At 47.5% G+C, this 272,629-nt stretch overlaps 4 protein-coding genes across 5 annotated transcripts; 2 read left to right on the top strand and 2 right to left on the bottom strand.

The window, feature by feature from the left end:
* Window positions 1-20,629: 20,629 nt before the first annotated feature.
* SSMEM1 (serine rich single-pass membrane protein 1) lies at window positions 20,630-32,868 on the bottom strand. The gene is made up of 3 exons (XM_004608392.2): window positions 32,686-32,868; window positions 24,141-24,195; window positions 20,630-21,126 (listed from the first exon to the last, which is right to left on the bottom strand). Exons 1-3 carry the CDS (start codon window positions 32,866-32,868, stop codon window positions 20,630-20,632), a joined length of 735 nt encoding a protein of 244 aa, XP_004608449.2.
* A 6,220-nt stretch (window positions 32,869-39,088) lies between these two features.
* TMEM209 (transmembrane protein 209) lies at window positions 39,089-73,382 on the top strand. Its single transcript, XM_004608263.3, has 15 exons — window positions 39,089-39,193; window positions 40,418-40,554; window positions 40,694-40,752; window positions 42,151-42,282; window positions 42,752-42,996; window positions 52,087-52,288; window positions 56,323-56,498; window positions 58,914-58,985; window positions 61,724-61,820; window positions 62,808-62,933; window positions 65,192-65,289; window positions 66,617-66,731; window positions 66,821-66,918; window positions 69,601-69,674; window positions 72,119-73,382. Exons 1-15 carry the CDS (start codon window positions 39,191-39,193, stop codon window positions 72,171-72,173), a joined length of 1,689 nt encoding a protein of 562 aa, XP_004608320.1. The 5' UTR covers window positions 39,089-39,190; the 3' UTR covers window positions 72,174-73,382.
* Window positions 73,383-96,589: 23,207 nt separating this feature from the next.
* Window positions 96,590-165,934, bottom strand: KLHDC10 (kelch domain containing 10). 2 transcript variants are annotated; one of them, XM_004608264.2, is made up of 10 exons: window positions 165,659-165,934; window positions 131,408-131,494; window positions 115,600-115,821; window positions 113,388-113,542; window positions 111,312-111,460; window positions 107,785-107,869; window positions 105,865-105,931; window positions 105,072-105,119; window positions 102,643-102,782; window positions 96,590-101,269 (listed from the first exon to the last, which is right to left on the bottom strand). In XM_004608264.2, exons 1-10 carry the CDS (start codon window positions 165,831-165,833, stop codon window positions 101,060-101,062), a joined length of 1,338 nt encoding a protein of 445 aa, XP_004608321.1. In that variant the 5' UTR covers window positions 165,834-165,934; the 3' UTR covers window positions 96,590-101,059. The 2 variants fall into 2 exon arrangements, with proteins under 2 accessions (XP_004608321.1, XP_054987488.1); XM_055131513.1 differs by lacking the exon at window positions 131,408-131,494.
* Window positions 165,935-177,240: 11,306 nt separating this feature from the next.
* Window positions 177,241-204,574, top strand: ZC3HC1 (zinc finger C3HC-type containing 1). Its single transcript, XM_004608393.2, has 10 exons — window positions 177,241-177,419; window positions 180,763-180,874; window positions 184,049-184,199; window positions 185,837-185,920; window positions 194,070-194,197; window positions 198,239-198,393; window positions 199,903-200,146; window positions 200,638-200,850; window positions 201,463-201,669; window positions 204,148-204,574. The coding sequence occupies exons 1-10, from the start codon at window positions 177,274-177,276 to the stop codon at window positions 204,214-204,216; spliced, it is 1,509 nt and encodes a 502-aa protein (XP_004608450.2). The 5' UTR covers window positions 177,241-177,273; the 3' UTR covers window positions 204,217-204,574.
* Window positions 204,575-272,629: the final 68,055 nt, after the last annotated feature.

Below are 272,629 nucleotides of genomic sequence, written 5' to 3'. Positions count from 1 at the left end.
TTTCAGAAACAGCTTTTAACTTTTTAAAAATTATCTTTTAAATTTCATTTTGGACACCATGATTTACAATATTGATAATGTCAGGGTTCATCCTACAAGCATTCCAACACCACCCCCTCCCAACATACACCAGGTCAATTTCCCCCACCAACATCCTGTGCCCCTCCCCCACCTCGTCCTAAACCCCCTCCCCACCCACAGTTATGTACGCCTATTAAAGACCTGTTCTCAGTTTCTGCTGCCTTTGAGTATCTATTATCTCTTTAGTATGTTACTTTATATCCCCAAATATGAGGGAGATCATGTTCTGTCTGTCCCTCTCCTGACAACCTCACTCAGCATGATATTCTCTACATCCAACCATGCAGCAGCAAATTGCATGACCTTGCCTTCTCGTATAGCCCAGTAGTATTCCACTGTCTATCTGTAACAGCTATTTATCCAGTCGTCACTTAATGGACTTTTGGGCTGTTTCTGTATTTTGGCTATTTTGAATAGTGCTGCAATAGACATAGAAGTGGAAGTGTCTTTTCTGAAGAGTTTTTCTTGGGCTCTCAGGGTAAATAGCAAAAATGAAATTGCTGGATCATGGGAGATCAATTCCTAGGGTTTTTTTTTTTTTTTGAGAAATGTTCATTTTGCTTGCCCAAAAAAAGCTGGACTAGCCTATATTCCCAGGAGTGAACCCTGAGCACTGTCAGGTATGACCCCCCAAACAAACAAATAAATCAGAATCTTCTGAGAATCCCCCTGCAAAAAGACAATGAAGGGGGGGGGGTCCAGAGAGTAACCCCTGAGCATTGCCTGGTGTAGCCAAAATACCAAAAATCAAACGAACAGGGGCCAGAGCAATAGTAAAGCATGTATGACATTTGCCTTGCACAAGGCTGACCAAGTTCGATCCCTAGCATTCCATACGGTCCCCTGAGCACTGCCAGGAGTAATTCCGGAGTGCAGAGCCAGGAGTAACCCCGAGCATCATCTGACATAATCCAAAAATTTAAAAAAAAAAAGGAAGTAAGGAAGGAAGATGAAAGGGGGGTGTAGAGGGAAGGGGATGGAGAGAGAGAGAGGACCAGAAAATGGGAGGGAGGACCCTCAGAAATGGGAGGGGAATTCCCAGGCCCTAGACATCTTTCCCCCTCCCTGATTCCCACCTGGTTTGGAGTCCCACCCGATATAGTGATTTCTGGGCTCCTTTTCCTTTGGAAACTTGAGTTCCTGATTTGGGCTTGACCCCCCATACTCCATATTTCCCATCTACCCATCCTTGGGGCTCCAGAGTTCACAGCCCTGGTGGCTCTCTGCTGCCCCCTTCTGCCACCCGCTGATAGCCACTGCAGCAGGCAGGGGGGACCCAATTCACCCTCCTTAACAAACATCTTTGTTAAGAATTCTTTCCGTCTGTGGTGCCGAGGATTTAACCTAGGGCTTCACACATGCAAGGTAGGTGCTCCACCGCTGAGCCACATTCCTGGCCCGCAAATTCTTTTCTATGTGAAATCTGCTGGGGAGAAGAAACAGACTTCGTACATTATTTGCCGTTTTCAATACCAAGCTCAAAAACTCCAAATGGAATCACTCTTTGACTGCATCATGCCATGTTGTGAAGGTCTCTCTTCTCACTCAGCATCAGTTTCTCATTCAGATGACACTGGTACAGAGCCCACGGGTGGAGTCCTCATTCCCGGGCCAGCTAGTGTGATGGCACTGTAAACTACAGGACTCCAAAAAGAGGAATAAGATCATATTATCCTCCCAAAGCTTTTGGTCTAGACCCAAACTACCCTTGAGGACTTACAGTGATAATAGAAATGTTCTATGCTTGCATTGTCCACCAGTAGCAGTACTAGTCACATATGGCTCACTTGGAATATAACTGACTGGGAAACTTACCTTTTAAATTTTACTAAAAATTCTACTAGTTTTAAATTAGTTTTAACTTAAAATTTGAAATGGATGCACTGTAAAATACTTTTCCTTTAACTTGCTTTATTGTTTTGATAAGCCATGTTAACTGTTGAAAATTTAGCTTCCAAATGCCTTAGGTCTACAATACACAGCAGATATCAGAGTAGAAAATTAGAATGTTTGGGCTGAAGAGACGGTACAGCGGGAAGGTGCTTGCCTTGCACATGGCCAATCCAGATTCAGTCCCCAGCATCCCACAAGGACCCCAAGCACCTCCAGGAGTGATTTTTGAGTGCAGAGCCAGTGCACTCAGTGTGCAAAGCCCTGAACATCACTGGGTTTTGGCCCAAAAACAAAAAAAAAAGAAGAAGAAGAAAGAAAAATAGCACTGTAGCACTGTCATCCTGTTGTTCATTGAGTTGCTTGAGCGGGCACCAGTAACGTCTCCATTGTGAGACTTGTTACTGTTTTTGGCATATCAAATATGCCATGGGTAGCTTGCCAGGCTCTGCCGTGTGGGCAGGATACTCTCGGTAGCTTGCCAGGCTCTCTGAGAGGAACAAAGGAATCAAACCCGGGTCAGGGCTTGCGTGCAAGCCAAATGCCCTACCGGCTATGCTATCACTCCAGTCCAAAGAAGATTAGAATGTAAAATATTTCATTATCAAGAGTTTTTATGTCTTTGAGACCAGACTAATAGTACAACAGGTAGAGTGCTTCCCTTGCATGTGACTGACCTGGGTTCGATCCCTGGCACCCCATATTGTACCCTGAGCTCCTCCAGGAATGATCCCTGAATGCAGAGCCAGGAAGAAGCCCTGAGCACCACCAGATGTGCCCACTTGCTCCCCCAAAAAAGAATTTTATACTCTTTTTGAGGGCCACACCCTGCAGTGCTCAGGATTTACTCTTGGCTCTGCACTCAGGCACTCCCGGCAGAGTTCAGGAGACCATATTGGGTGTGATCAATCCCAGGCCAGTCACATGCAAGACAAAAGCCCTATGTATTATACTATCTCTCCTGTCCCAGTTTTTATACTCTGTATATGTAAAAATGATAATATTTTGGCTATATTAGATTAATAAACTATATCACTATCAAGTTACCTGCTTGTTTTTTTAAATGTAGTTACTAGAATATTGAATTTTGTATTTGAATGCCCTGTTTGGCTAGGGCTTCGATAACCGCTTCAGTCTCAACAGAATCGAAGACCTTCTTTAAATCGATGAACGTTAGGCAGAGCGGCATCTTGAACTCTTGCAAAACTTCAGTGAGCTTGGTCACTGTGTGGATATGGTCGATTGTGCTGAATCCTTTTCGTAACCTGGCTTGTTTGCATGGTTGTCCTTCGTCTAGTGTTCTGCCTATTCTATTCAGGATGACTCGAGTGAACAACTTGTAGACGACAGGAAGATTGGGCAATAGTTGCCAATGTCATGGATGTCTTCCTTCTTGTACAACAAAATGGTCCTGCTGGTTTTCCAGTGGGACGGAACCTTGCATATGGGCAGGTAGAGTGTGAAGAGCCGAGCCAGTATATTGACGAGTACTGGGCCGATTCTTCAGGTGTTTGGGTCTGACCTTGTCTGGACCGTGTGGTGTACCCATCTTTACCAACGAAATGGCGTGTTGGATTTCAGAAGGGAGGACGTTGGGAACGACATATCCATCCTGCGGAATTTGGTATGTGAGCAGGTGGATGTGACTGTTGAAGAGATCTGAGTAGATGTCATGAATATTCCCCTCCATTGCCCTTCTGGAAGATGTGATAGATCCATCAGGACGTCGGAGGGCAGTCATCTTGGTCTTGTAGTTGGCAAAGAACAGGTGAGCATTGCAAATACTTTTCCCAGCTTCTGCCACATCAGCCAACACTACTGCTCTTCTCTCTTTGAGGTCTTCCTCTATCGCTTCTCTGCACAGCTTTGTGAGCTCGGACATTAGTTTGTGGTTGCCTAAGGCTCCTGCCAAACCACGTTGGCAAATGAACTCGAGAGTTTCTGAAGACAGGCGTCTGTTTGTGGCTTTCCCACTCTCGGCATTCCTTGCACAGTCATGGAGGTGCTGAACCAGTCGATTGTATTCCTCGTCAATGTTGTCAACGACAGCATCTCCCACGTTGTCGCAATAGTGCCAAAGAGCTCCCAGTTTGTGGTCATTCTGGGAGTTCTCTTCTTAAACTTAAACTTTGCAGTCCTTTCTTCCCGCTCTGTGAAGTAAAATTTCACACGAAGGAGACGGTGGTCCAATCCCGTTTGGAATTTTGGGACAACAATGACATCGGTCAGGCAAAACCTTCGATTGAATATGATGTGGTCAATTTCATTGTGAAAGTGTCCACCGGGAGACTCCCATGTCCAGCATTTAGATTCAGCCTTCTGGAACTGTGAATTACCATGGATGGTCTTGGCCAACATGATGAACTCAGACAGTCTCTCACCCTGTTCATTTCATTCTAGGCCATGGAACCCAATGTGGAGCTCTTCGGGCGACCTTCTCAGTCCTATCTTGGCATTAAAATCACCGACAATGATATTGTAGAAGATGTGGTCTTCTTTATAGAACTTCTCCAGCTCCATGCAGAACTTCTCAATTTCCTCTTCATCATAGTTAGATGTTGGTGCATAGACGATGAAGATAGAAACTGCTGGCAGTGAGCCACATCTATTCAAGCATAATTGTCCGATTCGGGTTGTTAGGCATTCAAATGAATCAATGCTCATGGACAACTTCGTGCTGACAAGGACACTGATGCCACCAACGCCTCTCTTGTCGCATGTTCTGGGGAACAGTTCTTCTTCAGTGTCGAAAATGGCGTGATGTGATTGATGCCTTCTCATTTCGGTCAGACCAATGATGTCGTACTTGATCTTCTGTGCTTGCATCATCAGGTCCTCGATGGATGCTCCGATGCCAGTGAACATGCATTGAAAGTACAGACAGTCATTTTAGTCCTTCTTTGTTTTGGCAGTCTAGTTTGTCCCTGGGATTTTATCAGCCTCTTCTTGCTCATCTTTCTTAACGCTGCCATATTGGGGACTCTTTTGGTGTCAGGCGAATGAATATTGAATACATCAAGATCCTCCACAAGCTGTATTACGGATTCACCACCAGGATCTCACCATTCTACAAGGAAGTGATCATTGACCTAAACATAGGGGTTTGGCAAGGGGATACTATTTCACCGAAACTCTTCAGTGCCACCCTCAAGAACGTCATGCGATGACTGAAATGGGAAGAAATGGGAGCGAAGATAGATGGTCGGCAACTACACCACCTCCACTTCGCTTCTAATGACACCAAACATTAGCCAAGCCACACAAATGCTAGCCAACTTTGTAAGTGTAGAAAGGTCGGACTGCAGCTGAATTTCACCAAAACAATGTTCCTGAAAAATGAATTAGTCCTGATGTTCCATTTGCTCTCAACACAACAAACATCTCTGAATGCAGCAGCTATGTGTACCTGGGTCGAGAACTCAACATGAGGAACGACTTGGCACCAGAACTGCACAGGAGGAAGAGAGCAGCGTGGAACGCCTTCAAGAACGTCAAAGAAGTAGTTAAGAGGACAAAGAACCTCCTGCTCCGGGCACATCTTTTCAACTCCACCATTCTTTCTGCACTAACATACACCTCAGAGACCTGGGCCCCACGAAAACAGGATGAGTATCCCAAAGAGGAATTGAAAGAGCTATGCTTGGAGTATCATGTTTAACTCAAGTGAGAGAAGGAATCCGGAGTTCCGACCTCCAACCTCCGTCGACGATCAAGAATCAGGGATGCTGTCTCATTTGCCAACACATCAAAAATCAGATGGGCCGGACACGTAATGTGATTCAGAGACGACCACTGAACTATAGCTGTAACCGACTGGATTCCACGGACTCAAAAGACCGCGTGGCCGCCCACCTACGAGATGGTCAGACTTCTTCTTCAAAACCCTGAACAAATGTGTTACTGGAGCAGATGCCATTGGGCCACGCTAACATGCTACAGAACGAATGGAGACATTACTGGCGCCCACTCGAGCAAATCGAAGATCAACGGGATACAGAATATTGAAATCACTATGTGATATATGAACCATTAACCTATAACAAAAGAGTCAAGATCATACATTGGAGGAAGAAAGCCTACAAATGGTGCTGAGGAAATTGCATAGAAAAGGAAGAAAGGGGGCTGGAGTGATAGCACTGCCCGTAGGGCATTTGCCTTGCACTCAGCTGACCCGGGTTCGATTCCCAGCACCCCATATGGTCCCCTGAGCATGGCCAGGAGTAATTCCTGAGTGCATGGGCCAGGAGTAACCCCTGTGCATCGCCAGGTGTAACCCAAAAACCAAAAAAAAAAAAAAAAGGAAGGAAGGAAGGAAGAAGGAAGGGAGGAAGGAAGGGAGGGAGGGAGGAAGGAAGGAAGGAAGGAAGGAAGGAAGGAAGGAAGGAAGGAAGGAAGGAAGGAAGGAAGGAAGGAAGGAAGGAGGGAGGGAGGGAGGGAGGGAGGGAGGGAGGGAGGGAGGGAGGGAGGGAAGAAAGAAGGAAAGAGGGAAGGAAGGAAAGAAGGAAGAAAGGGAGAAAGAAGGAAAGGAAGAAAGAAGAGAGAAATAAAGCCAGCAGGCACTGCTTAACACCATAAATAAAAATGAGCTTGAAGTAAATTTTAAAAATAACTAATAGACCCAAAATTATAAAACATATAGAAGAAAAGAGGTGAAACACTCCAATCCTTCAGCATCAGAAATGCATCTGAAGACTCGACCACACTGGCAAAGGAAACAAAAGCAAGAATAGACATGAGACTATACCAAATTATAATGTTTTTGCAGTGCCTGGGAATATGGCTCAGTGAGAGAGCTGTGACCACACCAAGCAATGCAGTGATGTCACTAGCTTGGCCTAGCAGGTTTCAGCAGACCTGGGGACCAGGAGTTTCACTCTATCTGCTCAGTTGTGTTTGGAGAGTCATCTCCTTATATAAAAAGTGGAAGCTGGGACTTCAGTACAGTGGGAAGGACACTTGTCTTGCATACAACTGAAATAGGTTCAACCCCAGCACCCTACAGGGTTCAGTCAAGAGTAAGCTCTGAGCATTGTTAGGTGTGGTCCCAAAACAAAGAAAGTGGGGCGGGCAGGGGATCTACCTTACTTTTTCTTCATTTTTCCTTTTTCTTTTCTTTTTTTTTTTTTTGGTCACACCTGGCAATGCACAGGGGTTACTCCTGGCTCTGCACTCAGGAATCACCCCTGGCGGTGCTCAGAGGACCATATGGGATGCTGGGAATCGAACCTGGTTCGGCCCGCGTGCAAGGCAAACACCCTACCTGCTGTGCTCCAGCCCCGCTTTTTTATTTTCTTTTGTGGATCAACCTTATTTTTAAATCTTTTTCTCTATATTAGTAATATTAGGATTTCTAATTTTGTATTTCTATATTTACCCCATTTGTCTTTTTACTTGATTTACTGATTTCTCTTTACAGAAGTTTAAATATTTTAGGTAGTCAAAAAATTAGTCTTTTCCTTTAAGATTCCTTAAAGGAATTTATTTGTGCTATGTTTGGAAAAAGTCACCCCTAGGTTGAGATTAGTAAACATTTTACGAGCGCTTTTTTCCCTCTTATTTTTATGGCTTCCTTGTTTCTATCTTTCAATTTTGTCCCATCTGGAATTAATTTTGCTATAAGGAATTAGTTCACATCACCTTTCACATATATTCTTCAAGAATATGTTTGTCAGTATTTTATATGTGTCCTTTAATTTCAACCCCACCCTCAAAGGAACGGCGTCAACAGGCTTAACTCCAAATATGTGATTGATTCTGGAACCCACCCCTTCCAGCACAGTTAATGACTTCCAGCTTTGGCTCAACTGGACTAAATTTACAAAATCCAATCTTATCGCTATCATCAACACACTCCTTTTCCCATGTGTGAATGTTAAGGACGAAATCTTCAACAAGATGTACGAGCACCGATACACAAAGAGATCGATGCCATCGAAACAAAACAATGCAATCATCTGAAATGTCTGTGCATCAGAGCTCAAACCCAAAAACCCACTTCCGGGGACTGAGGATTGTCAAGTAGAATATCTGAAAACTCCAAGTATGTTGCAGGCACACATCCACACTCCACTCTGCTCACTAAGCTCGGATAAAGATGAAGCCCAGGGGCTGGAGCGATAGCACAGCGGGTAGGGTGTTTGCCTTGGACGCGGCCGACCCGGGGTTTGATTCCCAGCACCCATATGGTCCCCTGAGCACTGCCAAGAGTAATTCCTGAGTGCAGAGCCAGGAGTAACCCCTGTGCATCGCCAGGTGTGACCCAAAAAGCAAAAGCAAAAAAAAAAAAAAAAAAAGTAAAGATGAAGCCCAAAGAAGGGGACCGGAACCTGCCTCCAGCGTGTCTGTGTGTCTGACCCAGTCAGGAGAGTCACTTCCCCCCAGTTTTCACTAAGAACTCTGGTTTTTGAAAGTCAGATTTGATGTCAAGTTATCTGGTATTTTCCCTGAACTGCCCTGGGGATTCTGACTTACCAATTGCGTTCTTTAATTTTTTTCCTTTTCACCTTGAATAGCAACAACAAAACTTGAACTTTTCCTCTTGTCGGGGCCCCAGGCTTTGCCTATGGGAATGCTGGTGGCGGCTTTAATCACTGAGAAAGGACCTTCGGAGAGCTCAGGCCCCTTTTGGGGCTACTTGTCTCATCAGTTTGCATTTCCAAGAGCATCTTTGCCCCATCATTCCAGGAACTGATATAGTGTGACCTTGCTGCCCTCCCCCACCCCTTAACCTCCCCTCCAATCCCATCCAACCTTGATCTCAGCAGAATTGGCTACAGAGAATGTGGAACTGGGACCAGGAAAGGGACCTGTTTCTAGGTGATGACTCCGTTTTCTCAGGGGCCACATGCCCCATTTATAAGCCAGCAGCAAGAGAGAAAAAGAACGTGAGTGAACAGAGAGCTAGTGAGAGACAAAGATGAAATGGAGAATGATAGAGAGAAGCGATGGCAAATTTGTTTTCAGGCCCCTGGTTCCAGTTCATTTCAAGAGTCATCTGTTTGTCCACTCACAGGGGCTGTGCAGACACTTGTGATCATTTTTCCTTTCTTGTTTCAGCTAGATGAAATGGTTTGCTCTTGCTGGAAACCAAAGAACTTGTGAGTGTGAGAGTGTGTGTAACAGTGTGAGTGTGTGTGTGATTGTGTGTGAATGTGTGTGTAGTGTGTGTGTGAGTGGGTGTGTAGCGTGTTAAGTGAATGTGTGTGTGAAAGTGTGTCTGAGTGTGTGTGTGAATGTGTGCGCATGCGTATGTGGTGCTCAGGAGGCTTAGGGGGACCCCTTTGGCTATTCCCAGCCAGCCAGAGGGGGCTTGAGGATGGGGAGTTACTCTGACCCTGTGGTGCTACTTACTCAGGTCACCTTGGCAATGATTGAGGGCTTCCAGGGCTGTACTTAGTGATGCTCAGGATACCATGTAGTGCTAGGGTTGGAGTCATTGCATGCAAGACAGGTTCCATAGTTCCTGGACTATCTCTCCAGCCCAACAAAGGATCTCTAATGCAGTGATGGGCTGGCCAACAGTTAACAACCAGTCCTCATTGTGAGCAGTCATGGGTGTGTAGCACTTGAAGGTTTCTGTGATATAATCGCGCTCACTGTTGCTCTGCTCCAAGTTACCAAAGTCTCATCACTGATTATGGAGTAGGAAGAGATGAGCATAATTGGTGCTGGCCAGCTTCCTCCCACTGCCGCCTAAAGAGCACAGCAGATGACCTGCTGCTCAGAAACTCCCAAGTCCTTCCGATAGGGGGTTCAAAGTTCAGGCTAGATGACCGCTAATTGGAAGTTCCTGGTGTCCAATCTTTGAATTAATTTCAAGTGGGCAGAATCTTGGGGAACAAAGAATAGAGGGTGAAGTTTTTAAAGAAAAAATATGCTATTTATTTTTATTGATAATTTTCCTTTTAAAAAATTACTTTAGGTAGTGTTGTTAAAATAGTGTCCAGTGTATGGTATTGATATGCAAAGTTACTGCATCCCACCACCACTGAAGTGCTCAAGACTCTACCACTGTCCTTGTCACTTCTGGTCCCATCTTCTCCTGCCCTCTCCCCTCTCTTCTGTTAATGAGTTTTGTTATCCAGGCTTAAGGATTTGTCATTGTTCTAGGCTGTCTATTCCCTTGTTTTGCCTCTCTCTATTCCACACATAAGTGAAATCACCTGGGTATTTGTCCTTTTCCCTCTGACTTACTAGGAAAAATACTTTTAAAAGTGTAACAATGCTTTCACATGTACAGGAATTCCCTGCTTTGGAGAATTTGCAGTGCACCTCTGAGCTTATGTGCCAGACCCAGTACACGGATCCAGTGGTTCCATGAATGAAGCTCTTTTGTTCAGTGTCATTTCATTATAACCTAGAGCAGAAGGAAGAACCACTTCCCAATGGGGGTACATCTTCCCCACATCTGTGTGTTCACTTTGGGTCCTCGGCTTTCCACTCCCATCCCAAAGACATTCACTGCGGGGTGCACTGGTGCCTGTCAGTTGTCCCAACAGATCAGATGCACCCTGAGAATGGAAGGGCATCCTGTCCAGAGCGGGCCCTCCTTCCTGTACCCCGAGCTTCCTGTACTCTGAGCTTCTGGAAGGGTACCTATACGAGTAAGAAAATGAACCATGAGTGGATCCCAGTGGTGGTTCAGTTGGAGAAGTGCTGGGCTCTTTGTTTAGAAGGTTGGCAAAGCTTTGTAACTAGAAATATGTGATAGGGACTTTATTTTTATTGCTAATCAATTAATCTGAGTCAATTGGATTTTGTTACAGGAAGCTTTACTTAAATTGTGCTCCCAACACCCAGTGATGTGAAGGAAGAACTCTTCCTATTTCCTTTTCTTTCTATTTTTGGAGAGAGCAGGGGTGAGGACATCCTCTGTGATGCTCTGGGCTTCCTTCTGGCTCTGTGTGTAGGGCTCCTTCCTGGTGGGGTTCAGGAAACCACGTGGGTGCCAGGGAAGCACCTTAATTCCTCTACTCTTTTCTCTTCGCTCATTTTCACTAACTGAAAGAAACCTGGAGAGGACTTTAAGCCTTTACAAGGAAAAAGCTGAAAAGTGAAAATAGCCATTGGAATTGATCTGGCACCCTTTGTTCGAGAAGGTTCACATGTACCCCGAGTAGCCAGAGCAAAGCCGCCCATTTTCTTCAGGTCTTGCATTTATCCTTCCATTCCTGCTTTCACCATGGCAAGTGTGGTTTTAGTTTGATGTCTTCTTTTGAATGACTCGGTTAGTTATTTTTCAGGCCACGCAGATCAACATTCCCCCCCCCCAGAAATGAGAGGACACCCTTAATTCCGAGTCTATATCATACCTGAAGCATCATAGAGCATCGTCTACACAGAAGGAAGCCCAGCCCAGTGCCTCCTGATCTCTCTCCACCCGGGCACACTTCCAACTTTTTTTCTTCCTGTGTTCCCTCTGCCCAACGACTGGACCCCTACACTGATGATTTGCTTCTCCTATTTACAAGATTTTCACATAGAATTTTCCCTGGTTGAGAACCCCTGGTATGGATCAGAAACTGAGTAAAGGCCAGAGAGATAGTACATGGGTGGAGGCTGTGCTATCGCTTGTATGTAACCAACCCCAGTTCAACCCGTAGTGCCTAAGCACTACCAGGAGTCGTCCCTGAGCCTGAAGCCAGGAGTAAACGCTGAGCAACACTGGGTATGCCCCAATCCATCCCTCCAACAAAATAAACAAAGAAAATAACTAGGATCCTTCATTGTCTGCAAGTAGCAGAGACAATACCTGTGTTTAAGCAAAAAAAAAAAAGGAGAATTTTCTTGTCTAACAAGAAATCCAAAAGGGGGGAAGATTCCAGAATGTGTTCATTCCATGTTCTCACTCAGATATGTTCGGTCTGCCATAACCCCTTAGACACAGCTAGCCATGTCTCTGCATTGACTGGTTGTCACCCATAAAATGAAAAGTGACCCTTTCTGACCAGCGTGGTTCCATGTGAAGAGGGAAGAAGCTTCTGAGCATTCTTCCCTGTGACCCCCCCACTTGCAAGCATCCCTTTTCAGTGAGGAGGCCTTTGGAGGACAAAGGGGAAGGGCCTCATCCTGGTTCGACCAATGAGATGCCATCTCTAAGTCCAGTTGAGGAAGAGGAACAATGGAACAAAGAAGGAAAAAGCAAGAGGCCCTGGCTGTGGAATGTAAGGGAATCCACAGTCACGGGCCCTTTCTGCAAGAGACAAAGAGCACTCTGGTCCTCAGCGGCATTTCACCAGCTCTTTTGTCTCTCGCTCCGCTCTCTGACCTGCCACTCAGTCTTAGGACCGCTGCCCGCAGACCTTCCAGTGGGACCTGGTTTTTATCTCCCCCACTTCCCCCTTTTGATTTATACTAATTAGTAGCAGAGCTGCCTTCCCTGCCTGACAGTCTCACGGCTAAATCAAGATTTCGGACCCATGAAATGTCATCATGACCGAGGGCCCCAGTAGACAAAGACAATTACAGACCCACAGGCCCCTGCAGTACGGCACATGGAGAAACTGCCTGTCCAACCGTGCCCAGACTCAGGAGATAAGAACTTATGATCAGGACTGGGAAATTGCCCAAGACTATAACATCGTTTAAAAAGAATGTTTCTATGCTTCCTTCTGTGCACAGAGAGTTGATCTGCAATGAGAACTCATTTTCAAAAGGTCAGAGAGAACGGGGTTTTGTCATACATCTTTCCTCTGCTAACTTCTCTCGGCCTCTTTTCTATCTTCCAGTCTGAGCTGGTTCCAGGTGCTATTTTCTTCTGGAGCTGTGTTCCATTTAGAGATAAAGTGTTGCTCTTCTTCACACAGAAAAGTGCCTCTAATTTCACATTGATAGAGCGGTAAGCAATAGAAACAAGAAAAAAAAATGTTTTTTCAAGTATTCTCTCCCTTTGGTCGGCCCCAGTTCGTGCCCGGTTCACGTCTCTCTCCCCTCCCCAGCCCCTCTCTGGCTTCATGTTCCTGACAGACAGAGAATAGCCAGGTGGCACTGGCCCCTGAAACTTGTCAGGCGGTATTCAGAGCAATAAAGAACACATCATCCAAGTCTTGGGTATATTGTTACAGGGAAACCCTGTTTAGAATTCACTAATTGGGAATTTGTGATAATTTGAGGAAGGGCTGGCTGAAGTTAACCTTTGTACTATCTCTGGAAAAGAAAAGGAAAAAAAAAAAAGAGTTCACTGAAGTTCTGAATCGTGTAAACAAGATTGGAAAGGGAATAATTATCTACTTAAAAGAACCAGTTGTTTTGAAAAGCTTTAGAAGTATCCTTTTACATACAAACAGGGTAATTATGATTTAAACAAAGGCTGGCTTGTTTCTAAGAGGCTTTGAAATGTCAATTACAAATTACTCTTGTCTATTCAGCAAGGCAAAAGCCCACCCCCATGAACCCCACCCTCCACGCCAGGCAACAGTTGGTTAGCTTGCCCCACTTACTTTATCTGAGAATAACCAACCTAAAGTTCTTTTAAAGTAGTATACTTTGATTCAGGCTTTTCACGCTCCTAGACAGTTGGATCATCCTATAGTGAAGATGAATTTGCTAATGACCAGCATACAACAATCAGGGATGCAAGCGGGGACAATAGCCTTCGCCCATTGAGTGGGCTAAGCCAGCTACAAGAGAAAACCTACAAAGGGTACACATTTTTCTCTTACCACAATGAGAAACCCAGTGTGCCTAGCAGCTACACACACACACACACACACACACACACACACACACACACACACACACACACACACCACCCCGGAAACAAAGCAACTCTTATCCTTGTTTTGTGCTGAACTGTTATTTTGTTTGAATAAATGGTAGTCACACCCCACCACACCGATTTCCCAATCTGTACATGGGTCAGTGTTTTCACAAACACTGCTCTGAAGTCTGACAGCTAATAAGAGTCCTTGGCGAGAGAAAGAGGAGGTGGTGCTGAAGAGCCAGAGTTGCTTTCTGGCCTGCTGAGAGAAAATTCACACCCTCCTCCCCTCCAATAATAGACCAGCTGAAGTTGGTGGCCCCCAACTGCCCCCGCGCCCCCACAGAGGGCTTATGTGAGGTGCAGAGGGGAGGGTCACTTTCTTCCAATCCACCCGTTACTCTGGAACTGACTGGGAAGGCTAGGACTGATAGTCTGAGATATGAGCCCCGACACAGCACTTACCTCTAGCCCCACCAGCCCCATGAGGTGGTCATCAAGACACACCTGATGTCCACTCGGTCTTCTCGGCAAGGGTGTGACTCCCTACCACTGCATTTCTCAGGGAGCCATGGACTCAGGCTGGAGTAAGCTCTGGCCTTACCTAGGGCTTCCAGGGCTTTGTCCTTGTCACAGAAAAGAATTTCAGGAGTAGACGTGCAGTGAAGTTAAAACAGATTTTATTTGGAGGGTTTTGAAGCAGGGAGGAGGGAGAGAAAGAGAGAGACACAGTAACATGCTCCAGAGAGAGAATGCTGACTTCCCCAAAGATGGAGAGAGCCTCGGTACACATTAAAATGTGGAGGAGAGGGGAAGAGAAGTGGGATGCGGCCAGTACGTGTCCTCAGGCACCACATGTGCTCGGCCATGTGGGCACAAGCAGCACATGGGCTTGGGCAGCATATGCGTGCACTTCCTTTGTTCAAGGTGGCTTTTATAGGATTTTCCCAAGCTACCCCACATGGGGCTTTCTAGCTAGGTAAGAGTTTGTTGCTAGAGCGGTCACCAAGTGGGGGTAGAGTCAGGATGTACTTCTTTGAAACTCCTTTTCTTGACCTTTGTTCCCACTGGATCTCTTCTTGGGGCGGGTCCAGCCTTCTTTGGTCTGGGCTAGCTCCAGGTAAAGGTCTTATCGGGTCTTAGTTGCTGTGGCCACAGGTGGGTCCTGATGGCCTTAGGGCTAACTGGTTTTTCTACTCCCCAGGAATTTCATTGCCATGGGAGGATCCCTTCCCTAACCTCCCTACATCATATTCAGCCCACGGCTTGAGTCACTGTCTCTAATTCCTCAGGGTAAAAGCCCCTTCCTTTCTTCACCAACCCTCCCAGTTGTTTCCACATCAGCCTTTTCTTTCAGATATTACCTTAGTAAACTGGTTTTCCCACCATTGATGGAACAGGTAAGGGTACCACACTCAACATTTCCAATAACTGTTCCTCTCTCTCTGCCCACTCTCTGACTCTTGGCTTCATTTTTCACTCAGGCCGGCTCTGCTCTCACTAGCCTCAGTTCTGTAGTTGGTATTGGGTTTTGCAAGTTTTCTAACTGCTCTCCATGAAGAAGATGGGTACTGCATGACCGTCATGGTTGAAATAAAACCTCTGTAGATGGACAAGAGTCAAGACCCAGTTTCTCCATACCCAACAGCTCAGTGGCCTTGAGTTGTCCTTTAACTTAATTTTCCCAGCCTCAGTCTCATTCTCTGTGACATTGGGAAAATATAACAATGCTGATCTGGCATTTATAAGTACTCTGTAAAAGCTATCTATTATCAGCATTACTGTTGTTATTGGGTAGTTTTGATCAACTCACTTGTCTCTCTTTCCACCATCAGACCACAATACTCAGTCTGAGAGGACCTGTACCAGTTCCACCATTTACCTGGTGTTTATAGTTCCCAGCTCGCCTGTCCCTTGAGCCCTCTCTAAATACCTCCTATGGGGAGAGAAGTCACAGCTGAGCCAAACCTCATAAGCCTAGTCTCCGGTTCCAAATCACTGGAGCCTTCTTAGGATGGGGCAATTCCTGCCCCGTTGCAGAGCCCAGTGCTCCACCCACCTGTAACTATCCAGCAGCTACTTGAAACCTGGGAATGTCAGAACTCTCTCTCCAGTCAGGGACAAGGGGTGCTCAAGACTCACATGTGTGCAGCATGGTCAAGACAAAGCCACTCACACAGGCCATAGACTCATGGTCATATAACCAAGTTCATTAGGATCAGCAATGGTTAAAATAGAGGCTGAAGGAATGTGTCCACGAGCACTAACGAACAGGTGGTAGAGGGAGGAAGGCTGCTATTATGGATGGGAAGAATCTGCTAGAGCACAGCCCTGGAGGGTCTAAAGCAGAGGCAAGGCTGACGTTTTGCAGACACCCAAAGATGTCTGCTTCCCATGTCCCAAGCCATCGGCCACTGGCAATAACAAGGTCGATTATTCTATGCTTTTTTTTTTAAATATCAGGTTTCTCCAGCCACAGGTGGATTCCCAGGGCCTAGGGCATTCCACCGGGCCCAGCAACCTCTAGTGGTCAAGGAGCTGTGCCAGGAAGAACTCCAACACCCACCCTCACCTGCTTCCCCTCACATTTAAACAGCCCAGACCCACAACTGGTCTCAGAGAGAAGCCACAGCTGAGCTGAACCTGTAGGCCTGAGACGCCATCCTGCTGAACCATCCTAGTGCCACAGCTTCTGGGTCAGCTCCCAAGTTCACAGGACTAACAGCCCAGATGGGAAAGTTGCACAGAAGCCCACTTAACTCAGTACATGAAAACAATAGCACAGAAAGCTCAACTAGCACCGAACAGCTTAACGAATCCTCAGAAAATGACTTTAGTAACACCATTATGAAATATATGTTGTAACAAGCAATAAAAATCAAGTTAGGGGCTGGAGTGATAGCACAGCAGGTAGGGTGTTTGCCTTGCACGCGGCCAACCCAGGTTCGATTCTCAGCATCCCATATTGTCCCCCAAGCACCACCAGGAGTAATTCCTGAGTGCAGAGCTAGGAGTAGCCCCTGTGCATCACTGGGTGTGACCCAAAAAGAAAAAAATCAAATTACTTTATGCCTGCTGAGGGAGTAGGCTGAGTGGGGGGATTGGTGGGACGTGGAGGGGGTAATGGGAAGGTCACAGTGGTGGTGGAATTTGTGTTGAAATATTGAATACCTGAAATGACTGGCTGTAATATGAACAACTCTGTAAATCACAGTGTTTAAATAAAGTTTCAAACAGAAAAAAATATAAATACTTCCTATGTGTATATTTATCCTTCACCACATCCATCTCAAAATCCCATAGTTCTCTGCACCACAGATCCTAAAAGTTGCGTCAGGTCGGTGGGCATTGCCACAAAGGACTGCTCAGGCCATTTCACTGCATGGGTGAGTCATAATAGTTCCCAAGAATTCCATGCCTTTCCTCAAGCCAGTCAGTCACATGGGAAACAACCATTGACCAGAAGAACTAAAGATGTCCTCATTTATCATATTCAACAAGAGGAGACTGGAGAGGGCCATTTCTCAGACCAGGGACCCTATGTGACAGCTCTCACAAGGATCTGGATTAAAACAACATCCAACCATAACTAGTGCTTGCACCCTTAGTTTCAGGACATTCCACCCCCCCCTTGCCCCATCTGTACCTCACCCAATAATCCATTACCAACATGACTGGCTACGCTTTTGCTCCTCATCCTATGACATCCTTGCTTTATTCCTTTGAGTCAGTGCATTTGTCGTTTGGGTTATGTGTATCCTCCCAACTTTTGGCCACTGTCTTGGGTTTAATACATTCAGTGCATCCCTTCCCTTTGTAGCTCCTAGGTTTCAACTCAACTCTTACTCCTCATTGCTATTAGTGACATTTACCAACACCTTATTCCAACTCTGATGTGTTATAACCCCATAGATAGGACCATGAATATTAGCTGTCTTTGATATGACTTTCAATTATAGTATTAGGTTAGAATCTATGTCCACAAACAAAATATTTAGGGCATAGGTACTTACTGTTGTCTGGGGGTGGAAAAAGAGACATGAGCCTGCTTTTCCTGGTGACAAAATATCTGCTTGAACATTGTTTTTGCTGTATAGTTATCATTTTGCTGTATAACTTATCTTAAAATCAGAATCTTCCATTTTAGTGAAAAATAACTAAGGCCAGAGTCATCAAAATTTGACCTGGGTCTAAATCCTGTCTCTACAATTTACTAGTATATTTTGAACTTGGGGTGTGTGTGTGTGTGTGTGTGTGTGTGTGTGTGTGTGTGTGTGTGATTTTGAGATGCTGTACAGAAACAAGGTAACTTAAGCATCGTGAGCATATCGAGCTGAAAATACCTATCATTCACTAAGTTTTAGACATTGAACCCTGCACTGTTCTTTCTGCCTCAGCTCTCCCCAGCTCTTCCTTTTGTATTTATGAATCCTATTGTATATTGATTCCACTGCATTATTTAACTGTCTTGTGGTCTGGTGCTGAAATGGGTGACTGTGATACATAAAATCATGAACTTTACCTTTAAAGGTTGATATATGCTATGAGAAACTTGTGAACAAATGCACTCATGAAAATGTTGATAGGACCAAGATAGAAGATTTTTCAAGGTACAACCGAACCTTCAGGAGGGGCTGTAGTGTGTTCTGCCTGGGGTAACAATTTGTTGGAGGTGGGTGTCAAGGAGTAAAGGACGTCTTCATGGAAAGTGGTAATGGGAGTTGAACCTTGGAATGTCCTTCTTTTCTCTCACAGCCTCCGACCTGCTCCAATCCCGAGGCAATCTCAGCAAGACAGTCTCCTACAAGTGGACACAGAAATGTTATCCCATGTTCTGGATTCAGATACCCTAAATTCAGTATCTCCACAATGCCCCTCAAGTCACCCCCCACCCTTCCCCCCACATCTCTTTGATGTAGTGGAGGAATATACTGTCAAAAAAAGACTCCTGAATCCTGAGACCTCGCTGCATGATAACTAACAAAACACTATTGAAAGACTTTGTTTTGGGGGTCAGAATGCTAGTACAGTGGGGGTAGGGTGCATGCACACAACCAACCAGAGTTTGATCCCAAACATCCCATATGGTCCCCCTTGTCTGCCAGGAGTGATCCCTAAACACAGAGCCGGGAGTAAACCCTAAGCACCACCAGATAAGACCCAAAACAAATAATAGAACCTAAAAAAACCTTAATTTTCAGTATTAAGCTGCAGTCTTTAACCCCCAACCCCCCACTTTATTTAAATACTACGGTTTACAAAGTTTTTCATGACGGTTTGTTACAGGCATTCAATATTCCAACACCAATAACACCACCATGATCACCTTCCCTCCACCATTGTCTCCGCTTTCCCAACCAACCTTTGAGCCTGCCTCTATAGCAGGCCCATAATAATTTATTTTATATTGCTTTACCACTACTAAATGGCTAACTAAATGACCAAAAATATTTCTACAGAAGGAAATTTGTGAAAATGGCTGTATCCGACCATGGGGACATCAAGTCCTTGTCTGAGAGCTTACTAAGCTGTTGTTGCAAGCATTTTGCATTAATGTTTCTGTTAGTCAAGATTGGTTGGCTTCTGTGTTACATCCCATCCCATCTGGTCCCATCCAATGAGCTCCTACTAGGATGTAGGTGTTGTAGAGTTTGGAGATATCTGGCCACACAATCCAGGAAATCCAAAATATTTAACTGGGTGGTCAGTCAGATGGATGGTGGTGCCTTTGGGGTGTCGGAGCTGCTGTCAGGGATTTGTTTGGGTGGGGGCTGGCCCATCCCCTTCTGAGATTGCCCCTGAAATCTCAAAACTGGTCTTTATTATATGTTGTACCTAAATCCTTCCCCAAGACTTAATCCCTTTGAAGTCTAGCTCGTGGTTTATCTTCCCTTGCCAACCATCTTCTCTGGCATCTGGGCATTATTTTATATCCTAATGGGATTCTACCATCTATCTGGATAAAGATTGCTAAAGGTCTCCACTTAACTGGAAAACCTAGACTCCACTATGTCTGAAGTATGACCAGCCTGGAACAGCTCTCCCTATCTGAGCAAACTAGACTGGGGTCTCTCTGAGCTCTCTTTTCTACTGGTCTTCATCATGGTACCTCTGACCTGCCAGTGCAGTTTTATCAAGAACCCTGCTAAGTAAGTTTAGTGTTTCCCTAGCTTTGGTTCTGGATACCCACTTGTTTTTGCTGTATCTGGAGTTGAGTCCAATTTCTTTGCCTTCATGAAAGAATTTAACCCCCTCCCTTGTACAATAAACTCGAATCAAGTCTTCCTAGGCATTTTATCAAGTGTTAGAACTCATTTTTGTTTTCTGAACACTTGCAAGGCCCTTTGGACAATAACCATGGGCAACCCATGGACAGGTTGCCCCTCTGCATCATGCTGTGTATCCCTCCCACCCTGCTTTCTTAACTACTCTAGGAGTCAGGTCTTATTTCAATCTCTTGAGGTCTTCTGTCCCTAACTCCTAGTTGACATATGTACACTAAGACAGCTCTGGTGGTAACATCTGAAAATTTGGATCTGGAGAACATGGACCAACTCTATTTCATAATTCTATTCACCTAATTCATTCCATCAGGCAGATAATCAAAACATATGAATAAACATATGAGTATAAATATATTTTGGAGAGCCTCCTTATTTGTAGTATAGACATAAACAAAATATGTATACTCAAAAACATAAAATGTCTTGTGTACTTGTGAATTAAAAAATCAGAATAAAGGCTGATCTTTGATGTGGCACTGGTGCCATAAACAAACTCACTGGCCAATTTGGAAATAAGAATTATCTGAAAATTTACCTCTGAAGCTCCAAGTATGTTTTTATTGTTTTTCTTGTAAAAGTCTCTTCACTTAGAGCTGTGATGATTTTGGGGGGAGGGCGTGGGTGCGTGTTTCATCTCTTTTATTTGGCTTCAAGTTAGATAAGTACTTAGTAAAATTCAAATTTTGCTTAATTGTGTGCTGATGTCAGGTATAGTATTTTCCTCTTGAATATCTCCTTTCATTTGGGCTGTGGCTGAAGCACTTTGATGGAAATGGCGTGTTAGCCATTCATTGGTTCTCATGGCTTTGCAGTGGAGGCAGGGTCGTTCCTTGATTTGGTGATTTCCCAGATTCCTTCTTCTCGGAGCCAGCTTTCTCTTCTTGAACCCAGCAGGTGATGGGGGGTGCTCACTCTCACTCTCCTTCCATGAAGAGACACCCGAGTTAGATATGTCAGTGTCACACTCAGTAGTGTCTCTGTTGTTCTGGGCAAGATTCACCTGGCTGAACTGAGTCTGGAGTCTGGCTCGCCTTTGTTCAAGATAGGCATTGACGAAAGCCACTTCGGAGTCAGTGACAGCAGTAAATTGGCTCAACTTGGATTTTTTCATCATTTCTGAGGCATCACAGGCACCATCATTGTTTGGCCGCCTTTGGGAACTTTCTTTGCTTCCTACCAAGTAATGAAACAAATCGACAAGTGAGGCATGTCACCAAATAATCAAAGTTCATCGCAACATTGTGCCCTTTCTTATCCTTCTCAAAATCTAGATGGGTTCTCTGGGGTTATACAAACAAAAGCAGCTTGATCTGAGGAGGATAGTTTGCAGGATGTATGACAACCCCTCTCTGAAGGCAGGCACATTATTATGTTCTTTTGGTTTTGATCAAACCAAGACATAATGTTACAAATTTCTTTGTATTGATAAGGATCCCAGACTCCTGATTGATAGAACTGGATTGTGCAGTAGGGAACTTCCCAACCTATAGCCACTTTTCTCCTCATTATCACATTAAAAATATATCCCTTGGGTAAACAATCATTGTATGACTGAAATGCAAACATGAAAGTAAGTTTGTAACTGTACCCCATGGTGATTCACTAATAAAAAATTAAAATAAAATAAAATATAAAATTACATGTTAAAAAAATACATCCCTGATGCTTCCTCTGCTGTTTTCTATAATATGCATTGTACATTCCTTGTCTGTGCCTGCCCAACTCCTTCCCTATCCCCAACTCCCCACAGTTAACTTTGTTCTTTCCTGAGTATTTCCTAGGAATGTGCAGAACTCATCTCAGTTGCCTTCTGCAAAGCTACCACTCCTATTTGCAAATGTTGGTAGCTGAGTGCAGTTTCCAGTATCACACAGAACATCCTGAAGATCAGAAGGGTCAAATGCTTAACCTATTACTTTTGAACTTTTATGGACACCTGACATAATATAAAATGAAAGGTCTCTAAACTTTCCCAGAGATAATTATTGTTGTTTTTCTTTGACTTGAGTTCTTAAAAGAGCCACATGTGTATATGTATGTGATGTGGGTAGCAGGGAGCTAAAAAGATTTCTTCTTTATACAATAGTGAACTGGAGTTGGCTCATACAAGTCAGCTCACAAGAACTGATTGTTAAATTTCCAGTAATTTTGTGAAATGATTGTTAAACACAGCCATTAGTAAAAATTAAATTATACAAACTTACCATTGAGTCAATTTATTATGAAGAAACAGAATAATTACTCAAAACCCATCACGTCTTAATTATTTTACTACATTTTATTATGATGAAAGCTCTTAAAACTATTTCTGGCTGTTGCATATGCATATGGGAAATACTCCCATCTCTTCCCAATTTGTCCATCATTAAGTACATCATGTTGGTAATCTGAAAATGGTTTTGGTGGAATAAAAAACATAAAGGGGGCTGGAACAATAGTATAACAAGTAAAGGCTTGCTTTGCAGGTAGCTGACCTGGGTTCATATGGTCCCAGCACCCCATATGGTCCCCCAAGCATCGCTAGGAGTGATCCCTAAGTACAGAACCAGGAATCAGCCCTGAAAACAACTGGATGAATCCTCAAAAAAATATTGGGGTCAGGGGCTGGAGCTATAGCACAGAGGGTAGGGCATTTGCCTTGTACGCGGCCGAACCAGGTTTGATTCCCAGCATCCCATATGGTCCCCTGAGCACCACCAGGAATAATTCCTGAGTGCAGAGCCAGGAGTAACCCCTGTGCATCGCCAGGTGTGACCCCCCAAAAAATATTGGGGTCAGAGAGATAGTGTAGTGGGTAGGACTTTTACCTTGCACATGGCTGACCCAGGTTCAATCCCCAGCACTCCATATAGTCCTTGACGCTTGCCAGGAATGATCCCTAAACTCAGAACCAGGAGTAATCCCTGAGCAAAGTTCAGTGAGACCCAAAATAAATACATAAACATTAAAATAAAATTTAGGAGATTTTTTTAAGGTTCCATGAACTGTCTAGGTTTAAGAAAGTGACAGAAAACATGCTATTGACATGCATTATAGGGGGTCAAGCCTGTAGCCACTACAGATGGCTGGCACTCCAAATTAGGAGTTATTCTTCCAGGGTATTTGAAAACTGTTATCCAAGAAGTCATGCATGTCAACAGCAACCACATTCCATCACACATTTTCCAATTTCCTTAACTTAAAAGAAAATAGAACTGGAGCAATAGCACAGTGGTAGGGCGTTCACCTTTCATGCGGCCGACCCGTGTTCAATTCCTCCGCCCCTCTCGGAGAGCCTGGCAAGCTACCAAGAGTATCGCGCCCGCATGGCAGAGCCTGGCAAGCTACCCGTGGTGTATTCAATATGCCAAAAACAGTAACAATAAGTGTCACAATAAGAGACATTACTGGTGCGCACTCAAACAAACCAATGAGCAACGGGATGACAGTGACAGTGAAAAGAAAATAATTCCCAATAGAACTATAGTACTATCAGTTGCCTTCGTAGGCTGGCTAAGGATACACAGGTCTCCAACCAAAATCAAGAAGAGTATTTTTTCCAAATCAGTCATATAACTGATTTTTAATATAGAATATTAAATATTTTCTTGCCTGTAAATTGTATAATGTGTATCTTTTGTATCAGAAAAAAAAATGAAGTCTACACACATATCTTTGGAGAGCCCATTAAGATTTACCAGAACGCCACTGACTATAGGTAACTGAAAAATATCTCATGAGCCAGAGAGATAGCACAAGACTTAAGAAGCTTGCTGTGCAAACACATGACCTGGGTTTACTCCTCTGCATCACATATGTCCACCCGAGCGTTGCTAGGAGTGATCCCTGAGCACAGAGCCAGGAGTAAAGCCCTGAACACAGCCAGATGTGCCCCACCCCCATAATAAAAATAAATAAAATGAACAACATCAGGAAAAAGATGCCATAGCTCAGAATTCTGTAGTAATACAAAGAATAAAGGTGTGTGAAAGGCAAGTGGTGGAAAAGGAGAATATCAGGGAATGAGAAGAGAACTTGAACTCTAGCTACCAGTAACTCAAGCCTGCAGCAGCTCTAGTTACACTCCGTCATTTCTTGCTCTAGAGAAAAGAGCTCACCCCAGGGGCCTCTGCAGCGTGGAGGGCTGCGCACACTTCCCTGTCCCCCTCTCACCCCAGTCCCACACTACACGTCACACTGGCGCTCACCTTTACTTACTGAAGTGCTTGACCCCGTGTCTTCTTCCTTGCTCCTCTCGGACACCTGTGTCAGAAAGATAAACCCGCAATGAGACTTTCTAGTGTGGTTTTTCTTTCTTTCTTTTTTTTAAACATTCATTTGTTGACAGACAGTATTGACCAAGGTCAGAAAGATAGCACAGAGGTAAACATAAGTAATAAATAATACAATTCAGGTTTTTTTTTTTAAAAGGTTGAACTGTCTAAGTTTAAAGTGTTTACCTTGCACGCACTTTAAAGAGTATTGTCAAAGGCTATTGGTCAATTTTTGTTTGTTTGTTTGGGGTGTTTTTGTTTTTTGTTTTTTGGTTCTGGGGCTACATCTGGCAGTCACTTAGGGGACTATGCAGTGTTGGGAATGAAACCAGGATTAGCCACATGTGCCTTAACTGCTGTACTATCTCTCCAGCCTTGGTTAGATTACAACTTTTTAAAGTTCGTATTATTGGCAATTCTTTAAGATTTTAACTTTTTTTTTTTTGCTTTTTGGGTCACACCCAGCGTTACACAGGGGTTACTCCTGACTCATGCACTCAGGAAGTACTCCTGGCGGTGCTCAGGGGACCATATGGGGTGCTGGGAATCCAACCTGGGTCAGCCGCGTGCAAGGCGAATGCCCTACCCACTGCTGCTATTGCTCCAGCCCCAAGATTTTAACATTTTGAATCACATCCATGAACCACCTCCGGTTCCAAGTAACCTCATTCACTGGTCAGATCCAGAAACTCATAAATAAATCTCAAAAGAGATCAACAAGTTGCAGGGATTCTCTAGGACCCTGCGCAAGGCTGAGCCGTTCAGGGCACCCCAGAGGCAGAGGGGCAGATGAGCCCAGCACCTGCCCAAGCAGAGCTCCGGCAGCCGAAAGCCTGCCAATTGCTGCCATGCTTCCAGCCAAACAGCAATACTCAGAACAAGCCTCATCCAGAAATTAATCTGTTGAAAAACTCAGGTATGTGGGGTTTGTGACTGAAATCTACAAATTTTCAGAGTTAGGGATGGGCTACTTCCCCCCATCTCCCTGTACTTCTGGAAGCCCCAGCTTTCACATGCCTCTCAGCCACCACCCCGTTAGATATTTAACTTCCAGCTAAATATTAAAGATTTTGGACTTCTTGGAGCACACGGTCGCATGTACCAAGTACCAAGACATACATTTAAAGACATCCCAAACCCTACAACACTGATAAACCGGGAGTAGCACACCAGATTGGATGGGATGTAATATAGAAGGCAACCAATCACAAGGATGACAAAATATAAACCCAAAAGGCTTAACCTGTAACATTTTAGTCATCTCTTATATGAGGGCTTAATGTCTCCATGGTGAGATACAACAATCCTCACTAAATTTCTTCTATGGAAATATTTTTTGATCATTCTTTTAGCAAATTATTTATAACAAGCAAAATAAAATAAATTATTGAGGGCCTGCTATGGGGGCAGGCTTCAGGGGTGGTTGGGAAAATTAGAGATAATGGTGGTGGGAAAGTACAATGGTGGTGAGATTGGTGTTGGAATATTGAATGTCTGTAACAAATCATCATAGACAACTTTGTAAATCACAGTGCTTAAATAAAGTGTAAGGGGAAAATAAAATTAAAAAACAAAAACAAAAGCCTTTAGAGGCTGGAGAGATAATGCAGCAGGGAAGGCGCTTGCCTTGCAACTGACACAGGTTTAATCCCTGGCCCACCATATGGTCCTCTGAGCACCACCAAGAGTAGTTCCTGAATGCAGAGCCAGGAGTAAGCCCTGAACACAGCTGGGAATGGCCCCCAAAACAAAACAAACAAAACACTTCAATTTTATCATAAATTCTTCTCTAATTCATTTGTAGTTAAACAAAACATCATTTCATTCCTAAATGTTGCCAAGAAGCGTTTAAAGAGGGAAAATCAAAAAGAACTTTAATGGGTCTTCAAGACCACTGATGTTACTAGCAAGATATCAGGACTCTGTATACAGATACTGAGTGCGATGACTTACTAGAGTGATGGGCTATGGAGCAAAACCCAAAGAGGAAATCATATTAATGCACTACCCAGAGGAAACCAAGGACCAGCTTCCAAGCTTCCTCTCCTGTGGAGTGACAGTGACATAATTTCCCGAGCAATGAGCCACAACAATTCAGTGTGAAATGTGTATCAGAGAAACTAATTAGAGATACAGTGCCCAGGAGATTTATCAGAGGCCTGTCACAAAGAAACATCGGTCCTACCAAGTACCAAATTCTAACTCCCAAAAGAGAGCTAACTAATGCTTGAAATAAACCATACTGCTTGTATGATCACCTGAAAGATAATGAGCCACCCTCCCAAATTCAGCAGCCTAATTTTCAGACACGATAACTTTCAAGAATTTCTAAGGAAAATGATCTCATCAGATCTACCGTGTTATGTTTTTTTACATCTCTTTTTAAAAATTTTTTTTTTCGCTTTTTGGGTCACACCCGGCGATGCTCAGAGGTTACTCCTGGTTCTGCACTCAGGAATTACCCCTGGCGGTGCTCAGGGGACCATATGGGATGCTGGGGATCGAACCCGGGTCGGCCGCGTGCAAGGCAAACGCCCAACCCGCTGTGCTATCGTGCCAGCCCCTCTTTTTAAAATTTTCTTAAGTTGTCATTATTCACTCACTCTGCACCAGGCAGTTTTCACTCAGGGCACCCCAGAGGGGGACGGGTGAGAACCCTCCCCGCCCCAAGGGTCCCAGCCCCAGCAAGCGATCTCTACTACCCAACTGCCGCCACGCCCCAGGCCAGACCGTGCTTCTGCATCTCGGCCGCCCGACACATTATAAGATACTTCCTACCCATTTTCCATAATTACCACACCATATTTGATGGAGTTCAGACATAGCTCTTGGAGAGCCCGGCAAGCTACCCAGAGTATCCCGCCCACACAGGCAGAGGCTGGCAAGCTAGCCGTGGCGTATTTGATATGCCAAAAACAGTAACAATAACAGGTCTCATTCCCCTGACCCTGAAAGAGTCTCCAATCCTTGGGAAAGATGAGTAAGGAGAGGCTGCTAAAATCTCAGGGCTGGGAGGAATAGAGACATTACGGGTGCCCACTCAAGTAAATCGATGAACAACAGGATGACAGTGACAGTGATACAATATCATTATTCACATGTTTTCCCTATGTTACTCTTCTTTCCTAAAGTGCCTTTTCTCTAATTTGTAATAATTAAAATCCCACTACCTCATTTCAAAAAAAATTTTTTAATAAATTTTATTTATTTTAGATTTGCCACACCCCAGTAATTTGGTGCAGAACTTACTCCTGGCTCTGTGCTCAGGGATCACCCTTATAGGTGCATAGGGGCCCATATGCAGTGCTGGGGTCCAAACCTGGGTGGACTGCATGCAAGGCAAGTGCCTTGTCTGCCGTATTATCTCTCTTTGCAATGTTTTTGCTGAATTAATAGATTTAATACCCGATAAATCCTTCAAAATGCAGCCTACAATGCGTTTACGAATGATGCATCCATGATGTATCTACAAATATGGAAACCAGAAGAAATGCATTTTTTTAAATAGTTCCATTTTCAGATATTTTGCCCCAGTACTCTATTAAGAAAGGAATCCCACTTTCCAATCCATGTACTACCCGTAGGTGCTGAAAGTTTTGTCATAAGATATCAGTACAATACAACTCATACAGAAGATATAAAAAGCTATAGAAATATTCAGAATAATTTTGATACATCAAAATCTTTTGGGAATAGGTGGGTGGATGTAGCTCAGCAGTAGACCATAAACTCTTCATGTGTGAATCCTGGGTCTGATACCTAGTCACACACATACACACCCAAAAAAAAAATCCAAATTGTCTGGGAATCTATTACCAAGAAATAACTCCTCGCCTCCCCTTGTGCATAAGAAATGTTCGATATGATGTCACTGGGATAATACAAAAGATACAATCCAGGGGCCAGAGTAATAGTACAGTGGGTTAAGTTCTTGCCATGCACATGGCTTACCTGGGTTCTATCCCCAGCATCCCATATGGTCCCCTGAGCCTGCCAGGAGTGACCCCTGAGCTCAGAGCAAGGAGAAAGTTCTGAGCACAGCTGAGTGTGGCCCCAAAAAAGATATAATTCAAAAGTAAATTATGCTGCAATTATGCCATCTTATAATTTGTAGTGTTAAAAATTACTATTGTGGGGTTGAGGTGATAGCACAGAGGGTAGGGCATTTGCCTTGCACACGGCCGACCCGGGTTCTATTCCCAGCATCCCATATGGTCCCTTGCGCATCACCAGGAGTAATTTCTGAGTGCAGAGCTAGGAGTAACACCTCTGCATTGCCAGGTGTGACTCAAAAAGCAAAAAAAAAAAAAATCACTATAGCATTAACACTGAAAAACCACTGCACCCTGCTTTTGGTTTTTCTTTTTCTTTTTTTTAGTAATACAAGCACAGTACTTTTAAGCTGCACATAATGATCATGGCCCACTTTTTTTTTGTCAAAAATAAAATGGAATTTTTGTAGAAAGTCAAAACTTAAAAAAAAAAAGTCAAAACTTTTGGGGGTTGAAAGTATATACTTAGGTATTTGTAAGGTCATCACTTGTCCCATCCATTCCTTTGTAAGTACCTGATCTCACAATGTTCAGCAAGTATCTCTCAGGAGCTCCTATTCTGGGCAGGTGGGGATTTGTTTTAGGACCACCCTGTGCTCAGAGTTTACTCCTGGCTCTGTGCTTAAGGATCATTCCGGGCAGTGCTCAGGAGATCACACAGGGTAACAGGAACTGAACCCAGTTTGGCCACACTTAGGGCAAGCACCTTAGCTCCTATACTATCTCTCCAATTCTCAGGAGTTAGCTCTTTGGGGTTATTTCAAGAATTCTCTGAAAATCCTAAGCATGGAATTCTCTATAAAAAAAAACAACAAATTTTTGGTGGGTCTTAAAATATTTTAAATGTAGCATGCATGGAAGTTATTATTAAAAGATTATCTGGAGCTTGGGTAATAGCTCAAGAGCTAGAGAACATGCCTAGCATGTACAAAGTTCAATTCCTGGCATCAGACAGCCCCCAGAACATTGCCAGGTACAGCTCTGGTTGCCCCCAGCACACCACTGAGCACAGCCCTGGTGACTCCTGTTACAGAGGTGACCCCTGTAATAAACAAATTATCTCTCAATATTAAAGTTAATAATAGTTTGGCTATTTCTACATAATCTGCAGTTTTTTTCCCCCATCTTCCTATAATCTTCAATTTTTCCACAATGCATATTTGTTTGCAATGAAAGTGGGGACGTATTCCAAAACTCTTATTAGGCTTATAGCATTCTTACAGAAAGCTCCTGGATTTGATTTGATGCCAAATCAGAATATAATCACAAAATTAAAAAGAAAGATTCTGCACCACACTAAGTGGAATCATATGAACTGTGGTTACCAAAGGCATTTTATTAACTGCCTGAGGAAGCAGTGAGTGAAAACAGCAGCAGTGCCTGCCTTGAACAGGGTCACAGAGTGAAGGGGTCTGGCCTTTGCCTTTCTGACTCTAATCAGCTCTGACCTGAACAGTCACTTCACCCCGCTAATGAGGTGTGTGCAAGATGAGGAGCCTGGAACGGAACTGTTTGGGGAAATGCTGGCACTGACAGTCTGAATAAACACTAACCAAATTCATTAACTATAGTACTTATAGTCTCTGAAAGCAATGTGTGCTTCCGGGGGAACCTCGTATAGTCCCCCAAACTCCACCAGGAGTGATTCCTAAAGTACAGAGCCAGGAATACACCCTGAGCATAGCTGGGTATGGTCAAAAATAAAACAAAAATCCAAATAAAAAGTAAAAATAAAAGTAGCAAATACAGAGGAAATCAGCATGCTTCATACATGAGGATAATGACCATATTTTGATCATGCTTTTACTGCAAGGTTTGTGCATAAGGTTCATAGTTTTGCAGAGAAAGTTTTTAAGTGAAGGGGGAAAAGAATCTATCTTTCTTGACTAGCTTTCAGATGGTTTTCAGATATTAAATCTGGGATTCGTCAGAAGTCAAAATAGTCCAACCATAAGGGTACAAAGAGAAATAAAATCTTCTAAGATAATTAAGATATCAATCAGCCCTGAATAGTTCTGGTTACTGGCTTGCTTTTGGTGGGGAGGAGAGAGGGTAGGGCTCGGGGTTTACTCCTGGGGGTATTCTGGGGACCATATGTGGTGCAAGGGATCAAACCAGGGTCAGTTGCATGCAAGGTAAGTGTCTTACAGGCTGTACTAGATCCCTGGTATCCCCTGAATTTTTTAAAAAAATGGGTGGGGGGTTCACACCTGACAGTGCTCAGGCTTGCTCCTGGCCCTGCACTCAGGCCACTTGTAAAGGAGCTCATTGAAGGGATGGAGCCTGTGTTGGCTGTGTGCAGGGCAAGTGTCCTACAGGCTACACTCTCTCCAGCCCCTCCCCTGAGTCACTTGAATTCAATATTTCAAAATATGCTTTGAAACAGCAAATTAGGGGAAGAAACCTGGATCTATGCCCCGCCACCACCACCACCACCACTCCCACACAACCATCACTAACCACTGATTCTTTGGGTCTTATCAAATTTTAAAAAGGAGAGATCTCGAGATATTACTTGCTTAAGGTGGTGGAACTGCCGGCTCTCTAAGGCCCTTGCAGCTCAGAGTTCTGTGACTCCAAAGAGCTGATGTAAGCAAGGAAGCAGAGGAACAGCTACGAAGTTTTTTGTGGGCTTTGTGATGAAATTGCCAGGAATCAATTTCAATTTTTTGTTAATTTTCTAAAGTAGCTTTTCTTGCCAGGTCAGACAAATTCAATATACTTAGGTAGGGAGTGTAAGACATGTGTTTAAGCTATCGCTATTCTAAATCTCCTTTTGGCAAAGCATCTACCTTAAGAAGCATTTAGACTTGAGATGAAACTTCTTCTTGCGGGAGCGGAGAGGGGAAGAGTCTTTGATTATTGTAATGGACTATGGCTGGTATCGACATAACAAACCTCCTCCTCCCCATTTAGAGCTGATATAGCATTCAGTCTAGCTGACCGCTGCCAGCCCAGAGCTCTAGCTGTAATACTAAATGATGGTAGTTTGATTAATCATCAAACCTGGTATTAATGGCCAGGAAGATTTCTAAGTCAGCAATTTATAAGCATTCCGTTACTCAAAATATATTGGAGAATCAGGGTCTTGATGAAGTGCCCTATCTCATTTTTAAAAGGATGGTCCTTTCTCCTGCTAGTTGGAGAGTGGTAACTACTTCTATTTCATTTGGTTTCATTCGGTTTCATTCTGCATCTTCATCTATGCACTTAATTGTCTTATTCTTTAAAAAAAAAAAAACCTCAGTCCTATAATATGTATCTATAAATAGAACTTTTGTATCTTGATTAGAATCATATAGCAATAAAAGAAGTTTGGAGGTCATTAACCAGCAGGAAAGTTTATTCCAGCCATTATATAGCATCTAGACAAACTGCACACAATCTAAATGCCTCAAAATTATAGATTGGTTATGGGGCAACTGCAAAAGAGAAAATTATGCAATCATTAAGACTGCTGCTGTGTGAATATAGTTTGCGGAAGTGTTACAATATAATTTTAAGTTTAAAACAGCAGGATAAGGGCTGAGAGATAGTACAAAGGTTAAGATACATGCCTGCCTTGCAGTTAACCCAGGTTTGCTCCCCAGGAACAAATGGTCCCCTAAACACAGAACAAAGATTAGTCCCTGAGCCCTGATGGATACGGACCAAACCTACCCTTTGGTTCTCTCTTCCTCACCAGAAAAAAAAAGCAGGATGAAGGGCCAGGGAGATGAAACGCATACTTGCATTCTGATCCCCAGCTCTGTGTGGTCTCACAGCAGCACTGAGTGATCCCTGAGCACCTACCTAGGAGTTACCCCTAGACACTGCTAGAGATGATCCCTGAGCCAAAATTAGATTAAAAAGCAGGATGAGAATATATACTATGATGTCAACCATCTAAGATCAAATACAGAAAACAATGCTCCACCTGTATGAGGCCCTAGGCTGGATCTCTGGCACCACAAGCACTTCTGCCAAATAGTAATTCTTTGGGGTGAGAGCTCAAGGGACAGAACACATGCCTAGTATGACAGTGTCTGAGTTTAGTGTCTGGTTCACAGTACCCCTGGTTGCTTTTTTTTTAAAAACCAAGATAAATATATATTAGGATAGTGGGGGGGGGGGAAGATATACCACAAAATGAGTGGTTATCTCAAGGAAATAGGGTTACAGTTGCTTTAATTCTCCTTATCCCTTTCTATGCTCTGGAAGGAGATTGCCCTGTTTTGAAGATGACAAACCCAACATTTATTTTTACGTTTGTGGTGCTTCAGGTCAAACCAGGGTCTCATGCAGGCAAAACGGGGGCTATACCAGGGAGCTGCAGCCCCAGCCAAAATGGACTGCTTAAGAAAGTACTTTTATCAACGTGAATTTATTTTATGGGAAATCCCCTGTACAAACATATTGTTTTAAAATGAAAAAGGATATCATCCTACCCAGACAGAAGCCCGAGAGAAGACAATCAGGACCAATATAATGATAAAATACCAAAACAGGAAATTCCCTATTGCGCCACAAGAGTCATCCTTCTGGTATTCATAGTCCTGATTAGGGATGGGAAGACTTAAAGGCAGAGAGGGAGGATCCACCTCCCAAAATAAGGAAAAAAGATCTCCCATGATAGCTTCTGGCTTGGAAAATCAAACATGGTCGCAGAGATGAAGATGCCTGGAAGTACCTCACTCCATGTAGATGACAACTTCCTTGGCAACCAATTGTGACATGCCCATCAACTGTGACAGCAATGAGTGGTGCTTCCTGCCTTTCAAGGTTCTGAAAGACTCATCTCAAGGACTTCTATGAAAGTGTATTTCCTCCATCCCATAATAGTATGCATTCTGCCTATATCTGCTCTACCTAAAACTTGTGCACGCTTATTTTCGTGGCTTTAAAATTCAGTCTTAGATATTTGCTTTATTTATCTCTTTTTTGGTTTGGGAGGTTACACCTGGCTGTCTTCAGTGCTTAGGCCTGGCTCTTTGCTAGGGATAACTCCTGGTAGTGCTTAGGGGAACATATGGGGTACCAGGGATCAAATCTGGGTCCACTGTGTACAAGGCAAGTACCCTATCCTATGTACAATCTCTCCAGCTCCATGAGGTATCCATTAAAAAATCTTTTTCATATGAATTATATCACTATAAATCAATACGCACACTTGGGTGAGGGTTAGGGGAGTGAGTGACATTTGGCAGTGCTCTAGGGATACTCCTGGGTTTATGATCAGGCATCACTCCTAGTGGTCCTCAGGGAACCACATGTGCTTCCTGGGATCAAATCAGGTCAGTCACATGCAAGATAATAGTACCCATGTACTATTAGCCCTTGTACTCTCTCTCTCTGGCCCTAATATACACAATTCTAATGTATTAAACTGAATTGTGGTTTTCCCACAATTTATGTGTTGAAGCCCAAGCCCCCTTCATCAGGACCTGTTGGATAACATTGGGTTGTCCTTACTTCTCCCACAGAGAGCTTAGGTTTATTGAGTTACTCCCACAACAGTGCTCCTGAGGCACATACAATTCCATGAAGCACTAATAACCCTATATTTCTTTTCTCTTGCCTTTATGTCATTCACATGGTTTTTAAAGCAATGTCCTTTTTGTATAAACACAGGAAGACAGTTGATGGTATGCTTTTGTAACATGGGAGTTAATTGACTCCAAATAATATTTACTCCTGGGCATCCATCATATTTACCTGACGTAAACCTGGTTGCTCTTACTTCCTAACATCCCCAAAAGGAGGGTTCCAACAAGAGAATGGATGGATCCAGGGCAAGCTATAAGCTACCCTGGCATTGAAAGGGAACAAGTTAAGCACCTAAGTATAGTAAGTTAAGAATATGGTCATGGAACAAACTCTGTCATGACCCAAAAAGAAGTAACTGAATAAGGACCGTGATGGGGTTAGGAAAGACTAACCTGGCCTGAGACTGTGGTCTGGGATATATAGTGAGATGTCCCCAGGAAGAACCAACCTTTTAAGCTTAATATATCTCTTACTGTGTTCATACAAAATGACTAGAAATATTATAAGAAATAAATTCTCAAAAAAAAAAAACAGTGGGGCTGGAGCGATAGCACAGCGGGTAGGGCGTTTGCCTTGCACGAGGCCGACCCGGGTTCGATCCCCGGCATCCCATATGGTCCCCCAAGCACCGCCAGGAGTAATTCCTGAGTGCAAAGCCAGGAGTAACCCCTGAGCATTGCTGGGTGTGACCCAAAAAGCAAAAAAAAAAAAAGAAAAAAAAGAAATCCTCTATGACTGATTAAATGGATAGCCAGCAGAGGAAAGGAGAAAGCAATACACCCTGGATAGAATCCCACCCTTGAGCAGATCTCCTAGTAATCTGAAGTGCTGAGCTCTCAGAGGAGATTTTTGTCCTTGAGTAAATCCCCTAGAACTTCCCTTTACTTCTAGGGAAGTAAAGGAGTGTCTTTACTTCTGTTTGTTGTTATGACAATGTTAACCCCATCTATGTGTATCTCCACCCTTCATGATTTCTATATAACTATGCTGTAAGAGGAAAATGGGGAACATAACGAAGTCGAGGACTACACAAGAAGTAGGAATACGTAGAAGATTTTGAGGACAATGAGGAGACTAGGATGATGGAACTATGATGACTGGTACTACAACCAAAGCTATGAATATAATAGTGCAGTAAGGGAGAGATCAGACTACGCTGGGTAGGAGAGAGAAATAAACTCACTACCGACAAGCCAGGGATCCAGGCCCTGTTTCTCTGCTGGGGAGGAGAGAGAAATAAACTTACTATCAACCAGCCTGGGGACATTTATCTGTTCCCCCAGTCCTTCGTGGGTCCATCTGTCACCCTGGCCCAGCCAGGGGAATGGTTCTTAGCCACCAAACGCTCGTGTCCCGTGTATGTCCATGTGTTTTTCCTTAGAAACTCACAGGGAACCTCCTTTTGGGGTGCTAGGAACTAAGGGCAACTGAGGCTTAGGGCAGGTAAATATGATGGATGTCCAGGAGTAAATATTATCCGGAGTCAATTAACTCCCATGTTACAAAAACATAGCATCAACTGTCTTCCTGTGTCTATGCAAAAAGGCCATTGCTAAATAATAAGTCATGCAAATGACAAAGGCAAGAGAAAAGCAATATAGGATTATTAGTGCTTGATGGAATTGGGTGTGCCTCAGGGACACTGTTGTGGGAGTAACTCAATAAACTTAAGCTTCCTGAGGGAGGAGCAAAGACAACCCAATGTTATCCAACAAAATGAGATCCTAACGATTCACTATGATCAGTGTTGTTGCAAACCATTTCTTCCTTAGGGGTACACCCTTAGGTGTTTAGGAACTATATCTGGTGGTGCTCATGTGACCCTAGGTGGTGTGGGGATTTGAACCAGGGCCGTGCCACAGTTGCATGCTAAGCAAGTACCTTCACCTGGTCCCTGATCAGTTTTCTTTGAAGAAGAAGAAAAGACACCTGTGATGGGTGAGCATAGAAACAAAGAGGCCTGTGAGGACACAGAGCTCAGGAGAATCCAATCCTGACAACACCTTGATCTCGAATTTCGAACTTCCAGAAGTCTGAAAAAAACAAAACAAAAACCCAGTTTCACTGTTGAAGCCAACAAGTTTCATGGTATTTTATGGCAATCCTAGCAAACTAACACAAAATGCCAAATTGAGATCAAATTTGGAGAGAGCAGGCTTTTCCACTCTGGAGAAGTCTATGTTTACTTTTAAATCTCTCTCTCTCTGTTCTCTCTCTCTCTCTCTCTCTCTCCACTCTCCTCTCTCCTCCTCTCTCTTTTCTTTCTCTTTCCTCCATCACATCTCTCTAAATTACTTTCCACAAAATATTATTTTTTTTTATTTTTATTTTCTTTTTGGGTCACACCCAACGATGCACAGGGGTTACTCCTGACTCTGCACTCAGGAATTACTCCTGGTGGTGCTCGGGGGACCATATGAGATGCTGGGAATCGAACCCATGTCGGCCGCGTGCAAGGCAAACGCCCTACCCGCTGTGCAATCGCTCCAGCCCCAACAAAATACTATTTTGAAAAACAAAACAAACAACAAAAAAAAAAGCAAAAACAAAATACATTTGGGAATTTGAGGAGCAGTTGTTTCATTTTAGATTTTTTTTTCTTTTTGCGTGTGTGCGGGGTGGGGGTGGGGGGCATATCCAGAAATGCTCGGTGGTTACTGCTGGCTCTGTGCTCAGAAATCACTTTTAGCGGTGTGCAGTGGACCACATGGGGTGATGGGAATTGAACGTGGGTCGGCAGCTTTCAAGGCAAGCGCTCTACCACTGTACTATCACTCCAACCCAGTTGTTTTATTGTTATGATTCCCCCTTCCCCATTTTTTTTTCTCCAGTACCAAGGATTGAATCCAGGTCCTCATGCATGCAGACCAGTAGAATTTCTCTCTGGGGCTGAGAGAGGGTATTGACCCCCCACTCAGTGGTGCTCGGGACCATATATGATGCCAGGGATGGGATTTGAGCCAGTGTAGGCCACGTGCAAAGCAAGTGCCTTATTTCCTGTACTATTTCCTTGACCTAGAATTCCTTTCAAGGAATAAATACATGGCAATCTATAGATTACATTAAGAAGATAAATATTAGTGCAGGACCCATAGCTCAACTAGCTTAATCCCCTGCATGCCTTGTCCCTGAGCACCAAGCCCTCATTCAGGCTCCTCCTCCTCCTCCACCAGCACAGCTGGGTATGGCCCAAAAACAAAAACAAAGGAGGCAAATAAAGATTTAGCCTGTGAATTACATCATCTGCAAACCATTTCTCACTAGGAAGAATATATATGGGGTGGTATTCCGATTCCTAACAAGACTATGACCACAGTACTCCAACTTTGACTGTCTATTGAACCGTCATTGAACAACTGAGTTAGTTCATGTCTAAATCAAACACTTGAGCCAAACTTCATGATTAAGCAATCTAAATATTATGAACACCATAACTAAATTTTTAAAAATTAGATCTTCAAAAACATATCTACTTATTTTCAGTAATGTGCAATACCGGGGCCCCTCAAAGGGACGGGTTGCACTTCCCTCCCCACCCCGAGCAGAGCCTCACAGTTGAAGACCTCCAGAACCCAGCCAGAGCCATGCTCAAGGCCACTCTCACACATTCGGATGAGCCTCGTGCATGAAGGAACCAGCAGAGGAACCCAGGTGTGCGGGACCCGGGGCTGAGATCTCCAAGGCTGCTCAGATCGGTACTGGGTCTCTTCCACCCATATTCCCCATTTTCCAGTACCTAGGCAGTCACACCTAGAAACTGCCACCGGCGACATGTAATCCCACCAACGGCCAACATCCAGAGACTATAAAACCAAGCTCCTGGAAGCGGCTGCAATGCAGCCACGCAACATCTAATAGCCTAATTCTCCCTCTTAGAGAACCTGACAAGCTACCGAGAGTCTATTGCCCACTCAGGAGAGCCTGGCAAGCTCCCCTTGGCATATTCATATCCCAAATATAGTAACAGACATATACATACCTCTTGGAGAGCCTGGCAAGCTACTGAGTATCCTGCCCACGTGGCAGAGCCTGGCAAGCTACCTGTGGTGTATTCAATATGCCAAAAACAGTAACAATAGGTCTCATTCTCCTGACCCTGAAAGAACCTCCAATCCTTGGGAAACATGAATAAGGAGAAACTGCTAAAATCTCAGGGCTGAGTGTAATAGAGACGTTACTGGTGCCCACTTGAGTAAATTGACGAACAACGGGATGACAGTGATACAGTGATGCAACACCATGAGGAAGCTTCATCTTTGACCTTAAGAACACCTTAAGAAAAGTTTTTGTCATTGAGGTGTACATGATGCAACAATGCAGTAATTTACTGTGATCTGTGACATGGCCTAATGTTTTCATTTGGGACACATCTGTGTCTCTTACAGTGGGACCCCAGGCCCTAAGCGCTTGCATCTTGCGTCTTGGATCTCAGTAGTGGCTCTTAAGCCCTCATTACCTTTTCCAGGATGTCTTGGAAGATCGGGGATTGAGCCCAGCATGCCTTCTTCCAGCTCACAGAACCCCTCCTTACCCATTGCAGTACCCATTGCACTGGCCTCAGCACCTTCAAGCAATATCTAGACAGCTCTTACCTCTGGTCCCATGGCTCAAATTGGGGCAGGAGGTAGGGGGGTAAAGAGGTGGGGGAGTTTGTTTGGTTTTTGGGTTTGGGGCCACAACTGGCAGTGCTCAGGGGCTATTCCTGGCTCTGAAGTCAGGAATCACTCCTGGCTGGCTCCGGGAGCCTCATGGGAAGCCGAGAATCAAACCTCAGTTGGCCATGTGCAAGGCAAATGCCCTACCTGCTATACTCTCTCAAGGCCCAAAGGTTTTGTATTTTTGTTTGTTTTAATCACTCAACTTTAACAACAAACCACATATTGATATTTCTTGTTATTACTGTACCCTCTTTATACCAAAAAAAAATTCAAATTTTACATCAAGTCCAAACACTTGATTTCTATTTTTTGTTTGTTTAACAGAATTATGAGAAATACAATGGTTTTGCTATTGATGTGGGGGCGTGTTACCACTGCTGTAACCTAAGATTAGCCACCCGGGTAGATACAAATCTGCTTTAAAGTACGAGTCCATAAGTGCCACAGGAAGTTAACACTACATTACTATACAGAAAGCCAGCTTGTCACAGTCACTACACTTCCCTGCGGCTCCAGAGCCTGGCCTGAATTCTGATGCTCTCAGCTTTCCCCCACCCTAAAGGCAGTGAGGGAGCCGCTCGTCTGTTTCCCTGGCAACCCTTCTCGCCTCCGTCCCGCCTCCCAGACTCTCCTCCTCTCGCGAGACGGGCAAGTCTCGTTCTTCCAGCCGCTCGCCTTCCCCTTCGCGCTGGGCGCCGCGCATGTGCAGTAGGGAGTGGCGCGAGCCCGCGGCTTCCGGCCCGAGAAAATGGTGCGTGTTCGGGGTCGTCTTTGTGCTTCCTGAACGTGGCGATCCCGCGGGTCGCGGCAGTTCCGCGACCCCTGCTCGGCGGAGGGTGCAGAGGGCTTCTACCTCCGTCGAGGGGGCTAGAGCCGACGCGGGAGAGAGGAAAGGGGGGGCGGCTTGGGATGGCCCCCGACGCCGTTGGCGCTGACAGGGCAGCAGCCCCCGGAGCGGGGTGGCCGGGCGGCGGGATCGGGCCCTCCTCGGGGCCTGGCGACTCCCCGAGGCTGGGCAGGGCCGGAGATGCGGCTGCGAGAGACGCGACCCAGCCTAGCCGCGGAGACGGGAACCCCGCGGGGAGACCCTGACTGGACCCCGGCCCCCGCCTCATCCCCGCTCCTCACCCAGGAGCGCGCACACACACCATCACCACCCCCAGCGAATTCCCTCTCACACGGCAGCCCAGGCGCGCACACACACACACACAAAATCATCCCCACCTAACTCTCCCACACAGGAGAGCACGCACACACACACACACACACACACACTCCATCCTCACACAGGAGCGCACGCACACACACCACACCACCACCTCTGCCAATTCCCCCTCACACATGAGCGTGCGTACACACACACACGACCACCACCACACCCACCTTATTTCCCCTTACGTGAGTGTACACACATACATACATCCTTCCCAAAGATCAGCCCTGGGCGTTTCTTTTCGCAGAAACGACCCTCAACACATGAACACACACACACACACATACACAGACCACCCTTCCCAAAGGCCAGCCCAGGGTGTTTCTTTTCGTAGAAACGACCGGGCTCTGCGCAGTTGATGGGGATGTGGGGGTCTGCAGGGGGCTCCCAAACCTTGGGTCTCTGTGACCTGGTCCTTGTGACATCGTCCAGGACGTCAGCATTCCAGACACCACCGCCCACCTTTAAAGCCGACAAAACAGGACATTCTTAGTGATTGGAAACGTTATCCTGTGCCCATGAAGTTGTCACGTAGGGGCCTCTGTTCTTAACACCCGTGTTAGATGTAAGGCGCTTTAACCAGAAATTGTAAAGGTGAGGGAACTCAGACCCTTTGGGGTTTTGTTGTTGTTCATTTTGAAGGTTTCTTTGGTTACCTTTAGGAAAGACCCAGGTTGGATGATTTTGTTAAGTGGGAAAAGTTTCTTTTGATTAATCCTTGTGCTTTTTTTTTTTTTTTTTTTTTTTTTTGCTTCTTACTAGATGCAAGGGGAGTCAAGTCCTAGTACTTCCCTTATTGACAGAACCATCAGGATGAGAAAAGAAACAGAAGCTAGGAAAGTGGTGTTAGCCTGGGGACTCCTAAATGTGTCTGTGGCTGGAATGATATATACTGAAATGTAAGTTAAAATAATAGTCTGCCACCGCCCTCAGCCTCTCAAAAAAGAAAATTTCAAGCCAGTGGTTGATTCCACGGGTTTGTTTGCCATCATGAGTGATGGTGGTTTTTCATAGCTAAAGGATTTTAATTTTTTTCAGGACTGGAAAATTGATTAGTTCCTATTATAACGTGACATACTGGCCCCTCTGGTATATTGGTAAGTTTTGCTTAATTTAGAATATCAATAAAAAAATGCCTTTTAAGTATAATTCACTTAAGTGTATATTATTGCATTTAACCAGCATTTGATCACCCACTCACCAGGGAATTGAGGTGAATCAGGCCCTGCTCTCATGGTAGGAACATTCTGTTAGAGGGGAATAATCATATTAATAAGACAATTCTTGATAGTCATGAGTCTCGTGATGGAAAGTAAGTTTGGGAATGGTTAGGTTTATATTTGTGACTTCTCCCTAAAATGCTCTACTTTTATTTTGATGTGTTTATTTTTATTTGTGGAGAACCCTTCCTTGTGGTCCTAGAGGCCCAGATTTCATCCCAGCAGGGTTGGTGGGCCATGCGGTGCTGGGGATGGAACTCAGGTTCTGAAACATGCAAAGCACGTGCTCTTCCACTTGAATCCCAACCCTGACCTTTTCCTTTTTTTTTTTTTCTTTTTTGGGTCACACCCGACGATGCACAGGGGTTACTCCTGGCTCATGCATCAGGAATTACTCCTGGTGGTGCTCAGGAGACCGACCATATGGGATGCTGAGAATCAAACCTGGGTTGGCCGCGTGCAAGGCTAACGCCCTAACCACCTTGCTATTGCTCCAGCCCCCCTTTTCCCTTTTTTTTTAATCATTCAAGACCAACCAGATTTTTACTCTGTTGATGCCTTCATTGATTTCTTCGTCCTTTCTTCTGCCTGCTTTTTTTGTCTTGATTCTTCCTTAGTCCTTAGATATCCATAAGGCAGTAAGAACAGATGCTCCCGGAAAGGTAGAATATGTTAGAGAAGATGAAAGGAAAAGTGAGGTGCACAATTCTCTTATCAGTAATAGTATTGTAGACCACAATGTTTAAGAGGGAGAAAGTGCCTGCATAGAGGCAGGCTGGGATCAGGAGGGAAGTTAGTGACATTGGTGGAGGGAAGTGGACGCTGGTGAAGGGGGAGTGGTGTTGGAATATTGTATGCTGAATTTAATTATAAATAACTTTGTAACACACAGTGATGTGATAAATTTTATAGATGAATAGATGGCTGTAAAAATAGAAGCTATTTTAAGGAATGAAGGAAAGGTGATCCGGCAAGTGAAAGAAGAGTTTTGGAATTTGTAGGCCTAAGTTAGACTTATGATTTAACCATTTGCTCTGGCAAACTTGACTTGTCTGCAACTGCTGGTTAATCTTTAAAAAACAATGAAATGTTTGCTATACATGTTTGTAAGGAAGAGTAATACATTGAAGTTCAGTTCACCTTGCACATAAAGGACATTCATGAAATAGTAGCTATTAGGAATTAAAAGATAACTTTGTTTTGCTTTTGATTTGCTAAACCAATCATTTCCCATCTTCCTCACCTTTTAAACATAATTTATTATTTTCTTTCCAGAGCTTGCCCTTGCATCTCTCTTCAGCCTAAATGCCTTATTTGATTTTTGGAGATATTTCAAATATACGGTGGCACCAACAAGTCTGGTCGTTAGCCCTGGACAGCAGACACTTTTAGGGTTGAAAACAGCTGGTAAGTGTTTAATATCTTTTGCAAAGGTGGGGAAGGTTAGCAATAAATCTTTCTCAATTTAATTTTCCCTTTTCATAGACTCAGCTGGAAAGGACTTCTAAGGCCATCTGGTTCAACTATATTAAACAGGTCTACAATAAATTTGTCTTAAGACCAATGCTTATCATTACTGTTCAAATGAATGGAATTAACATTCAACAATTTTCAGGAAACCTTGTCTGTTGTTTAATTACAATTAAAGCTTAATGACTAACTCTTGCTGCACAATCCAGTTTTTTTATTGAACTCCATAGAAATGATAAAGAATGTGTCTTTTAGTAATACTTTATGTAACTTAACAAATAAGTAGCATTCCCCTCTTTTTGGAGGAAAGAAGCTCACTCCTTTAATCTGTTTTCATAGAAAAGTTCTTTATAGGCATACACATTTAATTTGTTGTTGTTTCCTTTTCTTCAATTTTTCTTTCTAGTGGTGCAAACTACTCCTCCACATGAATTGGCTACAACCCAAATGCCTCCCTGTCTGCTGCCTTCGCCCTCCATTCAGGGTCAGAGCGTGTTGAGTTATAGCCCGTCACGTTCTCCCAGTGCTAGCCCCAAGTTCACCACCAACTGCATAACTGGATACAGCCCTCAGCTTCAAGGCCTGTCATCAGGCAGCAGTGGTTCCTACAGCCCGGGAATGACCTACTCACCCATCAGTGCTTATAATAAGGTAATGGCTCTTTACTCTTGGCCACTCACATTATTTGAGATTTGGAAGTCATTTAGGAAGCCAGAACTTCTCATTTGCTCAAGAGGAAACAGGAACAGTGGGTAATTGACTTGCCTAAATCATCCATTTAAGAGCTGACAATAAAACCCTGATTTCCTGACACCTAGTTAGAAGTTCTTAAGAAAAAGAATCGGCTTTTGTAAAGACAGTGATCTGAGGTTATAAAGTAGAGGGCCTTTATGCAGTCTTTAAAATAACATGGAATTATAGTGACTCCCCCCCTCGACCCCCGCTCCAATGATACTCGAACTCCTGCTGCTGAGGTTGCTAGGCTCGAATCTAGGACTCCTGCCTGCGAAGGCTGCATCAAGCCCTCTGAACAAGTCCCCCCAGTTGGAAACTATGTTGACTTGACTTTAGTTGCCTGTGCTTTATTTCTCTCTGCTATTTTCTGTGAATCTTTTGTATATCTTTATGAGATGCTAATGCTTTCATCATGTAGAGTATTTTCTGAGCTAGAAACTGGATTATTAGGGCTGAAGCGATAACTCAACAGACTGTGCTTTGCATGCTGGAGGCCCTGAGTTCTGACCCTGATACAACATAGTCCCCTGCACTTAGCTGGGAACAACTCTAGAGCACAGCGGGATGCGGCTCAAAAGCAAAAAACTGGATTGTCATGTAGTCTAACACTCTTAAGCATAAACGCTTTTCATGGGATACTTAGCCCATTTCAGTTCCCACAGTGAAGTGAGCATTTTGTTTGGATTTTTAGGCCTGGTAGGAGCAAAATCGACAGAGATGAAATTATGACTCTTTGGTTGCAGAATAAGACGATTTCAGGTGTGTTTCTAGTTGGATTAACAGCTCTATAAATACTAGTTAAATGAGCAATGTTAGAATGTCTAGAAATAAAACTGACACATTAACTTCCTACTCTTTCACATAATTTTTAAATGAGATTCCATATTTGATACTAATTTTGGCAGGTACTGGAATTTAGAAATTGTTATATAACTTAAATTATGAGGAAATCGTTACATGTATACATACTGTAGTGTTGCAGTGCTTCACACATATAGGCACATTTGACTTTCATTTGTTTAGGGGCCATACCTGCAATGCACAGGGGCTACTTCCAGCTCAATGCTTGGGAGTTGCTTCTGGGGGTGTCCAGGGGACCATGTGGTGCTAGGGCTTGAACCTGGCCCCTGTATATGAAGCTTGTGCTCTCTCTTGCTTAGCCAAGTCTCTGGCCCCATTTTATTTATTCATTTGTACTTGGGCCACACCCAACAGTACTCAGGGCTTACTCCTGGTTCTGAGCTCGGGTCACTCCAGATGAGCTCAGGTCACCAAACAGACTACCTGGGATTGAACCTGGGTCGACTGTGGCTGAGGCAAGTGCCCTACCCAATGTATTATTCCGGCCCCCCAACCCATTTTTACTTTTTAAGAGCAGTTTTAGTTGGGTTCATGAGAAAAACACTCTATGATTCCTATAGAAAATTTAAAAAATAAGAGAAAACTCAGAGTCCTAGTGGCCAAACATAATCTCTGTGTAATGGTTACTTACATTCACCCAGTGGCTACCACATAGCTGACTCAAATATTTAAGTTATTTCCTTTTCCTAAAAACAGTTACTAACCTATATTAAATTGCTCTATACACGAAGTACTTGATAAGTTTTAGGGAGTCTCCAACAGAAATGTCACTTTATACCCTTATAAATGTAGAAGATGCCTTCTACTACCCTCAATCATCATTAAACTAATTTTTCTCAAATTTCTATAAACAAGAAAATAAGGTGACATAATTTATCTTAAGAAAGTCAGTTTAGGGGCTGGAGCGATAGCACAGCGGGTAGGGCGTTTGCCTTGCACGTGGCCGACCCGGGTTCAATCCCCAGCATCCCATATGGTCCCCTGAACACTGCCAGGAGTAATTCCTGAGTGCAGAGCCAGGAGTAACCCCTGTGCAGAGCCAGGTGTGACCCAAAAAGCAAAAAAAAAAAAAAATCAGTTTAACCAAAATCAAGAATTTGTCATTCTTGACCAGTACTGAAAGATAGCTTAGGGAACAGCTACTGAAGTAGCTCTGGCTTTGATACCTGCACAGCCTCTCCACCCCTGCCCCCTACCACCTTCCTTTTCCCACCCATCCCTGTGCTCCAGTGTGTGGAGCTGGGAAAACAAAGAACTTTTCTTATTCTTTACCTATTTGTCTTTCAGAGTTGTGTTCTCAATATTTTCGTCAGGTGGTTTTTTAATTATAGGACTTAAAAATACATGTAAATTTCGTTAGTTCACATTTATAGTAATCAAGTTATTTTTCTTATGGTTGTGCTGCCCTATATTTAGAGATTTTCTCACTCACTCTAGAGTTGGTTCCTTCTTCCCGACCCCCCCATTGGTTTTCTCATTTTGAGTTTTTGCTAAAACTGATTAGTTGACCAAATACTCTCTACATATTTATTGTCTTTGATGTGTGATCCCTCCATATTATAGGGTTTTATTCCAGACCATTCTCTATTCCCTTGATATGTCTGTTTTTGCATTTCGTGTTTGGGCAGTTTGAACTGTAGCCATGTAAGAAAGTTAACCAAAAAGTCAAATATTATTACTTGTTTTCCTTCAAAACTGGGGAATTTATCATTTATTTTTATCTATAACAAGTTATACCTACTACCAAAGTACTAAGTAACTATTTTAAAAGGAGCAGTCTTTTCTTTCTTTAATTCACTTTTCTTCTTTCTAGTCATCTCTTCTCTCTGCCTTGTGCATTGTTGCATTTAGACATTAAATGGGAAAAATAATAAATCACGTTTCACCTTATTAATCTTTCTTGTTTTAAAACCTTAAAAGATATATCAAGAAAACATCAAAAGAAAATGCAGGTGGCCGGGAATGTGGCTAACTGGTAGAGCACATGTCTCCCATATGTGAGGCCTTAGTTGCCGTCCCTGGATTCCTCCCTTCCCCCAAAAAATGCAGGTAACAAATTTTTGTTAGGAAAACACAAAGCTAAAAGTGGCTGAATTAGTACCAGTGTATGATTTTTTAAGGAGAAAGCACTATATGGTACAAAAGGTCACTTTTGGCGAGGAAAGAAAAAATTCATAATGATATTTTATGATTCTTATACATTGAGTAATATGGCATAAATTATTAAGCAAAAACTTTTGAAACCATAAAGAAAAATTAAAACAATTGTAGTGGAAGACTTTAGCATTATCAATTTCTGCCCGGTATAAGAATTAACAAATAAGGATTTACTTGAAAAGTTTACATTTAGTAAAATTATATTGGTCACCAAAATATTTCTAGAAATAAATATGCATTACTTTTTATCAAAACACAAAATTAGAGAGGCCGAAGCTATAGTACAATGGGTAAGGTGTTTGTCTTGCTTGCGGCCAGCCCAGGTTCAATCCCAGCATCCCATGTGGTCTCCTGAGCACCTCCAAGAGTTACCACTGACCACTGCCATGTGTGGCCCCCAAACAAAAGAAAAGACATAAAATTAGAAATGAAACCAGGGGCTGGAGAGAGAGTTCCGAGTAAAACACTTGCTCTGAATTCCCCTAACCCAGGTACCTATCCCCTACATCCCATGTAGTCTTCAGCCACTGCCAGAAGCAATTCCTCGGTGCAGAGCCACTGAACAACATGACACAAAAACTTTAAAAAATAATAATAGAAATAAAATTAGAAATCCTGTAACCTACAAATACAGTAAAAAATAAGGATTTAGACATTTTCAGCCTTAGAACATTTTCTTAGATAAAAAGATTTAATTCAGGAGCATATGCTGCCTGAGCCCATATACTGCTTGCACCCACGTGTCCGAGCACATGTGTCGCCCGCATCTCCCCTCTTGAGATGTGTACTTTCATGTTTTCATACTTTTGTGTCTAAAGCTTGGTTATGTGTAGGGGCTTCCTCCACCCTTTGAGAAGCCCACGTTCTCTCTTGAGCGCGTTATTCTTACTATTCTCTCTCCCACTTATCCCTTCCTCCTTCCCTCAAAAGCCTCTAAATAAAATGTGTTTACTTTAAAAAAAAAAAAAGATTTAATCTGGGGTCTATAAAATCATGAAGATCTTAATTATGCAATAATACAGCAGGTAGAGCTTTGCCTTGTGTGCAGCTGACCCAGGTTTGATTCCCCAGCATCCCATACAGTCCCCAAAACACCTCAGATGTGGCCCCCAAACAAAATATATTTTCTTCCCGCAGTAATGTATCATGGATATATGTAATTTCAGTCAGTTTTAATACACCTATTTTATTTTTTATCAGCTTATTATGGAAGTTATTCATTGAGTTTAAAGGCTGTTTAGAAAAATTAATGAACCAAGAAAATTTTGAGCAAGAGTTGAGCCCCTTGAGCAATAATAAACCAATTAATGAAACGACTACCCTGATAATAGTTATATAAGGATTTCATTTATTAATTGAGATAAAAGATAATGTGAAAGTGCTTCAGCATTTTTATTTTTAAACATTAAATTAAAAATCTATTAATCCTTTGTTTAACAAACTAAAAGATAGTGAAACTCTAATAGAAAAAGTACCAATGTAACTAGAGTAAGTAATTCATAAAATAAGTAAAACAGTATCTAATTACTGTATTTTTTAATATTTCAGCATAAGTGTAAGAAAATGCAAATTAAGTGTATTTTTTAAAATGTTATATCTATCAAGCATTTTAAAGTAGTAGTGTTGATAAACATCAAAATAGGTCTTCTATAGTTTTTTTTTCTTATCAGACTATTGAGAATGCTAAGTTTTCATATAACAGTGTAGTATTATTTAAAATATTCATATGCTTTTACAAAAGCCATTCAATTGTACAACTGCTTGCTTTGCATATGGCCAACCTGGGTTTGATCTTTGGCATATGGTTCCCTGAGCCTGCCAGGAGTAAGCCTTGAGCTCTGCAGGCTGTGATCCCCAAAACAAAAAAAGATAAGAAATTATGGATTCATTTATATACAGACCTACTCATAACAATTGTAGACAATCCAGATGTGTAGAATAAGGAAACATAAAAATAAATATGGTGGGGCTGGAGCAATAGCACAGCGAGCAGCCGGCCTGTGTTCGATTCCCAGCATCCCATATGGTCCCCCAAGCACCACCCAGGTATAATTCCTGAGTGCAGAGCCAGGAGTATCCCTGTGCATTGCCGGGTGTGACCTAAAAAGCAAAAAAAATAGCACTGTAGCGCTGCATTGTCATCCCGTTGTTCACTGATTGCTCAAGTGGGCACCAGTAACGTCTTCATTGTGAGACTTGTTTACTGTTTTTGGCATAGCGAATACGCCACGGGTAGCTTGCCAGTGTGGGCAGGATACTCTTGGTAGTTTGCCGGGCTACAAAAAATTAATAATAAAAAAAAAACAGATTAAGAATGTTATATTTTCCAGCGGTGGGAGACTGGGGATGTGGGGTGGGGCTGCACAGGACAAGGCCCAAGGACCCATCCCAGCCAATCCCAGCTTCTGACTGAGTGGGATCTGCACTCACATCTTCAACCACCCACCTCCGATCCACACACCCGCCTTACGGTCCATGCCGAGATAAAGGTACATCCACTTGAACATGCCACCGCATGCAGCTTGTCCCTCCCACCTGCATGTGTGTCCTTCCTCCGGCCCACCTGTCCTGTCCCTGGATGCAGGGCCACTACCAGCCCGGTACAAAAGCCAGGAAGCCAGGGGCCACTCCCTAGGGGTCACTTCCAGGGGCCATTCTTCCCCAGGACAAGGGAGTATCCCACGCCAAATTCTGAATCCGGTATCCAGAAGCCAAGAGACTTATGGCTTTAGGCCACATTCTCTAAAGTCAGCTTTTTGGGGCTGGCGCCCTGGTACAGTGGGGAGGGCATTTGCTCTGCACACAGCAGACCTAGGTTGGATCCCCACCACCCCCCCAACAAACAAACAAATACAGTATACTTGTAAAATGAGATATATAAAGTAAGAGTAATGTTTAGAGAGGTTTTGGTGGTTTTTTTTTTCTTTTTTTTTTAGCTTTTTGGGTCACACCTGGCGATGCACAGGGGTTACTTCTGGCTCTGCACTCAGGAATCACTCCTGGCGGTGCTCAGGGGACCATATGGGATGCTGGGAATCGAACCTGGGTCGGCCGCGTGCAAGGCAAACACCCTACCCGCTGTGCTATCGCTCCAGCCCCTGTTTGTTTTTTTTTTAAACAAAGAAAATTATTAACTTGGGGGGGGTGGTAGGAGTTGGGCCACACCTGCTCAGGTGTTATTCCTGGCAGTGCTCAGGGGGACCATATGTAGTATGGGGGAATCAGACCTTGGCCAGCTGCATGCAAGGCAAGTGCCCAGACCCCTGCGCTATCCAGCCCAAATTCTTTTCTTTTTGATCTGTCTTCCAGTTTTTGTGATTTACAGTACTGTCATAAATCAGAGGGACCCAGGTCCTCTCCCAGCCCACCCCCTTGGCAGACTCACTTCTTTAGGCCTAGTGCCAGATACTCCTACCATTAGCTGTTTTCCCTTACTATATGTCTTTATATTCCATAGATGAGAGAAAACTCTCTCTCTCTCTTCCCCCTCCCTCCTTCGCTTCCTCCTTTTCCTCCCTCTCTCTCCCTCTCTCCCCTCTCTCTCTCTCTCCAGCCACTTGGTAGCAAATTGTAGGAGATAGATATGTATAATATTCCATTGTGTACATATACCACAGTTTCTTGATCTGCTCTCTGTTCTGGAACACTTGAGTTTTTTTCCACATGTGGCTATTGTGAATAGCAGTACAATGTATATTGTTACTTTTAATAGTAGACTTTTAGAATCGTATTATGTTCACAGAATTGAGAGTCAGGGCTGAGATTTCACAGCTTTATTCATGATCAAAATACACAAAATCAAAAACACAGTGATACCATTGTTGGAGTTACTTAACTTACTTTGTTAACACATTATTATGTGATTCCAGAGTTTATTTAGGGCTTACTCTTTTTTTTTTTTTTTTTCCTAGACCCGGCAAAGCTCAGGTTACTCCAGGGTCTACAGTCAGGAATTAATCTTTTGGGATCAGGGATCAAACCAGGTCAGCTGCATGCAAGGCAGCAGTTATGCTCCACCCACTGTGCTCTCCTTATCCCCCAATGCTTACTCTTTATGCTGAATGAATATCTAAGGATACACATTCATGTTATTACTTGACTATCTTGTTATTACTTGACTATCTTGAACTTACTTGAACCTTCTGTGCTCCGCCTGTTCATTTTCCTCCAGCCCAGTCCCTTATCTTTGTAATGGACTTTATAGTCACCCTGTCTACAATAATATACAGTGGAACTACCCTTCTCAAATTCCTCTCTTTCATTCAGTAATTTTCCTCTCTGTCTTTCTGCAACTTGATAATTCATTTCTTTTTAATGTTGAATAATATTTTTATTGTCCACACAGACCCCCTATTTTATTTCCTCATTCTCTTCTGAAAGATATCTTTGTTGCATCCAAGTTTTCATCATCATAACACAGCAATGTGAGTTCACGATCTGGGTACGTGACGCATTCAGTGGCCGAGAGCCGCCTCCCCAGCAGAGGAACAAAGAGACAGGGAACCACAGACTGATGATTAAAATGGCCTGTTTAATAGCAGAGCTGTTAGCATACTTACAGAACTTCTGAGGGGGTTCAAGGTATAGGACTGCGTGTAGGTGTGATTGATCATTTACAGAGATAAAGCATTTCAACAGAGGCAGTTCTCTTGGGATCGACTCCAAGAGATGCTCTGTCCTCCAGGGACAACTTTGTAAGGATCTATCACAGTGATTCAGTTTTTAAAAAATAAAAAACCGTGCATTTATGCTTTCTGAACTGTCCCATTTAGATGCGAGAGGTAGGTTTGGTGCTCTGCCCAGGAACATCTAATTTCCCGGCAGGACCACCCTTTTTGGGTTTTTTGTTTGTTTTGCTTTTTGGGTCACACCTGGCGATGCACAGGGGTTACTCCTGGCTGTGATCAGGGGACCATATGGGATGCTGAGAATCAAACCCGGGTCGGCCATGTGCAAGGCAAACACCCTGCCCGCTGTGCTATCGCTCCAGCCCCAGGACCACCCTCTTTGGAGTGGTAGGAACGACAGCAACCAAAGCCTTAGTCAAACCTGAGACAGATATTTCAGAGCCAGTCAACTCTGAAATATTAGAAGCATAACATTAACAGTCTCTCTGTGTCTAAGCAAAGAACATTGCTCTATAATAAAATATGAAAAGGTTATACGGGGAGTATAGGAACGCAAGAATTCACTACAAATACGAAGTCCAGACTTACAGAAGGTTTGACTTATAAGTATCACTGTATCATTGTACCACTGTCATCCCATTGCTCATTGATTTGCTCAAGCGGGCACCAGTAACGTCTCCATTGTGAGACTTGCTGTTACTGTTTTTGGCATATCGAATATGCCACGGGTAGCCTGCCAGGCTCTGTGTGTGGGGTGATATACTCTCAGTAGCTTGCCAGACTCTCCGAGAGGGAAGGAAGAATCAAACCTGGGTCAGCCGCATGCAAAGCAAACGCCCTACCCACTGTGCTATCACTCCAGTCCTGACTTACAAGTAACCAGCTTGAATTTGGGAAATGGTGACAATGAGAGGTAAAGCACAAAGGAAAGGTTAAAGATAAACTCAGGAGATTAGGGCTGCTCATAAGAGCACTGTAAGCTTCTCTGGGGGGAGGAAAAGGAACAATTCACTGATGAAGCCTAAAACACTTGGGATTAATATCCAGCAAGCAGCTACATTCCTGTGCAAGATTTTGATAGAAATAAGTTTTTAATTCCCTTGGGCACATAACCCAGGAGCATGATCGCTGGGCATATGGAGAGGTAGGTTCCGTTTCCTCAAAACTACCTGACTTTCCGTGCCCCTTGCTGTATTCCTGCCGACCGTGAATGGGTGTTCCTGTTGCCTCATGTCCTCTCCAGCATTTGGTGGAGTGTTGTAGAGTTTGGCCTAATTGTTGTGTTACTTTTTAAAAACACACAATCAGAACAACAAAAAAAAAAAATCGTGAAAGCTGCAATCATTTTTGTTTTGTGTAGCTGGGAAGCTTTAGCCTCTCTCCGCCTTCTCCGTACCCTGCCACCGTTGGGCCTGTGGAGAGCAGCGGACTGAGATCTCGATACCGGTCTCCGCCCAGCGTGTACAACTCCCCCACTGACAAGGAAGGTTATATGACGGACCTGCGAACTCTGAATTCTTTCCTGAGGTGTGAAGAGGAGAAGCAGCATAGAGTTAAGCTGGGTTTGTATGTCTTTTGTTTATTCACACGCAGTGTACGTACTTTTGGGATCACTTCACTTCATCCTTACTTAACCTGTTGTTTTCATTACTTTTTGTTTGTTTGTTTGTTTTGTGTCACACCCGGCGATGGCGATGCACAGGGGTTACTCCTGGTTCTACACTCAGGAATTACTCCTGGCGCTGCTCAGGGGACCATATGGGATGCTGGGATTCGAACCCAGGTCGGCCGCGTGCAAGGCAAACGCCGTACCCGCTGTGCTATCGCTCCAGCCCCATTTTTTTTTTTTTTTTTTTTTGCTTTTTGGGTCACACCCCGCATTGCACAGGGGTTCCTCCTGGCTCTGCACTCAGGAATCACCCTTGGCGGTGCTCAGGGGACCACGTGGGATGCTGGGAATTGAACCTGGGTCGGCCTTGTGCAAGGCTAATGCCCTACCCACTGTGCTATTGCTCCAGCCCTTGTTTTCATTGCTTTTATATCTTCTATAGGTTCTAAGTGTCTTCTGATCATACTGTGTCTTGTGCAGCTCTGGAGAGAGACAGAGTTTGTTTAAATGTAATGTTCTATCCTGTCAGGATGCAGGTTCCCACATTGAAGGAGAAAAGTGGAGTGAAACTGAGAACTCGGGCTTGTCATCTGCAGTAAGATTGAAAGCTTTTTCAGATGGTACAAGTCATCATTTCTTCCTTACAGTGGAGGTGCCATATTTTTTGGAAGCACTGCATAGTGAAGCTTGCTGGAGTGACAACTGTCTCTGTCCCGGCCGTCCTTTGCCAGGGTCAGGGGCCAGGGAGCAAGTCCTTCCCCTGGAGTGCTCCTGTTTACCAGCAGTTTGTAAAACTTGTCTTTAGTTTGTGTTGGAAAACCATGTTAGCAAGTCTTAATCTATTTGAAGTGAATCTGATTATTACTAAGTCAATTATTTGAAACCAAATTACAGTATTGAGCCAAGTAATGATTTTTAGCCCACAGGAGCTAATTAAGGACACATTAGGTGCCCAGGCATTGGTACCTGGACGAAGCCAGTTACCTGGCCATGGTTCTTTGTGTCACTTAGAATTTCGCCATTAATTTTTAGTTTAATTTTGGCTGAAAGAGCCACAAATGTCAAGAAAACAAATCAGTATTCTCTTATTATTTGTTGATGCAAGTTTTTTCTATTTTTCAAATTCTGAGATACTTCAGGTTTGCTGGAATTTTTTTTCTTTTTTTTTTTTCTTTTTGGGTCACACCCGGCAATGCACAGGGGTTACTCCTGGCTCATATACCCAGGAATCACCCCTGGCGGTGCTCAGGGAACCATATGGGATGCTGGGAATCGAACCCAGGTCAGCCACATGCAAGGCAAACTCCCTACCCGCTGTGCTATCGCTCCAGCCCCGTTTGCTGGAATTTTTTTAAAAATATCCAGAGGACTTGAAATTTGATACATTTTTGTCACTACGGCTCTGTTCTTACTTTTAGTTTTTTACTTCTAGGGTTTCTTTAGAAGGATTGTTTTTTGTGTGTGGAAGTGTACAGCTCTTAGTTTTCAAACCTTGAATAAAAGGCATGTTAGTCACTTCAGTTGTTTACTAAGTTAATTATACGATGGCTAAAGATTTCGATACAATCCTTATTTTTTGAGACCATATTTAGACTCTTAGATATAGGACTGGGGATGTCTCTCAGGTGTTAAGCGCATTCCTGAGACCTGCGTGATCCCTGACACCTCAAAGCCTAACACCCATCATCAAAAAAATAATAAATCTAGTTCTCGGTTCGTTTTTTTGGTTTTTTTTTTTTAATGAATGCCTTATTTCTAAATATTGGGTTCCATGTTTGTTGACTTAGACTTTTTGATAGTGTTGTTCTTTTTTTTTTTCTTTTTGGGTCACATCCGGTGATGCACAGGGGTCATTCCTGGCTCTGTACTCAGGAATTACCCCTGGCGGGGCTCAAGGGACCATATGGGATGCTGGGAAGTGAACCCGGGTTGGCCCTGTGCAAGGCAAATGCACTACCCTCTGTGCTATCACTCCAGCCCAATTTGATGGTGTTCTTAAATTCTTCACCGTACCAATATTTATTTGCTTGTTAGTTGTTAGTTACTAAAAACGTTCATTAAAAGCTCCCCTGGTTGTCTTCCATTAAATATTTCTCTTAATCCTATCAAATTTGCTAAATACATATAAGATCTTGTTATGTACATGTCAACTTGGAATAATTGATAGTGTTGGAGCTGGAGTGATAGAATAGCGGGTAGAGCTTGCTTGCAGCTCACCCTGTTCGAGTCCCAGCACACCACATTTTCCCCCGAGGCCACTGGGAGCCAGGGGTGATACCTGAGCACAGAGCCCTGAGTACCTCCAGGTATAGTCCCAAATACAAAAAATAGTTTTGATAGTGTTACAGCACTATCAATAGTGTCCTTTATCTCTTACGCTTTTTGCCTTGGGTTTTATTTTTTCTGACATTAACACATCCATACTAATCTATTGGTTACTATTTACCTAATATAGTTATATCCATCCTATATATATATTTTTTAACACTTTCCTTGTACTTAGGTTTTAGGTAGTGAAATATTTTTTACAAGTTAATTTGTAAATAATATGTGGGAGGGAGGTTTTGAGTCTAAATCTATAAATATCCTATTCACCATCAGATTTTTAATCTTTTATTTTTTTTTTGGGGGGGGTGGTTACTTAGGTGTGCTGAGAGCTTACTCCTGGTTCTGTGCTCAAGGACTTCATTTCTGGTAGTATTCAGGGGACCCTTTGTGTTGCTGGGATCAAACCCCGGTCGACTGCATGCAGGACAAGTGCCTTAGTCCTGTGCAAGGCAAGTGCCTGAGCCGCTGTACTATGTCTCGGGCCCCAGTCTCGGGATTTTAAAGAATGACTAAGTTTCTCTGTTCACTTGGTGCCAGTGGAGAGATAACTTTCATACAAACTGAAAATGTGGCCCAGTCAGGTTTCTAATGGGCCCTCTGCCAGGTGCAGGAAATTGAAATGGTGAAAGGATCAATCCAGCTCTCTATCTCCTCAACCCATTCTTTTGGTTTGGTTTTGGATTCTGGGTCACACCCAGTGGTGCTCAGAAGTTACTCTATGTGCTCAGGAATTTTCCTTGGTGGTGCTCAAGGGACCATACAGAGTGCCGGGCATCAAACCCAGGTCAGCCGCATGCTAGACAAACGCCCTATCTACTGGGATAGATCTCTTGTCCCCTCCACAACTCATATTATCATTATTATGCTAGATCCTCGAGGGGAAATTCCCTCAAAGAGCTCAAATTCTTGTTGGGACAAGATGCAAACTATAACCTTTAATGTGTGGTAAAGACTCTGTAGAAGATTCTGTAGGATTAGGTCCCTATATGTAGCTATTTATATGGCAGAGTTAATTTACCGAGTTAAAGGTATAACCAGTCTTATTCAGTACAGCAAGGAGATACTGCAGGCTATAAATAGAATGCAGTGTATGCAAGGAAAAAAATATATAGTTTATTCTGAGGAGGCTATAGTTATCCTCTTCAGAAGGAAATTTATAAGAATGCAAGCAAGAAACTTCCTTCCACCATGTATTTCCTGAAGATACTTGTCTTTTGTTTATTTCCCACTGAATCTTTGGAAGTTTTAGAGAATGAAACACAACAAAAACAAAATTTTAACCACTTGTGGTTCTTGTGACTTTTATATTAATGGTACTCAGAAACTCAGAAAATGTTCTTTCTTGTTTTTAGTACAAGCATGAGCATCTGTGTCTTCTGGGAGCTGGGGGAGGGGGCTGGAGAGGACAAGGAGGAGATGCCTCTTGAGGCTTGGTCTTTCCTGGGTTAGGAGGTTGAAAGATCCCTGGTTGGGGGTGGGGGGGCGCGTATGTGTGGCAGGAACTGTGCCAGATGGGATGCAGGATGCAGAGCAAGTTTCTGGAGCACGGTCTTCCTTGAAGGCCGTTGCCATTGCAGGGAACCTAGAGCATGCCCTGAGGCCAGCCAGGAGCTGGCTCTCAAACAGCTTCTGCAACTGTCTCCACCTTCATTATTGCAGGGAGTCCAGATTCTACATCACCTTCCACCAGCCCTACTTTCTGGAACTACAGTCGGTCTGTGGGAGATTATGCACAGACTTTAAAGAAGTTTCAGTATCAGCTTGCCTGTAGATCGCAGGCCCCATGTGCTAACAAAGATGAAGCTGATCTCAGCTCTAAACAAGCAGCAGAAGAGGTGAGTGGAAAGTAAAAGACTTGATATCGGCAATTTATAAATGGCTAGAAATTTCACTTCTGGAGCATTTTCTCTCTTATCACTTCAACTTTTACTGGTAAGAAACATCATTCTAGCACAAGTTAAACAGGGGAGGTTCCTCTCTCTCCCTTAGATACCTAAAACTGAACCATATGTTTTACTTAGGGTGGGAGGGGAGGTGGAGGGTTTGGGCCAGCCCTGGTAGTACTAAGGGCTTACTCCAGACTCTGCTCAGGGATCACTTCTGGTGACAATTGGAGACCATATGTGGGGCCAAGGATCAAACCTGGGCCAGCTGAGCACAAGGCAAATGCCTTAACATGCTATACTGTTTCTCCGGGTTCACATTAATGTATCACAGTATTACTGTCATCCCGTTGTTCAATTTACTCAAGCGGGCACCAGTAACATCTCTGTTAGTCCCAACCCTGATTTTAGCAGCCTCTCCTTACCCGTCTTTCCCAACAATTGGAGGCTCTTTCAGGGTCAGGGGAATCAGACCTGTTATTGTTACTGTTTTTGCCATATCGAATACGCCACAGGGAGCTTGCCAGCTTGCTATGCTGGCAGGATACTCTCAGTAGCTTGCTGGGCTCTCCAAGAGACATATATATTTATTTCCTTTTACAGTGGTGTGTCGTGGCCACGCAGTCCAGGAATATGTTCACTCCTGTGAGGCTCACACATTAATGTACTGCAGAAAATATTATCTATATTCATTAGAAAAATGCTCTAAACTCTGTCATTAAATTTGACACATATAAGACTCCTGCTTTTCTGTTGTTGGTTTTTGAGCTTGGGCATTCCTGGCTTGGTGCTGAGTGGGTAGGGGATCACTCTGGTGGTACATGGGAAGCATGTGGTACCCGAACGTCCCACCAGTAAAACGTGTTTTCTAACCCTTTGAGCTATCTCCCCAGCCCAAGATTCTGGCTTTTAAAATACATTTTGAAGAGTGGCGTGATAGTATATAAAGTAGAGTGCTTGCCTTGCACATGTCCACATGTCAAACCTGGGTTTGATCCCCCAATCTCCCAGATGCCACCAGGAGTGATCCCTGATTGCAGACAGAGCTAGGAGTAAGCCCTGAAGCACTATTGAGTGCGGGCCCCAAACCAAATCAAAATTAAACATTTGTTTGAAACCTGTAATTCATTGATTTGATACAGAATTTTTACTTTTTTTTTTTTTGCTCTTTGGGTCACACCCAGTGATGCCTAGGGGTTACTCCTGGCTCTGCACTCAGAAATTACTCCTGGCAGTGCTTGGGTGAACCATATGGGATGCTGGGGATTGAACCCGGGTTGGCTGCATGCAAAGCAAACGCCCTACCCACTGTGCTATCACTCCAGCCCACTTTATTCTTAAAAACAAATGTTTTTTAAAAATATGTCAATATGCGCCAGATAGTATAGCGGGCAGGGCATTTGGCTTGCACATGATCAATCTGGGTTCACTCCCTGGCATTCCATATGGTCCCCCAAGCACCACTAGGAGTAATTTCTGAGTGCAGAGCCAGGAGTAATCCCTGAGCATCGCTGGGTACATCAACATAAGTAATTTGGGTGGGGGGCACATCTGGCAGTGCTCAGGGGTTGCTCCTGGCTCTGCACTCAGGAATCACTCCTGGCAGATTCAGAGGAACATATGGGATGCTTGGAATTGAACCCAGGTCAGACGCATGCAAAGCACATGCCCTACCCACTGTGCTATCACTCTAGCCCTATTAAGTAATTTTATATATCTGTAATTTTTATTTGTGCATGGGGTCAGGGAGATGGCTCCATGGACTAGAGTGCATGCCCGGCTTTCATGAGACCCCAAGTTTGATCCCTGGTGCTGCAGTGTCCTCCCCTCACACCACACCATTGGGTATGACCTAGGCAGCCCTCAGCACCTCTGGGCTCAAGCCAGGCCCCTCTCAGTGAACCTCATAGCTGGGCCCTCACTGAATCTTCAAGCCAACACAGTTGAGTATCCTAGGGAGTGGCCCCTGGGCCCGAGTACTGCTGAGAAGGTCCCATGTACAGGGTTAATACCTGGGGCCAGGAGAGATGGTATAACAGGAAAGCACTTGCCTTTTACTAAGCTGACACAAGTTCCATCCCCTGCATCCCATATGATCTATTGAACACGGAGCCAGGAGTGATGCCCAAGCACAAAGCCAATGGTAAACCTTGAGCACCACCAGATGTGACCCAAAAACCAATGTGTGTGTGTGTGTGTGTGTGTGTGTGTGTGTGTGTGTGTGTGTGTGTGTGTGTGTGTGTGTAATATCTGTACATGAATAGTAGCCAAGTGGGCAACAGTATTTCACATATTTGTTTAGGGCTGGAGAAAAATGATTTATGGTATAATTTTTCCTAATTGTATGTTCTAAATTCTTTTTAATAGGTTTGGGCAAGAGTGACTATGAATAGACAACTTACTGAGCATATGGATTCATGGACAGCGAAATTCAGAAATGTAAGTTTTGGTTTGGGGCACAGGTATGTTGTTAGCATATCCATTAGGGTGGTCAATTACTGGAATATGCATATTATTAGAAGAAGAGCGTGGGGGCCAGGGAGATAGCTCAGAGGGCCGGTGCACATTCAGGAGCCCCAGGTAAAATTCCCAGCACCCTGAAGCACCACCAAGCATGACCCCAGGACAGAAACCGAAACAAAAACAGAAGTGGAGTATGGATGGTACCTATATGCAAATTAGCAAGACTTTGTTATGTTTTCCTAGATTATTTTTACTCTACACTTAGGAAATGAGTAAACTTCCTTAGGAATGAAGTTTCCCTTTTTCCAATACCTCAGCTTTTATTTTCACAATTTTTTTGTCAGCGCCTATTACATGTCTAGAATTATGAGGAAAACAAAAATGAGGTCCTGACCTTCAGAAAACTTCTGATTTAGGGGCCTACGAGACAGTACCCTGGGTAGGGCATTTGCCTTGCTGACACAAGTTGGATCCCTGGCATTTCATACCGTCCCACAAGCACCACTAGGAGTAATTCCTGAGTGCAGAGCCAGCAGTAACCTCTGAGCATCACTGGGTGTGGACCTCCCCCTCCCCAGAAAAGAAAACTTGAGAGTTAGAGAAGGTAGAGCTGCGTGGAGCTACTGTGGCCGTCGGTTTCCTCCACTTCTCTCAAGTGGTGACCGGGAAGGGGCCTGTGCTGCATGCAGAGCGCGTCAGCTTCTTGTGCCAGGGCTGCCCCTTCCTCCTGCTCCCCACGCCACAGTCCTCTCTATAGAGCTTGCTGTTTCCACTGCTTTCTGCCTCAACCACACCCATCCATCCTGCATTGGCTAGAAATCTATTGAGCTCAGCTGTGCTCTTGACTCTGCGTCCCTTCAGTAGGCTATACCACGGAGAGAGGGCTGACAGGGAACAGCTGTGTACCAGAAGCCTGGAGAGCTTCGGGGTCTACAGCCAGCTGTAAGCTGTGGAGGGGGTGCAGGCGGTGGGGGGGTGGGGGGACACACACTTATGTCGGTGCTTAGGAGACTGCACAGTGTGAGGGGTGGAATCTCGGCCCTCAGCTTGCAGAGCGTGGCACTCCAGTCCCTTGGCCCTGGGCAGCTGTTTGATGGAAGTGGTGGTTTTGTGTTTGGGGGCTACACCCAGCTGTGCTCAGCGTTTGGTCCTAATGCTCAGGATGTTGGGGATCCAACTGAGGTGAGCCGTATGTAAGGAATCACCTTACCCTGTGCTCTCTCTGCTTGTTGGGCTCCTTCAGAGGATCCCTCCCCACAACCCAATCACCTCTTCTTCATTTCTGGGCCACATCTAAGGGTGCCCAGGGCTTGGGGGACCATATCAGGGGCTGAGGATCAAATCTGGGTCAGCTGTGTTCAAGGCAAGTGCCCTACCAGCTGTTCTATTCCTCCAGCCCATTAGATTTTTTTTTTAATTTAAAGATTTTATAGATTGTAGATGTGCACATCACCTGAAACTTTTCTCATCCTTCTGTTTTGTGCGCAAATGGGAGTATGGACACAGTAATAGTTGGACTTCACACACAGACACACACACACACACACCACCCCACCTCTGTGGCAGGGTGGTGGGAGGGATCCTGGCATCATTGGTGGTAGAGAATGGGCACTGCTGGAGGGATGGGTACTTGAGCATTGTATGACTGAAACGCAAACACGGAAGTTTGTAAGTATGTAACTGTACCTCACAGTCATTCACTAATAAAATTTTTTAAAAAAAGAATCAAGTGCAAGACAATAAAACAATCCTTTTAAGTTGCATGAAAATAATTTTTTTGAGAAATCATTTGGATCGTGTGTTTAAAATCTTCCTCATTTTAGATATGTCATCTGACTGCAGAAATACGTTCTTGTGTTTGTTGCTGAAGAAATGAGAAAATTTTATGCTGCATTGAGAGCAGGGCTTAACAGTGGCTACAGCATTAGTTCTCACAGAGTATCAAGGAAAAAACTCTAAGACAAGAAAAAATTTGCACTTGGCTTTTGGGATACCAGAAATCTGGGTTCTTTCTCCTGCATTAGATAATAATCGTGATCAGTGTAACAATGGGATTTGAGAAAATGTGTTTTCCCCTATCTCCTCCATCTTTGGAGAAATACAGTGTAACATTTAGTTCACATTTTTTAAAAACTTGATAGTGCCTGCTCCATTCTTTCCTGCTAAGCTCTCTAGACTTTTTCAGAAGTGCTGTTGGGTTGACCAGGGATGACTCTAGGCGCAGGGGCACTGCTCGCTTCCTGGGGGCCACAGAGAGCACACAGTGCCACATCGTGTGGGTCATTTATTCTCGCCTCCATATTCTGACACCAAGTGTCTACTGTGCTACTTCTCTGCCTACTATATTAATATAGTATTATATTAAATAATAATTATTTCTTTTCTGTTGATGGTTGATACTCTTTTCATTGATTTAAACTTACACATTATTTTTATTCCACATGCCCAGTAGTCATATTCCAAAGCCACTGGACCACTTGAGTACATGTGAGCCACTGTTGAGTGAAATATGTATATTCAGGTCTGTAACCTAACTGTGACTTGGAGTGCTTCCTGCAGATGATTCTGACTGTTGAGTATTTACATGGACCATGGTGATATTCAAAAGAAAAATGCTTTTATATTTATAGATTTCATTGAACTATATAAAGTGGGTATCAATAAATGTATTTACTCCAAAAAAAATAAAATAAAATCTTCCTCATTTTTTCCAGTGGGTCAATGAGACGATATTAGTGCCACTTGTGCAAGAGATCGAGTCTGTCAGCACTCAGATGAGACGGATGGGTTGTCCAGAACTGCAAATAGGAGGTCTGTGAAATTAAAGCCCGGCGTTTGATTTACTGCTAATGAATCTGCCAAATAGAAAATCTCTTCTTTTAATGAGTTTTTCAATAACTTTCTGTTATCTTGAGATGAAAAAAGAAATTATAGTATGGCGGTTTTTATCTATAGTAAGGGTTTTTTTTTTTCCAACTAAAATGTTTTTATTGAGATATAATATACCATGCAGTTCACCCAGCATTAAAGTCTACAGTTCAAAGGTTTGGATTACACCATCAAATTCAGAACATTTCAACACCCAAAACAAACCATATACCTGTTACAGTCATCTCCTATTTCCCACTACCGTCCTTCTGTAGCCCTAACACCAAATTCATCTCTGTGGATTAGTGGTTCCTAGTGGAAATGACTGTGGCTTTTGTAGTGTCGTGTTGTGCGTAGAATTATGTGGGAATGTAGCCACCTTCCCTTAACTGGTAAGCACCAAATGACAGCTGATGCAAATTGTTAAGATGAACTCTTCCTGTGCTTTTATTTTTTTCCTTCAACAGTTACTGAGCGGGGCTGGAGCAACAGCACAGCGGGTAGGGCGTTTGCCTTGCACGCGGCCGACCCGGGTTCAATTCCCAGCATCCCATATGGTTCCCTGAGCACCACCAGGGGTGACTCCTGAGTGCAGAGCCAGGAGTAACCCCTGTGTATCGCCAGGTGTGACCCAAAAACCAAAAAAAACAGTTACTGAGCACCTGCTGTGTACTTGGTCCTATCCTAGGGGTTAGGATTAGCAGTGAGCAGAAAAGCTTTCCAGTGTAGTGGATGAGAGTAAGCGAGATCAGTAAGATTGTGATTATAGCTCGGAGGAGGAGGGACTAGGGAAGGGTGTGGTCACTGTCTAGGGGCTGGGGGTCAGGGAAGATTTCTCTGGTTTGGAGTAAGGACGGGACTCCCTGGGGAAGCACCTCTGGACTGGCAGAGACGCGTGGGGTGACCTGTGTGCGCGTGCTCTCCCCGCAGAGGCCAGCATCACGAGCCTGAAGCAGGCTGCTCTAGTCAAAGCACCGCTCATCCCAACTCTCAACACCATCGTGCAGTACCTCGACCTCACACCCAACCAGGAGTACTTGGTTGAAAGGATCAAAGGTAACTCTCGATTTGAAGAGGAAAAGAACAAAAGCCTTTTTCAGTCCTTGAAGATTTCATAAGTAAAGATAATGAGGAAAAATTATATCTTAAAAAATTACAAGTATCACTTAAGTAGTATGATTTTATAAAATACAAAGATGTTTTAATTGCGGCTTACTTGGACAGCTTTTGACTTTATAATATGCTAGGAATTGTCAAAATAATGTAGTTAGCCCTGAGTGCATAATTAATGGTTTTATTTTATGTATGTAGGGAAACACATGAGCTCACTGGGCTGAAGTGACTCTTGGACTCATTCTCTCAAAGTACCATCAGGACATTGTTTTATAATTGCCCCTGGATGATCCTTGTTTCTTTCGATTTTTTAACTTTTAAAAAGTTCCTTTTTTTTTTTTTTACCATTTATTATTATGGGGGGAAATATAATCTACTGAGAAAACTGATGAGAATTTACTATTTAGGTTTGTCACAAATCTTAATTTGAAAATGTTATAGTGCTCTCTCTCTCTAGCTGTGGGCCAGTTCAGGCAAAACATAAGCATTTGTTGTGACTTTAATAAGAAAACTTGGGTAAGAATTCACATAAACAGTAGAAAGAACGTATAAAATAGATTGTTCACTTTCCTGTATGTTTCCTTTGCTTAGTCCCGGCCCCCGCGCCTGCCTGGGCTCTCTGCACCGCCCCAGCCACGTCCTCCCTTGTCTGATTTGAAACATATTCTCTTGATTATCATTAGCATATCTAGAAATATCTCTGTGTATATAGCCAAAAGAGAAAATCAACTCATAATATATAATGCTTCCAGCTAGCTTATTTGAATCGGCATTCAATTCCTGCTGCAAGTTATTGGTTGATAGATTTGCTTCTTTTAAACTCTAGGCTTCCGGGGCTGGAGTGATAGCACAGAGGGCAGGGCGTTTGCCTTGCATGCGGCTGACCCGGGTTCGATTCCCAGCATCCCATATGGTCCCCTGAGCACGGCCAGGGGTAATTCCCGAGTGCAGAGCCAGGAATGACCCCTGAGCATTGCTGGATGGGACCCAAAAAGCAAAAAAATAAAAAAATAAACTCTAGGCTTCCCTGTTTGGGAGGTGCGTGGGGTGGGAGTCATGTCACATCGCACTGCAGGCCGAGGCTACTCCCAGCTCAGTGCCCGGGACTGAGCCCCAGGCTCCAGCCAGCAAAGCCTGAACTCCAGCCTTTGCACCATCTCCCCAGCCCTAAGATTGCCTCAGGGGTAGCAAGGTATTTTACACCCAAAAAAAGATAGAGGTCTGGGGCTCTTTTTTTGTTGTTTGTTTTTGGCTGGGGTAGCGGGGTGGGGGTGGGGGGAGTAGGTGTATGCATGCACGTTTGAAGTTTCCATAAAGTATTGTCTATCAGCTGTACCAAAGGCTTGGAAGAATACTGCCAACACTGTATAAGTCATCTAGAGAGAACCAGTTACCAGTATTTTGCCGTATTTGATTAGCTCTGCATGTATATGCACACACAGTTACTAACTCTATTGCCACATCATTACTCTTTCAGATGGAAATTCCTAAAAAGTTTTCTCCCACATGACCACAAGACAGTTACCAGCTATTAAAAAAACTAACAGTAACTCAACAGTAACTGCTCCACAGTCCGTTTCAGGTACCCCTTAGCCCAAGAGGGGATGCTTTCACCCCAGCAGGGTACAGTCTAGGCTGGCAGCATCACGCTGCGCTTCATCTATGTTTCAGTCTCTGTGTTTTAAGAATAATTCCTATGCCCTTTTTCTCTCACCTCACACTCCTTTAAGAATTTGTAAAGGGTCAGGGGCTGGAGCAATAGCACAGCGGGTAGGGCATTTGCCTTGCACTCGGCCAACCCGGGTTCGATTTCCAGCATCCCATATGGTCCCCTGAGCACCGCCAGGGGTGGTTCCTGGGTGCAGAGCCAGGAGTAACCCCTGTGCATCGCCAGGTGTGACCCAAAAAGGAAAAAAAAAAAAGAATCTGTTAAAAAAAATAGTGCTATACCACTTCTTGGATTTATTGGATTCTTTCTTCCTGGCGACATATAAACTGATTTAAAAATAAAATCAAATCCTATGTTTGTATTTCCTTTTTAATCAAATTAGGGTTTCCTCCCTCATTCCCCTCCTCGCAAACCCAAATTTTTTAACAATCCTTTTATATTTCCTTGGTCCTTTTTTTTCTCCTCCTTCTTGCATAATCTTTCTCTCTTCCCCACCCCCCACCCCTGCCTGTACTTCATCTTTGTTCTGCAGAACTTTCTCAGGGAGGCTGTATGAGTTCATTCCGATGGAATAGAGGTGGCGATTTCAAGGGACGCAAGTGGGACACCGACCTACCCACGGACTCTGCTGTGAGCCTCTCGTTTTTTGTTTGCTTAGTTTAAGAATTTTTAATTACTGGATTTATGTGAGGGGAGGGGCTGAAAGGAGAGGGAGTTTTTTTTCCATAATAAACATAAGTACAAAAAAATGGAGGGGACCAGGAGACTGTGCAGTGGTTAGGGCTCAGCCTGCAGTTGCTGGGCCTGGCATCACCTGACCGCTGGAGGATGGCCAGCTGCACCTCAGAAGGCCCTGGAGCACCACTGGAGGCCCAAGCGGCCCCGTGTTAGAGTTGTTAGTCAGCCCCTGAGCCCCCCTCAGCACCACTTGGGAGGCCCCACTCAACCCACACACCACACACAAACACACACAAAAGTTTAACCATCCCTGTGTAAAATATCTTTCACACACCTACACACACACACACACTTTAACCATCCCTGTGTAAAATATCTTTCCCCCCTCACTTTTGAAGTGTTTGAATACATTTTTATTATTACACACTGTCATTTAACCAGTATTCAATGTTGGCTATTAAAGTTTGACAAGTGTGATAGGGAATGAGGTTTTTATTCGTATTTCATTGCAAGGAATATTATGATGTACTCTTTAAAAAAAAATGCTGGTATTCAAATTGAGAATAAATACATATATTTTTTAGTAGTTCTGTATATATATATTTTTTGGTTTGGGCCACACCCAGGGGTGCTTGAGGACTACTCCCAGCTCTGTGCTCAGAGTCCCATGTGGTGCAAAGGATGGAACGGGGGCCTTGTACTCTAAGTGGACCAAAATGTATGTGCATTCTTAGTTTTCCTGTTAAGTATATGGGTGTGAAACGTCTTCTTAAATTGAGGGATGTTTTTTCTTATAACCACTTGAAAGCCGTTTGGTGACTTTTTTCTTTGTAGTGAGGGAAAGGGACTCCCAGCCATCATAATCTGGCAGTGCAGGCCAGACCTTTCAATCCCTGGGCCAGTGGTGTGGTGTTGCTCAGCCCCCCGGGATTGAACTCCAGGCCTTTTGCATGCCCACATGTGTGCCTGTCCTTTGAGGTGTCTCCCAGGGCCAAGGAAATGTTTGACTGCAGTTCTTATATAGACATGCAGCAGCAGTAGGAAGGCTGGGGGGTGGGGGAGTTGTTTGGTTTTTGGTTCCACAGCTGATGCTCAGGGCTTCTTCCTGGCGGTGGTCAGGGGACCATCTGTGGCACTTTGGATTGAGTCTGGGTTGGCTGCATGCAAGGCAAGAGGTTTACCCAGATTCTCTCTCTGGCCTTCAAAGCCAGATATTTTTTAAGGGCTTTCTCTGCGATCTTTCATGTTAACTTTTGATCATTTATTTCTTCACCTTCAGATCATCATGCATGTGTTTTGCACCTACCTTGATTCCAGACTGCCTCCACATCCTAAGTACCCTGACGGGAAAACATTTACATCTCAGCACTTTGTTCAGACACCAAATAAACCGGGTACGAACCTCTCCTAGAAGGAGTTAAAAATTTTCACATATAATACTGATAGTGATTTTAGTTTTTAATGGTGCTTATTTTCCTTACAGATGTGTCAAATGAAAATGTTTTCTGCATCTCTCAGAGTGCTGTCAACCCTCCCCATTATGAGCTGATCTATCAGAGTCATGTCTACAGTCTTCCAAAGGTACAATTATGTGTAGAAGTTGCTATTACAGAATCTCATGGATGACTTGCTCTGATGATGTTTTTAAAATTAGATTCACTTGTTTATGGACTAGATAAACTTTTAAATTAGGGAAAATAAGTTTTTTATATCTTCTTTTTTAAACATAAGAGTAGTACATGCTTAATTTGGAAAAGAAAAGGAGGGGAATCATTCATTATTCTGTTACAGACAGCTAATGTTAACATTTTAGTGTATTGCCTTTTGGAAAAATTCTTTTTTTTTTTAATGAGTTGAATTCATTTTATATAGTTTTATATCCTTTTAAGAATTAACTATAACACAATTTTCTGTGCCATTAAAAATCTTCGTGAGAATTCTTTTTAATAGCTAAAAACTTCCACCAGGGGCCAGAGTGATAAATGGTTCCCCCAAGCCTGCCAGGAGCAATTCCTGAGGGAAGAATTAGGAGTAAGTCCTGTGCAAGACCAGGTGTGACCCCAAAACAAAACCAAACCCAAAGAAAAAAACCCTTCCACCATCAGATTGTTACATAACTTATTCAACCATTCCCTTCTTGTCAAAAACTGGATGTTTCCAATTCTTGATTATCATACTTCATCTTCATGCATATGCCTAGCTGCATCTTAGGTAATTTTTTAGCACAAAGTCCAAACATGGAATTCTAGTCTTCTCAAGTTTTTTGAAATACGTTACCAAATTACTTTATTAAAAAATATAGGGCCTCTTTATACTCTTACCCAGGTGTTTTGCTCTTTTTCTTGGTTTTTGTTGTTTGGCTTTGGAGCCGGTGGTGTTCGAGAGCTTCTTCCAGCTCAGTGTTGGGGTTTCTCCCGGCTATCCTGCAGTGCCGAGGATTACAGCTGGTCTCAGCACGCAAAACAAGCACCTGGCCCATGGAGCCTTCTCCCTGGCCTGACTTTTTACTCTTTGATTGCAAATGTCAGTTCTGTTGGTGACCTTTCCAGTTATTTTTGCTACCAGCATCTTTACCAAGAATGTATACATTGACTATAAGTTGTGTTCTATCCAATTCCCAGCAGAGAATATTAATTTCATTTGGTTTAAAACATAACAATGTAAATATTTGAGGCCCATTGGATTTCCTATGAGTACCCCGTGCATTTTATCATTATTATTATTATTTAAAGAAACACAGCCAGGGAGATAATACAAGAGTTTATTAAGATGCTTGCTTGCATGTGATCGACCTGATTTTGATTCCTGCCTCTACATATAGTTCCCTTAACACAGAACCAGGAGATTGCCTCTGAGCACTGCTGATCAAAATAAAACCACCATGTTTTAAAAATCATGTATCTTCAGGCCTATGGCTATGACTTAAAGCACATATCTTACCTGTGAGAGGCCCTAGATTTGACCCTTGGCACCACAAAAATATATATACATCCTTAGAGTCAGAGAGATAGTATAGGGGTTAAGATGCTTGCTTTCCCTGTCACCAACCCCAGTTCGATCCCCAGCACCATATACAGTTTCCAAGCACAGAGCCAGGAGTGAGCTCTGAGTACTAAGTGTGACCCAGAACACACCCCTCCACCCCGTGCCCCCCACACAGAGAGTGCATCCTCAGATGCTTGAGTTGAAGTACACTAAAATTAGAACAAACAAGTAAAAATTAGCAAATCAAAAATTCAGGAGCTATTTTAAAGATCAGAAATTATAATATTTTGATTTTAGCAAATTGACAAAATGCTGTCTTATATAATTCCTTAGATAAAATTTAATATGTAAACAAATATTATACTGATACTAAAATATACTTGATGTATTTTGAAGTATAATTAAAAGGTTATGGGGGTTTATTTTTCCTAGTGTTGGGGGGGTTTTTCTTTTTTGAGCCACACCCAACAGTGCTCAGGACTTACTCCTTCCTGGCTACACTCAGGGATCACTCGTGCCATGCTCTGGCGATCATAATATGGTACCAGGCATCAAGCCCAGGTCGGTCACATTCAAGGCAAAACATCCTACCTGCAGTATTAGCTGTCTGACCCCAAGCTTTTTCATCTGAACCCTTGTTTACACTGTTAACTTCAGGGCTAGTGTATTTTGTGGTGGGGAGTAATTCCCTGTGATACCCACCAGCATGGATGATGACTTCAGTGTTCGGGTCTGTGGTGCTGGGGATCCCCCATCAGGACCACACCTGACTGAGCCCGGAGCCCTAACCATGCTCGGGATCAAATCTGGGCCGTTAGAGTATCTCCCTAGCCCCACGAGGCATTTGTTACATGTAGTATTAGTTGGGGATCCCATAGGTGCTATGGAACCTCCTGCTCTGTTTAGCTTCAGCCTCAGCCCACCCTCGACCCTGATCCCCAAAGTCCTGCTCTTTTCCGCCGAGGGAAGCATTTCCATACTGACTGGGTCAGGTGCCCTCCTGTTTCAGGGCGGGCCACGCTTTGAACATTCTGCACGCGTCACTGTGAGTCTAGGTTTCCTGGGTGCCTTTGCCTCTGGACTCAATTATGTGAACCTTCTCCATCTTGTTCTCCACAGCATTCCCTTTTCCAGTGCCGAGTGGGCTGCTGGATGAGTGACTGAGAGTCTGCGCCGGGGCAGTGCTGCATTCATGGGTGGATTTGCATTTTCCTGTCAGATTGAATCTCTTGCTTGAACCAGTTTAAATCTTGCCATCTTTTTTTGTCTTTGTTCCAGGGCCGAAATAATATGTTTCATACATTGTTAATGTTCCTCTATGTTATTAAGACCAAAGAGTCAGGAATGCTTGGGTAGGTATTTATGTTTGAAAAACATAAGTACTTTGTTTATTGTTTTTCTCTCCTATTCAGAGGGCAGCATCCTACACCAGAAAGATTTGTGGCGTCAGTAAGAGATGTGGCTTCCACTGCTAGTGGCCCCATCACTGGCCAGTTGTGATATCTTGGGCATGATCTTTCATTCCTCGGAACCTCTATTTTCTTGTGGGTTAAAAAAAAAGTAATTGAATCCCTTTAGTGGATGGTTCTGTGTTCCCCAGAGGATCAAATCTTGGGATCTATAGCAGCCTCTTGCCAAAGATCAAAAACTGTTTTCTGTTTTCAGATACCTCATTTCAAATGCAGATCAAAATGTTTCTACTTCCTGAGACAGCTTCTAGTTCTTAATATTGTTGATGGGGGTGGGAAACTTATTTACAGTTGAAATTATTTACATTGTTCATTCTAAAGTACGTGGTAATGAAAGTCACTTACTGTTGTAGTGAATTCAGAATTTCTGTATTGTCACTTTGGTGTTTTGAAATTTTTGTCTATCAATATTTGAAATCAGTGGATTCCAGATAAAGGTAGGAAACTCGAGTGATACAGGTAGAATCTGGGTACAGCCGTTGGCCACACTTAAGTACTGAGAAAATGTTTTGAATAGAAAGCATCTGGGGTCCACGCCAGTTCTTTTCTGCATACCTCTTTCCTGTACTGTTTAGGGGTCTTGTGTATATGTAACCTCTCTAGAGCTTCAGCATCTAACGGAGTAGCCAGAGCCACATGCGGCATTGAGGGAATATTTGAAATGGACCTAGTCTGAATTGAAATGTATTGTGGTACCAAAGAAAAGGCATTGAAATTTTAGTGACTTTTACATTGTTTCTCTGCTAACGTTAAGTTTCAGTGAAGTCCTTAAAATTGATCTCACCCGTGTAATAACAGGCTGATAGGATATAGCCCAAAAAGAGTCTTACAAATAAATGCTTAATTTTGTTTTGTTTGGGGGGCTCCGACCCTGATACACATATTTTTTTAAATTATTAAATTATTACCCACACTATTAAATGATGTGCTGAGGCTCATGAAAGCAGTGCCCTGTGTTCCCCAAGTCCACTTCCCAATGGGAGCCACATAAGTCTTTTTTTTTTTTTTTTAATGCTTTTTTTGGGTCAAACCCAGCGATGCTCAGGGGTTACCCCTGGCAGTGCTTGGGGGACCATATGGGATGCTGGGGATCGAACCCAGGTCGACCGAGTGCAAGGCAAACACCCTACCCGCTGTGCTGTCGCTCTGGTCCCAGCAGGTGCCACCTAAGTCTTCAGTGTCACACAGTGTAGAGCATCCTCCCCGCACCCCTCTCCCTTCCGCCTTTTGTTTTTGTGTCTTTTTCCCAGGCCTCTTGTGTGCAGAGCCTATGAGCCATCTCAGCGGTCCTGATACTTTGAATAGTCAGTCTTAGGCCTCAGAACAGAAGTCGAAATTTCTTTTTTGTCAAATTTATTGTGCTTTAGATTAAGCTATGCTGGTAATGCCTATATGCAAATTCACTAACGTACCTTAACAAGCCGTGAATATCTAATTCAGGCTGAAGAGGTCAGATTCTCTAGGAGGCCTTAGAATCTGTCTTTTTTTTTTTTTGGTTCCATGGCTGGTGGTGCTCAGGGATCACTCTGGTGGGCTCGGGAAACCATATGAGATGCTGGGGATGGAACCCGGGTTGACCTCATGCAAGGCTGGCGCCCTACCTGCTGTTCTATCGCTCTGGCCCCGTGGACTAGCACTCTCATAGTAGCTCTGTGAATAGGGGACCCCCAACAGCGTTCTCGTGTCTGGGGCCCTGGCAGTCCTTGGCCTAGAGATACGGGCCTGACAGATTCTGTGCTTGAGGTCCTTTCAGGTTGTCCCCACAACGTTGTGGGAGACGAGGTGGTGAGACCGGGTGTCAGGGCTTACGGATACAGGACTAGTTGTTGAGCTGTTGTCTCAGCTGTATCCTGTTCTTTGTATGTAGGGAGGGAAAGGGGCAGGGCCACCCTGGCAGTGCTGGGGTACCTATGTGGGTCCCGGGATAATCCCAGGGGCTGCCATGTACAAAGCACGCCTTCCTGCTCTTGAAGCCATCTCCCCTCACAATTCTTTTTATTTTTTAATTGACACTTTTACTTTAATCTTGCTTGCCAAATTATCCTGTTAGCTCTATTATCTAGTGCAATCATTCTTCAGGTCCACTGAAAAATTAATTTTCAACACTCCGTAAATTCGTTTATTCTAAATTTGGGTTTTAAGCACAGTTAAGAAAGTAATTACTGTTACAAGATTTCACCTGATAAGCCATGTGTAACATAACTCGTTGCAGAAGAGCGTTAAATGTTGTCAATTAAACATGCATTCCTTTAAAGATTTTTGTTTTGGCAACTAGGAAAAAGAGACCTTCAATGCTGGGCGCCACTAAAACTTTCTTCTCTTTCCAGGAGAGTTAACCTGGGGCTGTCTGGTGTGAACATTTTGTGGATTTTTGGCGAGTAATGAGTCAGTTAATTCCAGACATTTGAACTTGAATGTGACTTGACCGGAAGTTGGATCTAAGAACCTCTAAGTCACTAGCTCCTCTGCAATAAGATACCCGTATATGTGTTTGTGTGTTAAAAACTCTCCAGACTGAACCAAAACTCTGCATGTGTAATGTTTCTTGTGAGAGCCCACACTTCCACCAGGAGGATAGCCTTGGATTTTAGATCACATTTCTGGTTTTCCCTTTGCCTAAAAAAGCTGCAACCCTTCCAATTGTTGTTGACCCCATCAGTACAGTTTTCCCCTTAAAGTCCTTTTCCTTACAACGGAACCCCCAAATGAGAATCATTCACCTGATTCTTCCCCACGAAAGGTGGTGCATGGGTTTTGGGGTTTTTGTTTTTACATCTCCCTGTTTAGTATAAACACTTAAACAAATGGCTAATTTAGTTTGAGGGTGTTTTGGTGTTTTTTTTTCTAATGTCTATCCTCTATCCCTGGTGTTCTGCAAATCACCCCAAGGTTCATATTGAAAGTGATGGGCTCAGTTTCTTAGTCATTTATTTGTCCACGTGTATCATTTTCTTGTCCATGTGAGCCAGCTCCTGGCCAAGATGTAGCAGGCTGGATTAAGCTGAGTTTGAGCTCAGGGTCTAAGGACATGAAAAAGCTGCTTTGGTTTTAACAATAGTTATTCTGTTATATATTGTTTTATCGTAAGAGTTTTCTTCTTTAAGAACATGTATTTGTATGAATTTTTAAAATATTTTCTGATATCTGGAGCATGAGAAGTCACCAAGGTTTTAAATTTTTATTCCTTCCACCTATATTTTCACATATACAAGGTCTCGGGGCAGTCTGCATGTATTTTTAGAAGTAATTTATTTGAAGCTGCTCCTGTCACAGCACATAAACCTGGACACAGCCTGTGGATCACACATCGATGCTAATATACACCTAATTTTGCATAATGTGTAAATTCTGGTTTTCAGAAGGTTAATATTTTTAAAGTCGGGTGTCCAAAGAAAAAGAATTTCTCTCTTTTGACTTGTTATCCATGAAACATGTTTGCTATGCTGTATGGGAAAAAAAAAAGTCAATTAAATGTGTTAATGTAAGAACATGTTAAAAATCTAAGTCTGCTATTACAAAAGAAGATGTTCAGAGTGCCAGTTTCTGTGCTGCTAAACTATTCAATGCAGTTTTCATTAAAAAAAAAATAATAACGTATAAGGCTTTTTTTCTAATAGGACTTCAAGTAATTTGGGAGGGGGCCATAGGCCACACCTGGCCATTCTCAGGGGTCTCTGCTGGGGGTGCATGTAAGGCAGGCACCCCGCCTGCTGTACTATACTCTGGGCCCAGACTTTCAAGTAAATTTTAGTATAAAATTGAAAGCTGTAATACATATGTTATGTATGTGTAATATATTTATGTCGAGTTTGGGGCCACACCTGGCAGTGGGGTTCCAGGGCTCAGACCCAGAGCTGCCACTTGGAAAGCATGTCTTCCAGATCCCTGGGCCACCTGCCAGCTCTGTTGAAGTCAGGAAATGCAACAACAACAACAAAAGAGCTAGGCAGACAGAACAGCACAGCCTCACGTGGCTCCTGTGCTGGAAACTTCTAGATAAATTAATTTATCTTCACAGGGGTCTGAGCCAGTGTGGGCTTCAGTGCTGATTCTGACACCTTCAGCCCATTTGCTTTAGGGGCAGACTTGGATGTTCATTATTAGTTCCTCCTGAAACAAAAACATTGCAGTGCTTGGCTTTCTCAAGTAGTAGGCACCTTACGTTTGTTGGGGTGGGGCGAGGAGGGGGTACTGGACCCCCTAGGGTGCAGTAGTACAGTAGTAGTGCTGTAGGCAGCCAGGATCACACCCAACGGTGCTAGGGGGAGGAGCCAGATGGTGTCCGGATTGGACGAGGGACCCGGTGTGTGCCAGGCATGGACTCCACTCTTGTGCCACCTGCACTAATACACACTTTAAACATACCGTAGTGGTGAATGCAGGTGGCACCAACACACTCAGACTTGCTCAGAGGTCCTTTAAAGGGGACCTTCCTCAAGGCTCAGCGTTGGCCCTTTGCTTCATCTGTCACCCTTTGATTCCCGGGTTCTCGCCAACCACCTCGTCCCTGCTGAGTTCCCGAGAGACTCTCACTGCCCATCCTGCCCCTCTGCCTGCCTCTGCTCCGTGGATCGTCCATTACCTGTGCCCAGAACCCTGGCTTCAGCTTGGATTTCTTGAGCTCCCTGGGTCCCCAATCCAATCAGGCCACAAGCCTCATCCATTCTTTCTTAACAATGGCTCTTGCAGCTGTCCCTTTCCATCCCTGCTGCCACTGGGCTCATTTACACTCTTATCAACTCACCCAGGACCACTCACTACAACAGCCTAATTAATCTCACAGCTTCCTAATTGTTGCCATGCTTCCAGATTGTCCAATTCATCCCACACATTCTCTTCCAATTCATCTCCCTCAAACACCTGTTTGATCGTTTCATTCCCCAATAAATTCCTCAGGCTGACATTTAAAGCCCTCCACAATCTGGCCCCAGGCTGGCCCGGTCCGCCCAAAGCTGGGGCACCAGCAGGCTCCTCGCCCTACTTCCTCCTGCCTACTGGTTGGGGGGTGGGGGGGAGGCGTCCCCTCACCCCCTGCCTGGAGACTTCGCTCTGATTAAACCCTCTGTTGGAGCTGGTCCTGACCACCCCAACTGGCAGGCCTTGCTCCCTGGGGGCTGCGACCCGGCCCCCTTTTTGGCACTCGGCAGCTGTGTGAGTTTGGGAAGGGACTGTTGATGTCTTCGATAGGGCTCCTCATACCGTTTCATCCTCCTCCAAGCCCAAGATTGATGGGTCCGAGCCATGGCACTTCAGGGGGCCCCACTACTTTGGGCACATCCTTTCCTGGCCCTGTGGGAAGGACACAGCAGGCGTGCTGGCCCCGGAGCAGCATTTCAGGAGTGGACAGCCCCAGCAGCACCCCGTCCCCCGTACTTCTGGAGTTCCGCTCGGTGTCATGGGGACACAGCATGTGTCCAGGTGCTACAGGGCCTACCCCCAGGGACGCAGTGACTGACCTGCTAGTGACCAGTCACCACCGCCCCTGGGCGTGAGGACAAGCAGCAGGAGGAAGCACAGCAGCTGCAGGGAAGGGTCTGGGCACAGCTGGGTGCCCACAGCCTACGTGGATTTGCACAACCTGAGCCTGTGCTGCTTGGCCGGTGTCACAGGGCAGGCGGACTCTGGGTTTCTAGCACTGATGGGAGGACAGAGGGTGGCCCCTCGTCAGGGTCAGGCAGAAGAATCTGATTGTGCGGGGTATGAGGGGTTCAGAGAATACCCAGATGCACCCAGGACCCAGTGTTCCCAGACCAGCAGTGACCCCAAAACACTGCTTTGCCAATTCATGTGCCATCTGTCCCGGGCACTGCTGTGGGGGATGTGGAAGGCTGTAAGTAAACCCGTTGACACCCCCAAACAAAGGCAGCTGGCGGCGAGCAGGGGGGGACCTGAGCCTTTCACCTGGTGGCTTCTGATCAGGGGACACACACTCGTCTTACCTCGGAGATCATTTGAAGCGCAGAGAAATGTCAGTGACAGCTTTGAGGTAGGAGTGCTGTAAAGTCTTTCAAAGTAACGTAGCATAAAGCTTGGGGTCGGGGTGGCCGGGGGTAGGGGCCAGTTGCAGGGCTTAAGGCTCTTGCCTTCTGACTGGCCAGCCCTGGTTCAATCCCCGGCATCCCCATACGGTCTCCAGCCCAGCCAGGAGTGATCCCTGAGCAGAGTTGAGTAAGCCCCGAGCACAGCCGGGTGTGGCCCTTTGGTGTTAGAAAGCTGCTGTCATTCACAGAACATCGGCTGGGGCATTTCTCCATGGCCTGAACGTACACCTATGCATACACGTATACCTGTTCACACACACATGCACAGACACACACACACACCGTACCTGGAATATGGGGATAACACATATCCATGGCCAACACATAATCTCTTGGGAGGGGGCGCTTAAGGGGCCTCACCTGGCAGTGCTCAGTGATCACTCCTGGCAGGAGCCAGGGGACCATATAAGGTACCAGGGACTGAACCTGGGTCTGCTGTGTGCAAGGCAAGCACCTGACCCCCTGCACTATCACTCCATAGTCTCACACACACAGTCCCTGCCATCCTTCCAGCACCCACTCTCCTTCCCTACCCCAGACCCGGCACCCCCTGGGGCAGACAGTATCCCCGTCTGTATAATGACCTGAAGGCTGGCTTTCCGGTATACCAAGAAAGTCTCTTTTCCTTCCCATGTCCAAACTGAAAGGAAAAACTAACACCGCTGAATCAGACTCCGCTTTCATGCGCTGCGCCCGTGGAGCAAGGCCAGGAGGTGCCCCTGGCCCTGTTGGGAGCGAGCTTGTTTTCTTAAAGCGGCAGCCAGGCCTGGGGGCTTCCTCCCGCACGCGGCCGTGGCGTGGAGACGGCACTGATGGTTTTGGCCCGGAACACGGGCACGCGCTTCCTGAGCTGCAGCTTGAGAAAGGCGCCCTTGTGCGCCTCCTGGGGAGGGCGGCCAGCAGCGCGACAGCCAGCGCGGCGAGGTGGTCCCGCTATACCTCGTCAGAGGGGGACTTGGCACAAGAAGCCTGAACCAAGGCCACGCACAGCCCCAAAGCTGGGCGCTTGGAAGGTGTTCAGTGGTTCCACCTCAGTCAACACTGTGTGCATCAACCCGGAAAACCAATCGCGAGCCCAGCTCGGTGCGTGCTGCGTTCGTCTCAAGTCTCTCCATCCTGAAAGTTCCTGGAGTTAAACTACCACCAAGTGGTGGTTAGACCTCACTTAGGTCAAGTGCCTGGGGTAGAACTTGCCACCAAAGAGTGTCTGCTCAGGAAGACACCGGCTGCCTTCTGGGGAGCCAGCACCCCGTGTTTTCATCACACCCTTTACCACGCGTTTCCTCTTCCCCACCTCCCAACTCATAATTCCCCCCACTGCTCTACCCGGTAGTTGCTGACGGTGGCACCTGCCCAGGGCCTGACTTGACCTATCTGAGCCAGCAGGGCAGGGGCGGGCAGTGCAGGAACAAATACCCAGAATCCCGAATGCCATCAACAGATTCCTAAAAACGGTGACTTGCAGTGTAGTGACGTCTAATGAAACCAATTCGCCCACAGTCTCATGGATAGCCAAGAACCAAGTTCCAGGGTCAGAGAGAGGCCTCCGTTAAACACCCGGAGGAATCCTGGATTCCGTCCCCGGCACCGCAGCACGGAGTCAGCACTGCATGCCTGGTCCAAAACCAACAACCAAACTCCCTGCCTCAGCATCTCTCCGGTGAGATGAACATACTGGACTTCTAAATGAGGTGCACAAGCATCTGCAACACTCAACAGCTGCTTATTTATGCATCTTCCAGCCCAGGGCCTCTGACAGCTGGAGCCCTGGGACAGGCAACTGAGGACTCAGGCAGGACCCAGCCCTGGGCAAGACACCCTCCATCACAAGGACAAGGAGGACCAACCCCTCCCTCCCACGGGGACAGCTGAACGCAGTCCAGTGCACCTTACCAGTACGCCCTTAGGGTACGGGAGGAAGCAGGGGCCCTGAGAAGCCCAGGCAGCCAGGGAGACCCTGTGGATGGACCTTTTCCGTTGTTGAACATTATAAAGCAGCAGCAGCCTGGGGCTGGAGACATCACACACGGGCGGGGCACTTACCTTGCACGCAGTCAACCCGGGTTCGATCCTCAGCATCCCCTATGGTCCTCTGAGCTGAATGCAGAGCCAGGTGCAGACCAAAAACTAAGCAGCAGCAGCAGCTGGACTCAGTGGGCTATGGGGGACGCATGAGGCCTGTCAACAACAGTGGTCCTGAGGCTGAGAGCCGGGGAGGCACATGTGAGGCGTAGGAGAGCTGAGCTGTTGGTTGACCGGCTTCCAGGAGCCAGCAGTTGAAGCCACTTGAAAAATACCTCCCTCTCTCTCTCTCTCTCCTCTCTCTCTCCTCTCTCTCCTCTCTCTCCTCTCTCTCCTCTCTCCCTCCCCCCCTCCCTCCGTCTCTCCTCTCTCCTCTTTCCCTCCCCCCTCCCTCCGTCTCTCCTCTCTCTCTCTCCTCTCTTCTCTCCTCTCTCTCTCCTCTCTTTCTCTCTCTCCTCTCTCCCCTCTTCTCTCTCCTCTCCTTCCTCTCTCTGTCTCCCTCTCTCTCTCCTCTCTCTCTTTCCTCTTTCTCCTCTCTCCCTCCCCCCTCCCTCCATCTCTCCTCTCTCCTCTCTTCTCTCTTCTCTCCTCTATCTCCTCTTTCTCTCCTCTCTCTCCTCTCTCTCTCCCTCCCCCTCCCTCCCTCTCTCTCTCCCTCTCTCTCCTCTCCTCTCTTTCTCCTCTCTCCTCTCTCTCCTCTCTCCTCTCTCCTCTCTCTTTCTCTCCTCTCTCTCCTCTCCTCTCTTTCTCTCTCTCCCTCTCTCCTCTCTCTCTTTCCTCTCTCTCCTCTCTCTCCCTCTCTCTCTCTCATATTGGCAGAGTGGGTTTCTAGGGAAGTCGAGATGGACTTTCTGGCGGGTGAGTCAGAGGCCAGAGGGAAAAGGGTTGACCAGTGGTGGCAGGATCTGAGCTGTGGGAGCAGCCCGAGCACCCATGCAGAATTTCACGACACCCCTCGCCGCCCCGCCCCGCCCCCCTGGGATCTGGGTGCAAATGGGAACCCCTGTAAAGAGCAGGCCTATGGCAGGGCGTGCGACACAGGTGGCACCTACAAGACTCCCCCAAACCCTCCTCTGAGGAAGGTCCTGGGTGGCGGCAGGGGAGCAGCCTGGGATCGTCAGGTGCCACCCACGTGACACTCAGCAGTCCGATACCCCAGAATACTCTCGCTCCCTCCAAGTCTGTATTGGATTGATTGGGCTAGAGAGAGGCCATCAGGTTCTTTGTCTCCTGGTAGAACCCCCCAGAAGTGCTTGCTTGGGCTCAGCTGGGGCCAGTGTGGAACTGTGTGCCAGGCATGACTCTGCTCTGTAACAAGCTGAGCACTGCTTCCCGGAGCAGAGAGGCATCCCTCAGCGGAAATGAGATTCATCGAGTTTGAGGTGCATGCCACCCCCAGAGAGGCCACACACACCAGGGCTCGTGAGTTTGGGCTGACTTTGCCCCACCTAACCGCAGTCAGGCCCCACAAATTGGAACCTCCCTTGAGGAGCCTAGTAGGCACCTGAGATCACTTGAAGTCGCACAGCTGCAGAGCCAGCTGCCGCCCCTGCAGGGCCCTTTTGTGCCTGGGGTTTCTTGTTTTGCGTGGGAGCCACACCTGATATGCAGAGATCACTCCTGATGAGGCTCGGGGAACCATATGCTGTGTGGTGGCAGGGATCGAACCCCACTTGGCCGGGGGGCCCACCAGGAACGACAAGATACTGCCACGAAGGATCATCTCTGTCTGCGCTTTTCACCTACTCGTGTACTTTACTATTCTCCAGGAGTTGTACATAGCCACCGATTTTTTTTTTTTTTTTTTTTTTTTTTTTTTGCTTTTTGGGTCACACCCGGCGATGCACAGGGCTTACTCCTGGCTCTGCACTCAGGAATTACTCCTGGCGGTGCTTGGGGGACCATATGGGATGCTGGGATTCGAACCTGGGTCAGCCGCGTGCAAGGCAAATGCCCTACCCGCTATGCTATCACTCCAGCCCCTAGCCACAGAATTTTTGTGTGTCGGTGCTGAATTTTATTCTGCCCAACTTTTCTTATCAACAGATCTATAAGCTCCCTCGTGGTGTTGTGTTGTTTTTTTAATTGGTAGTGTTTTCAATTCTCCTCTCTGTGTTATATTGCTTTTGCAGTGGAAAAGGTCCAGGTGCCAAAAGGAAAGTGGTGCAAATCAAGTTGCACAGGTCAGGGAGGAGAGAGCCCCGCAGAGTGAGAAGCTGCTGCGGCTTCTCGGATGAGGTGGCAATTGGATTTCAGGGGCTGGGAAGCAGCAGGAGCCAAGACAGGAGAGGAAGTGCTTGTCTGTGGGAAATTGCCAAGAACCAAGCTGAGAGGCGCCTGGGAAGGAGAAGCCGAGGCGGGCCCCGGGCGGGCCGGAGCTCAGGATGGCTGACTCTCCTCCTGGACATCTTACACCTTAGAGATCTGAGAGATGGCCCAGCAGGTAGGGGGTTTGCCTCGCAGGCAGCTGACCTGGGATTGATGATTGATCCCTGATACCACATATGGTCCCCCGAGCACCACCAGGAGTGATCCCTGAGCACAGAGTTAGGAGTAAATCCTGAACACAGCCAGGTGGGAAGGAAGGAAGGAAGGAAGGAAGGAAGGAAGGAAGGAAGGAAGGAAGGAAGGAAGGAAGGAAGGAAGGAAGGAAGGAAGGAAGGAAGGGAGGGAGGGAAAGAAAAGGAAAGAAGGAAGGAAGGAAGGAAGGAAGGAAGGAAGGAAGGAAGGAAGGAAGGAAGGAAGGAAGGGAGGGAGGGAGGGAGGGAGGAAGGGAGGGAGGGAGGAGGTTCAAAAATCTCTGTTCAATCTCAGTGATTCAATTAAAAAATATATTTTAAAATCTCTGTTCAAATGTCACTTTTTTTTTAATTGGTTTCCTCCTTTTGACCCTTCCTTGCTATCCTAAAATCTCACCAGCGCCTCCTCGTGCCCCGTCGCTCTCCACACCACTCTCTCTCCATTTCCCGGGGCCTGCCCCTGCTGTGTCTCTGCTTAGGTCAGAAGAGTTGGACCGTCCAGGGCAACACTGCCAGTTCACTCTTCCAGAAGTTTCCCGTTCGAGATGACTTCCCAGAGGGCATCGGCCTTTCTCACACCGGGGCAGCTCTCGGTTCCTAGGTTTTCTAACTTCTCCGCGGTGTTCTGAATCAAAGCTACAACCAGAGGAACAGCCTCGCTGGGGTCAGCACCCTGGCTGGTGGCAGAGGCCCACCCCCCGCCCCGGGGGGGCAGCGTCTAATCCCTGCCATTCACCCGCCCGGAGGGAAGCCAGCGTGCCCGTGGCCGGAACTGGCCAGTGATCTTGGCACAGGCAGGGAGAGGAGAGAGACAAAGGCGGCGCCCGTGGGGGACGTTGGCATGGGCGGCCTCAGCTGTGGGTGGCCGCATGGCCCCTGCCACAGCTGATCCCTTTAACCACTTTAACCACTTAATAAATCCACACTTGGTTCCCCCTGCCCCCAAAGGGCGCTTCCATTGTCTCCCCTCTCCCTTTCCCAGGCTCCACTGCTCATGTCTGCCCCAGACACCAAATCCCAGGGAGCAAACATGGCATTCTGTCTGCTCCACGCTTTGACCAACATCCAAGCGATTGTGTGTGTGTGTGTGTGTGTGTGTGTGTGTGTGTGTGTGTGTGTGTGTGTGTGTGTGTGTGTGTGTGTGTGTGAAGGGCGGGCGGGGCTGGTGGTGTTGGGGACACATCTAGCTGTGATCAGTGCTAACTCCAGGCTCTGTGCTCAGGGATCAGTCCTGCTCGGACTTGGGGTAGCATATGAGTTGCCAGGGATTGCACCCAGATTAGCCTAGTACAAGGCAAGTGCCCCACCCACTGGACTGTTGCTCTGACCCTGGTGATTTCTTGTCCATGGAATCCCCTTCCTTCCCTTTGGGTGGTGCTCATGGTTTCTGTGACCCAAGGGTGCCCACATCCGGTTGTGGCACTTGCTGGTCATAATACCAGGGATGCCCAATGGCACCGTCTTGTCTTCAGGCTGGTATTTGGCATAGGTGGGGTGACAGCTGGGATCAGACTCTGGGTCTCACGATCACAGGCAGTGCCACCACTCAGCCGTCCCTGCCCCACGCCCCCCCACCCCCACACAGGTCACTGGAGCCAGCAATCCCCACATAACTGGTGGGACCAGTGCAAAATGAAATGAGGGGCATCAGGAAAAACAAGAGCGGGGGTAAGCTGGAGAGATAGCACAGCGGGGAGGGTGTTTGCCTTGCACGCGGCTGACCCGGGTTCGATTCCCAGAATCCCATATGGTCCCCCGGGCACTGCCAGGAGTAATTCTTGAGTGCAAAGCCAGGAGTAACCCCTGAGCATTGCCGGGTGTGACCCCCCCCCAAAAAAAAAACAAGAGCAGGGGCCAGATAACTAGCACAGTAGTAAGGTGCCTTGGACATCGCTGACCTGGGTTCAGTCCACAGCACCACATAAGTGATCCCAAGCCCTGCCAGGAGTGGTCTCAGAGCACAGAGCCAGGGACAAAAATCCTGAGAACAGCCACGTGTGGCCCAACAATGGAGAGGAGAGGAGAGGAGGGGAGGGGAGAGGAAAAAAGTAAAGAAAGGCAGGGCCCAGGATGGTACAAGGATTACATCCCCCGGATTCCAGTTTGATTCCCCGTGAGCACAGCTGGGTGTGCTTCCCACCCCTCCCTGCAAAGAAAGAAAGAGAGAAAGAGAGAAAGAAAAAGAAAGAAAGAAAAGAAAGAAAGAAAGAAAGAAAGAAAGAAAGAAAGAAAGAAAGAAAGAAAGAAAGAAAGAAAAAGAAAGAAAGAAAGAAAGAAAGAAAGAAAGAAAGAAAGAAAGAAAGAAAGAAAGAAAGAAAGAAAGAAAGAAAGAAAGAAAGAAAGAAAGAAAGAAAGAAAGAAAAAAAGAAAACATACTTATCAAACCCACTGGACCCGTGTGGAGCCCTGGCCAAGCTCTAGCCCTTGATCCCCACCCGGCGAAGGTGGAAGATGACGGATCAGCACTGGGCTCCCCTCCGCCCCCCTATTCTGCTCTGCAGTCCTGTGCTCAGCCCCCTGCCCCGCCCCCCGCCCCAGCAGGGAAGGTGGCACAGAAGCTGCCCGCTGGCTTCCTGGGCCTGTGTGATCCTGGGTGGGATAGTAGCCCTGCAGAGTGCCAGAGGCTCCTGAGGCCAAGAACTGCAGCCACCGGCGGGGGCAGCTCCCTTGGTCGCTGTCCATTGCACTGGGGATGGGGGAACCAGAGCCAGCTCGCCAGCTCCACACGGCCCCTCGCCGCGCTCCTCTGCAGCCCGCTTAGGCCTTCCTGCCCGTCTCGCCTCATCACTTCCCTCCCCCATCTCCATTTTCTGCAGCTGCAAGGGGATCCATGCGTCCCTGGCCAGAGGGCCGAGGCCTGTTCACAGGCCGGCGTGGGGTCTTCGCCCGTCTAGGCCTGGCCTTCAGTGCCAACGCCTTCTCTCCCGCCTGCTCCTGCCTCGGGGCACGGGCAGCCCAGTCGCCTCTTGCATGGCCCCTGTCCCTTGCGTGCTGGCCTTCTCAAACCGTCCCCTGTCACCTCTGCTTCACCCCTCAGCCCCATCTCCAGAAGCTTCCGGGCCGAGGCGCGGTCAGTGCACAGCGCCGGGAGGGCCTGGTCCTCGGGCGTCCGGGGCAAGGGGGCTTCCTGGCCCGCTTCAGAACATCCTTGGGAGCAGACACGCTTCCTGTTTCCCCGCTTCCTCCCTGCTCCCCAGGGTCTCATGTGGGGTCCCGGACACAGCTGGTGCTGATCCGCCAGGGAGTGGAAGGGTGACCCCAGAGAGCGGGGTCGGGAGGGAGCGGAAGAGTCTGGAGTTGCCCACAGCTCGCAGCTGCCCCTCAGCCCTGCAGCTGGCCGGGGTGAGGGGAGGCGTTGCCTCTCACCCGACAATGGCTGTGAGGACCCGGCAGGGGAGGGTGCCACTGAGGTGCGGCCACAGGGAAGCGGCACAGGGAAGCGGGACAAGGAGGTCCACTTGGTTGAGAGAAGGTGAGAAGGTGGGCGCCCTTCCCAGAGTGGGGGCTGCTCCGGCCTCTTTCCCAGCACCATGTTGAGCCCCCTCTTTCCATGCTCCAAGGCCCAGCAGACATGGGGGTGCGGCGGTGGGGTAGGGAGTGGTGGGGGCTGTTCTCATCCAAAGTCTTCACACCCCTCAGAGCTTCCGTGCCCCGCACCCCCCAGCCCACCCCCTCACCCCCCAGGTGAGTCCAATTTTAATTGAAGTCTGTGAAGCGCAAAGTCCGCCAGAAGCCACGACAGGAGTGTTCTGGAAACCGGGCTGACAACAGTCCCCTCAGGAGAGATGATGAAAGTCATTCACGCGTGCCGGGCCTCTGGGGCGGCAGGGCGCCATCTCGGCCCGGGCCCGGGCCCCTCTCCCTCTGTCTCTCTCTCCCTCTGTCTCTCCCTCTGTCTCTCTCTCCCTCTGTCTCTCTCCCTCTCTCTCTCCCTCTGTCTCTCTCTCCCTCTCTCTCTCTCCCTCTGTCTCTCTCTCCCTCTCTCTCTCTCCCTCTGTCTCTCTCTCCCTCTCTCTCTCCCTCTCTCTCTCCCTCTGTCTCTCTCTCCCTCTCTCTCTCCCTCTGTCTCTCTCTCCCTCTCTCTCTCTCCCTCTGTCTCTCTCTCCCTCTCTCTCCCTCTGTCTCTCTCTCCCTCTCTCTCTCTCCCTCTGTCTCTCTCTCCCTCTCTCTCTCCCTCTGTCTCTCTCTCCCTCTCTCTCTCCCTCTGTCTCTCTCTCCCTCTCTCTCTCTCCCTCTGTCTGTCTCTCCCTCTCTCTCTCCCTGTCTCTCTCCCTCTGTCTCTCCCTGTCTCTCTCCCTCTGTCTCTCCCTGTCTCTCCCTCTGTCTCTCTCTCCCTCTCTCTCTCCCTCTTTCTCTCTCCCTCTGTCTGTCTCTCCCCCTCTCTCTCCCTCTCTCTCTCCCTCTCTCTCTCCCCTCTCTCTCCCTCTCTCTCCCTCTCTCTCTCCCTCTGTCTCCCTTTCTCTCTCCCTCTCTCTCCCTCTCCCTCTGTCTCTCTCTCCCTTTCTCTCTCCCTCTGTCTCTCTCCCTCTCTCTCCCTCTGTCTCTCTCCCTCTCTCTCTCCCTCTCTCTCTCCCTCTCTCTCTCCCTCTCTCTCCCTCTCCCTCTTAGTCTCTTTCTCTCCCTCTCTCTCCCTCACTCTCTCCCTCTCTCTCTCCCTCTCCCTCTCTCTCTCCATCTCTCTCTCCCTCTCTGTCTCTCCCTCTGTCTCTGTCTCTCTCTCTCCCTCTGTCTCTGTCTGTCTGTCTGTCTCTGTCTCTGTCTCTGTCTCTGTCTCTCTCTCTCTCTCTCTCTCTCTCTCTCTCGGCCGGGCCTCATTTGGAGCCGACCCGGAGGGATCCATGGTTCAACTTCCATTTGGCATCTGGAGATTTAGGGCCTTTAATCAGGAGGAGGTTAAAGAACGAAATAACTCAACAATAACAAGAGAGCGGCCAGCTGGCCCTCCCGGTGACCTTGCCAGGGAGCGGGGAAATGGATGGCGCCATCTGGGCCTCACTTCCCTCCCGGGCACGGTGAGCGATGATCCTGTTTTAGGATCCAAGTTGAACCCTCCTCCTCCCCACCCCCCAGGGAAAAACCACACTTCCCAAATTGAGAACAGTTGTTCCCCGCGAAGAGCGCCTATCGCAAGCCACATCTGCTTCCTGCATCCTCTGCGCGCTCCCCTTCCCAGTCCCGGGTCAGAGATGCCAGCATGGCGTCCTGGGGAGGGGCTGGCTTCAAAGACGCCACATGGGGCCGGGAAAAGCCAAGAAGCAGGAAACAAGTGACCCGGGGGGAGAAGACAAGGCTCTGGGTTCCTTCTGTGACCCCGCCGAGGATTTAACCACGTCCTCTCGCCTGAGTCAGCTCAGGAGCCCCTACGTCCAGGAAGAGAAGGGGGAGCCCGCCCAGTGCAGCCTGTGGGGAGAGACAAGGAGAGCATTGGGGGATTGGGGGGGGGGGGCTCAAGTGAGTCTCTCCTCTGTCCGGGAGCCACTGCGAGGGAGCCTCTCTCACCTAGAAGGGCAGACCCCCAGTTCCTCACACCCTTGGGGTCCCCAGGGATGCCTGGGAAAAGGCCACAAAGCCAAAAGGGGAAGGTGGCGGGGCACGAAGCAGAGAAGGAGTCTGTGGCCAGCTCTGCCTTCGACCTGCACCAGTCTGGGCAGCTGTGGTCCCGGCCATGTGCCCTGTGCCCCTCGCTCCTGTTAGGGCGCGGATCGAGGTCTCCCTTTAACGACAAAGAGACGCCAGAGACTGCAAACAGCAAGCAGGGTTGATTGTAAGACTGGCTAGCCAGGGTCCAGCCGCCTACGCTGGACACGCAGGTCCAGCAGGTTGGGCCAAAGACCCCGAGCTTCTCCAAAGGAGATCTTATATAGGCCTTCCCGGGCATTACAGCAGAGCCCGCGCATTTCATAGCCAATAGATTTGTAATATTGCAAACTTTCTGAACCAATCCATTGAAAAGGACATCACTCCTTAGCCTGTGGTTTTAGAGATCAGTATTCGCGCCAATACTCAGGAATGTCCCAGTTCTGGGGGTAGTCCTGGGTCTCGTGACATGGGACTTGTGATATGGGTCTTGTGATATGCGTCTGGTTATCTGGTCTGAGCACCACCCTTTTTGCGACCCAGGGTGCCTATGTCCAAATTCCTTGCTCAGGGACAGAATAGACAAGTTATTCTACAATACGGGCTCCTGTAAAAAGAGTCTTAAGAAAGCTAGATAGATTCCTGTGGTCTGTCCTGGGCCAGTTCCTCACAGCTCCTGACCTCCCTAGCATGACAGCAGGGCTCTGACTGCCTTGGAGAAACTGCATTCCCACATATTGCCGCTACACCTCCAGCCAGAACCCCCACGTCCCGCAAGGATACTGCGAGGATACTTGCAGTAGCTTGCAGTAACTTGCAGTAGCTTGCAGTACTGCAAGGATACTTGCAGTAGCTTGCCAGGCTCTCCGAGAGGTGTATATATATATATATATATATATATATAATATATATATACATATATATGCTATATGCATGCTATATATATATATGATTTGTTGTCTGCTATCTGAACTCCATCAAATATGGTGCAGTAATTATGAAAAATGAGTAGGAAGTGTCTTATAATATGTCTGGAAAGTGGCCTGGAGCGTGGCGGCGGTTGAGTAGTGGAGGTCGGCTGCCAGGGCTGGGTCCCTTGGGGTGGGGAGGTTCCTCACCCGCCCCCCCTCTGGGGCGCCCTGAGTGAAAATAGCCTGGTGCTGAGTCTCATGAAAAAAAAAAAAAAAAAACACCTACTTCAGCCTTTGAGCTACCTCCATGGCCCAGAAGCCGAATCCGTGATGCTCAGGGGTTACACCTGACTCTGCACTCAGGAATTACTCCTAATTGCACCAAGGAGACCCTTATGGCGTGTGAGGGATCAAACCCGGGTAGGCCGTGTGCTAGGTTCAGCCCCAGAAGCTGAATCCTTTACCTACTTCTATACCTGTCTACCCTTTTTGTGCTCCATTTATTTTATTCATCTTCTGGATACCCCTGGAGGAGTTCAAGGACTACTCCCAGCTCAGTGCTTGCATGGCTCCTGTTATGCACAGGAGACACTGTGGGGCCAGAGATGAAACCCCGGGTGCCCACGTGCAAAGCAAGTGCTCCAGCCCTTTGTGCTGTCTCTCTCTACCCTGTGAGCCGAATCCTTCCCATTCTTAAGTCTTTCCTTTGTTCTGTTTTATTGGGCCACATCTGGTGGCACTGGGGGATACTGATGGAAGGACTCGGGGACCATGTGGTACTGGGGATCGAATCTGGGCCTCCAGCATGCAAAGCCCGTGCTTGGCCCCCTGAGCTGCCCATCTGGGCCAGAATGTGAAGGTACTCCAGGAAAGTGTGACAAAGACCCCTGACCCAGATGTATCATCCATTCACATTCTGACCCATGCTGGCGTTAAAATAATATTCAGGGGAGGCCAGAGAGATAGTACAGCAGGTAGGGTGACTGTCTTTCAGGTGGCAAATCCCGGTTTGATCCCCCGCCACACATATGGTCCCCGAGCCCACCAGGAGTGATTTCTGAGGGCAGAGCCAGGAGTAACTAAGCCCTGTGCACTACCAGGTGTAGCCCCAGCCAAACAACAACAAAAGAACGCTCAAGGGAAAGAAGCAGTGAGAAATGGAGAGACCGTGGAGACCTTTCCAGATACAGGAATATTACTCAGCACCTGAAAGTAGTGAGAAGTGCGGTCATGGAGGCAGGGCAAAGGCACGTTACGAGCTGCAAGCCCGTCAGAGGGGCCTTCAGTGTGATCCCACATCTGCGACATGCCAGAGGAGGCAGAACTGTACAGACAGAGACGTTGGTGGCTGTTGAGAGAAGGTTGTGGGGAGAAGAAACGAATTACAGATGGGGCACAGGAGAGTTTTACAGGAGTGAAATGATTATGTGGCACCAGAGAGGAAGGAGAGGGAGAGGGGAGGGAGGAAGAGAGGAGAGATACAGGGAGGCAGGGAAAGGAGAGGAGAGAGAAAGACAGAGAGGTGGGTAAATGTTCTTTTATGTACAGCCAAGAGGGAACCCTAGGGAGCCTGAGAGAGGTAGTACAGTGGACAGAGGGTAGGGCACTTGCTTTGCACACAGCTGGCCCAGGTTCAAACCCCAGGAGCACCACATGTTTCCCAAACACTGCCAGGAGTGATCCCTGAGCACAGCAGGGTGTGAGTCCACACCTTCCCCTCCTCACAAGAATTCTAATGCAAGTTATGGTGTCTGGTGCATCTTGAAGTGTCTGGAGACCCATCACTGGAGCTCAGACAGTGACACACCCCCCTCCCCGGTGTGGGATACTGACAATGGGGGCATCGGTCAAGGAGATGTGGCCAGGGACCCGCAGGAAATCTATGCTTCTTCTCAATTTTGCTGCACACCTCAGACTGCTCTTTACTTTTTTTTTTCTTTTTGGGTCACACCCAGTGATGCACAGGGGTTACTCTTGGCTCTGCACTCAGGAATTACTTCTGGTGATGCTCAGGGGACCATATGGGATGCTCAGAATCGAAGCCAGGTCAGCCGCGTGCAAGGAAAACGCCCTATCCACTGTGCTATTGCTCCAACCCCCTCAGACTTCTCTTAAAAAAAAAAAAAGGAAAGAAAAGAAAGTGTTGGGACAGTAAGAGCAAGGACAGTAAGAGCAGGTCTTCATGATGCCCCCTGAATCCTTCTCCCGAGTTAGCTGGAACAAAGCATCTCAAACCCGAGAGCTTCAATGTCTTGTCACAAGGATCAGGAGGCCAACTGTCCAAGATGAGGTGTCACCGGGGCTGCCTTCTCGGCCTCTCAGGAACTGTCCCCACCTCTCTCTGACACTGGGAGCTGACAGGCTGGCCTCAGCGTTGGTAGTTTGTAGCTGTCCCACCCCATCTCTGCCTTCAGCTGTTTTTGAAACATGTTTCTGAAAAACTGTTTTTGAAAATTTTTGAATGTTTTTGAAAAACATGCTCGCATATTTTTCTCCCAGTGCCTGCATCTGGATGCAAACTTCCCTTTTTGTTTTGTTTGGGGGTCACACCCAGCAATGCTCAGGGGTTATTCCTGGCTCTGCACTCAGGAATTATTCCTGGTGGTGCTTGGGGGACCATGTGGGATGCTGGGATTGAACCTGGGTCAGCCACATGCAAGGCAAGTGTCCTACCCACTGTACTCTCTGGCCCCTATCTTATTAGTTTTGGAGAAATGCCTGCCGGTGCCCAGGTCTTCTGGCTCTGTGCCCACAAATCACTCCTGGCAGTGTTCAGGGGCCATCTGATGGGGACTCTAACTGGGGTCAGCTGTGTGCAAGGCAAGTGCCTTCCCCCATGGACAATCTCTCCAGCCAGACTCCCCCTTTTCATGCAGACTCCAGCCCTGTGAGATAAAGGCCCAGGCTCATGTCGTGTGACCTTCCGCTGCGAGGACCCTCTGCAAAGGAAGTCCTGCCCGATGCACAGAGCGTGACCACCGCAACCCAGGCTTTAGGACAGGACACCAGGCACCCCCTCAACAGCCAGCAAGGTCACACCTTATCCAGGCCTGTGGGTGGACACAGGGCCCTACTGCTACCAGGCCCTGCAGATGTGTTTGTACCCGTCTAGGCTGAGCTGGGTCTATTCCATCCTTTGGTTTCACCGATCACTTCCCGAACTGGCCACCGCTCCCACCTGCCCCTCTATCAGAGCAGCCTGTCAGCGCTCAGCCTGGTGAGACACATTTTCCAGGGATCCCAGGACAAGGTCACAGCGGGCAGATCAGCCCTCATCAGCAGGGCGCAGACAACGCCCAGCCAGGGGCATCCAAAGGGTGCCAGGGGATTTAGTGTTCTGCTTTCACCTTTCATCTCTGTGCCAGGGTCCCTGCGCCAGACTTTCCCCCTCCTCATTCCAGCGAGAATCCCCTCAAGATCTACGGCCCCAAACAGTCTGACCATCCGACATAGCCATTTTATACCTCGTAGCTGCAGTGACTGACGCCAGGAGAGCTAATTAATTAGTTGGGACACCGAGATTAAATGGACACTGTGTGTGATTAACCAGATAATCCTTTTTATGAAATGATGTCCTCCAAAATGCAAACTTCTCATCTTTGGGACTCACTGTGTAAACGACGCTGACGATGGCATTGTACCAGCTTTGGGCTCTGTAAATCTTAACGGCAGCTTCCCCCCCCCCCCACCTACCCCCCCAAATCCCAAGCAATAAAAGCTGTCCTGAATTTATCAGGTCAATCAAGAGAGACTCGGGCGGGCAGGAAATTGGAGGTGACTCACGCTGCAAGCAAGTGGGGGGCTTGGCTGCCGCGGTTCAGCTCCAGGGGTCTTTGCGTCAGTAAGTGGCGCTGCCACAGCAGAGGGACACGCTGAGCTCTGACGTCAATGAGTCCAGTCTGGGAGGAGGGCTGGTGAGGCTGGCTGCAGAGGTGGTCCCTCCCCACTTCCCTCACCCCATTCGCCCTCCCCTGCTCACCTCGCACCACTGAGGAACAGGTGCCTCCCGACCTGGCCCTTCAGAGCCCCGAGAACCGCCTCACTGCACCCCTGCCTTGCTCAACTCCCCAAGCTCTGAGACGAGACAGGGCAGGACGTACACGTGGCTATTCCCCCCCCCCCCCCCCCCGCTACCCCGTAGCCAACTTGACCCAGTGGGCGGGGTCTTGGCCCTCAGGGTAACTTAGTCACTGCAGCCACAGAAGAAATCACCCCACTAGCACCCCACCCCGTTCCCTCTGCTGTTGTGGCCATGACCCCGGGTGGCACCCTCGGGGCAGGATGCCCCCTGGGGCTGGATGTGGTGCTCACACATGTACTCCCAGGGGCCCACCCTTGGCTCGCAGGGCTCACATACCCCTGGCTGCTGTCCGGTCAGAAAGCGCGGAGGACCAGGCGCGAAGCATGCAGCGGTCAGGCATAGGCCCGGGGGCCTCCCACACACAAGGCAGGCTCTTAAGTCCCTAAGCCATCTCCTGGTCCCCAGAAGGACACGTCAAGTTAGCTGAGACCGAGAAAAAGAACCCAGGGCTGAGTCCACTGGCCCTGCTAGAGGGACAGCAGGTCACAGGTGACTCGGGGGAACAGAACTGACATTGAGCTGGAAGCGCCCCAGAGGGAGGACCTTCCGGGCAGATGCAGGAGCAGACACCAGGCTGAAGAGGCGGTGAGGCTGACAGCAAGAAAAGACTGGCAGGGGTTAAGGTCAGAGGGATCTGGAGTCCATGGGACAGACCCCTCACACATACATACACCCACGCAAACAGAGCCTGATTACACACACACACACACACACACACACACTCACACACACACAGCTCCATATCCTCTCTCACACACCAACCTCACATTAGAGCCTCATATACACACACAGACACATAGACAAAGACACACACACACACACACACACAGGAGCCTCATAGCCCCTCCCCACTCACACAGAGCCTCATGACCCCCCTTTATAGCCCCCGTCTTTCTCACACACACAGAATCTCATACACACACTTAGAGTCACACACACACATACAGCTTCATACCCTCACATACACACTCTCTCACAGTCTGAAAATCTCATGCACACACACACATACACTCCAACAGCCTGCTACCCTCACACATGTCACTGACATAGCCTAAAGCCCTCAAACACACATTCACACAGCCTGATACACACACACAAACACATAAAGTTATACAGAGCCGGGGCTGGAGAGATAGCACAGCGGGTAGGGCATTTGCCTTGCACGCGGCCGACCCGGGTTCAAATCCCAGCATCCCATATGGTCCCCTGAGCAAGGCCAGGGGTAATTCCTGAGTGCAGAGCCAGGAGTAACCCCTGTGCATTGCCAGGTGTGACCCAAAAAGCAAAAAAAAAAAAAAAAAAAAGTTATACAGAGCCTGATACCCTCTCATAGACACAAACACACATAGCCGGATACCCAGTCACACACTCAGATACACCCACACTCAGAGCCTCAAACCTTCACACACTCACACAAAGCTTTGAATCCCCCCCCCCACACACACACTCAGTCTCATACCCCTACACACAGTCACACACACACACACACACACACGCACGCACACACACACTGTGTGCTGTGCTGTGTCCCTTGCAGCCCGCTGGCCCTCTGCCGCGGGCTCCCTGGCTGAGGGGTGTGGGGACCAGACCGGGGATGGGGGCCGCGCTCAGGGGCGGCTGTGTGGGGGACCCCGGCCCGGGTGTGCCTGTGGTGGCAGAACTGTGCCGAAGCCCGCGCGGGCGACGCCCCCGCAGTCCCGGCCTCCTGCTCCGGGTCCAGCGAAACGCCGCAGTCGGCGGGGAGGGGGCGCCCGCCGCTCCCATCCGGATCGATCCGGTTCGGAGAGGCTCCCCCGCCCGTCGGCGCGAGCTCGTGTGCGTGTGCGTGTGCATGTGCATGTGTGTCCGCCGGCGCCGTGCGCATGTGTGTGTCCGCGCCTGGTGTGTGTGTGTCCGCGCCCTGTGTGTGTTCTTGCGCTTTGTGTGTGTGGGTCCCCGCTCTGCGTGTGTCCGCGCCCTGTGTGTGTGTGTCCCCTCCCTATGCGTGTGTATCCGCGCCCTGTGTGTGTATGTGTCCACGCCTGTGTGTGTTATGTCCACTGGCGCGCACGCGCGCGTGTATGTGTGTGTCCGCGCACCCTGTATGTATGTGTGTGTGTGCGTGTGTTGTGTGTGTGAGTGTGCATGTGTGTGTCCGCGCCACCAGGGCTCTCCCCGGGGTCCCCGGCCGCGTCCCCGCGGGCGGCCCCTCGCCTCAGCCGGGCTGACGCTCCCTGACGGCCGCCGGGCACCGGGTGCTGGGACTGGGCGGTCCCCTCCGGGCGCGCCCCGCGCCCTCCCCGCGGGCGGCTGTCGCCCTCTCCTGGCCGAGCCCCGCGGGGTCCGATCCCCAGCAGGGGGAGCCGGAGAGGCGCCGCCGGGGCCGCACCCTCCCCCGGCCCGGCAGGTCGTAGGTCGCAGGGTGGGGGTTTACTCCCCAAAACTCTTGCACCCCTCATAATCCATGGGACAGAGCCCATACACACACACTAACAGAGCTTGATACACACACACACACACACACACACACACACACACACACACACACACACACACACACACACACACCCCAGGCGGGCTTGCTAAGTGGGGTGGGGGGAAGAGGGTCAGGAGGTGCTTCTGGTTACCCGCACCTGGGGCATAGGGCAGTTCCCATGGACCAAACCTCTCCCTTTCATGCACTTAAGCGCCCTAGGCACGCCTCTGAACTTGCCTTACCAATCTGTGTTCCTACTGGGTGGACAAGGAGGAAATGGAAGCGAAGGCCTTTGGGTGACACCACAGGAGGCAGGACACCTGCATCACAGTTGTGTTCTTTTTTTTTTGCAGGGGGCGGCAGATGATGAAGCATAAGGTGGGTCTGGGGTGCCGGTGGTCAGCCCTTTGGTCCTCCCCTAGGCTCTGTGCCACCCTAAGCTACCTCCCCACTGATCACTCTTGGGCATCACATCTTTGGGGGGCGTCTCTTGGTCTACAGGGGAGTCTGGGCGGTGCAGGGGGAGCATGCCATGGGGTCACCCTGGACGGTCCTCAAGTTCACACTCATCTCTCCAGATGAGGTGCTGGTGGGGAGCCTCAGTGTCCGAGGGGTTCCTTGGGGGCAGGCCGGGAAGCAAATCAGCTTTGCCCTGTGCTTAGGGGACATCTTGAAACCCTCCTGGTTGGTCAAGCGGTCTCAGCTGCAGTCTCTGGGCCAGTCTGCCCCTGCCAAGGTGGCACAGCCTTTTCCCCATCACCACTTGCCACTTGCTGTTCTCCAGCTCCCAGCCTGATGGGGGGGGGGGGGCAGACACAATGAGCAGCTGAGCTGTCAGCCTCTGGCCCAGCCCTTCCTGTGCGGGCCCCTTCCTGCCCGGAGCCAGACTCTGTCCCCATCCTTCCTTCCTGAGTGGCTGAGGCCCTCCTGCCGGCCCAGGCTGGAACCCAATTCAGAGCTTTTGTGTTTGACAACCTGAGCAGAGCATCTCACTGTCGCCCTGGGGACACGGGGACGCACCCCCTGGAGACCTGTGCAGGGTGGGTGGGTGGGCCAGCCTCACATCCTCCACACGTCCACTCTCCGCACTGTCCAGAGAATGTGAAAGGAAGAATTTCCGCCCAGAGATACTGCTCTTGCTGTATTTCCTGAACCAGCAGGCTGCTAAGGACAAGGCTTAGCAGCAGAATAAAGGTCACACTGAAACCGTGAGAGACTGCACTTTTTTTGGTTGTTGTTTGGGGACCACAGGGATGGTGCTCATGGATCATCCTGTATCCCTCAGGGAATTCAAAATGATATTGGGTACCCCAAGAATCAGCTGGGAGGCGAACACCCTTCAATGTGCTCTCTCCAACCTGAGGTTGCGTATTTTTTTCAAATTCCCTCCTTCTCTCACATTTTTCCTTCTCCCAGCTTCAAAGAATGGCCTTTAAATCCTAGATTACCATACTCTTGTCAGACTAAACCTGAATCAATGTAGGGCTTTGAAAAAAAAAAAATGCTGACTCCAGGGCCAGAGACATAGTACAACAGGAATGTTGCTTGCCTTGCACGTAGCTGATCTGGGTTCGATCCCTGGCACTGCACATGGTCCCCTGAGGCCTGCCAGGAGTGATCGTATTAGAAATCAGTTCCTCGGTGGCAGGGGCCATCCTTTTTGGAGGGAGGTGGAGAGAGGAGTTGGCGGAGTCCCACCCAGCAGTGCTCAGGAGGATATTCCTGGCTCTCTGCTCAGTAAAGAGCCCTGGAGGTGCTCGAGGGACCACACATGGTACCGGGGACTGACCCGGGGTGGGCTGCACGTTCTCTCCAACCCAGAATCGAGCCTCCTTTGTGGTGTGGGCTGCTCTTAGCCCCTCCCCATGGAGAACACGCCTGTCCTCCCGGAGAACTAGAAGCTGAGCCCACCAGTGAAGGCAGGGCAGGCAGAAGGTGCTCTGTTCTCAACAATCCCTACAAAGGAGCTGCGACACAGCACAGTTAGCCGCTGGGTTTCATTCTCTTTGGAAGCGCATTTTTTTCACCCATGATAATGTAACACCTGGAACTGGAAGTCAAAAGCCACTGAAACCGAGTAAGCCACGGGGATCCCTTCGTTGCCCGCCCAAACGGGCCGTAACTCCGAAGCCAGGGAGATGGTGGACTTCAGGCTCGGGCTGCTCTGCTGTCTCCCAAGTATCGGACACACACAGTCTATTTCCTTGCCCTGGGCAGCAGCTGGGAGCAGAAGCCAAGGGACAGAGACGGGGTGTGTAGAGTATTAGCTGTCGGGGGCCAGGATACACTGTAAGTTATGACTGGGGTGTCTCTTTTCTTTGACTTTGGGGCCATGCCCAGTGGTTCTCAGGGCTTAGTCCTGGCTCTCTGTGTGGAGGGGCTGAGGGGACCAGATGCAGATCAATATTGGGGATCATAATAGGCTTAGCCAAAGGCAACGCAAGGGCCGTAACCCTATGCTTGGTCTTTCTCTGGCTTGCCATGGTGTTCTTCCCTCCTTGGAGGTGTCCATCTCGGAGGCCATTCTCCCTTGGAGGGTGCATCTGCGCTGATGGCCGGCCGGCAGTGGGAGTGGAAAGAATGAAGCCCCGGTGTCACTGTGGGCGGGAGCCCGGCTATAGTCTGGGGGGAGGGGAAGAGCAGCGAGGGTGTGGGCGGGACACCAGCAGAGGGAGCCTCTGCATGGGCAAAGCCTGAACTAGGAACTCCCAAAAGCTCTTCTGGGGGTCCTTCCCGGGGCTCATGGCGCTGTTCTGTGACTCTGGCGAACTTCCTGCCTTTCCTACGAATTCCCGAAGCCTCTGCACCCCTTCAGCAAAGTCCGGACACACTCAGGCCTAGGGGTGCTTTGGAGAGATCAGAGATTGGGCAGCAGAAAGGGGCGCTGATGTCGCTGTTGCTGCTGAGGGTGGAGCGGGGGGAAGGGGTCTCGTTCCACTGAGGGCATGGCTGCAGCCCACAGAAAGTTGGGCAGAGGGTCCATAACACAGACAAAGTGGCCCCAGGAGGACAGGTGAGGGCAGGAAGGTGGGGCAGTAACCAAAGTCACCTGGTGAGCATGCTCGCTCTCTCTCTCTCTCTCTCTCTCTCTCTCACTCTCTCTCTCTCTCTCACTCTCGCTCTGTCCACACACACACACACACACACACACACACACACACACACACACAATCAAGGTCGTCTTAAGCCAAATAGATCTGGATAAGATTTATTGATCGGACTGTTTTAGAAAACCAACAGCAAAACACTGACAAGGTACATAAATACAGATTGGACTTTTTGGGTAAATTCACTATGTCTCCTACCTGCTGGCAGGAACCCGGGGGAGGTGGGAAGCTGTCCCGACCATATGGCATGCACACCAGACTGCAAAAGGACTCCCACACTACTGCACAGGACTGTGGCGAAGAGCTGAGCGCCAGGCAAGCATCGTGCGGGCCAAGCACATCCCGGATCAAGAGCCACGCCAGGACGCACCCCGTGGAGGCTGCGTGCAGGGGGCCCCCCTTTCCGGCCTAGGTGCCCCTGTCAAACCCGTGCCCGCAGGGGCCTTGAGAGGGAGACGCCTGGAGCTAGAGCTGCCCCCAGACTCGGAGCGAGGCCGCGGCTCGAGTGCAAGTAGCCAGGGTGGTTCTGCGACCGGCTGGGTGTTCTAGAGCGGCCCCCGGCCCCCGGGGAGCAGGACAGCCGCACGCGGACAGAGCTGAGCCCCTCCGGAAGTCCTATTATAAAGGGGGGGTGCTAGGGCGGGGAGAGAGAAAAATAAAAACGTGGACACTGGACTCACTAGATGGCACCACTGTTGAAGCACGACGCAGGAATTTCTGTTCTAACACCAGGCCGGGAAGAGGCTGCTTCCTAAGGATGCTGGGAGGGGAACCCCCGAGGCTGGCTTTGGGGATGGGTGCGTGCACAGGGAGGTCAGCACACAACTCCGCCCAGTGCTCCACGAGTCCTGAGGTACTGGGGAAACCAAGGAAATGGACGCTGATGGTGACCAGTGTTGGGAGCCGACGCTCCTAGGGCCAGAAACCCTCATCGCTCCTGGCATTCCATGTCAGGACAGCGAAGAAGGGAAAATGGCTTTGTGCTACATCAGAGTGCTGGCGGGCGGGCGGACGGCTCGGAGATGGGCATCACCCCCGACCGCCCCGAAGACCACACGGGAAGAAACCAACCGGACTCTGCAGAACGCAGTGGGAGAGGAGGGGCCGACCCTTCCCACCGGCCGCCGCGGCGTATGGCTGGAGAAGGTATTCCCAAAGGAGAAACAGACCAGGCTCCTGCCTGCAGGGACGGGAAAGTAAGCAGCGAGTGTCGAGCACCAGAGAGCTGCCTTGGAAAGAGGGGAGCGCCTTGGCCCCTGCCGACCGGCGCCTTCCCTCCCTGGACGCGAAGAGCTCTGCAGTGGGAGCAGGAGACGCAGCCCGGAACCCGGGCAAGAGCCCACGCTGAAGTCGGGAGCCCAGCCGGCCCCCAGCTGCTGCAACAGCAGGAGTCCCCGGGCGGCCAGTGACAGCTGCTTCTTCCACTCCCACGCCCAGGGCCCCATCAGGCCTCGCTCCACAGAAAGGAAGGTGCTCTCGGGCAGGGGGGGCGAGGAGGAGTATGAACGAACCGAGCGCTGCCTGGAAAAGCTGAAACACGGACTACGGATTTCAACCCGCTGTGCTTGACTCTCGCTACGCTCGGTAACCAAAGGTCATGGCCAGGTACCTTCGCTTAGAAACCTTAGCACTTAAGATTATATTTGAAAGTCTAGCGAGTGTACTGGACATGAAGAGTTTACAGCAAAAGTTTACATCATGTCCCTAGGACCCTGAAAAAAAAAAAAAAAAAGAAAGATTCTGCCAGTGGAGAAAGGATTTGAGTTTGGCCCCTGAACAATAGTTAAAATTTCAATCTATTCTATACCCGGATTCATAGATTTTTTTTTTCCACCCCCCACCCCACAACCAAGATGTGAAAATTACTCTATCAAAATGAAGAAAGCATCGTGGTCTTCATTTCATAAAGTACTGCATTCACAAAGATAAATTAATTAGTATATACACGGGAGAACTGATAGCATTAAATACTAGATTTTAATTCTTCATCTATTTCGGGAACTCCTTACAGGTAAACTTCCCCTTTTTTTGCTGAGCAAGAAAATGTAGGAAGCAAGCAGGAAAGAGTCAAGAGATGCCTGGGGGGAAAGTCTCAAGTCTGACAAACCCAAGGAACACCAAGTCTCTGGGAGAAGGAGTGTGAAGACACCCCCGTTCACTGAGAGGGCTACAGCAGCCGACTGTGGCGTAAAATCTGGTTATAATCGCCTTCCCCACGCCGGATAAAAAGGCGTCTCCCTGCTCTATCGTCACACCCTACATATAATCTGTATATATCCCTACGTGTTTCTATATATTGCACTTCAGTTACGGGGCGGCGGGACACGGCTGGGAGTGCCTTGGGAGGCACAGAGCAGCGGGTATGAACTTGCCCGGTCAAGGGAGGGTGAGGAGTCCGGAGCGCTGGCTAACTAACGGTCTGCTAAGATGCCTGGCCACCTGGCACAGGAGATTCTAGTCGCCCCGCCGCCCCGTCACACACCGAGTTTCATTTGGCATCCAAAACGAGGGCACTCCGAGGAGCAGCCGTCCGCACGCTCACGCGCGTCAGACACACTTTAGACCGAGAACACGTGCTAGGGTGAGAACTCACACAAGGCCTTGGGGGTCAGGCGGCCCCAGCCGACCTCAGAGAAGGCTGAGAAGACTGAGTCGACCTCACAGAAGACTGCCCTGGGAGTGCGCTTAAAAAAAGGGTGCGAGCAAGTGGGGGGCAAAAAGCACCATCTGCCCCTCCCAGCACCATGGCAGCTCCTCCGGCCCAGGGAAGGAGACGCAGGAAGGCCGGGGCATTCCGTCTTTGGTCCCTGTGTGACTCCATGACAGAAGGCCTTACCCGTCCCTGAACAGCAGGACCCGGTCCATCCCGGACGTACCTCCCCCCATGATCTGGAGCCACACAGCCGAGTTCTCTTTTGAACTAAGGACATGCGCCCGGAGGGGTGGCAGAGGTGCAGGGCCGAGCAGACTCGCTGTGGCAAAGGGAGGGCCGGGGCCTTGGTCCTGGGGCTGCCCGGGCAGCGCAGCCCTCAGGCCCCCAGGACACACGGGGTCTCTCCAGAATGCAGGCTGCCCACCGTTGCCCCCTGCGGATGGGGTGGGGGACAAAGGCCCACTGGGCATCTGAAAACCTCAAGGCCCCGTTTCTCTTTTCTAGGACTGAACGCTAGGTGCTAACTTTCTAGTTGCAAGGAGGATCCGAAATCCCCTTCTGGGATGAAAGGGGTAGTGGGGGCAGGAAAGAACAAAAGCGAAGTGAAAACAGGCACTTAAAGGAAATACGGGTCCCCACTCTCCGGGCGGAGGGGCGGTGGGGAGAGGTCCGTCACCTCTCTTAGAATTCAGAACCGAACTGAAGCAGGGCTGAAATGTCACACCACAATGACAGGCGGCCCCGTTCCTCCCTCATGCGAGGTCTGGAAATGAGACTGAGTCCTTCAGGAAGGATGACCGTGCCCCCCCCCCCCCCCAGCCCCTTGATCTGATTCCCTGTGGCAGCACCATGCGCGGGAAAGCAGGCAGGAGAGGAGGCAACGGGCCAACAGAAGCGAGGCCCGTGGGCGCTCGAGGGACAAGACCAGTAGCCTGAGAAGAGGGCGGGTGCGCGGCCCAAGGAGAGAAACAAGACTGAGACAAACGGCCATGCACGAGCAAAGGTCTCTGTCCCCGGGCACGATGCTACATAGTTCAGGGACCGACAGTGCCCTGTGAAGAAATCAGAGATACTGAGACCGCTGAGACGCAGAAGCGCGTTTCAAAACTGCCCAGGATGAAAATCTGGAACCACTGGAAATGTCTGAAGGGTCCTTGGTGCACAATGATTTCTAAGAGCAACAAGAAACAGCACAACCACAGCACACGTGGGCATCCGCCACCCACACGCCCACTCTAACCCTAGCGGGCACCGTGAGTTGCTCGATGCTTCACTCTCCACCGATGCCAGAGCATGGGTTTGAGTGTCACCACGCGGCCAGATACGCGTCACCCACTTCTGCCAGGAGACCCAGCCTCCTGCCATGTCTTTCTGCAGACACAACTTTATTCACCAAGGCGCTACAGAGAACCTGAAAGGTTCTCAAGGTTGGCCTTCTTGTTCTAGCCCCCAAATTTCTGGGTTTCCAATGACTTCATTTTTGATTCTGTTGACGATGTTGCTTAGAACAGTCAAGGATTGGCTGACATGGTCCTATGTTCAGAGTTCCTTAAAAAAAAAAAATGATTTTTAAAAAAATCTTATCCTGATTCAGAACATTATTAAGGTGATTTCAGACTTCACCCTCAACTCCATCAAGGCAGAGGAAGGATGTGAGTGTGTGCGTGTGAGTGTGTGTTGGGGGCGGGAGGTGGGCAAAAAGAAGAGAAGCAAAGTAAGCACAAGGGAAAAGGAGATTTCCATAAACTTAAAACCAATTTACAGAAAGGCATCTGATGTATTTTCTGAGTAAGGCCTTGATCAGGGTAACCAATCCTCTTTGTAGCACATTCTACACTGCCCATAAATAAAGGAGTCTCTTTAAATTAACATTTCCAGTATCAATGAACAGTCCAGAAATCTTCATTTCAAGCGCTCGATGAGTCCCTGTGTGAGTCCCAGGTGCAGAAGCTGTGTTCGGGAGAGGTTTGCTAGGTTAGGGAAGGCCGCAAGCAGCTTCTCCCAGGCCAGTTCCAGCAGGCTCGGTACCACCAGCCAGATCTTAAACAGTGACCCAGTCCGTTTATTCTCGTGGATGTTGACCACTCCTCCGTGAATATACATACACCCAGCCTAGGAGCAAATGGCAATCAGAGAGGACAGATTCAAATGCAAGGGAAAAAAACATGCAGACTGATGCTCTCTACCCCCAGGTGAACCGACATACAGGCCGAGTTGTGATATAGTGGAACAGCGCCTCACCCAGCCCAGTCTAGTCCCGAGAGACCCAAGGGAGCAGAGTTTAAAGGATGAGTATTTATTTATTTATTTTGCTTTTTGGGTCACACCCAGAGATGCACAGGGGTTACTCCTGGCTCTGCACTCAGGAATTACTCCTGGTGGTGCTCAGGGCATCATATGGAATGCTGGGAATCGAACCCGGGTCAGCCTCATGCAAGGCAAACGCCCTACCCGCTGTACTATCACTCCAGCCCCACGAGTGAGTTTCTAAGGGGGGAAATTCTTGCCCCCTCCCTTCCCATACACCTTTTAAAATTTTTTTTGTATTTTAACAACTATAACAAGAATTAAACTAATCTGACGTTAAGTCCTCAGTGTGTCAAATACTGAGCTAACAGGGGCAGAGATACAGGTCTTCGCCGTCAAGGAGTGAGAGGGGTTTTTAAGCTGGTGAGGACAGGTGCTGCACCGACCTGAGCCAAAGGCAGAGAAGCGACCACAGTCTAACAGCACAGAGGGGAGGAGCCTCTCCTGCTCTCCCGGGTGAAGCCTCTGACCTCACCATCAGGCCTGAACGCCACATGGCAGCCTTTCTGTCACATCCAGGCCAGTCTACTGGCTGGCTGGTTCTGGGACCACACTCAGTAGTACTCAGCAGTTACACTGGCCCGGTGCACAGTGTCACTCGGGAGACCCGGCAGGGCTGGGACCCAAACCCCTATTATACATGCCAGGCAAGTGCTCCACCCCAGATCACATCTTCACCTATGTTTGGGCTCCAATTTTCTCACAAAAATGGTCTAGCTCTGGAAATAGCACTGTCATCCCGTTGTTCATCGATTTGCTCGAGCGGGCACCAGTAACGTTTTCATTGTGAGACTTCTTGTTACTGTTTTTGGCATATCGAATACACCACAGGGAGCTCGCCAGGCTCTGCCGTGAGCTTAGGAAGGAGGTTGGTTTTTTGGTTTTGTTTTGTTTTTTTGTTTTGCTTTTTGGGTCACACCCAATGGTTACTCCTGGCTCAGCACACAGGAATTACTCCTGAACCATATGGGATGCCGGGGATCAAACCCGGGTCGGCCGCATGTAAGGCAAATGCCGTCTCCGCTGTATGATCGCTCCAGCCCGGGAGGAGGTTTTTACACATACGGTCTCAGCCCAAGGGAGTCGCCTATCAGGGAATGTTTCTCCTTGCTGGCGTCTCTGCGAAGAACCCGTGTTACCTGCAGAGTGTCACATAAGACCGGACAATCCCAACTTACAGGCGTGACCGCTGCACAGTGGAAGTAGACAGGCTCTGGCATGGTGGCCGGGAGCTTGACCCACTGGAAAGTCTGCAGGTTCAGCTTCCAGATGTCTCCCAGGATCACCTCTCCATTGTAGCCCCCGCAAATGAACACGTCTAGGAAGAAGAGGGAGCCAGGGTCACACAGAGGCAAAGGGCCCCAGTGGTGGTCTCTCCACACCAGAAGTGCCCCAGGCCGTGCCGTCTCGCCCCCAGGTGCAGTTGGCCCAGGAGCTCTGCAGCAGTGGTGGCCCTCAACATACGCCTCCCAAAGCCAAACTCAGGGGGCCAGGGCGAGAGCCCGGCGGGGAGCACGCCGTCCTCGCTCGAGAGACCGAGCCAGGTTCAACCCCAGGATGCCACATGGTCCCCAAGCATGCCATGAGTCATGCCTGAGTGCAGAGCCGGGAGAAGCGGGCCTGAGCACGGTAGGGTGTGGCCTCCAAAATAAAAAAACCCAACAGCACAGGCAGGTGGCAGGCGAGAACGTGAGGAGATTCGGCTCCACGGGGCCACGGGGGGCTCAGACGAACAGTGCCAGGCTCGTCAGTGTTCAGGAGAAGTGAGAAACCTGGCTTTCCTTTTTTTTTTTTTTTAAAAGTAAAGGCATTTTGCTTTTTACCAATTAGTCACTAGATAAAAATACTTGTCATAATGCACACAGGCCCAAACAAGATGTATCTGTAGACCACCAGCTGACAAACTTTCCTTTTATTCATTTATGTACTTTATATTTTGGTTTCGGGGCCACACTTGGTGACGCTCAAGGGTTACTCCTGGCTCAGGAATCACTCCTGGTCCATACGGGATTCCCAGCTGGCGGGCCGAGTGCAAAGCCTTACCCGCTGTACTATGGCTCTGACCCCGGCGGTTTATTTCCCTGCCCGTGGAGACAGATGTGTCTCTGCAGACACTTAACCTGAGTAGGACGGTGGCCTGCAAAGATCAGTTTGGGGGGGGACAAGAGAGGTTCTTGGTGGCTTTTTTTCAGCCCAGAGAGAGCAATGTGCAGCCCTCCCTCATCTCTCCCCAGATCACAGGGGTAAGTTACATACACTGCTTTGACTTTGTCAAACAAATGATGACAAACTAAACTTTCTAGTTTAAGCCAAAGCATAATTAACTTATCAAATACACTGGGAACCTTTTGGCGCAATGATTCAAGTAAAGCTCAAGCTCCCTTCTGAGAGAGGCAGAGCCCATCACGTGCTTGTCTCTACATCTTTTTTTTTTTTTTTCACCTTTTCTTTTTGGGTCACACCCACCCAGCGATGCTTAGGGGCTACTTTTGGTTTATGCACTCAGGAATTACTCAGGGGACCATATGAAATGCTGGGAATCAAACCTGGATCAGCCGCATGCAAGGCAAACGCCCTACCCGCTGCTCTATCACTCCAGCCCCTGTCTCTACATCTTTTTTCTTTTTTTCCTTTTTGAGTCACATCTGGCGATGCTCAGAGGTCACTCCTGGCTCTGCTGCACTCAGGAATCACTTCTGGCAGTACTCAGGAGACCATATGGGATGCTGGGAATCGAACCCGGGTGGGCCGCGTGCAAGGCAAACGCCCTACCCGCTGTGCTATTGCTCCAGCCCCTGGCTCTACATCTTAAGGAAAGGCAAAAGCATCAAGGAACCATACCACTTCTGTCTCTGCAGCAGCCAGCGTAAGCCCAGGGCAAGCCAAACTCAGCCTCGGCAGGGTTCCAGATCGCAAACTCATTTACACACACACCTCCCAGAAAAATTTTCAAGATGGCAGAGCAAAACACAGGCTAAGCTCTAATTAAATGTCAGGAAGGTCATCCACAGGAATCCTCTATCACCCTCAGATAAAGGAGCTGCTTTCTTGAGCCAGACAATGCCTTTGTAATAATGCCTTTGTAAGAATGAGGGGAGGGTTCTGCCTGGTGTCAAAAGAGGACAGAACAAACCAGGAACAAATCTTCGAAAGGAGCTATTCAGTTTTACTATGTCTGCCGAGGTCTCTATTATACGGCAAACTTATTAATATGACCCATCGTAAGCACAGTCATCTGTTGAAGTAGAGCTGAAAAATCACATCGCATTTACAGAAATCTATCCCTGATTTTTGGAGTTCTCTGATAACGGAAGGAACCCAAAATTACCCTTGTTTACATTAAGAAAACTGGTGACAGGCAATTAAGTTTTCCCTTTAAGTGTAAAGAATGAGAACTTCTCTTCCCACAATTTTTTTTTCTTTTCTTTCAATCCCTAACACCACTTATGATTCCCCAAGTACCACCAGGACTGACCCCTGAGCACAGAGCCAGAACTAAGCTCTGAGTACCGCTGGGTGTGGCCCCCAAACAAACAAAAAATAAAGAAGATATTCTCAGCATACGCAACTATAAGCCTGGAAGCAGAATGTTATTTAGAAGGCTTACCATTTTTTATTTGAACACAACTGTGACATCTTCGGGCTGCAGGAAAACCTGCAAACACAAAAACACAGGGATTCTATTAGTCACAGAAATACTAGGGGTAATGCAGACAGGGCAGAGCAAAAGGCCACCACAAGCAACCTACTCAAGAATAATTCCTCTACTGCATTAAGCAAACACTGTCTAGTCCTTTGCATTAATTCTCATGTCCCACAAAAATTATGCCATCACACTCTCGTGCTGGCATTGCGTGGCAAGGCGCCAGGGAACCAGAGCAGAGCCTTAGGACAGCATTACTACTGGCTTCCCCAAGCTCTTGGGCCCACGGAGACAGGGAGCTCTTGATTGAAGTGTCTATTTTTATCTCACCCACATTTTATCCCCCCACATGCAAAGAATTCAACAACCCCCTAGAGATCTCTGCTCAGTGCTGAGGAAGAGGAGGGCAGGTCTGAGGAATACAAGTTCAATCTCATACTAGTTCAGCACTTATTAACTATCTTCCTCTAAAACAACTAAACATATAAAATACATTTGTTAAAATTAAAAGAGACTTGGGGAGGGAGTGACAGTATAGTGGGTAGGGTGCTTGTCTCGAATGTGGCTGACTCCGGTTCAACCCTCAGCAACTCCATATGCCGCCCCCCCACCACCCGCCAGCACAGCCAGGAGTAATTCCTGAATGCAGAGCCAGGAGTAAATCCTGAGCATCACCTGGTGTGGCCCAACCGCCCAACACCAACCACCCCCAGTGCCAAAAAAAAAAAAAAAGAGAGAGACAGTATTTCAATTTTACCTATTTTTTCATGGGGTTTTGTTGCAATTTCCTCCCATGCATTTGTTTCAAGGTTGTATGCGTGGATCTTGAGAGAGAGAGAGACAGAGAGAGAGAGAGTTAGAGAGAGAGAGTTAGAGAGAGAAGGAGAGAGGCAGAGAGAGAGGAAAAGGAGAGAGAGAAAAAAGAAGACAGTCACAAATAATCTGTTAGTCTGAAAACTTAATTTTTAAACAACATACAATCTTGGTTGAAAAGTCTTTCTTTGGGGGCTGGAGTGATAGCACAGTGGGTAGGGCGTTTGCCTTGCACGTTGCCAACCTGGGTTTAATTCCCAGCATCCCATATGGTCCCCCAAGCACTGCCAGGAGTGATTCCTGAGTGCAGAGCCAGGAGTAACCCCGAGTATTGCCAGGTGTGACCCAAAAAGCCAAAAAATAGAAGTCTTTCTTTGCTTTTCTCTGATCTTTCATAGTTCTAATACCTGTTAAATATGAAGTGAAGCCGCTAAAACTAAGCATCGGCTGGACAGACAGCTCAACAAGCCGGCCAGGCTGGATCCCCTGCATGCAGTCCCCCAAGCACCACCTGAAGCAATCCGTGAGCACAGATGGGGGGCGGGGTAATCCCCTAAATACCTTTAAGCGTTCCCCACCCCCAACCAAAAAATGTCCACATTATCTAATTTCAGATTGGTTGTTGTTGTTGTTGTTGTTGAGTGTGGCGGTGTTGTGGGTGGTCTATGCTGGGAGGAACCCAGGACCTCACACATATGAGGCAGATTCTCTGGCCTGAATCACAGTCCCATTCCTATGACATCGATTTTTACAAATCACAGGGGGAAAATGTAGCACAAGGAGCTGGAACAGCAGCACGGCAGGTGGGGCGCTCGCCCTGCACACGGCTGACTGGGTTCAATCCCCACATATCTGGTCTCCAGAGCAGCACCACAAATGATCCCTAAGCGCACAGCCAGGAGTAAGCCCTGAGCATCGATTTAGGTATGGCCCGCACACCCCCAAAATCTAGCAGCAAAAATGTTGGAATTCTGCAGCTACTGTATTTTCTACAATGTCACTTTATAGATCGCAGAGAAAAGCAAACACTGGCGAGAACACAAAATGCAGGGCTGACGAAGCTGAAGAAAGTGATTGTCCGGAGCAGTGGAGCCTGGGCACCTGATCCCAAGGCGCGGGAGGAAGTGGGACTGGGAAGACACGAAGAGGAAGGAGCAAAGGCCTGCCTGGCTCTGCACACCGCAGGGAGACCACAGGCAGCAGCGTGGGACGGACAGACAGACAGTCTGGGAGCCCTGGCCCTGCTTCTAATTAGTCTCTCATTCAGGCGACTCTGTCTGCCTCTCGATCCCTTTCCTCTGCCAGCTGACACTGGAGATAATTTCCGTTGTTTCTGTCTCTTGGGGGGGTGCCTCGAAGTGATGCTACGGGCCACCAGAACTGCACCCAGCAGTAGGAAGGCGGCCCCACGGGGGTAGAACCCTGGGCCTGTGCTGCTGCCCTTGCGTCATCTCCTCAGTGGCCCAGAGACCACTTTCACGAAGAACATTCAGTGTGTAATAAATCAACCATCACCTGGAATGTGCGGTTTGGTCTTACTCTATAGAGAATCTCATGCAGGGGCAAAAGTACAGGGGGACGGTGTTTGCCCGGCACTGTCGATCTGACCCAGGTTCGGTCTGCAGCACCACTTACAGTCCCTCCAGCCCCACCAGGAGTGATCTCTGAGCACAGAGCCAGGGGCATGCCCGGACACTGTTAGGTGTGGCACAAAGACCAAAACGAAACAAAAATATTTCATAAAAAATAAGCATTAATCAAGAACCTGCTTAAGAATAAATACTTGCAGCAACAGAATTAACTTGCTAGCTGTGTCTGATCAAAGCCTCTGTCTATACCTCCCTCTCTCTCTTTTTACATATACCTTGTTTAAGGAATAAGCTGTCCAGGAAGTACCGCCTCCTAAGATGTAAATCCTCTGCCCATCATGTGCGATTTCATGTCTGTACCTGAGGAGAAACAACAGAATCCATTTATAAGTAGAGGAAAACAACCTACTTAAGACTGGATCCCAAGAGGCTGGATCAATAACACAGCGGGTAGGGTGCTTGCCTTGCATTTGGCTGACCCAAGTTCGATTCCCAGCATCCCATATGGTCCCCCAAGCACCGCCAGGAATAATTCCTGAGTGTATGAGCCAGGAGTAATCGCTGTGCAATGCCAGGTGTGACCCCAAAAGAAAAACTGAATAATCACTACTGTTCAAAATGATACATGGCACATGATATGCATTAGTAGGCAAGCAGTAAGAATGCAGGCATGGAAGATGATTACTATAATAAGAACAAATTTTTATATCATCAATGGGAAGAGAGGAATTATGTAATACCAACTAGTCTAAGAGCTATCCTACAGAGAGAGAGAGAGAGAGAGAGAGAGAGAGAGAGAGAAAATAGTTAGAAAGATATATTCAAACTATTAACTTGCTATTTCCAAGTTTACCTTTTGTTTACATTTTCGAGATTCTCCCAACCCTCTTTTTGGTGTGTGTGATAGCTTTGTATAAGAGAGGAATTTATTACAGAGTTTAAAAAAAAGAAGTGATTTGCCTATATTTAATTAGAAACCTTACACTATGGGCTTTCAAATGAAGATATTTTGAAGATATACAAAGATATTAGAAAGTTATGCTACAGAGAACTGTGGATATAATGTGAAACACCTACCAGAACTTTCATCCAAACAGTCTAGCTAGAGGCTGAAACAATTCATAATATGTCCATAAAGTGATTCAAAGGCAACCATGTGAAAATGCTTTGAAAACTTAATCTATTTTCTCCTTTCCCTGAAGGCCCTGGTGCTGATAAAATAAATTACATCAAAATTATTCCAGCAACCGTCCGTCAGCCAAGCCCTCTCACGGCAGCTCTGCAGCGATCAGCCCCCAACACGCACGGCACGGTCTCCCCTGCACCCATGCCATGTTGTTTAAAGGCAACAAGGAGATGCTGGATTAGTCTACACACCCTTTTACCATCTTTGCTTTTAAAACTGGATGGGAGGGCCCAAAGTGACGGCACAGTGGACAGGGTGTTTGCTGGCACCTGGTCGTCCCGGGCCCAATCCCTGGCATCCCATATGGTCCCCCATTAGCGCCAGGAGTGATTCCTGAGTGCAGAGCCAAGAGTAATCTCTGAGGACTGCCAGGTGTGGCCCCAAAATAAACATACATACATAGGGGGCTGGAGCAATAGCACAGCGGGTAGGGTGTTTGCCTTGCACGCGACCAACCTGGGTTCGATTCCCAGCATCCCATATGGTCCCCTGAGCACCGCCAGGAGTAATTCCTGAGTGCAGAGCCAGGAGTAACCCCTGTGCATCGCCAGGTGTGACCCAAAAAGCAAAAAAAAAAAAAAAAAAAAACATACATACATAAATAAATCTGGGCAAGAAAATCTTTTTTTTTTAATTGAATCACCGTGAGCTACAGTCATAAAGCTTTCATGTTTCAGTTTCAGTGATACAATGATTGAACACCCATCCCTCACCAGTGTACATTGTCCACCACCAATGTCCCCGTATCCCTCCCCCTGCCTCTATGGCAAACAATTTCCTTCTTACTTTCTCTCTGCTTTAGGGCATTTTGATTTGCAATACAGCTACTAAAAGGCCATCGTGTTTGGTCCTTTATCTACTTTCAGCATACGTCTCCCACCCGAACGATCCCTCCGACCACCAGTGACTTAGTGATCCCTTCTCTATTCCAGCTGCCTTCTTCCCGAGCTCATAAGGCAGGCTTCCAACCGTGGAGCAATGTTCCCGGCCTTTGTCTCTACTGTCCTTGGGTGTCATTCTCATATTATTTTATATTCCACAAATGAGTGCAGTCATTCTACGTGTCTCCCTCTCTTTCTGACTCATTTCAATTAGCATGTCCATCCACTTATAAGCAAATTTCATGACTTCATCTTTCCTAACAGCTGCCTGGTATTCCACTGTGTAGATGTACCAAAGTAAGAAAATCTTTCTAAGTTTTTCGAGTGAGTATAACTGTATGATGAGGCAAGGGGAAGATCTAGGCTCACTAGCAGCATCTCAGGATCACTGGCTCCTTGGACAGAGCCGACAGAGCAAAGAAAACGAATGTCCCACCTGTTCCCTCCTCTTCTTCTTTTCTCCTTCACTTCCTTCCTTCCCTCTCTCTCTTTTTCAAAAGTTTTATTACTTCCTCAAAGAGGCTATAATCCAGCCAGAGAAGTGGAACATAATTTTTATTTCTTTCCTATCTTCTCTCCCATCATTCAGTATTTCTTTCCTTTCTGAACCTGATCTCCTTCCTCCTTTCATTTCTTTTTTTGTCTTTTGGGGTCACACTCAGCGACGCCTAGGGGTTACTCCTAGCTCTGCACTCAGGAATTATGCCTAGGAGTGCTCGGGGAACCATTTGGGATGCCAGAGATCAAACTCAGGTCCACCACATGCAAGGCAAATGCCCTTCCCATATCACTCCTTTCTCTCTTTTTAAGGTGTTTTTTTTTTTCCCTTTTCTTTTTATGAAATGGGACCATGTGTGACACCAGGGATTTGAAGCAGTGTCAGCCACAAGCAAAGCAAGCACCTTAGTCCCTGTACTGTCTCTCTGGCCCCTTCTTTTTCTCATTCATCCCTTCCTTAGTTCTTTCCCTCATTCCTTCTATCCAGCCAATCCACACTCATTAAGTACCACTTAAGCAAACAGTATTTGTACCGCGTGTACAGCTGTGAGCAAAGAAGCAAAAGGATTCTAACATGCAATTTAAGAAGGGAAATGAAAAACTAGAAATTATTCTTCTTTATAATTAAAAAATTAGTTACAATTGCTACCATTGGTTTCGTCTTCAGTGTTGCTATCTAATGGCAGAAAAACTTAGGAGGAAACAGCATGAAAAAAATTCGATGGTTCAGAGTTACACCATTCCCCGCCACAACACCCTTTCTTAACACTGACCTAAATTGAACGTAATAGCCAGTTAATTACTTTAACCAGACCAAAGGGGTTTTTTGTTTTTTTGGGTTTTTTTTTTTTTTTTTTGGCTTTTTGAGTCACACCTGGCGATGCACAGGGGTCAGTCCTGGCTCATGTACTCAGGAATTAACTCCTGGCAGTGCTCTGGGGACTATATGGGATGCTGGGAATCATAGAACCCAGGTCGACCAAATGCAAGGCAAACCCTAGCAAGAAATAATACATCTGCTTTATTTTGTTTGATCTGAATTTTTTTTTTTTTTTTGGGCACACCAGCCATGCTCAGATCCCTGGCTCTGTGCTCAGCCATCTCTCCTGGTGGGGCTCAGGGGACCACATGGGACGCCAGGGATAGAACGTGCTCAGCCACGTGGAAGGCAAGTGCCCTGCCTGCTGTAGTTATCTCTCAGCCCTAAACATGCGCTACTTGAACCCTCGATCATCACCTCTCTTCCGGGAGATCACAGGACAGGTTGTTTGGCTTCAGTTGTGTCCACTCTCTGGTGTTGAGGTCCAGTTTGTGCAGGTCTGTGCTGTAAATATAGCCAGTTGTCCCCCCAAAGACATAAAGGGAGCCATTGATGATCGCCATGGCCTAGAAAACAAGAGGGGGAAAGGACGGATTTCTTAACACTTGACTGCAGGTTGCTTAGAGACCCCAGAGTCCGGGTTCCTAAAGCCTTCTTGTACTCTTTAACTTCCCAACACATCAGATCCTGGAGTCTGGGGATGTGGCTCAGAGGCAGAACGGCTGCCTGCCAGGCTGGAGTCGAGAGCCTGGCCTCTGGCAAGACCTGCAATTCTGCAGCTCCGCTGCTGGGACTCGGTGCTGCCCCCCAGTGTGCAGCCTCGCCCACCACCACAGCAGTAACAAAGGAAATGAAGGGAGCTGGTGTTTTTTTTAAGGATTTTTTTTTAATTGAATCTCTGTGAGATAGACCCTTACAAAGCTGTTCGTGATTAGGCTCCAGCCATACAGTGCTCCGACACCCGTCCCTCCACCGGTGTGCATGTCCCAGCACCAGTGTCCCCAGGTTCCCTCCCATCACGCCCCACACCCCACCCCCCATTTAAGGAATTTTTTTTAAGTTAATAAAATAGCAGACACTTAGAGGACGTCAGAGTTAAAGAACCCAAAGATTAGAATTAGAAAGGTAAGTCTCTGTAAAGGATTTCAATACCTAGAAACAAGAAGGGGAGGTCAAATGACCCCTAAGGGTCTCAGCCAGTCAGACGCTTACAGACCACAAGCTTTTCTTTTTCTAAGCTTCTTTTTCTAAACTGTCAGAAAGGGAGAAGGTGCAGGCAGAAGATGCCAGAATCCCATAAGTAAGGCGTCTTGCATTGACAGTCCTAAACGCCCTGCCATTCCCGCAGACTCTCTGGTGCAGGTGAAGGCACTGTTAGGATCGCTCCTTAGAGCCCCAGTGTGTCCTGGCGTGGCTCAAGAGACCCAGGCTGCCCCGCCACACACAGCCCAGGAGCCAGCTGGCAGAGAAAGTGCCCACCAGCCCCCAAGGGCCTCTCTGACGGATGGTGGGCTGTCCCTGGCAAATGCGAATATGATTTTTCAAACCTAAAGTTTGACGTGCTGAAATCTAATTGGAAAAACAATCCCTACACAGTTCGGTTTGGCTCCAATTAATCTGAAGTATCTTAAAGAAGTGTAATGGTCATCTACTCTAGGACCTAGGTGGGAAAGATCATCCAAGAATCATCATATTCAAAAGATGAGGGACCAGGCCACTCAGTGGGGGTGGGGGTGGGGCTAGAGTGGGACGTGGCCTTTACAGAAACTTCCAGACAGTTTTAGGTCACTAACTTGAATCAAAAGCAAAAAGGGGGTACACATCAATGGCACAGCAGGGAGGGAGCTCTTCCTGTATGTGGCTGACCCACTTCAGTCCCCAGCATCACTCATGGTTCTCCAGTCAACCAGGAGTTGCTTCCTGAGCCAGCCAGTTGCGGCCGAAACAAAACCACCACCAAAAACAAGGGAAAGAAGGCAAGCTATCAGATTTACAAAATATAGTTCTACATTAGAACTGAAAAATCAAATATTAACCCATATGCCTGCCACAGAGGCAGGGGGCGGGATGGGGTGGGGGTAGCGAGAAGGAGGGAAGGATACTGAAAACTGGGAACAATGGTGATGGAAAATGTGCACTGGTGGAGGGGTGGATGTTTGATCATTGTATATGAAAACTCAATCATGAAAGCTTTATAACTGTATCTCATGGTGATTCAATACAAAATAAAAACATTAACCCATAGTAAGACATTTCCCCCCCCCCAGGGCAAGAGAGATAGAACAGCGGATAAGGAAGGTGCTTGCCTCACACACGGCCTATCCGGGTTTGATCCTAGCACCGCCAGGAGTGATTCCTGAGTGCAGAGCCAGGAGTAACTCCTGAGAGTCAGCTGGTGTATCCCAAATGCTCCCCCTCCATCCCTGATGAAAAATGGATCTTTCCTTTCACTTGAAAGACGGTGCAGTAGTGCACAGAGCCAGCTCCCGGTACCTGTCCGTATATTCGGCTGGGTTTCTTCCCCCGGCAGCTGAGCAGCGCCCATCGCTTATACTTCACATTGCAGACATGGACATCGTTGCCGTTGCTCTCGCCAAAGGGGATGCCAGTGCCTCCGAACACTAACAGGTTGTTTCCATGCAGCACGACTGGGGAGGGAGAAGACAAATTCCACTGACGCACTGGCTACCTGCAGTGTGTTTCCGACAGGAACCCCGAAGAGCCGAGGGCTGAAACACGTCAGCTCTCACACACTCAGGACGGCTCTGGCCACTGCCACCTCCTTACCACAGAGCTGCGTGGGAAAGGACCCACTGCCAGGGCGGGGACTGAAGGCGCAGCTCACTGCTGGGTACTGGGCATGTATCCAAGACCCATCTCTGGAGCTCAGGAGATACTGTGCATGCAGCGCTAAATGACGCAAACTACCAAACACTCCCGCCACTTGTGACCGTCCAAGAGCAGAGGGAAGCAGAAAAGAATGAAATACCATCTCTGCCTCGGCAAAGAACGGTGAGACTCGGGATGAAGGGATAAAAGAATCATTCTGGTTTTTACCAGGGAAATTATCTTCACATTTCCAATTATAGCTTTTGTCAGCTTAATCCTCACCACATAAAATGCAATTCTGATATCCTACTAGTAGTAATTCTGGCATTCTTTCCTATGTATTCTGCGACTGCTGTGCAAGCATGCACACACACACATGCTTACACACACATGCTCCCCATCACTCTCTGACGGCCAAACAGTGCTACCATCTGATATAAATGGCATTCTCCAGCTCTTCACGCAACAGAGCGTGAACAGTCACCAGCCAGGGCTCTGTGGTCAACAAGAACTACGCTTCAATTCTCACGGAGCCTTATGAGAATTAATGTCTCTAAATCCATCTTTCCAACAATTGTCTGAGGTAGGGTAGATGGTTATCCTGTCCATTTTTATAGCTGATAAGCAGAAATTGAGAACAGTTTAAATGCAGCATTTCTCTGGGGCTAGAATGCTAGTACAGAAGGGAGGGTGCTCGCCTTGCATGCAGCTGACTCAAGTTCGTTCCCAGCACCCCATATGGTCCCCAAAGCACTGTCACAAGTGACCCTGAGCACAGAGCCAGAAATAAGTCCTGAACACTGCCAGATGTGGCCTCAAAACCAAAATAAATAAAAATCATTATTTTCTCAACCAGGGGCCTTATGGTCCCCCATGAAGGCTTCCAGGATATTCCAAGGGAGTCACAGGGAAAAGTCAATGGGGACCACAGCAGGAGACTTGGGGGCCGAGCAGTAGGACAGGAAGCCTAGAAGAAGGAAATAAGGTAGAAAGAAGGTCACAGTGAGGAAAAGGGTGAGAAATACTGGTTCAATGCCGGGTAGAGACACAGAAAGGACTTTGCCAAAGGGCTGGAGCCCCAGTGCAGCAGGCGGGAAATCTGCCTTGCACGCAGCTAACCCAGGTTCTATGTGTGGTACCCCGTCTGATCGCCCGCACCCACCAGGAGTGATTCCTGAGCAGAGAGCCCCGAGTCACCACGGCATCCAAGGGAGGTTGTGAGGCCTGGCTGGATCCCAGGTGTGCACTGCTCTGCTCAGTGTCCCTATAAACCCCATTCGATGACCTTCTGTTACATTTCCCCCCGTGTATATGTTATTATCTATACTGAACTCTGCAATATTAATCTCAATTCACAGGAAAGGATCTTGAAACTAAAGGTCATCTGGCAAGGACTGGAGAGAGAGCACAGGGGTTAAGACACTTGCCTTGCACACAGCTGACCCTGGTTCAATTCCACGTTTCACACTGGGTTCTCCAAGTACCCTCAGGCATGATCCCAAAGCACAGAGCCGGCACTAAGTCCTGAGCATCACTGGGTGTGCTCAAAAGCCATCCAATCCCAGCAACAACCACAAATAATAGTAATAATTTTTAAAAGATCAGCTGGCAGGTAAATGGAATACAACTAGATTCAAACTCAGGACTAGTCTATTATTATTGCCACTGGGAAAAATCGGTCCAAGCACATAGTTGAATCCTATGACAGCTATTGCAGTCAGGAGCTGGGTAAGGATGGAGGGCCCACAACAGCCTGCACACATGCCCGGTGCCCCCACCCCCACCCCCACCAGACGATGCACTCGACCCGTCAATCATCCGCCCGTCAATCATCGGCCCGACCTGACCTCGCAGCGGGGCGCGGCCCGGCACTCACGTGACATGGACGCCAGCTCCCGGGGCATGTAGCCATCGGTGCCCATCTGGTGCCAGACTCCCGTGGCGAAATGGTAGCGCCAGAGCTCCCGGAAGAGCGGGTAGTCCTCGTTGTCGGGCCCGCCCGACTCGTCGTAGTCGGGGTTGTAGCCTCCGAACACGTAGAGGTTGGTGCTGTCGGCCACGCAGCGGTGCCCGCTCCGCGCCGGCGGGGGTCGGTGGCCTGCGGGGAGAGAGGGGGTCTCGGTGGGCCGGCTCTGCGGCCGGGGCAAGGCTTTTTAGGTGCTGAGGTTATTTTAGGGATTTCCCATGTGCTACTTAGGATTTTAAGGAGCTAGTCTCCACTCCTGTTTCATAGACTGTTTTCAGGGGTTGTAACTAAGGATGCTTCCCCCCCTCCAGCCCCCCTAAGAGCACCGAAACGGCATTATGAAACTCGGGGTGGGGGGGAAATGGCTGATAATTAGGAGTTTTCAAGAAAAGAGGGAGGAATTTAATAATCCCAAAGCTGACTGTTTCTTAGTTTCTTAAGAGGGGGGAAATCAAACCCAAAGGCCAACTCAGTTTAACTGGAAATATTAGAATATTATGTAAATCTAATCACAAATGTGAGTCATGTAGAAATTTTTAAATGCACATACATAAAACTTTTGATTTTCCACTATATACTTTAAAAAGAAAGCTGGCTTATAAAGAGTTTGATGTGAACTTTATCATTTAGATACCATGTCAGTCACTATGGCTATCCACAAAGAATATGCTTATGTTTATCTCTGAGATAAATATACTTTGAGCATCTTTCATCCTATTAGGAACTTCACTGATAAAGACTATTTCTATAATTTATATTTAAAAGCTTTCTGAAGTTTAAATTGTATGAACTAGTTCACTAAAATTAATTCACTAAGATTATTTTAATTTTAAAAATTATATTATGTCTACTGCCCTTGCCATTTTTATACCAGTCTCCACAAACCCTTTCATAGCAACAGAGCCAAAGATGTTAAATGTATCAGGATGGGGTAAGAAGTGATTCTGGCTCTCTGCCTCTAAATACACATCTACTTTCTTATGTCGGAAATAGATACTAGTGTAACGTGTATATGCCAGACAAGTGGGAGCCTAATAAACAACTTTTACACAAGTACTTATTACCAACTTATTACCAAGGCCTTATGTTTTTATTTTTCCAAATAAAAAAACCCACTTCAAGGCCAGAACAATAGTACAGCGGGTAGGGCATTTGCCAACTCGGGTTCAATCCCCGGCATCCCATATGGCCACCCAGGAGTAACCCCTGCGTATTGCTGGTGTGACCCCAAAAGCCAAAAGAGAAAAAAAAATTTTTTTTCATTTCCCAGAAACAAAAGAAACAGCCCAGCCACTAATAACACCAATTGTGTCCATACACTCTGCCTGACCTGTCAGTCCCGGGACTGGTCTCCGGCTCGAACCCAGCCCCACAGCCCTCCAGGCTAAGGCTAGTCCTGCCCTCACAGCCCAGTCTGCACCAGTCTTGCTCTGCTGGGAAAGCAGAATCCCTTGCCTTAGACCGATTTGCTCCCCCTCCCCTCACGCCCATCTGGCTGCCGGTCTTACCCGTGCAATCTTTGCTCTCTAAGGCCCCTCGCAACTCAGTACCGGACTAGGATGCTCGTGTATAGTAAGTGCTAAAATTGGTGCACTAATTATGAAAATTACATGAGTGCAACACGAGGCAAAGTAAAATCAGAAGATTTGCCAATGTGCTGGCATTTGGATTTATCTCAAGTGGCAAACTCCATTTCTCTCCTCAAACACACAAGGTGGGGACTGGAGTGATAGCACAGCGGGTAGGGTGTTTGCCTTGCACGTGGTTGACCGGGGTTCGATCCCCAGCATCCCATATGGTCCCCTGAGCACCGCCAGGAATAATTCCTGAGTGCAGAGCCAGGAGTAACTCCTGTGCATCGCCAGGTGTGACCCAAAAAGAAAAAAAAAAAACACAAGGTGGGGTGTAGAAGAAAGGGCAAAGGCTCCAAAACTATAGAGGTTCAGATCCATGTTCTTTCTCGCTACTTCCTTGAACCAGCTTCTTACCCCCACTGAATCTGAGTATTCTCATCTTGGGGGGAGGAGGGTGTGTGCTGCTACTACGGCCCACAGATTTCTTACAGAGGAAGTTAAATTGCTTAGTGATATACATAAGCATCCTTCCAGAGGCTGTGCAACATCTGAGGATAGACTAACTGCCTTCATCTTTTTATCACCAAGACTAATGGGCACAGAAAACACTGGACACATTTACAAACTCGACTTCTCTACTTCTTTCAACACCCCCTGCCCCACCCGTGCCAGGGATCAAACCCGGGGCATCACACCTGCAAGGTAGGTATTCTACCACTGAGTCCCAACTCCAACCCGATATTCCTTCTATTCTCTAAGTGAACTTTAAACTTCTCAAAAGCAATGATCACTTGAGGTTGGAGTGATAGCACAGCGGGTAGGGTGTTTGCCTTGCACGCGGCTGCCCGGGTTCGATTCCCAGCATCCCATATAACCCCCCAGGACCGCCAGGAATAATTCCTGAGTGCAGAGCCAGGAGTAAACCCTGTGCATCGCTGGGTGTGACCCAAAAAGAAAAAAAAAAAAAAGCAATGATCACAGATAACAAATATCCTGTACAATACCTAACACAGTTGAGGATCTACAATAGGCACAAGAATTAACACTGAATTTGGCTTCTGGGCAGAGTAGACAAGGATAATCAAAGCAATATACCATTCTCGGTGGACTTTAATTTTTGTTTTGTTTTGTCTTGAGGCGACTCCAGGCTGTGCTCAGGGTTTATTCCTGGCTCTGTGCTTAGGGATCACCCATAGCACGGCTCATGTGGTGCTGGAGATTGAACCTGGGTCAGCTGCTTGTAGGGTAAGTGCTTTATCCCCCGTACTATCTCTCTGGCTGCTAACCCTTTTTTTAGTGCTGGGTCTCAAATTCAAGACGTCGAACATGCAAAGCAAATTCTTTACCACTGAACTTTATCCCTGGTCTTTGATATTATGGTTAAACTTAGAAGACAGACACTTTCAGGAAGGAGGGTTGGATTATGCGGTGGTCTTTGCTTTTAAGAACTAGCAAGACACAAAATTTTAAGAAGAAATAGGGGTAAAACACATGCTTCACATATAAGAGGGGCCCTAGATTTGACTTCCAGTAACCCCCCAAACAAACAAAAAACACCAAGCAAGGTTACTATGATCAATAGGGGAAAGCTCTAAGAATCTCTATCATATCGTTTGCTTTATTATCCAGTCAAGATAATTTTGGTTTTTTTTGGGGGGGGGTGCATACCTGGCAGTGCTCAGGAATAACTCGGCTTTGGTCAGGGGGCCTTATGGGATGCTGAGGATCAAACCCAGGTCAATCAGTTATAGGGCAAATGCCCTACCCACCGTACTATCTCGCCAGCCTTTCAACATAATCTTAAAAGCAGTATCATACAGGGCTGAGACTGCACACATGTACCATATGCCCGCAGCACTACACAGCCTCCTAAGCACCACCAGGTGTGACCCCAGAGGCCCCTAAACACTGGGGGAGCCCTGGTGGTCTCCAGAACCACAGGGCCTGAGCAGCACTGCATCCTCTGACCCTCACGCTCAGTTGCCAGCCCACTGTGTTGAGTATCATCAGGACTGGCCCCTGGCACCCCTGAGCCTCATTTGGGAAACAACCTCCCCCCAAATAAACCAAAGTGCTTTGGGGAAAATACGGCAAGAAATGCAGTGTATTCGAGGATTTCGCCTAAACGGCTGTACAGCAGAAGACGACAATTCCTAAAAAACACTGCCAACTATTTTTATGACAAAACTCATGAATATGAATCAAAGGCTGAGGACTTTGTGAGAAGATGACTTTACATTTATTCATGCTCATTCATTCAGGGTGTCAAAAATATCCTATTGGACATCTGCTCTGGTGTCCAATAGGGTATTTTCTGTAGGTGCGGGGGCATGAAGACATGCTGCTGTTATCTCTGCCCTCGCGAGCTCCGAGCTGCGGCCCGCACAGCCTACAGTGGCGCCCATGGGTAATATCTCATTCTCAAGGGCTAGGAATGAAGCTGGTCCAACTCCAGACCGGTCTGAAGTGTATCCACTGAATTTCAAAAACTTACTATCCGAAAAGGATGTCAAATTACTAATTTTGATTTTAAACCTACGCAAAAGTGATCACCTTTTCTATCCTGGGTTAAATAAAAATGGTAAAATTAACATCATCTTTTTTAAAAAAATTTTTTTGTGGGAGAGGGAGTACCAAGGACTGAACCAGGGCCTCATTCATTCTGCTGTCTTTAAGAAAAAAAAAAAATGGGGCTACTAGAGAATTTTTTATTTTGTGGCTCATGTACTGTTCCTACTGGACAACACTAAGTCTATCTCAATCGCTGGCTTCTGTAAATAATTTCATTATCTATGCAAATTAAACTGCTGGGGAAACAGTATCTGATCAATGTTTGATAAATATTAAACATCCTGTCAAGAAATCTACTAGCTGGGAGTAAAGAGATAAATTCTTCTTTCTCTATATCAGTAACTGCAGATTTCTTGGAAAATACTTATAGTCCCAGAGTGACTAACTTGTGAGAAAGCCGAAGTTCATTTTGAACAAATCATGGGAATCTGTCAGGCTAGTGTCATGGAAACGAAACATTAATTTTCATTATGTGGGGTAGAGCACAGGCTCACCAATCTTGATCAAAATGAACTTGAGTTTTAGCATCTTTAAAGCTAATTCTTCTCCTGAATTCCCACAAACAAATCCCACTCTCCCAAAAGTGCCTGCTACTAATACCTCCCGCAGGGCTGGGTCACCTGACTGTTTTAGAACTGGACCTGAAGCAGAGCTGAGCTCTCTGCATGCAGCAGGCAGAAGGTGTGTGTGCCCGGAACAGCTGAGACGTCAGCAACCCCATGTGCTCAGCATGTCACCAAGACTTGCTCAGAAACTTACAGGAACCAGGAAAATGGACTTAGCTTCTGGCAACTGCAGAGAGAAGCTAGCTACCTGAGATAAGGTGGCAAGTGGTTCGATTGCCATCAATTTTTACTCCACACTTATTTTTTTTTAATTTTTGGGCCATATCTACTGTGCTCATGGTTTACTCTTGGCTCTGCTCAGGGAGAACTGCTGGTGGCACCTGGGACCACACACAGCGCTGGGACCAAACCCAGCGAGAAGCATCCAAGGCCAGCATTATCCGCTGCACCAGCTCTCTGGCCCGACAATCAGTATTTTAACAAGGCTTCTTTCCCATGTACTTATATGTGAGCATTTCTAGAATACAATTTCTGGGTCAAAGGACTATATGATCAAAATTGTTATGATGCAGTATTGGTATAGCAATGCATCTCGCTCCAGAAAGTGGAACAAATTGTCCTCCCTCCTGGGAGTACAATGGTATACATGTGCCCTATCTCGTCGTGCTCTTTTCAATGTAATTTGTGCAAAATGGTGCTAGGCTACTTTTTATATTCTTGATTTACTAGTTCACATGCTTATTGGATTACTTGCACTTCTTTAGGGAAGTACGAGACCATATCTATTGCCCACTTTTTTTTTCCTTTGGGTTGTTTTCTCATAGATCTATAGAAAGTCTTTCTCCAGACTGCTACTTGTCTTTCTACCTCCCAGGGAGGCTGACTCAGTCCTTTCGTTCATGGTTCATTTGCCTTAAATCTCTACATTGTTACTAAACCATAAAAGTAGTTTTATTTCTAACAAAATTATCATTTTAATGTTCATATTAAAAACATGACCACACCCAGAACTTACTGTTGTTGTTATTATTATTAGTTGGGGGGGGGGCACAGCTGGTGGTGCTCAGGGCTTACTCCTGGCTCTGCACTGAGATCACTCCCAAGGTGGTATTCAGGGAACTATTACCAAGTGACAGGAATCAAACCCTGGTTGGCTGTGTGCAAGGCAAGAGCCCTGCTCCCTGTATTCTCCCTGTATATCATTATTTTGATAAAATATATCAAAATAATATCAGAACTTATTTTGATATATTTTATGAGGTGGGGCTCTATTTCCTATCACTACACTTACCCACCCACCCACCAGCCACACCCTGCCAAAAAATAAAATAAAATACTCAGGCTACTGTCCCCTACTCAGTTGTGAAACATACTTTCTATGCTGGTTGAAATAACACTTCAATTTTTCTGCTACACTGATATGTTCTAGAGCATAATTAGGAAAATTCCAACACCAGGTCTCAGTGAGATACGTATAAATAAATGTAAAGATTCAGCTTCTGAGGACCTAAGAACAAAAATTAAAGGGGGAGGGTTGGTGTTGGATTGGGAGGGAAACACTGGTGGAGGGTGTGGTGTTGGAATACTATATGCATGAAACCCTACCATGAACAGTACTGTAAACCATGGAGACTCAAAACAAAACTAAAAGAGTAAAAATAAAGTGAGCTTGCTTTGGCAGACTCTTGTATGGTCAAGAGTTAGTTTCAAGTCTGAGCAAAGCATACCTGAGGTCACTGTCATCCTCTACCTAGTTACATGTTGGCATGGGCCACTGGACTCACCCTGTTCCACTAACTCTTGATTTCCATACCACACAACTTAAATGATCAGAGCTCTGATGTACCTTTCAACATCTAGGACACAGTCCCTTGTATATTTCAAAATCTCCCCAGCTGTTTTTCCCATTTACTCTTTCAATGAAGCCTAGAATCAGTTTGTTAAAACCTCTGAAGAGTCCCATTGGTAGGTCTTTCCAGGTGACCAAAGCTAATGTCACCAGTAATGGGACCAAAGAATACCATGCGTGATGAGATGAACACAGTACTAATTTCTGTTCAAAATGCGTATGCCAAACGAAACAACCCCAAACCAAATTCTATACTATAACTAGTTCATACTATTCAAAAATGTCAAGGCTAAAGATACATGAGAACTGAATACACATGGGCCTCAGAGATACTTCCGGGTCTGGTTCCAGGCCTCTGTGATACAACAAATATCACAATAAAGCTGAATCATGCAGATTTTCTGGTTCGCCAGTGCCTATAAAAGTCATGTTTACATTATACTATAGCTCCATTAAGTATGCAATAGCATTGTTTAAGAAGCAGTGTACAAACTGGCATTAATTTCTTTATTGCTAACAAATTGCTAATCATCACCCAAGTTATTAAAAAATGCAGCCAAAATATTTTGTTGGATGGTGTTGTCACAACCTTCAATTTGTAAAAAGTATCTGCAAAGCACAATAAAGCAAAGCACAATAAAATAAAGTCTGCCTTACAACACATGACTGTTGCAGGGTTGGGGGTGTGTCTTTCATTATGAAGGACACTATTAGGGTAACTGGAAACATTGGAAATCAGTTCTGTAAATTAACTACTGTGAACTGTGTTCAGTATTTTGTATTAATATCTGATTTTTTTAATTTGTCCTACAGTTATGTAAAATAATGTCTTTGTTCTTCAGGAATAGACAACAAACTATGTAGGAGTCAACGGACATCAGGTCTGCAATCTATCTCAAGTGGTTCACACAGAAAACACTGATCAGGCATATGCGTCTATATTATACATGGAAAAGGGAAGGGTTAGATGAGAGAAGAGAGAAAGACAAAGTGAGTGTGATCCAGTATCACCATTTGGGGAATATAAATGAAGAACACTGGGGGAAAAAATTAACACTCTTGTAAGTCTGAAATTATGTCAAAATAAATCAAAATAGGGGCTAGACAGATAGGACAGCAGGTAGGGCACTTGCCTTGAACATAGCTGACCCAGGTTTGATCCCCAGCATACCACACAATCCCCCAAGCACCACCAGGAGTGATTCCTGAGTACAGAGCAAGGAATAACCCCTGAGCACTGCTGGGTGTGGCCCCAAACAAAACGAAACAAAGCAAAGCAAAAAACCAAACTGTTAAATGCATCTGGGATACTCCGTGAAAAAATATAATTTCTAGAGAGTTCTTATCTATTTTTGCTATTAGTATATTAATATGAGTATTGTTTAATATTAGTATATGAGGGCAGGAATGCTAGTACAGCAGATGGGGTGCTTGCCTTGCATGCGGCTGATCTGGGTTGGATCCCCAGCACCACATATGGTCCCCCAAGGCCGCCAGGAGTAACCCCTGAGTGCAGAGACAGGAGTAAGCCCTGAGCACCACTGGTGTGGCCCAAGAACAACAACAACAACAACTACAAAACAGTAAGTGTAGGATGGGGGAAATTATAAGAGATGCAAAGACATGAAAACTGTGTGTTGGTTTTTCTTTACTGAGGGGCTGGGGCAACATCCAGGGTGCTCAGGAGTCACTCCTGGTGGTGCTCAGTCGAGCATGTTCATTGCCAGGGGTTGAACTGGGATTGGTGCACGCAAGGCATGCATCTTACCTGCTGTACACGATCTCTCTCACCCGTTTGTTTTTGGGGTCACTGCGATGGTGCTTGGTACTGGCTCTGTGCTGACAAGACAGGGAGGGCCAGAGATCCAACCCAGGGTTCCCATATGCAATGTGCTCCAGCCCTCTGAGTGATCTCCCCAGCCATTTTCTTTATTTACACTCTTCCACTGTGAACAATAACAAATCGGGCCAGAGCGACAATACAGCAGGCAGTGCACTTGCCTTGCACATGGCCAATCCAGGTCGATCCCCAGCATCCTATATGGTTCCCCAAGCACTAAAAGGAGTAATTCCTAACTGCTGAGCCAGGAGTAAGCCTCACGCACCGCCAGGTGTGACCCAAAAAACCAAAAAAGATGTTTCTAAGATGCACCCACATTATCAGGGGAAGAAGTGATTTGCTTATGTTCACAACCAAACAGTATTTCTTCATGTGAATAAATGCCACATTTGATTTCCCCAGTCTATATTATATGAGTGCACATCTGGGTGGTTTCAAACCAGGGATTACCTTCACATTGCTAGGATCATTTTTATACATGATTTCAGTTGTACAGGGGTCTACTTTTTGTTTGTCTGTTTGCTTGTTTTGTTTATGGGCCACACCTGGCAGTGTTCAGGGCTTACTCTGGGCTCTGCACTCAGAAATTACTCCTGGTGGTGCTCAGGGACCATATGGGTTGCCAGGGATCAAGGGGCCCACATTTTGTGGTCTATAAATCGAGCAATAAAATTTTGAAGTCATTAATTAAATAAAATTTTTCTTTACTGGATATTTACAAAATAGTATTGTTAGTCTTTTTAATGTGGCAATTCCTGTGGGTATATAAACTGACCTCACTATGGTTAACATTTCTTTCATTATTAATGAGACTGAGCACCTTTTAATGTTTATTAGCTAACTGAAAATTTCCCTTCGGAAAAGGCCTGCTCAGGTCTTTTATATATTTCTTCCACTGAGATGCCTTTCTTCTTCATAGTGGCTTGTAACAAAACTACTATATATCCTTGAGATAAAAAAAAAAAATCTTTACTTTTCACACTGTATTTATTTCCACATTTATAAATTCTTTTGACAAGCATTTATTATACTCATATATTCTAAAGCAAGTGTGCCTAAGAAATAGTACAGTGAGTAAGGTACTTGTCTAGCAATGGCTGATCCAGGTGGCACCCCACATGATCCCCCAAGTCCACCAGTATTGATCCCTGAACACAGAGTCAGGAGTGAGCCCTGAGTACAGCTGGGTGTTGCCCAAAAACCAAAGGAAAAAATTCTACAGCAAAAATAAAACGTTTAGCAGTTTGAATTTTCCCTATCCTCAATTTGCATGTCATCTGGAATGTTACAGTATGAATAGATACATAAATATAGACATACATGAATACTACTCTTCTTTCTTTTTTCACCCCAGCCCTGAATACTACTCTTCTATATCTTAGAAATATTTTTCTAACATAATAGCCTTCAGAGCATTTAGAAAAACAACTGGCTTTACTAGTTTCTTTGCAATCAAATGCTTACTGAGTTCACACTTACTTTCTTGAATTTCCTTCCTTTCTCCATCCTTCCTTCCTTCCTTTTTACTAGGAATACCTCTTCAAGCAATTTTCTCCAAATGGCAAAAGGAATGGCTGTCATCAACTTCTAGAAATGTTCTTTATTTTGACCCACCTAAGCATTAATAAAGATGGGTACAGAGTTCTGTATTCAAAATAATTTTCTCCCAGAACACTGAAGGTACATGTCTCCTAGCAAGCTATATTACAGGAGAAACATTCAACACATCATATTCTTAGTCTTAAATTTCTCTGTTATCTGCTTTCTATTACTGAAATCCTAAGCAGTTTCATAAAAATTGCCCTTGCATGGGCGGAGGGGTACTACAGTGGGGTTACGGTGCTTGCCCCTGCATAGGGCCAAATCCAGTTGATACTTGGCACCACATATGGTTCCCAAAGCACCACCAGGAATGACCCCGGAGCACAGAGCCCTGAGAACTACCAGGTATGGTTTTCCCTACAAAAGACAAACGCCCAAAATTGATCTTAGGTCTATTATTTAACTTCCCACCTGCATTTTTATTTCCACCATCAAGGTGACAATTTAGCTACATAATTGTTTGGTAATTTCTTTTCCTCAAAAGCACTTAGTTTTTAACTTTATGGGTGAGTTATTTGACGGGGAAACTTCCAGTGGTGATTGCTAGCCTGCTTTGTTAACCATTTCCATCATAGTCAGTTATTTTATTTATTCTTAGTCATTCTCTTTCAAATAGTTTCCCTAGTCCCTATTCATGGTAATAAACAAAGGGTGAGCTGATTAGTCACTGTAAAAACATATGAATTTTCCCAGCAATCTCAGTGTTCTATTTCCCCATCTGCAGATATGTCGATCAGGGGTTCTCTGCAGCTAAGTGGTACAATGAATGGCAGACAAGTTTCCCCTTAGCAGTCAAGAGAAGGGACGTGGTTTTGCTTTTCGACAGCTAAAACAGGGAAGGGCGTATTTTGATGGTACAGGCTTTTAGTGTGTCTCAATCCTTGATGAAGCTCCCTTTTTCTCCCCAGCCCACGCCCCCATTCTAATGTGAAGATCTGGTACCCCAGGTTCTGCCTTGTGCCTGAGCACCCTCACCAAACCCAGTGCACGAGAGTGCTGCGTGCTTAACCCTTCCCAAAGCAAATACCCTATTTTGCGTGAAGAAGTGTTCTCAGAGCTTTAACCTCAGAAGCATCGCTGTGGCCAGAGGTTGTTACACGATGGGTGGGAGATAAGGAGCAGGGCAAAGGGCTATTTTAGACCTGGCAGTCCCTCACTTGACCTGAATTGCCCCCCGATCTGCTCCTTCCTCCTCCACTTGCTGACCCCAAGCTTACTAAGCAATCTGAACTTCCAGCACACAGCAGTAGCACCTACTATTCCGGACTAAGTTTTAGTCTGTTCTCAATCCATATAATTCTAGTTGCTGTTACAAAAATGTCTCAAATGTTCTACTTCCATAACAATTCTAGCAGTTAACATGAATGTAACATAGGCTAAATATAAAACATTTCTCAGGGCCGGAGAACTGTACAGTAGGGAGGGTACTTGCCTGGAATGCAGCCAACCCAGGTTTGATCCCTAGCACCCCAAATGGTCCCCTGAGCCCCACCCGCAGTGATCACTGAGGACAGAGCCAGGAGTAGGTCCTGAATACTAGGTGTGACCCAAAAGCAAACAAAAAGAGTAAGAAATCTGGGTGTTCCTGGTTCAGTCCCCAGCACCACCTATGACCCCCAGGGTACTGCCAGGAGTATGCCCTGAGCAGAGTCAGCAATAACCTCTGAGCAATGACAGGTGTGGCCCAACTGTCCCAACCCTCAAATAATAAGGAACTTGTCCAGAGTTATACATGATGGTAAATAGCAGCGACTGGATTCAGACAGATGATCTAGCTTCTAAATCTCTTTTTTTTCTGCTGTTTAACATGATTATTATTTTTTCTTATCGTGCCCATTTTAGAGCTAAAAATGGGAAGGTAAGTGGGTGCGTTCTGGCCACCGTTCTGTTATAAAAAGCTGTGGCCTTTACTATACCAGCATTTTCAGTTTTTTAGAAAATATTCAGGATATAAGGAAGGAATCCAGTGACAGAAAGCAAGCCCTGGGAAACTGATCAAAATCAATCCAGGTCAAGAACTGGACTCCCCAAATGAAGTTCTCCATTCTGGGAATCCAATCCACATCCTGTGTTGTGCAGCTGCTTTCTAACACCAAACTAACACCGAGCAATGGCATTTCCATGTTCTTTGCAGCCAATGAGTCGGCTAGCACTCTCCGAGAAGATGGGAACAACCATGTGCTTAGCCCCATCCTCTTCCTAAAGCAGACACATATGGCAAACCTCCAACATGCACTGTCCTTCCAACTGGGCAGGAGACAGGAGAGCCTCCGACCCTGTCCTCAGACAGCTGAGGGCAGCATCCAGCACTCTCCACCAGTGTGCTGGGGCCTTGGCACAAAACAAGCAAATGGGCTTCCCAGGGAGAAGCCTGGAAATAAAACTTGGACCAGGTGTTTAAGGATATGCTATTGGTTTGAAGACATTCAACTAAATTTATCATCTTTTCTGTCAAATCTGTCCCCTCTGTTCACCTGTACACTCCTGATAATAAAAAATACACTAATAAAAAATTTTTTAGAAATAAAGGTTCAAGCAGAAAGCCGGGGCCTTTCTTGACTTTTCCTTCCTCTCCTTCAATCGATGTAATTCCACTTCTTCATATTTCAAATCAGTTATCTACTTTATACAGACTACTACTTCCTTTGTCCCAGCCCTTCCATTTCTCACCTTGATAATGAAAATAAATTTGTAAGTGGGCTTTCAATAAAAACTCTTACCTAGTTGAAAAAACAAAACTCATCCTTTAGCTAGCAATACAGCTCAGTGGTACAGCATATACTTGTTCTAGGTTCTACCCACAGTACCAGCAAATATAAAAACAAAAAGTTGTCCTGAAAACTCCCCCTGCATGGGACACAGGACTCCTCTGGGCCCCTAGCTTCCTCCACCCTGTTCACACCATGCTGAACTTCCTACATTTTCTGCAAGCACCACGCCCTGTTTCATTGCTTGGTCCCCCCGTTTAAGATGCCCCAACCCTCCCACCAACACCTGCGTAGTCTTTTCCCTTCTGAAAAGCCAGTCTCATGGCCTCCTCTCTCCCTCCCGAGTAACACACCTCTTCTGCATACACCCAGGCCATAACACCTCTCAGGGCACTTGCCACCGAAAAATTTAAACTCAAATCAGTCGGTAACTGTTGACTTAATTCTCTCATCTCCAGATCATCCAAGCTTGCACAGCACGTGCTACAAAGGAGCAGTCAAGAACTACTGAAAAGACGAAAGAATGAACAGAACAATTAACGAATGAAGGTACTTAAGTCTGTGGAAGCTCGTGAGGTAATCAAAGGTGAACATGGAGAGAAAGACAGAGCACTAGAACAATGCCCCTTGAGTGGGTAGGAAGAAAGAAAGAAGCTAGTGAAGGCAAACAGAATGAACAATCAAGGAGATAGGAAGAAAACATCTAGGGCTGTACAGGTAAGAAACCCAAAGGAAGAGAAAAATGTAAGAGAATGCAAGCAGTCAACAGCCTCAAACCCTGCAGACAGGGCAGGGCAGGAGAGCACCGAGACCTGGCCCCGTGGGCACTGTGATACAGCATGACCCATCCCCCCAGCACAGTGAGATACCTTCATTCTCAGCCACTCAGGCTCTGAGGGCTTCTACAGTACTCAGTGGTATCAGATTTACCTGGGCTACACTCTTTCCACAACTGAAAGAAGGAAAATCCAAAACCATCCACATGAAAACAAAATCCCACCATCCGGATACATTATTACCTTTGTTTGGGAGACTGGGGGATGGTGGTGTTTGTATTTGTTAATAATGGTTATTAGTCTAAAGTCTATAAACTAAAAGATTTCTTTTTTTTTAATTTTTTTTTTTTTTTTGCTTTTTTGGTCACACCCAGCGATGCTCAGGGGTTATTCCTGGCTTTGCACTCAGGAATTACTCCTGGCGGTGCTTGTGGGACCATATGGGATGCCGGGGATCGAACCCAGGTCAGCCTCGTGCAAGGCAAACGCCCTACCCGCTGTGCTATCGCTCCAGCCCCCTAAAAGATTTCTTTTTTTTTTTTTCCTAAAAGATTTCTTAATTATTTCATTTTAGCCAAACCAACTTGGCTTTCTTGGTGCTAATGAATAACTTAGTGTTCGAATTTATAAATAGAAAAAGAAAACCTGGTATCAAATTAGACAGATGTACACATCTTTCCTCCAAAGAAAGCACTGAAATCACTTCTCTATTTGTATCAATGTTTAACTCAGCTATGTGATGTGCCAACTCAGTAATTTATCTTAACCCACTCAGGCTTCGTGTTACTCGTTTCATGCTCTGTAGTTTGGCTGCTGGAAATAGGTGGGACACCAGATCACCATCTAGAGCAGCTGCAGGATTTGCCCCCTAGGTTTTCGATTTTAGGTTTTTGTTTTCGAATAATCTTCTCTGTCAATGTTAGATACACTGCTTTACAAATAATAAGACTGAAATGACACCATGAAGCATGCTTGTATGACAATTTGTTTTTATCTAAAAAAAAATAGTGTAAGCAAAGTTACAATCATTGGAGCTGCAATGATAGTACAGAAGGTAGATTGCTTATCTTGCACATGGCCAACCCAGGTTCAATCCCTGGAACTCCTAACGGTCCCCTGAGCACCACCAGGAGTGATCCCTGAGTACAGAGCCAGGAGTGAACCCCTGAGTAGCCCAAAAACAAACAAAACAAAACAAACCCCAAAGTTACAACCCTTTTCTCAATACGGACTAAGTTTTTATGGGGCGGGTCAGGGGAGGGAAAAGCCCAAGGAATGCAACATCTCTAAAAAGGGAAGAATCAGGGCCAGAGGGATAGCATGGTGGATAGGGCATTTGCCTTGCACATAGCCGACCTGGGTTTGATTCCCAGTACCCCATTTGGTCCCCCAAGCCCCACCAGGAGTGATCCGTGAATGTAGAGCCAAGAGTAAATAAGCCCTGAGCACTGCCAGGTGTGGCTCCAAAAACAAACTAAAAAATTGAGAATCACTAGGCCTAAGGATGTGAACATTTGAAAGGCTTCTGATCCATACTGCCATGCTGAGTCCAGAGAGCAGTGTAAAATCCACACTACCTTCACTATGCAAACTTCACTTTCCTACGTCCTTGCCAACAATGCCAAAGTCTTAGTTTTTATGAACCTCACAGGTAACAAATATCTTATTTAAATTGTCATATTTATAACAGTGAAAATGTTTATTTGTTGACTTTTTCTATTAATAAACTAGTTATGTTCTTTTACATATTTTTATAGAGGGCATTGCTTTAAGACTACTGATGGCTCTTTATATATCCATGATATTACCTATTTGTTATATTCCCCTTTATTATTTTATTTAAATTTAAAATGAGATTTACTGATCATATTTAAAAAATTATTTCCCATGTGCATATTTTATGAATTATCCAAAGTTCTTTTCTTCCTTTCTCTTTTTTTGGATGCCTCTATCCCCTCAAGAATTTTAGTAATCTGGTCACAACGTAATACAGATACCAGTGAGATGATTTATCTTTACCACTGAACACACTCTAAGTGTAACTCCCTAAAATAATTACAATTCCAATAGTTATCAATATGAAACATAGTTAAAATTAAGTTCTTGATCTTTGTTACTCTAATTTTAGCTGTTTAGATGATTTTTAAAAACCAGAGCTTTGAGTTTAGAAAATTCATTCAAAGTTCCCTTAAACCCAAATGAAGCACAGATCTCTTGCTAGTTATCACCCACCTCTCAAAAACCTGTTAGGGATCCTTATGATGGGACAGGACTGAATGAAGCGCCTCCTAACTGGGTCCCATCGTATTTTCTTCTTACCTGTTACCACAATTATCAGCAATAAGTCAGACACATACAACACATGGCAAATAATACATAGTTACTGCAGTTATAAAGACAGAAAAACAGGAAACAAAACAATACTTGAATACAGAAAGAAGTGATGCAAAGTAGCATTTAACCCTGTTTTGGAAGTCAAAACAAAATTAAATTAGTATATAAGCAGCGATGAAGTTTTCAACAATTATCTCCAAAAGAACACAGACAATTATGCGCATCATTTCTGGAATTCTGGTTCAAACAGATGTGCATTCAATAATCACCAATGCCATCTTGTGGCAAAAATTCACCAGTTTTATGAAAAGAACAGAAACTGACTTTTTCTCTTTTTTTCAGAGTCGGTTGAAGCCAAAATAGAAACTCTGACTATAACCAATTCAGCACAAGTTGGGCTCCTGTTGTCTTCTGGGTTTGGTATAATTCTTTGGTCAATTATATGATTAAAGAGGATAAAGTCAATGGCACCATTTTCTAAAAATGAAACAAATGAATTTTGCTACAATGGAAATGTTACAGTAGCTCATTTCAACCAAATAAAACAAGCATTTAACATCTTGGCAGATGGAAGGAGATTTGTCTCCCTTCCCAGGAAGGCATCAGCTCCACATTAACCCCAATTAAAACTTGCTGTCTTGGCTTTGTCCCTTGGAGAAGCCATGTCCTCTTTTGAATATGTACCTCTCTTTCTCCCACTTCACAAAATCCTCTTCATTTTTTTAAATAAAACTGCTTTGCTTTAAGAAAAAAAGAATAAGAAAATCCTCGCTTCTAGCATGTAAGAGAAATGCCATATTTCACATAGAAATGTTAAATGGACAATTTAAATTTTGTCTCTTCTAAAAGTTTCCGTAACTCCCAAAGATAGCTCTTGTTGGCCATAAAAACAATTAACATTGGAATGCATTTAAAGTTTCCAAAGAGCTTTCACACACATATTACCTCCTTTGATTCTCACAACAACCCTTAGGGACCCAAGGGTGAGTTTTTAGGCACCTGCTCTGTCAGGAGCACACGCTGGCTCAGGGTTCCAAAGGGTTGATACCCTTATGAGCTCCTGTGCTGAAGACTTCAGAAATCTTGGTAAATCGTTGCACTATGGTGAAGCAACTACTGTTAAGAGGGGGTTCCAAAAACACTTGCAGGGAATTTTATCCTCTTAATCTTACATTTAAAATGCTAAAGGAAAATTAAATGACAATAATATTGTCAATAATAAAGGAAAATTAAATGACAATAATATGAGAGGCAGGAAATGATCTTTGAGGTTCCACCACTAGAGCTGCCTTCTCTCCCCGCCACCTACTCGGTCCCTGCTTCTCATCTTTTTGCTCTGGCCATGGGAAATATATTGAAATATTTATCAGCAAAGTCTGGTTGGCTTCATGTAGTAATTGTGCACAGAGCTAAAAACTCTGGGCAATGAAATGGCATAATCAGCACACGCAGACTTAAGACAGACTCTTGGACAAGGGGGAGAACTCTTTATCCTACAGAAGAACTCATCTTTTCCTTCTCCAAGTCTTAATTAAATCACTAGTTTCCAAATGTTGCAGATTCTTGCAAGGCTAACACAAAATAAAAAATGTGGACGAGGCAATGCGCTTTTCAAATGCTTATGCATTCCATGTAAAGACCTTTCCTTTTCTCAAAGATTCAGAACTTTTAATAACAACGTGATCTGTCAGTTTTCTTTACTTCATGAGATTTGGTGTAAAAATGGTTGCTGGGTTTACTTTTTCTTGGAAAAATAGTTATTTGCAAAACTATGGATATCATATATACTTTTAAAATTTACAGGTTTATGGCATCCATAAACATATAGAGAAACACAGCTTTAAATCAATACAGTATTTATTGATGACTCATAAGTTCAACATTGTAAACCACACTGTCAAAGGATACATAAGATGTATAAAACACTTCCCTTGCCCTCAAGAAGCTTAAATTCTAATTAGAGAGACAAGACAGACACGTAAAACAATTAGCAATACAAGACAGCATATAACAAGTGATTAGCTTATAATTTGACATTTTTATGTATCAAAATCATTAAAATGTACATACCCTTTGACCCAGCTATTCCACTTCTAGGAATTTATTCCTAAAGAAATAATCATAGATGCATGGAAAGATGTATAGACAAAGGTACTATGATATCATTTATAATGGTATGAAATTAGAAACACTTTGACTGTCCAATGGTAGGGAGATGGTTAAGTATGCTAAATAAACATACTTAATTATATTCATATCCTACATTGCACTAAAAAAAATATATATACAAGAATATTTACTAACACGAGAAAATATTCATGATACATTGCAAATGAAAAGTCCAAGGTACAAAGCAGTACTAAAACTTGATACCATTCTAATAAAGAAAAAAGTGTGCACATGTATTCATGAAAAAATGTAGGAAGTATATACAACAAATTTGAATTGTGGTTTTCTTTGGGTGGTTATTATGAGCAACTTTTGTCTTTTCCTCCTTAGTATTTGTTCCCAGGCTTTCTCATTACTCTTAGCATTACTCTGGGGCTGGAAATGAGATAGTACGCTATAGTAATTTTTTTTTAAGTTATGAATAATAGCAAAGTGTAAACAGTGGCAATGTTTTAGGGGATGGGGATTATTTAAAATTGTGGTGATTTATGTTTTAATGGAAAAATATATGAAACCAGTTTTGAAAAACGAAGGGAGTAACAACAGTTATTAGTGAACTGGAGTTGTAATAAAAAATCCTTTTTCATTTCCCCCTGGGGTTCAGAGCACAGCACAGCAGGTAGGAGGCTTGTCATGCATCTGGCCAACCTGAATTCAATCCCAAACACTTCCTATGGCCAGGAGCGATGCCAGAGTGCAAAGCAGCAGGCGGTCACACATCTTTGGCCCAATTCTGTTATGGAGCTACTCTGTGAAGGCCAGAGCTACTCTATGGAGCTTATTCGTATCACACAGGCACTGAGTTCAGAACCCACGTTTTCTTTCTGTACCCAAAGAACAGAACAAAAGGAGAAACCACACAGAGCAAGTATTTGCCTTTCCAGTTTCAGGTAAAAATATTCATGGTCTGCCATATTGCACTGAAGCTTCAGTTCTCATATATTCAAACTGTCAGATTTCATTTGTGATTGCTTCTACTCTTCAAAACAAAAACCGTCATTCTTCAATGATGTCATCTATGTTTTATTTTTTGCTGACTTTAAAAAGTGTTCCTCATTTTCAATTTAGATTCTTCTGCGATAACTATGACATAGCCACTGACTGAATGGAGACAGTCTGCTGAGCACAGTTGGGAGCAAGTTTCTTTTCCCCCAAAGTCCTAAAAAAAAAGTCCATAATCCAATCAAGTAAGAAACGTCTTCAGTGGGCTAAACCATGAGGCATCGCCGATCTGCTTAAGGAGCCCAGGCCCTGTGCACCACCCAAGTGGAGGAAAGCAGCCCTCGTGGGAACCAAGCTCCATGGAGGAAAGCAGGAGGAAAAGCTGGCAGAACTCAGCGTTGCAGGGGGAGGGGAGGGTTGGCGGGAGGAGTGTACAGAGAAGTTACGGAGCAGATCAGTCTCTCACACCTGACTGCTCTGGGTAAAGCATTACAGAACGGAAGATTGGCCTCAAGAGAAAAAGCTGTGACACCTCAGGTTGGGATCACCAAGTCAGGATAGAGCCCTGAGTGGACATGAATGCCCAGGCCGAAGAGTTGATGCTGCTGGCACTAAAGTCCGGCAGGGGGTACTTCCTATTCCTACCCAGAGTCAGGATTGAGGTGCTGCAATCAACAGATGGATTTTGAAGAAGGAATTCCTTCGAAGAAAAGGACTTCACGAGAAGACTAACGGGACTCCCAAATAATGACTACAAACCCAGGCTCACTCAGGAAGAATGGAGTGTGACCAACAGGGGAACTCCAACCCAAAGCAGTCTGTCTACATGTTAAATAAAGACCGAAGAATAAGTACAATTAATACCCCAATGAACTGACTTAAAAATCAACCTACCACTCATCTGACAAAGGGTTAATATCCAAGATCTACAAAGCACATGTATAACACAACAGGAAAAAAAAAAAAAGCCTCATCAGAAAATGGAAAGAAGAGATGAACAGAAGCCCAAAGAAGGCATACAAACAGAAACTGAGAACTGGTCTTTAACAGGGAGCATGGAATTGCAGAGAGGGTGCGGGGAGAGTCAGACGGACAGGGGCTGTGTGGGACACCAGGACAACAGTGGAGGGAGCTGATATTCTGATGGTGGCTGTGGGGCTGGAATGCTGGATGCATGACGTTCTGCCATTATCAATGCTGTGTACAAATCACGGCACCTAAAATAAAATTGTGAAAGATGCCACACAGATGGCCAATAGGTATATTTTTAAAATGCTTGATATCACTTATCATCAGGGAAATGCAAATCAAAACTAATTATCACCCCACACTAGTGAGACAGGCACACACCAACAACAACAACAAAAAAACAATCCGTATTGGCCTGAAAGTGGTGGGGGAGAAACCCTCATCCACTGCTGGTGGGAATGTCGACTGGTTCAACCTTTTTTGGAAAATAATATGAACTCTTTTAAAAAAAAAAACTATGGGAATTAGCCTTCCATATGACCCAGCAATACCTGTATTCATTGTGGCACTATTCACAATAGCCATAACCTGGAAACAACCCAAGTGTCCAAGAACAGATGATTGGGTAAAGAAACTATGGTATATATACTCCACAGACTACTAGTTGCTATAAGGAAAAGTGAAATCAGGGCCCAGACTGATAGTACTGCGGGTAGTGTGCATTCCTCACACATGGATGACCCAGGTTCAGACCCTGGCACCACAGTGATCCCAAAGCACAGAGCTAGGAGGAAGTCCTGAGCACCACTGGTGTTGCCCAAACCCACCCACCTATTGTCTCCTCCAAAAAAAAGAGGGCGGGAAGGGAGGGAGGGAGGGAGGAAGGAAGGAAGGAAGGAAGGAAGGAAGGAAGGAAGGAAGGAAGGAAGGAAGGAAGGAAGGAAGGAAGGAAGGAAGGAAGGATTGATTTCATTTGCTGTACATGGATGGATGTACAGAGTATCATGCTAAGTGAAGTTCATCAGAGAGACAGGGAAAGATATAAAATGATCTCCCTCACATATGGGTATATAAGAAAGCACGGTAGGAAAATGACAGAAGGCCAAAAGCAACAGAAGCTGAGAACTGGTCTACAGAACTGAGTTCATCACAGCAAGGGGATGGGTTGGGTGGACTGAAGAATACTGAGGTGGAGGGTGTGGTGTTGGAACACTGAATGCACTAAATCCTGTCTTTTTTTTTTTGCTTTTTGGATCACACCCAGCGATGCTCAAGGGTTACTCCTGGCTTTTGCACTCAGGAATTACTCCTGGTAGTGCTTGGGGGACAATATGGGATGCCGGGGATCGAACCCGGGTCGGCCACGTACAAGGCAAATGCCCTACCCGCTGTGCTATCGCTCTGGCCCCAATCCTGTCTTAATAGTACCTAAAATTAAAAAATTAGTAAGTCATGGTACCTAAAATTAAAATAAAATAAAAATTCAACTGGAGCTCTGAGAAATTGAATTTTGGTCACTAAACTAAAAAGCCTAATAGGTTATGGGCTAAAAATACAGAGGGACGGACCTTTATGTGGCCAACTAGGGTTCAATCTCATATAGTTCCCATATGGTCCCATGAGTACCCTCAACAGTGACCCCCGAGCACAGAAGCAGGAGCAAACCCTGAACACTGCCAGTGCAGCCTCAAAACAGACAACAACAAATATATATACACACACATATACATACATTCGAGGCTACGCGACCTCTTATTGTCTAGTTCTCCTTCTTGGAGAACTCAGCAAGCTACCAAGAGTATCCTGCCCCACACAGCAGAGCCTGGCAAGCTCCCCATGGCGTACTTGATATGCCAAAAACAGTAACAATGATGGGTCTCATTCCCCTGACCCTGAAAGAGCCTCCAATGCAGCACCATTGGGAAGGACAAGTAAAGAGAGGCTGCTAAAATCTCAGGGCTAGGACAGATGGAGCAAATCGATGAACAACGGGATGAGTGATATATAGATATATATATACATATATATATACATATATATATACACACACCTATGTATATAAGGAACAAATTAATCTGAAAGATGAATTCAACAGATTCACCAGAATCTATTATAGGAGGAAAAAGAAGTGGGTTTTTTTTTCCTATTTTTTATTTAGTCACTGTGAAATTACAAACTATTCATGATTGGGTGTCAGGCATACAATGTTTCAACACTGATTCCTTCACCAATATAGAAGTTTTTGGTGGTGGTGGTGGTGGTGGTGGTGGTGGTGGTGGTGGTGTGTGTGTGTAAGGTATACAAGAGAATTGAACAATCTCTGCTGATATTCCAACACTTACTGATTTTAAAACTGACTAGAAAGACTAATATTCAAAACAGTATAGTACTGACCGAGGGATGAACTTTAAACTGATGGCCTAGAATTGCAATCCAGGGGCTGGAGTGTTAGTATGGTGGGTAGGGCACTTGCCTTTATACACAACAGACCTAGATTCGATTTCCAGAACCCCATATAGTGCCCCTAGCCCCAGCAGGTGTGATCCCTAAACTCAGAGCCAGGAGTAAGCCCAAAGTACTGCTGGTGTGGCCCAAAACAAAGAACCGCAGTCCACAGGAAAGGGATACGTCCATAACCAACTGACATTTTGGGGGTGCCTCCCAAGTGGTGCTCAGGAAGTCCAGGGGTCCCATCTCTGGTAGACCTGAGGGGGCAGGGAGGCATCCCATGCTAAGGGCAAACCTCAGGGCTCATACATGCTAAGCATGTGTTCTACCTCTTGAGTCATACCCCAAGTCCCTCAACTTCTGTTTTGCTTTACTTTCTTAGGCCGCATCTAGCAGTACTCAGGGGTTACTCCCAGTGGTGCTTAGGGAACCATGTTGTGCCAGGATTTGAACTCAGGGTTCTGACATGCAAAGTGTGCTCCAGATCTCCCGGACTCCCTCCCCCAAACTAAATTTTTTGAGAGGGATGTCTCCCAGTGGTGCCTAGTGGGAACAGGAGATACCCTTAATGATTACTGGTCAACTCTGCCAGCGGTTCAATGTGCAGGCCTGAATACACGGTTGCTTGTGGGCGCTGTGCTACTGAGATTACCCAGGTCACCCTGACAGTGCTCGGGGCCCACACCCAGTAGTGCTGGTGGGGAGGGGGTGTGAGGCGGGGGAGGGGAAGGGGGCCCAAGTGGTGCTGGGAATTGAACATGCGTTAATCTTATTAAAGTCATCCAAAGAACGGAGGCAAGGCACGCAACATTAACATCTGCACTAACTCTCCATCACTCAACTAACTTTTGACAAGTGACAAGACTACTTAGTGGGGAAAGAACAGTCTTCCCATAGACAGTCCTGAGGCAAATGCATATGCTTTGAAATCTAGACTTCCATTACCTACTCCAATTCTCAAGTGTGATAGCAAAATACTCTTTTAATATGAAAGATGCAAAATAATGTTTACCTCAGACTTCTGGTGAAAGAATTACTCAAGGGAACACATGTGGCATGAAAAAAACTGATCTAAGAATAATGAACAAAGTGCAAGGAGAGAAGAAACTGAGAAACCAGTTAAGTTTAAATAAGTGCTGACTAGAGGGGAGAGAACAGCAACACAAAGCCTCGCCCTCATTCAGTACCGTTCAGTACCACAACTTCAACAGGAGTAACTGCTGAGTAAGAAGAGCAGCTGGGAGAAGGGAGAGCAGAGGGGATAGTCAAGTCCTCCTCGGGTTCAGAGGACAGCTCCAGAAAGCCATGACTTAGATGCCAGTACAAAGAAACATATTTAAATGTGTGTAAGGAAGTAAAGACGGGAAGGGAGAGAGAGCCCAGTGAGTAGGGCACTTTCCTTGCACAGTTTAATCCCCAGCCCCACGTATGGCTGCCAGGCCCTGCCAGGAGGACTTCCTGAGTGCAGAGCTAGGAGCAAACCCTGAGCACGGCTGGGTGTGGCAAAAAAAAAAAATTTTTTTAAGAATACCCAACAGGGGCTGGAACCATAGCACAGCGGGTAGGGTGTCTGCCTTGTACACAGCCAACCTGGGTTCGATCCCCAACATCCCATATGGTCCTCTCCAAACACTACCAGGAGTAATTCCTGAGTGCAGAGCCAGAAGTGACCCCTGAGCATCGCTGGGTGTGACCCAAAAAGAAAAAAGAAAAAAAAACAACAGCTTCACTCTAAGTGTTTAAGGAAAATACAAAACCTATCCTATGCGAATGTTTTCAGGAACTATAGAAACTGGTTTACGAGACTAACAGGATGCTAATGTCAAAATATGGCAGACATTAAAATTATAGGTTAACATTTCTAATAAACAGACAAAAAAATTTAAACCCAAGCAAAGTCAAAGATATACAGAATAAGATGTAATTGATCAAGTAAAATTTATTATAAAAATGAAAGGTTATGGGCTGGAGCGATAGTATAGTGGGGAGGGCATTTGCCTTGGACTCGGATGACCTGGGTTTGATCCCCAGCATCACATATAGTCCCCTCAGCACCGCCAGGAGTAACTCCTGAGTGAAGAGCCAGAAGGAACCCCTGAGCACTGCCAGGTGTGACCCAAAAAAGGAAAAAAGATAAAAAGAGAGAGAAAGACTATTTAACATTCAAAATCAATGAAAATAACAGAATAAGGAGAAAAAACATCATTGTTTCATTAAGTGCATGATATGCATTTGATAAAATTGAACAAGTAGAAAAATGGGGGAGGGAGAAACTTCTTCAGCCATATATAAGATGTCTTTTAAGAAGCCTACAGGTAACAGTTTATTAAATGGAAAAATATGGAGAGCTTCTCACTGAAGACAAGAAATCAGAAAAGGCTGCACACTATTTCCACTTCTCTCCAAGACTGTATTGAGAATTCTGGACAGAGTAATAAGACAATAAAAGGAAAAGAAAATAAACTAAAGCATAGAAAAGACTCTACAAACAATTAAAATGAAGAATCAATTAGGGCTGGGAATGTAATTTAGTTAGAGTGTGATGTCTCAAACGTGAAGCCTGGGTTCAATCCCCAGCACGACCACATCCAGAAAAGGAAACTAAATACGGTGATTAGGCAGAAGGTTATTTTTTTCACCCAAAAGTACTCTGGGCTCTCAACTGAGAACCTAACAATAAACTTTTAGACATTTGGAAAGTTTATCTAGCACAAAAAGGCTGGATGTAAGCGGTAATGCAAGAAAAGTCTCTGAAAAAAAAAAAGTGCTAGTACTGGTGCCAGAGTGATAGTACCGGGGGGGGGGGGGGGGGGGGGGCGGGTAAGGCACTTGCCTTGTATGCAGCCAACCTGGGTTCGATTCCTCGTATCCCATATGGTCCCCTGAGCACCACTAGGAGTGATTTCTGAGTGTGGAGCCAGGAGTGACCCCTGACCACTGCCAGGTGTAGCCCCCCCCCCAAAAAAAATCACATTCTGGGGGCCAAGGATGTGACTAGTGGTAGAGTTCATGCCTCGAATGTTCTTCTAGATCTGATACCTGCACTATACATACACACACAAGTCACATATTGTATGATCACATTTATGTAATACTCTGAAATGACAAAATCATAGAGATAAGATTGTAAGATAAGATTATACCTCCGGGCCTGTCAGGGAGGTGACTATTGTTATAAGGGTGTGACATGAAGAAGTCTTGTGACCTATATATTCTGGACCTTGATGAGGTGGTCACACAAGTCCACAGTTACATCTGCATATAACATTATAAAGCACATACATACAAATAATTGGATGTAACACTGAGGAAATCTGAGTAAGGTTAGTAAATGGTATTAATGTCTATTTCCTGACTGTTTTATCATACAACAGTAATGAGATATTATCATTCAAGAAAACGCAATGATGGGGGCTGGAGTGATAGCACAGCGGGTAGGGCATTTGGCTTGCACGCAGCTGACCTGGGTTCGATTCCCAGCATCCCATATGGCCCCCTGAGCACCGCCAGGGGTAATTCCTGAGTGCAGAGCCAGGAATGACCCCTGAGCATTGCCAGGTGTGACCCAAAAAGCAAAACAAAAAAAAAAAAAAGAAAAGAAAACGCAATGAAAGGATATGAAGCTCTATTATTTCCTATTACTGTTTATGAGTCTATAGAATTTCAAAGTATAAAAGTATGAAAATTATATGAAACCTTAATTTTTTTTAAAAAATTGACTATTATGGTATGGGACAGACTGTGGGCAAAATGATGTATATATTGGGGCTGGAGAGATAGTATAGGAGGTAAGGCATTCGCCTGGCATGCAGCTGACACGTGATCTCAAGTTGATCCTAAGCAATACCTGAGTACAGAGCCAGGAGTAAGTCCTGAGCACTGCCAGATGTGTGCCCCCCAAACCAAAAATGATATGTATATTAATGAATAGGAATTAGTGGAGTATATTTTGTTTGCTTGTGGATTCTGGGCTATACCCTGGGACAAAATAGCTCAGAGGCTATTTTTCTGGCTCTATACTTAGGGGTCACTCCTGGCAGTATCAGGAATCAAATCAGGGCTGGCCACAAACTGATTTGAGGTATGTGACTTCTTACAACTAAGAAGAACTACCGACAGAGAACGCAACCTAAGAATTCTGGTTTAGGTGATTTGCCGAGTGGTATGTGCATTTCAAAAGGGAAGCAAATACTGCATTCAGAATTGCTGCAGAGCTGTGCACCGTCTCACAGCGTAAGAGCTCCGGGCCAAGAGCCCAAGGAAAGCCTGAAATGCAGCCTGCACTCGGCTCCACAGTGCGCCCAGAGGACTGTTTCTACAGAAGATGATTGACATTTGTTTGACTTACACCTTGGGGTTAGCAGAGACCACTTTTTAAGTAAATTTCTTTTCGTGAAATGAGATACCATTTTTTGACTGACTAGATTATTCCTAGCAATCATAGACACACAGTTAAAAAAAGATTTGCTTTTTGCCTTTCCAAATGAGATGTAGGGTTTTTGCTGCTAATGTGTGGCGGTCTGCTTTTGGTTCCTTGTTGCCGTAGTTCCAGGGATCAGACCCAGGGCATCACGCATGCAAGGCTGGTACTCTGCTGCTGAGCTACGCCCCTAGGCCAGAATGAGATCTGAACCCTTATCTTCATACTGTTATGCTTCATGTGTACAGTGCATTCCTTGGGAGGCCTCTATGCTGTCTCAAATACTGTCATCACATGTCGTGCATCAATATATATAAACTACAGAAAGTTTAATCTAATTTATGGTGCCACCTGTGCTGTTATGGTTTAGTTAGCATACTACTAATGAGGATTTATACGTGTTAGTGTACTTAGTAACAATACTGCCCTCAGAATTCATTTAATCTTCATCACAACTGGAATACCAGATACTACCGATGCTGTTATGGTCCCAATTCACCAGTAAGGAAAGTCAGAGAGATTCAGTGATTTGCACAAGGTGACTTAGCTCGACGAATAAAAAGCTGGCAACCAAGCCCAGGCAGTTTGGATGCAGACCCACCCTGCATAGACGCTATAATGCTCTATTCAAGCCAACACCTGGAAATGTGCATGAAACATGCACTTGACAAATATCTGCTAGATAAGTAAGTGAAGACAGAAAGGCGGTGGTTCTCGACTCCGGGACCACTCTCCTCTCCCAAAGAAGTCGCTCTGATCGCCCAAAGTCCTACTAGCCCACCACACGGCCCCTCCTCAAGAAGCAACACCGTCCTTGTCTCAGTGGGACAGGGTTTTCTAAGATCAACATGGGTAAGAGTAACTGTGCTGCCATCATAAATGTATGTACTTTAGGGGTCTTTCACGAGGACATGAGCAGCCACCAACTGTCCGCCTGCTTCCTGAGGGAGTCTCAGCGTTCCTCTGTGGAAAAGGCAACTATTTCCCCCCCAGACACCAATCATTTTATCTTCTGTCTTTGACCGCATGCCTTTAGTTATTTTAAGCATTCTATTTTTACGAATCTCTCAGTTTATAAACCAATGCAAATATTTTGAAGAGAGAAATAAATGGTAAGAAGTGGAAATTGCTGGTTTTGCTCTCTCTCTCTCTCTCCCCTCTCTCTCCTCTCTCCTCTCTCTCTCTTTCTCTTCTTTTTTGCAATTTCTGTTGTTTAGCTGAAGTGCCCTGGCACAGGGGCACTACCAGAGGTCATGTCTGCCTGAGCACAGAGCCAGGAAGAGACCCTAAGCACAGCATGGACCCTTGCTATGGGGCCAAGGGTTGATCAACAGCAAAAGCATCGGAGGCCCTGAGTGCCCGTGAGGCAGTGAGTGTATTCCCCGGGATGCCCACACACCCCAAGTATGAGATTATGCTGCTTGGGTCTCCCAGGGCTGCACACAACCAAGTGAATCAAGTAAAGAAAGTTCTCCAGCACAAGACCAAGCAAGCAAAACACAGCAAATACAGCCCAGCAAGTCCCTCCAACTATGGGTGTGTGAGCATGCAGCCAGGAGTGCGACCCCGAGGAACAGGTCCACAAGCGCCTTGGACACCCTTGGTGCATGCTACCACCAACAGGGCACAAGCATCATGACAGAGCACGTGTGTAACCTCAGAGGAGACCCACAACCAAGCCTGTGCGTGACCCCCAACATCACAACAAAGGGTAAAAAACAAAACAAAAATTTTAATAGGTTCCCTGTCATGCTTCATTTTCCTCTTTCCTTTCACTCCAGCCTCCTCTCTTCTCACACCTGGTGATGCTCAGGGGCTACTCCTGGCTCTGCACTCAGGAATTACTCCTAGCGGAGCTCAGGGGACCATATGGGATGCGAGGGATGGAACCTGGGGCAGCCACATACAAGGCAAATGCCCTCCTCACTGTTGCTCCAGCCCCTCCTCTGACATTTAAAGAAAAAATGAAAGTCTGATAAGACTTCATCCATCACACGCAAAATGAAGTAATCATAGTACACCGAGAGACAAATATCCAGGGTATATATATATACACACACATATACATATACAGGTTAGTAATCTCTTATACATGGGCTTAATGGCTCCAGGGTGAAATATAACAACCTCCATACACTTTCCTCTAAGGAAACTTTCTTGGATCATTTTTAGCGAATTATTCATAACAAGCAATACAAAATAAATTATTTAGGTCCTACTTTGCGGGCAGGGTTTTGGGGGTCGAAGTAGAAACATTCGAAAGTGGTGGGGAGGTGTAATGGTGGTGGGATTGGTGTTAGAATATTATATTTAATAAATGACTGTGAACAACTTTATAAAAATTTAATTTGATTTAAAGAAATACATAGAGGCCAGAGCAATAGTACAGCAGGTACAGCACTTTTTTGCCTTGCACATGGCAGACCTGGGTTCAAAACCTGGTAACACATATGGTCCCCAAAGCCTTTCCAGGAGTGATCCCTGAGCACAGAGGCTGGAGTAAGCCCTAAGTACCACTGGATGTGGCCTAGAGGCCAAATACATCTCCAATATGAATTCTGCTAAGCGGGCAGGATTTCTAGGAAGACATCTGCATGAAGCATTATATTCAGAAATAATTTTTATTCAGAAATAAATTTTTCCCAAAAATGACGTTTTACATGAAACATTTATGTTGAAACTTTTTCAATAAATTCAAAGTAAGTTTTAGACTTAAAACCACAACTGAGGGGCTGGAGCAATAGCATAGTGGGTAGGGCATTTGTCTTGCATGTGGCCAACCCAGGTTCGATTCCCAGCATCCCATAGGGTCCCCTGAGCACCCCCAGGAGTAATTCCTGAGTCCAGAGCCAGGAGTAACCCCTATGATTCGCCAGGTGTGACCCAAAAAGAAAAAAAAAAAACACAACTGAGCAGAAAAACTTTCAACTGCAGCTTTAAGAAAGTATTTCTCTCCCTGACTGGTTTTTCACCCTATTTTGCATCATTTCCATTTTTCCATCTTTTCCTTCCCTTTATATCTGTTGCAATGACAGAAGGGCCACACACCCACTTGACTGTGTTGCTCCCTGGGGCAGCAGCCCTGGCTGCTAGGCTTACACCGTCTGTCACTCCTCCACTTCCTTTTGGATGAAGAGCTCACCAAGGCAACACCCCTGATCACAGTGCTCCTGCCTCTTCTGGTTGTGGTGCTCACTGCGAACTGTAGCACCAGGGATCAGAGCAGACAGAAAGGACAGAGCCAAGAGGACTTGCACTGGTGCCTGGGGCAGTGCTAGGAATCGAACTCTTGGTCTTCCGCTTACAAAGGAGGTGTTCTAAGCCACTGAGCTAGCCCTGGGCCCCTCTTCAATGTTTTGTTTCAAATTTGCATGTATACATAAACCAAAAACAATTTGCCTTTTCTCTGAAGTTCAAGTTTGGAATGCACATTAGAAATGTCATATCCTGCAGCAGGATTATGTGATTGTGCTTTATGGAATTTGTTTTATGTGACAGCAAGATTTTTGTGGTTACTGTTTGATCAATTATACATCTGATTCAAATGAACCGAGTTGACAGTTTGTTGGTGAAACCATATAGCAGGAGCTATCATGGATTAAAAAGGAAACAAAGTAAAGGCACCAGCCAATTCCAAGGACTATTTCTCACCCAAGACTATCTGATATATTGCTAATGATCATATTTCTAATTCTACTATCCAATCTTAGAGACAACTCGTGTTTGCATCTTTCATAAAGCTTAGAGGAAATCTATTATGTCGACATATAGCAAATATGAAAGAGAAGGTCACAAAATTGGAGTAGCCTCTAAATATAGCAGGACGCAACTAAAAAAATTCTGATGTGGGAAGAGAATTGTGAGCAGCGTTCTACTTTAGGAAGGCTCCTCTTGTTTTGGGACCAGAAAGAGTACTCACTGTGCTGAATGCACGCCCTCTGGGGCCAGAGAGAGCACTCAATGGGCTGAGCGCAACCCAGTCCCACATGGTTATATGACCCCCAACACCTCACAAACACACACAAAAACACAAAGAGCACCAGGAGTGACCTCTGAGCAAAGGGCCAGAAGTAGCCCCTGAGCACTTCTCAGTGTGGCCCCAATCCATATATACATACTTATTTTAGTATATAGGAGTATAGGGAAGTGACTAGGGAAGGGAAACTGGGAATAAGAAAAACACTGTTTGCATAGTCCACTTGAAGGCAGTCAAGGCCTGAGTTACAGTAATCACAGGGTGAATAGGAAAGCCAGGTGGCATGAAAGAAGACAGCAAGGTGGCTAAGAACCACGCTGTCCACACCCAAATGCTGCTCTGTCTCTCACTGTTAGCTATATGCCATGGACAAGGTTTTGTTCTCTCAGTCTCAACTTCCTTCTCTACAGAAAGTGGATAATCACAATACTCACTATAGGATATGAGAAACATTTAGAGAAGTTTCTGCTGAGTCAATAATATTGGTCTGGGAATAAGACCCAAGGACTTCAAGATGAGCTGGCTGCAAAGCTGAACAAAATAAAAGCATCACCAGGGGGCCAGGGAGAAAAGGGCCACCTGTCTTGCAAGCATGAGGTCCTAAGTTTTTTGGGTTTTTTTGGTTTTGGTTTTTTGTTTTTTTTTTTTTTTGCTTTTTGGGTCACACCCGGCGATGCACAGGGGTTACTCCTGGCTCTGCACTCAGGAATTACTCCTGGCGGTGCTCAGGGGACCATATGGGATGCTGGGAGTCGAACCTGGGTTGGCTGCGTGCAAGGCAAACGCCCTACCTGCTATGCTATCGCTCCAGCCCCCAATGAGGTCCTAAATTTGATCTCTAGCACTGCCCACAATGTACCAAAAATGATTGCAGCAACATTGCCAGTTTGGGATCACTGGTACCCAACAAAGTGATTTCCAGCTCTATGCGACCAACCAGATGTATGTGAGTGCACAACCAGGATCCGAAAGGTGAATGAACACGACCACAACTCCCAGCACACCTGTGCAAAAGACACAACCCAAATGTGCAGACATATGACCAAGTGTGTGTGAACTCCCACCATCATAACGAAAAGGCAAGAGTAGTGAATATTAAATTAAATTAAAATGTACATTTTTTAAAAGGCAAAAGTATACATGAGTTCTTAAGTTTTGTAACAAAAATAACTTTTAAAACACACATCCTAAGAACAAGTGGAAATACTTATCACTCAGGCAGTCCTCGGCAGCAATGTTTTAAATAGTAGGATATCAAAAACAATCTAAATATTTAACAACTAGATGGCTGGTACAGCCACCTACGACAGAATTTTCAGCCACGAAAAACCGGATCATTCTAAATGTGCTAATACAAAACAACGCTCCCAAATATATTTTAGTGTGTTTTTTTTAAGGTGCAAAAAGAATACTTTGAAGATAACATAGAACTGTATGCATAGGTACAAACTCAATTTCTGGAGACATAGCAGAAATTATATATTAGATAATACCCCCTTAACGATTCAGGAAGTAAGGTAGACTTTTGTATCCCTTATGTAATATGTTATTTTGTTTTATGTGGTATTTCCAGTTTCAAAAACTAACGAGAAAACAATATGGAGATACTGAATAGGATGAGTTCAATGACAGAAACCTCATTTATGTACTTAAGTGAATATAACCTTTGTGTATTCAACAAACTTGCCCAGTACAGATATCCAGGTAACAGTCAATGGAAATATGGGCTTAAAAATACTAAAGAAGGGGCTGGAGCGGTTGTACAGTGAGAAGGATGTTTGCCTTGCATGCAGCTGACCCAGGCTCAACCCCTAGCACGCCATATGGTCCTGAGCACTGCCAGGAGTTGATTCCTGAGCACAGAATCTGGAGTAAACCCTTAGCACCACTGAGTGTGGCCCAAAACCAAAACAAAAAATACTAAAGGGAAAATTTAAAAAAAAGATTACACCACCAGGGATCCTGGGCAACCCCCGGCACCACAGCGCCTGAGAGCACCACATTCCAGGTCTGGGCAGGCTGGCCCCAGACCTCCTGAGCACAGCTGAGAGGCCCAAAAGAAAAATAAGAGACAAGGGGCTGGAGCAATAGCACAGCAGGTAGGGCGTTTGCCTTGCACGGAGCCGACCTGGGTTCTATTCCCAGCATCCCATATGGTCCCCTGAGCACCTCCAGCAGTGATTCCTGAGTGCAGAGCCAGGAGTAAGCCCTGTGCATTGCCGGGTGTGACCCAAAAAGCAAACAAACAACAAAAAAAGACTGCCTAACCCTTATTCTTTTATTGACAGTTAAATAAGCATCTCATCCTGTGACGGCCAAGACAACTAAAGTTGTTAATGGTGGTGGTGATGGGGGTGGGAGACAGTGTCAGAATCCAACTAGGGTCTTACATATGCAAGACATATGATGCCACTTTAAAGAGCCATATTCCTAATACCCTCCCAAGAGAATGCTTTACCAGCCCCAAAACACCACTCCTTCTAATCTACTCCATTCATTTAATGACACCATCATCTATCCAGTTACTTTTTTGGAAGGCGGGGAGAGGTTTGGGCTACACCCAATGAGCTTACACCTGATTCTGCACTCAGGGGTCACTCTTGGCAGGTGCATGGCGGGAGTGGGGGGGAGCCATAAGGGGTGCCAAGGATCAAACCTGGATCAGCCGCACACCAAGGCAAGTGTCCTACTACTATACTATCTCTCCAGCCCTATCCAGTTGCTCAAAATAAAAACAGAAGTCCATCCTGATTCCTTTTTTCTTCCTATTCCACAGTAAGTCCTGTCAATGCTACCTTCAAAATACATCTTATGGGGCTGGAGTGATAGCACAGCGGGTAGGGCGTTTGCCTTGCATGTGGCCAAACTGGGTTCGATTCCCAGCATCCCATTTGGTCCCCCAGCACAGCCAGGAGTGAGTCCTGAGTGCAGAGCCAGGAGTAACCCCTGAGCATCGCTGGGTGTGACCCAAAAAAGCAAAAAAAAAAAAAAAAAACCCAAAATACATCTCATAATCAATTACTTCTCCCCACCTCTACCACTACCCTCTAATCCTAGCCCCCATCACTTTTTAAATTTTGTGCCATGCCAGGGATCATGCACGCTAAGAAACGTTCCTGCCCCACCATCATAGCAGGCAGCTCAAAGCTCAGGTCTTATGTGGTGCCGGGGACCCCTCAGGGCCATCCCAGTGATGTGGGGGGGTGGTCTCCAGGACTATCACCTCACAGTAGTGGGGGTCAGGGGTATACAGTGCTAGGGATGCTCTCTACTGTCTCTCAATCACCACACCTTCATCTTTTTGGACTGTCTACCCACCATGCTTCACTTTACCATTTAGCTGGAAGGAGCTTTGAAAACTGTAAATTCGGTGGGAGAACCCTCCAGAGACTGAGCACTGAGCACTGAGGCACTAGGTGAAGCTGGGAAGAGTTCCCAGCTCCTATCTACTACTGCATGGTGTGACCCCTAAACCAAAAAAGAGGGTAGGGCAAATAAATTAAAAATGTAAGTCATGGGAATGGAGCAACAGCACAGCGGGTGGGACGTTTGCCTTGCACGCGGTCAACCCGGGTTCGATTCCCACCATCCCATATGGTCCCCTGAGCACCGCCAGGAGTAATTCCTGAGTGCATGAGTGAGGAGTAACCCTTGTGCATCGCTGGGTGTGACCCAAAAGCCAAAATAAATAAATGAAAAGTAAGTCACATCATATCATTCCTGTGCTTCAATCAATAACTTTCTTTTGCCTCTAGAATAAAGGTCAAAATGATAACTATGAGGCATACGGCTAGACATATGGAGGTAGTATACGGCCTTAGACAAAGATTTGGGAAGATGTTACAAAGTTGCCTTTCCTTATCTGCATATGGATGGAAATGTATAACTTGGATACGAGAAAATACCTAAAGTTAAGTTAGAAAAAAGAGGCATAGGATCAAGATTCCCATCTTTAAGACCTTACAGAAGAGGAAACACCAACAAAGATTAAAGCTGAGAGATTAGCCATCTGTAAGAATGGCTCAAAGGCTAGGCAGATGTTTTGCACGTGGGAGGTCTGGGTTCAACCCCTATTTGGGTACTCGAGCACCAACCTAGTCCCCAGAGCGCTGTAGGCATCAGCCCCCTCAGGACCATCTGAGAGCAATCCTTAACACAGCCAGGTGTGGCCCCCAAACCAAAATTAAGTAGTGACTGGACACATTAACAAAAACCAGACCCATTATCAGGGAACCCACAGGAAAGGATGTTTCAAAATAAAGAGAAACTGAGATGGAAACTGACAACCATCCACTTGATTATAACCACACAGAAGTCAGTGTGACTTCAGCAAAAGCTATTTTGAAGACCTGATGGGTAGGAAAAGCAGGGAAGACAGTTAATGCTTTCATGATCTCAGCTATTAAAGGAGAGATTAGGAGAGATAAACCTTGAGCAAATTCAAGTGGAATGGGAATGACTCACTGAAGACACTAAACAGAGTTAGCATAATAATGTAAAAGGCCATAAAAGACAGGAGGGCATGGAAATCAAGGCACAGATGGATTCTGCTACAACTATCTGATAAGATTCAGCATAGGTTCTAGTACAAGAGAGTACGCTTTCAAGCAAGAGTTAGAGTAGGCAGGAAATTTGCTGGGTTTTGTTTATTTTGGTCTGGTTTGATATGGGGGCCAGACCCAGCAGTGCACAGGGCTTACTTCTGGCTCTGTGCTCAGGGTTTATTTCTGGAGGGCTCAGGGGACCACAGGGGATGCCAGGAATCAAACCAGGTCAGCCACCTGCAAAGCAAATGCCTTACCAATGCAAATTCCCTACCTGCTGTACTATCTCTCCAGCCTTGGGAAGTTTGTTTTTTAATTACAGTTGAGATAACATGGTCACAACAGTGTTAATGTTTATGTTTTCATTGTACAGAGCTACTACATCTTCACCACACTAAAGTGCCAAAGACCCTCACTACTGTCCTCATGGCACTTCTGATCCCCCTGTTCCTCCCCCCAGTCCCCTCTTCCCTTAGTGCTTGGCAATTTCGATTCAAAGTCAAAGGAACAATGTATGCCTGAAAGTGAATCATAAATATTTTTGTAACTGTAATTTACAGTCATTCTATTTTAAAAAATTATTAAGGGAAGAGGCTAAGACTTTGTGAGCAACTGGATAAAGGTTGAATAAAGGGAAGGAACTGAATATGAGTCTCAAGTTTCTTGCTTGAGTCATTAAATTGATGAGGCAACTATTAGAATAAGCAGCACAGAAAGAACAGGTTTGGCAGGAAAGGTGATAAAACTGGTTTTAGACATGCTGGATTCAAGGTGGTGACACGAGGAGTAATATCTAGTAACCAATGGCACACAAGCCAGCAAAAGAGGTCCGTGTAGGAGACAAATCTGGGCACTGTCGGGATTTTAATAATATCATGTAGGAAAACATGACCAAGAAAGGAAAAGAAACATATACTCTTGGATAGCAACTACTAAGGGGCAGGCAAAAGAAAGTTAGTATGACTAAGAGCTAAAGGGATAACCAAGAGCTATTTAGGAATAGAAACTTCAATTGTTTATTTCCAAAATCTAATATAGGAGGTAGCAAAATTAACATCTAGAGGAACTGGATAGGAAGGATGAAGGCTAAGAAATATCTAATGGATTTAGTGATTAGGACATTATTACCTTGGCAAACTAGTTAAGATGAAGACTAAGAGATATCTAATGGATCTAGCTATTAGGGATTAGGACATTATTACCTCAGCAAGAGCATGTGAGTGGAGAACGACTGAGGCAGAAGTGAGACTGCAACAGATGAAAAAAAGAAATTAAAATAAACAATAGAATTTTTTTCTTCCTGAAAATTTGGCTGTGAAGAGATAAAATAGCACATCAAGTAGGGGGAGAAATACCTACATGATTATTTGTGTAGGGCCCAAGTATAGAAAATAAGGGGCTTGGGGCTGGAGCAATAGTACAATGGGTAGGGTGTCTGCCTTGCACACAGCCAATCTGGGTTTGATCCCTGGCATCCCATATGGTCCCCCAAGCACTGCTGAGAGTAATTCCTGAGTGCAGAGCCAGGAGCAACCCCTGAGCATTGCTGGGTGTGACCCAAAAAGAAAAAAAGAAAAAGAAAAGAAAATAGGGGGCTTGCCTTACACGCATCTGACCTGGATTGGATCCCTGGCATCCCATCTGCTCCCCAAGCACCATCAGGAATCAGGAATCATTCCTTAGTGCAGAGTCAAGACTAAACCCTGAGTATCGCAAGGTGTGTCCTCCCCTCTCCCCACCGAAACAAGAAAAAAAAGAATTGCTGTTAGAGAATAGCTGCTACTTTTTGATGTACCTCTTAAAGCATAATTCACTCCTTTGGGGGTCCAAAGAGATAGTACAGCAGGTGTGTTCCCTGGCACCCTAAATGGTCCCAAGCCCCTCCAGAAATGACCCCCTGACCAAGCACAGAGCCAGGAGTAAACCTGAGCACTGCTGGTGAGGCCCAAAGAAATAGAAGGAAAAAATTAATTGTAACTCACTGTTTTATATTATTAAAGGAAAAAAATAAAACATAAAAATGTTGCTATAGGGACTGGAGCAATAGCACAGCAGCTTGCCTTGGGCACAGCCAACCTGGGTTCGATCCCCACCATCCCATATGGTCCCGTGAGCACCCCCAGGAGTAATTCCTGAGTGCCGAGTCAGGAGTATCCCCTGTGCATCGCCAGGTGTGACACAAAAGAAAACAAAAGATGTTGCTATAGGTGTTTATAAGTGGAATGACTAATGATGACTTTGTTATTTAAAATTTCAACATTTTACAAATTTTAATAACAAGCACGTACTCATTTTATGGCAGTGGTGGTGGCAGGAGACAGAGAATCCAAAACCTTGCCAGAATTAATGTGTTTCATGGGCAGCAAAGACAAGATTCTAATTTAAAGAAGATACACATCCCCAGCAGCATATGGCTCCCCTCTGAGCACAGAGCTAAGAATAGCGCCCGAGCACCGCCGGCTGTGGCCTAAAACAAAAAGGTAAAGAAGACACAAAATGAAAAGATGAAATAATCAGTAGAAAGAGAACAGAAAAGGAATGAAAGATAAAAATAACACCTGAGGGATTGGAGCGATAGTACAGTGGGTAGGGCTTGCATGTGGCTGACCCTGGTTCGATTCCCAGCATCCCATAAAGTTACCTGAGCACTGCCAAGAGTAATTCCTGAGTGCAGAGCCAGGAGTAACCTCTGAGCATCACCAGGTGTGACCAAAAAAGCAAAAAATAAAATAAAATAAAAATAATACCTGCACCAAAATGAAGACTTGACTAGAAGTAGCACAAGAGAACACAAACACTACTGCAACACAGCAGGAGAAGAACAAGACTGCTGAAAGGACTAACGCTCTAAGCACATGGAAGAGCATCCCATGTTCATAGAAATTCACATTACTGCAACACTAATACTGCCCAAACTGAAACACAGATTCAATATGATGCCTGTAAGAATCCCAGCCACACTCTGCATACACACTCATGAGCTGATTTTTACATTTATGTGGAATGACAAAACATCCAGAAGAGTCAAATCAATCCTTAAAAGGAATAAAGTCAAAGGATTCAAACATTCTGACTTTAAAACTTGCTATAAAATAATGGTAACTGGAGGCCAAAGAGACAGTACAGGAAGGAAGCACCTGCCAGCCCACGGTAGCCCCCGCTGGATCCTGCCACCACATTCTGTCCCCTGAGCACGGGTGTGCGTGGTCCTCCCCTAAACAGACCACGGGACGTAAGGCAGAACGAAGTCGGCACGTGGACAAAAATATAGGTCAAAGGAATGAAATCAAGCTCTGGAGAGAAATCTATATATTTATGCTCAATTGATTTTCAACAAGGATGCCAAGATTATCCAATGGGGAAAGAATAGTCTTTCAACAAATGGTGCTGGATATTGGACAGCCAGTTGAGATAACTCTTAACCTAACATAAAATACAGAAACTCATTCAAATTGAATCAAAGACACAAATGTAAGAGCAGAACTAAGAAGATCTTAAGCAGGGGGCAGAGAGATAGTACAGTGGCTAGCACATTCACCTTGCACACGGCCAACCTGGGTTTGATCCCTCGCGCATGGTCCTCCAAGCTTGCCAGTAGTGAACCCTGAGTAAAGTGCCAGGAGCAAGCCCTAAGCACTTCAGGATGTGGTGAAGTGCTTAGGGCCAAAGTAATAAATCTTCATGGCCTTTCCAGTTGGCAAACAATTTTTACATATGAAGATAAAGACAAAACAAAAAAGGAGGAAAAACAGTAAATCTGGTTTATCAAAATTAAGAACAAATTTCAAAGAAAGTGAAGATAATCAAAGAACATGAAAAACATTTGCAAATCATATACCTAATAAGGGGCTTTATCTAGAATAAATAAAGAACTCTTACAACTCAGTAACAAATAGATTAGAAAGGTAAAGGAATAAATAAAATTCCAACAAGCACATGCAAAGACGCTCAATGTCAAATAAGCTGAAGAAATAAATAGGTGCTTGACACTATAAGTCATCAGAGAAACATGAATTTAAACCATGAGATACTACCTCATAACCACTAGAATAGCTAGAATCAGAAAGTAGGCTACCAAGTGTTGGCAAAGATAAAGAGAAATTGGATTCTCATGCAGAACATAAAAATCTATCTCCTTAGAAAACATTTTGGCAGTTCTTCAAAAGATTAAACACGGAGTTACCACATGACCCAGCAACATCCTAGATGTATACCTAAGAGAAGTGAAAATCCAAAGATAGATGCCTACAGCAGCATTATTTACAATACCCCCAAGGTGTATTATAAATGTCAACCAATGGATTAATGGATAACAAAAATGCAATTAGAAGCTACCTGACCTTAAAAAGGAAGTACTGATAACCATCATAGTTGGATGACCTCTGAAAACCTTAGGCAAAGATAAAGCACTCTGGGGCTGGAGTGATAGCACAGCGGGTAGGGCATTTGCCTTGCACGCGGCCGACCCGGGTTCAAATCCCAGGATCCCATATGGTCCCCTGAGCACCGCCAGGGGTGATTCCTGAGTGCATGAGCCAGGAGTGACCCCTGTGCATTGCTGGGTGTGACCCAAAAAGCAAAAAAAAAAAAAAAAGATAAAGCACTCTCAAAAGACCAAATACTATACAATCCTAGTCAAAGAGAAAATTCCAAATGGAAATTTGTAGAGATCAGTGACAGCTTTGAACTAAGGTGGTTAGGAGGACGGAAAAGAAGGGTAAGAGTGACAGCTAAAGGATTTGGGGTTTCTTCGTGAGGAAATGACAATGTTCTAAAATTGACTAATGGGTGACTGCACATACCTGAATGTACTAAAAATCACTGAATTGTATACTTTAAATGAGTGAATTTTATGCTATGCGAATTCCAGCTCAAGAAAGCTATTAAAAAAACAAAAATAGCAAGAAAAAGTTCAGGGGCTGGAGCAATAGCACAGCCGGTAGGGCGTTTGCCTTGCACGAGGCCAACCCGGGTTTGATTCCCAGCATCCCATCTGGTCCTCTGAGCACCACCAGGGGTAATTCCTGAGTGCCGAGCCAGGAGTAACCCCTGAGCATCGCCAGGTGTGACCCAAAAAGCAAAAAAGAAAAAAGAAAAAGTTCAAAGGGAGGCAAGAGCAATAGAGCAGTGGGGAGGGCATTTGTTTCGCATGAAGATCACCAAGGTTAAATCCCCACCACCCGTATGATCCCAAGCCCCATCAGAAGTGATCCTTTATCACAGAGCCAGAAGTAAGCCCTGAGTACTGCCAGGTATGGCCCAAAAATCCAAAAAGAAGAGAAGGAAAAAAGAAAAGAGTCATTAAAATATTTAGAAAAGTACAAAAATAAGTCTACAACCTTCTAGAAAAAACTAAAATAGTTCTAAGAAGGAATTTTATAATTTAAATACATGGAAAGAATATTATAAGCATACAACATTAGAAGATAGGGAAGGAAAGCAAAATAAACTTAAGGATAACTAAGAGAAAGAGTAAAAATTAGGGAAAAAAATAGAAAAAAAGGAACTTTATTTTTTTAAAATAAAGATAAGCTTAATAGGCTGAAGCCAACTTTGCATACAGGAAGTAGTTCAAGCCCCAAACCACAGAGCAAGACTGAGTAGTGACCAGAGACCCTGAGCACCTAGGGACTGCAGATCTGGCACCCAAACAAAACAACAACAAAAATATCCAAAGACCTGAGATCTCGTCTGGTGGAAACTCGACGAGAGTTTGCAGCACTGGGTCACAAGCGCAATCCCAGCTTCTGCCCACATGTGCAGTGTGACCCTGGAATCTTACTGGTTGTGCATTTGTGGGCACACAGCAGCCGGATGTGTGCAGGCACAAATAAAGTGCATGGCTTGTGGCAAGCAGAACTAAAAACATACGTGCACCACAACCAGGAATGTGATCCTTGATGAGCTCTCATGTGAGCTCACCACAGCTAGTGAGCACTACAACCAGAGTGTATGAGTTAGAGTGCACCCTTTATACGCCAGGGTGTGAGCACTGAGGCACGTGGTCCCCAGAGCGCTCCACAGCCAAGCAAGTGTGCAAGCCCCAGTCACCACCAATCCCACCACCACGACGGAGAGAAGAGAGGAAAAACACATCCAAGAGCTGATTCTAAACAAGCTAAAGAGGGCAAGGCCCACATACACAGAAGTGATACCTAATAATGCAATGATGCAGTCACAGTCACAAGAAAGTTGTTTGAAATCATTAAATACCATCTTTTAGAACTTTATACAAGTAATTCTGAAAATGTGGACAAACTGGATTTTTTTCTAGGATAATATAAATATAATATAAATTATTAAAGTTTCCAAGTAGGTTGAAATTAAAAGCAAATTATCACAGAAGTAGAGATAACTATCTATAACATGAATTATTAAAGCTTCCCCAAGTAGATCGAAATTGGAAGCTAATTATCGCAGAAGTAGAGATAACTGTCAGAGAACTACTCTCCATTGCAAAAAGCAGAAGGCCCAATGATTTCACCTTAAACTTTAATGTCAGCTAGCCAGAGAGGGAAAGGGGACAAAAAGCATAGAAAAAAGCAATTTAGGGGCTGAGAGATAGATAGTACAAAGGGTAGGGCGTTTGCCTTGCATGCAGCAGACCTCGATCCCCAGCATCCCATATGGTCCCCTGAGCATTTTCAAGAGTAATTCCTGAGTGCAAAGCCAGGAGTAACCCCTTGGGTATCACTAGGTCTGGCCCAAAAAACAAACAAAACAAAAACAAGCTTTAAAATTATTTTTATGAAAATGTCATAATCCAATTAAGATGAAACACCAGAAACCATGAAGCAATTTTGCTTATATAAAGTCACAAAATTGGGCTGGAGCAATTGCACAGAGGGTAGGGTATTTGCCTTGCATGCGACCGACCCAGGTTCGATTCCCAGCATCCTATATGGTCCCCTGAGCACCGCCAGGGGTGATTCCTGAGTGCAGAGCCAGGACTGATTCCTGTGCACCGCCGGGTGTGACCTCCCAAAAAAAATTAAATAAAATAAATTAAAACATAAATAAATTCACAAAATGTCCCAAGCTCCGCTGACAGAAAACAGCACATTTAAAACACCATGACAAAGTGTACTGATTCAGGAACATGCAAGGACAGTACAGTAACAGTAAACCTACAGTACAATTCACAGCAAGAGATAGTACAAGTACAAGCCGATAGCACAGTGGGTAGGGCGTTTGCCTTGTACGTGGCTGACCCAGGCTTAATTCCCAGCATCCCATATGGTCCCCTAAGCACCGCCAGGGGTAATTCCTGAGTACAGAGCCAGGAGTAACCCCTGTGCATCGCCAGGTGTGACCCAAAAAGCAAAAAAGATTTTAAAAAAAGATTAAAAAAAAATTCTGTATCCCCACAGATAACGACAAGCTGGACAAAGCATACTTGGCATATATTAAAATATTATAAAATAGGGGCTGAAGCAATAGCACAGTGGGTAGGGCGTTTGCCTTGCACGTGGCCAACCCAGGTTTTAATCCCAGCATCCCATATGGTCCCCTGAGCACCGCCAGGAGTAATTCCTGAGTGTAGAACCAGGAGTAACCCCTGTGCATCGCCGGGTGTGACCCAAAAGGCAAAAAAAAAAAAAATAAATAAATAGCAGCTGACTACTTTAACATGATAAAATGTTAACATGCACAAATCTACACTAAAGCCCCATCTAATCTTAAATATAAGCAAGGACTAAAAGCATCTCCTTGAAGTCATGAATAACACAAAGATTCACAGCTATCTTACTCCTTAATATCATGGGGAAATACTAGCCAAAACATGTTGACAGAAAGTAGTATATGGGAGCCCCAAAGATCCTGCCTTGCAGGCCTGAAGCCACAAATTCAATCGCTGGCACTACCCCAAATACCATGTGTAACTCCAGCAGCACTACCTTTCGGGATCACAATGAAGTGTGTGATCTCCTTCCAGCGTTGCAACTAACTGCAAGCACCACAGCCGGGTGCGGCCTCCAGCAAGCCCCGCAACCAAAGAGTACTTGAGTACCACCGGACAAGTGCAAGCCCCAGCAAGTACCACAACGTTGTATAATCCCAGTCATCACAACTCCAGTAACAAAAAGAAGAAAAGGGTGAGGACCAAAATAAAAAGTCACCTTAAAAAAAAAAAAAGTTTCTTTATTTGGTGGTGAAAAGATAATTTAACTGCACAACTCAAGGACAAACAAGCAGAAAATCATTACAGATAGTATCAGAATTCCAAAGGTGGCTAGATCCAATATTAAAGTGCAGAAATGAGAGCAGTTCATAGCCAACCCCTGAAAGACAGAACTTAGAAATCCCATGTACAATAAATATCATAAAATAGATGTGATACCGTGCTGCTTCTAGATATTTTGCCCCCCCCCAGCCCCCAGTTGGTCCTGTTGCCACTGTCGGGGCGATGGGCAGGGCGCTGTGCAGTCCCGTGGCCGAGGTCCTTGCTGGCTGCAGGGCTCACACATTTGCTCAGTGGTGGGGCTCACACACTCTGGCTGTGGTGCTCAGGGTGGTTGAGGAGAGCCCACAGATACTGAGCAGGGGTACTGATGAGCGGTCACAGATCTTTTTCCGTTGCTGTGCTCATGGCGGGGGACGGGGATCCACACACTTTAGTTGTGGTGCTCACATACACTTGGCTGGGTGTGCAAGATGGTTCCAGGGTGGTGGCAGAGAGCAGAGCCAGAGGAACCATGCTGGGCACATGTGGGGACCACCTGGGAGCAAACTCACCCTGGCACACATACTCACAAAGCAAGTGCTTCAGCTACTGACTCATCCCCCCAGTCAGACTAAAAAATAATAATAATAACAAAACAAACAAACCACTCAAACGTCACTGAAGGACAAAAACCAACAACCTGAACAAGAAATGAATACATATGCCCTGTTCTGGAACAGAGATCAAACCTCAAAAATATGTCAATCATCTCTAAATCAAGCTATACAAATGAATGTAAAAAAAGTACCAACAGGATTGGAAAGTGGAGCCTAGGATTATAATCAGAAAATGGCCACACTGGGTACAAAGAGGTAAACCAAACAATGAAGAAGAATAAAAGTAATATTCCCAAATTATATACAAAAGCAGTATACCTACCTATAAATAAAAATTGTTTGTCTTAAGGCTTGGAGCTTACTCAGGGATCACTCCTAACAATGCTCAGAGGACCTTATATAGTGACGGGGATTGAACCCAGGTCAGCTGTTGCAAAGCAATGGCCCTACCCGCTATACTACTGCTCCAGCCCTTCTTTTCACTTTAATTAGAAATAATATTAAAACAAGACCTTTCTTATGACACAACACCTACAATTTAAAGATGATGACTCTAAAAATGTTTTCATTTAGTAGGAGTCTGGAGAGAGGCTCAAGAGGTAGAGCAATGTGCCTAGCATGTGTGAGGCCCTAAGTTCAATCCCTGGCATTATATGGGCCCCTGACAATAGCCAGGTGGCACTAAAACACCACACAGTGCAACAATGGCTTAAGCACTGCACCATTATACCCACAAACTAGGCCGAGCATCACTGGTCCCAGGGCCACTCCCATTAGAAGCGCTGAGTGAGCCTCCTGCAAAAAAAAGTTTTGCCCTGTACCTGCCACTGGGTTTTGATCCCCAGCACCTCATATGGTCCCCAAGACCACCAGGAGTGATCCTTGAAAGCAGAGCTAGGAATAAGCCCTAAGCACAGTCAGGTGTAGCCCAAAAAACAAACCAAAAAATTTTTTAAAAAAATTTTTTTGTTCCTGGTCCACATTTAGCAGTGCTCAGGGACTACTCCCCGCTCTGTGCTCAGAGGTTATTTCTGGTGATGCTCAAAGAAGCATGTAGAGGGGTTATTGAACCTGGGCCACTTGCATGCAAAGTCTGTGCTCAGCTGAGATATCTCTTCAGTCCCCCTATAAAATTTATTTTTTTAATTTTTACTTAAAAATAAACTAGAAATAAGACCAAAAGCAAAATGGCAAACTGAAAAATATCTACGATACATGTCAAAGACTAGACAGTAATTTCCATAAAACACAGAATCATAGAAACACAGAAGTATTCCCATATGAAATAAATAAAAGGGCAAGGGATATAGTTCAGTAGTGGCAGAGACATGCCAAACATGCAAAAGGCCCTGGATTCCATCCCTGGCACCAATAAATAAGAATAATATATGTGAAAAACAAAAGGATAATATAAGATGCTACAACAAAAACAAACATGACTTTTATGTCTATCTATTTGGGAAAAAAAAAGAAGAAAATATACCCATTAAACTAGCAGCTTAGGGCTAGCGATAGGGCCAGAGAGTGGAGTGCTTGTCTTCATGCGGCCAACCTAGGTTCGATCCCTGGCATGGTCCCCCAAGTACCACCAGGTGTAATTCCTGAGTGCAGAGCCTGGAGCAACCCTGAGCAATGCCAGGTGTGACCCAAAAAGCAAATAAACAAACAAATAAATAGGCAACTTAAAAGTTTTGGGGCTGGAGCAATACTACAGATGTTAGGGTGCTTGCCTTACATGTGGCGGACCCGAGTTCAATCCCCGAGTATCACCAGGAGTGAATCCTGAGTGCAGAGCCAGAAGATATCCCTTAGCATCACTGGGTGGGGCCCAAAACGCAAAAATCAAAAAAAGGTTTTAATAACCCACTATTCTGTGACCTCTGACACATGAAGCAGCACTCAACACCACAACAGACATAAAAAGGCAGAACCTCCATGGAGAGTGACTTGACAGCATTTATCAAATCATAAGTGCTAATTTACTTACATCCAGCAATTGTGCTTCCAGGAATTCATTGTAAGGACAGACACATTTATGTGTACAAAGTTATATGCATACAGGATATTTATTGGATCAATCATTTATATTAGCAAAACTGTGAACATTTTAAGTGCTCATTCAAAAGAAATGCCACTTCCTTTTACTTATTTAATTTTTCCACTCCTACTCCACCATTTACATTCTCTATCTCTTCTAAAAATTATATACACAAAAAACATCAATGGCTGTTCCTAAGGAAGAAAGCCAATTAGCTAGAGTCAAGAAGAAAGGAAAACTAATATCTATTCTGTGATCTTTTGCACCATTTGGATTTTATTCCATGAATAAACATTGGGTATAAACTTCAAGAGTTTAGTAATTGTTAATTTTTTCCTCTGCTTTGCTAGCTTTCCACTTCACATTAGCAACAATGTTTAACTGTTTTCCACCTAACACACAGTATTTAAACAGACTTATAATTAAATAATGATAGCAACATGGGTTTTTGTCTTTTTCCCATGATTTTCTTGCTCCTGAACTCCACTTCTACATAACTACAAATACAGCACTGTTCTCTATTCTTTACTGGGTGTACAGAAACAGCCAGTGGTAGATATCTGGAGAAAGAAATTATTAATTTCTCGTTCTCATGGGACAAACATCATTTTGCAATTATGGGAACAAGTGAGAAGCTGTTTCACAGTGTTTCACAAAGTTTCATTGGCGCTGTCACTATAGATACAAGAAAAGTTCTTTACTTTTCATGTTTAAGAACTTTTTTCCCCCATATGTCCAGAGTCAAAAGGGCTACACTCATCAAGTTCACAGGAAATTAACTGCTTACATACAAAGATAATGTCTTAATTTAAATTTAAGAATCTACATTTGTGTGTATATACAGAGCACATATATAGAATCATGATTTGATAATTCTGATATGAAATTTACAAAATGCCCATATACAAAATGTACATGTATACATGATATATACACATGTGTATATAACTATATATATGGAAGCAAATTGTGCCTAATAAAGAATCATGCAAATGACAAACTTAAAGAGAGCCACACTGTACTATGAGTGTGTACAGGGAGAAGAAAACAGATTAGAAACATCATAGGAGGTTCTTTTGAGAAACAGAATGTGATCCATCAGAGAGCCAAGAGCAGAAACATGATGAGAACAGAATGAGGAAAGAGAGGGGTCCTGGTGATGGAACAGCATTTGCAATAGCCCCATGGCAGAAAAGGTAATGCCATGTAAAAGGAGGAGGGAAAAGATGCTCTTAGAAGCAAATGAACATGACAAACGACAACTGAAGAGTATGAAAGGGGATGAACCACACCATGAGTTTGATTCCAGGTGAAGGATTCTGGCTTATTCTAAAAACAACAAAGACCTCGCAAAGGATTGGAAGCAAAGAGGAAAATGGACCTGTGCTTGCAAAAACAGTAGTGCACTGCAGAAAATAGTCCGGGTGAAGGTGGAGGGCTTAGAAGCTACTGCAGAGGCCTAAGCAAGGGACTACAATTACAGAAAAAAATTAAAACAGGCTTTGGTGATTGATTATATCTAAAATGAGGGAAATGTTGAAGCAGATGCACAGCTGCATGAATAAAGATGCTATTACTGAAAGAACACACTCCAGGGTGTTTTTTGTCTCATCCGGGGCTAGACAGAAGTGAGGGACGCAAAGAATAAGGAAGGATCTGGGTGCTCTATATCTGGAAGTCTTTGATGGAGAGAAAAAAAAAACCTCAGAAAGTAGTTCAGCTACTTAAAAAAAAGAAAATTTAACCTTCAGGATTAACCATGAATAAAATAGGCCTAAATATTGCTCAACCCTCCCTTTTGCCTAAAAACCTGTTAAAATATTCAAAATTAAATCATTCAATCGAGAGAGGGTGGGATGATTTCTGAGATAATCATTGAGAAAATCAAGGATAGGTGTAAAGAAGAATTTCAAAGTAAAAGCTGAAACCCCGCCAAACATTGCCAGTTCTAAGATGAATAAAAAGTCAGCTGTTGCCTACTTGGAGAAGGAGGAATAAAGTATCAAAGGGGGAAAGGAGCAGAAAGAAGAGGCTTTCTGACCCCAGTGCATGAATTTTCACAGGCTAGACACATTTGTCTTTACCTCTGGACAAATGGCTGTTCTTGGCCTTTTGTGCTAAGGGAATGCAGAAATAGCTCCACACCTAAGCCCCTTATTAGAAAACATGGCTTCCACTGCCATCAGGTGGTGGCCCTGGGGAAGTGTACCAACCAGGTTCTTGGAGTCTGTGTATGCCAAGCTTGAGTCCCAACATAATTAAGCTAAGATCAAAGACCTAAAAGATTGCAGCAGTAGAGGGCAATCTGGTGAGTCGCAGGCAAAAGATTTATCTTCTGAGCTGTCAAAACAGCATTCTGCTATTTATTTGGGGTGTAAAACGGATACCTGTCCTCTCTTATTCAAGTTAAATATCACATAGTCAGCAATTCTAAGAATGCCCAGTTACTTATGCTATCAACCCAAACCCAATTCCAGGTACTGTATATTATATTTCTTTTAAAATGCCTTAATATTAATTTTGAAGGTGTGTACAAATGGATTCCCATGCATTTCTAGCACACATCAATAACCGTATCGCAAACATAAGCAATTGTCTCACTGAATATGCACAATTCCCTTTACCTTCAAATTAATCAAATAACAATTTTTCACTCCAGCTTATAAATACAAGACATAGTAAGTAAACAATTCAAAAACCAACAAGTTCTCAAAGTACATCAGCTAAACAAATAACATCACTAATAAAATCAAGTTCAACATTATTCACAGAAAACATGGTGAATGATTAACACATCATTCCTGATCGTTTTCATCATGGTAAAAATGAGCTTGCCCATAAAACATGTCATTCTGTGCAGGAATCGAGTCCCTGCTTCCTCCTACTATGCTTAATATCCACTTACAAATGCACTTCTTTCAAATTGTCTTGACATTCACATCAATTCCATTTGTCTTGTTTTGTTTTGTTTTGTTTTGTTTTTAAGGCATCTAAACTCAAGGACGGGGAATTTTAGGCCAAAAACGTGAAGGAATGGCACGAGGTCCATTTTCCCCATTCTCAATCAGCTGTTTTCACAATGTAGCTGCAGCATAATTTTCCTCACTAACTACATCCTTGGTCTTTTGTTTTCTCCCCCCTCTTTAAGGTCCCGGCACTATTATCCATTCCATCTTTGGACATTCCTAACTATTAATAAATCAACCCGTTTTTCCTAATTCTCGTGGCAGTTTCCCCACCCACCCATTTCCCACCTCCCAACCCCCATTCCTCCTCTTTCCTTGTTTCAGAATACCTAGCACCACAGCGAGAGGTGGCTTTCACCGGGAAAAAAAAAAATCAATCAATCAATCATTCTTTGGAATGCTCTTTCCTCTTCTCGCCTCAATTTAAGCACCCTTTAAAGATTAATTTTGCATAGCTAGGCACCAAAGGTCTTCCTTTAAAGCAGATCAAACTGCGGAAGGAGAGACACGGGGTGTGTGTGTAGGGGTGGGGGGGGGGAAAGAACCTGGTAAGCGAAACATTTGGGAATGTCAATAAGACAGCGGCCTCTGCTTTGAAAAAGAAAACACAACTCTCAGCACAGTGCTTTCCACAGAGAAAAGAAAAGAAAAACAACAACACTTATTTCCCCCCTCTCCTCCTCCGCCCCCTCCTCCCCGCCGTATTCCTGTTCCCTCCCTTGACCTCAAAGGCACCTTTTCCCTTTTCTCGGATCCCCTGCCCCTCTCTGCTCAGAAGAGGGCCTGCGAAGGAAATAAAAACACAGAAAAGCAAACCCGGGGAGGAAAGAAAAGGGAGCAGTCACCTCCCCGTCCCGCCCGCCAGCTGTCAGGCGGGACCAGGTCCCACGACTCACCTGGCAGGTGCGGCCGCCCGGAGAGTTGCACGAAGCGGTTGAGCTGGCCAGTGACCCGACCCCCGTTGCCCCCGCCGCCCCCGCTGGCCCCGCTACCTCCGCCGCCACCGCCGCCGCCGCCCGCGGCGCCTCCACCCCTCCGGCGGTTCCTGTCCCAGCCTTGGGCGGCCGACATGACCCGCAAACGATCGCCACAGCCCCGGCCCGGCAGTCCCCGGCCCGTCGGCACTAGGCACCGCGGAGCCTCCTTTCCTGGGCTCCTCAAGAGACCCGGGAGCCAGGGGAAGGGGGAGCAACCGGTCTCGGCGGGGGCCAATGACCGACTTCCTTGGTGACAGACAGCCAATCAGCAGTCGTCTTCTTGGTAGGTGGAGGGAGGCGGGGAGAGACGTGGTAACCATAGCTATGGCTAAAAAAAAGAGTGCAAGGGGGGGTGCGGACAGGCAGAAGCAAACGCTCGTCACTCGCATCCAGCGGACGGCGGCGCGGGCAGAGCCAGGCAGGCTAATCGAAGGCCGAGTGCTCGAGGCCCCGCCTGCAGAAAGCGTCCCAGGGACTCCCGGCACTTCAGCATTCGGGAACTCTTTTCAGTAAACACTGAAATCAGAAATCCGATATGCACAGATATGCACATATCTGGGGGAGACAGTGTTCCGCCGGCCTTTTGCAGGTGGCGAATTCTTTCTCGGGCCGTTGACACACACAAAGGACTCTCGGAGGGGGAGGGGGAAATAAGGGAGGGCGGAGTCAAAGCTTAAATGTAGGAAAAGAGGTGGTTTCATTTGTCCTGTCTGGCAGTTGGACCGGCTGAACTCCTCCCGTCTCGACTTCCCAAGCAGACCCATCTGAAAGCTGGTTCGCGAGAATGATAAACGTTCCAGCTCGCCAATAATTAGGGGAATTCAAATGAAGCCCTCAATGAGAAACCACTTCTGGCACATTAGTAAGAATTTTTTTTTTTAGGCCATCAGGAAGTAGAATGCTTAGGAAAAGGTCCTTTCACTGATGCCTAGAGTCTATTAAATATTTTTTGATCAATCAAAAAACTCCTTTTGCCTGTAGAAAATCTGAATTAGTCTAAAGACAGGAAGGAGTGCAGAAGAAGACTTGGTAGGAGGAAAATGTAGAAGTTCGAGTGAGAAATGTCTATTGTTCTAAAATAAAATGTTGGCTTTGCACTTAAGAGGCGCAGTGCAAAGTGGGAAAAGACAGTGAGAGACTGGGGGTACAGTGTGAATTCCTCAGGAGGGAGGAAGAGAGTCGGGGGGATTAGGGCGCCTGTTTTGCAAACACCCTAAGGCGGTTAGATTCCTCTTACCATGTGGGGGGGGGGAGGAGGGGCAGATCTTTTTCCTCTGGTAGCGCTTAGAGGATCCGACAGTACTGCAAGGGTTGCCCCGGTGTTCCTCACTGCAGAGGCCTTAACCTAAGTGTTTTCGCTGGTAGGTCGAGTGCTGCAGGGCGTGGCCCCTTTAAGCACTCCCACCAACATTGCTGGGGAGGTAAAAAATGAATTATTATTATTATTATGAATAATAATAATAATACAGAAATGCAACAACTAAATTCAGACAACCGGATAAATAAGCAAGTTTCTTCAACAAATAAACTTCTAAGGAAAAAGATTTAGGAGGAAAAGTCTATTACATTTTTTTTTTAGGGATTTTATTTTATTTTATTTATTTTTTTCTTTTATTAATTCACCATGTGGAAAGTTACAAAGCTTTCAGGTTTAAGTCTCAGTTATACAATGCTCAAACACCCGTCCCTTCACCAGTGCACATATTCCACCACCAAGAATCATAATATACCTCCCCCTTCCCCCCACCTCCCCAGCCCCCCACCCCGCATGTGTAACTGGTAAATTTCACTTTACTTTCACTCTACTTTGATTACATTCAATATTTCAATAAAAAAATTCACTATTATTGATTTGGAGTTTCTCCCCCCTAAAGTCGATCTGCTGAAAAGAAAACATTTGGTAATTTGTTTTCCATTGCTGGGAATGAAGAGATATGAGGTCAGGAGGCCGCACTAGCAGCAGCATAGTTTTGGATTTCTGTATTTTAGTAACTAAGTATTACATTTTTTTAAAGTGATGGTTGTAGAACTCTACAGTAAAAAAAAAAAATCATCAAGGAGCCAGAGAGATCGTATAAGGGCTTATTCCTGGTCTGTGCTCAGTGATCACTCCTCATGGTGATCAAACCGCTACCAGTCGCATGCAATGCAAGCGTCTTACCTGCTCTACTGTCACTCTGGCCCAGAACTCATCTTTTAGAGAAGCATTTGAAATATTTACAAATAAAATATTGTGATATTTAGATTACGTGTTCAAAATGATCTAGGAAGAGGTTTTGAGCCTGGGAAGAGGATGAGACTGCAGATTAAGCAAAGCTAGACAAAAATTAAAATGTATTGTAACTGGATAATGGATACTTGAAGTTCACTATTTCCTCTCTCCTTTTGGTGTATGTTGAAATGTTTTCCCTCATAAGCTTTTTTAAAGTAATTCATAAGAGGCCTGAAGATAACTCAAAGGGTGAACGCTTACTCTGCTTGCAGGAAGTCTGGGTTTGTTCCCTTGGCCACCTCCAGGAATAGTCCGCAGCACTTTCAGATATGACCTCAAAACAAAACCCCAAAAAGTTGGAGAGATAACTACATATGGAGACTCCCAATTTTTTAAGCCAGAATGCACTTGGGAACCAGTACTGAGACAAAAGAACTAGAACTAGGGGTCAGAGAGATAACACAGGGATAAAACTTGCCTTGCATTGCAAGGTGTGGGAAAGAAAGAAAGAAAAAGAAAGGGGGGGGGTCACCGCTTGCTCTGCATGCAGCCAACCCAGCATCCCATATGGTCCCTCGAGTCCACCAGGAGTCATCTCTGAACATAGAACCAGGAGTAACCCCTGAGCAGCACCGGTGTTGCCAAAAACAAACAAACAAAAGACAGAAAGGGAAGGGAGGAAGGAGGGAGAAAAGGAAGAAGGAAGGAAGGGAGGAGAGAAGAGAATAGAACACTATTCACAAAAGCACTGTTCACAGTAGCCAGAATCTGGAAACAAGCCGAGTACCTAAGAACAGACTACTGGATAAACAAACTATGGCATATCTATACAATGGAATACTACACAGCCACCAGGAAAGATGAAGTCATGAAATTTGCTTATAAATGGATGGACATGGAGAGTATTATGCTAAGTGAAATGAGTCAGAAGGAGGAAAGAGTCCTGGTGTTAAGGTGGCAGGTGCCTTGCCTTTGGCTCATACTGGTTAGATCCCCAGCAATCATTAGAATGATTGCACTAATTTGGGTGATATTTAAAAAAAAAAGTGTGAGAGTAATATCCAAGGACAGTGGAAACAAGGCCCAAGAGGACTGGTCCACAGTTGGAAGATTGCGACAAGTTGCAGGGGGTCAGAGGCAGTTAAGATAGAGAAGGGACCATTGTGAACATGGTTGGAAATGATCACTCTGGACAAGAACTGAGTGCTGAAGGGAGGGAAGGGGATATTCATGATAACTTTTCAGGACCTGTACTGAAAACCATAATGCCTAAAAGGAGGGAGAGAGAAAGAGCAAGCAAGAGGGAGAGAGATAGAAGAAATGTGCCTGCCACAGAGGGCTGTGGGATGAGGCTAGGTGGCAGGAGGGAAACTGGGGACATTGATGGTGGGAAATGTACACTGTTGAAGGGATGTGGCTTGGAACATTTATGACTGAAACCCAATCATGAACAACTTTGTTACTGTGTATCTCATGTGATTCAATAAACAAATAGATAACCTGAATTATAGTCGGCAGATTGGTGAAGGTTTGATAAAAGCAGGGTTTTTTCTACCCTCAGAGGAGTCAAAAGAGAGGCTCTCATCTTTGTGTTTTATCTCCAGGAGCGATAGCGCAGCGGGTAGAGCGTTCACCTTGCACGCAGCCGACCTGAGTTCGATTCCTCCACCCCTCTCGGAGAGCCCAGCAAGCTGCTGAGTATCTCATCCACATGCATGGCAGAGCCTGGAAAGCTACCCATGGCATATTCAATATGCCAAAAACAGTAACAACAAGTTTCGCAGTGGAGATGTTACTGGTGCCCACTTGAGTAAGTCTATGAGCAAGGGGATGACAGTGATAGTGACAGTGATCTCCAGGAATTGACAAGAAGATCAAAGAAAGATTCCCTGCCTTTTAAACAGTTGCCTGAGTGAAAGGAACTGTTTTATTCTTTGAAAGGCCTGCCCTGGGGCTGGAGAGATAGCACAGCGTGTAGGGCTTGCCGACCCGGGGTTCAAATCCCAGCATCCCATATGGTCCCCTGAGCACGGCCAGGGGTAATTCCTGAGTGCAGAGCCAGGAGTAACCCCTGTGCATCGCCGGGTGTGACCCAAAAAGCAAAAAAAAAAAAAAAAAAAAAGAAAGGCCTGCCCTGAGGGTTGGAGCTGACTGGTAGCTGACTGGGAGCGGACTGGGAGCGGCCTGGGCGCATCTCAACATGATTCTCTGCACTGTGGCACCTCTGGTGTTAAAGTGGCAGGTGCCTTGCCTTTGGCTCATCCTGGTTAGATCCCCAGCACCATATGCTCCCCCAAGCATCACCAGGGGTCACTCCTCAACACAGAGGCAGGAACAGCCCTTAGACACTTTTAGATATGGAACCCCCCAAACTAAATTCTTTGGGGTTTTTATCATAGCCTACAGATTTAGAAGAAAGAAAGTGTTCTCTTGGCATCCTGTCCCATCTAAATATGGGGAGGCTAACAAAAGAACTTGTGAGATCCATAATTCATGAGCAAGGAGTTACCAAAAGATTGAAAAGTAGTTTTCTGTGGGCGTGGCTCAAGTGGGGAGATGGCCCAAAGAACACTGCAGAGGGAGAGAGGAGGGGAGAGGAGTGGGGGTGAGGGATAAACCATCTCACTTATAAAGAAACAACAATGATGTTGTTTGATGGAGATGGAGATGGTTTGGATGGAGAGAGAGTACATTGGACAGGGTGCTTGCCTTCCACAAGATCAACCCCAGTTCGGCCCTAAGCACCTCATATGGTCCCCCAAGCCCCATCGGGGTAATCCCAGAGCAAAGAACCAGGAGGGAGCCCTGAGCAAGGTTGGGTGTGGCTCAAAAAACCAAAAGTGAGAACATTTGACTTGACCTCAGAAGTCATGCAAGCAAGGAGAGTGGAGTGAAACATTTAAGGTGTAGAGACAAATCAACCTAGCACACTGTATCTTGCAAAATGATCATTCAGGAGTGGGTTGAGAGACAGTAACAGCGGATACTGTTAATAATGATAGTTATCAGCAGAGGTTGGGGCCAGAGTGATATTTGCCTTGGCTAACCCAGGTTAAATCCCCATTAGTCCAAATTGTCCCCCAAGTACTGTCAGGACTGATTCCTCACCCCTGAGTACAGAGCCAAAAACAAGCCTTAAGCACAACCAATGTGGCCCAAAACCACCACCACCCAAAAAATATATAAACAAATAAAGAGTCAAGGAGGTATAGGTTCTTAGAAAAACTTTTAGGGAATTTCTTGCCAAGTAGAACTGCTTTGCAATAAATATTAAAAGAAGCTCTTTAGCATAAGGCAAAATGATGCATATCAGAAAACTTGGCTCTATATCTAAAAAAGAGAAGCCCTGAGCACAGCTGGGTGTGGCTCAAAAAAGCAAAAACAAAAATGAGAGCTATATTTGACTTCTCCTCAGAAGCCATGCAAGCAAAGAGAGTGAAGTAAAACATTTGAGGTTTAGAGAGAAACCAATCAACTTAGAATACTGTTTTTGCAAAATGATCCTTCAAGAGTGAAGGAGGTTGGGGTCAGAGTGATAGTACAGTGGTGGGAAGGGCATTTCCCTTGGCTGACTGGGTTCTATCCCTCACAGTCCATATGGTCTCCATCAGCCCATATGGTGCCATAGTACCACCAGGATTGATCCCTGAGTGCAGAGCCAACCTAAGCCCTGACAGCCAGGTGTGGCCCCAAACCACCCTCCACCACCACCAACAACCAAAAGAAGAATGGAGGTATATTTTCTCAGACAAACTTCCAGGAAATTTCTCACCATGTAAACCTGCCTTGCAAGAAATATTAAGGGGAGCTCTTTAGCATGAAGGGAAATGATTCAGATCAGATAAACATGGCCCTATACTGAGAAAGGGAAGCCAATAGAGAATGAAGAAATGAAAAAGTAGGTTCACCCAGATTCATGCATCTCTGAGGGCTATGACTTGAACTTTAGTGAGAAGTCGTTACTTTCTTGCTTGAGTTGGAGATCCATACTCCCTGTATCGCTGCGACACCACTCTGAGGTCCTTCATTTTCATTGCCAAAGACTAGAGTCTCAAACCAAAAGAAATTGTGTGCTCTTAAGAAGGAACTGGCCCACTTTTTCTTTTTTTGGCCATGGCTTTGGGGATGAGGTGGGAGTGGGGACACTTCCAAGCCTTGCTCAGGAGGCCAAAGGCCCCAAAGTAACATGACTCCTGAGAATGCTTGGGATTATGTTGACCACTGTGGCTGCCCACTGATGCTTCACTGACCATGTGGTGGCAGTGGCTGAAGGGGGTCTGGACATGTGCCTATTTCTGGTCCCACACCCATTTTCCCCCACAGGGCCAGAGGATTGGGTACATTTCCCCAAAAAATGTTGGAGATCAGGAAGGTGGTAGCTGAATCAGTTCCTTCTGGAGGCTTCCTGAGGGGGAATCTGTTTTATACTCCTCTTCTAGGGATTGGTGCTTGCTAGCAATCCTTGACATTTCTTAGCTTGCAGCTGTGATGCACCAATCGTTTCCTTTTCGTTTCTTTCTTTTTTTCTTTTCTTTTCTTTTCTTTTTTGGTGGTGCACCAAGCTTGCATCCTCATGTGATATTCTCCTTGCGCATCTTGGTGTCCAAATTTCCTTCTTCTTAGAAGGACATCAGTCATGTGGATTTAGGGCCTACCCAAAGCTGGTATGACCTTCTTATAATTTTTTTTTTGGTTTTTGGGTCACACCCGACGATGCACAGGGTTTAATCCTGGCTCATGCACTCAGGAATTACTCTTGGCAGTGCTCGGGGGACCATATGGGATGCTGGGAATTGAACCCGGGTTGGCACATGCAAGGCAAACGCCCTACCCACTGTGTTATCGCTTCAGCCCCGCCCTCCTTAAAATTTTTGATTGCTTCTTCAGAACCCCATTTCCAAGTAAGAGCACATTAACAGACTCCAGGGAGACATAAATTATGGGCAGGAGTACTATTCAGATCAGTATGAAATTTCACAGATCGCCTGACATAAGTTAAACAGTATGAATTCTAAAAGAAAGAAAGGGTGAAGATGCTAGTGTTTATTGTTTTAAGTAGAGAGTTGTGTATGTGTACGTGTGTAGCGTCTGGAATGGAGTCCAGAGCCTCATACATGCAAGTCAAGTGTACATATAAGACAAACATAAATGCATGCAAGATGTTTAGCTTTATGCTTAGCTAAGCATCTTGAACATATTACATTTGGAATTATAGTGTAATTATAAGGAATTATAATTTTTTATTTCCTTATCTCTATTGTCAGAATGTCCTGACATATGACAATATCAAATCAAACCTTCAGTTTAACTGATCCCCAGAACTGAAAAAAAAAAAGATTCTTAGCTATGGTATCAAAAGCATGAGCATATGTAGCATTCAAGCCTGGAGCTCTTTTAGAAATAAATTTCCTATACCTGCTATACAAAACTCAGCTGTAATAAACAGTTTCTAGGAACTGGCAAACATGCCAAGGGAAGCAAAATTGCATCCATTTGAGAGCCAGAGTCTATAGATATAAGAGGAAAAGTAAAGTACTTTCTCTGGATGATAAGACAAGCACTCAGAACACGAAATGACTGGACTAAATTTATTGCTTGCTGTAGATAGCAAGATCCTGTGAGTCACATACAGCCTTCAAACAGAGCAGCTAAACTTATGCTAGATTTTGAAAAAGTGGGTTATTGGGCAATTGGAGAACTTCTGGCAGTCTTGACATCACTTGTAGAAATGATAACTTGGTGAGACCTGTTGATTGGCAATCAGAAAAGTGCTTGTTGAAATGAGTCCTTTGGTAATGGCTGATTCAAAGGGTCATGGTTGATTGAGCTTAGAAAAATATGTTCACAGGATGATTTGTCATTGATTGGACGTGGAATTGGCTGATTTCTGGAAGTTATGATGGGAATATAATAACTAAAAAAAAGATCCTTAGTAACTTTTCAGTATCAATATTGCAAACCACAATGCCCAAAAGAAGAGACAGAGAAGAAAAGCGCCTGCCATAGAGCCAGCTGGGAGCTGACTGGAGGGCGCTGGGAAGTATACACTGGTGGAGAGGTGGGTGTTGGGATACTGTATGGCTGAAACCTAATCATGACCAGCTTTGTAAGGGTCTATCTCACAGTAATTCAATTTGCAAAAGTAAAAAAAAATATTTTTAGTATTCGATATGCTACTGGATAGACATGGTGTAAATTTGTGAGAGTTCTCTTTTAATTGCTTGAATTTTTTTTTTCTTTTTGGGTCACACCCGGCGATGCACAGGGATCACTCCTGGCTCATGCACTCAGGAATCACCCCTGGCGGTGCTCAGGGGACCATATGGGATGCTGGGATTCGAACCTGGGTAGGCCGTGTGCAAGGCAAACACCCTACCCGCTGTGCTATCGCTCCAGCCCCTTGAATTTTTTTTTTAATTTTTGGGTCACATCCAGCGATGTACAGGTGTGACCCAATAATTCCTGGCTCTGCACTTAGGAATTACTCCTGGCGGTGCTCAGGGGACCATATGGGATGCTGGGAATCGAACCCGAGTCTGCTGTATGCAAGGCAAATACCCTACCCGCTGTGCTATCGCTCCAGCCCCTTGAATTTTTTTTTAATGTAGTAGAAAACAATGTAACCAGGACCTTCTTTTTGCTGCTCTTCCATTCCGGTGAGGTTTGCCTCCAGGTGACGTGACAGGCCCTATTCCGGCGTGGGAGACAGAGCCCGTCCCTCCCAGCTAGGTTCCGGCAGCCTCCACACCTGACTTGAGCCATTAAACAGACCCACACCACAGCTCCTGAATTACATGACCAGTCATGTGGCCACATGATACTTCTACTGAACAAATTACATGCTACTCACAGTTGTTCTTCCTGTCATTTGGTGAAGATGGGCAAAGAGGAAAGAGAGCAACCCCAGGCTAATCCTTTAGCATCTCCCATTGGCGGGGTGTACAACTACAAAAACTCACCCCCAGAACAGCAAGATTACTAGAAAACAAATGTAGAAGCCCACCAAGTTTAATGAATGAAAATAATATTGCTGAAGACATAACACCAATCAACTCAGTAAATCCTCAGACGCTGTCTTTAGTGACACCATGACGAGGGTGTTCAATGAGTTCAAAGAAATGAACAGTACAGGGGCTGGAACGATAGCACAGTGGGTAGGGCGTTTGCCTTGCACGCAGCCAACCCGAGTTCGATTCCCAGCATTCCATATGGTCCCCTGAGCACCGCCAGGAGTAATTGCTGAGTGCAGAGCCAGGAGTGACCCCTGTGCATTGCTGGGTGTGACCCAAAAAGAAAAAAAAAAGAAGAAATGACAGTACAGGTAGTGAGCAAAGCACACAAAATTTTGTGCTTTTTAAAAAAAAATTTTAACTTAAAATTTTTTTTAGAAAGCTGTTGCAATCATAAATGGCAGAAATGCAGATCATAGTACGTGATAATTTAAAAAGTTAACAGAAGCTCTGAATAACAGAAGCTGAGCTCTAAGATAAGGAGGAAACCACTAGGAAAGAGCAGAAGGTGGCAAACAGCCTGAAAATAAGTGAAGAGCATACCAGAGAACTATGGGATGAGTTCTAGAGAAACTAAGAATCATCAGAATACCTGAACAGCAAGAAGGCAAATGTGATAAAGAAACAACAATGAAACACCGATAAGAATCACTCAGAGTTGGGCCAGAGAGATAGTACAGTGGGTAGGGCTTACCTTGCACACATCTGACCAGGATTAGATCCCTGGCACCACTTATGGTCTCTGAGCAGCCCCAGGAGTGATCCCTGAGCATAGAGCCAGAAGTTAGCTCTGAACACTGCCAGGTATGGCCCAAAAAAACAAAAATAAACAACAAAAAGCCCTCAAGATGGTCTCTAGCAGGAGAGGACTTAGTTACTTTTTAGTTTGATGATGCCAGGGCCTCAAATTTGCCCAGGCAGGTACTCTACCACTGAGCACATCCCTGCCCCATTAGGGACTTTAAAAGACCATAATCACAGGCGTTGGAGAGACAGTAAAGGGTTAAGACACTTGCCTTGCACACGGATGACCCTGATTTATCCCTAACACACCATATGGTCCCTGAGCCTGCCAGGAGAGACCCCTGAGCACAAGACCAGGAGTAAGCCTGAGCACCGGGTGTGGGTGTGGTCTAAAACAAAAAAATAGCAAACAAAACAAAAAATTCAGGACTATGGGAAAATGCACTTGTTTGGTTACAACCCTTTTGTCCATAGCCAACCCCAAGAACAGTGTCAAGAGGACACACTCAAGTATTTGTCAGACAAAAAAGGGAATGATCAGTCATATTAGATGGCATGGGCTGCGAAGCTGCTCCTATATCTCTGCTTCTAAGAAGGGTTCTTAATTTCTTCATGAGTGACAATCGCCATTTCCTCACTTCTAAAACAGATAGAACTGGGGCCAGAAAGATTATGTAGAGGGTAGGGCACTTGCCCTGTATGTGGCTGACCCAGGTTCGATCCCATTCCATACAGTACTTTGAGTATAGCCAGGAATGATTTCTGAGTATAGAGCCAGGAGTCAGCCCTGAGTATTCCCAGGCCACACAAAGACAGTAGAGACAAGAGCCAGGAGGAACAGAGCATGGTTGGAAGCTTGCGTCAAGGGCTGGGAGAGAGGGCATTTGGGATGGAGAAGGGATCACTGTAACAATGTTGGTCGGAAGGATGGCTCTGGATGGGAGATGTGTGTGATGAAAGTGGGTAAAGGACCAAACATGATGGCCTCTCAGCATCTATATTGCAAACCATAATGCCCAAAAGGAGAGGGAGGGGGTGCCTGTGTACAGATGGGATGGGGTGGCAGGAGGGCTAAGCGGGATATTGATTTAAGTGGGAAATATACACTGATGGAGGGATGCGTGTTGGAATATTGGTTCGTAAAACCCAATCACGAAAGCTTTTTAACTGTATCTCACGGTAACTAAAAAAAATAATAATAAAATAGTAATAATAATAATAATGAAGCTAGAGCTGAGAAAAGCCACATGCATTAATGATAGACGCCTTATTTATTATAAGGCTTCTGGGGGGGGGGGCATCACTGTAGAATTGGGAGCGACAACGCTTTCCAGTCTCCGCTTGGTACTAGCCCCCAGCCCGCAGCTCCACACGCTTCACGCGGGTTCCCAGCAAGGGTGGGCGCGGAGATCGCGTGCGGCCCGCCCGCCAAATCGCGCGAGACCGCGCCCCCTCCCTTCCAATCCTTCCCCGCTCCCCCGCCCCACCCGCACGGGGCGCTCAACCGCCCAGAACGGAAGTTCCTGAGCCGCCCCGGCCGCGGGGAAGAGAGTCGGCAGCGGACCAAGATGGCGGCGCCCACGGAGGGGCTCGCGTTCGCCTCGGGGGTGGAAAAGACTTGGGGCGCGCTGGTTCGCTCCCCAGAAGGAACGCCCCAGAAAGTCCGGCAGCTGATCGATGAAGGCATCGTCCCGGAAGAGGGGGCGGCGGACACGTGAGTGGGCGAGCGGGGAGAGGGGCCGGGGCTGCTGTTCCTCTCAGGCCCGGGCCGGGGTCGCCTCAGACGGGCGCGTGAGGACCTGGGGGGGGATAAGGGGGGCTTCATCCCCGACCCTGCAAGACGGGGCGCTGGGCAGAGAGAGCGAGAAAACTGGGGGTACCCCCCCCACACACACACACTGATGCGGCGTTTGGGTCGACTTGGGACGTCGAACCGATTCGGCCTTGACGTGGCGGGATTGCGCCTCGCCACAGGCCCCCGCTGGAGGAAGGGGAAGGAGGAAGAAGGGAACAACACCGCGGACCCCGCCGACTGCGCGGCTGGCTGCCGAGCTGCTCGCGCACAAGCCTCTGGCCGCCTGGCCGGGTTGAGAAAACGCCCCCTCGGTAGTAATCTTTCCAAGTGCGGTCGGTATGGAGTGACTTCTGGAGACCCGTGGGGGAGACCAGTTCCTCTGGGGGCAGTGGTCGAGCTCGTGGAAGACTAGCTTGATTGTTAAAAAAAAAAAAAAAAAAAGTTACGTGCCTGGCAGCAGGTCCGTTACTTCCCATGCCTTTGGTGTAGGTATAGCTAAGATGGATTTCAAAATGGGTATAAACATAGGTATATCGAGCTCAAGAGGGTACTGTATACCTGTGGTTTCCAGGGGTGACAAAAATGATAGTTTCTGGGGCTGGAGCTATAGCACAGAGGGTAGGGCGTTTGCCTTGCGTGCAGCCGACCGGGGTTCGATTCCCAACATCCCATATGGTCCCCCGAGCACCGCCAGGAGTAATTCCTGAGTGCAGAGCCAGGAGTAACCCCTGAGCATCAGCTGGGTGTGACACAAAAAGAAAAAAAAATGATAGATTCTGGGGCTGGAGCAATAGCACAGCAGGGAGGGCGTTTGGCTTGCGTGCGGTCGACCGGGGTTCGACTCCCAGCATCCCATATGGTCCTCTGAGCACCGCCAGGGGTGATTCCTGAGCGCAGAGCCAGGAGTAACCCCTGTGCATCGCGGGGTGTGACCCAAAAAGAAAAAAAACAAAAGATAGATTCTGCCAAGTTTTTAAAAATCTTGCCTTTCCACACGGCCAACTGAGGTGGGTTCTCCCTCCCTCCAACATCTACAGGAGGAACCCCCGAGCATCACAGTGTGTCCCACAAACAAAACCACTTTTTAGGTCACACCCTGTGATGCACAGGGGTTACTTCTGGCTCTGCACTCAGGAATTACCCCTGACTGTGCTCAGGGGACCATATGGGATGCTGGGAATTGAACCCGGGTCCGCTGCGTGCAAGACGAACGCCCTACCCACTGTGCTATCATTCCAGCCCTCCCACTTTTTTTTTTTTTACATTTATTTATCGTTGAAAGAAATTCTTTTCAGCCAGAGTAAGTTAGTAAAGGAAATAGTGTTTTACCCCCTTCCAAATTGGAGCCTCTGTTTTTTTTCTAAGAGCTACATTTTCCTGAGACTCTAGGTGATTCTCTATGAAGATTCCTAGAATTTATCTGTTTTGCTTTGACATACATGGTGCAGCCCCATTTATTTCCAAAATGTCACGACTCCAGCCGTTTCTCTCACTTTTCTCCCTCCCCACTAGGCACTTTCACTGGAAATGAGAGAATTGTTCCACTGGAGTTTTGGTTTTTTTGCATGTTTGTGCCACACCTAGCAGTCCTCAGGGCTTATTCCTGGCTCTGCCCTAAGGGATCACTCCTGCTGGGGCTCAGGAGACAGTAAGGGTTGCCAGGAAATCAAACCCAGGTCAAGGAGCCTGAGAGATAGTACAGCAGGTAGGGTTCGTGTGGCCAACTGGGAATCGATTCCCAGCATCCCATATAGTCCCCTGAGCACCACCAAGAGTAATTCCTGAGTGCAGAGCCAGGAGTAACCCTTAAGCATCGTTTGCTGTGGCCCCTAAACAAAAACAAACCCAAGTCAATTGGCTGCAAGTCAAATTCCTTAATTCCTATAACTCTCTCTCTGATCCTGCACTGAATTTCTTTTCTGTGAAAAAATTTTTCCATAAAATATAAAGACATTTGAGTTTCCTTTTTGTGGGCTGGGGAAGGGGTGTTGGGCCACATCTAGCTTTGTTCAGAGCTTACTCCTGGCTCTTTGCTCAGGGGTCACTCCTGGCGGTGCTGGGGCAGCCATGTAGACTTGAAGATAAAACTGGAGTCAGCTGCATGCAAGGCAACTGCCTTGACTCCTGTATGTTCTCTTCAGCCCCTGATTTGAATTTTCTACTTAGGTCTTTGCCAGTGGGTGGACTCAAAGGTCAACCTAGGTAGAAATATCAAAGCATTGTTTCTGTTTCTGAGTCAAATTTCTTGTTGGTTCAAATTGTATAATATAGAAAAGTCTTTAATAGAAAGACTTCTATATAATTTATAGAAATTATATCATTCCTATATTATATAATTTCTATATTCTATATTATAAAAATTATAAAAACTCATAATTTATACAGATATGTTTGCAAGAACTGTGTATAAGCTCAGACCATTGCCAGTGTAGATTAGTGGAACTCTGCTGAAGTAGAAATTTCTTGAGACCTAAGTAGGGTAAAACTGTAAAGAGATTTGAATGTCAGACTAAAGAATTGTGATTCTGGGGCTGGAGTGATAGCACAGCGGGTACGGCGTTTGCCTTGCACCCGGCCGACCCAGGTTCAAATCCCAGCATCCCATATGGTCCCCTGAGCACCGCCAGGGGTAATTCCTGAGTGCATGAGCCAGGAATGATCCCTGTGCATTGCCGGGTGTGACCCAAAAAGCAAAAAAAAAAAAAAAAAAAATTAAAGAATTGTGATTCAGGCATTGGAAAGATAGTACAGTGGTCAGGGCATTTGCCTTGCATGCAGCTGACCCACGTTCTATCCTTGGCACTCCATGTGGTCCTCAAGCCTGCCAGGAGTGATCCCCTGATTTTTTTTTTCTCCTCAGGCCATACCCAGCAATGCTCAGGGGTTATTCTTGGCTCTGAACTCAGGAATTACTTCTGGAAGTGCTTGGGGGACCATATGGGATGCTGGGATTCAAACCTGAGTCGGCCGAGTACAAGGCAAACGCCCTATCCGCTGTACTCTGTCTCCGGCCCCATGAGCTCCTGATTTTAAAGCCAGAAGTAAGGCCTGAACTCAGCTCCGTGTGGTCCTAAAACAAAACAAAACAAAAAAGTGCTTCGATTCAGAAAGAACTGTGAAAGCATGGAAATGTTAAACAGAGGAATGCTATGCCTGAAAATGACTCCGACCAATGAAAATCTTCTGTAATCTGTGATGTGATTGGTGGAGCTCCATACAGTATACCTAGTGATGTCATAAAAGGATGACCCTTCTGTTTTAGGAAAGACTCTTCTGCCACACTGCAGTCAGTCAATGGATCACCCCAGGAAGAACAACCTCCTTTGGAGTCAACAAAGAAAGAAGCCTTCTTTAGTAGAGTGGAAACATTTTCTATATCCTTTTTCAGTTCCTGTGTTGTGCTTTCAACCTGTTAATGACAGTTTTATTTTTCAGGGTATTACATCTCTTATGTGTTAAATTTAAGAATTAAGTTTGGAAATAAATTATTAGTAGTGGGGCTGGAGTGATAGCACAGTGGGCCTTGCACGCGGTGAACCCAGGTTTGATTCCCAGTATCCCACATTCAGGGGCAGTGTCCCCTGAACACTGCTGGGGTAATTCCTGAGTACAGAGCCAGGAGTAACCCCTGTGCATTGCCAGTTGTGACCAAAAAAGCAAGGAAAAAAAATTAGTAATAGTATTATACTCGTCTTACAGAAGAGGAAACAGTTTTATGTGTGTGAGCACATGGATTCTGTAGACTTACACAAGGTCCACCTACTAGCCAGGGTGATAGCATAAGGCTCAACCTGAACATCATCCTTTTGCTGATGTTTCCTGTCTCTGTCTCTTTCTAGATATTCTTCTCTATGGTAATTATCTGTTGTTGCAAAACAAATGGCACTAAAGTATACTGGTTTAAAAGAGCATTACTTTTCTTCCCCTTTCTGTGACTCCAGTGTGCAGGGCTGGCTCAGATGAGGCAGGACCTCTCCTGGGTCAGTCAGCGCATCAGTTGGGGCTCTTCTCTGGAAGATTTCCCTCCCAAGCTCAGGTCTGTGGTTGCTGAGTAAGGGCCTCAGTTCTGTGTGGGATGGGTTGTAGACCCGGTACCTCCCTCAGTATCTTGCTGCATGGGCCCTTCCATGGGGACAGTTCCCACCATAGTAATTGGCTTCTGTCAGAGACTATAAGACAGAAAGGATTCCTTTTGTGGATTGTTGGTTTTTTGGGGGTTATCTTTTTTGGTTTGGGGGTCACACTTGGCAGTGGTCAGGATTTCTTCCTGGCTCTGCACTCACAGATCATACCAGGCAGTGCTTAGGGGGCCTTTTGGGGTACCGGCGGTTGGACCTAGTGGGCCCCAAGCAAGGTAAGCATCCTACCTGCTGTAGTATCTCTCCATCTCCTCCTCTTGTTTCCCCTACACACACACCCAGTGTGCTCACCTGCTCGGGTCATCACTCAGGGATTGCTCCAGGTGATGCTTTGGGCACTCCACTCTTCTGGAAGTCAAACCTAGGCCTCCAGCACACAAAGCATGTGTACTTACAATTTGAGCTCTCTCCCCTGCCCCGGAAATGACTCTTTCTACCCTCATCACAACAGGGAGATTCTATCACTGCTGCCATTTTTCTGTACCCAAGAGTGATTTTTCAGAAAATTAAAACACTTGCAGACTTACTGAAAATTTACACCTGCTGCAAAGAACTTCCCTTCTGAGCTACTTGAAAGTGAGTTGCCTACATGGTATCTCATTATCCCCAAATATTTCTTCCCTGCAACTCTTTCTTACATGACCACAATGCAGTCATCAACCTTATGAACCTTGTGCAATAGCCTCCCCCTAGCCCTCAGATTTCAGTTTTTTATCCTGACAGTGTTCTTTGAAACAAAAGTGTCTAATTGAGAATCTTCCCCTTTTTTTCCCTTGAATTTCCTAATCTTGATACATTCAAAGATTGTTGGTTAGTAATATTGCAGTTTTCTGATATTTTCTCAAATGAGATTCTCATGATAAGGGTTATCAAGGAAGTGGTGCTGATTTCCATTTTGGTTCGTTGGGAACACAGGGCTTTGATTTAGCCTTTCCTGGCAATAAATGATCACTTGATTGTTTCTGTGGTTTTTTTGTTTTGTTTTTGCTTTTTGGGTCACACCTGGCAATGCACAAAGGTTGCTCCTGGCTCTGCACTCAGGAATTATTCCTGGCGGTGCTCAGGGGACCATATGGGATGCTGGTAATCAAACCCGGGTTGGCTGAGTGCAAGGCAAATGCCCTATCCTCTGTACTATCACTCCAGCCCCCTCTGTGCCTTTTCTACTGAAAAGACACTCTTTCCTCTTTCATAATTCAAGTGCTTTTCTGGGGCGAGGGAGATTGCCTAGGAGTTAGAGTGCATTTGCAAGGTTCCTCCTTTGTGCCACATAGACAGGCACTGCCCAGGTGTGGCCTTGGTGAGCTCCAGCACTCCCTTGGCCTGCATCTGGTTAGAGCTACTAACTCTCTGGCCCAGCAGTCCCAGGAATAGTGCCCATGCTCCCTAGCACTACTGGGGACACTCCCCCTCTGCGCACACAAAAAGGTTTATGTGTACTGTCCCTGAGAAGTTCTTTCATTCAGTCTCCTCCAGGTACTTCAGGGACTTCTTGCTTATCATCATCTTTAATAAAATTAAAGTTACTTATTTATTATTGTGATTTATTACATAAATTATTTATAAATTATAATTCACTTCATTTGTATCAGCATGGACTTCTAATTTCCTTTTTGAGGTGCACACTGGCTATGTTCAGGGGTTATTCCTGTCTCTGCTCAGTAATTACTTCTCGCAGAGCTCAGGGGACTGGGAATCAAACTCAGGTTGGGTGCATGCAAGACAAGTACCCTACCCACTATACCTAATTTCCTTTTTTAATCCAATAAGTAATGGCTCAGTAATCCATTATGTGTGTGTTGTTTGTTTTGTTTTGGGACCACAATTGACCTCTTGCTTCAGGGCTTGCTCCTGGTTCTGTGCTCAGGATTCACTCCTGGCAGTGTTTGGGTACCATATATGGTACCAGGGACTGAACATTGGTTGGCAGCATGCAAGGCAAATGCCTTATCCATTGTTCTTAGTATCTTTTCCGCCCTATTGGTTTGTGCATTTTTGTTGTTGTTGGTTTTGATTTGGGGGCGACACCTGGCAATATTCAGGGCCTACTCCTGTCTCTGGCTCAGGAATCACTCCTGGTGGGCTTGGGACACTATAAGAGGTCCCAGGGATTGAACCTGGGTTAGCTGCATGCAAGGCAAATGCCCTAGCCACTGCCACTCTGTACCCCCTCCCACCGCCTCCACTTTTACTTTCATTACAAGGGCCATTTCCAGCTATGCCATGGGACAGTACAGAGCTGTGTTCAGTGCTCTGGCTTGGCAGTGTTCAGGGGCATTGGTCTATATCCAGCCCTGCTGGGAGTGGGGATTGAACTCAGGGCTAGGCCTCTGAGGGCCCCAAATTGTTTTATTGTTTGGCCTCATCAGTGTAATACACTAGCAGCGTTGTTCTTCTTAACTTAAACACTCCTTGAAATGGGCAGGAAAGCCCCTCGAGCTGTCTCCACTCATCTGTGCCAAATACGGCTGGGTCACAGTCGAATGTGACATGCTCAAGTGTTCCAGCTGTCAAGCTTTTCTCTGTGCCAGTTTACAGCCAGCTTTTGATTTTGACCGATGTAAGTATAAAGCAGAAATGATAATTTTCTCCAGATTCAAAGATATATTACACTAGGGCATTTTTGATTGTGTGGGGTTTTTTAAAAATATGTGTAGTGTATGTTAGGGGGTGGATAGTTGGGGCTGTACCCAACAATGCTCAAGGACTACTGCCCAGTCTGTGCTCAGGGGCAGCTTCCAGCAATGCTTCAGGGCCATGTGGTACCTGCAGTCAAACCGTAGCAGAGCAGATGCCCCAGCTGCTGAGCTATTTCTCTGACCCTCCCAACCCCCTTAATTTACTTTTTTTGGTGTTTGGGTTACACCCAGTGATGCTCAGGACTGACTCCTGGCTCTGCATTCAGGGATCACTCCTGGCAGTGCTCAAGAGACCATATGTAGTGCTGGGGATTGAACCCGGGTCATCCATGTATGAGGCAAATGCCCTACCCACAGCACTATCATCACTTTGGCCCTGTACTTTTTTTTTTAAATAATTTTTATCTAATTAACAAATTAATTTACAAAGTTATTGATGGTTGAGTTTTAGGCATACAATATTTCAACACTAATCCCACAGGGAAGTGTCAACTTCCCTCCACCAGTGTTTCCATATTCCATGCCCCACCTCCACCTGCTTTCAGTTTTTTGAGCTGTGTTTTGGATATTCACCTATACTGCTCTCCCACATCACTGGTATAACTGAAACCCGGACCCTTGTCCCCACATTACTTCCCTGTCTCTTTTTCCTTCCCCACTGGACTTCTTTCCTTCTCTGTTCTTCTCCTCTCTTATTTTTTTTTGCTTTTTGGGTCACACCTGGCAATGCACAGGGGTTACTTCTGGCTCTGCACTCAGGAATCACCCCTGGCGGTGCTAAGAGGACCATATGGGATGCTGGGAATCGAACCCGGGTTGGCTGTGTGCAAGGCAAACACTCTACCTGCTGTACTATTGCTCCAGCCCCTGTTCTTCTCTCTAAACGCTGGGATCAAGGGTGATCTAGCATCCCCCCTTTACTGCAATACATTTCCTCATAAATAAAGGGAATCCTTTTGTTTTTCTTTTTTTTTTTTTTTTTTTTTTTGCTTTTTGGGTCACACCTGGCGATGCACAGGGGTTACTCCTGGCTCTGCACTCAGGAATCACCCCTGACCGTGCTCAGGGGACCATATGGGATGCTGGGATTCGAACCCGGGTGGGCCGCGTGCAAGGCAAACGCCCTACCCGCTGTGCTATCGCTCCAGCCCCTGTTTTTCGTTTTTGGGTCACACTTAGCTGTATTCAGGGCTTACTCCTGACTCGGCTCAGGCTGGCCAGGCTCTGGGGAGCCCAACTGCTGCTGGGGATTGAACCCAGGGGGCCTGAGTGCAAAGCAGGTGCCTTCCACTCTACTATTACCGCCCAAAACACAGTTCTTTCATGGTCCCCCAAAAGTTCACAGCTTGGAATGTCTGACCTAACAACATATACTTTATTGCTTTTGTGACTCATCTCAGGATCCTTATTTAGAACTTGTTTTATGGAAAATATGAGGCAGTTACTGTTTTCATGTCTTCTTAAATTATTTTTATTTGCACTTGTATCTGTACATTAAAAGGCTCTGGACCATTTGTGACTCTCTGTTTTGAAGCGTTGTTTCCTTTGTGGGTTTCAGATAAGGAGCGCTGTGCCGAGCTGAGGAAGGCCTTGTGTACTGCCCACGAGAAGTTCTGCTTCTGGCCAGACAGCCCTTCTCCAGGTACTGGCCTCAGAGACTGCCTGCTTCCCATCTCTTCCTGACTCCTATCATCTTCATTTCTTTTCTTTCTTTTCTTTTTTTTTTTCTTTTTGGGTCACACCTGGCGATGCACAGGGGTTACTCCTGGCTCTGCACTCAGGAATTACCCTTGGCAGTGCTCAGGGGACCATATGGGATGCTGGGATTCGAACCCAGGTTGGCCGCGTGCAAGGCAAACGCCCTACTCGCTGTGCTATTGCTCCAGCCCCTCATCTTCATTTCTTTTTTTTTTTGCTTTTTGGGTCACACCCGGCGATGGACAGGGGTTACTCCTGGTTCTACACTCAGGAATTACTCCTGACGGTGTTCAGGGGACCATATGGGATGCTGGGATTCGAACCTGGGTTGGCCGCGTGCAAGGCAAACGCCCTACCCGCTATGCTATCACTCCAGCCCCTCATCTTCATTTCTTTTTTTTTTTTTTTTTTTGCTTTTTGGGTCACACCCAGCGATGCTCAGGGGTTACTCCTGGCTTTGCACTCAGGAATTACTCCTGGCAGTGCTTGGGGGACCATATGGGATGCCGGGGATCGAACCCAGGTCGGCCGCGTGCAAGGCAAACGCCCTACCCACTGTGCTATCGCTCCGGCCCCACATCTTCATTTCTTATATGTTGTTCTATACTATGTGAAAATCTAATCTCTGATTTTGTGTCTTTTAAGAAAAATTGAGTTTCTTTATGACATATAATGGCATATGACATGTCAGCCACTTAGCCATACATACTTGGTGCATTTAGCCCTCACAAAAACCCTGGGAAATAGGCATTCTCCAGCCAGTGTTTTAAGTGAGGAAACTGAGAATCAGAGGTCTCATAACTAGTGAGATGTAAGTTCAAAACTGTGGGTATGCGACACATGTGTTCGGTAGCGGAGAGCTGCCTCCCCAGGCCGGTCAAAGGCGACAGGAGAACGAGGGAATGAAGGAATGGGGCCATCGGCTGGTTGGTAATCAGTGACCCTTTATTTTCCTTCTTCTCTCTTACGGCATAGTTATATAGAAATGAAGGGTGGGGGTACACATAGGTGGAGTTGGACATTATCATAAAGATAAACAGATTTGTAAAGGCCCTCCTGAAGGGGAAGTTCTTCTAGGAGATTAACTCAAAATCTCTTCTGGGGGGATCAGCACTCTACAAGGAGATCTGTTCAAGGATAGATTCCAATAAGGGTGTGTTGCTTTTTTTCCTTTCCTTAGCTATAATCCATTTATTTCTAGTCACTTTGTATGAACACAGCAGTTTGGCTTTTGGGAACATCCCACTGTATATCCCAAACTACAGTCCTCAGGCCAGGTTAGTCTTTCCTAACCCCAGCAGGGTCCTTACTCAGTTACTTCTTTTTGGGTCATGACAGAGTTTGTTTCATGACTGCTCTTAACGTTATTCTTAGCTTGTCCCTTTTTTGGTGCCAGGGTAGCTTACAGCCATGGGTCCATCCAAGTCCCTCTCCAAGACCCTCATTTTGGGGGTGTTAGGAAGTAAGGGCAATTGAGGCTTAAGTCAAGTAAATATGATAGATGCCCAGAAGTAAATTTTATTTGGAGTCAATTAACTCCCATGTTACAAAAGCATATCAGCTGTCTTCCTGTGTCTACACACAAAGGACATTGCTAAACCATGCAAAGGACATAAAGGCAAGAGAAAAGCAATATAGGATTTTACTGCCTGATAATATTGGGTGTGCCTCGGGAGCATTGTGATGGGAGTGCTGAGGGAGGAGCAAGGACAAACCAATGTTATGCAACAGTGAGGAGCAATAACTGCAGTTGAATCTGATCTACATCCTGTCTTTCGCACCCCAGCCGACAACCCATGTTCTGATTGGGTTTCCTTTAGATGGTGCACAGTGGATAATGATAGTGGTGGATAAACAAGGTTTCATTAATAAAACTCATACAGTCTCCAAAAGAGATGGATTATTAAGAAACGAAATGTGTAGGCTGGGAGAGATGGTATAGCAGATAAGACACTTGACTTACCCAGGTTCCATCCCCGGCACCACTCATGATTCCCCTAAACCCTGCCAGGTGTGGTCCAAAAATCAAAAACAGCCAAAAAAGATACACCCATTTGTAGATAACAGTCCCCACTCTCCCTCCCCAACTCCTGTCCTAGACTTCTTTTTTGAGTTTGAGAGATATAGATATATAAATGTTTGTATGTGTGTATACATATAACATGTATGTATGTATGTACATCTATGTATATGTTTGTTTATATTATTGTGTGTATGTATTTGGGGCCATACCTGGATGTGCTTAGGACTTATTCCTGCTTTTCAGAGATCACTCCTTATGGGGCTTGGGAAGGCATATGAGATATTGAGGATTGACTCTGGGATGGCCACATGCAAAGCAAGCACTCTACTATCGCTCTTTCCCCATATTTTCTTCCCCCAAGACACACACCCTTTTACTGTTGCCAGGAATCAAACCTAGGGCCTCACAAATGCAAGGCAAGTGCTCTGTGGTCATGCCCTGGCAATTTGGTTCATATTTTTGACTACCTTCTAAATAGTCGCACGTAGTATCTTCTAGGTGCTTGAAACTCATACACAAAACTGAATATTTCTTTTTTGTTGTATTTTTTTTTTCTTTTTATTAAGGCCACACTTGGTGATGAGAGGGGTTACTCCTGGCTCTGCACTCAGGAATTACTCCTGGCAGTGCTCGGGGGACCTTATGGGGTGTCAAGGATCAAACCAGAGCCAGCTGTATGCAAGGCAAGTGTCCTACCCTCTGTAATAGCTCCCAGTTTTGAATAAATTTTTTAAAATTTTATTTTATTGGATCACCGTGACAAAAGTTACAAAGCTTTAAGGTTTAAGTCTCAGTCATATAATGATCAAACCCCCCATCCCTTCACCAGTGCCCCTGTTCCGCCACCAAGAACACCAATATACCCCCCCTCCCACCCCCACCTCCCGTGCCTGCAGTGGCTAATGATCTTCACTTTATTCTCTCTATATTTTGGATACATTCAATATTTCAACAGAGAACTGACTATTATTATTTGGAATTTTACCCCAACAATAAAACCTGCTGAAAAGGCATCATTTGATAGTTTGTTTTCCATTGTTGAGAATGAAGATTATAGGAGCTCTAATAATGGATTTGGATTTCTGTTGTTTTAGCTCAGTTTACAGTCTAGATGCATTTCTATAAGTCTCTGGCTGCCAAAATGGGTTAGTAGCCCTCCCGGATCATAGTCTTTAAGGAGCAGAGGGGCCATGTCGTGCGCGGCTGCTCTGGATCTCATCTAGGCCGAGGGCGTGCCGGTAACACCCCCATCCAATGATCTCTTGCGCGCCACGTCACAACAAGCAAGTACTTCTGGGTTGTGAGTCCTAGAAAATGGCAGATGCCACATGGGCGCTGGTGCTGCTGCCGCTGCTATCTTCCCCGTAGAAAGAAAGCATTGGGAGAGAAAATCCTTCCCCCTCCCCGGGAGGCATGGGGTCATAGCTCAGCTCACAGTCTAGATGCATTTCTGTATGTCTCTGTGTGCCAAAATGGGTTAGTAGCCCTTCCGGATCATAGTCTTTAAGGAGCCGAATAAAATTTTTTTGACGGGAGCCCAGACCTGTTGGTGCTCAGGTAATACTTGGGTCACTCACTCCCAGTGGTGCAGGGGATTAAATCTTTGCATGCAGAGCATGTGCTCCAGTCCTTAGCACCATCTCCCTAATCTCATCCTGCCTCTTAATTGCTCTCCTCTGTGACCTCTAGTTACCCCTGCTTTGGTGGCTTCTTCCACATTGCAGAACTGTTGGCATCTCTCTCACCTGCAATCAGCAGTTGCCCCAACCTCTGCCCAGGTCTGTGTGCAAAAGGGTTTGCAGCAGGTGCGCAAGCAGGCAGCTCACAACCTCTGCTTTCACCTTCCCCTCCCCTCTGTCAGAACTTGAGGCCTCTTTCTTGGGGGTCTTTCTTGGGCACAGACACATGTCCTCCTGCTTACAGCTAGTCACACCTGCTGTGGCTAGCTCATTCCCCAGCTTCTCATTGTGAGGTTTTGGATCAGCTCTGTCTGCCCCAGCTGCTGCTGCTCTAGCAGGGCAATTGCAGTGGGAAAGAGTCGTCACCGAGTATTTTTGAAAACCTCTCCTGGGACAAGGGCCAGTCACTCTGGGGCAGTAGGAATTTCAAGGTAAATGCAAGGACAAACAGTGCTGGTCTCAGGGATGGGGCTCTGGTGCAGATATAAAGGAGAGGATCTTTCGATGGTCCTTGCTCTGCTTTTGCTGCTGGCAATTTAAAAAATCTTATTTAAAAATATTACTCCGGGGGCCGGAGTGATAGCACAGTGGGTAGGGCGTTTGCCTTGCACGCGGCCAACCCAGGTTCGATCCCCGGCATCCCATATGGTCCCCTGAGCACCGCCAGGAGTAATTCCTGAGTGCAAAGCCAGGAGTAACCCCTGTGCATCGCCGGGTGTGACCCAAAAAGCAAAAAATAATAATAAAAATATTACTCGGGGGCTGAGGCAGCAGTACAGTAGGTAGGGCGTTTGCCTTGCCCATGACTGACCTGTGTTCAATCCCAAGTATCCAATATGGTCCCCCTAGCTGATTCCTGAGTTCAGAGCCAGGAATAATCCTTGAGCACCTTTGGGTGTGCTCCAAAACAAAATGAAAAAAATTACTCTTGTACTTACTCTTTTGTAAGTACGTAAGATCTGTCAAGAGTTTATTCTCTCATTTCAGTTTCAAATATTTACAACTCAGGCAGTGGATCTCATAAGCTCACTCACTTCTGCTCTCTTTCTTTCCTGAAAGTATGACGACTATCTAGAAACAACAGAATATTCAACTCCTTTAACTCCATTTATTACTCTGTCCTGAGACATGAAATCAACAGCTCTCCAAAGACTTTGCTCCTTGGGGATTAGAGATCAAAATTTACTTGCTGGACTAGGGTGTGGCTGAGAAACAAAAGATATGTTTTACCTTCATGAGACTTAGGTTTGGTTCCTCGTATCCTGAAAGTAATTTAGAATTGTATGGGTTGGAAAGGTCTCTGGACACTTTGCTGATGATGAAGTGACGGAACTGTGTTTGAGCTAGTACAGTAGGCAGGGCACTTTTTTTTTTTTTTTTTTTTATTCCAGGCACTGCATACTGTCCTCGAGCCCTGCCAGGAATGATCCCTGAGTGCACAGCTGGGAAAAAGCCCTGAGCACTTCTGGGTGCAGTCCAAAAACAACACCACAACAAGCTTAAATTTTTTCTCTTAAGGGGAGGGATGTGGTTGTTTTTGGTTTGAGGGCCACTCCTAGCTGTTCTCAAGGCTTTCTCTTTTTTAAAAAAAAAAATCAGTTTGGCCCAAGCAGTTGTACAGTGGCTAGAGTGCTTGCCTTGCACGCGGCTGACTTGGGTTTGATCCCTGGCATCCCCTATGGTCCCCTGAGCATCGCCAGGAGTAGCCCCTGAGCATCACAGGGTATGACCCACAAGGGGAAAAGATCTATTTTTTATTGAATAACCATGAATTACAAAGTTCCAAGGGTATTTGTGATTGAGTTTCAGGCATACAAAGTTCCGACACCAATCCCTTCAGTGATCACTACCCATCACCTTTGTCCCCAGTTTCCCTTCCGTCCTCCAGTCTGCCTCTGTGGCAGGCACTTTCCCCATCCCCCATCGTCCTTATGTTCCTTTTCCTAACTTATCCTCCTCATCCCTGCCCCATCCTGCTGAAGACCAGTTCTCTTTCTCTTTGTTTCTATTGCCTTTGATCATTTGATATTTATTCCCTACAAGGTTTCTTTATATCCCACATATGAGAGAAATATTCTGAGTCTATTCCTCTCCCTCTGATTTCACTCAGCATGATACTCTTGGGAGTCCATCCACGTAGCAGCAAATTATATGACTTTATATTTTCTTTGGCTGAGTAGTATTCCATTGTTTACTATTATGTATGAGATGCCGACGATTGAATCCAGGTCAGCTGCATATGAAATAAGTTCCCTACCAGCTGTACTATAGTTTTAGCCCCAAGTTTCTTTATCCAGTTACCTGTTCTTTGACATTTGGGTTGTTTCCAGATTTTGACTATTGTGAATAGTGCTGCAAGTGACCATTGGAGTGCAGATGTCTTTTCTGCAGTGTGCTTTTGGTCCCTTGGGGTATATTCCCAGGAGTGGAATTGCTAGGTAATATGGAAGCTCAGTTACTAGTTTTTGTTTGTATTTTTTTAGCTTTTTGGGTCACACCCTGAGATGCTCAGATGCTCAGGGATTACTCCTGGCGATGCTCAGGGGATCATATGGGATGCTGGGAATCAAACCTGGGTCAGCCGCATTCAAGGCAAACGCCCTACCTGCTGTGCTATCACTCCAGCCCCATCAGTTACTAGTTTTTTGAGAAATGTCCATATTGTCTTCCAAAAAGTCTAGACTACTTGCCATTTCCAGAAGCGATGAATGCGGTCCCTTTATCCCCACATCCTAGCCAGCACCGGTTGTTCTTTGTGATGAGTGCCAGTCTCTCTGGTTTGAGATGACAGTCTCTTCAGTGTTTGAGTTGTATTTCTCTGATGATTAGGGAGGGCTTGGGGGACCACTGTATGTGGTACCAGGAATTAAACCTTAGTCAGTTGCATGCAAAGCAAGCAACCTCTCTGCTATATTATTTGGCCTGGAAAAAATAATCTATTTTAATTGCAGTAGAGATTGCTTAGTGATAGAGTTTGTGCCTTGCACATGTGAGGCCTCAGACCCAGTCTCTGGCAGTGCAGAACACCAACAACGAAACAGTCGAAAACGTGATTGCTAGTGATTTAGTATGTACTAGACAGAAGTACTGCTTGGGGGTTCCGTCAAGTAAAGCTGGAAAAGGAAAAAATTTTGACACCATTTTGGTTTTGTTGTTGTTGTTGTTGTTACTTGTAATTGGCCACATCCAGTGATGCTCAGGCCCCTTTAACAGTCTGATTGAGTATAATTAACATAAGAGAAGCAATGTTTATGTAGGTATATAATTAGTATGTTTTGACATATTTGTACACTCACGAAATTATCACAACTATACAACTATATTTCTGTTTAATATCATGAATTTTTCCAATTCAGTGCTTGCTCGTTCTCTCCCTCCCTTGTCTCTCTGTATAGGTTGTGTGTGTGTGTGTGTGTGTGTGTGTGTGTGTGTGTGTGTGTGTGTGTGTGTTGTTTACAGTGGCACTACTGGGTCTACTCCTGGCTCTGTGTCCAGGGGTCACTCCTGGCAATGCTTTTTTTGTTGTTGTTTTGTTTTGCTTTTTGGATCACACCTGGCAATGCACAGGGGTTACTCCTGGCTCTGCACTCAGAAATTACTCCTGGCGGTGCTCGGAGGACCATATGGGTACTGGGGATTGAACCCGGGTCGGCTATGTGCAAGGCAAATGCCCTACCCGCTGTTCTATAGCTCCAGCCCCTCCTGGTAATGCTTGAGGGACCATATGTGCATGCTGGGAGCAATCAGGGCAAGCAGCTTAACATGTCTCTCTAGCCCCTGCTCTGTATTCTTGTACACTATTTTTCATAAGAGTTTTCATTGATCTTTGAGAGTTTTACCACAGTAATTCTCCTCTTTCTCCTTGGGCTACTGATACACGGGTTTTTATTTTAAATCACTTGAATGTTTTCTAAGCTTACTGCATCCAGACCAACACCTTAGTTTCTACTCAAATGCATGCGCCTGGTATCACTCTCTCCTAGAAAAAATTTTTTAGTAACATTTTATCACACACAGTAAAATCTTATCCTCTGGCCTCTGTCCACACTGAACTTATTTATGACTTCTCTGTCCACAGGCACACTGCGTTCTGGCCCTGTGAAACTATTTAAAATTCCCCCAATGTGCTGTCCTCTGGTCCTTTGCTTTTATACGCTGTTAGCCGTCTTTCAAATTTAGTGTGGACCAGACTGCTGAGAACCTTTCCTGAGACTGCTTTCAGGCAATTGCCGAAGCTGCGTGCCCTTCCCCCCAAATGACTCAGGTCTTAGTGTCATCAACCTTTTTGCCATTCTTGCATCCCCCCTGTTTTTCTGTATTTCTTTGCTTTCTGACAGTTTGAGCTGATATATGTGTCTGGTTGGCTTTTTTTTTTTTTTTTTTGGGTACAGATCGCTTTGGAATGCTGCCATTGGATGAGCCCACTGTTCTTGTTAGTGAATTCCTAGAGCGTTTTCAAAGCCTTTGTCATTTGGACCTTCAGCTTCCTTTCCTGAGGCCTGAAGACTTGAAGGCTCTGGTAAGTATAAGAGGACTCTGATCGGGAAAGAACCATCTGTCTCCCAGCTGACCCTTCAGTCTCATCAAGATTTAATTAAATGAGTTCCATTTAAACTTGGAGCTGTAAATATTTTCTTCACAATGATATTAACGTTCTCCGCTTCATTCCTCGCCCCCACTTTCCCCTGTAGTGTCAGTTTAGATGCAATTCTTTTATTTTGTTTGGTTTTGAGCCTACCCGGTGGTGCTCAGGGCTTACTCTGCACTCAGGAACGTCTCAGTGCTCAGGGGACCATGTGTGATGCCAGAGACTAACCCCAGGTCAACCGTATGCCAGGCAAAAGCCCTACCCACTTTACTATCTCTCCAGCCCTTAAATGTGATTTTTATTTTTTATTTTTTTGCTTTTTGGGTCACAGCTGGCGATGCTCAGGAATCACTCCTGGCAGTGCTCGAGGGACCATATGGGATACTGGGAATAGAACCCGGGTCGGCTGCATGCAAGGCAAACATCTTGCCCACTGTGCTATCGCTCCAGCCCCCTTAAATGTGATTCTTAAAGTGCCATAAAACCAATTTTGCCTTTCTGGTTTTGGGGCTGCATCTGCCAGTGCTCCCTGCTCTCTGCTTAGGACTTGCTCTCAGTGATGCTCGATGGACCATATATAGAGCCAGGGATCAAACCTGGCCTCTGCATACAAATCATTTCTCAGCCCTTTGAGTCGTCTTACTGCCCATTGATTTGATCTCACTCTGTTACACTATATAAAACGAAAGTACTAAAATGTGATTTTGCATAATTTTTATTATATACCATATTAGAAAGAGAGCACTAGAGAAGTTATAAACTTCTTTCTTTTGATTACAAGTTTTAAAATGCTTGAAGTTGAAACTGAAACAGAATCCCTGTCCCACCTTCTCTTTAGCATCTCGACGTCCTTCCAGAATCTGCCCACGTTTCTGTACGTGCCAGTGACTGCTGGTGAAGGGTTTCTGTTTCCTTTCTGTACAGTTGATGCTTGTTCCATAGGAGTACTAATCTGATATAAACTTGTTTCACCATGAAGTGGTGATCTCCGTTAAAATACAGATTTCTTTTTGGTTTTTGGGCCACACCTGGTAGTACCCAGGGGTTACTCCTGGTTCTGCGCTCAGCACTCCTGGCAGTGCTTAGGGGACCATATGGGATACCAGGGATTGAACCCAGGTTGACCTCATGCAAGTCAAACTCCCTACCTCATGTACTCTCTCTCCAGCCCCTAAAATATGAATTTCTTGTGCTACTGTCTGAGGAGTGTTAGGATCTGTGTCCATTCTCCCTCCCTCAGCACAGCTTCTTCATCCATACCAGCTTTCCCGACTCTTTCCAAACTAGTTATCAGACCAGAGTGATAGTACAGTGGATAGAGCATTTGCTTTGCACTTGTCCGATCTGGATTTGATCCCCGGCACCCCATATGGTCCCTCAGGTACCACCAGGAGTAATTCCTGAGTGCAAAGCCAGGGGTAATTCCTGAGCGTCGCTGGGTGTGACACAAAAAACAAAACTAGTTCTCCTTTAAGATCTTTTTTTTTTCTGCCTGGTATTTCTGATCCTAACTCTTACTCACATGCTTATTCATTTTCACCAAAAAAGTATAATTGGGGCCTGGAGCAATAGCACAATGGGTAGGGCGTTTGCCTTGCATGCGGCCAACCCAGGTTCAATTCTCAGCATCCCACATAGTCCCCCAAGCACCGCCAGGAGTAATTCCTGAGTGCATGAGCCAGGAGTAACTCCTATGCATCACCAGGTATGACCCAAAAAGAGCAAAGAAAAAAAAAGGTATAGCTATCGGGATAGAGTGATAGTATAAAGGGTAAGTTGCTTGCCTTGCACATAAGCCAGTCCAGATTTGATCCCTGGCGTTCCATATGGTCCCCTGAAAACCACCAGGAGTAAGTCCTGGGCACTACTGGGTGTGGCGCAGAACCAAAAAATACAAGTAGGGACAGAGAGATAGTACAAACTTAAAGCAATTTCCTTGCACGTGACCAAGCTGATTCTGTCCTTGGCACTGCACATGGTCCCCAAAGCACCCCTAGGAGTGATCCCTGAGCACAGAGCCAGGAGTGAGGCCTGAGCATCTCCAGATGCGGCCAAAAACCAAAATGGGCCTGAAGCTAGTACAGTGACTAGGGTGTATGCTCGGCACCGCCTGATCCTCAAAACATCACTAAAACGCCCTAAAGCACCAGCCATGGGTCCAGTTAGGCGCTGGAATGATAGAACAGTGATTAGGATGTTTGCCTTAAATGGGTGGTCGAGCCGGGTTTGATCCTTGCCACCACATATGGCCTCGCAAGTCCCACCAGAATTAAACCACAAGCACAGTCAGGTATGACCCAAAACCCAAAAAGACAGGGCTGAAGAGATAGTACAGATGGGTTCGATCCTCGGTATCCCAAGCTCTGCCAGGAGTAATTTCTGAGTGCAGAGCCAAGAGTAACCTCTGAGCATTACCAGGTTCGCCCCAAAAGAAAAACAAACAAAAAGAGAACTAACCATTGCCACAGTCAGTACTTGCTTGTAGGGTGGGGTCAAAAAAATTTTGTTGTTGGGGCTGGAGTGATAGCACAGCGGGTAGGGCGTTTGCCTTGCACGCGGCCGACCCGGGTTCGATTCCCAGCATCCCATATGGTCCCCTGAGCACCGCCAGGGGTAATTCCTGAGTGCAGAGCCAGGAGTGACCCTTGTGCATCGCCAGGTGTGACCCAAAAAGCAAAAAAAAAAAAAAAAAAAAAATTTTGTTGTTTAATAAAAATTACTTTATTTTACTCAAAACTAGCAGTATATATCTAATTTTTTTCAGAAACTTAAGTGCTTTGACATCTCTCTATTTTTTTTTCTTTTTGGGTCACACCCAGCGATGCACAGGGGTTACTCCTGGCTCATGCACTCAGGAATTACTCCTGGCAGTGCTTGGGGGACCATATGGGATGCTGGGATTCGAACCCTGGTCGGCCGCGTGCAAGGCAAACACCCTACCCGCTGTGCTATCACTCCAGCCCCGACATCTCTATATTTTGAAACGGAATATTTATTGTTCATTTCATTGCCCTCGGGGTACTCTGAGGAAATCTTTACTGTATGGTATAGAGGCTATTATTTTGTTTCATCCCGGTGAAAGGCTATTAGAGATTTCAGCACCAAACTATTAATTTTTAATTTTTGAGTCCTGTTACAAATGTTTCCCTATCTGTAGCCAAGGCATTTTCCTTCATCATAATAGTTATTATTCTTAAAAGAAAAACAAAAGCTCTGGTGAATTCTGTTGTTCTGTCAAAAACAGGGTCTAGAGCTCGGGGCTGGAGTGCAAAACCACAGGGAGCCCCAGGTCCCTCCTGTCCCCACACACCACTGGCGTGACCCTGGAGACAGGTGTGCCCCCCCTGCCCCCACAAAACAAAACAAAACAACAAGAAACAAGTTCTGGTTCAGAGATGTATTTTAATGGTAGAGCTATGGCTCGAATGTTTGAGGCCCTGCATTTGGTCTCTAGATCTGCTTCCTCGCCAAAAAAAAAAAAAAAAATAGAAACAGAAGGCGTGGATTCATGGTCTGGTCAGCATATAAACTGCATCTGATCTCCATTATTTAGGTTTGAAGCTTACAGTTTTGAGGAGGTATCCACACTTGGCAACCTGAAAGCCAGTTAGTACTGAGGAGAGATTTGGCGGTTGGGTACTTTGCATGCAGCTTCTGGGCTGGTGGGAAAGGATGGTCCAGAAAACTCTTGATTCCTTTGCTCTCTATATATGAGGTTAGTCTTTTCTAGGACAGAGAATTGTGTTCACATTTATCATTTACTTGGGGGCACGGGGCAGGGGCCCATTCTCAGCCATGCTCAGGGGCTGCTCCCAAAGGTGCTAGATATTGAACCAGGCCAGCCATGTGCACAGCCTGCTCTGTACCATCTCTTCAGCCCCATGTGTTTCTTCCCTTACCCTTGCCTTGTACCGTGTTGGCATCTTCATGATGGTTGAAACTTTCTGGTCTCCTGTTCTGGTTTCTCTGTAGTGCTTGACGGAAGACAAGATCAGTCTCCTCCTGCATCTGCTTGAAGATGAGCTTGATCGCCAGACAGACGAGAGAAAAACTGCATCCAAACCCGGCTCAGACATCCAAGTTCACATCACTGCCTGCGTCCTCGCTCTGTGTGGCTGGGCATGTAGGTGAGCCTGTGATTTGCCCAGCAATGGGGTCTTCGAGCATCATTCATGAAAGGGGCTGGGAGCTCGTGGTGTTTTCCATACGAGAGAGTTGAAGAGAGACTAAACAGGCTGAGGGGCTGGGAGGTGGGGTGGGGGTGGGGAACACACCAAGAATCAGCAGCAAAACCAGGATTAGAATCCAGGCATTCTTGGCACACCTGAGTTAGGTCTTTGGCTGTCACTCCGCAGCTGGGAGTTTGTATTCCTACAGATAGTGACATGCCTTTCTATTTTCAGAAAGACACAATTCGATTTAATTGATTAAAAAAACTACCAAAAGAAACACCAGCTGGCAGGCTTGGGACCCCTGTTGGGTTCTCCATCCCAGCTGCTTGGTTTGGCCTGGACTCCCTGTGAGATTGAAGACTGGCAGATCCTCTCGTGCTGACTTTATTTATTTATTTATTTATTGCTTTTTTTTGGGTCACACCTGGCGATGCACTGGGGTTACTCCTGGCTCTGCACTCAGGAATTACTCCTGGCGATGCTCAGGGGACCATATGGGATGCTGGGAATTGGACCCGGGTCGGCCGCATGCAAGGCAAACACCCTACCCGCTGTGCTATTGCTCCAGCCCCTCATGCTTGACTTTAGAGATGTGTCCATGCATAGGTTAAGGAATCTTGTTCTTTTAAAGGTAGAAATTGGGGACTGGAGAAATAGTCCAGCAGAGTAATAAGTCCGACACTTCCCGTGCATGCACCCAGTCCAGGCTCGATCTCTGGCATCCCGTATGGTTCCCTGAGCACCACCAGGAGTGGTTCTGTTTTTTTTTCCCCCGCTTTTTTGGTCACCCCCAGCAATGCACAGGGGTTACTCCTGGCTCTGCACTCAGGAATTATTCCCGGAGGTGCTCAGAGTACCGTATGGGATGCTGGGAATAGAACCTGGGTTGGCTGTGTGCAAGGCAAACTCCCTACTGGCTGTGCTATCACTCCAGCCCCCAGGAGTGATTTCTGAGTGCAGAGCCAGGAGTAAGCCCTGAGCATAGCTTGTTGTGACCCAAAAGTTTAAAAAAAAAAAAATTAAATAAAAGGTAGAAATTGGACTAGAACAAACAATAGTACAGTAGGTAGGGTGTTTTCCTTTACCTGGCAAACCCAGGTTTGATCCCTGACATCCCATACAGTCCCCCACGCACCACCTGTTGTAATTCCTGAGTGCAGAGCCAGGAGTAAGCCCTGAGCATCACTGGGTGGGGCCCAAATACCATAAATCAGGGCTGGAGTGATAATACGGCTTGTAGGACATTTTATAGGACATTTGCCTTGCACATAACCGACCCAGGTTTGGTCCCTGGCATCCTATGTGGTCCCCCAAGCACAACCAAGAGTAAGTCCTGAGTTCAGAGCCAGGAGTAAGCCTGGAACATCTCTAGATGTGCTCCCCCCCCCAAAATTTTTTTTTTATTTAAAAAAAATGGAAAGGTAACCTTTGAACAAACTCACTGGCCTTTCTCTCCCTCCCTAGCCCTTGCTCGGAGCCCATGCAGCTCTCCCTCATCACGTGCTCCCAGTGCATGAGGAAGGTCGGGCTCTGGTTCTTCCAGCAGATTGAGTCATCTGTGTCTGAGTTGGATGCGTCTCTCAGCCTCACCAGCTCCCCCATCCCAGGTCCTGACGGCCGTCCCGAGCGCTTCCCTCTGGTGCCTGAGTCTCCTCGGAGGATGATGACTCGGAGCCAGGATGCCACATTTTCCCCAGGCTCCGAACAGGTAACACACACCCAGCTGGCTCATCTGAGCAAGACTTTGCTGAATGGTATCCTTGGCAACATTGATGTCAGTGGCAGAGTTAGACATGAACGGGGGTAGACCTCATTCTAACCTTGTTAATCAGAAAACAGCATGTGGTTGGACTGGCACCAACCTGGGTTTGATTCTCGGCATCCCATATGGTCCCCTGAGCACCATCAGGAGTGATTCCTGAGAGCAGAGCCAGGAGTAACCTCCCTGAGCATTGCCAGTGTTCCCCGCCCCCCACCCCCCAGAAAAAAAAAAAGAAAGAAAAAGAAGGAAAAGCAAACAGCAGGTGGTGTTTTCATTCACTGGCTGCAGTAGAGAAACTCAGAGCCTTCTTTTGTGTAGAAATGTCATCTTATTTGAGGAGTATAATTAGGGCAGTACTTGCATTTGTTCTCTTCTTCTGACCAGAATCACTCACTTCCATCCCCGAGCTGACCTCCACTGTCTCTCTTTTTCTTCAGGCTGAAAAAAGCCCCGGACCTGTCATCTCCCGAACTCGGAGCTGGGACTCTTCCAGTCCTGTGGATCGTCCTGACCCTGAGGCCACTAGCCCCACCCCCCGGACCCGCCCGGTAACCCGAAGCATGGGGACAGGAGACTCGGCGGGCCTGGAGATGCCGTCCAGCCCTCTGCGCAGAGCCAAGCGCGCACGCCTCTGCTCCTCCAGCAGTTCGGTGGGTCTGCCTGCTGGATGTGGCGCAAGGTGGCGGGCAACACCATTGAGAGTTTCAGTTTGTGTTTCTTTAGAATGGGCTCTGCGGAGGAAAGGAAGATTGGGTCTGCGTGGGCACTGGGCAGGGTCTGCCTAACAGAAAAGGAACCAAGGGTATAGATCCAAGGCAGAGCACAGGCCTCATATGAACAAGGCCCTGGGTGAGTTCCCCACGACCAGTAAACCACAGTAAGATGGGGCGCTGGAAAAAGCTCGGAATAGGGGCGCACGAAAGGACCTGCGTTGGAGCCCCCTTCCACATTGCAAACTTTGGCAGCAGTGCAGGTCTGGCTCTGACACTGGGCTACCCAGCCTGCTTGGCTGAGTTTCACCAGGCACGGCCTGCAGGGCTCCTTAGGTACTGCTTGAGACCCTGCCACCGCCCCCACTCCCACCCAAAACCAAAAGGTTAACTAGCAAAACTGAAAGGGCAGCATTCAGAGGAGAATTCCATGCTGGAAGTGTGCGGCCAGGAGATTCGGGGTGAGCCCAGAACTACTGAGCTACTGAGAGTCCCCAGAACTCACCAGGCGTCTGCCCTTCAGTCGCGCACTTTCTCTTCCTCCTCCCACAGGACACCTCGTCCCGCAGCTTCTTTGATCCCACCTCTCAGCATCGGGACTGGTGCCCCTGGGTGAACAGCACCGTTGGCGAGGAAGCCAGGGAAAGCGGTGTCTCGGAGGCAGACGGCAGCCCTGCCACCAAGCCAGGCTGGCGGCTGGTCCTGCAGGTGCTCCTGGCCCACAAGCAGGCTAACCAGCCCGAAGAGACCGAGTCCACGGTGAGCCGCGCGGGCCGGGCCGGAGCGGGTGTGGGAGGAGCTGCAGTGGGAGTCCTGGGCGGTGCTGCTCATCTGAATCGCAGCAAACAGTCTGGCGTCATTGTTGCCAGCAGGTGTGGAGCAGGTCGCACCTTGCTAATGTGCAGCTGGCCATTAAAGTCCGATAAGCACTCTCTGCGCAGCCGGAAAGGAAAGCGGGAACCAGAGGGGCAGGAGGGGGCTGTGTGTGGGGGTTGCAGAATAGCAGCTCCTGTCAGCATCGGGCTCTGGTGGGAGCTCTGGTTCTGTACTCTGGGCCCGACTCCTCACTCTGGTTGGCCCATGGACCCCAGCTCTGAACACTGATCCTCAGCTATCACAGAGCTGACCACTGCTGCTGGTACCATTGGTGGCCAGGAGGACATGTCCGGTGTCGACACTTGGGGAAGGGAAGCAGGGCACAGTGGGCAGGGCGGAACCCTGAGAAGTCAGTTCTTTGTCCTGAGCTTGCTCATTCCCAGCTGTGCTCTGTAGCCTGCCTGGTATAAATACGGCCCTTCCTGTCCCCTCTAAGGATAGGGGACACTAATAACTCAGCAGCAGACAGTGGAGAGACGTCTCCCCAGAGTCAGGGTTTGTGCAGGATCACAGAATCTTGCAGCAGATGATGCTGAGAGCCTGAGAATGCCCATGTGCACCCCGATAAATGTGCAGGTGAACGTTTGCTCATTATATTGCTAGGGGCAATGTATTTTTCCGAATGAAAAACTTAAAAACGGGGCCAGAAAGAGTAGTACAGGAAGGAAGGCAGTTTGCCTTGCCTGTGGCTGACCACAGTCTCCTGACCATGGACTCCTAAGGTTAGAGCCAAGAATAGGCTCTCAGCACCATGAGGTGTGGCCCAGTGACAGCCCCCCCCAATCAAAAACAAACAAAAAAAACAAACACCTTTTGAAAGTATGTTAAGCTCCCTGAAGCCAAAGGTTTCACAGACTCATGAAACTGGAGAGATAAGGTCAGTGTTTCCCAGGGTGGACGGATGATGCTGTCCCCTGGAGGGCTCTGGTGGTAGTCTCGGTTTGTTCTGTTTGTTCACTTAAGGTAGATTTGTGGGGCGGGGCGGAGAGGGGGGGATTGTTGCTAAGTAAATTTTCTCTTGAAAAGAGACGGAGTTTAGGAACCTGGCTTCATTCTGTCTTTTTGTTTTGTTCGTCTTTGCTTGTTTGTCTTTGCTCAGGGCTTACTCCTGGCTTTGAGCTCAGGGATTACTCCTGGCAGTGCTCGGGGACCATATGGAGTGCTAGGGATCAAACCCAGATCTGTCACCCCCCACCCCACCCCGTAAGGCAAGCAAGCGCCCCACTTCCTGTACTATCGCTCCAGCCCCAATCTTTCTAAACCAGTGAGCCATGAAATAGTGCGCTGCCCCAGGAGACAAGCCCACCCCACAGGGCTTGGTTTAGCACGGGAGAAGCTGACGTCATTGGCCTCCCATGCCAGGATGTTCAAGGTTCACCTTCCCACAGCTGTTCTCACTGAACCGAAGCTTCACGGGGCTGTGGGGAGGAGCACCGCGTTCAGAACAGTTTTAGTCTGCTTTCCGGCCCACGCATCTTTCCAGTGGTGTCATTATACATGGACTAAATTTCCCTCGGTCACTAATTAAGACCCAGCCTTTTCCCTGATCACTGAAGGACAAGAAGCCAGCGAGAAGGTCATCTTTGGCCCCGCACTAGAGGCCACTTCCTGGGTTCCTTTGCTGGTGGTGTCCACACCCTTAAGGATACCCCAAGGTTTCTGTTTGAATGTTCAGACAGAAGCAAGGGTCCCAGCCCCCCGAGGATGTCTCTGGCAAAGTGCCTTGTCACCCTGGAACACCGTTCCTCAGACTCAGACCACGTCATGTGCAAGCTCAAGTGACCGCGGAATCCTTCCTATTCTTAGTTCTGCTGGAACGTAAGCCGAGAAGGCCAGGCTCAGAATTTAAACTCTTTTGGGTCAGTTAATTTTTATTTTTATTTTTTTTATTTTTTTTATTTATTTATTTATTTATTTTTTTCAGTTAATTTTTATTCCTTGGCCTTGGGGTGTACTGTTCGCCCCCACCGAAGCATCCCATCAGTGAGAGTCCTCATTCTGAAGAAATGGCAAGCCTAGAGCCAGGTCATCCCTGTGGATGAGAAAGATGTAAAATGTTCACTGCTCCAAGGAGTGGCCCCACTTGTCTCGACAGATATGGAGGGTCCTTGTAGGGAAGGCTCGAGGAGGGATCCAGACACTCCGAGAGTGCCCCCTGGAATCGCGCAGTAGATGGGACGTAACTTCTTCATTTGTCTGGCTTTGGGTGTCGGTTATGTGGTGCTCATTAGGAAATAGTTTTACTCAGTCCCAGACAGACCTGTCATGGTGAGCAAACGCAGCTTTAAAGGCTTTGTCGAAGGCTTTGTCTTTCGAAAGTTGCTTAATCTCTGATATTGGTTTCCCCCCCATCCCCCACAGACTCTGTCAGAGAAATCCAGGAAGGTTTTTCGAATATTCCGGCAGTGGGAAACTTTAAGCTCATCTTGAAGCCAGTGCGACCATTTCTGGAGAGAAGCAGAATACGTGACTGTGAAGGATAAAGTCTGAATCCCGTTTGATCAGCCAGTGCCAAGTTCCCTTCGTTCTGGTTTAATCCTAAGGAGTTCCTGCTCTGGTGACGGCAAGTGGTTCCAGTCTGCATCTGCCCAGGACCGCTGTTCCCACGTGGCCGGAGGACAGGGCAAAGCTGCTTCGGCTCCACGTGTTAGAGGAACGTGGAATTCAAACTTGATGAAAGACCAAGGACTTGAGCACTTTCACTGTTAGTAGTGTCGAGCTGTGTGCGAAGTCTGTACGTCCCAGGAATATGACAGTATGTGTATTAAAGTATTTGTTAAGATTCTTAGGGCTGGAGAACTGTTTTTTCTTGTCTTCTGGGCTGACAGAAAAGAAGCAGAGGGCTGGGAGAGGTGTAGTAGTTACGGCATATGCCTGGCATGCACCACCACCAAGATTGATTCCCGCCACCAGGTGGTCCCTCGGAGTGGCGGAGTGCAGCCCTGGAACCCCCAGCACCACTGGAATGGCCAGGATGTCTCTGACACTGCAGGGCCAGAGCAGCTCTGCATCCTTTATCCTTGCCAAGGCTCGCTGCAGGGGCCCCACCCGAGACCTTCAAGCACTGCTTGGGTGACCCTTCTCTCCACCACCCACCAAAAAAAAAAAGACAGACTGAACTTCTGTGGAAGAGTCCCCAAAGTCAGATTTGTTTTCAGCTTGTCTGCGAAGCCTGAAAGCCTTTCGTGATGATTCCCCAGCCAGAGGCAGAGACGGGTTGCTTTCCTGGGCTCTCCGGGTGGGGCGGGGGTGTTAGCCCAAACGGAGGGCACCGCCAAACATTTCCTCCGACCCCCAGTTAACAGCAATAACAGACCAAAGGAGGAAGATGCTTTGTGTGGCTGTGAAGGCACAGCCCATGCATGACTGGGGCTCCCTGAAGCAATTCCACATCACGCGGAAGCATGATCATGAACCGGGAATGATCAGGGAATCAGATCATGAACCTGGCCCTCAGCTCCAGACTGTGACCAGAAGGCTGCAAAGTTCTCCTCTGAAATGTCTCGCTTCATTCCCGTGGTTGGCCCTTCTTAGAACTCAGCCTGGCTTGGGCAACACCCAGTGGTGTTTGAGTTACCGCTCCCAGCTGGGTACTGGGACGGCGGGGAGTCAGTCTCTGCAGTGTTTAGGGGACTAGACCATGCAGGGCCTCCAACCCGGACCTCCTGCATGCAGAGCATGGGCCCCAGCCCCTCAGTCTTCTGTTTGCCCCCTACAACTCCCTTTTTTATTTTTTTGGTTTTTGGGTCACACCTGGCGATGCTCAGGGGTTACTCCTGGCTCTGCACTCAGGAATTACTCCTGGCGGTGCTCAGGGGACCATATGGGATGCTGGGATTTGAACCCGGGTCGGCCGCGTGCAAGGCAAATGCCCTATCCGCTATGCTATCACTCCAGCCCCCCAACTCCCTTCTTTTATACTAAGTATTTTAGTTTGGTTTTTAAAAAAAAAAATTTTTTTTTTTTTACTTGGGGGCCATACCTGGCAATGCTCAAGGCTTATTAGTCTGCAGGATCCTCTTGAAGGTTGGCTCATGGGCAGTTCAGTAACGTTGACAGAAGAGAGATTTCAAGGCTGGAGGGGAGGGCACCTGCCTTGCATGGGTTCAAACCTGGGCACCCCGTGTGCCCCTCCAAACCCCACCAGAAGTGATCCTTGAGCTCAGAGCCAGGAGTGACCTGAGCTCTGCCAGGCATAGCCCAAAAACCGAAGAGAGACTTCCAGCCCAGAGTGGATATGCTGAGGGATTGAGGACCTGGTGACATAGAAGTGTCCCTCCAGGGTCCATGGATGAGGCTGAAATGGCAGAGCAGAAGCTCTGCCCAGACAGGTCTTTTCTCTGGAAATTCAAAGTCTCGAGGTCACAGGAGGAGGATGATTGATGGGTGTTCGGATGAACTCCAAGCCCATTTTAGGTTAAAGTATCATGAGGACTTAAATCCTTTTTTCAACTACATTTGGTGGTAGTGGGGCTTGGGTCATACCAGCAGTGCTCAGGGCTTACTCCTGGCTCTGTGCTCAGGGATCACTCCTGGCAGGGCTCAGGGGACCATATGTGGTGCTTAGGATAGGACCAGGGTCTGTCTTGTATGACTGTATGACTGTCATCCCGTTGCTCATCGATTTGTTCGAGCGTGCACCAGTAACGTCTCCCATTGAGAGACTTATTGTTGCTGTTTTTGGCATATCCAATATGCACGGGTAGCTTGCCAGGCTCTGCCGCGCGGGCTCCATACTCGGTAGCTTGCTGGGCTCTCTGAGAGGGGCAGAGGAATTGAACTCGGGTCGGCCTCGTGAAAGGCGAACGCCCAACCGCTGTGCTGTTGCTCCACATCCAGGGTCTGTCTTACTATTTTCAGTGTACATGCTTTATTATTTTTAATTTTTTTATTGAATCACCATGAAAAAAGTTAGAAAGCTTTAAGGTTCAAGTCTCAGTCACTCAATGATCAGATCCCCATCCCTTCACCAGTGCACATGTTCCACTACCAAGAACCCCAGTAGACCCCCCTCCTACCCCGCTACCTGTGTGGCTAATGATCTTCACTTTATTCTCTCTATACTTTGAATACATTCAATATTTCAACAGAAAACTATTATTATTTTGAATTTTCCCCCAACAATCAAACCTGCTGAAAAGGTATCATTTGATAATTTGTTTTCCATTGCTGAGAATGAAGAATATATGAGTTTTGGATTTCTGATATTTTAGCTCAGCTCACAGTTTCGTGTGTGGCTGCTCCAGATCTCCGCCGGAGAGCGTGCCGGTAACACCCCCATCCCAAGATCTCCTGCGCGCCAGGTCACTGCACACTCGTACCTCTGGGTAGTGGGTTCTAGAAGATGGCGGTTGCCACGTGGGTGCTGCCGCCGCCGCTGCTGCCACCCCAGCCGAAAGAAAAGGTCAAGAGAGAAAAACCTTTCCCATCCCAGGACGGCATGGCTTGTAGTTCAGTTCACAGTCTAGATGCATTTCTAGAAGAAGCCGCTGGGTGCCAAAAGTGGTTAGTAGCCCTCCAGGATCATGGTCTTTGAGGAGCAGAGGAGCCCTTTCATGTGCGGCTGCTCCGGATCTTGTCTGGGTGGGGCAGTGGTACATACTTTAAATGTGACACAGACACAAAATGAGTACATGCTTACTGGGAAAAAGAAGTGACAGCTTGCTGACTTGCTTGGAGCAGAGTTGCCACAGAGAATCAATTTGTGAAAAACAGTTCTGTCTCTGGAAAACTTTTATCCTGGCAATGGCTTTTTTGGGTCACACCCGACGATGCTCAGGGTTTACTCCTGGCTCTGCACTCAGGAATAACTCCTGACCGTGCTTGTGGGACCATACAGGATGCCAGGGTTGGAACCCGGGCCGGCCATGTGCAAGACAAATGTCACCGCTATACATTCACTTGGGGCCCAAAGACCTTTTTCTCCATTCTGTTCTGTTCTACTGCCTGGAGAAGCAGAGGCCATTGAGTGAGGTTCTTCCCACAATGAGGCGGGGGGCGGGGGAGGGGGGTAGCCTTTGATTCCTGTGCTGTCAGCAAATCTGTGAAGGTAGACGGGGATTGGGTGGGGGAAGGCTGAGTGGTTCATTATTGCTTTCATGACAAACCTCATTTCCTTGACGGGAGGGCTGGCAGGGATTGCTCATTCGGCTGAGTGCAGGCTTTGCATGCAGAAAGTCCTGGCTCGATCCCCAGCACGGCAGGATTCCCGAGACCCACAAAGCCAGGAAGCAGCCCCCCCAAGTACCACTGAGAGGGCCCAAGTGACTGTACAGTGGGTAGGGCACTTGCCTAGCGCAGGCCTGACCCTGGTTTGATTCCCTGGCCTGAGCCCCACCAGGCATGATCCCTGAACGCAAAGCCGGGAGGAAGCCCTGAGCACATCAGGATGGAGCCCCCACACCAAAAGTCACCACCACCACCACCACCACCATCATCATCATCATCATCAAATTAAATGACAGGAACCACTTACAAAACTGAAAAGTATGGGGGCTGGAGTGATAGCACAGCAGGTAGGGCATTTGCCTTGCACGCGGCCGACCCGGGTTCAAATCCCAGCATCCCATATGGTCCCCTGAGCACCGCCAGGGGTGATGCCTGAGTGCATGAGCCAGGAGTGACCCCTAGTGCATTGTTAGGTGTGACCCAAAAAGTATGGTCTCTCCTTCACACAAGACTCTCAGACCCATGTGGATGACGGTGTCTACCCTTGCAAGCTCGCCCCAGCTGGGACACACATTCAGACACAAACATGGCAGGGACGAAATACAAGGCTCTCTGAGTCCAGAACGGTTTGCAAACTTCGCACTTCTGGCAGTTGGAAACCACTGCTCAGCCAGTATCCAAAAGGAAGTGAATTCTATGTTTGTTTTACAGGGGCAGCACACCCAACAGTGCTCAGGAGTAACTCCTGACCCTGCACTCAGGAATTACTCCTGGCGGTGCTCAGGGAAACCATGGTGGGACACGGGGATGCAACCCAGGTTGGCCATGTGCAAGGCAAGCACCTGACCGGCTGGACTACCTTCCTGGTTCTAGGAGGTAAATTCTTACCTGTGGCACTGCAGGGAGACTGGAGCTGGACCTTGGAGGTGACTGGGAGACCAGGGGGCGTGTCTGATCTCCTAAGTCCCACAGAGCAGTGGGAGCCTGCTCAGAGAGGAGACCCTTGGTACCACAGGACACAGGAGGCCAAAGGGATGCAGTGCGCCAGCGAGCAGCCTGTGTCCCTGAACGGGCCAGTTCTCTGCTGGGTCTCAAGGGTTTGCACCGAGGAGAACCGCCAGGAGAATGTGGGCTGGCGTGAAGCCCGTGTGACCCAGCAGGGTTCAGCCTGGCTTTCTTGGCAAAGAGAAATGAGACAGTACAGCAGGCGGGGCGCTCGCCTTTCTCGATGCTGTTAGGTCCCCAGCATCCCACACGGTCCCCCGAGCACTGCCAGGAGTGACCCAAACCCTTCAGAAAAATTTTTTTTGTTGAGAGGAGAAATGCTGCTTGCATGGAGGAGGGGGGCGGGCGGGCGGAACCCAAGGCTAGTCACAGCTGCGAAGGGGCCAGCAGCCAGCCATGTGTGGCTCGAGGAATGAGAGGAGGAAGCAGGAGGACTTGGGGGTTGGAGTCCAGCACCGAAGGGTTCTGGTACCATCTGGGGCTCGGTTCAGGGCGAGGAAGCTAGAGACCGGGGTGGCGGGTGGTGAGGGAGGCTGCAGTGCGAGCACCATATTGGAATCTCAGATGTTAGGAGTCTAGAGCGAAGCTCTGGGTCTCACTGCATCCATCTTCAGACAGTGATGCGTGTCCCCCCCAGTAGTCTCACCATGCCAAGGGACCGCCCCAGTAGATAGCGAATCAGGATGTGTGTGTGAGAGGGCATTTCTAGAAGAAACTGGCCTTGCAGTTACTGGCTTAGAACTTGTCCCCAGAGAGCAGCGTGCTTTTTGAAAAAATTTCTTTGGGCAGATTTTGGTTTTGTTGCTTGATTTCCTTTCCCCCTCCCCCTTGTTTGCTTTTGGACCACACCCAGCAGTGCTCAGGGCTTACTACTGGCTCTGAGCTCAGGGATCATTCCTGTGAGGGCCCCCTGGGGACCATTCGGGATGCTGGGAACAGAACCCAGGTGGCCCATGTGCAAGGCCAATGCCCTCCCCGATGTACTATGGCTCCAGCGTGCTTTGGTTTCTTTTTTGATTCATTCCTAACCGTGCTCAGAGCTTACTCCTCGTTGTACTATCTCTCCGGCCTCATGCTGGTGTGTGTGTGTGTGTAATGACTTTTGTTTGTTTGTTTTTGGTCCATATCCAGCAGTGCTCAGAGCTTACTCCTGGCTTGGGATCACTCCTCGTGGTGCTTGTGGGCAGGGAACCATATAGAGTATTGAGCCATATAGGGTGCTGAGGTGCTGGGGATCGAACAGGGTCAGTCACATGCAACACATGTGTGCCTCAACCCTTTTCTTATCTCCCTGATGTTTGTAAAAAAAGAGTTAACTGCCTAAAACGACTATTTTTGCTACCTTACGGTCCAACACAGCTGGCATTAGAAATCGCCATTTCAGGTCCTCTGCCCATTGTATTGTCCGTCCAGGGTCGCCGGCATGGGGGCTGTGTAGGTTCTGGGCTTACTAGTGCCTGCTGCCTCTAGTCCATGAATAGAACTTCTAGAGCCTTCCACTCTCCCGCCAAGGTCAGAACCAAGGACAGAACCGCCCCAGAGATGCCCAGCAGGCCCCACAGCCTTCAGGTGCGCCCGGACTGTCTTTCCCCACCAAGCCCTGGAAGATTCTGGGGTTTGCTGGAACAAAGTTTGCATTTCCTCTCCAAGTCCTCAGTTTTCTCAGAGGCTCAGACAAGTTCAAAGACACTGAAGAGCAAGTCCTGTGGCCCCAGCTACCACTGAACAGGGCTGCTCCCGAACACAGGCCTCTGTCCCAAAGTTGGGACCCCCTCCCAGCACCTCGGTTCTGAGCCTTCCCCTTCCTGGGCCTCCCCAGCCTCCCTCAGCTCCTCTCAGGATGCCGCCATCCCAAAGCGAGTCCTTTGGCCTGACTCTTCGGTTTTCTCCTGCTTGAGCAGATTCAGCAGGCAGAATGCTTTTCCTTATGAACTCGTTTCACACAGCATCCTCCCAGCTCGTCTGTGGCCACCTCAGAGCCAGCTTCGAAATCTCTCTCACCCTGTTCCATCTTAGCAACAAAACAGCTGCTTGGGCCAACCAAGCAACAACTCAAGAACAAACACTTCCTCCTCCTCCACCTCCTCCCTCCCCCAATTTTCCTTGCTATTTTTAGTTTGGTTCCTATTCTGGGTTGTCTTGGGATTTCTCTAGCTGTTATCCAGGTCAGCTGAGCCAAGCCGGGCAGCTTGGGGGTGGATGGCGCCTCTGAACCCTCTCCTCAGAGGTGGCCGTTCCTGTTCTGTCCCAGGCTCCTGGCTCACAGGAAGGGTTTCTAGAAGGATCTCTGTACAACTGGCAGGCCCGGGGGCGGTTTCTCCAAAGAACTGTGCCCAGTTTCCAACCATTTCCATACTAGACTTTGGGGCTTTCTTTCATCACTTTTCCTTGCAGCTGATGGCCAGAGAAAGGAGGTGAACTCTCGCTCATCTACAGCAGTAGCTGGCCTCAAGGTGGGCAGGATGACAGAGCGATAGCACAGTGAGGAGGGTGATTGCCTTGTATGCAGCTGACCCCAGTTCAATCCCCAGCATCCTCTATGTGGCCCAAAAGCAAAAAAAAAAAAAAAAAAAAGTAGGAGGGCAGGAGTAGAAACTTCAGGTGGCAGGGCACCAAGGGTCTTCTGAGGAAACCCAGCTCTGAGACATGACACCACACGCCCAGGTCCTTGCCACACATGTCCAGTGCGATGAGAACTAAAGCAGAGGATGAAGAGACCCTGTTGAGTGGACTTGGCCTTGGGGGGAGGGGAGGGGCCAGGGTGGGGCTTTGGCAGCTGTTTTGAAGTGACCTTGGGGCTCGCTGGCGCCACCTCCTGGTGAGAAGTGAGAGAGCAGAGAGCGAGGCGCAGCTTGGAGAACCCCAGGAGCGTCTGAGTGGATTTTGCTAGGACAGAAGGGAAACAGGCAGGGGGAGATCAGGGACAGGGCTCTTACCGGAAGGGAATCACTGGCATGGATGTCACAAGGGTGGCCTCAGGAGTGCCTGGTAACCTGGATTACCAGGAGCTCCCCAGGCTTCCTTTCCCTTTGCTCTCCACCCCTCACCCCCCCAATCCTGACTGAAGGCCAGAACTTGAGCGCCTGGTCCTGCAATAACAGCAGCAGCTGCCACCTGGTGCCCGGGAGGCTCAGCAGTGTAAAGACACCTCAGGGTCTACACCCTCCCCCCCCACACCCCGCCCCGGCCCGCAGTGTAAGCCCTTTAAGCAGCTACCGATTAGTTTCTGTTTTATAGAAAGACAAAGACTTTGCTCATAGACAGTAAGAGAGAGATCCGGCTTTAAACTCATGACTGTCTGCTGGAGTGACAGAACAGCAGAGGAGGGGAGGGTGCTTGCCTTGCACACGGCAGACCTGGGTTAGATCCCCACCATCCCATATGGTCCCCTGAGCACCACCAGGACTGAGTCTTGAGAGTAGAGGCTAGGAGTAAACTCTGAGCATCACCTGGGGATGACCCCGAAAGTCAAAACAAACAAAACACTGTCCACCTCCCTTACTTTTAAAAAATTTACACAAGGGGCTGGAGAGATAACACAGCGGGTAGGGCATTTGCCTTCCACACGGCCGACCCGGGTTCAAATCCCAGCATCCCATATGGTCCCCTGAGCACGGCCAGGGGTAATTCCTGAGTGAAGAGCCAGGAGTAACCCCTGTGCATCACCAGGTGTGACCCAAAAAGAAAAAAAAAATTATACAAAATAAAGATTCTTTGTAGCATACTAAGTCCTACTGGATATCATTTTTCTTTCTTTTTTTTTTTTCTTTTTGGATCACACCCAGAGATGCACAGGGGTTACTCCTGGCTCTGCACTCAGGAATTACCCCTGGCGGTGCTCAGGGGACCATACGAGATGCTGGGAATCGAACCCGGGTCGGCATTGCTCCAGCCCCAGGGATATCATTTTTCACTTGGTAAACTCGGCAGGAAAGTTGCGTCTTCTAAATCACAGAGGAAAGGATGAAGGGAGTTTCGCCTTCCCCTCCTTGCCACTCACCTCCCACCCATCTTCCCTCCAGCACGGAACCCAGTTAATCCTCTCCTGGGCTCCTCTCTTCCTACCTGTCAAAAAGAAAAACAAGAAGAGGAAATGGTTGGGGGTGAAAAAAGGGGAGAAACTGAAAACAGAACAAAACACGTTTCTTATGGCATTTTTCACAATTGCCAAGAGGCAGAAACCCCCTACGTGTCACTGAAGCGAATGGATAAAGAGAACGTGGCCTATACATGCACTGAGGTAGCATGTCCCCCTCACCTGGAGGGGGGTGAGGGCTGGAGAATACGGGGTACGGTGCTGACTTTGCGTGGGCCAACCCTGGCTTGCTCCCTGGCACTGCAGTAGGGTCTCCTGAGCACCCACTGGGGCTGGGTGTGGCCCCCATACAAAAAAAAAACCCAAAAACCCACATAAAAAGAAGAAAATCCTGCCATATGCAACCTGGTGGGCCCCGCGGCTACTGAACTAAAAGCGATTAGCGGGGCACAGAAAGATGAGACTCACGAAATTAAGGGGGTGGAGGTGGGGGTGAAACGCAGAACAGAAAGTCAAATGTGGTTACCAGGTGCAGGGAGGGAGAAGGAAATGGGGGTGGGGGGGTTGTTGATCAGCGGGGATAGAGTTTCAGTTCTGCAAGATGAAAAAGCTCTAGAGATCTGGGTACAACAATATACGTGTTGTTAGCACTCCTGAACTCTTTAAATATCTGCTCCCCGGCCCCATATGGGTCCCCAAGCACCAGAGCTGGGATTAGCCCTTGAGCATCTCCGGATGTGGCGTCAATAACCCACCCCGAACCCCAATGTCTGTACTCTTGAAACAGGTTTAGATTTAAAACAAAAACAACCGGTGTTGGCGTGGATGTGGGGAGAAAGGGACTCTCCTTCACTGCTGGTGGGAATGCCGACTGGTTCAGCCCTTTTGGAAAACAATATGGACGATTCTCCAAAAATTAGAAATTGAGCTCCCATTTGACCCAGCAATACCACTCCTGGGAATATATTCCGGAGAGGCAAAAAGGTATAGTAAAGATGGCATATATATTTCTATGTTCATTGCAGCACTGTTTACAATAGCCAGAATCTGGAAAAAACCAGAGTACCCCAAAACAGATGACTGGTTAAAGAAACTCTGGTACATATACACAATGGAATACTATGTAGCTGTCAGAAAACATGAAGTCATGAAATTTGCATATAAATGGATCAACATGGAAAGTATCATGTTGAGGGAAATGAGTCAGAAAGAAAGAGACAGACATAGAAAGACTGCATTCATATGTGGAATATAATATAACTGAGAAGTACAAGTTGGCAGTGATGCAATTTCTGGCAGATATTTCTCTGGACTTAGTTACTAAAATACTTAAATACAGAAACCCAAAACCATGAGGCCGCTAAGTGCGGTCACTCGACCTCATACCTCTTCATTCTCAGCAATGGAAAACAAATTATCAAATGCTTCCTTTTCAGCAGGTCTGACTTTAGAGGAGAGACTCTCCAAACAATAATATTTTTGTTGAAATATTGAATGCAATCAAAGTGAAAGTAAAGCGAACTTTACCAGTGACACATGCGGGGTGGGGGGCTGGGGAGGTTGGGGGGAGGTGGGGAGGTATACTGTGATTCTTGGTGGTGGAATATGTGCACTGGTGAAGGGATGGGTGTTCGAGCATTGTATAACTGAGACTTAAACCTGAAAACTTTGTAACTTTCCACATGGTGACTCAATTAAAAAATTAAAAAATAAATAAATAAAACAAACAAACAAAAAACAATGTTAAAATGATAACAGCCAGGAGCTGGAAAATAGCTCAAGGGCTAGAGCACGTGCTTTGCAGGGGGGAGGGGAGGTGGGGTGGCCGGGGGGGCTGGGCTCCATCCTCAGCACCCACTGAGCACACTGAGAGCAAGTCCCAAGCATGGTGTCAAAAGTAGTCCCTGAGCACTGCCAAGATGTGGCCCCAAAAGAAGAAAAGAAAGGAGAGAAGGGAGAGGAGAGGAAGGAAGGAAAAGAAGGGAGGAGAAGAGGGGAGGAGAGAGAAGAGAGGAGAGTAGGGGAGAAGAGAAGGAAAGGGGAGGGAAGGAAGGAGAGGATAAAGAGGAGGAAAGGAAGGAAGGAAGGAAGGAAGGAAGGAAGGAAGGAAGGAAGGAAGGAAGGAAGGAAGGAAGGAAGGGAGGGAGGGAGGGAGGGAGGGAGGGAGGGAGGGGGAAGTAGGGAAGGAAAGGGGGAGGGAAAGAGGGAGGGGGAAGGAAGGGAAGAAGGAAAGGGAGGGAGGGGGAAGAAGGGAGAAGGGAGAAAGGGAGAGGGGGGAAGGGAGGGAGAGGAGGGGAAGGGGAAGAAAGGAAGGGGGGAAAGAGGAAGGAAGGAAATCTCCCTTCCTCTACCCTCCCAAAGATCAGGTCATGGCCTTCCTGCCCCTAATGCTGCAGTACTTTCCAGGGCCACGAGATGGCGCCCAGGCTCCACATCCGGTTTTTCCTCCCCGGCTGGAAATGCAATCCAGACAAAGCTCAGCCCCCCACTTTATGTATTTGGGAGAAGGCTGCGGCCAGTAGGCGCCACACCCAGCTGCGCTTAGGCCTTGCTCCTGCCCTGTGCTCCGGAATCACTCCTGGTGGGGACTCAAGGGGGGTGGGAGGGGCGGGGAATCGGATCCAGGTTGGCCTCCTGCAAGGCACGCACCCTCCCCAGGGTCCTGTCTCTGCCCTGGCTCCCACCTGACACTGGTCACCAGCCCACCCAGAGAGCGCCCAGCAGCCCTGTCCCAGTGGCTTATTCTCACCGCAGTGTCATTTCTCACCTGGTCCTTTCTGGTAGAGGCGGCTCCTGACCACCTCCTAAAGGCCAAATCTGTTTGTCTCAAGCTCCTTCAGGGATGGACAGAGAGAGAGAGAGAGAGAGGAGCCGAGAGAGAGCACTGTTGGCTGGAGCACAGCCCCACAGTATGGGAGGCCCGGGTTTGGTGCCCAGCACCGTATGGGCCCCCGAGCACCTCCAGCAGTAAGCCCCAAACCAGGAACAGGCCCTTAGCACTGCCAGGTGGCCAGAGTCCAGTAAACAAACAGGAGGGGGAAAAAGAAAAAAGACAGAGGGGGCTGGAGAGATACAGTGGGTAGGGCGCTTGCCTTACACACAGCCAAGCCGGGTTCCTGACAGCCCTTATGGTGCCCCTGAGCTCTGCCGGGAGTGTGAGAGCCAGGAGTCAGCCCTGAGCCTAGTCGGGTGTGGCCCCCAAGCAAGACAAAACAAAATGACAGAGGGGCTGGAGCAATAGCACAGCGGGTTGGGCGTTTGCCTTGCATGCAGCCGACCCAGGTTTGATTCCCAGCATCCCATATGGTCCCCCGAGCACTGCTAGGAGTAATTCCTGAGTGTATGAGCCAGGAGTAATACCTGTGCATTGCCGGGTGTGACCCAAAATGCAAAAAAAAAAAAAAGGAAGACAGAAAGTACCACAACTGTTCCTAGGGAGCAGGAAGAAAGGCAAGAAAGGATATTTGAATTTGGGGGGGGTAGGGCGGCATAACTACCAGTGCTCAGGGCTGACGCCTGGTTCTGTGCTCAGGAAACACTCCTGGCGGTGCTCAGGTGACCATATATGATGCCAGAGAACAAACCCAGGTCGGCTGCCTGCAAGGCAAGTGCCCTACCCACTGTACTATCTCTCCGGCCCCAATATTTGGACTTTTCAAGGAGCCAGAGAAGAAATCTAAGGCCAAGATTAGACACAAGGGGGCGGGAGCAATAGCACAGCGGGTTGGGCGTTTGCCTTGCACGCGGCCGACCCAGGTTTGATTCCCAGCATCCCATATGGTCCTCTCAGCACCACCAGGGGTGATTCCTGAGTGCAGAGCCAGGAGTGACCCCTGTGCATCGCCGGGTGTGACCCAAAAAGAAAAAAAAAAAAGATTAGACTCAGGCAGCCAGGACAGGAAGCAGGTTGATGAGGGAGACTCAACTCTCTCCAGGGCTCCTCTCTGTCCCCAGACTGCAGCCCACCTGATGCCATCCCCCTCCGCAGGGGCTCAGGGCAGCCCACTGCCAGGCCCACCCACAGCGCGGGGCCCCTCCCTGAGACAGTTCAGAGGGTGAGTGGGGAGACTGGCAGACGACCCTTCTCCTGGGGGAACCCAGAACGGTTGCTGCACACTCACTGGCGCTGACTCACAGCCCCAGCCGGGCCGAGTGGGGAAACCGAGGGCTGGGGAAGCAGCGTGGCTCCATTACTCAGTGGCACCGGGCCATGAGTGTGTCCGGCCCAGCTGCCCTCAGAAGCAGGAGCAGTAGACACGACAGCGGCGTTTTCCAGAGCGGGGGAAGGGCCTATCCTCTTACGGGGGCCCGACAACCAGACTCCGCGAGTGGCCAGGACCCCGAAGCAGCCCTGTGTCGCCAAGGAGCCCAGGCCGAATCACGGAGGGACCACCACGTCCCCGCGTGGGCGCTGAGGCGGCGTCAGGCCCAGGAACCGGGCCCACTGCTGCCGGCAGAGGAGAGGCTGGCAATCGTCGGAGGGTGGGAGCCAGGGTCCAAAGCCGCAAGTAAACTGGTGGCCCAGTGTGAGCTTCTGAGCTGCACACAGACGTGTTCTGTGCCTCAGTTTCTCTATTGGTGAAAGGAGACGGTGCTCCTCATTTGTGGAATATAAAGTAACATAGTAGAAGACTAACACCCAAGGATAGTAGAGATAAGGACCGGGAGGATTGCTCCACTCCTTGGAAGCGGCCTCACATGCTGGGGGAAAGGCAGCTGGGGTAGAGAAGGGACCACCAAGCAAAGGATGCTTGGAGGGCTTGCTCGGGATGGGAAATGCGTGCTGAAAGTAGTCTATATACCAAACATGATGGCCGCTTAGTACCTGTATTGCAAATCACAACACCCAAAAGGAGAGAGAGAGTGAGAGGGAATGTGCCTGCCACAGAGGCCGGGGGTGGGAAAGGGTGGGGGTGGCGGGAGGGATACTGGGAACATCGGTGGTGGAGAATGGGCACTGGTGGAGGGATGGGTACTCGACCATTGTATGACTGAAACGTAAGCACGAAAGCGTGTAAGTCTATAATTGCATCTCATGGTGTTTCATTAAAAAATTTTTAAAAAGGGGCTGGAGCAATAGTACAGCGGGTAGGGCGTTTGCCTTGCACACGGCCGACCCGGGTTTGTTCCCAGCATCCCATATGGTCCCCTGAGCACCGCCAGGAGTAATTCCTGAGTGAAGAGCCAGGAGTCAGCCCTGAGCATCGTTGGGTGTGACCCAAAAACCCACCAAAAAAATTTTAATTAAAAAAAAAAACAGGGGCTGGAGCGATAGCACAGCGGGTAGGGCGTTTGCCTTGCACGCGGCCGACCCGGGTTCGATCCCCGGCATCCCATATGGTCCCCCAAGCATCGCCAGGAGTAATTCCTGAGTGCAAAGCCAGGAGTAACCCCTGAGCATCGCTGGGTGTGTGACCCAAAAAGCAAAAAAAAAAAAAAAAAAAAAAAAAAAACATACGGGGGCTGGAGTGATAGCACAGCGGGTAGGGCGTTTGCCTTGCACGCGGCCGACCCGGGTTCGATTCCCAGCATCCCATATGGTCCCCTGAGCACCGCCAGGGGTAATTCCTGAGTGCAGAGCCAGGAGTGACCCTTGTGCATCGCCAGGTGTGACCCAAAAAGCAAAAAAAAAAAACATACGGAACTGAAAAAAAAAAAGACAGTACTCGTAGCTATGACATGGGGATATCTTGAGAACTAAACAAAGTGTGTGAAGTGCAGAGAAGGGTGTTTGGAACATAGTAAGTACTTATTAAATACTTGGGTGGGGGGGTTGTCTAGTACAAAGGGAAAGCTGCTCGCCTGGCGCGTGGCCAATCCGGGTTCAATCCCTGGCACCATAGGATCTGGGCACAAAGCCGGAAGCAAGCCCTGAGCATAACCAGGTGTGGCCTCCAAAACCAAATAAATATTGGGCGGGGTGTTCTTTAGGAGCAATAGGGACACTCCACCTGGTGGTGCTCAGGGCTTACTTCCAGCTCTGTGCTCAGGGATCACTCCCGATGGGGTTCAGGGGGCCCTATGAAATGCTGCGGGTTGAACCCAGGTCGACTGTGCGCAAGGCAAGTGCCCTACCTACTGTTCCATCTCTCCAGAGTTTGGATTTTTTTTTTTTTTTTTTTTGCTTTTTGGGTCACACCCAGCAATGCTCAGGGGTTACTCCTGGCTTTGCACTCAGGAATTACCCCTGGCAGTGCTTGGGGGACCATATGGGATGCCGGGGATCGGACCCGGGTCGGCCTCGTGCAAGGCAAACGCCCTACCCTCTGTGCTATCGCTCTGGCCCCAAGTTTGGATTTTTTTTTTTTTTTTAGAAAGGAACCAAGAACATTTATCTACTGACTTGTTGGGAGAGGTTTTGGGCCACCATCAGACATGGTTAGGAGCTATTCCTGGTCATGCTCGGGGGAGCATATCCGGTGCCAGGGGTCCAGTCGGGCTCAGCCATCATGGTCACCTGCAAGCAAACACCTTTTCTCCCGCACTAGCTCTCCAGCCCTAAACGCTGGATGTTTTTCATTTAAATAAGGACGGGACTGGAGGGCCTCTGGTTAGAGAAATAACTCAGAGGGAGGAGGGCAGACCCAGGGTGACCTCACCTGTCGGATGCAGAGAAGCAGCAGGAGAGGAGATGGGAGGCGACACACCCTTGCCCTTGGATTACAAAACTGAGATCACCAAAGGGGGTGGGGGGTGGGGAGGAGTTGAGCGAGGAGACTTGCTGTGCTGGGTGCCAGGACATCGGTGGAGCCTAGGGGGCATTTTGGTGGCAGTGAGTAAGGACATCAAAGCGAACACTATTGTAAACTTGTTAGCTAAATTACGACGATAATAACAAGGTGTGTGGAATTACCCTCAGCTGCACACCTGGCTGGAACCCATGACCTCTCCACGCCAGGTGCAGGGCCTGCCCCAGAGGGCGTCGGGAGGGCGTCGTCGTTGGAGCCGAGAGAGGCGGGCCAGCGTTTCCTCACCCCACGCGCTGCCTCTGTGGAGGCCGCGAGAGCCCACGAGCCTCTCCTGACGTCATCCGGCCACGCCAGGTGTCGTTGGCGCGGCTCCAAGCTGGGCCCAGACGCAGCAGGAAGCATCCCGGGCAACAAGCCCCAGACCACGGGAACCACATTCCCGCGGGTGTCTCGGGGCTGCGGGCCTGGCGAGCCCACCCTCGGGAGGCGGGGACTCCGAGGGGCCAGGGAGAGCTAATTACAGCCGTGGCCCCGCCGGGCTGGGGAGTCCCGGCTTGTTTGTCTGACAGCCCTTCCCTGAGTCATCAGCCGGTAGCCGGGACCCACCTGGGCACAGCGGCCGGCCAGGAGCCACGACCGTCATCCGCGTGCTCCAGGGCCAGCACCTCTGGCTGCTTCTCCCCTCGGAGAGCAAGTCGGGGCGGTTGGACTCTGTGGGCAGAGCCTGTTGTGGGGGGTGCGCCCCAGCCCCCCCCCCCCAGGGAGAAACCACCTCCAGGCCTTCGGGAAACCAGCTCCATGGTTGGGGAGAGGAAAAGAGAGGCCCGAGAGGTGAAGCAGGAACAGGGAGGCGACACCCCCAAACTTCGCCCCTGTCCCGAACCCCTTGGCCCCGTGGGGGCCCCCCCAGGCTCGCATCACGGGGTCATTTCCACAGGGGCCTGTGGCCAAGTCCCCCGAGTGAGTGTGGAGCTGGGCCCCTCGCCCACGCCCTCTACCTAGGGCTTTTCCAAAAGCAAAATGAGGAAGAATATGGTGGTGGTGGGGGGCTATGTTGGGAGGGTCGGGGAGTTTGAAAGTGACACAGAGTAGGCGGGCTGGAGCGATAGCACAGCGGGTCGGGCATTTTGTCCAGCAGTCGGCCGACCTGAGTTCGATTCCCAGCATCCCATATGGTCCCCTGAACACTGCCAGGAGTAATTCCTGAGTGCAGAGCCAGGAGTAACCCCTGTGCATCACCAGGTATGACCCCCAAAAGCCAATAAATAAATAAAACAAAACAAAACAAAGAATGGAACTGCAGTTCCCTAGGTGACAGGGCGGGGGCGGGGTGAGGAGCAGCCAGGGATCAGCCTTCCTTCCAGGGGCCTGGAGGAAGGGGGTTCAGGCCAGAGGGGATTTCCTTGGATGGACTGTCTGGGCCCCAGAGGCCAAAGGGAACCCGAGAAAGCCCAGCAAGGGGGGGGGCTTTCCCTAACCCTAACCTGTGGGAGGCGGGGCGGGGCGGGGGGTGGGGAGTGGGTGAGACACAGGCTGAAGTCTCTGTCCTCCAAGAATCACAGCTGAAAGCCCCATAAAATGAAGTCGGGCCCAGAGGCCGGGCACCTGGGAGGCCTGGAGGCACGGGGTCAGCTCCTCACTTCCTGCTGTTTGTCTTCCTCTCCAGCGCCCCCGGTAATTGGAGGCTTGGCACGGACACACCCCACGCTGCAGCAATCGGCACCCCATTAAAGCCTCAGCATTCCAGGGCTCCTGCGCTTTCTAGTTGAGCAGGAAGTGGGCTGACAGACAGACTGTGCCCCAGGGCAGGGAGCAGGACAGAGGGGGCCGAGACCCAGTTCTGGCCTTGCTGACTAGGACATGACGGCAGAGCCCTAATGACCGGCTCTGGGGCTGACCCGCCAGCCCTGACCCTGACCTCATAAAGGAGACTGTGGCTCCCTGGAGGGGCAGGGCCCCAGGGCACAGGGCAGCCAGGGTGGTCCCTGCCACCTTTCACCCACCAAAGAAGGCCTCCTGGGCTTGACCTCCCTGCCTCCAGCACGGCAGGGCCAGGACCCTGGGAATCCAGAAGGTTCTGCTTCCTCACCACAGGAGAGGACAGGGGAGCATGGAGTCTCGCCAGTAGAACTGAGTTCACTAGATAAATAAATGAACAAATAATGCCCAGAAAGCCATGCGAGAGAGACCCGTGGGGGTCAGGGGTGTGGTTCGTGCGGTCCAAGGACTGTAGGCAGGTCGTATGGCAAGTACCAGCTGTCCAGCGCAGTCTGACATTTCTGTTTCTGCTGCCGGCAGACCGAGCCAGCGTGAGATCTCCAGGCACCACAAGCCAATGTGTGAGCGATGCAGCAAGTGTATGCAGGGCCCCCTCATCACATCAAAGGTGGGGGGGGGGAATTAAAAACGTTAATCCGGGGGCTAACAGAGAGTACAGCGGAGAGGGCGTTTGCCTTGCATACAGCCGACTCTGGCTCGATCCTCGGTATCCCATATGGTCCCCCAAGTACCACCAGGAGTGATTCCAGAGTGCAGGACCAGGAGTAATCCCTGAGCACTGCTGAGTGTGGCCCCCAAAATAAAAATAAATGTTAATGCATCATAATGAAAAGGGCTGGAGCCATAGCACAGCATGTGGGCATTCGCCTTGCACACAGTTGGTCCAGGTTTGATCCTCAGCGCTCCAAATGATCCCCTGAGCCTGCCAGGAGGGATTCCTGAGCATCGCAGGGTGTGCCCCCGCCCCTCCCCCGCCAAAAAAAGAAAAGAAAAACCGTGCTCTGGGGCTGGGACATAGCCAGCATATGCAAAGCCCCGAATCTGATTCCCAGAGCTACATGGCCCCCACCCCAGTCCTCCCCCCATGCCGGGAGTGGCCCCAACAAATAAAGTCGAACTGTCCTAGCAAACAGACGACTCCAGTGTCTGTGCCCCTGCGGCAGGGCAGTGAGGTGCTGAGGACATAGAGGCAGAAGAAAGAACGTCCGTGGCTGTCCTTGGTCACCGGTGCCCTTACAGCATCCCCTGTCCAGAGAGGCCGGACACTGCATGTGTCCACGGGGCCCAGGGGCTTTGGTGTCCACTTGCGCTCACAACACATGAGGTGCGCTGGGATCCGGTTACTCAAGGACTCGGTGTGGACGCGGGGGTGTGCCCGCAGGCGGGGACAGCTGCTTTCCGAGTCAAGGACAGGTGGCCAGAGGCTGAGGACAGGGCTTAGGCGCTTGTCTAGCATGTGGCCAACCCAGCTTTGATCCCCTGCGCCCCATGTGGTCCCCCACCCCTTAAATACGGCTAAGACTGATCCCTGAGCACAGATTCAGGAATCAGCCCTGAGCACTGCCGGATATGCCCCCTCCAAAAAAAAAAATACAAAAACAAGAACAGAGGCAGAGAGAGAGAGCCTCAGGGAGGAAGTGGGGCGGAGAGTGAGGGCAGCAAGCCCTGCTTGAGAAAGCAGGCTGGAAACTCCAGGCTCTGGGCGGGGGGGTGGGGGGGGTTCAGCAACTGCAGGGGTCCCTCCCGGAAGCTGTGGCCAGGCCCCGCCTGCCCCAGGGAAGAGGATGTTTGGGTTCCAGCCTGTGGCCGTGTTGAGGCTGGCGCAGGCGGCAGAGGCCACGTGGCACCCCGGCCACATCTGTGCCCGCCTCTGCAAGCAAGCAGACAACCAGGGTGGGCCCGGCACTCACATCCTTGGGGGAGTCTTTTTGGTGGTTGTTTCTGGGCCACAGCTGGCAGGGCTCAGGGCTTATTCCTGTCGGTGCTCAGGGGACCGTAAGAGGCACTGGGGATCAAACCCAGGTTGGCCGTGTGCCAGGCAAACGCCATACCCACCGGACTACCATCGCTCCGGCCCCTCTTTGGGGGAGTCTTTCATCATTGTTGTTTGGGGCCACATCTGGTCATGCTTGGGGGTTACTTCTGGCCCTCCACTCATGGGTCACTCCTGGTAGTGCTTTGGGGCACCATATGGAATGCAGGGATCAAACCCAGATCAGTCGCATGCAAAGCAAACACCCTACCCACTGGACTCTCTCTCTGGCCCCTCTTTATTTATTTATTTAATTTATTTAATTTTTAAATTTTTAAATTTTATTTAATTTTTGCTTTTTGGGTCACACCTGGCGATGCACAGCGGTTACTCCTGGCTCTGCACTCAGGAATGACTCCAGGCGGTGCTCAGGGGACCATATGGGATGCTGGGAATTGAACCCGGGTCAGCTGCATGCAAGGCAAACGCCCTATCGACTGTGCTATCTCTCCAGCCCTATTTTATTTTTATTTTATTTATTTATTTATTTATTTTGCTTTTTTGGGTCACACCTGGCGATGCACTGAGGTTATTCCTGGCTTTGCACTCAGGAATTACTCCTGGCGGTGCTCGGGGAACCATACGGGATGCTGGGAATTGAACCTGGGTCGACTGCATGCAAAGCAAACACCCTACCCGCTATACTTTTGCTCCAGCCCCTCTGGGCCCTCTTCTGGGGAACCTGCAGGGGGTGCTGCATCTGCATCACGGTCCGACTGTTGGGCGCGTCTTCCCAAACCTGAGGTCTCGGGCTCCTGCTCCTGCCGCCTCACCCAGCCCTGAGCGCCTGGAAGGAGTCGGAGCTGAGAAACTGGGGTTTTGCCTGTGTGGACCCAATAACGCCCTCTCCAGCTCAGGATCGAGTGTTTCTGTTCACTGCTGAGCTTCTGGGTGTCCCGAAGCTTTTGTCGGAGTTGGCGGCAGGGGGCGGGGGGGGGGGGCGGGGAGGGGGGGAGGCGGGAACTGGAGGAGTGTGGTGCTGGGGACGGAGCCAGGCTCCCCGCGCTGGACACTCACTCTACCACCTGACCCAGCCCTGGCCCTCATGGGGCTTTTCGTTTGAGGGCTTCTGCCCTGCCCTCAAACCAGGGTTTAGGGGGTGAGCCGGGACCGACCACAGTGAGGGGACAACAACCGGGCCAGCACCGCTCCCCCGTCCTTGGCACCTTTCCGAGGCCGGGTTAGCATCCCAGGGGCAGGGTGCATCCAGCCCAACCATTTCCAGCGAAGCTGTTTCCCAGTCTGAGACTAATTTTTGTGCTTTTTTCCCCCACTCCGAGGGCTGCGGGCCTTCAAGGCACCTGGGCCTTCAGGCAGGAACCTCACTGCAAGGAGAATTGGGTTTGAATTGTGGCTTGGGGCTCGTTGGAAGCACGGGCTGTGGTCCCCCAGGTCTCTGCAGCCCCGGGGGGACAGGGAGGTGGTTAAGGCTCAGATACTTCAATTTCCTGGAAAAGCTTAAAGAGGATTGGGAGTAAGTCCTCTTTAAAGATTTGGAAGAATTCACTAGTGAATCCATCTGGGCCAGGACCTTTGTGCTTGGGGAGGCTTTTTATTACCATTTCAATTTCCTTGATGGTGATAGGTCTGTTTAGGTATTACAGGTCCTCTTGGTTCAGCCTTGGGAGGCTATTAGCGTAATGCCCAAAAGTATTATTTTTGCGTAATGTCTGCCATGAAGGCCAGGGGAAGGTGGGGAAAGGGGGGTATACTGGGAATATTGGTAGTGGGGAATGTGCACTGGTGGAGGGATGGGTGTTTGATCATTGTGTGATTGTAACTTAGACATGAAAGCTTGTAACTACCTCACAGTGATTCAATAATTTTTTTTTGCTTTTTGGGTCATACCTGGTGATGCACAGGGGTTACTCCTGGCTCTGCACTCAGGAATCACCCCTGGCAGTGCTCGGGGGACCATATGGGATGCTGGGAATCGAACTCAGGTCGGCTGCATGCAAGGCAAACGCCCTACCCGCTGTGCTATCGCTCCAGCTCCGAATCAATAACATTTTAAAAAAAAGAAAAAAAGAAAAGATTCAGGGCCCAGGCCGAGAGACGGGACACTGCGTGTGTGATCACTCTGACCTCCCAGAAGGAACATCTTCATCTGCCCTCAGCTCACTGCAGTGCCCCATTCCTGAGCCCCCTCCTGCCCCCGCCCCTGCGTCCTTGGCTCAGTGCCCAGCACACGCTGCTCAGCAGAAGTTCTCGCTGCTCAAATGAACAAGGGGATGTTTAGAGTTGGTGGAGGAGTCGGGGCAGAGCTGACTTTGCTTTGCAGCCCAGATGCGGGGCGAGAAGTTTCCATTGTGTCCCTCCTTGGGCGGGGGGTGGGGGTGGGGGGGAGATTGGAGAGATAATACAGCAGGTACGGGGCTTGCCTTGCAAGAAGCTCACCCCAGCTCAGTCCTAGCATTGCATATTGTCCTCCAAGCATCTCCAAGGTGACTCCCTGAGCACAGATATAGGAGTCATCCCTGAGCACTGCTAAGAGTTTTCCCCAAAACAAACCAACAAAAATGAAATAAAAAAATGAACCTTGGAAGGAAGTTTGAAGACACATATTACCCTTCTCTTGTGACTAAGGAAGGAAGTGGAAGGGAAAATTGTCCAAGCGCTAGGAAGGGGACTGTAGCACTGCATTGTCACTGTCGTCCCGTTGTTCAACGATTTGCTCGAGCAGGCACCAGTAACATCTCCATTGTGAGACTTGTTACTGTTTTTGGCATATCCGATACACCACAGTAGCTTGCCAGACACTGCCGTGTGGGCGGGATACTCTCGGTGGCTTGCCGGGCTCTCAGAAAGGGATGGAGGAATCGAACCCGGGTTGGCCGCATGCAAGGCAAAAGCCCTACCCTCTGTGCTATCTCGGAACTAAGAGGTTATATTTAGGGTGAGAAATGAAGAGAGAGACTGTGTCCCAGCAAGGACGTGGCCTGTCTTAATGACATCAGTGGTGTCTGATACGACTTCCTCATTCCTCTCTGTCTTGATCTTGCTGTTTCTGGTTTGGTTTCGCACTGCCAGGGATGGAACCCGAGCAATTGCTCCCCGCTGAGCTGCAGCCCCGCCCCCACGCCCCCATCTCATCTGAGGTTCACAGTCTGAGAGAAGTAAACAAAAGAATTTAAGTGCAAGGGCTTTTTTGGGGGGATAGGAATTATTATTATATTATTATAGTTATTATATTTATTGGTTTTGGATTTTTGGCAACATTCAGCAATGCTCACTCAGGGTGGACTCCTGGCTCTGTGCTCGGGGATCACCCCTGGCGCGGCTCGGGGGACCATATGAGGTGTCAAAGACAGAACCTGTGTCAGCATCTGCAAGGCAAGCGCCCGGCCTGCTGTACCTGCTGTACTATCAGGAATATTATTATTTTTATTAAATCAAGGGTTACTGAAGGCCTGGAGAGGCTCCACTGGTACAGCGCCTGCCGGGCAGGTACGAGAACCAGCGTCCACGCCCAGCCCCTCCACGCATGCTCAGTGTCATCTCGGGCGTCACAAAGTGTACGATCTGGGCCGGAGCAATAGTTCAACGGGGAGGGCGTTTGCTTCACATGTGGCCAACCGGGTTCAATCCCCAGCATCCCATATGGTCCCTAGAGCACGGCCAAGAGTGACTCCTGAGTGCAGAGCCAGGAGGAGCCCCTGAGCATCGCCGGGTGTGCGCCCCCGCGCTCCCCCCACCAGGTTTTTCTCCCCAGCCTTGTGCTCTGATAGACTGTCTCTCCTTAGAATGTGCCTTAGCACCATCAGGCCACTGCAGCCGGGGAATGAAAAGGTGGCTCTGAAGGCACCTCGTAAAACAAAGCTTTATGCAAACAAAATATTTTTTCAAGTGTGCTCTTGTAAACAGGGCCGCGGGATAATCCTTCTTGTCAGGCACGGCTGGCCGAGTCCGGGATGAACCAGCTGCAGGTGGAGAGACTCGGGCGGGGACGGCCAGCCCGCCTATCGCCCGGTTCCGAGTCACAGCATTGAGCTCCGAGTCTGCTGCCGCGGCTGCCTCTACTCACCCGGCAGCAGTGAGTCACTCCGCCTCTCTGAGCTTGCTTCCACATCTATAAAACGCAGAGATTAATTATGCTGTTACCCTTTGTTGGATGACAATAGTTGGTCCTTGCTCCTCCTGCAGGGAGCTCCCACCACAGTGCTCCCGAGGCACACCCAATTCCATCAGGCACTAATAAACCTAGATTGCTTTCCTCTTGCCTTTATGTCCTTTGCATGGCTTAGCAATGTCCTTTGTGTGTAGACACAGGAAGACAGCTAATGCTCTACTTTTGTAACATGGGAGTTAATTGACTCCAAATAATATTTACTCCTGGGTATCCATCCTATTTATTTGACTTAAGCCTCAGGTGCCCTTACTTCCTAACACCCCCAACCGAGGAAGGTCCTAGGGGCTGGAGCAATAGCACAGCGGGTAGGGCGTTTGCCTTGCACACGGCCGACCCAGGTTTGATTCCCAGCACCCCATATGGTCCCCTGAGCACCGCCAGGAGTAATTCCTGAGTGCAGAGCCAGGAGTAACCCCTGTGCATCGCCAAGTGTGACCCAAAAAGCAAAAAAAAAAAAAAAAAAAAGGAATGTCCCAGTGGAGATGTGGGTAGCTGTAAGCTACCCTGGCATCGAAAAGGGACAAGCTAAGTGCCATAAGAAGTATAATAAGTTAAGAGCATGGTCATGGAACAAACTCTGTCATGACCTAAAAAGAAGTAACTGAATAAGGACCCTGCTGGGGTTAGGAAAGACTATCCTGGCCTTAACCTGAGGACTTCAGTCTGTATACATCGTGAGATGTCCCTAGGAAGCGCCAACCTTTAAGCTTAATATATCTCTTACTGAGTTCATACAAAATGACTAGAAATAAATGGATTACTAGCTCAGGGAAGGAGAAAGCAACTCACCCTTAGATGGAATCCCGCCCTGAGCGGATCTCCTAGTAATCTAGAGTGCTGAACCCCCAAACGAGATTTTTGGCCCTGAGCTTACCTCCTAGAAGAACTTCCCCTGGAGGGCCTTGACATCTACTTACTGTGATAATGTTCAACCCCACCTGTGTGTACCCCCACGCTTCATGATTTCTATGTAACTATGCTGGGAGAGAAGTAAGAAGGAAAGTAAACGGTCACTGATTACCAACCAGCCTGTGACCCTGTTCCTTTGTCGGCCCTTTGCTATTGGTGGTTCTCCACCACCAAACGCACCCATGCTTTCAGCTCACATCCTTCTCACAGCACAGGGAGATTTACGTGAGACACGTAGCACAGTAAGAAAAAGAGAAGTAACACAGGAGCTTAGAGCACCTGCCTGCCTGCCTGCCTGCCTGGAAAACATTAAGGTCTCGAGTTCAGTCCCCAGGGTCACTGCATGCCCAAAGCCTGATCCTGGAGACTCTGTTGTCTGTGATCCCTGTGCCCCAGCCACTTCCTGCTGCATTGCAGTGAGGTGAGTGTGAGTAACACACACAGCCACGGCACTCGACCCTCAGCTATCACCGAGACTACAAGGCGTGGGAGTACCATGCCCGGGAAGCACAACCTCTGGCAAACGTGTGCGGGGACCACAGCAGGCCGTGGCAGACACTGCAACAGAGAGTGAGGCCCCTGCTAAGCATGTGAGCTAGGGCCCTGCTAAAGGACTGTAGCCCGTGGCAGGTGCCAGGGACACGTCAGTGAGCATCGCAACCTGAAGGGAGCCCCCAGCACCGCAGCTAAAGCCGTGAGGGCACCACAGCCAGGCGTCTGTGTGACGCCCAGTCCTTGCAACAATAAGAAGTATAAAGTAGAGGGCGGGAGCAATAGTACAGCGGGGAGGGCACTTGTGCATGTGGCTGACCTGAGTTCGATTCTCAGCACCCAGGTGCTGAGACTACAAGGTGACCCCCTGAGCCCCATCAAGAGTGATTTATTATTTTTTTTTCCTTTTTGGGTCACAGCCGGCAATGCACAGGAGTTACTCCTGGCTCCTGCACTCAGGAATCGTTCCTGGCGGTGCTTGGGGGACCATATGGGATGCTGGGAATTGAACCCAGGTCGGCCACGTGCAAGGCAAATGCTCTACCCGCTGTGCTAGTGCTCCAGCCCCAAGAGTGATTTCTGAGTGCAGAGTAAGTGATTCCCTGGTCAGGAAGACCTGAACTTACCATGTATGGCCCCCAACCAAAGACAAATGAAAACAAACAACAAGTAATAATAAAAACTGCAGCTTCTGGGGCTGGAGGAATAGCACAGCAGGTAGGGCATTTGCCTTGCACGCGGCCAACCCGGGTTCGATTCCCAGCATCCCATATGGTCCCCCGAGCACCGCCAGGAGTAATTCCTGAGTGCAGAGCCAGGAGTAACCCCTGTGCATTGCCGGGTGTGACCCAAAAAGCAAAAAGCAAAAACAAACAAACAAACAAACAAACAAAACCTGCAGCTTGTCCTTTGCAGAAAATGACAAAGGACATTTCAACATCCAGAGTCCTGAGGGGAGGGAAGGACCCAGCTTCACAGCTGGCTGGGGCACACGGGGTCAGTGTCTCCTGGTGACAGGTCTGAAACGTTCTGGCTAGACCATTTGGGTTACAGACCCTGCACGTGCCAGCAGCAACAGGTGCCCCCAGACACTCCCCCAGAGTGTCTTGTTTTCTTTACCAAGGAGACTTCTTCCAAGGGCCGGAGTGATACTACAGCAGGGAGGGCGTTTGCCTTGCAGAAAGCTGACCCGGATTCAAGCCTCGGCATCTGCTACCCCAGAGTACCACCAGGAGTAATTCCTAAGTGCAGAGCCAGGAGTAACCCCTGAGCATTGTCACCCAAAAAGCCAAGAAAAAATGAAGATTTCTTCCAGGGTCAGGAAGAGATGAAGAACAGGAGCTGGTGCTTTGCTTTGCACACGGTGGTCGGGGTTCAATCCCTGACACCACATGGCTGGATGTGTCCCCAAACTGTGCTTCCCTGAAAGAAATTGTTTTTCTTTCCATTTTTCTTTCCCGAGTCCAGTGCTCTGCCTCCATTGTCACAGCCCCCTGGATGTCCGTGTTGGATGTTCTGTTGTCATTATGGCCAAAGTCCCTTCTCTCTCTATTATCCTCTGCCCCACCTGACACCTGTCCATCAGCACCTGTCACCTGGTCCTCAATCTCCCAGCCCCGCCCAACACTTCCGCCTTCTGGTCATTTAGGCCTCAGCGTTTGCCTATCACCCCATGCCACAGTGCTCTGTCCTCGGGACCCCGCCACTCGCCCCCAGAGCAGCGCCCTCACCAAGCCTCAGCTTTGATTTCAAAATTCAACGACGTCCCCCTACGTAATGAGCCGGGCCGCTCCTGGTGTGATTTCAACAGTCCCACGAGAAGATGATTCTAGCCAGGCTGGTCCCCACAGGCTCTTCCTGAACCGAGCAGACGCGCTCGCCGCGCTGCCAGGCCTGTGCCAGCCTCCCCGAGGGGCAGACGGCTTCCCGGCTCCGCCACTCTGCTGAGACTGAGTTCCCCTCGGGCTTCGACGCCGCCTCCCTGCGGCATTGCTCTGAGTCCTCACTGCGTTTGCCCTTCTCGAAACCCCTTCACTCAGACAGTGATTCAGAACGCAGCTGCTGAGCAGTGTCCGGCCCTGGCACGGCACCCTCTGGTCTAATTGGCTGCATGCGGCAGGAGTGGCCCCCAGGGTCCTTTGAGCACTGTTTGGGAGAAACTCCTTCTCCCTCCATAAGAAGGAACACAAAGGGGCTAGAGAGCTACTACAGTGGGTAGGGCTTTCTCTTTGCTTGTGGCAGACCCGGGTTCGATCCCCAGCATCCCCATATGGTTCTGAGCACCGCCAGGAGTATGAGCACTGCCAGGAGTAATTCCTGAGAGCAGACAGAAGGAATCTAGAAAGCGCTTGCCTTGCATGCATGCGGTCAACCTGGGTTTGATTCCTGGGACCTGTTTGGTTGTGCCCCAAACACCACCAGGAGCAACCTCTGAGCACAGAGCCGGGAAAAAGCCCTGAATATGGCAGAGAGCCAGGAAAAAGCCCTGAACAACACCGGATGTGGCTCAAAACCCAAAAATGAGTTTTAAAAATTAGGGATCAGAGAGATAATACAGTGGGTAGGGCGTTTGCCTTGCAGGCAGCCAACCCAGGTTCAATCCTCAGCATCCCATAAGGTTCCCTACGCCCCAGCAGGAGTGATCCCTGAGTGCAGAGCCAGGAGTAAGCTCTGAGCACTGCCAGGGACAGCCCCCAAACAAGAACAAAACTCAAAAAATGATGTGGACTCTGGGTTGGGGGAGATGGTTCCAAATGCTGGAGCACAAGATTTGCATGCAGGAGTCCTGGGTTTGAACCCCATAACCTCATGGTTCCCCAGGTACCACTGGGAGCAATCACTGAGCACCAACCTTTATGTGTCCCTGAGCTCTGCAGAACATGGCCCCCAAATAAGATAGAACACAAAGATAAAATAAAAAGGAAACAATATGATTTCTAGAGGGAAACTCCCTGAGTTGAAACCCTGACTTTTGCCGGGATTTAATAGCTGTGTGACCTTGAGGAAGTTACTAACTTCTCTGTGCCTCATCTGTAAGATGAAGCTATTACTATGCTTTGCTTGATGGGATTAGATGTGATGATTAAATGACTCAAAGCATAAAGAGTACTTCAACACAGAGTTACCACGTGACCTAGCGCGAAGCAGGAACTCAAACAGAAACTCCAGAGCAGTATCCCTTGCTGCATTCTTCCCAGTGCTCATTAGGGAGAATGGCGCAAGTCTCTGTCAATAGGTCAATGGATAAACAGTAGCTGCTATTTCATAAGACGGAAGACTACTCCAATAGTAGTAATTCAACAATTCTTTCTAAAAGATGGAAATTCTAGGGACCAGAGAGATAGTGCAGTGGGCAGGGTACTTGCCTTGCCTGTGTCCAACCAGGTTCAATCTCCAGCATCCCATATGGTCCCCTGAGCACCACCAGGGGTAATTCCTGAGTGCAGAGCCAGGAGTAACCGCTGTGCATTGTGCACTGCCAGGTATGACCCAAAAAGAAAAAAAAGAAAAAAAAGATGAATATTCTTTTAAAAAATGTTTAGTTATTAGAAATACAAAATAAATGATCTAGATCCTGCCTTGGGAGCAAGCTTTGGGGATAATAGGAAAATTCGAAATAATAGTGGTGGGAAGGTGCAATGGTGGTGGGATTGCTGCTGGAATATTGAAATGTAATAAATTATTGTCAACAACTTTATAAAAATAAAATAAAATAATATGTTTTGTTGGTTTTGTTTGGGGGTCACCTTGGCGGTGCTCAGGGCTTTGAGCTCTGCCCTCAGAGATCACTCCTGTGGTGTTCAGGGACCCCATGGGGTGCTAGGGACTGAACCCAGGTCAGCCAAGTACAAATCAAGGGCCCTATTTGTTTATACTGTAGCCCCAGGTCAAGACTGAAATTCTGATATATTCCACAACATGAATGAATCTTGAAAACATTATCACTGACACTGTCACTGTCATCCCATTGTTCATTGATTTGCTCGAGCGGGCACCAGTAACGTCTCCATTGTGAGACTTGTTACTGTTTTTGGCATATCGAATATGCCACTGGTAGCTTGCCAGGCTCTGTCGTGCGGGCGAGATACTCTCGGTAGCTTCTCAGGCTCTCCCAGAGGGACGGAGGAATCGAACCTGGGTTGGCCACGTGCAAGGCCAACACCCTACCTGCTGCGCTATCGCTCCAGTCCATTATACTAAGTGAAAACATTATACTAAGTGAAAAAGGCCAGACACAAAAGGACACATATTATTTCACTGCTCTTGTTTAACAGACCTAGAAAGGCAAATTCATAGAGACAGAAAGTAGACTAGAGGTCAGAGGGGCCTGGGGAAGGAGAAATGAGGAATTACTGGTTAATGGGAGCAGAGTTTCCATTTGTCATGAAAAACTCCTGGAAATTAATGGTGGTATTAGTTTCCATGATGGGAAAGGTACTTATTACCACTAAATTATATCTTAAGAATTTAGTTACAATGGGGGCTGGAGCGCTAGCACAGCGGGTAGAGCATTTGCCTTGCACACGGCTAACCCAGGTTCAATTCCCAGCATCCCATATTTTCCCACGAGCACTGCCAGGAGTGCAAAGCCAGAAGTAACCCTTGTGCATTGCGGGGTGTGACCCCCTCAAAAAAAAAAAGAAGAGTTACAATGGTTGGGCTGGAGAGAAGGTATAGGGGTACAGCCTTGCATGCGACTGACCCAAGTTATGTCCCCCGCATTTAATATAGCTCCCTGAGCACCACCCGAAGTGTCTCCTGAGCACTGCTGGATGCCCCTCTCAAAGTTACAATGGTAAAATTTATAGGTTGTTTTTTCTCCACACCCAGCTACACTCAGAGTTTACTCCTGGCTCTGTGCTCAGGGATCACTCCTGGCAGGCTCGGGGGACCCTATGGGCTGCTGGGAATTTAACCCAGGTCAGCTGTGTGTAAGGCAAGTGCCTTCCCCACTGTGCTACCTCTCCGGCCCTGTCAAATATATTTTACCGTATTATTTTTTGTGGTTGTTTTGGGCCACACCTAGTGTGCTCAGGGGCTACTGTCTGCCCCGTGCTCCTGGTGGTCCTTGGAGGGCCATGCGTTTCTAGGGATTGAGAATAATGCTCCCTCACACAAAGATGTGCTCAGCCTATTCAACTCTCTGTATCTCCCCCTCCCTCCCCCCTCTCTCTTTCTCTCTTTCTCTCTCTCTCTCTCTCTCTCTCTCTGATATTATTTTACTGCTATTTAGACCTCCTTTTCCCCCCCACTTAAATGCTTAGAATAATATTTGGAACATGACAGGTGTTTCCTAGTTAATGGTTCTTTCATTCCTTATATTTCCATCTTTGCTAAAGTTTAATAGTTGCCAAAAGGGAGATGGCAGCGATTGAATGGGGAGGATGGTGGTCCCAGTGGGAACCTGGGCCTGGAGAAACCACTGGAGAAGCCAAATTCTCACTGCTCAGCCAGCTCTCCTAGTGCAGGGTCTCAGGCAGCTTGAACAAATAAGCAAGCAATGATCTGTAGGTTTCTTAGAGTGAGGCCTTGGAGCCAGGGGGCTGGGAACTATAAGCACTGGAAACCTGGGGGACTTTTCGGGGTGACAGGGATCAAATCCAGGTCAGCCACATGCAAGGTGGACCCCCTTCCACTGTGCTCTCTCTCCGTCCCATCCCCAAGCCTTCTCTTTGAAGCCCTTGCTTCAGCTGTCAGAAGGGGCCCATTCTCCCATGATTTAAAATCAATTTCTCGGGGCCGGAGCGATAGCACAGCGGGTAGGGCGTTCGCCTTGCATGCGGCCGACCCGGGTTCAATCCCCGGCATCCCATATGGTCCCCCAAGCAACGCCAGGAGTAATTCCTGAGTGCAGAGCCAGGAGTAACCCCTGAGCATCGCTGGGTGTGACCCAAAAAGCAAAATAAAATAAAATAAAATAAAATAAATTTCTCTGTATCAGGGAGATGGTTCAGGATCAGGAGGCGCCTTCTTTGGACATGGGCCTAATTTCAATCCCTGACACACAAAGCTTCCTTCTGCCAGGACCACCGGGCGCCCTCAGGGTCCCCGGCACCCCACGGCCGGCCAATGACATGCACACATCCTTGGGCTCTTGCACTGAGCTGTCTGGCTGTTGGCTAAGTGTCACCAAGCAGTGGCCCCCGCACTCCCGAGCACTGCTAGGAAGGGCCCTCCAGATACTAAATTACCCAATACTAAAGTAAGATAGAGCCTGTGGGTCAGGGACGTGGCTGAAGTGGCAGAACACATATGTGGCATGTGTGTGGCACTAGGTTCCATCCCTGGTGGCCTCTGAGCACTGTGGGGTCAGTCCCTGTCTCTGCGGCACCAGCCCCACAAGAAAGAGAGAAGACTGGTGTCAGCACCGGACCCTGCGCCAGGCTGTTTTACTCGGAGAACCCCGGAGGGGGGCGGGTGAGACCCCTCCCTGCCCCAAGGAACCCAGCCCTGGCAGCTGGAAATCTCCAGAACTCAACCGCCGCCCTGCTCACAGCTGCTCCCCACACACTCGGGCCAAGCCTCACCCACGAGTGAACCTTTTCCTGGACCATGTGGCATGACACCTCATAAACATACCCTACCCGTACTCCCAGAGTACCACACCACAGTTGATGGGATTCAAAGTAGGAGGCAGCCAACCTTAGAGGGAAATATTATATTATGTCGGTTCTGCTTTGGGGCAGGAAATGGGGTTCGGGATGGAAACAACCAAAATATGGTGGTGGGAAGGTGTAATGGTGGTGGGATTGGTGTTTGAATATTAAATGTCATCCAATATTGTGTACTACTTTATAAAATAATTTTTTTAAAGAAAGAAAGATAAAAGATAAGGGGCTGGAGCATAGCACAGAGGGTAGGGTGTTTGCCTTGCATGCGGCCAAACTGAGTTCGATTCCCAGCATCCCATATGATCCCCTGAGCACCGCCAGGGGTGATTCCTGAGTGCAGAGCCAGGAGTAACCCTTGTGCACCGCCAGGTGTGACCCAAAAAGAAAACAAAAAAAGATAGAAGATAAAAGAAAACTTGTACACGTGAGGCCCTGAGTTCCATCGTGGAACTGCAAAAAATGAGAATAGAAAAGAAAGAAAAGAAACATGGGGCCAGATAGTGGAGCAGGCGCCTTGCTCACACACGACCCAGGTTCAGCCTCTGGCACCCCGTCTGGTTGCCTGAGCCACCATCAGGAGAGATTCTGAGCGCAGGGTCAGGAGCGAGCCCTGAGCACTCCCAGGTGTGGTCCAGAAACCAAAACATGTAAACCGCAGCCCACATGGTGAGCAGGGTGGGGTAGTAAGGCCCTGTGGGGCCCAGTGGCTCTGTCCTGGGGCTCCCTGCTCTGACGGACACTGTCCAGGACCGTGCTGAGACGCTGAGGGTTCCCACAGGGGCCTTCCCCTCCCCCGCTGGGCCATCCCTGACCAGCCGGCTTGGCTCTATTTTGAGACACCTGCAATAGGTTGGATTATGCCCAGTCCTGAACGGAGGCCCATGACTCAGGTGACCTGTCTGTCCCCGCCCCAGGGCTGAGCAGGAAGGAGAATGAGGAAAGGTCATGGTAAAGGGACAAAGTCAAAGGTTTAGCTGCCGGGGCTGCAGTGATAGCACAGCAGAAAGGGAGGGCCTTTTTCTTGCATGTGGTCGACCTGGGTTCGATTCCCAGCATCCCATAGGGTTCCCTAAGCAATGCCAGGAGGGATTCCTGAGCGCAAAGCCAGGTGTAACCTCTGAGCATCACCGGGTGTGGCTCCTCCCCCGAAAAAAAGCCTAAATGAATTATTTATTTATTTTGCTTTTTGGGTCACACCCAGCGATGCTCAGGGGTTACTCCTGGCTTTGCACTCAGGAATTACCCCTGGCAGTGCTTGGGGGACTATATGGGATGCCGGGGATCGAACCCGGGTCGGCTGCGTGCAAGGCAAACGCCCTACCTGCTGTACTATCGCTCCGGCCCCGAATAATTTATTTTTAAAGGGTTAGCTCCCTTGGTGGGTGACAGGTGTGAGCAGCTGCCAGATCTTCCTGCTTGCTGGGGTCCGAATAGTTCCTAAATAGAAAAGTGGGCGCAGTCTCCAAGCCTTGAGTCCCCGAGTGCCTGGCGTCCCCCACATCTCAGAGGCCCAGCCCCTCCTCAGCTGGCCCCAAAGGCCTCTAGACCAGGTGGCTTGTTAAAGGCGCCAGATGGCTGGTTAACCATCCCGATGCCAGGGCCCCGCTTCCAAGCCATGAAGCCCGAGTCTGCGTGGGGCAGCCCAGCGTCAGGAAGGTTTATACAAGGTTCCAGGTGGAGCTGATTCATCCCAAAGCCCGAGCCCCGCCCTCGGCCGGCATGTTTTGGTGCTTAGTATTTCCTCCTGGCTCTGCGCTCTCGGATGACTCCTGCCCGGCTTGGGAGGAGCATATTTGCTGTTGGGGATCTAACCGGGGTTGGTGGCCTGCAAGGCAAGCACCCTGCCCTCTGTACTCTCGCTCCAGCCCATCCTGTTCTCTTTGCTCCCCACATTTTTTTTTTTTTGCTTCTGGGGTCACACCTGGCAATGCTCAGGGATTCCTCCTGGCTCTGCACTCAGGAATTACTTATGGCGGAGCTTGGGGGACCATATGGGATGCCGGGGATTGTGCCTGGGTCAGGTGCATCCGAGGCAAACGCCCAGCCCGCTGTACCATCTCTCCAGCCTCACCTCTTCTCTTCCTACAGCCGAGTGGTAGTACTCCGCCAGGTTTCTAGACCGAAGTGCCATTAGCTACTTCTCTGTCCTTGGGCACTGAAGTGGCCTCCAGATCGTGACTATTGTGACTAGCGCTGCAATGAACAGAGGAGCACAGGTGTCTTTTTGAATTAATGGTTTTATACTCTTGGGGGAAATGCCATAAACTTAAAAATCAAGACTACATTAATTAAGATAATTATGTGATAGACCGAGCAGTAAAATTAACATGAAGAATGAAGTTATTTTGACATGTCTTTGGTGTGTAGGTACTATTTTTTAAATCTGTTATTAAATGACAGACTTTAGGCTATTTTTTTCTTCCATATACCGATTATTTGGTTTGGGGGCCACACCCAGTGAGACTCAGGGCTCTCTCCTGATTCTGCTGCTCAGGGGTCATTCCTGGTGAGCTCAGGGGACCAGGGGGTACCAGGAATTGAACTAAGGTAGGCTGTGTACGAGACAAATGCCCTGCCCCCTGTACTATTACTCTGGCTCCCCTATTTTGATTTTTTCAAAGTGACCTTAAGGCTGTTATAAATATGCTACACCCTCACTTATATTGTCTGCAAATTCTTGTATACCACAACTTTAAGTGAAATGATTTAACATACCCATCCAACCATAGCTATCAAACTGCACAAGCATTAAGTTTCCACCGGGTATCACAGATAACACCTAAATTCAAAAGACACAAGCTTCAAATATTAAACAATCACTTGGATTCATTCATTCAATTGATTCATTGATTCATTTTCTAATCTGCTTATTCCAACTCAGAATCACGCTTTAGTGGCCAGATTCTCCCCCAGAGGTCAGGGCACAGGCAGGAATTTGGAACAGGATGTCCTTCATCACACAACACACACAAACACCCCTTACTCAGACTGGGTCAACTGAGGCATGCCAATCAACTTCACAGGCACAGTCTTTGGGATGCAGGAGAAAACCAGGGTACTTGAAGCAAATTTTTGCAGACAAAGGGAGAAAAATGCAGCCTCCGTTGACTCCCTCAAGAATCTCTTTTGTTTTCTCATCAACATTGAAAGAAAATAATATTGAATGAAACATTTTTTTGAGGATCTGGTACACACTGGGCAAGATAGGGCTCCCGGGTACATCACACGGCCACTTTGGAAGATCACTTTGCCTAGTCAAGTTGAACACATCATGTCCATTCCTGGATGAAGAATTCCTTGCATGAAAATTTCAGGACATGTGTATCAGAACCTTCAGGAATATCGTTGCTAGGGGCGCAAGTCTGTTCCCCATGCAAACACCCTTATAACCAGAAGGGCTCGGAAAATTGTGGGCTGTTCACACAAAGGTTTACTATACATCAATGCAGTGAATCAGTGAGAACTGCACTCATCAGCCAGTAGAGGTTTACATGATTGAGTGCTCAATAGGCCAGGCAATGAGCTATCTGTCTGGCTCAAAACAAGCAGAGGCTTTGCATGCAGGAGGCCTGGGTTCGATCCCCAACACCACATGGTCCTTTGAGCATCATCAGGAGTGATCCACCCCCAGCCAAGAGCTGGGAATAGCCTCCCCCATAAAAAATTTTTCAGAAAATAGAATATGCTTCCAGTTACATAAAGTTCCAAATAATCATTTTTAAGCATGCATACTGCTGGAGTGGTGATAGCACAGCAGCTAGGGCGTTTGCCTTGCACACGGCTAACCCGGGTTTGATTCCTCCGTCCTCTCAGAGAGTCCGGCAAGCTACCGAGAGTATCCCGCCCCGCACAGTAGAGCCTGGCAAGCTCCCCGTGGCGCATTCGATATGCCAAAAACAGTAATAACAAGTCTCACTATGGAGACGTTACTGGTGCCCGCTCGAGCAAATCAATGAACAATGGGATGACAGTGCTACAGTGCTATTGCAAACCATAGTGCCCAAAAGGAGTGGGTGGGGGGAGAGGGAAAGAGGAAGAGAGAGAGTGAAGAAGAGAGAGAGAGAGAGAGAGAGAGAGAGAGAGAGAGAGAGAGAGGAGAGAAAGGGAAAGAATCTGCTGTAGAGGAGGCTGGGGCAGACCGCAGGGAAGCTGTGGACCCTGGTTGTGGGAAACGCGCACTGGTGACGGGACGGGTGTGGGATGGGTGTTGGAACATTGTGTGACTGAAACCCAATCACAAACAACTTTTTAACTGTGTCTCTCACTGTGATTCAATGCCAAAAATAAAAAGGAGACTTTTGAGAGGTGCGGGAAGGTCAAAGCGAGAAGGGACCTCAGGGCGCAAAGAATGACACCCTGGGGAGTTCTGGGGCGCTTCCTGCTCTTCCTTGGCAGTGGAGAGTCGCACAGAAGAAGGCAGCAAGCCAGACCACGAGCAAGCATGGGCACGTGAGAAGTCCCGTCAAAAGCCAGTTCCCAGGCTGGGGCGCTGAGGCTCGGAGGGTGGGTGCTGGTGTTGGCAGGCAGGCTCCATTCCCCGCACTGCGTGCCCCCCTGAGTGCCTCAGGAGTGAACCCCATCCAGAGCAGGCTGTACCCCTGACCACTGCTGGGCGTGACACGAAAGGTCAGATCCCAGGAAGGAGCACTTGGCCAGTCCGGCAGGGCCAGAGCGATAGCACCGAAAGTAGGGCACTTGCTTTGCACTGGGCTGACCCAGGTTCGATCCTCGGCATCCCACATGGTCCCCCGAAACACCACCAGGAGTGATCCCTGAGTGCAGAGCCAGGAGTAACCCCCGAGTATCTGAGCATCACTGTGTGTGCACATTCCCCCCCCCCAAAAAAAAGAGAGAGAAGTTGCCCCCCTCATAAGCACAGCTACAGAACCAGTGATCATCTGATTAGATCATTTGGGGATTTTTTTTTTTTTTTTGCTTACAGAGGACCAACATTCTTTCCAGAGAGGGCCTAGAGGAGACGTTCCTGGAAGAGGAACCCAGAGGGATAAATGAGGCCAGAAACTGAGGGAGGCTTTTACTGCCCACTTCCCTTGCTCTCATCTCATGGTCTCCGTCCTGGCCAGCCCTGAGCCACCAGCCCACCTGTCCTTGGCAGGTACCAGGTTGCCACAGCACGGTGGCCCTCCAGCAGGGGGTTGGGGTGTTTCTGTTTGGGTCATACCTGACTGTGCTTAGGGGCTACCGGACGTGCTGGGGGACTCTGTGGGACTGAGCCAGCTGCTCCTAGGTGCAAAGCCTGGGCTATGGGTTGAGTCTCCTTCGGTCACAAGAAGGCAACCTGGTTGGTTGGTTGGTTGTTATTATTTTTTTTTTTGCTTTTTGGGTCACACCCAGCAATGCTCAGGGGTTACTCCTGGCTCTGCACTCAGGAATTACTCCTGGCAATGCGTGGGGGACCATATGGGATGCCGGGGATCGAACCCGGGTTGGCCGCGTGCAAGGCAAACGCCCTACCCGCTGTGCTATCGCTCCGGCCCCTGGTTGGTTGTTTTTTTTTTTTTTTCTTTTTGGGTCACACCTGGCGATGCACAGGGGTTACTCCTGGCTCTGCACTCAGGAATTACCCCTGGCTGTGCTCAAGGGACCATATGGGATGCTGGGATTTGAACCCAGGTCGGTGCAAAGCAAACGCCCTACCCGCTGTGCTATCTCTTCAGCCCCTGGTTGGTTGGTTTTAATTGAATCACTGTGAGATACAGTTACAAAGCTTTCTTAATCTCGTTTCAGTCATACGATGTTTCAACAACTATCCCTCCACCAGTGCACATTTCCCAGCACCAATATCTCCCCCCCACCTCCACCCCCCAGAATGTCTTTGTTTTCTTTCCCTCTCCCTCTCCCTCTCCCTCTCCCTCTCTCTCTCTCTCTCCGACACTCCCCCTCTCTTTCTCCTCTTTCCTTTCTCCTTTCTCCCTCCTGCCTCCCTGCCTCCCTCTCTCTCTGTCTCTCTCTCTGTCTCTCTCTCTGTCTCTCTCTCTCTCTCTGTCTCTCTCTCTCTCTCTCCCTCTCCCTCTCATATTACAGATTGCAATACAGATACTGAGAGGCCATCATGTTTGGTCCTTGACCCACTTTCAGCACACATCTCTCATCCAGAGCAATCCTTCCAACCATCATTATCATAATGGCACGGGAAGGCAATCGACGCCCTTTTTTCCTTTCCACTGTCATCCTTGCTGCATACCGGCTAAACCTCGCGGTTTTCCAAACACCAACAAAGAAATGGGGCTCCATGTCCCTGGAGGAGGCAGCTGCAAGGTTGCTGAGAAGCCTGCGGATGGCCTGTGGAGGTCCAGCAAGTACCCAGCTGTGCTGGAGAGTCGTAGGCAGAGCCAGCACGGGCAGGCCTGTTGGAAATGCAGCGTCCACAGTGCCTGCGTGAGCAGGTGTGTGGAAGAGTGGGTCCCGGGGGCAAACGTACACAGGGTGTAGAGGCAACCATGGGCTGAAGGCCTATGTGAATCCAGGAAGGCTTCCCAGAGGAAAGGGCAATTTTGCAGGAGGAGCAGGTAATGCACTGGGGCAAGGCAGGAAAGAGGGCGTTCTGGGGAGAAGAGAGATGGACGAATGGAAGCTGCTGTCAACGGTTGTGGCTCAGAGGCCAGGGAGATGGCTCAAAGGATTGCTATGCCCTGGGCTTGATCCTCTGCAGAGCACGGTTCCCTGAGCATCATCGCTGGTGCATCTGTATCCCATTCCTCTACTCCCCAAAGATCATGGTTTGTTAGAGCACAGAGAGAATGTCAAGGAAGCCAAAGGGAACACACGTGGGTGGCAGAGAGAGGAGAGAGGCTGGGGAGATAAGCCGGGATCACACTGCAGATGATACTGCAGCCTGCGGCAGGGAGCTGGGGATTCTCTCAGCGCCTGGGCAGCTGCAGCCAAAGTGGATGAAGCAAGCAGGGGGCCAGCAGCAGCTGGAGCATTCTAGAACAAGCAGGGGGGCCGGCAGCTGCTGGAGCTTTCGAGAAGTAGGCTCCGCAGTGCACACAGATTCCCACTCCCTGCCTGGTGGGGCTCGGCTGGCCTGGGTTCGAGGTCCTATGGAGAATGGTCTTCCTTTTGGGGTGGGAGTCTTCTGTGGCTTTCCCCCGCCAAACCCATCAGAAATATCTACACCTGGCCAGATGTGAAGGGGGTTCCCAGGAACGGCCAAAGGCACACAGGTGATGCGTCTAGCAGAAATTCAGGGACACAGTGCCCAGCACCTCTGCTGTGAGGTGGCAGCTCTCAGAGGCTGGTGGCTGCCTTTGCAGGAGACAGGGGTTCTGGAAGGAGGGGAATGGTTTGGGTGCCTTCCTGAGGCTGCCTGACCTACGCCCAGGCCCTATGGACCATGGCAGAGATGCCCCCTCCCCCCCACTCTAAACATAGACAATCCCAACTGCCAAGAATTAATTCATCTTGGGCCGGAGCGATAGCACAGCGGGTAGGGCGTTTGCCTTGCACAGGGCCGGCCGACCTGGGTTCGATCCCCGGCATCCCATATGGTCCCCCAAGCACTGCCAGGAGCAATTCCTGAGTGCAAAGCCAGGAGTAACCCCTGAGCATCACTGGGTGTGACCCAAAAAGAAAAAAAAAAAAGAATTAATTCATCTAGACTGTGCTAAGCTCTCTCACTGCTTCCCTGAATATCTCCCCACAGTCCTGCCTTAAACTGAGTCTCGTCTTTGTTCCTTTTGGTTTTTAGCTTATCAATCAGTTTTCATTTATTTAGCTCCCCCAGTTCATGAGATACACAGTTATAAAGTTGTTCAGGATTGGGTTTCGGTCATACAATGTTCCAAAACCCATCGTCCATCAGTGTACGTTTCCCACCACCAATGTCCCTGGTTTCCTTCTTGCCCCCCGCCCAGCCTGCCTCTATGGCAGTTCTCTCTCCTCTCTCTCTCTCTCTCTCTCTCTCTCTCTCTCCCCCCTCCCCCTTTTAGGCACTGTGGTTTGCCCATACTGTTCCTGAAAGGTTATCATGCATATCCCTTTACCTCCCTTCAGTGCTCAGTGGTTGTCCACAGTGATCATTCCCGACTCTCATTGCCATCTTGGGCCCATCTCTGTTCTTGCTCCCCCACAGCTTGTGACAAGCCTCCTACCATGGACTGGTCCCTTTCTCTGTTCTTAGGTCTTCACTGAATGCATGCTTCCTGAGCTGGAGAGATAGTGCAGTCGGTAAGAAACTTGTCTGCATACAGCTGACCCAGGTTCAACCCCCGGGACCTCAGGTAGTCCCCTGAGCACTGCCAGGAGAGATCCCTGAGCACAGAGCCAAGAGTAAGCTCTGAGCATAGCTAGATATGGCCAAGGGTAAAAGGGGGGGGTCTGCCTCCTCACTGTGGGGGAGTGTCCAGACTGCATCGCACAGACACAGCACATAGAATGATTCGGCAACGGCAAGGGTCCAAATGATGTTATGGGGGGCAGGGGTCACACACCTGCAGGCGCTCAGGGAATATTCCAAAGTCTGCACGTAGGAGCAACCCCTGCCACTACTCAAGAGACTCAAACCCGGGTCACCACTAAAAGTCACAGGCAGTTCTAGCACCTTATCTCCTGTACTAGCTCTCCAATCCCCAGATTATGTTACTTTGAAAAACAATGTCCTTGGCTGGGGCTACAGAGAAAGCACAACATGAGGGCACCTCAGATGGTCCCCCTGAGCCCCACCAGGAGTGATTCCTGAGCACGAGTAAGCCCTGAGCACTGCCAGTGTGGCCCCAAAACCGAAGAATTAGAAGATCTCTATCTTTCTCCTACACCCCAAGGCTTCAATCCCCCAAATTCTTTCCCCCATATCTCTTAAGTTTTGTTTTATTTGTTGTTGTTTTTGTTTTTGATTTTTGGGTCACACCCAGCGATGCTCAGGAATCACTCCTGGCAGTGCTTGGGGGACCATATGGGATGCCAGGAATTGAACCCGGGTCGACCGCATGCAAGGCAGACGCCCTAACCACTGTACTATCTCTCTGGCCTCTTTCCCCCAGATTTTTCCCCCCTTTTTTTCTAGTCACACCCAGCGATGCACAGGGGTTACTCCTGACTCTGCAACTCAGGAATTACTCCTGGCAGTGCTCAGGGGACCATATGGGATGCGGGAAACGAACCTGGGTCGGCTGCATGCAAGGCAAATGCCCACCATCTTGAGACTGTCCTGGGGTCTGGCTGTTGGCCCTTTCCAACACCTCCCGCCCTCAATCTTCCCTGGTCTTCTCAGACAATCTAACCTGACCTCACTGAAGGGCAATTACACGAATGACACCCCTCTTTGCCACCTCCTCCTAGCCCCTGCTGGAGGTGAAGATTTCCCAAGGCTCCAGAGAAGAGGTGGGCTCGCCTGGAGGGGGTGAGGCTTCTCATGTGTTATGAAGGGCCACAGTCGTGTAACAAACCCAAGAGACTTGGCAGGTGATACCCCGCTAGACAGCCGCGGTCCCACCTCATCCTACAGAGGAGGACTGGGGAAGAGGATGAGAAGGAAGAGAGAAAGGGGAAGGGAGGAGGAGGAAGAATGGGAGAGATAAGAGGTAGGGGGAGGAGGGGGGAAGGCAGAAGGTGGGGGAGGAAAAGGAGAAGGGAGAGGGGTGAGGAGGAAGGAGGGGCAGGAAGAAAAACAGAAGCTTCATCTGCACTGTAATTATGTACCTTGTCTCCCTAACAAGCTCAGAAGTATGGTGAGGTTAGAGACCCCCTGTTACAAAGCCTCTATTCCCTAGAGCACCTCTTACTCCCTGGGCGGGGGAGTGAACCAATTCCTAGTGGCATTTCTAACTCTCAGCACTCTGCCTACTGTCCCCGCTGACTGTTTCAAGGCTTCAGTACCAGCGTGTCTGTCCCTGCCTTTCCCCACGGTGCTCCTGACGCAGAGAGGTGGTGCTCCTTCTCTGAGACTGTGCAGTGGCTGGGAGTGGGGAACGGGGTTGGGGGGGGGGGGGGAGTGTGTTCAGGCTGCAGCTCTCTCTCTTCCTCCCTGTTTTTGATCAGCCTCCTGTTCAGTCCGTGTCCTCCACCTTCCTGATCCCAGACTGTTCTTAGCTCAAGTCTTCGGAATTTAGCAAACACACACTTGAGAACTGTTTTAGCCCAGGAAAGCTCTGGAAGACCATTTGTGCATCTGGGGGCTGGTTTCCCTCTTTTGTTTGCTTATTGTGGTGGCGAGTGGGAGGATTGTTGGGGTGGGTGGGTGGTGTTTTGGTTTTCTTCTTGTTCCCGCCATACCTTGGTTTTAGGGTCTGAGTACAACTGACCGGCTGTGAAAGCGCTGACTGCACAGTTCCCTGGATGAAGTGTTTCCATCTGTGCTGGAAATGAACTGAACAGCTGGCCCGGACCGCAGCCCGTGGGGTTATCACGTTCCAGAAGGCAAGGCGAAGGAGAGCGCCTGGCTCCAACTCTCTTGCACTTTGTTTTTGGGAGGGGGGTGGGGGGAGGCAACACCTGGTGATGAGCTCAGGGATGACTCCTGGCAGGGCTCAGGGGGACCAGATGGGATGCTGAGGACCGAACCTGCCAAGGACTGAACGGGTCAGTCGCATGCAGGGGAAGCGCTTTATCTGCTGTTCAGTGCTCCAATCCTTCCCCTGTTTTTTTGTTTTTTTGTTTTTTTTTTTTTTTTAGCTTTTTGGGTCACACCCAGCGATGCTCAGGGGTTACTCCTGGCTCTGCACTCAGGAATTACTCCCGGCAGTGCTTGGGGGACCCTATGGGATGCCGGGGATTGAACCCCAGTCGGCCGCGTGCAAGGCAAACACCCTACCCACTGTGCTATCATTCCTGCACTTCTGATTCCTTCTCTCCCCTTAGCAACAGAGGAGGGCTCAGAAACGCACCTAGTTACCTCAGCCCAGGACAGGCTGTCCCTCAGTGAGAGGTCTGTGCATCTGTGCATGGACACGCACACCACACCCCGCAGAAAGGGAGCTAGGAACCGCCAGGAGTAATTCCTGAGTGCAAAGCCAGGAGTAACCCCTGATCATTGCTGGGTGTGACCCAAAAAGAAAAAAAAAAAAAAAAAGAAAGGGAGCTAGGAGCCAGCCAACACTTAGTTCCATTAAACGAGTTGTTTCAAACCCACTTATAAGTTCCCTCTCCCTGACACAGTCCCTTGGCTGCAGGCAGTTGGAAGTGCAGGGAAAGCAAACATATGCCCCCTATTTTAAATATATATATATATATATTATAAGGAGGTTCACAATATTTGATTACAATTAATATTCAAACATCAATCCCACCACCATTACACCTTTCCACCACCATATTTGGGATGTTTCCATCCCAAGCCCCAAGCCCCGTCCCAAAGCACAACCAAAATAATATATTTTGTATTGTCTGTTATGAAAAAACTGCTGAAAATGCTACAAAAAAGTATCTACAGAGGAGACAGTGTGAAGATTGTTCTATTTTGGCAGGGGCCACTAAGACCTTCTTTATTTTTATTTTTTATTTTATTTTATTTTTTTGTTTTTTGGGTCACACCTGGTGGTGCACAGGGGTTACTCCTGGTTCTGCACTCAGGAACCAGCCGTGGCGGTGCTCAGGGTACCATATGGGATGCTGGGAATCGAACTCAGTTCGGCCGCGTGCAAGGCAAACGCCCTACCCGCTGTGCTATCGCTCCAGCCCCCACTAAGACCTTCTTTAGAATATCACTGACATGTTGTTAAAAGTTGAGTGATGTGAGCTTTCATATATATAACTGAAACTATGTATATATGCATATACATGCATATATATTTTCCTCTATGATTTGTTGCCTGGGCTGAAGTGATAGCACAACGGTAGGGTGTTTGCCTTGCACGAGGCTGACCTGGGTTCAATTCTTCCATCCCTCTCAGAGAGCCCGGCAAGCTACCGAGAGTATCTCGCCCCACACGGCAGAGCCTAGAAAGCTGCCTGTGGTGTATTCGAAATGCCAAAAACAGTAACAACAAATCTCACAATGGAGACGTTACTGGTGCCGCTCGAGCAAATCGATGACAGTGATACAGTGATGATTTGTTTGCCTACTATTTGAACCCCATCAAGTGTGCTGTGGTACTTATGGAGAATGGATAGGGAGTTTCTTGGCAGCCGAGCGGTCTAGGAATAGGTTCACTCTTTTTTTTTTTTTTGCTTTTTGGGTCACACCCGGCGATGCACAGGGGTTACTCCTGGCTCATGCACTCAGGAATTACCCCTGGCAGTGCTCAGGGGACCATGTGGGATGCTGGGAATCGAACCCAGGTCAGCCGCGTGCAAGGCAAATGCCCTACCCGCTGTGCTATTGCTCTAGCCCCCAATAGGTTCACTCGTACATGAGGCTTGGCCCGAGCATGTGTGGAGCGGCCTTGAGCGTGGCAGTGGTTGAGTTCTGGAGATTTTCAGCTGCCAGGGCTGGGTTCCTTGGGGCCAGGAGTGCTCTCACCCGCCCCCTCTGAGGCACCCGGATTGAAACAGCCTGTCGAGGAGTCTGGTCACACGCCCCCTATTGATGAAGAGAGCCAGGCAGAGACAGGTCGGCTGTGAGGAGATCTGAGCGGGGTGACGGTGGGGAGGACGTCGCTGGGTGGGGGAGGACTCCAGGGAGAACCAGGTCAAGGAGGCCGCTCAGGACACGCACAGAGCTTAGTAGTGAAGGTGGAGAAAAGGGAGGAAGGGAGCAAACATGGCTATAGTGAATGTTCCAGATAACAGGAATCTCCCAGGGTTTCCTTGGATGGCAGGAGGCCAAAAGAAAAGCTCCCAGGGGCTGAAGTGATAACACAGAGGGTAGGGCGTTTGCCTTGCACACGGCTGACCCGGGTTCAATTCCCAGCATCCCATATGGTCCCCTGAGCACCACCAGGGGTAATTCCTGAGTGCAGAGCCAGGAATAACCCCTGTGCATTACCGGGTGTGACTCAAAAAGCAAAACAAAAAAAGAAAGAAAAGAAAAGAAAAAAGAAAAGTTCCCAGTGTCAGGCTGGTTTGCAGCCACGTGGGCTAGCCCTGGCTAGAGGCTCCCCATTCTCCTTTCACAAATTCTACCCAGCCCTGAGGCTGGCGCTTGACTCCCCAGATACAGAACCAGCTGATCTGGAGGACCTGAGTTCGAGGATTTCCCACTGCAGGAGGTCAGGACGTCTAATCCTCTTTCAGTTCCAAGGTCAAGGATAGTATTGTAAGAGAGACCTGGGGAGAAGGAGAGATAGGACAGTGGGTAAGGCGCAGGTTCAATCCTGGCCCCACATACGGTCTCCTGAGTCCTGCCAGGAATGATTCCTGAGCATAGAATCAGGAGCCAGCCCTGAGCACTGCCAGATGTGTTGGATTTTTTTAGTGCGATGGGGGCACTTACCACCACTCCACTAGCTTCACAAAGCCCATCGTCAAGACGGGTCACTGGTCCCTAAGCATTCCCGTCTGGAGGTGCTGACCAGGGCGGTTACACTCCATATGTTCTCTGGTTTGGGCCAAAGATAGTTCTGACGCAACACTCTAAAGAGAGAGCTTAGGGGAAAACGTCTTTCCTCCCCCAACAACCCAGAAACTGCTATTAATGAACAAAATTAAGCTGCCTTCGAGGGGAGAGAAGCGGGTGAGAAGGAGTTATGTAACTGTTACTGCTGCACAAGGTTTCCAAGATTTCTTGATTTCTGCAAATCAGGAAGCTGACATTGTTCAGAGATAGCCTCTGCTCAGGGCTTCCACTCAATTTGGACTATAATTTTAAAAATCTTCTAAGGCAAGGATTATGCGTGAGGATGCAGTGCTAATGGTAACACCAAAAAGGGCTGGGACTAGCGGGAGTCAGTCTCCTGAGCCACAGCCTCAGGGTAGAGTCTTAAGATGGAATCAGTTGCAACTTCTAAATAATCAGGGAGAGAAGCAGGTGCTCAGGATACTAGTAAATGGGGACAATGTTGCTGCATCCCTGTTAACGCAACACACTTTAATTACTTCAATATGTGACCACAGAATGGTAGCCAGGGGATAGTATCACAATTAGGGTGCGTGCCTAGCGTGAGCCCAACCCGGGCTTGGTTCCCAGGACACAAGGGGCCCTTAGCATCACCAGGTGCGGCCCTGGGGGTCCCCAGGGCTGCTGGGGTGACCCAGGGATCCCCAGCAGCACCACCAAGCCCCAGGCTCTTGCATTGAATTGCTAGTGGGATTAGAGGAAAATTGCAGTGGCAGCTTTCAAACATCATGAGTTCAAAAAAGGCAAAAACTGGGACCAGAGTGATAGTATAGCAGGCAGGGTATTTGCCTTTCATGAGACCGACCTGGTGTTTGATTCCTGGCATCCCATGTGGTCCCCCAAGCACCGCCAGCATCTCCGGGTGTGACCCAAAAAAGCAAAAAAAAAAAAAAAAAAAGCAAAAAACCCAAAGCATCATGAAACATATTTTTTGGGGAGCCCCTCCCTCCCCCTGCAAAAAAAGGGAGGGAGAAACATGCCAAGTATTGAAAACAATACAAAGTTTTCCCTGGAAGGTGCAAGTATGGATGACTGTTACTTTCTTTACAAGCTGTGAATTCTTCCAACACAACAACCACCCCCCCTCCCCACACACAAGATAATGTTTGTTGTTGTTGCTGTTTGTTTTTTGTGCCACATGGCAAACTCAGGGCTACTGCCAGCCTCACGCATGCAAAGCATGAGGCCAACCTCTATATCTCCCATATATATTGCTCTTTCAGGACTGGAGCGATAGCACAGCGGATAGGGCATTTGCCTTGCATGCGGCTGACCCAGGTTCAATCCCCAGCATCCCATATGGTCCCCCACGCATTGCCAGGAGCAATTCCTGAGTGCAGAGCTGGGAATAACCCCTGAGCTCCACTGGGTGTGACCTAAAAAGCAAAAAAAAAAAAAAATTCTGTTTTGGGTTTCCTTTGAGGGGGCACACCCGATTGTGCTGAGTGTTTACTCCTGGCTCTGTGCTCAGGAGTCACTCCTGGCAGTGCTCAGAGAAGGACATTATGGGTTGCAGGGGATCGAACTCAGGTTGGCCCCATGCAAGACAAGCGCTTTACCCCCTGTATTGTCTTTACGGCCCCCAAATACTGCTTGTGAAGCCGGAAGAGTGTTGCTGAAATGAAAAAGAGTAGTTTGAAATTTACGGAGACAACTGTGATCTGAACGTTGGATTCTAAATTTCCCCTCCTTTGAGGCCAGGGAGATGGTTCCGAGGGGTAGAATATACGCTTTGAATGCTGAGCCCCCTTTTGGTCCCATTTACCATATGATTCTTCAGGAGTAGTTCGCCGCCCAAAAAAAACCCTCCCCCGAAAATCCAACAATTAAAATGTTCCCTTTGTTTTCCCATAGATCTGGGAATTTTTTTTTGAAGGTTTTTTTTCCTGAGGGGTGTTGGTTTGGGAGCCACACTCAGCAGTGCTCAGGGATCCTCCTGGGGGCTCAGGGAGCCGTATAGGGTGCTGGTTATCAAATCCAGCTTGGCCACGTGTGAGGCAAGCACCCTACCTGCTGTGCTATTGCTCCCTCCTGCCCTCTTCTTGTTTTCTGGCTCGGGGCCACTCGTGTCAGTGCTCAGGGAGTGTCAGTGCTCACTCCTGGCTAGGCCCTATTTGGATCACCCTATGTGGTGCCCGGGATTGAACCCAGGTCAGATGTGTGCAAGGCAACCAACCGCCTTACCCGCCGCACTTCTCTCCAGCCCTTGACTTTGTTTGCACTTGTAGAACTGAGGGCCTGTAAGAGGGGACAACTGTGGGTTCAGGTGTCTCAAGGCATCTTTTATTTTATTTATTTATTTAGCTTTGTGGGTCACACCTGGCGATGCACAGGGGTTACTCCTGGCTCATGCACTCAGGAATTACTCCTGGCGGTGCTCAGGGGACCATATAGGATGCTGGGAATCGAACCTGGGTTGGCCACGTGCAGGGCAAACACCCTACCCGCTGTGCTATCGCTCCAGTCCCTCAAGGTGTCTTTTAAAACCCCCCAAAATTAAAAACAAACAAAAAAACCCCAACCACAGCTGAAGGAGCCTGAGAGTACAGGAGATGGGGCACTTGCCTTGCACACAGCTGATTCTTGTCCCATTCAGATCCCCCAGCACCCCAGATGGTCCCCTGGGCACCCACTGGGAGTCAGCCCTGAGCACAGTTGGGTGTGGCCCCCAAACAAAACAAAAACCCCTCTTGGGTCTTGGTGACCCAGTGAGAGAGGAGCACCATGGGGAGGAGCCACAGACCTCAGAGGCCTCAGGGAGAAGCAGATCTCTCTGCGAGGAGGGAGGGGGTACAGGGCTGAGGCTCCAGGAAGTGTCTGCCAGGCAGAGAGAAACAGGGAGATTTGGCCCTGGGCCCCAAAGGCCAGAGACGCCAGACTGTCCAAAGTCCTTTTCCTCCCTCTCAAAGGATATTTGGGTATTTTGGGTCACCTCGCTGTCAGGCATACAACTGTTAGGGGGGTGAGAGACCAGCTCTGGCTGGGGGCTGAGGGACTTGTCAGCAGCCGGAAGCAGCCTGGTGGGCAAGAGGCTGAGCTGGGGTTCCATGGTCCTTCAGGGTGTCCTGTGTTAAAGGGTGATCTTTTTGTTTTTGTTTTTGTTTTTCTAGTTTGTGGGACACAGCTTGCAGTGCTCAGGGCTAACTCCTGGCTCTGCCTGGTGAGCTCAGGGGACCATATGGGATGCTGGGGCTCGAACCCGGGTCAGCCACATGCAAGGCAAACGCCTTCCCCACTCAGGGCCACGGATGTTTAGTGTTGGGGATTGATTATTTCCTTTTTGTGCTGAGGGAGTCCTGCTCTAGGAGGCCACTTAGGCACCCTGTGTGACATTTTGCCTTTTTTCCAGCACCCGGGAATTCCGGCAAGCACCCCCTTTCCAGAGGTTCCAGAAGGAACCCAGGTGTCAAACCCAGGGACCTGCGCATCTGCACACCCCACACAGCCAGCCAGAGGGAGCAGGGCAGAGGCTGAGGAGGACAGAGGCTTAGAGGCGACAGAAATGGGCTCTGGGGCGCAGACACCCAGCTCGTGGCTGGTTTCTGAGCAGGAGACTCAGATCCGAGGGAGGAAGCCACTCCTGGGGGGTGGGAGACGAATCCCCTCCTCCTGCTGTGCCCCCTCCAGTCCTCTTCTCCTCGTCTCCCTTGACAGATCCTAAATCAGGGCCAGCGACAGGGTACAGCAAGCAGCACTCTTGGCCTTGGGATGGTCCAGCCCCACATATGGCCCCTTGAGTACCACCAGGAGTGATCTCTGAGCACCTTGGGTTGGACCCAACTCTGCCTCCAAACAAACAAAAAGCACCCTCCCTCCCTCGCCACACACACACACACACACACACACACACACACACACACACACACACACACACACATCAACTATTTGATGAATCCAAAGTGGTTTTGGCACGCTTGCCTGTGCTGCTCTTCTCAGGTGAAAAAGAGGGCGCTAATGGGAAAATGGACCAAGTCCTGGATATTATTATTTGTTTTTTGGGGCCACACCCTGTAGTGCTTAAGGCTGACTTCCTTGTCTGTGCTCAGGGATCACTCTTTGCAGTGCTCAGGGGATCTTATGGGGCGCCGGGAGTCAAACCCAGGTTGGCTACATGATGCAAAACAACCCCCCCGACCCGCTGTATTTATTGCTCCAGCCCTCGAGCCCCGATTCGATAAGCCAAGAGGAGGCTCCTTCAGACCACGCACTCTCCATCTTCCGCATAACGCCACAGAGCTCACGTCTGAAGTGTGCATGTGTCACGGTTACTCTGCCGGAGCCCAGGGAGAGGCGCTCGGCAGCTCAAGTGTGATGACGTCATCCCGCCTATCTCCCTGTGGCTGAGAAAGGCCTATTTTAGGGGCTCTATCATTATACGTAGTTCCGGATATGCCCTGTATGCACTCAAACCCGAGTTGGATCCTGTCACCACGTGGCCCTCTGAGCACCACCAAGGGTGGCCTGGTCACCTCGAGCACCGCTAATCCTGAAGATTGAACCCTTCAACTCTGTTAACTGAATATTGCCGGGGTGGTCCCCAGCACCCTCAAGCGTTGCTTTGGAGGCACCCCCTCCCCCACCAGAAGAAAATCCTAGTATTTCATCAAGGCTGGGTGGAAGCTGGGTAGAGCACATGGTCCATGTGTCATCAGGCTGCAGACTCAGTTCCCAGCACCAAGAAAGAGGGCTGGAGGGATGATTCAGTGGGCTGTGCTGGATTGGGCACGTGAGGACTCAGCTTCAATGCCAGCACTGGAGGGTCTTCCAAGTAGCTCTAGGAGAGATCCTTGAGCACAGAGCTGAGATTAGCCTCCAGCATCGCCAGGTATGTCCCCAAACCGAAACAAATAACACTTTTTTTTAAAAAGAAAAAGGCCCCATGGGGCTGGAGCAATAGCACAGCGGGGAGGGCGTTTGCCTTGCACGTGGCCGACCCGGGTTCAATTCCCAGAATCCCATTTGGTCCCCTGAGCACCGCCAGGAGTAATTCCTGAGTGCATGAGTCAGGAGTAACCCCTGTGCATAGCCGGGTGTGACCCAAAAAGCCAAAAAATAAGTAAATAAATAAATAAAGGCCCCATTTCATTGAAGCCAGTTATTCAAAACAAGTGCAAGCCACAAATAATTTTATCCAAAACGTGGACTTGAAATCTTAACACGTCAGCTCACAAGTGTGACCTGTTACAGCATGTCCCAGACCTTGCCCTTTTACGGAAGGGCCCTGACACTCAGGAGAAATGGACCGCTGACCACCGAAGGCATCACAACCAGCTGTCCACCCCAGCCACCTCACACCGTGGCACTCAGAATTCCCCGTCAGCCACGTGAAACCCAGCATCTGAAAGAAGCTGGGAAGCTCTAAGCTCCAGAGACAGAACTCCGAGGGGAGGTGTGCTGAGTGTCTGAGGCCCTGGGTTCCGGCCCTGGCATGGCCAGATATGGTCCTGGCATCTCTGGAGCACCACCAGGAGGGATCCTGGGCCTCAGACTTGCCAGAAGTCCGCCCCCCAGCCCTCCCCCAGCCCCTAGTGTTAATGACTGGAAGGCATATTTGTCAGTGGCACAATCACCCAAAAACTATGCCTTAAGTGGTGTGAACGCATTATAAACCTAGAGCTTCCAGCCAAGCAGGGCACTTTCACCTGAAGCTTGCCCTGCCCGTCAGCAGTTCTCTCTCTCTCTCTGCAGGCCTGTCTGTGGGGGTCCTGGACCACCATGGGACACCCACTGACTGGCTGGAGCAGAACTGAAACATTTTCTTTGTTTTGTTTTGTTTTGTTTTGGGCCACATTGCCACGCCTGGCGATGCTCAGGGATCACTCCGGCTCTGCACTCAGAAATTACTCCTGGCGGTGCTCACGGGACCATAGAGGAGGCCAGGGATCTAACGTGGGTTGGCCGAGTGCAAGGCAAGTGTTTATCTGCTGTACTATCACTCCAGCCCCATTTTCCATTCATCCACCATTCCTTGTGACCTGAGGAATGTCGCTGCAGCCCTGGGCATAGAAAAGTCGATGTACAAAGTCACAGATACTTAGCCAGACCTTTGTTATTTTTGTTTTAAAATTTTATTTTCAGGCAGCATTTTTGTGGACCTGAGAGAACACAGGAGGTAAAGGCTGCCTGGTGTCTGGCTGACCGAGTCCCATCCCCACACAGTCCCCTAATGCTGCCTGGGGTGACCCCTTGCCTGGAGTCACCCCTAAGCACAGAGCCAAGAGTAAGCCCTGAACCCTGCTGGGTGTGGCCCCCAGAACAACCCAAATTTCCGTGACTGCCCCATATTCAGTTACTCAACTCCACATGGGATCAGGCCAGAGGTAGCCGACAGAGGCCCCTGGGGTCACACCCGGCAATGCTCAGGGGTTATTCCAGTCTCTGCGCTCAGGAGTTAACTCCTGGTGGTGCACTAAGGGACCATATGTGATGCCAGGGATCGAACCCGGATCAGCCACATGCAAGGCAAATGCCCTGCCCTCTGTACTATTGCTCCAGCCCCCTTGGTGTGTCTCTGGAACTGTTTGTTGTAGTTGGTGGGGGAGGGAGGGTCTGATAGAATGCTAATACTCTCACATCCAGGCCGAAGCAAATGAGTATGAGTCTGAGAAATCCAGACAGTTGAGTTGAAAGTGGAGCTTCTCACTGGTAAGGGCTGGATCATACTGCTGATGAGGTGCGTGCTGGATGGTGCTCAGGGGGCTATGCATTCCCAGGGGTGACCCCAGAATTCCCTGCATGCACTCCAGACTGCTGAGCCCACCCTCCTCTCCCCTCCCCTTCCTATTTTTCCCTGGAGATTAAAGCCTCTACCGTGACTTTGGCATAGCCTCACAGCCGCTGGACACCTGCAGGGCAAATACCCTTGTCCTTCCTGCGAGGACTGGGACACACCCCACCCTAACGCAGGACGTTAAGAGACCTATGAGTATTTTTCCAGAACCATTCCCTCCCAGCAGGGCAAGCAGAAGTTTCTATTTAAAGGACTGAGGAGGAATGCCAGGGTGAAGACAATAGTTCACAGACTCCCTTTGCGGGTTCACATATCTTTTACCTCCAGGGTGTGCATAGCTGCAGTGACTTCCCAGAAAACAGCTTGAGGCAAAGGGTTAATTATTTCTTTCCTTTTTTTTTTGTTTTGTTTGTTTTTTTGGGTCACACCCAGCTATGCTCTGGAGTTACTGCTGGCTCTGCCCTCAGGAATCACTCCTGGCAGTATGCTCGGGAGACCATTTGGGATGTAGAGTGGGATGCAGGGGAGCAAACCCCTGTCAGTAGCAAGCAAGCCATGCACCTTACCTATAGTCCCGAGAGGGTTAATTCTGTCTCTGGAAACTTTGCAAGTTCAAGGAAGCAAAAGTGAAGAGAAGAGAGGTGAGGCAAGGGAAGGAAAGAACTTTTTGTTTCCAGTTCTGGGCTATTATGAATAACCTTGGCTGCATGAGCGTGTATGTACAAGCTGTGTTTTCATTTCTCCTGGGAACAAACCGAAGAATGGAATTGCTGGGTCATCCATTAACCACTAGCTTTACATGGAACTTTGATTAATTTGGGTTCACAGCCAGTGGTGCTAAGGGGTGGGGGCACAGGGCTATTCCCTGCTATGCAGAGTATGCCCAGGGCCACACTGGGGTGGGGGAGGGGAAAGGTGGTCCTGGGGTTGAACTCAGGGTCTCGTACATATTAATCATGAATCACACATCCTCAGACTTATGTTTAACATTTTTCTTTGTTTTGGGTGCTATGCCCAGTGGCCCTGGGGGTTACTCCTGGTGGTGCTCAGGGGACCATGAGGTACCAGGGATTGAACCTGGACCTCCTGCAAGTGAAGCAAGTTTAATTATTTTAGGAACAAGGAACAGAGTGATAGTAGAAAGGGGAGGGTGCTTGTCTGGCACGTGGCTGACCCGGGTTGGCTCCCCAGCACCCCAGATGGTCTCCAGGCGCTGCCAGGAGTGATCCCTAAGTGCACAGCTGGGATTAAGCCCTGCGTACAGCCAGGTGTGGTCCCAAAACCAAAACCAAACAAAAAAATTTTTTTAGGACCAGCCTGATGGTTTTTCAAAGTGGTTGTATCATTTAATTTTCCCATTTCATCTATGAGGAGTCTTTTATTTTTGTTGTTTGGGGGCCATCCCCAACACAGGGGTTACTCCTGGTTCTGCACCCAGGAAGTACTCCTGGCGATGTCCTACCTGTATGGAGATGACCATGTAAGACCCTGGGGACTGAGCTCAAGAACTCTTATCTCAATATCTCTCACCAACTGCTGACTGTCTGGGTCTTTTTGATGGCGTTAATGGGAAGTGGTCCTTATCGTGTTTGATCAGCACTTCTCTGACCATGAAGGACCATCAAACCTCTTTCCATGTGCTCTTTGGCCAAACTGAAATTTCTCTTTAAATCCTATGTCCTTTGTTATTTTATTTGTTTATTTATTTGCATTTGGGGGCACACCTAGAAGTGTTCAGGGACTATTCCTGGCTCTGTGTCCAGGAGTGACCTATAGCAATGCTAGGGGGACCATGGCCGTGTCAGGGATGGGACCAAGGTCAGTCACATGCACAACAAGTGCCTTTCCCTTGGACTATCTCTCCAGCCCTGTCCTCTTGAAAATTGGATTGTCTATTGTTGAATAAAAGAATTCACTCTAGATTCTGTATATATCTGAACCTGGTGCCATATATATATTTTCAAACATTTTCTTCATGGGTTCAATTTTCACCTTTTTTTTGGGGGGGGGCTTACCTGGCAGTGCTCAGGGTTAACTCCTAGATCTGTGCTCAGAGATCACTCCTGGCGGGCTCAGGGGACCACATGGGATGCTGAGGACCAAACCCTTGTCACCTGCATAAAGGGCAAACACCCTATCCACTGCACTATTACTCCAGTCCCTATTCTTTACTTTCTTAATATAACCTTACCTACAAATGTTTCTTTTTTTAAATTTTGCAAATGCATCTTTTTATTTCTCTATGTAGACACCTATCAAAATCCACTTTTTTGAGTCAGAAAGACAATATAGGTGTTGAAGCTTGCACAGGTATAACTTTTTTTTTTTGTCCCACCTGGCAGTGTGTGGAGGCTCTTCCATGCAGTGCTCAGGGGGATCATGTGGTGTCAGGGATTGAATCCAGGAATCCTGCTTGCAAAGCCTGCATTTAACTCATAAAATAATCTCTCTCTGGCCCCAAGTGCTTTTTTCTGTTCAATTTTTGGGCCACATGTGATGATGCTCACAGCTTACCCCTGGCTCTGTGCTCAGAAATCACTCCTGGCAGGATCAGGGGACCATGTGGGATGCTAGGACTCAAGATGGATCTGCCGCAAGCAAGGCCAGAGCCTTACCCACTGTACTCTCACTTTGGCCCCAAATTACTTTTCTTTTTGAAATATAATTGACATGTAACATTCATTAGTTTTAGGTATGAACATCATGGTTGACACATGTATACATTGCAAACTTTATTTATTCATTTATTTATTATTTTGGCTTTGAGGCCACATCTGGTGGTGCTCAGGGCTTACTCCTGGCTCTGTGCTCAGGGATCACTTCTGGACATGCTCAGGGGACCCTCCGAGGTTCCAGGGATAGAACTCAGGTGTGGCACTTATGAGGTAAGTGGGTCATTTGCAAGGATCGTGCCCACTGAACTATCTCTCCAGCCCTTTCTGCAAATACTTAATCTAGAAAGATATGTGATTGAAGAAAAGCAATTGGTCAATTCTCGCCCCTCCCCCGACCCACCACATGGGACCAGCAGCTGAGGGGACATTTCCTGGTCTCTCTGCTGTGTAATCACTGGAGTCAGGCCAAGGCAGCCAGTGTGCCCAGGGGGAAACGGAACAGCCGCCAGAGACCTCGGGAGAGAGGCCGGGAAAGAAACCGAGAAAGAAGATGAACCAGGGCACCTGGTTTGTCATGTTTGCTTTCTTGTTTGTTTTTTAATGTGTTTTGTTTCTGTCAACTAAGCAAATTCATAATCACCCTTTTTCCTAATGCAACTCTTGTCTCTCCTTCAGCAAAACGAGCAGAATTGTTCTGGCTGGTGTAGGGAAGAGTAAGAAAAAGGGGCAGAACTGAAAAGACTCAGCCCGAGTTTTAGAAAGTTGCTGATTCTGGGCTAGAGACACGCGGTGGGCTGGGGCAGATGCTTTGCACGCTGGCAGTCCGGGGTTTGATCCCAGCCACCAGAGCATGCCCCACCACGTACTGAGCACTGGGCCAGGAGTGACCCCTGAGCATTACTGGGTAGGCCTCCAGAGCAAACAAAACGTTCTGGTTCAATGTTAAGTATCGCAGTATGGGACCGAGGCTAGAGTAAAGATAGTACAACAGGTAAGGCACTTGCCTTGAGCTTGGCCAACCCGTGTCACATATTGTCCCCTGAGCACCCAGAAGTGATTCCTGAGTGCAGAGCCAGGAGTGACCTTGAACATTGCCAGGTGTGACCCCAAAACCAAATAACAAAGAAAAATGGGGCCGGAGCGATAATATAATGAGTAGGGCCCTTGCCTTGCACATGGCCCACCCAAGCTTTGATCACCGGCACCACATAGGCCCCCCAAGGCCCCACCAGGTGTAGCTCCCAAACAACATCAAAAGTGTGACCTTTCCAATATGGAAAAAACCAGAGTGCCCGAAAACAGATGATTGGCTAAAGAAACTCTGGTATATTTACACAATGGAATACTATGTAGCTGTCAGAAAACATGAAGTCATGAAATTTGCATATAAGTGGATCAACATGGAAAGTATCATGCTGAGTGAAATGAGTCAGAAAGAAAGAGACAGATATAGAAAGATCGCACTCATATGTGGAATATAAAGTAGCTGAGAGGTACAAGCTGATAATGTTGCGATTCCTGGCAGACATTTCTCTGGACTTAGTTACTAAAATACTAAAATACAGAAATCCAAAACTATGCTGCTGCTAGTGCGGCCTCCTGACCTCATATCTCTTCATTCTCAGTAATGGAAAACAAATCACCAAATGCTTTCTTTTCAGCAGATCGACTTTAGGGGGGAGAAACTCCAAATCAATAATAGTGAATTTTTTTGTTGAAATATTGAATGTAATCAAAGTAAAGTGAAAGTAAAGTGAAATTTACCAGTTACACATGCGGGGTGGGGGGCTGGGGACAGGGGAAGGGGGGAGGTATATCGTGATTCTTGTTGGTGGAATATGTGCACTGGTGAAGGGATGGGTGTTTGAGCATTGTATAACTGAGACTTAAACCTGAAAAGCTTTGTAACTTTCCACATGGTGAATCAATAAAAGAATTAAAAAAAAAAAAGTGTGACCTTTCTAATAGTAGCCAGCCTTCCCTGCAGTCAATCACTGGGTGAGCTGATGGAGTCTCCAGGGATCATGTGACCCGACCCCAGACTGGGACCAGTACTCCCCAACCCTCCTCACTCCCGTTTCTCCCCAGACAGCCAGATCATCGGGGCTGCTGATTTCACATTCTGCCGCGGAGACCTACATGGCCCTGTTGGACCAGGAAATGACAACGATGAATTGCACGAGCCTGCGCTAGTGCCAGAGGGTGGCTGGGCTCGCAGGAGCCACTACTCAGGCACACAAAGCCCAGGGCCTAGGAGTCCTGTAATGCATACGGGACCTGGCAGGGTGTCCCCGGACAGCTGTGTTTGCCCCCCCAAGGGGCTTGACCTGAAGCAGCCCTACAGGCTGGAGGTGAAGGTTGGCTTCACCGGTGGGGTGCTCCAAGCCCCAGAGAGGACAAAGGTGTTTGTCTAGAGGCTGGAGCAATGGTACGCGGGGAGAGCACTTGCCTTGCATGCGGCCGGCCTGGGTTTGCTCCCCGGCATCCCATATGGTGCCCGAGCACCACCAGGAGTGATTTCTATTTTTTTTTTTTTTTGCTTTTTGGGTCACACCCGGCGATGCACAGGGGTTATTCCTGGCTCTGCACTCAGGAATTACCCCTGGCAATGCTCAGGGAACCATATGGGATGCTGGGAATCGAACCCGGGTCGGCCGCGTGCAAGGCAAACGCCCTACCCTCTGTGCTATCACTCCAGCCCCCAACCAGGAGTGATTTCTGAGTGCAGAGCTGTGGTGAGCGGGCCTTCAGCATATAGCTTGTGGTCAAACATTCACAGAAGCAGGTTGAGAAAGCCATTTTACAAGAACCAGAGGACTGGGACATTTTTACAAGAGCAGCATGGTTAGCCAACAGGAACAGACAGATCAGCCTGCTGGATATCTACTGTTATCTCCCCTAGTTGCCCGGGTGCCATTAGTTACTTCTAGTTTTACCTTAAGGTCATGAGACAAGAAGATTGAAGCCTAAGCATACATAAGCGCTGTGGAGTTACAATAAAGTAGCTTTTGCTTTTGCTCACCTGTGTGTGTGTGTGTGTGTGTGTGTGTGTTTGTCTCCCCACTCCCTATCACTCTCGCACCCTGTCCTCGTGAACCCCGTTATCCGGTTCTGCGGGTTGGGATACAGAGCAAGGAGTAACCCCTGATTATCACCAGTATGTCCCCCAAACAAAACAAAACAAAAAAAGTTCATTTAGTGCAAGAAAGGGTTCTTTGGAGACTCCACAAATAGTTCAGCACCTCAGGATGCTTACCTTGCATGTGGCTGACCCAGGTTCGATCCCTGGGTCATATGGTCCCACCCTGGGCTCTGCCAGGAGTGATTTCAGAGTGCAGAGCCAGGGGAAAGCCCTGATACGGACAGGTGTGACCCGAAAACCAAGAAATGAAAGAAATCTTGTGGGATTTTTATTTTACTTGTTTGCTTTGGGGCCACACACAGCAGTTCTGAAGGGTTACCCTGGGTCAGTGCTTAAGGGTGGGAGTTCTTTTCCAGTATGCTCAGGGGGCTGTCAGCAGAGGGGATTAAGCCCAGGGCTCCCTCTCTTGTCTCTCAGCCCTCAGTCCCCTCCACAGCCCTGTGGAGTTGGGGTTTTTTGGGTTTTGGTTTGTTGGGGAACCACACTCAGATGATGCACAGTGATTACTTGTGGCTCCGTACTCAGGAATCACTCCTGGTGGTGCTTGAAGGACCATGGTGGGGTGCTGGGGACTGAACCCTGGTCAGTTGCATGCAAAGCAAACGCCCTACCTACTGTACTATGCCTCTGGCCGCTGTTTCTTTTTTTCTTTTTGACAAACTCATTGCTCTTGGCCTGATGCTTTTAAGGCTCTTCCACAGCAAACTGCACCTCGCTTCTTAAATTGAGAAATAGCATCCCAGGAAGTGGATTTTTTTTGGGGGGGCTACACCTGGCAGTGTTCAGGGGTTACTCTTGGCTCTACACTCAGAAATTGCTCCTGGCGGGGCTGGGGGGACCATATGGGATGCTGGGGATCAAACCTGCATTGGCCGAGCACAAGGCAAGTGTCTCCCTGCTATGCTATCGCTCCAGCCCCGGGTGGATGTGTTTTCTGTATCCACAGTTGGTAATAGACATGGGGGATATTACCACCTCCCGAGGTTGCAGCACAGGCGACAAGGACTCATTCATGTTCGAGCCTGTTGCGAGGAACAGTTGGACTTTGCGGTTGGTTGGTAACAAGCATTTACTTGGTCTCCTGGAAACTCACCTCTTTTGCTTTGTTTTGTTTTGAGGTCAAATCTGGCTTGCTCAGTGATTATTCCTGGCTCTGTGTTTGAGGATCAGTCCAGGTGGAGCTCTGGAGACCACATGGGGTGCCAGGGATGGATTCTGGGTTGGCCATGTGCAAGGCAAGCGCCTAAACCCACTGTGCTATCACCTCAGCCCCATGCAGGCTCAACTCTTAGTTTTTGTTTTGTTTTGTACTTTTTGGGTCACATCCGGTGATGCACAGGGGTCACTCCTGGCTCAACACTCAGGAATTACTCCTGGCGGTGCTCAGGGGACCATATGGGATGCTGGGAATCAACTCAGTTTGGCCACATGCAAGGCAAACGCCCTACCCCCTATGCTATCACTCTAGGCCCCTCAACTCTTAGTTTTTGAGAACGTTTCAATAACCAACAATAACTGGCCCATCAGCCCCTAGTCCTTACCTCCTCACAGAGCTCTTTACAGAGCTGCCCCCTGTAAGCTTTCACTTAACAGGAGAAGGGGCAGCGGGCAGAACCTGCCCATTCATTCCCCAGTGTTAACTGAGCACTCTGATCCTGGGGTCAGGAGCATAGCTGTGGAAGACTTGCCGTGTATGCATAAGGTCCTAGGTTTGATCCCGAGCACTGTAGCACTGTCGTCCTATTGTTCATTGATTTGCTCGAGCGGGCACCAGTAGCGTCTCCATTGTGAGACTTGTTGTTACTGTGTTTGACATATTGAATACGCCACAGGTAGCTTGCCAGGCTCCGCCATGTGGGTGGGATACTCTTGGTAGCTTGCTGGGCTCTCCGAGAGTGATGGAGGAATCGAACCTGGGTCGGCCGTGTGCTGAACTGCAAAAAATAGATAAATAAATAAAATAAAAAAGTTTCTCAAATCTTTCATCCCATCTGTATGTATAAATGAACAATCTTGTAATGTGCTACCAAGTTAGGAGCTAAATGCAAAGGGGGACGAGATCCTTGGGAACAGAGGGACCGTCTGACATGGCAAAAGCCTCTCCACGTGCTGGAATGCAAGTTCCTTGCCTCAACCCAGGAAGCGTTGTGGTTTTGTCTCACATATTTATCCTGAATAGAAGGAGACCTTTAGAACTAGATTCCACTTTTTATTTGGCAGGTGTGGGGAGTGCCTAGGGGCCCTCCAGGACTACACCCAGTGATGCTAGCGGGACCATGAGTTGTTGGGGATCGAGGCAGGTCAGCTGCATGCAAGTCACACACTTGAGCTCCTGCACTATCTCTCTGGAGCTGGAGTTCCTGTTTCTATGACTTGTGCAAGATAGGGACTGGAGCAACAGTGCAGTGGGCGGGGCAGTTGCCTTGTGGCAGACCCAGGTTCTATCCCCAGCATCCCGTGTGGTCCCCTGAGCACTGCCAGGAGTAATTCCTGAGTGCAGAGTCAGGAGTGACCCCTGAGCTACCGAGAAACAGTGAGGCAGTAACAGGCTGAGACTTTTCCCTACAGGCATCCTGATTCCAAAAAGACAGAACTTTTTTTTTTTTTTTTTTTGCTTTTTTGGGTCTCACCTGGCGATGCACAGGGGTTACTCCTGGCTCTGCACTCAGGAATTACCCCTGGCCGTTCTCAGGGGACCATATGGGATGCTGGGATTTGAACCCGGGTCGGCCGCGTGCAAGGCAAACGCCCTACCCGCTGTGCTATCTCTCCAGCCCCAAGACAGAACTTTTTGACCCGACACAACTCAGAGGACCGAGCCTGCTCAGGAGAGCCCAGGTTGATCCCTGGCACCATGCAGTCCCCTAAGTACTGCCTGGAGTAACTTCAGAGCCCCAAGCTGAGAGCGGTGACCCCAGTACCACCAGGTGTGGCCCCCAGACCAAACCAAAACAATAAAACAAACCAAACCCCCAAACCAAATCCATGCGGGGGGTGGGGGGAAGCAAAAACAAATGTGTGTGTGTGTGTGTGTGTGTGTGTGTTGGCGGGGGGGGGGGGGACACTGCTATTCCAGATTAAGGCAGACTGTCTGTAGCACTGTCACTGTCATCCCATAGCACTGTCACAGGATGACAGTGACAATGCTATAGTCTGCCTTAATCTAGAACACCAGTGTCCCCCTCTCCCCCCCCAACACACACACTTACATATTTAAGGCAGACTAAATAGGTACAAAGTCTAAATACATTAAGTGAATCTTCAATGGACTCTAGTTCACAAAAAGCTACAAGGGAGCAATTAAGAAAATCTCGTGATGGGGCTGGAGAGACAGCACAGTGGGTAGGGCGCTTGCCTTGCTCGCAGCCGACCTGGGTTCCATCTCCAACACCCCGTATGATCGCCTGAGCTCACCAGGAGTGGCCCCTGAGTGCAGAGCCAGGAGTCGGTCCTGAGCACAGCTGGGCACGGCCTCAAGACAAACAAAGGAAAAGAGAGAAAGAATGAAAGAAAACATACTCTATCCCCATGAGCTCTAGCTGACTTCTTTTATTTTGCTTTTTAAAATTTGGGGGCCAAACCCAGCAGTGCTCAGCTTTCCTCCTGGGGGTGCTCAGGGATCGTCTGTGGATTCAAACCAGGGTCAGTGGGATGCAAGGCAAGCACTTTGCCCACTGAACTATCTCTGCCTGTCACACCCCAACCCCCAATAGATCTAACTGAAAGTTTGCCTCCTCTGTGGAGCCTTCCAGGCCATTTCCAAAGGTCTGAAAACTCCTGTTTAAAGCACAGGGTGGGGCTCTGCAGACCGTGGCACTTCCTTCAGCCACGGGCCGCTGAGTGGTGCTTCCTTTCCTCATCCCGACATCCAGTTATCAACAAACTCCAAGAACCACCCCCCTTGAACTGAGGTGTCCATCAACTGCGGGAAGATCCTACCTACTCAGAGGGGGTCCCTAGCACTGGCTTCTCTGCCTTACTCTTGCCCACCGTGACCCCACACTCACCTCTTTACCCAGAGACCAAAGAGGAATTTTAACATGGCGATTCAGGACTGCAGCGATAGTCCAGATGGTCAGGTGTTTACTTGACACGGCTGACCTAGGTCTCATCCTGGGCATCCTATACGGTTCTCAGAGCCTGCCAGGGGTTACCCTCAGCACGGGTGGTGTCAGGGGTTACTCCTGGCTCTGCATTCAGGAGTCAATCCTGCTGGAGCTCAGGAGACCATATGGGATGCTGGGGATCGAACCTAGGTGGGCTGCATGCAAAGCAAGGGACTTACCCGCTGTACTATCTCTCCGGCCCCTGGAGTACATGTTTTATCTGGGAAAGTCCTGGGTTGGTCCCTTGCACTACATGATCCCCCAAAGCATCAGCACAGGGGTAGGGAGTACCACTATAGAGCACAGAGCCAGGAATACCCCTGAGTACTGCTCGGCGTCATCCAAAACTCAAAAGGGGCTGGAGATCGGGTTCAAATCCCAGCATCCCATATGGTCCCCCGAGCACCGCCAAGAGTAATTCCTGAGTGCATGAGCCAGGAGTAACTCCTGAGCATTGCCGGGTGTGACCCAAAAACCAAAAAAAAAAAGGGGGGGGCTGGAGAGATAGTACAGCAGGGAGGGCTGCTGCCTTGCACAGGCCAACCTAGGTTCACTCCCCCGCACCCCACATGGTTCCCCAAGAACTGCCAGGAGTGATCCTTGAGTGCAGAGCCAGGACTCAGCCTTGAGCAAAGCTTTTGACTCACCCTCAAAGCTATAAATAACAGAAACACGCATGAGGGCTGGGATATAAGGGCTCGTGTACATGCTCTGATTGAGGCTGGCGCCCCCCCCCCATTTAATCTCTGGTACTGCTTGGACCCCAGCACCACCAAGAGTGACTGCCTCCCGCAGCAACCAACTCTGCCAGGTGTGGCCCCAGAACAAAACCAAACCAACACCTGACAAAAAATGTTCATCAGCAAGTGTGCTCAAATAAGCTTTACATCTGAATGAATGAAGCGAGGGAAGCAAATTGCAGGAATGCCAGGGATCAAACCTGGGTCTCCTGTGGCAAAGCTGAGTCAAGCCTGTTGAGCTCTCCTAGATTGCAAGTGCAAAGGTTCTGGGGCAGGAGCAGGTTTGTTTCTTTGAGGAACAGCAAGAAGGGCGGTGCTAATAGCAAGGAAGGAAGTGTGAAGGTAGAGCCCAGGGAGCTTTAGCTCTGAGTAATATGGAAGGTATTTGGAGGAATAATAACACAAGGTCTGATTTAAGGTTTAAAGGGTGCAAGAGAGATACCCCAAAGGGCTGAGTGCAGGCTTTTCATGTAAGAGACCCGAGTTCGATCTCTAGCACCACATAATTCCCTGAGCATTGCCAGGAGTAACCCCAGAGCACTAAACTGGAGTAGCCCTTGAGCACCACCAATATGGTCCCCACAAAGAGGAAACTCAAGGGAGTTCAGGAGATGACTCAGAGGAAGCGCCTTGCACGTGTGAGTTAGATGCCTGGTGCCACCGCACGTGCTGAGTACACCCCCATAGCTCTGTTGTCTGTTGTCCCCCAGTGCATCGGCAGTTTCCAGCCACACTACAGTCAGGTGTGTGTGAGCACTGCAACGAAAGGGTCCAACTCCTGGTGAGCACTGAGACAAAAAAGATGTGTGAGGGGGCTGGAGCAGGTACGGTGCTTGCCTTGCAGGTGGCCGACCTGAATTGGATCTCCAGCATCCCACATGGTCACCTGAGTACACAGGAGTGATTCCTGAGCACAGAGACAGGAGTAATCCCTGAGCAACGCCAGAGGTGGCCCCCAAGCAAAACAAAACAAAAAGGCTGGGGCTGGGGCTGAAGCGATAGCACAGCGGGTAGAGCGTTTGCCTTGCACGCGGCCGACCCGGGTTCGATTCTCAGCATCCCATATGGTCCCCTGAGCATCACCAGGAGTAATTCCTGAGTGCAGAGTCAGGAGTGACCCCTATGCATCACCAGGTGTGACCCAAAAAGCAAACAAACAAACAAAAACCCTGAGAATCAAGGGGCTGGAGCCATAGCACAGCAAGTAGGGCACTTGCCTTGCATGCGGTCGACCCGGTTCGATTCCCAGCATCCCAGATGGTGCCCCGAGCACCGCCAGGAGTAATTCCTGAGTGCAGAGCCAGGAGTAACCCCTGAGCATCGCCGGGTGTGACTCAAAAAGCAAAACAAAAACAAAAATCTAAGAATCAAGCTCCCATAGGACCAACTTCTTGGCATCTCCCCTAGGAATTATAAAAACCCTATTCAGAAAAGACCCTTGCACTCCTATGTTCATTGCAGCACTGGTTACATAGTCAAAATCTGGAAACCACTCAGTGCCTGAGAATAGGTGGGTAAAGAAACTATGGTACATATAAACAATGGAATATGACTGGGCTAGAAGACAAAACCATGCAGTTTGCTACCGTGTGGGTGGATCTGAAGAGGATCAGACTGAGCGAAGTCAGTCAGAGTAAAGGGAGACACTTCCTCTGAGTGACTCTCTCAGATGTGGGATAGAAAAAATCACAGGAAGGGAGTAACAGGTGCCCAAACCCGAAACTTACCACAGGGGAGGGATGGGGGGGCTTTAGGATAGTGGTGGGACACTGGGACAGTGGTGGAGGGAAGTGGACACTCAGAGGGACGGTATGGTGAGAGTTAGTGTTATACAGGAAAACCTATCATTAACAGTATTGCTTTTGTTTGTGTGTGTGTGTGGGGGGGGGGTCGTGTCACACCCAGTGCTGCTCAGGGCTTGTTCCTGGCTTTGTGCTCAGGGATTACTCCTGGTAAGTCTCAAGAGACCATATGAGATGCCAGGGATCAAACCCAGGTTGGTTGTGTGCAATAGCAGTGCCCTGCCCATACTGTAACTCTGGCCCTCATTAACAGTATTGTAAAACTAAGATAACATTAAAGAAGAAAAAAAAAGATGCACCACGGTGAGAAGAATGAGCTCTCCCAGTGAGCATTGTGCAAGGGCCAGGACCAGGGCGTGGGACCCTCTGCAGACCTCTAACCAGAATGTTCGTGAGGGGACGGACAGATCGTACTTACCTTGACCTGAGTTCAATCCCCAGCATCCCATAGGGTTCCCTGAGCATCTTGAGAAGGATTTCCTGAGCACAGAGCCAGGAGTAAACTCTGAGCATTGCTGGGTGTGGCCCCCAAACAAAACAAAACACCCAAATAAAATAACAATAGCTACAACAAAACAGAAACAGAAGGTGCGTGCGTACCCCCAGGAAAGAGGGCAACCTCGGTGAGCACATGGGCAAGCTCCCCACCCTGATGTGCAACCCCCCCATCAGCACCACAATCAACAGGAGAAACCATAACCGAGCATCAGTGAGTGCACTGTTCTCACAGCAGAGGGTAGGGGGAAGCAATCGATAAAGGACTGTTGGAGTCTGAGTGATTTCCAGGGAGACTGGGTAGCAGTGGTAGGGGGAAGCAGTGGTAGGAATGATGGAGAATCTGGTGGGGCAAAGACCCTGAATATATTTGGGAGTAAAGCCAGCAGAATTTGCTGATTGGACATAGGAGTTGATGGGCAAATGTGAGAGATCAAGGACTGGAGTTCAGGATCTTTGGCCTGGGCTGGTAGGATGTATGAGATTGAACCAAGTGGATTTGCTAATATGTGTTCTTATTCTTAAAAAACAGCAATTGCATGCATTCCTTTTTTCTTTTTGAGGGGGGGACACACCCAGCAATACTCAGGGGTTACTCCTGGCTCTGCACTCAGGAATTACTCCTGGCAGTGCTTGGGGGACCATATGGGAGGCTGGGGATCGAACCCCGGTCAGCCATGTGCAAGGCAAACACCCTACCCACTGTGCTATTGCTCCAGCCCCAATTGCATTTATTTCAATTTACCAGTTGCCCTTTTCAGAGATGGGGGAGAGCTAGGTGAGGAGGCTTCTGTGGTGGACAGGAGGAAATGTTGATGAGGCAGAAGTTTAGAGCGGTGGTCTTCAACCAGTGGTTTACACAGCTAGGAAGGTAGAGAACCATTGCTCCACTGTCTGAGTTCCAACGTTGTGGAACTTTGTGGAGTCGCTTTGTGAGCCTTTGCAGGACAGGTGCGAAGAGGTTGAAGAAGGCTAGTCTAGAAGCTGCGGGGCTGTAGGGCCGGGGCCCGTCAGAAGTCTACCTGCGGGAGTCCCAGGAAAGATTGTTTTCAAAACCTAAAAATCTAACTCAGGACCTCACACATAAGAGGCAAGTACTCTACCACCAAGCTACCTGATCTCTGGGATTTTATTTATTTTTTGTTTGTTTGTAATATTGGGCCACACCTAGCAGTGTTCAGGGCTTACTCCTGGTTCTGCACTCAGGGTTCACTCCTGGCAGTGTTCAGGGGGACCATAGGCGGTGCCGGGGATTCAATCTAGGTCGGCCACATGCAAAGTAAGGACCCTACTTGCTTTACTGTCACTCCAGCCCTGAAATTAAAAAAAGTTACTTAGTGGGGAGTGGGGGAGAGGGAGAAACTACTACATATTATTAGTTTTAGGACACGGCCAATGATTGCTCAGGGGTTACTCCTGGCACTGTGCTCAGGAGTCATTCGCAGCAGTTTTTCAGGGGAGTGTGCAGGGCCAGGGATCAAACTGGGGCAGACAGCATGCGAAGCAAGCACCTTAACCCCTTTATTATCTTCCAGACTCCAGGTTGTCTTTGTCTTTAAATAGTACCCTTAACCCAGTGCTGCGGGGCGGGGGAGGGGAGGAAATCTGAGCCCAATCCTGATAATGCTCCATCTGACCAGGTGAGTCTGGAGTCCTGGGGAATGAACCCAGGCTCACACAGGCTAGGCAAACGCTCCACCATTTGGACTAGTTCCCTGTCCCTTGACAGTGTTTGATATAGGCCTCGAGTTTTTTTTTTTTTTAATTTTGTTTTGTTTGGGCACCACACCTGGGTCACCCAGGAAACCACATGATGACAGGGATTAAACCTGGGGCTCCTGTGTGCAAAGCAGGTGCTCCAGCCCTGGTGCTCCCTCCCTGGCCTTAAGGAACAGCATTTTAGAGATTACAACATCTCTTTATTTGATCTCGTTGATCTAGGGAAGGGTGGTTCTATTTTACAGATGAGTTTTTTTTTTTTTAAGGGGCACAGAAGCCAGGTCTCTTGCCAAATGATAGCCACAGCAGGCAGGCACCCTGGGCTTGGAGGGGATATCTGTCTGTCACTGAATCCTGCTGCTTTGGGCTGGGGGTGGGGCTGGCATGGGCCCAGGCTATGGCAGGAGGCAGCAAGCAGAGAAGGGGTGGGAAGGACAATGGAGTCGATGACACCTCTGTTCTGGTGGCATGTTCCTGCACTCCCACTGACTGCCTTTGTGGGACCAATTGTTGCAGGTTACATGAAGATGACTTGAAATAAGCATTAAGCTTTACTTTCCATAGAGGCAAGGAAACGGCTATGATTATTGCCTTCTGGAGAGTCTGGATCTGTGATTTCCAATGCCAAGAAGTGCCAGTTAAGAATGAACCTAGTCGGGGCTGGAGCAATAGCACAGCGGATAGGGCGTTTGCCTCGCACACGGTCGACCCAGGTTCGATTCCCAGCATCCCATAGGGTCCCCCGAGCACCGCCAGGAGTAATTCCTGAGTGCAAAGCCAGGAGTAACCCCTGAGCATCGCTGGGTATGACCCAAAAAGCAAAAAAAAAAAGGATGAACCTACATCCTGATGCCACGGGCCAGTGATGTCAGAGGCCTCACGTGGGCTGGATGGAACTCAATGGTACAGCACATACTCTGCATGGATGAGGCCCTGGATTGATCCTGAACAAAAATAAAGAAGGCTGGAGAGCTAGTACAGGGCTTAAGACACTTGCCCTGCAGGTGGCAGATGGCAGTTTGGCGCCTGTCATCATATCTGGTGCCCCAAATACTTCCAGGAGTAGCCCCTGAGCACCACAGGTGTGGCCCCAAATCAAAACAAAAAACCAAAACCAACAAAACAGGAGAACTGACTGAACTGGGGAGATGCCTCGGAGGGTTGAAGCACAGGCTTTGTGTGTGTTTAATCCAGGGGTTTAACCCAGGCACAGCTGGGCGTGGCTCCTGAGCACCCTCGCAGGAGGTGCTTCCAGAAACATGGGGTATGTTTCCCCAAAGGTGGCGTTTTTCTTTAAAAAAAAAAAAAAGAAAAAAGAGGGGGCTGGAGCGATTGCACAGCGGGTAGAGTGTTTGCCTTGCACGCGGCCGACCTGGGTTCGAATCCCAGCATCCCAGACGGTCCCTTGAGCACCGCCAGGAGTAATTCCTGAGTGCAGAGCCAGGAGTAACCCCTGAGCATCACCGGGTGTGACCCAAAAACCAAAAGATAAATAAGTAAATAAATAAAAAGAGTCCATCTTATTTGGGGGACTCTCACATTTGTGGGGAGTGCAATCCATCCCCTTGAACTTCAGAGCTGCCCTCAGGAGCATTGGGGCAAATTTCTGTCACCCCACAAAGGACAATGGGTCTGTTGCAGGCCCCGTCTGTTCGAAACATTAGATTCTCCCCAAACGTCGTGCCTTTGAGACCTGGATGGAGGTTCTGTTGGTCAAGCTCGGCCTTGCCCTGGGGTGAGATAAACAGGCCCCGAATCTATTTCCCAGATTGCAACACTGGCAAGTCAGTGAGGGGCGGCCAGCTGGGCCCTGCAGCACCTCTGGCCAGGCCTGATAAGGAAGAAGCCGGCTCGCTGCAGCGGCCGCCCTGCATGTTGCACGTAAACAGGCACTCCGAGGCCGCTGTGGTCTTGCCGTCAATTATTGATGTTTTTGGTGGCTGAAACATTGGGGGAAAGCAAGAACAAACTCCTCTGCTTCTGAGGCGGGCTCTCCGGGCATTGTAAGTCCCAACAAGGAACTCCAGGGCCGTCTGTTGGCACCCCTCTGCCTTGAACTGGTCAGGGGCAGGGACCGAGTCCTCTGAAGCTCTGGGAAGAGCAGCAAAGGGGTGCGGGAGAGGAAGGGCGAGGAAGTCAGACCGTGGAGGCAATTTATTAACACAGGGGCAAATGGCAGAATGCCCAGAGG

This window comes from Sorex araneus, chromosome 1 (genome assembly GCF_027595985.1).
Source record: "Sorex araneus isolate mSorAra2 chromosome 1, mSorAra2.pri, whole genome shotgun sequence".
NCBI classification, from domain to species: Eukaryota; Metazoa; Chordata; class Mammalia; order Eulipotyphla; family Soricidae; genus Sorex; species Sorex araneus.
This window is presented reverse-complemented; position numbering and strand designations above follow the sequence as displayed.

Bases quoted from the DNA above. Each gene is read 5' to 3' on its own strand.
- KLHDC10 (XM_004608264.2), bottom strand. From the start codon at position 165,833: ATGTCGGCCGCCCAAGGCTGGGACAGGAACCGCCGGAGGGGTGGAGGC. The intron at 113,543-115,599 runs GTGAGTGCCGGG...CTCCCTCCCCAG, and splicing joins GGAGCTGGCGTCCATGTCAC to TCGTGCTGCATGGAAACAAC. The intron at 105,120-105,864 runs GTAAAATTGAAA...TTGTGTTTGCAG, and splicing joins AAAACCCCATGAAAAAATAG to GTTTTCCTGCAGCCCGAAGA.
- TMEM209 (XM_004608263.3), top strand. The intron at 40,753-42,150 runs GTAAGTTTTGCT...TTTTCTTTCCAG, and splicing joins CTGGCCCCTCTGGTATATTG to AGCTTGCCCTTGCATCTCTC. The intron at 61,821-62,807 runs GTCTGTGAAATT...CTCTCCCCGCAG, and splicing joins TCCAGAACTGCAAATAGGAG to AGGCCAGCATCACGAGCCTG.
- SSMEM1 (XM_004608392.2), bottom strand. From the start codon at position 32,868: ATGGGAGATCTTTTTTCCTTATTTTGGGAGGTGGATCCTCCCTCTCTG. The intron at 24,196-32,685 runs GTAGGATGATAT...TTTCTGACACAG, and splicing joins TCTCTCGGGCTTCTGTCTGG to GTGTCCGAGAGGAGCAAGGA. The intron at 21,127-24,140 runs GTGAGCGCCAGT...ATTACTTGGTAG, and splicing joins AAGCACTTCAGTAAGTAAAG to GAAGCAAAGAAAGTTCCCAA.
- ZC3HC1 (XM_004608393.2), top strand. From the start codon at position 177,274: ATGGCGGCGCCCACGGAGGGGCTCGCGTTCGCCTCGGGGGTGGAAAAG. The intron at 200,147-200,637 runs GTAACACACACC...CTTTTTCTTCAG, and splicing joins TTTCCCCAGGCTCCGAACAG to GCTGAAAAAAGCCCCGGACC. The intron at 200,851-201,462 runs GTGGGTCTGCCT...CTCCTCCCACAG, and splicing joins TCTGCTCCTCCAGCAGTTCG to GACACCTCGTCCCGCAGCTT.